The following is a 288,358-nucleotide window of genomic DNA, read 5'->3' as shown; positions in this document are numbered from 1 at the left end:
ATACAATGTGCTTTCCTTTGTCACAGAAGTCTAAACTTCTAGTATAGCATACCCCCGCTAGTATAGCATAATCCTTCTAGTATACCATAAACCTGCTAGTATACCATATCCCTGCTAGCATACCATATCTCTGCTAGCATACCATAAGCCTGCTAGTATACCATAAACCTGCTGGTATACCATAACCCTGCAAGTATACCATAACACTGCTAGTATAGGATTACCCTGCTAGTATACCATAACCCTGCTAGTGTAGCATAACCCTGCTAGTATACCATAACCCTGCTAGTATACCATAAGCCTGCTGGTATACCATAACACTGCAAGTATAGCATTACCCTGCTAGTATACCATAACCCTGCTAGTATACCTAGTATACCATATCCCTGATAGCATACCATAACCCTGCTGGTATACCATAACCCTGCTAGTATACCATAACACTGCTAGTATAGCATTACCCTGCTAGTATACCATAACCCTGCTAGTATACCATAACCCTGCTAGTGTAGCATAACCTTGCTAGTATAGCATAACCCTTCTAGTATACCATAACCCTGCTAGTATAGCATACCCCTGCTAATATAGCAAAACCCTGCTAGTATAGCATAGCCCTGCTAGTATACAATAACACTGCAAGTATAGCATAACCCTGCTAGTATACCATAACTGTGCTATTATAGCATAACCCTGCTAGTATACCATAACCCTGCTAATATACCATAACTGTTCTAGTATAGCATAACACTGCTAGTATATCATAACACTGCTAGTATAGCATACCCCTGCTAGTATACCATAACTCTGGAAGTAGACATGTGCAATTTGCAATGTGCAAACTTTTTAATTTTCAAAATATTTATTGAGTCAAGTCTTTTACTCCAACTGTTATGTCCTTTGCCTCCAGTTGGGCCTTTCCATTTCTTTATATGTAACTTTCCTGCCACTACCTACTTGATTATCTCAATACTGTATCTAAAAATAAACATTGTTTTACTTTACACTGCAATTATAAATAATGTCCAGTAGAGGGCAATAGTGTTCTGTATACAGTGTATGCTATTACAATTCTTCTAAATATACATTTACAAAGCACATAAGGACTGATTAATGGTAAAAAAAAACACACATATAACAGACTAAAAAAGACAAATAAATACAAAGGGGAAGAGGGTCCTGCTCCAAAAAGTTTACAATCCAGTGAAAATTAAAATGCATATGAGGAACAGTGTATATAATGAGACACTTTGGGCCAGATTACAAGTGGAGCGCTAAATATTACTTTTGTGAAAGCGATATTTGCACTCCACTAAGTAATACCAGCGCACGCTGATGTGCAAGCTCGCGTTCACATTGCTGGAAAGCATTGCGCTCACAAGAGCGCGCTTCCATAGGCTCCAATGGGAGCCTTGTTCTGATGCCGCCAGAGATAGCACAAAACCTAAGCAATGGCAGCAATATTAAATATATATGTATGTGAATATATACATATATTTATTTTTTTTTGTTTGTGTATATACACATATTAACACATAAATATATATGTATATATTCACATACAATTATATTTACTGGGTACACACAGTTACCATAGACCACAATGTAAAGGCACTTTTCAGCGCCGTTTTTTTTTTCTTACACCCACTCCTGCCAACTTTACACCTAAACTACTGCCTAATGCAATTATTTTATTAAAAAAATAAAAATGTTACCATTTTTATTTTTTAAGAAAATACACTACACTGTATTTTGGGGGCCTTTGGGGCACATTTATAAAATTAACCAGAGATTTGCCCAATTGCGGGCATGCAATTAATTAGTGCTCCACTTGTAATCTAGCCCTTTGTAAGCTGGTAACAGTCTAAAAATAGTATGGGAGTTTTCTAGATGTGTGTAGTAATATAAAATGATATATAGTATATATACAGTATATATACATACCCACACAAACACACACACTTTAGTACATCTGCTGTACGTATAAAAAAAATTCTACAGAGCTAAATATACTCTTTTAATATAATTGTGCTTCCATAAATAAAGATTGCACCTTTCATAAAAAAAAGGAAGAAAAAAATAAATAGTTTAAATAAAATATTCTACTTGATCATCATAACCAGACAGCAAACTGGCATGTCAGAGAAAGTGAAAACAGGGTCTGGTAGAAGAGAAGGGTGAGACAGCAAAAGAGAAAGCAATAAAAGGAGAGTTAGAAACAGCAAGTTCATGAAAAAGACTGGTGTCAAATAATAAAATAGTTATACAATGTGCTTTCCTTTGTCACAGAAGTCTAAACTTCTAGTATAGCATACCCCCACTAGTATAGCATAATCCTTCTAGTATACCATAAACCTGCTAGTATACCATATCCCTGCTAGTATACCATATCTCTGCTAGCATACCATAAGCCTGCTAGTATACCATAAACCTGCTGGTATACCATAACCCTGCAAGTATACCATAACACTGCTAGTATAGGATTACCCTACTAGTATACCATAACCCTGCTAGTGTAGCATAACCCTGCTAGTATACCATAACCCTGCTAGTATACCATAAGCCTGCTGGTATACCATAACACTGCAAGTATAGCATTACCCTGCTAGTATACCATAACCCTGCTAGTATACCTAGTATACCATATCCCTGATAGCATACCATAACCCTGCTGGTATACCATAACCTGCTAGTATACCATAACACTGCTAGTATAGCATTACCCTGCTAGTATACCATAACCCTGCTAGTATACCATAACCCTGCTAGTGTAGCATAACCTTGCTAGTATAGCATAACCCTGCTAGTATACCATAACCCTGCTAGTATAGCATACCCCTGCTAATATAGCATAACCCTGCTAGTATAGCATAGCCCTGCTAGTATACAATAACACTGCAAGTATAGCATAACCCTGCTAGTATACCATAGCTGTGCTATTATAGCATAACCCTGCTAGTATACCATAACCCTGCTAATATACCATAACTGTTCTAGTATAGCATAACACTGCTAGTATACCATAACACTGCTAGTACAGCATACCCCTGCTAGTATACCATAACTCTGGAAGTAGACATGTGCAATTTGTTTCGGCCAAATTTAGTTTTCGGCTGAATTTTGGCCGATTCGGAGATTTGCATGAATCTGTATTTCCGAATCGGCACCAGAACGAAAATTCCGAAAATGAATAAATCAGTTTCCAAATTTTCGGATCCATTCTTTATTCATATTTGGAATTTTTCATTCTTCATCTAAACCGCCGCCCCCCCAAGTCGCCAAAACGAACTAAAACACTAAATAAAGCTATTAACCTGTAAACCAGCGCCCCCACATCGCCAACACTAATTAAACCTATTAACCTCTAAACCACCATTCCCCGACATCGCCGACACTAACTAAACCTATTAACAGACAAAATCAATCTGAAGATTGAAAGAATGTACACCTATTTAGCACTCTTTCCCTAACTTGGGGTGGCAATGGTTGGACAATATCTAGGTATACTAGAGGAGGAAGTGCGCACAAATTTTTAAAATATAACCTTTATTGAGTAGTTTAAAAGTAAAAACACACAAACACAATCCACATACATACAATTTAGTTAAAAGCACAGGATTTGGTCAATTGGTTTTAATCCAATAATCACAGAATATGAAAGGTAGTTGTAACATACATTGGATGTGAATCAACTTGAATAAATCTCTGATCAGGAGTATCTATGGAAGTCCAGTTGTGAACTAATACTCTTGAAAATTGTGTAATGTTTGTAAAGCTTTTACCACTATCATGTGGACTCTGCTATTATTTTTCTATGATTCAAAGTTCAATTGAGGTTGTGATACTTTATTTCTAGTATGTGAGCATACAGTTGTCTTGCTAGTACTAGATATAAAATTGTATATGCCGCAGCATGAGGATTTAGAGTGGAGGTTTTAATTACTTTTGAATTGCATTATATCATATTGTGTCTAAACTATTCAGGGATTATATGCATCGATTCTATATAGACTCCCAGTTTTATTCCTTGTATCTAATGTGTTGTTACATATATCTAGATCGCTTAAACTGCTAACATGATAAATGAGGTGCAGTGTTTACTTTAGGATAAGTAGTGCTGACAGTATATAAATGCACTAAGAGTAATGAACTCACGTCTGCTGCTATTTGGTCTTGTATCTGAAATTGCTGCAAAGCTATGCCTGTTGTTTTACCAAAATATTTTCTGGGCTATCAAGCGTTTTAGGAAATATACCACTTAAATGGAACTTGGCTAATCCAAAGAATAGTTTTACTCTATGAAACTATTTCTAGTCTCTTGACATTTTTGTCTTGTTGGATTAGACCTTGTAAATTCTAAAGCCGCTTTTTATTCAGACAATCTAAACCGCCGTTTCCCGACATTGCCGACACTAACTAAACCTATTAACCCCTAGACTGCCGCCCCCACATTGCCAACACTAACTAAACCTATTAACCTCTGGACCGCCGTTCCCCGACATCACCAACACTAACTAAACCTATTAACCTCTAAACTACCGCCCCCACATTGCCAACACTAACTAAACCTAACGAAAATTATCAATCCTTGGATTGATGGAGTGTACACCTATATAGCACTCATTCCCTAATTGATAGTGACAAAAATTGGACAAGAACTGTGTCTCCTTGGAGGAGAGTGTGCGTAATTTCTGAAATACAACACAACCACGCAATGTACTCCGTGAATAACGGATAATAATCTATTAAGACCCAAACCTGTGGTTTTAATAAAGTTTGTATGTCAATTGTGTTTGTTGCCGTATATTTTTAAAAGATTACCAATAAAGGTTATATTTTAATAAACATCCCCACGCACACTCTCCTCCAAGGAGACACAGTTCTTGTCCAATTTTTGTCACTATCAATTAGGGAATGAGTGCTATATAGGTGTACACTCCATCAATCCAAGGATTGATAATTTTCGTTTGACAAAACAAGTACACAGCACCTCAGCCAATTTTTTTAGGTAACACTACCAATCTGGTTGGATATTTATACCATATTAACAGAACCAGAAATCACTAGGCTACCCTAAGTTGTAAATTTAAGCAGTGCCATTAGTATCCCCCTTCTTTTTCACTAACTAAACCTATTAACCTCTAAACCACCATTTCCTGACATCGCAGACACTAACTAAACCTATTAACCCCCTAAACTGCCACCCCCCACATCACCAACACTAACTAAACCTATTAACCTCTAAACTGCCCCCCCCCCCACATTGCCAACACTAACTAAACCTATTAACTTCAAACCGCTGTTCCCCAATATCGCTGACACTAACTAAACCTAATAACCCCTAAACCGATGCCCCCCACATCGCCAACACTAACTAAACCTATTAACCTCTAATCTCTAGCTGTGAAATAAAAATAAAACCTAAACTAGTTACAATATTACTATTTACTAACTACCTAGTTAAAATAAATACAAACTTTACCTGAGAAAAAAGAATAAAATAAAAAAAACTAACATTACTTGTTTTAAAAAAAAAAATACAAAATATAAAAAAATCTAACATTACTTAAAATAATAAAACCTAACATTACAAAAAAATAATAAACGCTAAAATTACAAAAAATTTAAAAAACTACAATTACAAAAAATAATAAACACTAACGGCTGGATTACGAGTTTTGCGCTATGAGCGGCTCGGTGCTAACTTGCAAGTTATTTCCACCGCTCACCTCCCTATAGAGCTGCTATTACAGGTTTGCAAAAACCCGGCGTTAGCAGGCATTATTGCAGCATTGAGCAAAATTGAGCTCCATACCGCACCCAAATACCAGCGCTGCTTTGATCTGGTTTTGCGTACTCGTGCACAATTTCCCCATAGACATCAATGGGGAGAGCCGGCTAAAAAAAAGCCTAACACCTGCAATAAAGGAGAGTAAAACTCCGTAATGCAGCCCCATTGATTCCTATGGGAAAACCTATACACCTAACACCCTAACATAAACCCAGTCTAAACACCCCTAATCTGCCACCCCCAACATTGCCGACACCTACATTATACTTATTAACCCATAATCTGCCGCCCCCGACATCGCCGCCACCTACCTAGACTTATTAACCCCTAATCTGCTGCCTCCAACATCGTCGCCACCTACATTACACTTATTAACCCCTAATCTGCCGCCCCCAACATTGTTACCACTATACTAAAGTTATTAACCCCTAAACCTAACCCTAAATCTAACCCTAACACCCACTAACTTTAATATAATTAAAATAAATCTAAATAAATATTACTATCATTAACCTCTTAAGGACATATGACAGAATTTTTCCGTCATAAAACAATTGAGCAAACTGAAAGCTGTGTCCTTAAAGGGTTAACTAAATAATACCTATTTAAAGGGCCACTAAACCCAAAATCTTTCTTTCATGATTCAGATAGAACATAAAAATTAAAACAACATTGCAAATTACTTCTATTATTTATTTTGCTTCATTTTTTAGATATCCTTATTTGAAGAAAAAGCAATGCACATGAGTGAGCCAATCACACGATACATCTATGTGCAGCAACCAATCAGCAGCTACTGAGCATATCTAAATATGCTTTTCAGCAATGAATAACAAGAGAATAAAACAAATTAGATAATAGAAGTAAATTAGAAAGATGTTTAAAAATGCATTCTCTTTCTAAATCATGAAAGAAAAAATGTGGGTATCATGGCCCTTTAAAACTAAATACTTACCTGTAAAATAAACCCTAAGCTAGCTACAATATAACTAATAGTTGCATTGTATCTAGCTTAGGTTTTATTTTTATTTCACAGGCAAGTTTGTATTTATTTTAACTAGGTAGACTAGTTAGTAAATAGTTATTAACTATTACACTAGCTACCTAGTTAAAATAAATACAAATTTACCTGTAAAAGAAAACCTAACCTGAGTTACACTAACACCTAAACTTACATTACAATTAAATAAATTACATTAATTAAATACAATTAACTAAATAACAAAAAGCAAACAAACACTAAATTACACAAAATAAAAAATAAATTATTATAATATTTAAACTAATTACACCTAAGCTAATAGCCCTATCAAAATAAAAAAGCCCCCCAAAGTATAAAAAAACCCTAGCCTACAATAAACTACCAATAGCCCTTAAAAGGGCCTTTGCGGGGCATTGCCCCAAAGAAATCAGCTCTTTTACCTGTAAAAAAATAATACAAACAACCACCCAACAGTAAAACCCACCACCCACACAACCAAACCCCCAAATAAAATCCTATCTAAAAAACCTAAGCTCCCCATTGTCCTGAAAAGGGCATTTGTATGGGCATTGCCCTTAAAAGGGCATTTAGCTTTTTTGCCTGCCCAAACCCTAAGCTAAAAATAAAACCCACCCAATAAAACCTTGAAAAAACCTAACACTAACCCCCGAAGATCCACTTACAGTTTTTGAAGACCGGACATACATCCTCAACAAAGCCAGGAGAAGTCTTCATCCAAGCGGCAAGAAGTCCTCAATGAAGCCGGGAGAAGTTTTCATCCAAGCGGCAAGAAGTGGTCCTCCAGACGGGCAGAAATCTTCATCCAGACGGCATCTTCTATCCTTATCCTTCTGGCGCGGAGCATCCTCTTCTTTCCACGGCTCTTCAAGAATGAATTCTCCTTTAAATGACGTCATCCAAGATGGCGTCCCTTGAATTCTGATTAGCTGATAGAATTCTATCAGCTAATCGGAATTAAAGGTGAAAAAATCCTATTGGCTGATCCAATCAGCCAATAGGATTGAGCTTGCATTCTATTGTCTGATTGGAACAGTCAATAGAATGTGGGCTCAATCCTATCGGCTGATTGGATTAGCTAATAGGATTGAAGCTCAATCCTATTGGCTGATTGGATCAGCCAATAGGATTTTTTCACCTTTAATTTCGATTAGCTGATAGAATTCTATCAGCCAATCGGAATTCAAGGGACGCCATCTTGGATGACGTCATTTAAAGGAGAATTAATTCTTGAAGAGCCGTGGAAAGAAGAGGATGCTCCGTGCCGGATGTCTTGAAGATGGAGCCGCTCCTCTTCGGAAGGATGAAGATAGACGATGCCATCTGGATGAAGACTTCTGCCCATCTGGAGGACCACTTCTTGCCGCTTGGATGAAGACTTCTCCCGGTTTCGTTGAGGACTTCTTGCCGTTTGGATGAAGACTTCTCCCGGCTTCATTGAGGATGGATCTCCGGTCTTCAAAAACTGTAAGTAGATCTTCGGGGGTTAGTGTTAGGTTTTTTAAGGGTTTATTGGGTGGGTTTTATTTGTAGCTTAGGGTTTGGCCAGAAAAAAAGCTAAATGCCTGGCAATGCCCATACAAATGCCCTTTTCAGGCAATGGGGAGCTTAGGTTTTTTAGATAGGATTTTTTTGGGGGGTTTGGTTGTGTGGGTGGTGGGTTTTACTGTTGGGGGGTTGTTTGTATTATTTTTTTACAGGCAAAAGAGCTGATTTCTTTGGGGCAATGCCCTGCAAAAGGCCCTTTTAAGGGCCATTGGTAGTTTATTGTAGGCTAGGGTTTTTTTTTGGGGGGGGGCTGTTTTATTTTGATAGGTCTATTAGATTAGGTGTAATTAGTTTAAATATTTAATAATTTCTTTTTTATTTTGTGTAATTTAGTGTTTGTTTTTGTAATTTAGTTAATTGTATTTCATTAATGTAATGTATTTAATTGTAGTGTAAGGTTAGGTGTTAGTAAATAGTTAATAACTATTTACTTACTAGTCTACCTAGTTAAAATAAATACAAATTTAGCTGTGAAATAAAAATAAAACATAAGCTAGATACAATGTAACTATTAGTTATATTGTAGCTAGCTTAGGTTTTATTTTATAGGTAAGGATTTAGTTTTAAATAGGAAACACTAAATTACACAAAATAAAAAATAAATTATTATAATATTTAAACTAATTACACCTAATCTAATAGCCCTATCAAAATAAAAAATCCCCCCAAAGTATAAAAAAACCCTAGCCTACAATAAACTACCAATAGCCCTTAAAAGGGCCTTTGCGGGGCATTGCCCCAAAGAAATCAGCTCTTTTACCTGTAAAAAAATAATACAAACAACCACCCAACAGTAAAACCCACCACCCACACAACCAAACCCCCAAATAAAATCCTATCTAAAAAACCTAAGCTCCCCATTGTCCTGAAAAGGGCATTTGTATGGGCATTGCCCTTAAAAGGGCATTTAGCTTTTTTGCCTGCCCAAACCCTAAGCTAAAAATAAAACCCACCCAATAAAACCTTGAAAAAACCTAACACTAACCCCCGAAGATCCACTTACAGTTTTTGAAGACCGGACATACATCCTCAACAAAGCCAGGAGAAGTCTTCATCCAAGCGGCAAGAAGTCCTCAATGAAGCCGGGAGAAGTTTTCATCCAAGCGGCAAGAAGTGGTCCTCCAGACGGGCAGAAATCTTCATCCAGACGGCATCTTCTATCCTTATCCTTCTGGCGCGGAGCATCCTCTTCTTTCCACGGCTCTTCAAGAATGAATTCTCCTTTAAATGACATCATCCAAGATGGCGTCCCTTGAATTCTGATTAGCTGATAGAATTCTATCAGCCAATCGGAATTAAAGGTGAAAAAATCCTATTGGCTGATCCAATCAGCCAATAGGATTGAGCTTGCATTCTATTGTCTGATTGGAACAGTCAATAGAATGTGGGCTCAATCCTATCGGCTGATTGGATTAGCTAATAGGATTGAAGCTCAATCCTATTGGCTGATTGGATCAGCCAATAGGATTTTTTCACCTTTAATTTCGATTAGCTGATAGAATTCTATCAGCCAATCGGAATTCAAGGGACGCCATCTTGGATGACGTCATTTAAAGGAGAATTCATTCTTGAAGAGCCGTGGAAAGAAGAGGATGCTCCGTGCCGGATGTCTTGAAGATGGAGCCGCTCCTCTTCGGAAGGATGAAGATAGACGATGCCGTCTGGATGAAGACTTCTGCCCATCTGGAGGACCACTTCTTGCCGCTTGGATGAAGACTTCTCCCGGTTTCGTTGAGGACTTCTTGCCGTTTGGATGAAGACTTCTCCCGGCTTCATTGAGGATGGATCTCCGGTCTTCAAAAACTGTAAGTAGATCTTCGGGGGTTAGTGTTAGGTTTTTTAAGGGTTTATTGGGTGGGTTTTATTTGTAGCTTAGGGTTTGGCCAGAAAAAAAGCTAAATGCCAGGCAATGCCCATACAAATGCCCTTTTCAGGCAATGGGGAGCTTAGGTTTTTTAGATAGGATTTTTTTGGGGGGTTTGGTTGTGTGGGTGGTGGGTTTTACTGTTGGGGGGTTGTTTGTATTATTTTTTTACAGGCAAAAGAGCTGATTTCTTTGGGGCAATGCCCTGCAAAAGGCCCTTTTAAGGGCCATTGGTAGTTTATTGCAGGCTAGGGTTTTTTTTTGGGGGGGGGGGGGCTGTTTTATTTTGATAGGTCTATTAGATTAGGTGTAATTAGTTTAAATATTTAATAATTTCTTTTTTATTTTGTGTAATTTAGTGTTTGTTTTTGTAATTTAGTTAATTGTATTTCATTAATGTAATGTATTTAATTGTAGTGTAAGGTTAGGTGTTAGTAAATAGTTAATAACTATTTACTTACTAGTCTACCTAGTTAAAATAAATACAAATTTAGCTGTGAAATAAAAATAAAACATAAGCTAGATACAATGTAACTATTAGTTATATTGTAGCTAGCTTAGGTTTTATTTTATAGGTAAGGATTTAGTTTTAAATAGGAATTATATGGTTAATGATAGTAATTTGTATTTAGATTTATTTTAATTATATTAAAGTTAGTGGGTGTTAGGGTTAGATTTAGGGTTAGGTTTAGGGGTTAATAACTTTAGTATAGTGGCGGCGATGTTAGGGACAGCAGATTAGGGGTTAATAACAGTAATGTAGGTTGGGGCGATGTTAGGGACAGCAGATTAGGAGTTAATAATATTTAACTAGTGTTTACGATGCGGGTGTGCGGTGGTTTAGGGCAGCGGTCGCCAACCAGTGGTCCATGGACCACTGGTGGTCCACGAGAAGATGTTGGTGGTCCTTGACACCATCCAGCAGGAATTAATCTCCTCTGATGGTGTCACCCCTGTCATGCCGCAACTCCCTACAGTGCCTGGCTGGACATCAGTGAAAACCAATGGAGGAGGAGTTAAATCACAATCTCCCAACACACGTTGCTGTACTGTGCAACTTAACTCCTCAAATGCAAATTAGCCTCATGGTGGGTTTGGAAATCTGCATTTTTTTAGCCCCCAATAGCTTGTGAATGGAAGAAAAAGCGCAGCGCAAGGTATTTGAAGAACATTTTAAATATATTAATACTCTTTAGTAATAATTAGAAAATTTCTGACCTTACCATCCCTTTAAATATAATTCTTTTTTCCCCCACTTTCTGCCTCTCTGTTTCCAGCTCAAAAGTTGGCACTCATCCTTCATCTGTCATTTAAAAGTATTCTCTCAGTTCTGTCAGTTAGTTAATTCCAAAAAATAATTCTTAAAAATTAGTAAATATATACATAATGTAAACTTAACTATGGTTATACTAGTTATGTACAGTATGTGTGTGTGTGTGTATATATATATATATATATATATATATACACACACACACACACACACACACATATTATACAGGTTTGTACCTTTTTTTTAAAAAAAAAAATCATGTTAGTGGTCCACGGGATTCAAAATTGTGAATTTAGTGGTCCCTGAGGTCCGAAAGGTTGGCGACCCCTGGTTTAGGGGTTAATATGTTTATTATAGTGGTGGCGATGTCCGGAGCAGCAGATTAGGGGTTAATAATTTTATTTTAGTGTTAGTGATGCGGGAGGGCCTCGGTTTAGGGGTTAATAGGTAGTTTATGGGTGTTAGTGTACTTTTTAGCACTTTAGTTATGAGTTTTATGTTACGGCTTTGTAGCGTAAAACCCATAACTGCTGACTTTCAGTTTACGGTATGGATCTTGACGGTATTGGCTGTACCGCTCACTTTTTGGCCGGACAGGCAAACTCGTAATACTGGTGTTGTGGAAGTCCCATTGAAAAAGGACTTTTTTAAAGCTGCAGTAGTTATGGCCAAAAAGGTGTGCGGTACAGATATACCTGCAAGACTCGTAATACCAGCAGTAGTGAAAAAGAGCCTTAACGCTGCTTTTTCACTCATAACGCAAAACTCGTAATTTAGCCGTATGATTACAAAAATAACAAACGAAATTATCCAACCTAATAAAAATTATTCCTATTCTAATACCTATTTTCTAAAAAAAAAAAAAAGAACCCCAAAATAAAAAAAACCCGTAACCTATATTAAACTACCAAGGGCTCATAAAAGTCCCATTTGTAGGACATTGTCCTAAAGTTAACAGCTCTTTTGCAAAAAAAATTTAAACAAATACCCCTAACATTACAAACACCCCCGCGATGGATACAGATGGAGCCACCTAGATGAAGATGCATTGTCGCTGGGGTGAAGATCTTTTGCCGGACTTCAGAAACAGTGAGTACCGATTTTCTGGTTAGTGTTAGGGTTGTTTTTGGGGTGGTTTTTTTTTTTAGATTAGGGCTTTTTTTATTTTTAATGGGCTGTAAAAGAGCTGAATGGGTAGACTATGTTTTTTTTAGTTAGGTTTTTTTATTGGGGGGGTTGTAATTTTAGGGGGTTCTTGTTTAAATTTTTTGGCAAAAGAGCTGTTAACTTTAGGGAAATGCCCTACAAAAGGCCCTTTTAAGGGCTTTTGGTAGTTTATTATAGATTAGGGTTTTTTCTTTTTTGTGGTGTTGTTTTTTTAAATGGGGTATTAGAATAGGTATAACTTTTATTATTTTAGATAATTTTGTTTGTTAATTTTTGTAATGGTAGTTTTTTTTATTTTTTGTAAATTTAGTGTTTATTATTTTTAGTAATGTTAGGTTTTTATTTTTTGAATTTTTAAAAAAAAAAAAACAAGTAATGTTAAGGTTTTTTTTAGTTTAAGCTTAGGTTTTATTTTTATTTCACAGGTGAGTTTGTATTTATTTTAACTAGGTAGTTAGTAAATAGTACTATTGTAACTAGCTTAGGTTTTATTTTTATTCCACAGGTAAGTTTGTATTTATTTTTAAATAGGTAGTTAGTTAATAATTGTAACTTTAGGTGTATTTTGATTATGTTAAAGCTAGGGGGTGTTAGGTTTAGGGGTTAATAGTTTAATTTAGCTAGTTGCGATGTGGGGGGATGGCGGTTTAGAGGTTAATTATTTTATTTAGTGTTAGCGATGTGGGGGACGGTGGTTTAGGGGTTAATAGGTTTATTTAGTTTTGGCGATGTGGGGGGGCGGCAGTATAGGGGTTAATAGGTTTAGTTAGTGTTGGTAATGTTGGGGGAACGGTGGATTAGAGGTTAATATGTTTAGATAGTGGGGGCGGTGTTTTAGAGGTTAAGAGGTTTAGTTAGCGTTGGCGATGTGGGGGGCGGAGGTATAGGGGTTAATAGCTTTATTTAGTGTCGGGGAACGGCGTTTAGATCATTTTGTTTCGTCAAATAAGTTTTTCGGGTCCATTCGTTATTTCAGATACATTCTTTATTCTTTACAATAGAATAATGAATATGAATAACGAATGGATCCAAATTAACAAATGGATCCAAAATACTGATTTAACTTAACATAACTAATTTCCCGAAACACAATTATTTATTTAACTAATGAAAATGAAACAAAACAAAATACATTTTTTAGTGTTGCACATGTCTGCCTGCAAGTAAGGCATAGCCCTGCTATAGTATACCATAACCCTGCTAGTTTAGCATAACTTTGAGGGGCGGACTGGGCCGGGGGGCAGGGGGGCAGTTACCCCCCAGGCTGCCCTAAATCATGTTAAAAACAGCTGCTGCTTTATTTTTTATATATTGTAATTTTAATAGCGGCCAGCAGGGGGAGCAACTGTACATACATAAGGAGCAGTAGAGCAGCCTTTCTCTCTATGGCACTGAAAAGCCATGTGCTGAGGGGGAAGGGTTTAGGGGGCAGGCATTCCCTAGTCAAACAGTGCGCAGTCTCAATGAATGGAGAGGGAAAGGCTGCTTGCATCAGTGTAATACAGCATGTGTGGCCCCCGCTACTAAACAGTAAGTACATAAATGTGCTCTAAGCTAGTGTGTGGGACTGCAGTGAGAGCCTCATGTAGACTACTTTATGTTGTATAAATATCTGGGTCTCCTACATAGGAAAATAAAAAAAGTTTTTTACCATTCACAGCAGCAATTTGTCACCTATGCATTGCTTTACTATGTGATGTGTAACTGTAGTTAACAGTCCCTTGCTAGGCTGCACATTTATATACAACTAGTCCTAAAGCCTGTGTACACGGGCAATTTTTTTCATTCCAGCGGTCCCACCCCTTGCTCTCTCTCTCTCTCTTCTTCTTCTTCTTCCTCTCTCTCTTCTTCTTCTTCTTCCTCTCTCTCTCTTCTTCTTCCTCTCTCTCTTCTTCCTCTCTCTTCTTTGTCTTCTTCTTCTTCTTCTTCCTCTCTCTCTCTTCTTCCTCTCTCTCTTCTTCCTCTCTCTTCTTTGTCTTCTTCTTCCTCTCTCTCTTCTTCCTCTCTCTCTTCTTCCTCTCTCTCTTCTTCTACTTCGTCTTCTTCTTCCTCTCTCTCTTTCTTCTTCTTCCTCTCTCTTTTCTTCCTCTCTCTTTCTTCTTCTTCCTCTCTCTCTTCTTCCTCTCTCTCTTTCTTCTTCTTCGTCTTCTTCTTCCTCTCTCTCTTCTTCCTCTCTCTCTTTCTTCTTCTTCTTCTTCTTCTTCTTCTTCTTCTTCTTCTTCTTCTTCTTCTTCCTCTCTTTCTTCTTCCTCTCTCTCTTTCTTCTTCTTCGTCTTCTTCTTCCTCTCTCTCTTCTTCCTCTCTCTCTTTCTTCTTCTTCTTCTTCCTCTCTTTCTTCTTCCTCTCTCTCTTCTTCCTCTCTCTTCTTCCTCTCTCTCTTCTTCCTCTCTCTTCTTCCTCTCTCTTTTCTTCCTCTCTCTTCTTCCTCTCTCATCTTCCTCTCTCTTCTTCCTCTCTCTTCTTCCTCTCTCTTCTTCCTCTCTCTTCTTCCTCTCTCTTCTTCCTCTCTCTCTTCTTCCTCTCTCTTCTTCCTCTCTCTCTTCTTCCTCTCTCTTCTTCCTCTCTCTTTTCTTCCTCTCTCTTTCTTCTTCTTCCTCTCTCTCTTCTTCCTCTCTCTCTTTCTTCTTCTTCTTCTTCTTCCTCTCTTTCTTCTTCCTCTCTCTCTTTCTTCTTCTTCGTCTTCTTCTTCCTCTCTCTCTTCTTCCTCTCTCTCTTTCTTCTTCTTCTTCTTCTTCTTCTTCCTCTCTTTCTTCTTCCTCTCTCTCTTCTTCCTCTCTATCTTCTTCCTCTCTCTTCTTCCTCTCTCTCTCTCTCTTCTTACTCTCTCTCTTCTTACTCTCTCTCTCTTATACACTCTCTCTTTTGCGCTCTCTCTCCTCTCCTTTGCTCGTTTGCTCTCTCCCCAACTATTGCTGCGCTCTCTCCCCCTCTCTTTTTGCTCTCTCTCTTTCTCCCTTCTCTTTTTGCTCTCTCTCTTTCTCCCCTCTCTTTTTGCTCTCTTTTTGCGCTCTCTCTTTCTCCCCTCTCTTTTTGCTCTCTCTCTCTTTCTCCCCTCTCTTTTTCTCTCTCTCTCTCCCCCCTCTCTTTATCCCCCCTCTTCTGTTCTCTCTATCCCCCCTCTTTAGAGCTCTCTGTCTCTCACGGCAGTCGGCCCCGGCATCTGGCTCTGCCCGCATCATGTCCCGCCCACGTCGCACCCGTCCGACCACGCCCACATCACACCCGCCCGGCCACGCCCACTCCATCACATGCCAGATCAGTTGGAAGGCCAGGTGTGTTTGACCTCGCGCGCAGTCTCTACTGCGCATGACAGCTTCGGACAAACACGCTTGGCCTTTTATTATATAGGATTCTGCAATGGGAGTTATGTGTACCCCAGGGCTAGTGGGCAGGGCTGCATGGAAATATGGAAGGATATTATCTTTTAGATTCAATCTTTTTTATTAAACATTTTAAGAGTACAGTACAAAGAGTCAAACTCATTTAGCAGCAGAGGCATCACCTGTCATGTAAAGAGATGGGTTTAAGGCAGTGCTTTCCAAACTGTGTGTCGTGACACATTAGTGTGTCTGCGGCAGTGTATAGGTGTGTCCCAGCTTCAGAAAATTATTTATTTTTGGTTTACGACTTTCCTCCTGCCTGCTATGCATATCACATAGTTGACACATGAATGATACCTAGTGGGTCACAGATCATCTTAACCTATTGGTGCAGCTCAGCGGGAACTGAAACTATTCCTATTGGCGGCTTTTGCTCCTGACGGCATGTGTAGTCTCCTCATTTGGCTCGTGACTGCATGTGTAGTCAGTGAGTGGGACAGCAGTGTGTTTGCAGTGCGGGCAGTAGTCAATCAGACTCGCAGAGCTCTGAGGGAAGCAGCTTAAATGCTGTCAGTAGTCAAAGTGTTGTTTTTTTTGCAGCTAGCTCCCAGTAGTGCATTGCTGCTGCTCTTGATATATGGATAGGAAGTGGAAGCTTAAAAATGCTTGATGATGAAATGCCAGTGTCTTTATCTAATATTCCTCCAAATATTCATTAACTGTGTTCATCCCATCAACCTCATACATCCCATTAAAATAGTAAGTAGCTATTGGTGTTATTAAACTTTTTTTTAATTCTTGCACATACTGTACATACTGTTACTTGTAAATACATTTTGTTATTATATCATTTATGTATGTGTCCGTATCTCTTAAAACAAGTTAGTTTAACCTCCTGTTTAGTACAACTGAATTACTGTGTCACAAAATGATGTAGGTCTAAAAAGTGTCACTGACATAAAAAGTTTGGAAAGCTCTGGTTTAAGGAACCAGCTCTATGTAAAGAGTTCACAGATCCCTTGCAGATCAACCCTAGGGGCCGACACTGGTTATAATACATAGATCAGCATCTCTTATAAGTCTCTAGCATAGTATCTTTTAAAAGCATTTTGTGTTAGTGTTAATTCAGTTAGGCTGTGCCTGTGCTGTTTTCCCCCCAAAGTTATTCATTTCTTGGTTTCTAGGAGGAATTAGCTAAAAACAGGTTCCTGAAGCATTTTTTTAAAGGGACATGAAACCCATCATTTTACTTTCATGGTTCAGATAGAGCACATCATTTTAAACAACTTCCCAATTTACTTTTATTATCTAATTTGCTTAGTTCTCTTGGTATCTTTTGCTGAAAAAGATACCTAGGTAAGCATTGGATCTGGGAGCTAGCTGCTCATTGGTAGACATGTGCACCGCTAAAAAATTCGGTTCGTTTTCGGTTCGGATCGATTCGGACTTTTAGAATTTCGTTTCGGATCGAATCTGATTCGGCAAAATTTGAATAAATTCGTTTCGGATTTATTCGGATCCGAATAAATTCGTTTCGGATTTATTCGGATTCGGCTGAATTCGGTTCAATTCCGTTCCGAAATTCGGTATGTTTTTACTACACTAACACCCATTTAGTACACTAAGTCACTAACACCCATAAACTACCTATGAACCACTAAACCGAGGCCCCCCCACATCGCAAACCCTATAATAACATTATTTAACCCCTAATCTGCCGATCGGATATCGCCGCCGCCTACATTATAGCTATTAACCCCTAATCTGCTGTCCCTAACACCGCCGACCCCTACATTATAGTTATTAACCCCTAATCTGCCTCCCCCAACGTCGCCGCAATCTAACTACAAGTATTAACCCCTAATCTGCCGACCCGATATCGCCGCCGCCTACATTATAACTATTAACCCCTAATCTGCTGTCCCTAACACCGCCGACCCCTACATTATAGTTATTAACCCCTAATCTGCCTCCCCCAACGTCGCCGCAATCTAACTACAAGTATTAACCCCTAATCTGCCGACCCGATATCGCCGCCGCCTACATTATAACTATTAACCCCTAATCTGCTGTCCCTAACACCGCCGACCCCTACATTATAGTTATTAACCCCTAATCTGCCTCCCCCAACGTCGCCGCAATCTAACTACAAGTATTAACCCCTAATCTGCCGACCCGATATCGCCGCCGCCTACATTATAACTATTAACCCCTAATCTGCTGTCCCTAACACCGCCGACCCCTACATTATAGTTATTAACCCCTAATCTGCCTCCCCCCAACGTCGCCGCAATCTAACTACAAGTATTAACCCCTAATCTGCCGACCGCAAATCGCCGCCACTATAATAAATGTATTAACCCCTAAACCGCCGCACTCCCGCCTCGCAAACACTATAATACATTTTATTAAGCCCTAATCTGCCCTCCCTAACATCGCCGCCACCTACCTACAATTATTAACCCCTAATCTCCCGCCCCCATCGTCGCCGCTACTATAATAAGGTTATTAACCCCTAAACCTAAATCTAACCCTAACCCTAACACCCCCTAACTTAAATATAATTTAAATAAAACGAAATAAGTTTACTATAGTTAAATAAATGAATCCTATTTAAAACTAAATACTTACCTGTAAAATAAACCCTAATATAGCTACAATATAACTAATAGTTACTTTGTAGCTATTTTAGGATTTATATTTATTTTACAGGCAACTTTGTATTTATTTTAACTAGGTACAATAGTTATTAAATAGTTAATAACTATTTAATAACTACCTAGCTAAAATAAATACAAATTTACCTGTAAAATAAATCCTAACCTAAGTTACACTAACACCTAACACTACACTGTCATTAAATTAACTAAATAAATGAATCATATTTAAAACAAAATACTTACCTGTAAAATAAACTCTAATATAGCTGCAATATAACTAATAGTTACATTGTAGCTATTTTAGCATTTATATTTATTTTACAGGCAACTTTGTATTTATTTTAACTAGGTACAAAAGCTATTAAATATTTATTGACTAATTAATAGCTACCTAGTTAAAATAATTACAAAATTACCTGTAAAATAAATCCTAACCTAAGTTACTATTAAACCTAACACTACACTATCATTAAATAAATTAACTACAAGTACCTACAATTATCTACAATTAAATAAACTAAAGTACAAAACCCCCCCACTAAATTACAAAAAAAAACAAACACTAAATTACAAAAAATAAAAAAATATTACAAGAATTTTAAACTAATTACACCTAATCTAAGCCCCCTAATAAAATAACAAAGCCCCCCAAAATAAAAAAAATGCCCTACCCTATACTAAATTACAAAAGTTAACAGCTCTATTACCTTACCAGCCCTGAACAGGGCCCTTTGCGGGGCATGCCCCAAAGAAAACAGCTCTTTTGCCTGTAAAAAAAAAAACACAATCCCCCCCCCACATTACAACCCACCACCCACATACCCCTACTCTAACCCAAACCCCCCTTAAATAAACCTAACACTACCCCCCTGAAGATCTCCCTACCTTGAGTCGTGTTCACCCAGCCGGGCCGAAGTCTTCATCCGATGGGGCAGAAGAGGACATCCAGACCGGCAGAAGTCTTCATCCAAGCGGGGCAAGAAGAGGTCTTCCATCCATCATACAAGTACCAAAATACAAACAAACACTAAATTACAAAAAATAATAAAATATTACAATAATTTTAAACTAATTACACCTAATCTAAGCCCCCTACTAGCTATTAATATAGCTACAATATAACTAATAGTTACATTGTAGCTATTTTAGGATTTATATTTATTTTACAGGCAACTTTGTATTTATTTTAACTAGGTACAATAGCTATTAAATAGTTAATAACTATTTAATAACTACCTAGCTAAAATAAATACAAATTTACCTGTAAAATAAATCATAACCTAAGTTACAATTACACCTAACACTACACTATCATTAAATTAACTAAATAAATGAATCCTATATAAAACTAAAGACTTACCTGTAAAATAAACCCTAATATAGCTGCAATATAACTAATAGTTACATTGTAGCTATTTTAGCATTTATATTTATTGTACAGGCAACTTTGTATTTATTTTAACTAGGTACAATAGCTATTAAATAGATATTGACTATTTAATAGCTACCTAGTTAAAATAATTACAAAATTACCTGTAAAATAAATCCTAACCTAAGTTACAATTAAACCTAACACTACACTATCATTAAATAAATTAACTACAAGTACCTACAATTAAATACAATTAAAAAACTAAACTAAAGTACAACCCCCCCCCACTAAATTACAAAAAATAAAAAAATATTACAAGAATTTTAAACTAATTACACCTAATCTAAGCCCCCTAATAAAATAACAAAGCCCCCCAAAATAAAAAAAATGCCCTACCCTATACTAAATTACAAAAGTTAACAGCTCTATTACCTTACCAGCCCTGAACAGGGCCTTTTGCGGGGCATGCCCCAAAGAAAACAGCTCTTTTGCCTGTAAAAAAAAACACAACCCCCCCCCCACATTACAACCCACCACCCACATACCCCTACTCTAACCCAAACCCCCCTTAAATAAACCTAACACTACCCCCCTGAAGATCTCCCTACCTTGAGTCGTGTTCACCCAGCCGGGCCGAAGTCTTCATCCGATGGGGCAGAAGAGGACATCCAGACTGGCAGAAGTCTTCATCCAAGCGGGGCAAGAAGAGGTCTTCCATCCATCAGAAAAGTACAAAAAAACAAACAAACACTAAATTAGCAAAAATAATAAAATATTGCAATAATTTTAAACTAATTACACCTAATCTAAGCCCCCTACTAGCTATTAATATAGCTACAATATAACTAATAGTTACATTGTAGCTATTTTAGGATTTATATTTATTTTACAGGCAACTTTGTATTTATTTTAACTAGGTACAATAGCTATTAAATAGTTAATAACTACCTAGCTAAAATAAATACAAATTTACCTGTAAAATAAACCCTAACCTAAGTTACAATTACACCTAACACTACACTGTCATTAAATTAACTAAATAAATTAATCCTATATAAAACTAAATACTTACCTGTAAAATAAACCCTAATATAGCTACAATATAACTAATAGTTACATTGTAGCTATTTTAGCATTTATATTTATTTTACAGGCAACTTTGTATTTATTTTAACTAGGTACAATAGCTATTAAATAGTTATTTACTTTTTAATAGCTACCTAGTTAAAATAATTACAAAATTACCTGTAAAATAAATCCTAACCTAAGTTACTATTAAACCTAACACTACACTATCATTAAATAAATTAACTACAAGTACCTACAATTAAATACAATGAAATAAACTAAACTAAAGTACAAAAAAAACAAACACTAAATTACAAAAAATAAAAAAAAATTACAAGAATTTTAAACTAATTACACCTAATCTAAGCCCCCTAATAAAATAACAAAGCCCCCCAAAATAAACAAAAAATGCCCTACCCTATACTAAATTACAAAAGTAATCAGCTCTATTACCTTACCAGCCCTTAAAAGGGCCTTTTGCGGGGCATGCCCCAAAGAAAACAGCTCTTTTGCCTGTAAAAAAAAACACAATACCCCCCCCCCACATTACAACCCACCACCCACATACCCCTACTCTAACCCAAACCCCCCTTAAATAAACCTAACACTACCCCCCTGAAGATCTCCCTACCTTGAGTCGTGTTCACCCAGCCGGGCCGAAGTCTTCATCCGATCGGGCAGAAGAGGACATCCAGACCGGCAGAAGTCTTCATCCAAGCGGGGCAAGAAGAGGTCTTCCATCCATCAGAAGTCTTGATCCAGGCGGCATCTTCTCTGTTCATCCATCTAAGTGACTGTACCTTTAAGTGACGTCATCCAAGATGGCGTCCCTTGAATTCCGATTGGCTGATAGGATTCTATCAGCCAATCGGAATTAAGGTAGGAAAAATCTGATTGGCTGATTCAATCAGCCAATCAGATTCAAGTTCAATCCGATTGGCTGATGGAATCAGCCAATCAGATTGACCTCGCATTCTATTGGCTGATCGGAACAGCCAATAGAATGCGAGGTCAATCTGATTGGCTGATTCCATCAGCCAATCGGATTGAACTTGAATCTGATTGGCTGATTGAATCAGCCAATCAGATTTTTCCTACCTTAATTCCGATTGGCTGATAGAATCCTATCAGCCAATCGGAATTCAAGGGACGCCATCTTGGATGACGTCACTTAAAGGTACAGTCACTTAGTCGTCGGATCAAGAAAGAAGAGGATGCTCTGCGTGGGATGTCTTCAGGATGCTGCCGCTCCGCTCCGGATGGATGAACAGAGAAGATGCCGCCTGGATCAAGACTTCTGATGGATGGAAGACCTCTTCTTGCCCCGCTTGGATGAAGACTTCTGCCGGTCTGGATGTCCTCTTCTGCCCGATCGGATGAAGACTTCGGCCCGCTGGGTGAAGATACGGTAGAGAGATCTTCAGGGGGGTAGTGTTAGGTTTATTTAAGGGGGGTTTGGGTTAGAGTAGGGGTATGTGGGTGGTGGGTTGTAATGTGGGGGGGGGGTATTGTGTTTTTTTTTACAGGCAAAAGAGCTGTTTTCTTTGGGGCATGCCCCGCAAAAGGCCCTTTTAAGGGCTGGTAAGGTAATAGAGCTGATTACTTTTGTAATTTAGTATAGGGTAGGGCATTTTTTTATTTTGGGGGGCTTTGTTATTTTATTAGGGGGCTTAGATTAGGTGTAATTAGTTTAAAATTCTTGTAATTTTTTTTTATTTTTTGTAATTTAGTGTTTGTTTTTTTTGTACTTTAGTTTAGTTTATTTCATTGTATTTAATTGTAGGTACTTGTAGTTAATTTATTTAATGATAGTGTAGTGTTAGGTTTAATAGTAACTTAGGTTAGGATTTATTTTACAGGTAATTTTGTAATTATTTTAACTAGGTAGCTATTAAATAGTAAATAACTATTTAATAGCTATTGTACCTAGTTAAAATAAATACAAAGTTGCCTGTAAAATAAATATAAATGCTAAAATAGCTACAATGTAACTATTAGTTATATTGTAGCTATATTAGGGTTTATTTTACAGGTAAGTATTTAGTTTTATATAGGATTAATTTATTTAGTTAATTTAATGACAGTGTAGTGTTAGGTGTAATTGTAACTTAGGTTAGGGTTTATTTTACAGGTAAATTTGTATTTATTTTAGCTAGGTAGTTATTAACTATTTAATAGCTATTGTACCTAGTTAAAATAAATACAAAGTTGCCTGTAAAATAAATATAAATCCTAAAATAGCTACAATGTAACTATTAGTTATATTGTAGCTATATTAATAGCTAGTAGGGGGCTTAGATTAGGTGTAATTAGTTTAAAATTATTGTAATATTTTATTATTTTTGCTAATTTAGTGTTTGTTTGTTTTTTTGTACTTTTCTGATGGATGGAAGACCTCTTCTTGCCCCGCTTGGATGAAGACTTCTGCCGGTCTGGATGTCCTCTTCTGCCCGATCAGATGAAGACTTCGGCCCGGCTGGGTGAACACGACTCAAGGTAGGGAGATCTTCAGGGGGGTAGTGCTAGGTTTATTTAAGGGGGGTTTGGGTTAGAGTAGGGGTATGTGGGTGGTGGGTTGTAATGTGGGGGGAGGGATTGTGTTTTTTTTTTACAGGCAAAAGAGCTGTTTTCTTTGGGGCATGCCCCGCAAAGGGCCCTGTTCAGGGCTGGTAAGGTAATAGAGCTGTTAACTTTTGTAATTTAGTATAGGTTAGGGCATTTTTTTTATTTTGGGGGGCTTTGTTATTTTATTAGGGGGCTTAGATTAGGTGTAATTAGTTTAAAATTCTTGTAATATTTTTTTATTTTTTGTAATTTAGTGGGGGGGGGTTTGTACTTTAGTTTAGTTTTTTTAATTGCATTTAATTGTAGGTACTTGTAGTTAATTTATTTAATGATAGTGTAGTGTTAGGTTTAATTGTAACTTAGGTTAGGATTTATTTTACAGGTAATTTTGTAATTATTTTAACTAGGTAGCTATTAAATAGTCAATATCTATTTAATAGCTATTGAACCTAGTTAAAATGAATACAAAGTTGCCTGTACAATAAATATAAATGCTAAAATAGCTACAATGTAACTATTAGTTATATTGCAGCTATATTAGGGTTTATTTTACAGGTAAGTCTTTAGTTTTATATAGGATTCATTTATTTAGTTAATTTAATGATAGTGTAGTGTTAGGTGTAATTGTAACTTAGGTTATGATTTATTTTACAGGTAAATTTGTATTTATTTTAGCTAGGTAGTTATTAAATAGTTATTAACTATTTAATAACTATTGTACCTAGTTAAAATAAATACAAAGTTGCCTGTAAAATACATACAAATCCTAAAATAGCTACAATGTAACTATTAGTTATATTGAAGCTATATTAATAGCTAGTAGGGGGCTTAGATTAGGTGTAATTAGTTTAAAATTATTGTAATATTTTATTATTTTTGGTAATTTAGTGTTTGTTTGTATTTTGGTACTTGTATGATGGATGGAAGACCTCTTCTTGCCCCGCTTGGATGAAGACTTCTGCCGGTCTGGATGTCCTCTTCTGCCCCATCGGATGAAGACTTCGGCCCGGCTGGGTGAACACGACTCAAGGTAGGGAGATCTTCAGGGGGGTAGTGTTAGGTTTATTTAAGGGGGGTTTGGGTTAGAGTAGGGGTATGTGGGTGGTGGGTTGTAATGTGGGGGGGGGATTGTGTTTTTTTTTTTACAGGCAAAAGAGCTGTTTTCTTTGGGGCATGCCCCGCAAAGGGCCCTGTTCAGGGCTGGTAAGGTAATAGAGCTGTTAACTTTTGTAATTTAGTATAGGGTAGGGCATTTTTTTTTATTTTGGGGGGCTTTGTTATTTTATTAGGGGGCTTAGATTAGGTGTAATTAGTTTAAAATTCTTGTAATATTTTTTTATTTTTTGTAATTTAGTGTTTGTTTTTTTTTTGTAATTTAGTGGGGGGGTTTTGTACTTTAGTTTATTTAATTGTAGATAATTGTAGGTACTTGTAGTTAATTTATTTAATGACAGTGTAGTGTTAGGTTTAATTGTAACTTAGGTTAGGATTTATTTTACAGGTAATTTTGTAATTATTTTAACTAGGTAGCTATTAATTAGTCAATAACTATTTAATAGCTTTTGTACCTAGTTAAAATAAATACAAAGTTGTCTGTAAAATAAAAATAAATGCTAAAATAGCTACAATGTAACTATTAGTTATATTGCAGCTATATTATGGTTTATTTTACAGGTAAGTATTTTGTTTTAAATATGATTCATTTATTTAGTTAATTTAATGACAGTGTAGTGTTAGGTGTTAGTGTAACTTAGGTTAGGATTTATTTTACAGGTAAATTTGTATTTATTTTAGCTAGGTAGTTATTAAATAGTTATTAACTATTTAATAACTATTGTACCTAGTTAAAATAAATACAAAGTTGCCTGTAAAATAAATATAAATCCTAAAATAGCTACAAAGTAACTATTAGTTATATTGCAGCTATATTAGGGTTTATTTTACAGGTAAGTCTTTAGTTTTAAATAGGATTCATTTATTTAACTATAGTAAATTTATTTCGTTTTATTTAAATTATATTTAAGTTAGGGGGTGTTAGGGTTAGGGTTAGATTTAGGTTTAGGGGTTAATAACCTTATTATAGTAGCGGCGACGTTGCGGGCGGGAGATTAGGGGTTAATAATTGTAGGTAGGTGGCGGCGATGTTAGGGAGGGCAGATTAGGGGTTAATAAAATGTATTATAGTGTTTGCGAGGCGGGAGTGCGGCGGTTTAGGGGTTAATACATTTATTATAGTGGCGGCGATTTGCGGTCGGCAGATTAGGGGTTAATACTTGTAGTTAGATTGTGGCGACGTTGGGGGGGGCAGATTAGGGGTTAATAACTATAATGTAGGGGTCGGCGGTGTTAGGGACAGCAGATTAGGGGTTAATAGTTATAATGTAGGCGGCGGCGATATCGGGTCGGCAGATTAGGGGTTAATACTTGTAGTTAGATTGCGGCGACGTGGGGGGGGCAGATTAGGGGTTAATAACTATAATGTAGGGGTCGGCGGTGTTAGGGACAGCAGATTAGGGGTTAATAGTTATAATGTAGGCGGCGGCGATATCGGGTCGGCAGATTAGGGGTTAATACTTATAGTTAGATTGCGGCGACGTTGGGGGAGGCAGATTAGGGGTTAATAACTATAATGTAGGGGTCGGCGGTGTTAGGGACAGCAGATTAGGGGTTAATAGCTATAATGTAGGTGGCGGCGATATTCGGTCGGCAGATTAGGGGTTAATAAGTGTTAGATTAGGGGTGTTTAGAGACTCGGGGTACATGTTAGGGTGTTAGGTGCAGACTTAGTGTTTCCCCATAGGAAACAATGGGGCTGCGGTGTTAGTTTTTTTTCAGCCGAAACTCCCATTGTTTCCTATGGGGAAATGCCGAATCTTAACGAGCTAATTCGGATTTATTCGGAGATACGGCAGCTATTTCGGATTCATTCGGTAGATTCGGAAGTATTTTAATTCGGAAATCCGAATCGATCCGAATCTCCGAATTTACCGAATTTACCGAATTTCCGAATTAATCCGAAACGAACCGCACATGTCTACTCATTGGTGGCTGCACATATATATCTTTTGTCATTGGCTTAACAATATGTTCAGCTAGCTCCTGGTAGTACCTTGCTGCTCCTTCAATACAGGATAAGAAGAAAATGAACATTGATAATAAAAGTACATTGGAAAGTTGTTAAAAATGTATGCTCTATCTGAATCTTAAAAGAAATAAATTGGGTTTCATGTCACTTTAAGTTATTAAACGTGTGCATACATTGTGGAACTTTTGATTGCATTTGCATTCTTGCAGTATTATTAATCTGTAACTTTAAGGGATATGAAACCCAATGTTGTGTTTTTCATGATTCAGATAGAGCGTACAGTTTAAAAAAAAAAAAAACATTCCAGTTGACTTAGTGTTTTATCAAATTTGCTTTATTTTCTTGGTATCTTTTCTTCATGGGGCATCATTGCTCTACTGGGAGCTAGATAAACACATCAGGTGAGACAATGACAAGAAGCATATATATGCAGCCGCTATCTCAGGAGCGCATTGCTGCTCCTGAACAAGCACGTAAGCATATGAGCCCAGCTGCTTTATAGATCACCTTCACCTTCACCCTGGACACTGCTTTAGTAAGGGGCCCCAAAATTTCTAGTGGCGGCTCTGCGTATAACCCAGCACTATGGCCCCAACCACGGGGTGGCAGCGCTGGTGTGGGATGCAGTGAGTATTTTGGCCTCTAGTTATCAAGCCGTCAACCGCAAATACACTGGAATTCCACAGCGTATTTGTGGCGAGGCTGATTCGCCATAGTTATCAAGCCCTACAGACCGGCAAAAGTAGAATCTAGTGACGTAACCTACGATCCGCCGGACTCAGTCCGACACAGATCGATGGTTACGTCAACTTCAATCCGATTGGCTGATTAAATCAGCCAATCGGATTTTTCCTACCTTAATTCCGATTGGCTGATAGAATCCTATCAGCCAATCGGAATTCAAGGGATGCCATCTTGGATGACATCATTTAAAGGAACCTTCATTCAGTGTTAGGACGGCGTTTGAAGAGGATGGCTCCGCGTCGGCTGGATTGAAGATGGACCCGCTCTGCTCTGGTTGATTGAAGATAGAAGATGTCGCTTGGATAAAGACTTCTGCCGCTTGGAGGACCTCTTCTGCCCGGATTCAAGGAAGATTTCTGGCCGGATCGGATGAAGACTTGTGCCCGGCTGGGTGAAGACGTCTCAAGGTAGGGTGATCTTCAAGAGGGTAGTGTTAGGTTTTTTAAAGGGGTTTGGGTGGGTTTTAGAGTAGGGTTGGGTGTGTGGGTGGTGGGTTTTAATGTTGGGGGGAGTTTTATTTCTTTTTTTTACAGGTAAAAGAGCTGATTACTTTGGGGCAATGCCCCGCAAAAGGCCCTTTTAAGGGCTATTTGTAATTTAGTATAGGGTAGGGAATTTTATTATTTTGGGGGGCTTTTTTATTTTATTAGGGGGCTTAGATTAGGTGTAATTAGTTTAAACTTCTTGTAATTTTTTTTATTTTCTGTAATTTAGAGTTTTGTTTTTTTTGCACTTTAGTTATTTTTAGTTAATTTTATTTAATATTAGGTAATTGTAGTTAATTAATTTAATTTATTTAATGATAGTGTAGTGTTAGGTGTAATTGTAACTTAGGTTAGGATTTATTTTACAGGTAATTTTGTATTTATTTTAGCTAGGTAGCTATTAAATAGTTAATAACTATTTAATAGCTATTGTACCTAGTTAAAATAAATACAAAGTTGCCTGTAAAATAAAAATAAACCCTAAAATAGCTACAATGTAACTATTAGTTATATTGTAGCTATCTTAGGGTTTATTTTATAGGTAAGTATTTAGTTTTAAATAGGATTAATTTATTTAATTATAGGAATATTTATTTAGATTAATTTAAATAATATTTAAGTTAGGGGGTGTTAGGGTTAGACTTAGGTTTAGGGGTTAATTCATTTAATATAGTGGCAGCGGTATAGGGGGGGTAGATTAGGGGTTAATCAATGTACTCTAGGTGGCGTCGGTGTAGGGGGGGCAGGATAGGGGTTAATTAATGTAATGTAGGTGGCGGAGGGCTCCGGGTGTGGCGGTTTAGGGATTAAACAATTAATATATTTGCGGTGGGGTCTGGGATCGGCAGGATAGGGGTTAATAACTTTATGTAGGTGGCGGCGGTATAGGGGGCGGAAGATTAGGGGTTAATAGGTATAATGTAGGTGGCAGCGGGGTCCGGCAGCGGCGGTTTAGGGGTTTATATATTTATTATAGTGGCGGTGGTGTCTGGAAGCGGTGGTTTAGGGGTTCATATATTTAATATAGTTGTGGCAGGGTCCAGGAGTGGCAGTTTAGGGGCTAATAAGTTTATTTAGGTGTGGGGGGCTCCGGGAGCGGCGGTTTAGGGGCTAAAACAGTATAGTATAGTGTGGGTGCTTAGTGACAGGCTAGCAAGAAAGCTGCGAATAAGCCGATGAGCAGCGAGATCGATGACTGTTAGTTAACAACAGTCCGCTGCTCATCGCACCGTACTTGGTGTGCGGCTTTTTGACAGCTTTCTTGCTAAATTTGGCAAACATATTCAGGTCCGTGGCGGCGATGTTAGGCGAGCTTAGGCGAGCGTATTGGGGCCGGCGAATGCAGGTAAGTAGACAGGTTGATAACTAGAGGCCTTTGTATGTACATTTATATATTATATTATTTACTGTTTATTAGGTTAGAATACATGTGGGGCTCCTCTTTGTGTCTCATTGGCATCCGATGATTGTAGAATTCAAGGTGTTTATTTAGAGAGATCAGTCATTTAAATAGGAAAGCAACATGACTTGAGGTGTACATGAGGGCTGCACACACTCCATGCAGCATGAAAAATAATAGGTAACGTGTGATCGCTCTAACTGTAGCTTATTTAGTTTAGAAGAAATGTTAGATGTTTTTTTATTTAGTTGTTAATCCGGTGTGTACAGACCTTCAATTCTACCAGCCTACATGGTCACCATATTTTTTAAAGAGGCAATGAATGTACTAAAAATCATTTTAAAAAATCAGTGGTTTAAAATCATTGCAGAAAAAAACTGCTCAAAAGCTTTTTTTTAACCCCTAGAAAAAAAATCACCTTGGCTGACAAATTCCACCAGCCCACATTTTTTAAGGAATGTAAACACTTTGAGATTACAATACAACATTTTAAATAAAGTCCAGTGAAACCTTTGCAAAAAAACGTTCATTATTTTGCAACCTTTTCTGCAATTAGACTTTGAAAACGAAGTTTTGTTTTTTTCTAATGCCAAGAATTTGGCATTCAGTTGGCTTCAGTAAAGGTTATTCCTGGTGGGTTCTGCTGGCTGTGGGTCCTGCTGTGGCCTGTGGTGGGTTCTGCTGGCCATGGGTCTTGCAGTGGGTCATGCTGAGGCCTGTGGTGGGTTCTACTGGCTGTGGGTCCTGCTGTGGCCTGTGGTGGGTCCTGCTGGGCTATGGGTCCTGCTGTGGACTGTGGTGGGTCCTGCTGTGGACTGTGGTGGGTCCTGCTGGCTGTTGGTCCTGCTGTGGCCTGCGGTGGGTCCTGCTGTGGCCTGTGGTGGGTTCTGCTGGCCATGGATCCTGCAGTGGATCATGCTGTGGCCTGTGGTAGGTCTTGCTGGCTATGGGTCCTGCTGTGGCCTGTGGTGGGTTCTGCTGGCCATGGGTCCTGCAGTGGATCATGCTGTGGCGTGTGGTAGGTCTTGCTGGCTGTGGGTCCTGCAGTGGATCATGCTGTGGCCTGTGGTAGGTCTTGCTGGCTGTGGGCCCTGCTGGCTATGGGTCCTGCTGTGGCCTGTGGTGGGTTCTGCTGGCCATGGATCATGCTGTTTCCTGTGGTGAGTCCTGCTGGCTGTGGGTCCTGCTGGCTATGGGTCCTGCTGTGGCCTGTGGTGGGTTCTGCTGGCCATGGGTCCTGCAGTGGGTCCTGCTGTGGCCTGTGGTGGGTTCTGCTTGCCATGGGTCCTGCAGTGGGTCATGCTGTGGCCTGTTGTGGGTCCTGCTGGGTGTGGCCTGCGGTGGGTCCTGTAAGCTGATTCGTTGGTGCAATGGGCTACTTGACTGGAGTTTCCCCCCAGGCCTAAGGCTGCCAGCTCTCCAGCCCGGCTGCCTCCCTGAAACCCGGGCTTGGCTCCTGGAACTCCCGGCCGGCCTCGTCCACCCGGCTGCCTCCCCGGAATTCGGACCAGGCTCCTGGAACTCCCGCCCGGGCAGGCCCCGTTGCCTCCCGCCCGCCTGCACTCTGGCTGATAACTAACAGGGTTATGCTATACTAGCAAGGTAATTGCTAGTATAGCATAACCCTGCTAATATACCATATCCCTGCTAGTATAGCATAAAGGTAGAAAAGAAGAGGGCGCCACAATAGTGCATAATCAGTGGTATTTGGTCTTCAAGCATGCAATACAGGTTATACTTACAACGTATAAAGCACTTGATAAGTGCCACAAATGCTTGCTGGACCTTTACCAGCTGTCCAGAAAGCTATCTTCTCGCAAATAGATATATAAAAACTCCAACGGAGCAGTATCCACATTCAGTCCGTAAACTGCCACTTGCAGCAGATCTCCCAGGTTCTATTGTTGCAAAAAAAACTCGTGTTCGCTCACACGCAGATTATAGTCCCATAAATGACATATATAAAAGATAGTCATGATGCCAAATATCTAAAAACAATATAGGTTTTTAATAAAATGTGCAAGTATCACACAACGCATTTCCCGGTCGTACTGACTGCTTCATCAGGTGTGTACAAACAAACTATAAATCACGACTTAAAAACCCTACTCGGCATCTAATGCCTAGCAGGGCGCATGCGTGTGAAAAGTCCTATAGCCAATGAAATGCTAGGCAATAACCGGCTTCCATATTATTGGATGTGTTACTATGTACGTCAATAAAATAAATGACACCCTTGCAAAAGGAATACCAATAGTAAAATGTAGAAAGCCTAGTAATCTATAGCCGGTGCAGAGTTGAACAATATTCATTGTATAAGCATTAAGATGTTTCTGACGAATGTGTCAGGGAAAGTAGATACACCCACAATATGCTATGTAGAGAGGTCCACATAGTTCAAAGCTACGAGTATACCGCATTCATTGTGATGTGTTGCATAACATCAAACAGATGAAATGATACATACTGTACATAAAGAAGCTGGCTGTAGCCAAACAAACTCACCGCTAACAGACAGAAACGCATGCATGCTGCTATCTAGATTACAATAATATGTAACAAATAGCAAATATTAGGAATATATAAAAATATATCAAATACAGGTAAACTTCTGTTAACAAATGCAGATAGCATGAATATGATAGTGATGTTATGATATAACTAATAAATTAAGAACATAAAAAAGGTCTAAAAATAAACAATAAAATGAGATTCATATGTGGATGGAACAATGATATTCGACATAACATAATGAACAATACCTTATTGGACATATGTATCTGCAACAAACATCCAAATTTATTCAAGGGATACAAATATTCTCCCGTTATCAAAAGCCGGGCATAAATATAAGCCTAATAGGGCATAAAATATAATAATATAAATACAAACTAGAAGGTACTAATCTATATGTAGGAGGATCGTCATAAAGGCCTAAGGATCCACTGTTGTAGGATGTATAGAGACGCATATATAGTACTACTATAATACATATACCTAATCATGTGTATTCTCTATTAGATAGAGTGCCAGAAGTGTGACCCAGAGAACACATATCTTACTAAAAGTGTAATATAGTGAGTGTATTAATATTATTGGCATATTGTATAAATGAAAATGAACATTCTAAAAAAATCTATCAACGTGAATACATGGTGACTAGATGTGGTTTTAAAAGAAAAATACTAATGAGGCAATAACAACTATTACTACTAGAAGTCCTAAAATAGAGGGTGACAAAGTGTGCTATGCATTTTCCTAGCAGACAGGAGATAACCTCATAACTGTATAAAGTGGGAGATGTGTAAAATACATCTCCAAACTAGCAGACCATTTGCAATTTAGCTCTACACACAAATTTAGACAAGGGCACTATAAAGGCATGCTCCTCTTATCTTACAAATAACTATGGGTATTGGTGTTACCCTCTCTGTTAAATCATATATAGGGAGGAGTGGTGCTAGCATTCATTCAACATACAAAAAACTATTGGAACAAGGTTCAACAAAAAGGAATGCTATATTAGCACTCTATGCCAAGACTGTTGTACAGGCAGGAACTCGATTGAATAAAATATAACTTTTATTAATCCTTTTAAAAAATTAGAAACAACAAATAAGGGGGGTGTCGTGGTACAATGGGGTACCTATTTTTGTAATTTTAAAATATCTGAAATTCCTAAGTCTGTTTAATTATAACCGCCGCTATCAGCGAGTAGCTACGCTGACAGTTACAAGGGGCTTTACACCAAAACGCCAATAGATGGGTTAATTTGGTATTCGATGATTTGTATCTACTAAGCAATACAGGTTGCAATTGTATATTTGTCTAGCAGCACAGGTTGCATAGTAAATTGATAGTTTATAAATTAAGCTGTGAAATAAAAAAGGGCATAACTAAGCACAGCCAGCAAAGAATGATAAGTTATACTATAACCGCAATACATATTGCCAAATAATTATAGAGCTTAAACCGAAAGCCGTGAAATGATAAATGCTACTGGATGCCTCCAAGCTCAAACTGAAAGCTGTGAATTAAATGCAATGCATAAGCCTAACAATTTAAACATCAATATTTAATTAAAAATACTCAAACATAAGACCTTTAACACAAAATATTGTGATGCATCATATGACTTTAGAAAAAAATTGAAAGTTCAAAGTTGTTGAATAAAATTGCTGCTAGTAGCTAGTAGTTACACTGACAGTTATAAGTGGCACCACACATAACGCTAATACAAGGGTTGATTGGGCACTCGAATACTTGAATCCATCCAGCAACATAGGTTGCTAATAAGAGCTTTATGTTTATAGATCTAACGGTGAAATAGTAATAAAGTGCAGCTAGTACAAAAAGATTGGTTACAGAACAAAATGATTGGTTAATGTTCAATCACAACATATGCTGCTGAATACTTTAAAGCTTAAACCGAGTGTGGTGTGAAGATAAACATTACTAAATATCTTAAACATTAAACCTACAAGCTGTAATACAAATGAAAAGCATCAACCAGCATACTAGCAATCTTAACTAAAACACACAACAAAAGATAATCAACTAGCAACATTTTTATGCATTAAACATTTAAAAAGATCCATATTCACCAACTTATGATTTACAAGAAGTGAGGTGATATAAATGAGAACTATATAAAATGTGGTCGATGAATACATGAGTTAGCAGCTGAAACTGCAATACCATAACTACTACTTATATATAGCAACGAGAAATAGCCACTCAAACACCAATAGACCAAATCAAGTAATAAGCAAGGTAGAGAGTAATCAAGAAGGTACTTAGAAATTATTTTCACTATTGGAATATATACCACCAATATGTTAATACCAGGGTTTTATCAAAATCCATTGAAATAATTGCACCTCTCTGCACCTATATCTGTAAACAAAAATATACAATATCCAACAACAATCACAACCTGATATGTGACTTGATAACACAAATATTAAATACCAATAGCAATTATACTCTGGTACCAAATCCTGAACCGGAGTGATATTCTAACCCATAAATACAATCACAACAAACGGCAAATCTAATCTATTTACCACAGTGTCTCCAAGAGATTACACGAAGAATTTAAAGGCTGTACCAAATGAAATTAGGAGACACTTTTGGACCAACAGCTGAAATTCAGATAAGGATTTTAACTTGTTTGTTGTTTTCCATTTTTTAAAAGGATTAATAAAAGTTATATTTTATTCAATCGAGTTCCTGTCTGTACAACAGTCTAGGCATAGAGTGCTAATATAGCATTCCTTTTTGTGGAACCTTGTTCCAATAGTTTTTTGCATTTGCAATTTAGGATGACATCTAGCTCCAAAGATTATAATTGTAAAGGGGGCAGAATGGACAGAAGTGTAATGACACAGAGCAATATTAATTAAAAGCTGGCATATCGATGTGTTCATTGAGACCATGAGGATTGATAGTTTTCATTTTCCAAATCCAATAAGTTTCTCTCTGTCTTAAATGCACAAATCTATTCCTGCCCCACTTGGGGGTAATATGTTCAATGGGAAAAATCTTAAAAATATTTGTTTGGCTCTCATGACATCGTGCTCCATGTCGAGGAACACTATGATTTTTTTTTTGAGATTTCTAAGATGTTCCCCCATCTCTTTTTAGGGGTCTAGAGGTCCTTCCAATGTATTGTATTCCGCATTTACATTCCAGTAAATATTCAACAAATGTATATGAATCGCAAGTAAAATTTAAAATTAAAAATTAAAAAATCAAGTATAGTGATTTTGTTTGTTTTTACTTATGTTATAGTGTGTTTATTTGTTTTTTGGTAGTTTATGCACTGCTATAGCTTTGTATAGCTGATATAGACATCTTGTGAGTGATCATTCAAACAGATCACTACAGATACGTTTCATTTGGGGCAGCTTATGGCCTCAAGCACATGAGTACATTTGTGCACACTTAAATATTTTTTGCACTTCACACATTATTTGACACCACATACTTACACCTTTGGTGTTTTAAATATGTCACTCTAGACACTTTTCAGTGAGATCAGGCGCATCTAACTACTAGTATACCATATATCCCTGTAAGTATATGTAATGTTTGAGTATGAACTAGTACCCTTGTTCATGCAGGACCACTCAGTCTCACACCTTACCTCGGGTTCACTAAGATCTAACTTGTGTGAACCCTGTTATGCTCATAGATCTGAGGGTCACTACTGTAGGATACAGAGTGAAGATGGTATAACAAAAGGAGTTGGATATGAGCTAAACAGTAATATAGTATGGTAATATAGGATAACTCAGAATCCAAAGTTTAGGGAGAAGCTTATTCACATCCAAATGAGTTGTAGACTCGCATCACACACATATAAAATATTTACATAACTTGCACAGGCACACACACACACTTTAGATAGAGTTGTGCAGAGTAGCTTCGTTGGTTAAAGTCAGTTTAAGCACATAAAGTTCATCAGAGGTTAATGCAAATGGAGTAGTGCTATTTAGGCAAATGATAGATACGGCAATAGTCACTGTGCAAGTCAATATAGTGAATCACAAGCGGAATAGTACATGTAACAGCAAGTGCATGAGATAAACTGGTTCATAGCTTAGTATGGCAGGTAGACTTGATTACTTGATTATTTGAGGCAAGCAGTAGCAAATGACATGAAAGGCAAGATATCCTTATTTGTAAATTGGTAATACAGACCGGTAATCCAGATGATATTATATACAAACCGACTTCCCAAATAGTATCCTCAGAGTGGAGCAGAAGCGGAGTTACCGGAGAAGAAATGCACACAGCGTGTGCCGAGATTCAGTGAGAGTGTGTGGCGGCTGCGGTTTCACCTAGTGACGTCACACGCCAACGGACCAGCATGCGAGTAAGCAGGAAGCAAGCAGCGAGAGAGACAGGAACAAAGTTGTGGAGCTGCAAAACCACAAGACTTGAGTAACAAGAACTAGTATCAGAAGCAGGAAATCCCAACTAAGACAGGAGGGAATAGCTGGGTGCGAAGTGTTCAGGAACAGTGGGTGACTGAACAAATTACCAAGCAACGTTCAACAGTAGGTGGAGCCTTAAATAGCAGTATGATAATTAGTTGTTAAAGGTACAGAATGGTAAAATCCTGACAGAACTCCCCCCTCAAGGAGCCGCTCCGCGGATCAAGGACCAGGACGTTCAGGATTTCTCCGGTGGTACAGAGAAAGGAGTTGGGGGGCAGAGAAGTTTGAGGATGGCTCCCACGAATCCTCCTCAGGAGCATAACCCTTCCATCTTACCAAATACTGTAGTTGATCATGAAGGTATCTGGAGTCCAAGATAGATTCGATTTCATATTCAACATCATCACTGACTTGAGGAACAACAGAAGAACTCTGTAAGTTACCCCTGACCAAGGAGTAGGGTTTTAACAAGGACACATGGAACGTTGGATGTATCTTCAGAGTAGATGGCAATTGTAGAGTCACGGCATTAGGATTGATTACTTTAATAATCTCATACGGACCTAAATACAATGCACCTAATTTTTTACTAGGAATCTTTAAACGTAGGTTTTTTGTACTAAGCCAGACTTTGTCGCCAACAGCATAATCTGGAGGTTTAGATCTGCGTAAATCATAATGATGCTTCTGGGTAGTTTGTGCCACTTCTAATACTGTTTTTAAAGAAGCAAAACCATTAGCAATGGAATTGATTGTATCATTTACCATTGGAAGTGTAGAATCGGACGTACAGGTAGGATGATACGATGGATGAAACCCATAGTTGATGAAAAATGGTGTGGTTTTCATTGAGGAGTGTAGTGAGTTGTTATGAGCAAATTCGGCAGTGGCCAACAGTGAATGCCAATTATCTTGTTCTAAAGTACAATAGCAGCGGAGATATTGCTCAAGTGACTGATTAGTTCTTTCCGTTTGCCCATTTGTCTGGGGATGATAGGCTGAGCTAAGTCTTCTACAGATGTTGAGGGTACGACATAGCTGGGTCCAGAACCTGGATGTGAATTGTGACCCCCTATCCGTAGTGACAGATTTAGGCAATCCATGAAGTTTCACTATGTTGTTTAAGAATAGAGAGGCAGTTTCTGAAGCTGTTGGAAGACCCCTGTGGGGGATGAAATGAGCCATTTTAGAAAACAAATCAACCACCACTAATATGGTGTTGAAATTTGATGAAGATGGTAAGTCCACTATGTAATCCATGGCGATGTCTGTCCAAGGTCTGTCTGGGATTGGAAGCGAAAGAAGGTAACCATAAGGGCGGTTATGTGGGTGTTTTTTAGTGGTACATGTGGGACAACTTTGTACATATCGAGTGACTGTGTCATTCATTTTGGGCCACCAGTAATCTCTCTTTAATAAATGCAATGTTTTATGAACTCCAGGATGACCTGCTAATAGTGAGTCATGAGCATAACCAACTATCTCATCCCTAAGAGCTTCAGGTATATAAAGTAGATTGTCATGGTAGTACAAACCGTCCTGATGTTTGTTTAATCCAAGTTGCAGCAAAGATGAGTCCTGAGAGAGATGCTGTTTTAGGGTGGTTTTAAAACTGGTAGTTAAACAGATTATTCTGTCTGGAGGTATGATAGATTCAGGTGTTTCTATATGTGAAGGTTTCGGATCCTTCCGAGAAAGAGAGTCTGCCTTGAGATTTTTGGAGCCGGGCCTATAAGTAATGATATAATCAAATCGTGAAAAGAAAAGACTCCACCTGACTTGACGTGAAGTCAGGGTTTTGTTAGATTTCAGAAATTCAAGATTCCGATGGTCAGTATATATCAAAATAGGGTGTTGTGTTCCTTCCAAAAGATGTCTCCAGAACTCCAGGGCGGATTTGATAGCAAGTAGCTCCTTATCACCAATACCATAATTCATTTCTGCAGAGGTCATTACTCTGGAGTAGTAAGATATTGGGTGAAGAGGTTCTGTTGGAGACTTTCTTTGAGAAAGGATTGCCCCAAGGGCATACTCGGAAGCATCAACCTCCAGGGTGTATTGACAACTGGGATCTGGGAACTGTAGAATCGGAGCTGTAATAAATTTCTGTTTCAGATTAATGAAAGAATCTTCTGCTGACTGATTCCAAACAAATTTTATATGTTTACGTGTTAAGTAAGTCAAGGGTTGAACAATATGTGAAAACCCTTTAATGAATTTGCGATAAAAGTTCGCGAACCCTAAGAATCTCTGGATTTCTTTCTTATTACGGGGAGCAGGCCAATTGGTTATAGCATCCACCTTGTTAGATTCCATGGAGATACCTAGAGGGGATATGTTGTATCCTAAAAAGGAAATTGTATCTGTATTGAATATACACTTTTCCAGCTTAGCAAAAAGACGATGAGCTCTTAATCGTAGTAAAACCTGCTTTACATGTGACACATGTTTTTCGTATGATTCCGAGAATATAAGAATGTCGTCCAGATAGATGACAATACATACATCTAAGAGATCATGAAACACATCATTTATGAAACACTGAAACGTCGCCGGTGCATTGCATAAACCAAACGGCATTACAGTGTATTCATAAAGGCCGTAACGTGTACGGAAGGCTGTTAACCACTCATCCCCTGCTCTCATCCTAATCAAATTGTAGGCACCTCTAAGATCCAATTTTGTATAAATTACAGCACCACGTAACCGTTCAATTAGTTCAGGAATGAGAGGCAGGGGGTATCTATTTTTCTTTGTACATTTGTTAAGTTGCCTATAGTCAATGATTGGACGGAGACTACCATCCTTATTCTTAACAAAAAACATAGAAGCTCCAACTGAGGATGTGGAGGGTCTAATGAAGCCTTTTTTTAAGTTATCATCCAAATAATTTTTTAAATGAGCTAATTCTGGCTCAGAAAGAGGATATATATGTCCTATAGGTATGGTACTGTTTGGTATGAGATCAATAGGACAATCATACGTCCTGTGTGGTGGTAGTGTGTCTGCCTCAACCTTATCAAAAACGTCACTAAATTCTTTGTAACATTCAGGTAGGGCATTGACAGATAAATGGTATAAAGAGTGTTTGGTAAAACATGAATGTTTACAAAATGCTGAATCAAATATCACAGACCCCTCACACCATGAAATAGTGGGGTTGTGTCTTATTAACCAGTTCAAACCAAGTATCATAGGATATACTGAAGTGGGAAGTACATCGAAAGACAATTGCTCAATATGACCAGACTTAGTTACTACAGTAATAGGAATGGTGTGATGTGTTATTGGACCTGAACTGAATAGTGAGCCATCAACCAAACGTATAGCAAGTGAAACACTCTTTTTTATTAGTGGGATCTTATTTTTAACAACAAAAGAAATATCTACAAAATTCCCAGATGCGCCAGAGTCAACTACGGCCTGTACGTCTATCTTCCGGTGATGCCACTGTAGGGAGAGAGGAAGGGACAAATGAGAAGTGAAATCATGTACCATATTGATTATATGATAACTAGGAGGTGTCTTACCCTTCTTTTGGCGAAGAAGTATTGGACAATCCTTAACAGTGTGATCTTTGTCAGCACAGTATAAACAAAGGTTCAATAATTTGCGCCTAGCTTTTTCTTCTGGTTTTAGAGGAGCACGAATCACTGCTACATCCATAGGTTCATCAAGGGACCTTGCTGGCAAGGTTGAAAGTGTAGCATGATAAGTGGGTAGTTTTCTGTAACTAGCATCACTGAAGGATCTTTCAGATTTTCTTTCCCTTAATCTTCGGTCTATACCAATGCTAAGTGTCATGAGGGCTTCTAAATCATCAGGGATGATACCACGTGCAAGCTCATCTTTTATTGCTTCACTGAGACCTAATCGGTATTGATTCCTTAAGGCTGGAGTGTTCCACTGAGTGTCTGGTGCCCAACGTTTGAAATCTGTGATGTATTCTTCCACGACTCTCTTCCCTTGACGTAAGGACCTAATAACTGTTTCTGCTGTGTTCTGTTTATTATGATCCTCATAAAGCAGAGACATGGCAGAGAAAAATGCACCGAGAGAATTTAAGATGGGATCATCCTTTTCATAATAGGTATTAGCCCAAGACCTGGCGTCACCACGTAAGAATGAGATAACAGTTAATACCCTGACCCTATCTGTTGGATATGATTTAGGTTTCAGAGTAAACATCAGTGTACAAGAGTTCTTAAAATCCCTGAATAAAGCTCTCTCCCCAGAGAATTTTTCAGGAGGGCTAATTAAAGGTTCAGCTGAATTTTCAGCTACAGGAGGTTTACTGGCAAGCTGCTCATTTATGAATTTTCTAATATTTTGGTTCTCCAATTGTATCTCCCTTAGTCCCTGTATCATGTGATCCATACTTTGAGCTAGGGAGCCAACCCTATTGTAAAGCTCTGTTATATCCATTAAACAAAGTACTAGTTATCGTTATAGGCTTGGTAATATGTAATGTTTGAGTATGAACTAGTACCCTTGTTCATGCAGGACCACTCAGTCTCACACCTTACCTCGGGTTCACTAAGATCTAACTTGTGTGAACCCTGTTATGCTCATAGATCTGAGGGTCACTACTGTAGGATACAGAGTGAAGATGGTATAACAAAAGGAGTTGGATATGAGCTAAACAGTAATATAGTATGGTAATATAGGATAACTCAGAATCCAAAGTTTAGGGAGAAGCTTATTCACATCCAAATGAGTTGTAGACTCGCATCACACACATATAAAATATTTACATAACTTGCACAGGCACACACACACACTTTAGATAGAGTTGTGCAGAGTAGCTTCGTTGGTTAAAGTCAGTTTAAGCACATAAAGTTCATCAGAGGTTAATGCAAATGGAGTAGTGCTATTTAGGCAAATGATAGATACGGCAATAGTCACTGTGCAAGTCAATATAGTGAATCACAAGCGGAATAGTACATGTAACAGCAAGTGCATGAGATAAACTGGTTCATAGCTTAGTATGGCAGGTAGACTTGATTACTTGATTATTTGAGGCAAGCAGTAGCAAATGACATGAAAGGCAAGATATCCTTATTTGTAAATTGGTAATACAGACCGGTAATCCAGATGATATTATATACAAACCGACTTCCCAAATAGTATCCTCAGAGTGGAGCAGAAGCGGAGTTACCGGAGAAGAAATGCACACAGCGTGTGCCGAGATTCTGTGAGAGTGTGTGGCGGCTGCGGTTTCACCTAGTGACGTCACACGCCAACGGACCAGCATGCGAGTAAGCAGGAAGCAAGCAGCGAGAGAGACAGGAACAAAGTTGTGGAGCTGCAAAACCACAAGACTTGAGTAACAAGAACTAGTATCAGAAGCAGGAAATCCCAACTAAGACAGGAGGGAATAGCTGGGTGCGAAGTGTTCAGGAACAGTGGGTGACTGAACAAATTACCAAGCAACGTTCAACAGTAGGTGGAGCCTTAAATAGCAGTATGATAATTAGTTGTTAAAGGTACAGAATGGTAAAATCCTGACAGAATACCATATCCCTGCTAGTATACCATATCCCTACTAGTATACTATATCCCTGTTAGTATAGCATAACCCTGCAAGTATACCATAACCTTTCAAGCATAGCATAATCCTGCTAGTATACCTTATCCCTGCTAGTATAGCGTAACCCTGCTAGTATAGCATAACCCTGCTAGTATACCATAACATGGCTAGTATAGCATAACCCTGCAAGTATACCATAACCCTGCAAGTATAGCATAATCCTGCTAGTGTATCATAACCCTGCTAGTATACCATACCCCTGTTAGTATACCATAACCCTGCAAGTATACCATAACCCTGCAAGTATAGCATAATCCTGCTAGTGTATCATAACCCTGCTAGTATACAATATCACTGCTAGTATACCATACCCCTGTTAGTATACCATAACCCTGCAAGTATAGCATAACCCTGCTGTCATACCATAACACTGCTAGTGTAGCATAACCCTGCTCTGTATACCATAACCCTGCTAGTATAGCGTAACCCTGCTAGTATAGCATTACCCTGCTAATATACCCTTACCCTGCTAATATACCCTTACCCTGCTAGTATACCATATCCCTGCTAGTATACCATATCCCTGCTAGTATAGCATAACCCTGCTAGTATACCATAACACTGCTAGTGTAGCATAACCCTGCTAGTATAGCGTAACCCTGCTAGTATAGCATAACCCTGCTAGTATAGCATTACCCTGCTAATATACTATTACCCTGCTAATATACCATTACCCTGCTAGTATACCATATCCCTGCTAGTATACCATATCCCTGCTAGTATAGCATAAAAAGCATAACTCTGATTTTAAACCTGTCTGCAATCATTCATGGTCCATAACTTGATTTGTCACATGTCACCTTAAGGTCCCACAATAACTGTCCCACCTAGATATTAATAGCAGCCAGCTTAGATGCATGTGGACATTAACACTCTCCTGTGGCTATCCCCTAGTAACTGTATTTCTCTGTGTTTCTGACCAACACACCTCAGGATACTGTTTCCTAGGCTACAGAAAAGCCAGACCAGAACATAAAGAGGCGTGGGAGGAGACCAGTGTTCATTACTCAGTCATGTCTTTAGAATTGTTAAATGTTGTGATCAATTCAATAAATTTATAAAGCTGATGACTATTAATTTTAATGGTAGCTACTCATTATTTCAGGATTATTTAGGTTTGAAATATCATTAAAATGTAATGTCTCTCACACCAGGAGACATTTAAAAATGAAATAACATAAATAAAATATGACTTAAATGAGAGCTTCAGCAACATGATGTGATCAAGCAGGGTCAGGTGCATTGTTACTAATTGTAAATATTATACATTCCAATGTTCTGCACATAGCAGAATATGTTCTATGTATTATGAAAGTTCTATGTATTATGAAATATATATATACATATATATATATATATATATATATATATATATATATATATATCTGTATATATCTATACCTGTATATAATCATATATATAGGCATACATATATATATGTTTGTGTAAAAATCCATCATATATATATATATATATATATATATATATATATATAAAAATATATCTTTAAGAATAAATAGCTATGTGCAGGATATTGGATTATGAAATATGCAATATTGTCTTCTTATGTTGCTCTTTTTGAAATAACCGTGATCATGTTTGCACAGCTTTTTTCGGCTCCATTGAATTCTATGGGGGAATGGAATGTTGGGAACGCGAGAGCGCAACATTTTCACTTTCTCTGAGAGCAAAAAAATACTTCTATCGTTTTAAAGCTCGAACGGGAGTGCAAAATACCGCTCCACTTGTAATCTGGTCCTTTTCATTGCACATTTTTTTTTATATATACATATACGATTTATCATTTTATATTACCATCTCAAAGTGTTTAATATCCCTTTAAGTAGATATTTTATTTTGGCAATAACATGATCACACTTATATTATATGATGGAATAGGTTATATGGGCTTTAAAGGAACACTAAACCCAAAATTTTTCTTTCATGATTCAAGTAGAGAATACAATTTTAAACATCATTCCAATTTACTTCTATTATCTAATTTGCTTCATGTTTTAGATATCTTTTGTTTAAGAAATAGCAATGCACATGAGAGAGCCAATCACACAAGGCATCTATGTGCAGCTACCAATCAGCAGCTTCTGAGCCTATCTAGATATGCTTTTCAGCAAAGGATATCAAGAGAATAAAGCAAAATAGATCATTTAAGTAAATTAGGAAGTTGTTTAAAATTGCATGCTCTTTCTAAATCATGAGAGAGAAAAATTGGGTTTCATGTCCCTTTTAATTATAAGTCTTTCTGATCTCACATTTGAAGCCCTTAACCAGTCTCATTAAGCCCACCTGTTGTTATTTATCTCACCTTATGTTTTGTTAATCAGCGGTTACTTTCAGAAGAGTTCATCATTTTGGAGAATATGCAGCCACATTTATTCATACCTATATTTTATGTTATTGGGCTAATGTAAGCCATATATTTCAAAGGTTATTTTTACCATAGCCAAATATTATTATATTACAGATATTCTGAAAGATTTGATAGCCTCCTCTGGAGAAGCAACTTTCTTGAGGGGTTTAAAGGGACAGTAGTTAAAATAAATTTCTGTTGTGGGTTAAAGGGACATTAGTTACAAGACATTTCTGTTGTGATTTAAAGGGACAGTAGTTACAAGGCATTTCTGTTGTGGTTTAAAGGGACAGTAGTTACAAGACATTTCTGTTGTGGTTTAAAGGGACAGTAGTTACAAGACATTTCTGTTGTGGTTTAAAGGGACAGTAGTTACAAGACATTTCTGCTGTGGTTTAAAGGGACAGTAGTTACAATACATTTCTGCTGTGTTGCTATAGAATAACGTATCAGCCAAGTTTTGAGAATTAGAAATTGCTTAATCTTCGGATCGTAATCATATGAACAGGGGGGCGGGGAATAAATAATGAAAGTATATTGCAAAGTAGTTTCATTACACATAAAAATTATATATAAAAATCTCAAGGTGTTTACTATCCCTTTAAGTTTTTAGGACTCCTAAATATTTATTTATTTTGTTAATTTTTAAAGTTGAGATCCATATTACCATGTTGGTTATGCCTAACTCTGGTTTTATCACTTGTTTTTATATATTGTATTCCGATTATACATATCCAACTAGTTGTTACAACCAGTATCTACGTTTTTGTTACTATATAAATTCACCTGCAGTTTGTGCATTTACACTCCGCTAGTTATTGAAAGTCATTTTAATAATGTAATAAAACGTTTTTATTATATTAATGCCAATATGACAAGAGATTAAAAAAAAAAAAACATAGGGAACTTCCGGGTAGCGGCCATGATAGATCGCACCTCTGCTAGCTGCTCCAGCTTTCTACTATAATCTGCACAATACCGTTATCTATAGGAAGCACCTAGAGCAGAAGTTGATATGAGAGCAACCTACAAACGAAAAGCTACCTAATGAGACTACTCTCAACAAGATCGCTGTTAGCTTCAGACCCCGGAGCTACTTTTACAGATGTGGCCTCTAACATCAGCCACGTGAACTACCCCCCGGCAGGACGCTGTTTGGCTCTTGTCGTTAGTTTGCACAGTAAGTGCAACCATAATATAGATCAAGGTGACAGCTGCCTACATAAGCTCTCTTAAGATATAACATGGAGGGCATGTCCTTGCTAAACGGCATTAAAACGTTGCTAGCGGAGCACTTTCAAAAAATGGAGGAACGCCTGAGTACAATCCTACAACAGAGAACAGTGAACTAATACCCTCTCCCTCTATACAAGATGTTGATCCAGTAGCAGATGATGGCTCAGAAGGGGAGAGCGGGTCTTTTCCATCTCTACCATTCGAATCAGCTAAGCGAGCAGACACAACTACAGCTGCTCCCACGCCAGAGTGTGAGTTTCCGACCCTTGCTTCCAGAGTGACATATGGAACCCAGCTATGGAAAGTACAGCATCTAACTAGTGTCCATGAGGAGCCTAGCCTGAATATACCTATGGAACTTGATGACCTTATATGCCGCCGCTACACTTCGCGCCACTATACCTCTGGATACAGCATGGGACACACACTTCATGTTCCGCACAAGCTCTACATTAAAAGCGAAGCCGGGACCAACAAACTGCACCACGAGAGGCGGGCTGGGACCATAAGATACCTGTTAACCCGCAAGAAGATCGGTACTCTCAGGTTTCCATTGATTCGCAGAATCGTTGTTGGTTGAGAGGAGAGAGTTGATGGAGGTGGAGCGGTACTTGCAGGATCCTGAGGTTACGCTTGTAGACTTTTTCTTTGTGACTTATTGCCCCAAAAGTATAACCACCATAGACTTGCTTAATGAAGCTCCAGGGCTGATCATTCTTTGTAACTGCAAGTAGTATTACATTATTATAGTTAAGTGTGCACACTCAGTGTTTTAAATGTGTTTGTGATTTCCCTACTGTACTATTTTTAAAAATAAGAGCTGGGGTCTTTTACGTTTTGCTATTTGCATATTCCAATATAAGAAGTTAGTCTATTAATTTTAATGTTTGCATAAACTTTGACACATAGGTCATAATTACTATATCTTTGTAGCTGGATTGCTAGCTGGGAGATGCAGCATGTTACAGTGCCAGTTTTTTGTAAATCCCTGTTCTTCATAGAGTATTTATTAATAAGACATGTACTATGGCTTCTATAACTAAAAAAACACTTCCTTTGGGTGAATAGTAGTATGGTATTTATACTATTTTCACTAGTATGCTCTCTCCTAAAGACACCCCTGGAACAGTTATTCACTATGTTACTCTCCAGTATAAGAGTTTCTTGTGGGGTTTCATTTCTTTGTATGTTTTTTATTTATCTTTTATACATGTTGTTTATGTATTCATGTATATGGCGTATGATGCTTGTTAACTATTTCACACGTATAGGATCTTTTAGGCGCATTGGCTAAATGATATGCTTACCAGTCTGCTTGCTATTTAGAGCACCCACTAGAGCATTAATTAATCATCTTTGCTCAATCCTCTAATACATTTATTTTTTTGTTGGCAAGGAGCTATTTGAGGCCAAAATTAATATTTATTCTCCTTTTCTAAAGTGAAGGCAGAGGTGATTGGATTGACTGGGCTGTCTGCGGCCGGGACGGTCTGGTATACTCCCTCCCACTGATCCTACATACTTGCTGCTCTTATAGGCAAATGCTCACAAGTTTCATATGGCCCAAATGTCTACCATATTAGCACGCCAAACAATTAATAGTATCTACACATTTAGTAACCCAGTGACCTATAGTGTAAGTCTCCTAACTCTTATTTGCTGACTCTTCTTCTAACACATGGGAGTCCCACTAATTTTAATTTAAACGACTGAGGTACTAGTTCTGCAAGCTATAAACTACCAGTAGTGCCCTAATGTTAATTCATGGAAACGATAGTATATGGACATGGCCGTCAAGCTATGTAGATATACCATATATTACCAGGATACCACTTAGAGGGAACCCGCAAAGGCAATAACACTGTTCTCCTACAGTTACTAGGCAGCCCTTTTCATAAGTTCTCCCCTACAATATCTCATAAGTTTAATTGAGCCCTGGACTGACCCTTTAAGAAGTTGGGGAGAAACATATTATAAAACAACAGTTCGCTACAGGGCCTTTAAGAAATAAAAACTAAATAGAAGTTCGACATATGGGATCCAAGAGTGGTCTCTTCCAGTTAGCAGGTTCCTCCTGTAGCTTTGCATTCTCTTTATCACTAGGAGGTCCATGAGCGGCCTCATTTATCAAATAGGAGGTATACAGTTACGAAAGGCAAGCACTATATCTATACTCCCATGATATGTCATTATTTACTGTTTACTCTAATTTCCTATTGCTTGTAAGTTTATTACCAGTTCATCTATATGTTTTCTTTTTGATGACATGACATGCAAGTAAGCCTTTCATTGAACTTCAATAAAAATATTAAAAAAACAACAAAACACAAACAAACAAAAAAAAAACACATAGTGAATAAATTGTCTACTGTATAAATTTAAACTTTTGTTACAGTAAATGTATAACTAATAACATTGAACTTGGACATAATTCTGAATTCTAGTAGGTATGTCCTATGGTGATACAAGCTTATTATTAACTGATTTCCAGCACACTGTTACTTTGGTGATGTTACTATGTGACTACAAATTCATATTTAAACAAGAATCGTGCCACAATATTCCTTTTATATGTTTGGTTCAGCTAGTTTTAATCGTTTCTTCAACAGATCACTTATCAATGTCATTGCACTGTATGTGTTTGCTATAAATATTTAACTTTCTAATGCTAATGTCCCTGCTTTATACAGAGTCACTGCTGAAGTTACAGTAAGGAACCAATAAGAATAATAAGGGGCGGAACTGCTTTGATCAGCAGGCTAAGGCAGGTCTCTGTGTAACTTTGTGGAGTCTAAGTTAAATGCTTGCAGGCTGGATAATTCAGCTAATCAATAAAATAAGAAAATTAAACTATGAAGGATGGAGGTGCAGTATGACTTATCCCATTACTACAGGCAAAGGGAAGGAGCCCTGGAGCTGTCTCCTACTCTGCAATCATCAGAACTATGGACTCCACAGCAATTGCCCCAGCGTTCAACAGTGTCACAACAAAGGTACAACAAAAACAGTGTTAATACCATTTAAAAAACTGAAACCTGTCTGAAGCTAAACTGAAATGTAAATATCACTGACCTGTGTTTCTTCAGAGCTCTGGCTCCTATTAATTAATTAATTAATTAATTAATTAATTAATTAATTAATTTATTTATTTATTTATTTATATATTTGGGGGGTTGTCTGATTTTTCATAATGTTACTCAAATTTAGAAGCAATTTAAACATTATATTGAGAATATATATATATATATATATATATATATATATATATATATATATATATATATACATACATACAATTAAAAAGTTAGCAACATTGTTTTCTGGAATCTATTTATAGCTGTCCAGTGCATTTTACACCTTTTAAGTCTGTAATTTATTTACTATCATTATGGTTTGCAATATAAATTCTAATGCAATTATGGCTATACACTGTTATATACTGGATGTCTGGGCTTTACTGTATATCTAACTATATATAAAGTAAAGTAAGACAATCAGTAACTTTGTACACATTTTTTCTTTTCAGCACTCTATCTAGATATGGTACAACAAATATACATATAGTTATCTATCTATCTGTTGCAGTGTAACGTACTGTGAGTCTATGTAATACATGAAATATACTGCGGTGTACTGTTAATTTTATTAATGCACTTGTTGCTGTCATTGTAGCATACTATTCATGTCATGTGTGCTGTACTATAGCTCTATGTAAGGCATTGTATATGCCTGTGTGTACGATTGTACATTCATCTGATGTATTTTACATCTCTGTAATGCAGAGTAACCTAATCTTGCACTTTACACACTGTAATGTAAGGTATGTCTGTATGTTATTCTAAACATCTGTTTTACACACTGTAATGTATGGTATGTCTGTATGTTGTTCTAAACATCTGTTTTACACACTGTAATGTAAGGTATGTCTGTATGTTGCTCTACACGTCTGTTTTACACACTGTAATGTAAGGTATGTCTGTATGTTGCTCTACACATCTGTTTTGCACACTGTAATGCAAGGTATGTCTGTATGTTGCTCTACACGTCTGTTTTACACACTGTAATGTAAGGTATGTCTGTATGTTGTTCTACACGTCTGTTTTACACACTGTAATGTAAGGTATGTCTGTATGTTGTTCTACACGTCTGTTTTGCACACTGTAATGTAAGGTATGTCTGTATGTTGTTCTACACGTCTGTTTTACACACTGTAATGTAAGGTATGTCTGTATGTTGTTCTACACGTCTGTTTTACACACTGTAATGTAAGGTATGTCTTTATGTTGTTCTACACGTCTGTTTTACACACTGTAATGTAAGGTATGTCTGTATGTTGTTCTACACGTCTGTTTTGCACACTGTAATATAAGGTATGTCTGTATGTTGTTCTACATGTCTGTTTTACACACTGTAATGTAAGGTATGTCTGTATGTTGTTCTACACGTCTGTTTTACACATTGTAATGTAAGGTATGTCTGTATGTTGTTCTAAACATCTGTTTTACACACTGTAATGTAAGGTATGTCTGTATGTTGCTCTACACGTCTGTTTTACACACTGTAATGTAAAGTATGTCTGTATGTTGTTCTACACATCTGTTTTACACACTAATGTAAGGTATGTCTGTATGTTGTTCTACACGTCTGTTTTACACACTGTAATGTAAGGTATGTCTGTATATTGTTCTACATGTCTGTTTTACACACTAATGTAAGGCATGTCTGTATGTTGTTCTACACGTCTGTTTTACACACTGTAATGTAAGGTATGTCTGTATGTTGTTCTACACGTCTGTTTTACACACTGTAATGTAAGCTATGTCTGTATGTTGTTCTACATGTCTGTTTTACACACTAATGTAAGGCATGTCTGTATGTTGTTCTACATGTCTGTTTTGCACACTGTAATGTAAGGCATGTCTGTATGTTGTTCTACACGTCTGTTTTACACACTGTAATGTAAGGTATGTCTGTATGTTGTTCTACACATCTGTTTTGCACACTGTAATGTAAGGTATGTCTGTATGTTGTTCTACACGTCTGTTTTGCACACTGTAATGTATGGTATGTCTGTATGTTGTTCTACACGTCTGTTTTGCACACTAATGTAAGGTATGTCTGTATGTTGTTCTACACGTCTGTTTTACACACTGTAATGTAAGGTATGTCTGTATGTTGTTCTATACGTCTGTTTTGCACACTGTACTGTAAGGTATGTCTGTATGTTGTTCTACACATCTGTTTTGCACACTGTAATGTAAGGTATGTCTGTATGTTGTTTTACATGTCTGTTTTACACACTGTAATGTAAGGTATGTCTGTATGTTGTTCTACACTTCTGTTTTGCACACTGTAATGTAAGGCATGTCTGTATGTTGTTCTACACGTCAGTTTTGCACACTGTAATGTAAGGTATGTCTGTATGTTGTTCTACACGTCTGTTTTACACACTGTAATGTAAGGTATGTCTGTATGTTGTTCTACATGTCTGTTTTGCACACTAATGTAAGGTATGTCTGTATGTTGTTCTACACGTCTGTTTTACACACTATAATGTAAGGTATGTCTGTATGTTGTTCTACACGTCTGTTGTACACACTGTAATGTAAGGAATGTCTGTATGTTGCTCTACACGTCTGTTTTACACACTATAATGTAAGGTATGTCTGTATGTTGTTCGACACGTCTGTTTTACACACTATAATGTAAGGTATGTCTGTATGTTGCTCTACACGTCTGTTTTACACACTGTAATGTAAGGTATGTCTGTATGTTGTTCTACACGTCTGTTTTACACACTATAATGTAAGGTATGTCTGTATGTTGTTCTACACGTCTGTTTTACACACTGTAATGTAAGGTATGTCTGTATGTTGTTCTACACGTCTGTTTTACACACTGTAAAATAAGGTATGTCTGTATGTTGTTCTAAACATCTGTTTTATACACTGTAATGTAAGGTATGTCTGTATGTTGTTCTACACATCTGTTTTGCACACTGTAATGTAAGGTATGTCTGTATGTTGTTCTACACGTCTGTTTTACACACTGTAATGTAAGGTATGTCTGTATGTTGTTCTACACGTCTGTTTTGCACACTGTAATGTAAGGTATGTCTGTATGTTGTTCTACACGTCTATTTTACACACTGTAATGTAAGGTATGTCTGTATGTTGTTCTACACGTCTGTTTTACACACTGTAATGTAAGGTATGTCTGTATGTTGTTCTACACGTCTGTTTTACACACTGTAATGTAAGGTATGTCTGTATGTTGTTCTACACGTCTGTTTTGCACACTGTAATATAAGGTATGTCTGTATGTTGTTCTACATGTCTGTTTTACACACTGTAATGTAAGGTATGTCTGTATGTTGTTCTACACGTCTGTTTTACACACTGTAATGTAAGGTATGTCTGTATGTTGTTCTAAACATCTGTTTTACACACTGTAATGTAAGGTATGTCTGTATGTTGCTCTACACGTCTGTTTTACACACTGTAATGTAAAGTATGTCTGTATGTTGTTCTACACATCTGTTTTACACACTAATGTAAGGTATGTCTGTATGTTGTTCTACACGTCTGTTTTACACACTGTAATGTAAGGTATGTCTGTATATTGTTCTACATGTCTGTTTTACACACTAATGTAAGGCATGTCTGTATGTTGTTCTACACGTCTGTTTTACACACTGTAATGTAAGGTATGTCTGTATGTTGTTCTACACTTCTGTTTTACACACTGTAATGTAAGCTATGTCTGTATGTTGTTCTACATGTCTGTTTTACACACTAATGTAAGGCATGTCTGTATGTTGTTCTACATGTCTGTTTTGCACACTGTAATGTAAGGCATGTCTGTATGTTGTTCTACACGTCTGTTTTACACACTGTAATGTAAGGTATGTCTGTATGTTGTTCTACACATCTGTTTTACACACTGTAATGTAAGGTATGTCTGTATGTTGTTCTACACGTCTGTTTTGCACACTGTAATGTATGGTATGTCTGTATGTTGTTCTACACATCTGTTTTGCACACTAATGTAAGGTATGTCTGTATGTTGTTCTACACGTCTGTTTTACACAAAGTAATGTAAGGTATGTCTGTATGTTGTTCTACACGTCTGTTTTGCACACTGTATTGTAAGGTATGTCTGTATGTTGTTCTACACATCTGTTTTGCACACTGTAATGTAAGGTATGTCTGTATGTTGTTTTACATGTCTGTTTTACACACTGTAATGTAAGGTATGTCTGTATGTTGTTCTACACTTCTGTTTTGCACACTGTAATGTAAGGCATGTCTGTATGTTGTTCTACACGTCAGTTTTGCACACTGTAATGTAAGGTATGTCTGCATGTTGTTCTACACGTCTGTTTTACACACTGTAATGTAAGGTATGTCTGTATGTTGTTCTACATGTCTGTTTTGCACACTAATGTAAGGTATGTCTGTATGTTGTTCTACACGTCTGTTTTACACACTATAATGTAAGGTATGTCTGTATGTTGTTCTACACGTCTGTTGTACACACTGTAATGTAAGGAATGTCTGTATGTTGCTCTACACGTCTGTTTTACACACTATAATGTAAGGTATGTCTGTATGTTGTTCGACACGTCTGTTTTACACACTATAATGTAAGGTATGTCTGTATGTTGCTCTACACGTCTGTTTTACACACTGTAATGTAAGGTATGTCTGTATGTTGTTCTACACGTCTGTTTTACACACTATAATGTAAGGTATGTCTGTATGTTGTTCTACACGTCTGTTTTGCACACTGTACTGTAAGGTATGTCTGTATGTTGTTCTACACATCTGTTTTGCACACTGTAATGTAAGGTATGTCTGTATGTTGTTTTACATGTCTGTTTTACACACTGTAATGTAAGGTATGTCTGTATGTTGTTCTACACTTCTGTTTTGCACACTGTAATGTAAGGCATGTCTGTATGTTGTTCTACATGTCTGTTTTGCACACTAATGTAAGGTATGTCTGTATGTTGTTCTACACGTCTGTTTTACACACTATAATGTAAGGTATGTCTGTATGTTGTTCTACACGTCTGTTGTACACACTGTAATGTAAGGAATGTATGTATGTTGCTCTACACGTCTGTTTTACACACTATAATGTAAGGTATGTCTGTATGTTGTTCGACGCGTCTGTTTTACACACTATAATGTAAGGTATGTCTGTATGTTGCTCTACACGTCTGTTTTACACACTGTAATGTAAGGTATGTCTGTATGTTGTTCTACACGTCTGTTTTACACACTATAATGTAAGGTATGTCTGTATGTTGTTCTACACGTCTGTTTTACACACTGTAAAATAAGGTATGTCTGTATGTTGTTCTAAACATCTGTTTTATACACTGTAATGTAAGGTATGTCTGTATGTTGTTCTACACATCTGTTTTGCACACTGTAATGTAAGGTATGTCTGTATGTTGTTCTACACGTCTGTTTTACACACTGTAATGTAAGGTATGTCTGTATGTTGTTCTACACGTCTGTTTTGCACACTGTAATGTAAGGTATGTCTGTATGTTGTTCTACACGTCTCTTTTACACACTGTAATGTAAGGTATGTCTGTATGTTGTTCTACACGTCTGTTTTACACACTGTAATATAAGGTATGTCTGTATGTTGCTCTACACGTCTGTTTTACACACTGTAATGTAAAGTATGTCTGTATGTTGTTCTACACGTCTGTTTTACACACTGTAATGTAAGGTATGCCTGTATGTTGCTCTACACGTCTGTTTTACACACTGTAATGCAAAGTATGCCTGTATGTTGTTCTACACGTCTGTTTTACACACTGTAATGTAAAGTATGTCTGTATGTTGTTCTACACGTCTGTTTGGCACACTAATGTAAGGTATGTCTGTATGTTGTTCTACACGTCTGTTTTGCACACTAATGTAAGGCATGTCTGTATGTTGTTCTACAGGTCTGTTTTGCACACTGTAATGTAAGGTATGTCTGTATGTTGTTCTACACATCTGTTTTACACACTGTAATGTAAGGTATGTCTGTATGTTGTTCTACACGTCTGTTTTACACACTGTAATGTAAGGTATGTCTGTATGTTGTTCTACACGTCTGTTTTACACACTGTAATGTAAGGTATGTCTGTATGTTGTTCTACACGTCTGTTTTACACACTGTAATGTAAGGTATGTCTGTATGTTGTTCTACACCTCTGTTTTGCACACTGTAATGTAAGGCATGTCTGTATGTTGTTCTACACGTCTGTTTTGCACACTAATGTAAGGCATGTCTGTATGTTGTTCTACACGTCTGTTTGGCACACTAATGTAAGGTATGTCTGTATGTTGTTCTACACGTCTGTTTTGCACACTAATGTAAGGCATGTCTGTATGTTGTTCTACACGTCTGTTTGGCACACTAATGTAAGGTATGTCTGTATGTTGTTCTACACGTCTGTTTTGCACACTAATGTAAGGCATGTCTGTATGTTGTTCTACACGTCTGTTTTGCACACTGTAATGTAAGGTATGTCTGTATGTTGTTCTACACATCTGTTTTACACACTGTAATGTAAGGTATGTCTGTATGTTGTTCTACACGTCTGTTTTACACACTGTAATGTATGGTATGTCTGTATGTTGTTCTACACATCTGTTTTACACACTGTAATGTAAGGTATGTCTGTATGTTGTTCTACACATCTGTTTTACACACTGTAATGTAAGGTATGTCTGTATGTTGTTCTACACGTCTGTTTTACACACTGTAATGTAAGGTATGTCTGTATGTTGTTCTACACGTCTGTTTTACACACTGTAATGTAAGGTATGTTTGTATGTTGTTCTACGCCTCTTTTTTGCACACTGTAATGTAAGGCATGTCTGTATGTTGTTCTACACGTCTGTTTTACACACTGTAATGTAAGGTATGTCTGTATGTTGTTCTACACGTCTGTTTTACACACTGTAATGTAAGGTATGTCTGTATGTTGTTCTACACGTCTGTTTTACACAGTGTAATGTAAGGTATGTCTGTATGTTGTTCTACACGTCTGTTTTACATACTGTAATGTAAGGTATGTCTGTATGTTTTTCTACACGTCTGTTTAACACCTTGTAAAGCTCAGTATGTTAGTGTTGTACAAAAGATTTATGCAATGCTTTGAAATGCAGAGTAATAGGGTTACATTCTATAATTACCTGTGTTACTGTCCTACTCTGTGCGTTTCAGTTAAATGTAATTCATACAATAGAATGAAAGACAAAACACAAAAGCAAGGGATATATCAATTGGAAGTTTTGGTTTATTTTCCCTATAGCTATGTACATCTTTGCTGGCTACTAATTTGAACTATTACTACTGTAATGTATTATATATATGTTTAGGTTACAGTTTGTAATACATTGTATGTCAATATTATAAATAACACAGCAACACTAGTGCATGAAGATACCTGGTAAAATAATCATTTGCAGTTCTCATGTTTCTCTCTTAAGGTAACTGGATAACCTAATGACAATACTTTTACAGAGCAGTTCATTTTATCAGTGTTAACAGTTTTTCTGTAAGAACAGTTTCCTCTATTTTTTTTGTAATGGAACAGGCAACAATTATCACTTAGCTCTGATATAGGTAGATGTATCCCCTTTATTGATCCTACAGAAAAAGGGTTAATATACACTAAGGGCTAGATTACAAGTGGAGCGCAAATTTATTGCACACCCACAAATGGGCAAATTCACCCCAAAATAGAGTGGTGTGTAGTTTATTCAAAAATAAAAATTGTAGCTAAAAAGTGCCTTTACATTGTGGTCTATGGGGACTGTGTGTTCCGAGTAAATATATATGTATATGAATAGATCCATATATATGTATGTGTTAATATGTGCACATTTGTGTTAATATGTGCATATACACATACAAACACATAAATATATATGTACATATTCATATACATAAATATTTATATATACATATCTTGAAATCTGTAGTTGAGCAGTTTGAAATGGCTGCAAAAAGGCTTGAAAGTTAAACAGTTAGTAGTTTGCTGGAGCTGTATGGAGCAGCAACTACTTTATTGAAGTGTTAAAAAAAGGCTGCTTTAGCATTTTTAAAAAAAATATGAGATTAACACTATGGGGTCCATTTATCATTGTGCAGACAGACATGATCCACTACACATCGATGAATGCCGACAGCATACGCTGTCAGCATTTATCATTGCACCAACAGTTCTTGTGAACTGCTGGTGCAACGCCGCCCCCTGCAGATTCGCGGCCAATTAGCAGGGGGTATCAATCAACCCGATCATATTGGATCGGGTTGATTTTCGGCGATGTCTGTCCGCCGCCTCAGAGCAGGCAGGCAGGTTATGGAGCAGCAGTCTTCTGATGGCTCGCCAGAAACACGGGGCATCAAGCTCCGAACAATAGACCCCCATGTGCAAAAGTGCAGTGCAGATTTTACCACAAACACAGGAACTGATTGGTAAGAATGCTCTGTTTGCATTGCAATAGCATGCTGGGTATTTACCATCCCACAATTCTAGCAACTTACATGTCTCTTAAGGGACAATGTTGAGCAAAAAGAGGCTGCTTCTTGGGTGGTAACTAGCCATAGAACAAGCTATTATGCTATTGTTCATTCCCAGGTTGAGTGCTTCTCTCTTTTTATTTATACAATGATGATCTTGTCTAAGGAAATCACTTAAAAATACCTGATTACTATAGTTGAGCAATACTAGTTCATGGTAAGCAACACCCCTTTTAAGAGAGCCGGTTCTGGAAATTCCATATTTTAGTGAATTTGCTTATAGACAACGTTCTAAAAGGGACATTACAGTATTGTGTTTACATATGCATGAGAAATGTATCAGAAACATCTAATACAAAATAAATTATTTAAATGTACGCAGAACTGCAAAATTTACATTATTTTGGCAGTTCAGGGATGTGTTTAAAAAAAAAATAATCTCCTTTTGGGAATGTATATAAACAAGCTTCTGCACTTATCAAGCAATCACTGTGCACCATGTTCTGAATTCCATGGAATGCACTTCAACTTCTCAGAAGAGAGTGTAAATCACAAATTTAAGATTTAAATGACAGTAAAAGCAGGCAACAAAAATAATTAATGTGCATTTAATTTGTTTTCACTAAAGATATAAATAATTTATAGGGAATTCATTTTTAAAGAATAAGCTTTAGATTAGTTAAGTTTGTTTAAAGCATCTAACAGCACTGTATTTGTTTTGGCTATATCTTGTTTGATTTTTGTATGATCAAAAGTAATTTAATACAAACAGATATCATATCCAGGAGGTGTTGTTGTTATTTAGCTAATTACTGTGTTCAGAGAGATTAACAAGCCTTTGAAGTATGTGTCTAAAGCTTCATTCCCTATGGTGAGGAGATTGTTTAGAAACATAACATTACAGTATCCTTGTGGATTAATGAGTTGTGATATTATACTATAGCAAGTATGTAAAGTCATTCAGTTTACAGAATACTGACCTTCATTTAATCTAATATGTGTAAATACCTATGTATATACATATAATACAGCCAATGGCCTCTAGTTATCAATGTCTGTCGGAACTGATCCGAAAGAGCGGACATCGCCGTATTCAGCATTGCACCAGCAGCTCACAAGAGCTGCTGGTGCAACGCCGCCCCCTGCAGACTCGCGGCCAAATCGGTGATTTCCGGCGATGTGTGTCCGCCTGCTCAGAGCAGGCGGACAGGTTATGGAGCAGCGGTCTTTGTGACCGCTGCTTCATAACTGCTGTTTCTGGCGAGCCTGCAGGCTCGCCAGAAACACGGGGTATCAAGCTACAATCGGAGCTTGATACATATGCCCCAATGTATTTAATAGTTATGCAAATCAAGATAACAAGATCAAAAGTAAACAGCCGGCTTCATATCTGTATATATATATTAGGTAAACATAAAACCTTAAAATCAATGTGTTGTTAAACTCCATGAAAAAGAGGTTAATCAACCATATTCAATATACACTAAAATAGCAATCTGGCAATAAGCAAAAGAAATTCTTTGCAGATTAAGTTGTATTCTTTTAGTTACTTGACAAAATGGCCTCTAGTTATAAAGCTCCGTAAGGAGCTTGATGGCCTCTGTTTCTGGCGAGTCTTCAGACTCGCCAGAAACAGCAGTTATGAAGTAGCGGTCACAAAAACCGCTGCTCCATAACCGCCTGCTCTGAGCATGCAGACAGTCATCGCTGGAAATCAAGCCGATCGAGTACGATCGGGTTGATTGACACCCCCTGCTGGCGGCCTATTGGCCGCGAGTCTGCAGGGGGCGGCGTTGCACCAGCAGCTCTTGTATTCAGCGAGGTCTGGCGGACCTGATCCGCAGTGTCGGATCAGGTCCGCCAGACCTTAATAACTAGAGGCCAATGTATCTTGGTATCTTTTCATGGAAGTCCTTCCAATGTGGTATAATATTATGCTATTAAAGTATAAAGTTATTAAAAGTCTCTTATGGTTTTAAGACAGAGAGTTTTCCAATATATACCACCATCTTTAGCACTTATTAGCCTTTATTCAATTCTACTTAAATCAGTTAGGTCTTCAGGCTGAATCATGTAGCAGTCCTGTTGTAAAACCATTAAACAGATATCCCTTATGGCGATATTGTTCTTACTTCAAGGACACAGTTTGTATAACATACAAAGATTAGAGGGTACCTGTAAGTTGTTTGTTGTCAGAGCAAGTTGGTACATTACCCTTCCATATCTTGAAGTGCTGCTGTTCCTTCACAGGATTCTTGTCCAGGTGAATCCATCCGCGTGACTTTTGGCGTCTGACGTCACAGACTTTATTTCACTCTTGGGGGTGTAGATGTGTATTGCTATTTTTCAATATGCAAAAGGTAGCGATGTAACCTGTAATCCTGCACTTAGTGCTCTGCTCGCAGGGAGGTTCTTTGTTGGTATTCAAGCTCCAGCTCAAATTAACTTGTTGATAAAGATATAAATAACCTGGGTTAAATTAAAGTTAGTGGTTTGCAAAGAATGCAAAGGATGTGTTACACAGTAATAATGCGACACACAGAACGCGTTCTGCCCTTCTAAGGGCTTTTTCAAGATGTTAGTGGCATACATCAAACTTTCTTATAACAGGTGTCCTTATTAACTATTAGTGGAGACATAATTGGTAGCTCACAAATTTTCTCTCATTAAGGTGGTATTTGTTTGTGGCATTTCTTTAAGGTGTTTGGTATTGTTTCCAAAGCGCAACACTATTACTTATAATCTAGTCTATTTGCAAAAGCTGCAATAATGTGTGGAAAAGTTTTCTCATCTGCACAAAAAAAGATTAGCTTGAAAAACAATATTTATGCTAAACTGATAAATTTGTTTCTATTAGGATGATAAGAGTCCATAGGAAGATCCGTAACCTCCCCTCCCTACTCAGTTTACGTATAGCAGAGCAGAGGAGACAGACAGAAAAGTAGTAAAAACACAAAAGCAGGGTCAAGAGAGGTGCAAATAAGAACTGTCTCCCGTAGACAAAAAGGGCGGGGCCTATGGACTCATCATCCCAAAATAAACAAATTTATCAGGTAAGCATACATTTTGTATTCTTTCATAAGATGATGAGAGTCCATAGGAAGATCCATAGCATGTGGGATGCAACACTCAAGCTGAGAGTCCTTGTTAGGGATGGGTGGGACAGAAAAGAGGCAGTTCATATTTGCCACATACTGCGGCCTAAAGGACTTTCCTGCCAAACGCAGCTTCAGAAGAAGCAAAAACATTAAAACGGTAACATTTAGAAAAGGTATGGTGAGGAGACCAGGCTGCAGCTTTGCAAATCTGCTCCAAAGATGCATCATTTTTGAAGGCCAAGGAAGTAGTAACAGATCTAGTAAAATGGGCAGTAATCCGCTTAGGAGGCGATTTTCCCGCCACCAAGTAAGCCTAACAAATGGCTATAACTGCATGGAATAGACACTACTATAAAGAATAATATGCACAGATACTGATCACAAAATCCAGTATAATAATGTACTTGGAAGTTCTCAAATTAGTACTGTTAAAAAAAAGGTTAGGCTGGGATACACATTAAAATGGGCTGGAGTACATATGTATTTATAAGTGTATTTATGCATTTACAAACATATATACACGTATAAACACATACATGCATATGTAAACATATAAAGATATTTATAGAGGTGCATTAGAGCCCTTTGCCGTTAAAAGGACAGTCAACTCAAATTTTTGAATTGTTAAAAAAGATAGATAATCCCTTTATTACCCATTCCCCAGTTTTGCACAACCAACATGGTTATATTAATATACTTTTTACCTCTGTGATTACCTTGTATCTACGCCTCTTTTGACAGCCCCCTGATCACACGACTTTTATTTATTATCACATTTTAGCTGTGTTGTGCACAATTTTATCTATATGGCCCACATGAACTAGCAGTCTCCTGTTGTGAAAATAAAATAAAAAAGCATGTGATTAAGAGACTGTCTATAGTGGCTTAAAAACAGGCAAAAATATAGAGGTTTGAGTGTTATAAAGTATATAAATATAACAATGTTGGTTGTGCAAAGCTGGGGAATGGGTAGTAAAGGCGTTATCTAACTTTCTAAACAATAACAATTTTAGTGTTGACTGTCCCTTTAAGTACATTCAAAAGCATATTTATGCAATATTCCTATTTAATAAAGGTTTTAACTATGTATTTACTGTAAATATTTCACATTTCAGTGTTCAGAACATAGCAGAATATGTTCTATGTAATTTCCAAATATATATCTATACTAGGGATGCACCGATACCGATACTAGTATCGGTATCGGTACCGATACCAAGTATTTGAATGAGTACTTGTACTTGTGCAAATGCACCGATACTTAAACCGATACCTCTACTTCCTACCCATATGCTATCTTGTGACGATTTTTCAAACTGCATGTTCCCATTTCATTTTAAACTGGAGTGGAGACTAAACTAAAAATTGTTTACTACTGTTCTGCCAATACAATTTGCTGTAATTTGTATTATTGTAGGAGAGATCACTATACCTCGTTCAGACAAACCCCTGAAGTACTGGGCAGTTAATAGACAGATTTCCAGCTCTGGCAAAAATGGCCCAAAAATATCTTTCTGCCCCATGCAGTAGTGTGGAAAGTGAAAGACGGTTCAACTTAGAGTCGAACCTCCATACAAATGTCAGATTGATGTTATATAACAGCCCTACAACCCAATTTTATCACCCCTTTAAATTTAATATTTTATTGTAATATTTTTTATTTATAAACATGTTCAGTGAACTTTTTTATTTCATAATGTCTTTTGAATTACAGCCCTTTATAATTATAAAGAAGGAATCTTAAATAATTCGTCTGTATTGTGCTTGGTAAACTGTCACATGACATTAAAAATAAAGTATTGGTAATTGGTATCGGCGAGTATTTGAAAACAAGTATCGGTACTTGTACTCAGTCATAAAAAAATGGTATTGGTGCAACCCTAATCTATACCTATATATAATTTTTATATATATATATATATATATATATATATATAGGTATAGATATGTATTGTACTAAAATACCATCATATATATAAAGAAATATGTATTTATGAATAAATAGAAGATATTCTGCAATGTGCAGAACATTGCAATTTGAAATATTCATATTTTTATTTCAGGTTAGCGCAAATGAGAAAATGCAATCAGGTTTTTTTTTCCAAATTTTTTTCTCAATTGACCTCTATGAACATGTTGGGTTAGCTCAAAAGCAATAACTTTTTACTTTCAACTCGGAATACCAGCGCAACCCAACACATGCAAAAAGTTTACTTCTAGTGCAATTAGCGGTGTAGTGAAAGTGCTAAATAGCGCTCTACTTGAAATCTAGCCCAAAGAAGACCGTTTCTTAGAGGCAGAGTCAACGGGGGAGAAGAAGACATCTATACTAGGTCCGCATACCAAGTTCTCCGGGGGCAAGCAGGAGCTATCAAGATCACTGAAGCAGACTCCCATTTGATTCTGGCAATGACTATTGGAAGAAGAACAAATGGGAGAAACAGAAACGCTAACTGAAAGTTCCAAAGACACACTAGAACTTCTATCATCAGAGCCTTTGGATCGCTTGATTTGGCACAGTATGCTTGAAGTTTGTGATTAAGCCTGGAAGCCATGAGATCTACTTCTGGGAGACCCCACTTTAAGACAAGATCATCAAAAATGTCTTGATGAAGGGATCATTCCAATGGATGAACAGATTGATGATTTAGATAGTCTGCTAGCGCAATCTGACTCTTTAGGGAACTGGCAGATAATCCCTTGTCAAGGCCATCCTGAAGGAAATGAAGAATTCTAGGAATTGTAAAAGATTGCCAGGAAAAACCCCTAGAAGAACACCAATTAAAGTAAGCTTTCCAATTTTTATGGTAGATTCTCTGAGTAACAGGGTTTTCTGGCTTGTAATAGAGTATTAATAACTGAGTCATTAAAACCTCTATTTTTAAAGACTAAGCGTTCAACCTTCACGCCATCAAATTCAGAGATTTGAGATCTGCATGTAGTAATGGGTCTTGAGCAAAAAGACCCTTTCTTAGCGGCAAAGTCTATGGGGGAGAAAAAGACATCTGTAATAGGTCTGCATACCAAGTTCTCTGGGGTCAAGCAGGAGCTATCAAGATCATTGAAGCAGACTCCCATTTGATCATGGCAATGACTATTGGAAGAAGAACAAATAGGGGAAACAGATACCCTAGCTGAAAGTTCCAAAGACACACTAGAACGTCTATCATCAGAGCCTTTGGATCGCTTGATTTGGCACAGAATGCTAGAAGTTTGTAATTACTCCTGGAAGCCATAGGATCTACTTCTGGGAGACCCCACTTTAAGATAAGATGATCGAAAATGTCTTGATAAAGGGATCGTTCCAATGGATAAACAAATTGATGATTGAGATAATCTGCTTCCTAACTGTTCACTCCTGAAATGTCGATGGCAGACAGAGTGCAGTGATTTTTCTCTGCCCAGGACAGAATGTGAGACACCTTTTGCATTGCTAGCGGACTGCAAGTTCGTCCTTGGTGATTAATATAAGCAACCACTGTGATTGTAACCGGATGAATGTCTCTTGTTTGTCAAGGGTCCAGATCTGAAGAGCTCTGAAGAACACTCGGAGTTCCAGAATATTGTTAGGTAACCTCACCTCCAGAGGAGACCTAATTCATTGCGCCCTTTGAGATCCCCATACAGCATCCCAACCTAGAAGGCTTGCATCTGTGGTGACCACAGTCCAAGTAGGCCAATGAAAGGATGCCTCAAGGGTTAAAGAAGGACTTTGCTTCCACCATGAGACCATGAGAGAGATTGTCTGGTTGAGGAATTGGGAAGAATCTGTTGATCTAACCAAAAGTAATCCTTTGACCAATGACCATTGCTGTAACATGGACAGCTGAAGAGGACAAAGGTGAAAGCAAACAAATGGAACAGCATCTGACGCTGCTACAGACCCACATACACTGAGCCACAGTTGGATGAGGAGAGGATTGGACAGAAAGAAAAGCTTCCTGTAATTTGAGTTTGCGAGTGTCTGTTAAAAACAGACACATAAGAACTGAATCTATTATGACTTCCTGAAATGCTACTCTAGTTCCTGGAGGTAAGGACCTCTTGGGATCATTTATTCTCCTGAAGAAAAGAAAGGAGCCTCTGAGTATGTGAGACAGCTAAAGGAAGAGTAGGAGCCTTGACCAAGATGTCGTCCCCATAAGGAGCCATTGAAATTCCCTGGGCTCTGATTACTGCCAATAGTGCTCCCAACACCTTTGTAAAAATGCAGGGAGCTGTAGCCTGCCCAAAGGGATGCACTACAAACTGGTGGTGCTTGTTGAGGAAAGTTAATCTCAAAAACTAGAAGTGATCTCTGTTGATTGAAATATGCAAATATGCATTCTCGAGATCTATCGTAGAAATAAATTGGCCCTGCTGGATTAAGGGCAAAATTGTGTGAATAGTTTCAATCTTGAAAGTGGATACCCAAACAAATTTGTTTAGGGTCTTTAAATCCAAGATGGCTCTGAAAGAGCTTTCTTTCTTAGGAACAATGAAAAGGTTGGAGTAAAATCCCTGTCCCTGCTGAGATATTGGAACAGGAACAATCCATCACATGTCTACTAGGTCTTGAACACATTGTAAAAAGGCAGCTGCCTTCTGAGGATTCTTTAGGACATGAGATAGATGAAATAGTTCCCGAGGAGGCCTGGAATGAAATCCTTTTCAATAACCTTGGGAGATGATGTTTAAGAACCAAATATATTGAACTAAATGGAGCTAGGCTTCTTGAAAATCTGCCCCCTACCAGATACAAACTGGATTGGGGGCTGTCCCTTCATGCTGATTTTTTTATTGGAGTTGGACTTCTTGGTCTGCTTGTTTTCACACCATGATGATCCGGGTTTCCATGAGGGCTTGGAGGACTCAGGCTTCTGAGCAGGAGAAAATGTCTGACCTCTGGAGGAGCGAAAGGAGCGAAAATAGTTTCCTTGTCTGTTTTTCCCTTTAGATTTTTTATCCTGAGGGAGGAAGGCTCCTTTTCCCTCAGTAACAGTCTTGATAATGGAATCCAATTCAGAACCAAAAAAGATCTTCCCTTGTAAAGATAAGGTCATGAATCTGTTTTTAGAGATCATATCAGCCAACCAAGATTTCAGCCATTAGGCCCTTCTTAACAGAAAAGTAATAGACATTTTCTTTATGTCAATTTTGATAATATCCATGACAGCATCATAAATAAAATCATTAGACATTTTCAATACCTTCATACAATTTTGGATATCCTCAGAGGATTGATCAGAGACCATTTGAGAAAGAGAACCACACCAAAACACTGCAGCCACAGCAACACATGTGTTAGCAATAGAAGGTCTGAGCTGAGGAGGACCTGTCTGGAAGAAAAGTTTCCTTAGAAAAGACTCTAATTTATGGTCCATAGAGTCTCTGAAGGACGTGCTATTCTCCATAGAAGTAGTTGTACGTTTTGCCAAAGTACATATGGTTACGTCCACCTTAGGAAAAGTTTACCATAATTCCGAATATTCAGATACCATATCGGAACTTAAAAAAACTTAAGGAATTTTGAAGGAGCCTTAAAAACTAAATTTAATTGATTGATAGGTATAGTATCTGCAGGCTTGGAGTCTGAGATACCTTGGGTACTAAGCACCTCATGTAAGTGTGAATATGTTCAACTTTGAAGGGTAGTATCAAACTCTGGTTCAGTCACAGGTTCCAGTTCATCTGAGGATAGTTTCCCCACAGAAATTTCAGAACATGAATCAGCAAAGTCAAATTGAAGGGATTTGAACCTGAGGGAAGGGCGTCTGCAAGTTTTGAACATTAGTGGAGGACAAATCCCCAGACTTGCATTTACACCTACTTGATTTTAGGATAACTGCCTAAAATTTAGCCATAGCTTTATGAAGATTTGACTTAAATTCAGGTGAAAATCAGTTGTTTCTGCTGAGTAATATATACAGGAACAAGGCATATGTTTCTCTTGGAAGCCATAAAGGCAGGAAACTAGTTAGCATGTAAAGGCTGTAGAGCACAACTAGTACATAATTGGTTAATCTGATCAACTGGAACAGTTTTGCAAAGTAAGCAAGGATATTGGATAGGGATATGATCTGGGGATCTCCTTTTAAAGGGTCTGACAAATTTAGAGGGGACCAGACATGGAAGACTCCATAAGTGTCACAAAACTGTTATAAATAAAACTTAATGCAATAAAATTACACAAAGTTCATTCCACTAGCCACAGTCATAAAATATATCAGAAAAAGGGGATATGTAAGAGAGAAATGTACACACAAAATTGTAAATAAAACCTATTACACCCCTTAGCAGCTCTTGTTAGAGAACTCACTACCCTCTTAAACGATTAAAATGGCAAGAAACAATTAAAATCCCTTCAGATAAACAGCTGGTACTTCCTGACAGAGAAACTGTTTGCAAACAACTTGTAGTAGTGGAGGAAAAGGGTGCCAAGCAGAGGGGGTGGAGCTTACCACCGTAACAATTTTCCTCACACACAGAAATAAAAAATCGTGAAGAACACCAATATACATAAAAAAAGTCTCACATAGGTATAAGCTCCCAATGTAAATAGATTTTTAAAATAACAAATAATTAGAAGAACACCTTATCTTCAACCTCTTCTGGGAGGCCAAGAACAAAACTGAGTTGGGAAGAGAAGGTGGGAGGGATTAAAGCTCTTGTGAGGGTTCTTGGCCTCCTCCTAGTGGCGGAATTATATCCCATGTTATGGATCTTTCTATGGACTCTCATCATCTTACAAAATAAATATATTTAATTGTTATTTGCTTTTCTAATGCCCTCAAAAAGCTTTTAATTAAAAAAAAAATAAGCTCAGAATTTAACAAAAAAAACATGCGCATATGCACACACAAACCCCTTCTTCCTCAATCTTGTTTTCCTCAGCTCTGGACAAATTACAGTGAAAAGGCAAGGATATAGATATTATGGTGGCTTTCATACTGTAAGTAAATCCTTTCGCCTACATTTAGAGTTTTGCGGCCAAAGGGGTGCGTTAGCTACGCGTGCTTTTTTCTGGCCGCACCTTTTAAATACCGCTGGTATTTAGAGTTCACAGAATGGCTGGGTTTTCAGTGCGTTAGGCTCCAAAAAGGGAGCGTAGAGCATAATTTAACGCCACTGCAACTCTCGATACCAGCGGTGCTTACGGACGCGGCCAGCTTAAAAAACGTGCTTGTGCACGATTCCCCCATAGAAAACAATGGGGCAGTTTGAGCTGAAAAAAAACCTAACACCTGCAAAAAAGCCGCGTTCAGCTCCTAACGCAGCCCCATTGTTTTCTATGGGGAAACACTTCCTACGTCTGCACCTAACACCCTAACATGTACCCCGAGTCTAAACACCCCTAACCTTACATTTATTAACCCCTATTCTGCCGCCCCCGCTATCGCTGACACCTGCATAATTTTTTTAACCCCTAATCTGCCGCTCCGTAAAGCGCCGCTACTTACATTATCCCTATGTACCCCTAATCTGCTGCCCCTAACACCGCCGACCCCTATATTATATTTATTAACCCCTAATCTGCCCCCCACAACGTCGCCTCCACCTGCCTACACTTATTAACCCCTAATCTGCCGACCGGACCGCGCCGCTATTATAATAAAGTTATTAACCCTAATCCGCCTCACTCCCTCCTCAACAACCCTATAATAAATAGTATTAACCCCTAATCTGCCCTCCCTAACATCGCCGACACCTAACTTCAAACATTAACCCCTAATCTGCCGACTGGAGCTCACCGCTATTCTAATAAATGTATTAACCCCTAAAGCTAATTCTAACCCTAACCCTAACACCCCCCTAAGTTAAATATAATTTTTATCTAACGAAATAAATTAACTATTATTAAATTAAAGTTACAAAAAATAAAAAAATATTTACAAACATTAGAAAAATATTACAACAATTTTAAACTAATTACACCTACTCTAAGCCCCCTAATAAAATAACAAAGCCCCCCAAAATAAAAAAATGCCCTACCCTATTCTAAATTAAAAAAGTTCAAAGCTCTTTTACCTTACCAGCCCTGAAAAGGGCCATTTGCGGGGCATGCCCCAAAGAATTCAGCTCTTTTGCCTGTAAAAAAAACACATACAATACCCCCCCCCAACATTACAACCCACCATCCACATACCCCTAATCTAATCCAAACCCCCTTTAAATAAACCTAACACTAAGCCCCTGAAGATCTTCCTACCTTATCTTCACCATACCAGGTTCACCGATCCGTCCTCGGAAGTCTTGATCCAAGCCTCGGAAGTGTTGATCCAAGCCCAAGCGGGGGACTGAAGAGTGACGTCCATCCTTGGGCTGAAGTCTGGATCCAAGCGGCGGCTGAAGAAATCCATCCTCGGGCTGAAGTCGGAAGTCCATCATCGGGATGAAGTCTTCTATCAAGCCGCATCTTCAATCTTCTTTCTTCTGGAGCGGAGCGAAGCCATCTTCTTTCCAACCGACGCGGATCCAACCTCTTCAACCGACGCCTACTCGCCGAATGACGGTTCCTTTAAATGACGTCATCCAAGATGGCGTCCCTCGAATTCCGATTGGCTGATAGGATTCTATCAGCCAATCGGAATTAAGGTAGGAAAATTCTGATTGGCTGATGGAATCAGCCAATCAGAATCAAGTTCAATCCGATTGGCTGATCCAATCAGCCAATCAGATTGAGCTCGCATTCTATTGGCTGATCGGAACAGCCAATAGAATGCGAGCTCAATCTGATTGGCTGATTGGATCAGCAATCGGATTGAACTTGATTCTGATTGGCTGATTCCATCAGCCAATCAGAATATTCCTACCTTAATTCCGATTGGCTGATAGAATCCTATCAGCCAATCGGAATTCGACGAGTAGGCGTCGGTTGAAAAGGTTGGATCCGCGTTGGTTGGAAAGAAGATGGCTCCGCTCCAGAAGAAAGAAGATTGAAGATGCGGCTTGATAGAAGAATTCATCCCGATGATGGACTTCCGACTTCAGCCCGATGATGGAGTTCTTCAGCCGCCGCTTGGATCCAGACTTCAGCCCGAGGATGGACGTCACTCTTCAGCCCCCTGCTTGGGCTTGGATCAACACTTCCGAGGCTTGGATCAAGACTTCCGAGGACGGATCGGTGAACCTGGTATGGTGAAGATAAGGTAGGAAGATCTTCAGGGGCTTAGTGTTAGGTTTATTTAAGGGGGGTTTGGGTTAGATTAGGGGTATGTGGGTGGTGGGTTGTAATGTTGGGGGGGGGGTATTGTATGCGTTTTTTTTACAGGCAAAAGAGCTGAATTCTTTGGGGCATGCCCCGCAAAGGGCCCTGTTCAGGGCTGGTTAGGTAAAAGAGCTTTGAACTTTTTTAATTTAGAATAGGGTAGGGCATTTTTTTATTTTGGGGGGCTTTGTTATTTTATTAGGGGGCTTAGAGTAGGTGTAATTAGTTTAAAATTGTTTTTTGTAACTTAGTTCTTTTTTATTTTTTGTACTTTAGTTAGTTTATTTCATTGTATTTATTTGTAGATATTGTATTTAATTAATTTATTGATAGTATAGTGTTAGGTTTAATTGTAGATAATTGTAGGTATTTTATTTAATTAATTTATTGATAGTGTAGTGTTAGGTTTAATTGTAACTTAGGTTAGGATTTATTTTACAGGTAATTTTGTAATTATTTTAACTATTTTAGCTATTAAATAGTTATTAACTATTTAATAGCTATTGTACCTGATTAAAATAAATACAAAGTTGCCTGTAAAATAAATATTAATCCTAAAATAGCTACAATATAATTATTATTTATATTGTAGCTATATTAGGGTTTATTTTACAGGTAAGTATTTAGCTTTAAATAGGAATAATTTATATAATAAGAGTTAATTTATTTCGTTAGATTTAAATTATATTTAACTTAGGGGGGTGTTAGTGTTAGGGTTAGAATTAGCTTTAGGGGTTAAAAAATTTATTAGAATAGCGGTGAGCTCCGGTCGGCAGATTAGGGGTTAATGTTTGAAGTTAGGTGTCGGCGATGTTAGGGAGGGCAGATTAGGGGTTAATACTATTTATTATAGGGTTAGTGAGGCGGGAGGGAGGCGGATTAGGGGTTAATAACTTTATTATAGTAGCGGTGCGGTCCGCTCGGCAGATTAGGGGTTAATAAGTGTAGGTAGGTGGCGGCGACATTGGGGGGGCAGATTAGGGGTTAATAAATATAATATAGGGGTCGGCGGTGTTAGGGGCAGCAGATTAGGGGTACATAGGGATAACTTAGCTGGCGGCGCTTTGCGGTCGGCAGATTAGGGGTTAATTATTGTAGGTAGCTGGCTGCGATGTTGTGGGGGGCAGGTTAGGGGTTAATAAATATAATATAGAAGTCGGCGGTGTTAGGGGCAGCAGATTAGGGGTACATAAGTATAACGTAGGTGGCAGTCGGCAGATTAGGGGTTAAAAAAAATTAATCGAGTGGCGGCGATGTGGGGGGACCTCGGTTTAGGGGTACATAGGTAGTTTATGGGTGTTAGTGTACTTTAGAGCACAGTAGTTAAGAGCTTTATGAACCGGCGTTAGCCCAGAAAGCTCTTAACTACTGACTTTTTTCTGCGGCTGGAGTTTTGTCGTTAGAGTTCTAACTCTCACTCCAGCCACGACTCTAAATACCGGCGTTAGAAAGATCCCATTGAAAAGATAGGATACGCAAATGGCGTAGGGGGATCTGCGGTATGGAAAAGTCGCGGCTGGAAAGTGAGCGTTAGACCCTTTAATGACTGACTCTAAATACCGGCGGTAGCCCAAAACCAGCGTTAGGAGCCTCTAACGCTGGTTTTGACGGCTACCGCCCAACTCTAAATCTAGCCGTTTGTGAATAGACAATTAGGAAATAAAAGAGGGACAAACATTATTCCAGACTATTAAACTGTTTTCTGTAGTAGAAAACTCAGATTATCCTAGCTTTGTGAAGGAGTCATCTGAATTTTATTAAAGAGACGGAGACAAACATTTTGCTAAACCTTTTCTTTTTACTGCTCCACAGCACTTAAAAGCAATACAACATTAACAGAAAAACATACGGGTAGATTACGAGTTTTGTCGGTAAAGCTGTGCAGTGCTAACGAGCAGTTCCTGCTCACCGCTCACCTACAGACAACGCTGGTATTAGAGGTTTTTTTAAACCCGGCGTTAGCCGCAGAAAAGTGAGCGGAGAGCAAAATTTAGCTCCACATCTTACTGTAATACCAGCGCTGCTTACAGTAGCGGTGAGCTGTCTAAACATGCTCGTGCACGATTTCCCCATAGGAATCAATGGGGCAGAGCTGGCTAAAAAAAAGTCTAACACCTGTAAAAAAGCAGCGTTCAGCTCCTAATGCAGCCCCATTGATTCCTAAGGGGAAACACATTTTATGTCTACACCTAACACCCTAACATGAACCCCGAATATAAACACCCCTAATCTTACACTTATTAACTCCTAATCTGCCGACCCCGACATCGCCGACACCTGCATTATAGTATTAACCCCTATTCTTCCACTCCGGACACCGCCGCCACCTACATTATACTTATGAACCCCTAATCTGCTGCCCCCAACATCGCCTATACCTACATTATATTTATTAACCCCTAATCTGCCGCCCCCAAATGTTGCCGCAACCTAACTACAATTATTAACCCCTAATCTGCCGCCCCCAACGTCGCCGCCACTATATTAAAGTTATTAACCCCTAAAAATAAGTCTAACCCTAACACCCCTAACTTAAATATAATTTAAGTAAATCTAAATAAAATTACTATAATTAACTAAATTATTCCTATTTAAAACTAAATACTTACCTATAAAATAAACCCTAAGATAGGTACAATATAACTCAGTGTTTTTCAACCAGTGTGCCGCGGCAGACTGACAACAGTGCGGGGGTGTCCCTCTTTCAAATTTTGAAATATTGGGAGGTATGTGACAGGCTCATCAGGCATCATTTACAACCATGAAATTGACATTCATTCACAGGCAATCATTATGATTGTTTGTGAATGAATGTAAATATGTCATGTATAGTTTGTAGGAGGCATGGCATGACAGCACAGTACAGTGTGTGTGTGTATATATATATATATATCCTGTATTAGGCTACAATGTGTGATTTTGTAAAATTTTGGGATGGTGGTGTGCCACAGGATTTTTTAATGTAAAAAAGAGTGCCACGGCAAAAAAAAGGTTGCAAATCACTGATATAACAAATAGTTACATTGTAGCTAGCTTAGGGTTTATTTTTATTTTACAGGCAACTTTGTATTTATTTTAACTAGGTACAATAGTTATTAAATAAATAATTATTAATTATTTAATAGCTACCTAGTTAAATAAATACAAATTTACCTGTAAAATAAAACCTAACCTAAGTTACAATTACACCTAACACTACACTATAATTCAATTAATTCCCTAAACTAAATTAAATACAATAAAATAAAATAAACTAAAGTACGAAAAAAACCCACTAAATTACAGAAAATAATAAAATAATTAAAAAAAATAAACTAATTACACCTAATCTAATCCTCCTAATAAAATTAAAAGCCCCCCAAAATAATAAAAATCCCTACCCTATACTAAATTACAAATAGCCCTTAAAAGGGCTTTTTGCGGGGCATTGCCCCAAAGTAATCAGCTCTTTTACCTGGAAAAAAAAGTACAATACCCCCAACATTAAAACCCACCACCCACACACCCATCCCTACTCTAAAACCCACCCAATACCCCCTTAATAAAACCTAACACTAACCCCTTGAAGATCACCCTACCTTGAGAAGTCTTCACCCAACCGGGCCGAAGTCCTCAACGAAGCCGGGCGAAGTGGTCCTCCAGACGGGCAGAAGTCTTCATCCAAGCTGGGCAGAAGAGGTCCTCCAGACGGGCAGAAGTCTTCATCCAGACGGCATCTTCTACCTTCATCCATCCGGCGCGGAGTGGGTCCATCTTCAAGACATCCGACGCGGAGCATCCTCTTCAAATGACGTCCAACTGAAGAATGAAGGTTCCTTTAAATGACGTCATCCAAGATGGCGTCCCTTCAATTCCGATTGGCTGATAGAATTATATCAGCCAATCGGAATTAAGGTAGAAAAAATCCTATTGGCTGATGCAATCAGCCAATAGGATTGAAGTTCAATCCTATTGGCTGATCCAATCAGTCAATAGGATTGAGCTGGCATTCTATTGGCTGATTGGATCAGCCAATAGAATGCAAGCTCAATCCTATTGGCTGATTGCATCAGCCAATAGGATTTTTTCTACCTTAATTCCGATTGGCTGATAGAATTCTTCATAATCAAGGAACATATTCTATCCTTAACAGGAATCCCACTATTTCTTTTCAGTATGAACTGGGGCAGATGCTGGACGACGGGTTGAATTGGGAATATTTGATCAAAAGACTGCTGATTCCCTCTATGTGGACCATCCTATCATCCCGGTCTTCCATTATCTGCCCAAAGTCCATAAAGGTCTCATTAACATTAAGGGTCGCCCCATTGTGTCAGGGATAGGCTCCTTGTTGGAGCCCTTATGTGACTGGCTAGATGGGGTGCTTCAACCCTATGTTTTATCTTTACCGAGCTATATTCATGACACACCTCATGTGTTGAGTATGCTGGAACAAACTGATTGGCATGAACATTATAGTTGGCTCACCATTGATGTGGTCTCTTTGTATTCCAGCATACCACACAACATGGGGATAGAGGCCATCAGATATTTCTTAACATTAAGTGACGATTTAACGAAAGACACCATAATATATCTTTTGTGTGTCACACAGTATTTTCTGGAACACAATTATTTCTGTTTTGAAGGGGTATTTTACCTGCAGAAACAGGGTACAGCTATGGGGGCAAAATTTGCCCCCTCATATGCTAATCTTTTTATGGGCTGGCTCGAACGTGTCTTTATCTACAGCACGGATAACCCCTTCAGGACAGAAATAGTGTTCTACCGTCACTTCATAGACAACTTGATTTTTATCTGGTCGTCTACTGAGACTAGGGCCATACTATTCTTTCAATATCTAAATGATGGCCAACATGGCTTAAAATTTACCTATGAGTGGCATGAAAAAAGTGTTAATTTCTTGGATATTACTTTGATGGGTGATCTTGTGGAACATAAAATCTATTCCAAATTATATAGAAAACCCATATCAGGGAACACTATTCTGCATAACAAAAGTAGGCATCCTTCCCACGTGTTAAAAGATATAGCAAAAAGGCAATTTCTGAGAGCTAGGAGAATTTGTAGTAAGGATAGTGACTTCATTGAGGAAAGTAAGGATATAAAACAAAGACTTAAACGAAGAGGCTATTCCCCCAAACTCTTAGATCATCTGGCCAATGAAACATTCTCAGGTGGAAGAAATAAAGCTTCACAACCACAGTCTAAAAGACAGGTCCCAAAGGGCGATAGATCTTTGTCCTTTATTACACAGTCCTCATCAGATTTTTCTTCTGTTTGTAACATCATCAAGAAATATTTCCCCATTCTTTTGGGTGATACTTACCTGAAATCCACAGTAGAAAAGGGCTTTAAATGTGTTTACTCAAAAAATCTTACTTTGGGCAACATTTTAGCCCCTAGCCAACTACCTCACAAACAGAGAAGTATGGGTTCATGGTTACAAGTAAATGGCACCTACAAATGTTTAAATCATAGGTGTAAGGCCTGTGACTATCACTGAAGGAAAAACTTCTATTCATGTGATACCACGCAAAGCTTTTTAACTAAAGGATGCATAAATTGTTCAAGATGTCGTATACCTCACTGAGTGTCTTGAACATTCTAAACAATATGTTGGCATGACCAGCAGAGATGTCCGGACTTGGACCATGCTCCGCTCTTTCAAGGCACGTCATAGAGGTGCACAGCAAGGATACTAGATGACTTAAGTGGCGAGGCATTGAAACAATATGATTGCCCCCCAGGGGAGGCAACAAAGATCAATTACTGGCAAAACAGGAGGTGTATTGGATTATGAAACTCCATACTCAAATTCCTTATGGCTTTAACTCAGAATTTGACATCATCAATCACTGGAAATAAGCATTTCATATTCTGGTATACACCTTAGTTGCTTATGATGACCCAAAGGCTTTAATAATAATATTAATATTATTAGCTCCATTCTGGTTATTTGAATTGATGGTATGTGTATGTGTGCACACGGACTATGGTACTCTATATACATACTTAATTTATCTGCCATAATACTTGGAAATGTTATACAGTAGTATTGGATATTTTATTAAGTACGCATGGATTTTTGTTAAAATATACACAGTAGAGTTGGTTTAGTATAGTACCAGTTTACTATTATGAGTTCATATACTGTAGCACATTTCATTGTATTTTTTCAGTTATTATTATTATTGTGATTATTATTATTATCATTATCATTTTTATATTAACCATTGTTTATGCCTATCTCCTATATTGTACATAATAATATTTTGGACACTATATATATATATATATATATATATATATAAAAATATATATATATATATAAATATATATATATATATAAATATATATATATATATATATATGAGATAATGCTGAGTGGTATCGGCTTATACATATATATATATATATATATATATATATACTTCTTGGTATTATCCATTACGCTCTAGTGTGTTTGCTGAGTATATTCAGACATTAATTGGTTAACAGGGGTGTGTTTAACACCAACCAATGACCATTGTGGATTAATCCTTTTTAAATGGCACTCACCTGTGCTTTTCTAGGTTTATGAGTACGGCCCTAGCTGAAACACGTAAAACCCTTTCTTCCTTTTGTGTGCACCATGTCATCATTTTAATGTTGTCATAATAAAGAAGTTTTTATTAACTCATCGGATGTTTGGGATTACTACCTCTCTTTTTTTCTATTGAGAGAACCTATTCTGACAAGATCGTGAAAATCTCCTATGGGATTTGAAAAGATGTCTATTTGATGAGGAAGCAGAAGAGGTAGAAGGCAGGATATCTCTAGAAGAGATGGGTACCAGGGTTGAGAGGTCCACCAAGGGGTTATCAGAACAAGGGAAATCTGATCTCTTCTGATCTTGGCCATTGTCCGAGTGATCATTTAAGAATGGGGGAAAGGCATAAGATCCCTGGATCTGCCAATTCTGAAGAAAGGTGTCTGTCTTGAGAGCTTCTGGATCAGGTCTCCAACTGTAAAAGGGTTTCACTTGAAAATTGAGACGAGATGCAAAACGATTCAGACAGAAGAGGCCTCTCAAAGTTGAAATTTTGAGAAAAAGAAGAGGATTGAGTTTCCAGTCGCTTGAATCTAGCAGATACCTGGAACCCTCCGCTGCTAAATTTGAAAGCCCTGGAATATACTCCACTTGAATGAAGATGTTTTGAGAAAGACAATGGTGGATGAAATCATTGGTCAAATTTGATAGGCATTTGGAATTGGTTCCTCCTAATTTGTTGATGTAATGGACTGCTGATAGTCCATCCTGAGGCGAATAGTCATGGGATTCTTGAACTCTGAGAAACTCTTCACTGCAAAGGATCCCGCTAGAAGTTCCAAATTGTTGATGTGTAAACATTGTTCCATATTTTACCTCCTGTGATGATTGAGCCGCATCTGGCCCCCAAACCTGTTTTGTTGGCATCGGATTCTATAATTAAATCCGGAGAATTGCCAAATATTGCTTTCCCATTCCAAGCTGAAATGTTGGAAAGCCACCACTGTAACTCTTCTCTTGCTGTTAAATCTTACCATCCAATCCCTGTCCATCAGGCAATCCATGAGGAGGTGAATAGCCTCCTTTTTGAAATGATTGTATTCTAAAAAAATATTTAGATTTCTTAAATTTATAACTGGGCAAAAAGTTCCTTCTTTTTTTCTTTACAAAGAACATGTTGCTTATTAAATACTTTCTATTGATGGGGCCAGTTCTATTGCAGACTTTTGTGCTAGGTTGGATAGTTCTTTGTCTAAAAGGTTTGAATACTGTAAAGAAAATCTGATTGGGTCTGGACTTTTTTGTTGGAAGGGGGGATAAATGAAATTTAGATGGAAACCTGAAATAGTCTGAAGAACCAAAGAGTCTAAAGTAATTTTCTCCCAATTGTGAATGAAGTGTTTTAATCTTCCTCCCACTAAATGTGGGGAAGAATTGGTAAAGGGAAGAGAGAGATTTACCTTGAAAAGGTCTTCTTTGGACTCTGGAGAGAAAACCTCTGAAGTTCCAAGTCTGAGATCTTGATGGGAACAAGTTTGTGAGTGATGTAGAAGCAGGGAATAAAACAATGGCATAAAAAACGGAAATAAAAGGGGGAAAAAATAATAATACAGAAATTAATAACAAAGTGATAAGATAATAATAAGGAATAAAATAATATAAATTAGAAGAACAAAATGAAAAAACACTTTTTAATAACAATAGTGATTAATGTAAATATGAACTTATCTCTTGGAGCAGCAAAAAGAAAAGAGGAGGATTACAGACTTACTGGACTCTTTATGGATATTTGGATTACTCTCATTGGTCACTTTTTTATCTGACCACTCAAGGCTTTCTTTCATTGGTCTATTATCTGTGTTCTTAGTTTACTGTGTTTTTCTGTTAATGTTTATATTGCTTTTAAGTGCTGTGGAGCAGTAAAAAGAAAAGGTTTAGCAAAATATGAAGTCTCTGTCCTTGTAATAAGAAACCGGTCACAGCATTAATCATTTTAATTTTTCTTAATCCTCAATTGGTCATAAGGCTCATTAAACCTATCCAAAAACAAAATTTATGCTTACCTGATAAATTTCTTTGTCTTGTGGTGTATCCATTTCACGGGTTCATCCATTACTTGTGGGATATTCTCCTTCCCAACAGGAAGTTGCAAGAGGACATAAACAGCAGAGCTGTCTATATAGCTCCTCCCCTAACCCCCACCTCCAGTCATTCCACCGAAGACAAGTAAGAAAAAGGAGAAACTATAGGGTGCAGTGGTGACTGTAGTTTTTAAAAAATAAAAACACCTGCCTTAAAGTGACAGGGCGGGCCGTGGACTGGATACACCACAAGAGAAAGAAATTTATCAGGTAAGCATAAATTTTGTTTTCTCTTGTAAGGTGTATCCAGTCCACGGGTTCATCCATTACTTGTGGGATACCAATACCAAAGCTTTAGGACACGGATGAAGGGAGGGACAAGGCAGGTACTTAAATGGAAGGCACCACTGCCTGTAAGACCTTTCTCCCAAAAATAGCCTCCGAGGAAGCAAAAGTATCAAATTTGTAGAATTTAGAAAAAGTATGAAGCAAAGACCAAGTCGCCACCTTACAAATCTGTTCAACAGAGGCCTCATGTTTAAAAGCCCATGTGGAAGCTACCGCTCTAGTAGAATAAGCTTTAATTCTTTGAGGAGGCTGCTGGCCAGCAGTCTCATAAGCTAAACGGATTATGCTTCTCAGACAAAAAGAAAGAGAAGTTGCCGAAGCCTTTTGGCCTCTCCTCTTTCCAGAATAGACAACAAACAATGCAGATGTTTGACGAAAATCCTTAGTAGCTTGCAAATAAAACTGTAAAGCACGAACCACGTCAAGATTGTGTAACAGACGTTCCTTCTTTGAAGAAGGATTAGGACACAGTGACGGAACAACAATTTCCTGATTAATATTCCTATTAGATACTACCTTAGGAAGAAAACCAGGTTTGGTACGCAAAACTACCTTATCTGCATGGAAGATCAGATAAGGGGAATCACACTGCAAGGCAGATAACTCAGAAACTCTTCGAGCCGAAGAGATAGCTACTAAAAACAGAACTTTCCAAGATAAAAGCTTGATATCTATGGAATGCAAGGGTTCAAACGGAACCCCTTGAAGAACTTTAAGAACTAAATTTAAACTCCATGGCGGAGCAACAGGTTTAAACACAGGCCTAATTCTAACCAAAGCCTGACAAAACGCCTGAACGTCAGGAACATCAGCCAGGCGCTTGTGCAAAAGAATAGACAGAGCAGAAATCTGTCCCTTTAAGGAACTAGCCTATAATCCCTTTTCCAATCCTTCTTGGAGAAAAGATAGTATCCTAGGAATCCTGACCTTACTCCACGAGTAACCCTTGGATTCACACCAATGAAGATATTTACACCATATCTTATGATAGATTTTCCTGGTGACAGGCTTTGAAGCCTGAATCAAGGTATCAATGACCGACTCGGAGAAACCACGTTTTGATAAAATCAAGCATTCAATATCCAAACAGTCAGACGCAGAGAAATTAGATTTGGATGTTTGAATGGACCTTGGAGTAGAAGGTCCTGCCACAGCGGCAGAGTCCATGGTGGAGAGGATGACATGTCCACCAGATCTGCATACCAAGTCCTGCGTGGCCACGCAGGCGCTATCAAAATCACCGAAGCTCTCTCCTGCTTGATCTTGGCAATCAGACGAGGGAGGAGAGGAAACGGTGGAAACACATAAGCCAGGCTGAAGGACCAGTGCACTGCTAGAGCATCTATCAGCGCTGTCTGGGGATCCCTTGACCTGGACCCGTAACAAGGAAGCTTGGCGTTCTGACGAGACGCCATCAGATCCAGTTCTGGTTTGCCCCATAGTTGAATCAGCTGGGCAAATACCTCCGGATGGAGCTCCCACTCCCCCGGATGAAAAGTCTGCCGACTTAGAAAATCCGCCTCCCAGTTCTCTACTCCTGGGATATGGATAGCTGAGAGATGGCAAGAGTGAACCTCTGCCCATAGAATTATCTTGGAAACCTCCATCATTGCCAGGGGACTCCTTGTTCCCCCCTGATGGTTGATATAGGCTACAGTCATGATATTGTCCGACTGAAATCTGATGAACTTGGCCGCAGCTAGTTGAGGCCAAGCCTGAAGAGCATTGAATATCGCTCTTAGTTCCAGAATGTTTATCGGAAGGAGGGCTTCCTCCTGAGTCCACGAACCCTGAGCCTTCAGGGAGTTCCAGACTGCACCCCAACCCAGAAGGCTGGCATCTGTCATCACTATAGTCCACTCTAGCCTGCGGAAACTAATTCCCCTGGACAGATGGACCCTAGATAACCACCAGAGAAGAGAATCCCTGGTCTCTTGATCCAGATTTAACAGAGGAGACAAATCTGTGTAGTCCCCATTCCACTGTTTGAGCATGCAAAGTTGCAGAGGTCTGAGATGTAGGCGGGCAAACGGAACTATGTCCATTGCCGCTACCATTAGGCCGATCATTTCCATACACTGAGCCACTGACAGCCGAGAAGTGTAATGAAGAGCATGGCAGGAAGTTAGAAGCTTTGATATCCTGACTTCTGTCAGAAAAAATTTAATTTCTACTGAATCTATCAGAGTTCCTAGGAAGGAAACTCTTGTGAGAGGAGAGAGAGAACTCTTTTCTATGTTCACTTTCCACCCGTGAGACCTCAGAAAGGCCAGAACAATGTCCGTATGGGACTTGGCGATTTGAAAAGTCGAAGCCTGAATCAGAATGTCGTCTAGGTAAGGGGCTACCGCTATGCCCTGTGGCCTTAGAACCGCCAGAAGGGACCCTAGCACCTTCATAAAGATTCTTGGAGCCATGGCTAACCCGAAGGGAAGAGCCACAAACTGGTAATGCCTGTCTAGGAAGGCGAACCTGAGGAACTGATGATGATCTCTGTGAATCGGAATGTGGAGATAAGCATCCTTTAAGTCCACGGTAGTCATATATTGACCCTCCTGGATCATGGGGAGGATGGTTCGGATTGTCTCCATCTTGAAGGATGGGACCCTGAGAAATTTGTTTAGGATCTTGAGATCCAAGATAGGTCTGAAAGTTCCCTCTTTTTTGGGAACTATAAACAGGTTTGAATAGAAACCCATCCCCTGTTCCTCACTTGGAACTGGGTGGATCACTCCCATAACCAGTAGGTCTTGAACACAATGTAAGAATGCCTCTCTCTTTATCTGGTTTACAGATAGTTGTGAGAGATGAAATCTCCCCTTTGGAGATGAACCTCTGAATTCCAGAAGATATCCCTGGGAAACAATCTCTAGTGCCTGGGCGAAGAGAGAAAGTCTGCCCCCGACTAGATCCGGTCCCGGATCGGGGGCTACTCCTTCATGCTGTCTTAGAGGCAGCCGCAGGTTTCTTGGCCTGCTTCCCCTTGTTCCAAGCCTGGTTAGGTCTCCAGACTGGTTTGGACTGGGCGAAATTTCCCTCTTGTTTTGCATTAGAGGAAACTGAAGCTGCGCCACTCTTGAAGTTTCGAAAGAACGAAAATTATTCTGTTTGGTCCTTAACTTATTGGACCTATCCTGAGGAAGGGCGTGACCTTTTCCTCCAGTAATATCAGAAATGATCTCCTTCAGACCAGGCCCAAATAGGGTCTGTCCCTTGAAGGGGATGTTAAGAAGCTTAGACTTTGAAGTAACGTCTGCTGACCAGGACTTAAGCCATAGCGCCCTATGCGCCAAAATGACAAAACCTGAATTCTTAGCCGTTAGCTTGGTTAAATGAAAAACGGCATCAGAAATAAAGGAATTAGCTAACTTAAGAGCTTTAATCCTGCCTAGAATATCGTCTAACGGGGTCTCCACCTGTAGAGACTCCTCAAGAGACTCGAACCAAAAGGCCGCTGCAGCAGTAACTGGGGCAATGCATGCAAGAGGCTGGAGAATAAAACCTTGATGTATAAAAATTTTCTTAAGGAGACCCTCCAATTTTTTATCAATAGGATCTAGGAAAGCACAACTTTCCTCGACGGGGATAGTTGTATGCTTAGCTAGGGTAGAGACTGCTCCCTCCACCTTAGGGACCGTCTGCCACGAGTCCCGTATAGCGGCATCTATGGGAAACATCTTTTTGAAAGCAGGAGGGGGAGAGAACGGCACACCTGGTCTATCCCATTCCTTAGTAATAATTTCCGAAAACCTCTTAGGGACTGGAAAAACATCAGTGTAAACAGGCACTGCAAAGTATTTGTCCATTTTACACAATTTCTCTGGAACCACAATGGGGTCACAGTCATCCAGAGTTGCTAAAACCTCCCTAAGCAATAAGCGGAGGTGTTCAAGCTTAAATTTAAACGCTGTCATTTCAGAATCAGACTGAAGCAACGCCTTCCCTGAGTCTGAAATGTCACCCACAGATAGAAGCTCACCTGCCTCGGCTTCTGAGCATTGTGAGTAGGCTGACCATACGTCCCGTTTTGAAAGGGACAGTACCGTTATTTTATGTTTCTTCCCCAGTCCCGTTGTTTCTTTAAAAATATTCATTTTGTCCCGTTTTGAGGGTTATCAGACCGTGCGGCCAGCGCAAGTGTAATTTTTTAGCACACACATCACTTATTAAAAACTTTTAAACTTCCTGGGGCGGGGAGGGAAGTTTTTTTTTAACTGCAGGGTTGGGTGGCTGTGTCCACATGATCCACAGCAACGCTTCTATGCTGCCCGCACTCAAAATTAGGAAAGCAAGTGACAGCAGGTCAGTACTCAGTCGTGAGCTGTCAGACTGAGTTAAGGAGAGAGACTGGTCACGAGAGGGAAGTTAGAACTACTAGCTAGTGCCTATTAAAGTGAAGGTCAATTTTAACTAAATACAATATCACCCATTGATACCTGAACATCTAAGTATTAAAGTCGCTAAGTTTATATTTCTAAAAAAAAAATTAATTTGCAAATAAAACATATATATAAAACCTCCGTTTTCATTTTTTACTCCTCCCCTACCACACTTCCTTATTTTTCGCTAGTGACGTAGCTAGCATTCCTACAAGCTCACTACGTCAGTTCTAAAGCTCGTGCACTACAGCCTATTTCAAATGCGCATGCGTATATAACAAATATATGTCTGAAAATTTGCTTTATCGATTTGCTTCCCAATAATATTTACCTGTTATTATGGTTGCCACAGAATTTATTTTTAACTTGCTTTCCTCTGCTGCGATGGAGCGTAGTGATTGAATCATTGTATCGAAAATTATGAGAGAACAGACTACGCATACGCGTCTCATGCACGAGCATGATGGTGATGACGCTCTCATTGCTTTTACGCATGCACAGACCTTAGCAATGACAAAATAGAAAAGGGGCTGGACGCCACAGGGGTAAAATAGATATTGGATATAACAGATTCAGAATCTGGGAATCAATTTCAGAAACATGGCAGGCGGATAATAGAACTGACACAGAGGCTATTTTAAAGGTAAAAAAATCGAACGTTACTATAATTTATAATGATTTTGATGACTGAACATCATACTTAATTTACATAAGCAGGAGAAAAATGTTAACGGATAAGCCAGACTTGACCTTCACTTTAAGGACAGGAGTTGGACTAGATTTGTCATCATCTGATGTGATGATCATCTGCCTCTGCCATCATCGAATTAGCGGCTGACCATCAACAGAGAGATAATTCTTCCCATCTTCGTGTGTCACAGTGTGAACATACAAACATAGTGATCAAGTAGATCAACTGTCTAAGTTCTGCAAGAATTGTGCACGGCCAAGGTAAGACCAGTGTCTTTGCCTGTCAATCAATTTAATTGTCATAAATTATGCTTATTATTATTATTATTATTATTATTATATCATTATGCTGCAGTGCTGGTTGTACAGACGTTATAAATAATGGTTATCATTATCAAGTAACTATTTCCACATTTTTCTCAGTTCTTCCACCATGTAACAACGATTTTGGGCAACTCGGCTAAATAATAATCTACAACTACTAATCCAGATCTTCAAACCAAACGCCTGTTCAGAGGCTTCACTTTTACCCTTTAAAATCAGTTATTATGGGGAAATTTGCCTTGACAACATAGAGGATAATTTAAATTTTGGAAACAAAAATTTACCCCGTCCCGTTTTTGACATTTCAATGTCCCGTTTTTGTCTCAAGGAAATATGGTCAGCCTAATTGTGAGGGTATATCGGACACGGCATTAAAGCGTCAGAAAGCTCTGTATTAGTTCTAGCCCCAGAGCTGTCTCACTTTCCTTGTAACCCTGGCAGTTTGGACAATACCTCTGTGAGAGTAGAATTCATAACTGCCGCCATGTCCTGTAAGGTAAAAGAATTAGACGCGCTAGATGTACTTGGCGTCACTTGAGCGGGAGTTATAGGTTCTGACACATGGGGAGAGCTAGATGGCATAATCTCCCTTTTTTCAGTCAGAGAATCCCCTGGAGATAAATCTTTAAGCGCCATAATATGGTCTTTATAGTTTATAGAAATTTCAGTACATTTGGTACACATTCTAAGAGGGGGTTCCACAATGGCTTCCAAACATACTGAACAAGGAGTTTCCTCTATGTCAGACATGTTTAACAGACTAGTAATGAGACAAGCAAGCTTGGAAAACACTTTAATAAAGGTGAAACAGCAATTAAACAAAAACGTTACTGTGCCTTTAAGAGAAAAAAACTAGCACTTAAACTGCAAAACAGTGTAAAAATACAGTAAAGCCTTTGAAATTTTTACAGTGTGTGTAAGGGACTAAAGCAACATTGCACTCACTTGCAAATGGATGATTAACCCCTTAGGCCCCAAACCGGATTGAAAAACGTTAAAAAACGTTAAAAGTCAATTGAGCACCTTGCCACAGCTCTGCTGAGGCTCCTACCTGCCCTCAAATACGATTTTGTGCAGAAATAACCCCTTTGAAATGGTCCTCAGATGCCAGAGGACTCCTCTAGGGAAGCTGGATGTCTCAGTCTGAATTAAAACTGTGCAGTTAGAGCGCTAAAATAGGCCCCTCCCACCATGTACTGGATGTCAGAGGGGCCTTAAGAAAATACTCCTAGGAGTATCTGAGTAAAACAGTATAATGCCGGTACCGTTTAAAAATAACAAACTCTTGATTGAAGGTAAAACTACACTAAGTCACCACATATCTCTTGATACTTCCTTTCTTGTCGAGAGTTGCAAGAGAATGACTGGAGGTGGGGGTTAGGGGAGGAGCTATATAGACAGCTCTGCTGTGGGTGTCCTCTTGCAACTTCCTGTTGGGAAGGAGAATATCCCACAAGTAATGGATGAACCCGTGGACTGGATACACCTTACAAGAGAAAAGCTGCATTCTAGAAAATTGAATTTAAAAGATTTTCTGGAATGTTGAAGCTGTCATTTCAAAGTATGTTTGCATGTCTGTTGCTAGTTCACTAGGCAGTCATAGGAAGATCAAACCCATTGTCTCTGCTCCTGTCATCATAAAGTATTCATTAACTAATACCAGTAAACTTTATTGCAACTGTCATGCTCACTGGGTAGAAAAACATATTAATATATCACGATTCTTCATACAATTATCAAAATATATTGTGCTCATACTCGTCTTCAATACTTAGGTTAGGCCATAACAGAACTTATTTATTTCCTTCAGTCAAATAATGTTCGTAGTTTTAAACAAGTATATTTTTGTCAGATTACAGATTTAGGAGACTAATCCTAGAAACACATTAGATTTTACAGATAAATATTAATACTGTGCCGTGTAAAATGAGAAGCTTGTAATACATTAAAGGGACAGTATACACTCATTTTCATATAACTGCATGTAATAGAGACTACTATAAAGAATAAGATGCACAGATACTGATATAAAAATCCAGTATAAAACTGTTTAAAAACTTACTTAGAAGCTGTCAGTTTGGCTCTGTTGAAAAGGTAGCTGGAAAGCCCACTGCAAGTGGCAAATAAGACACTCCCCCCCTCCCCCTTCTTTTGCATATGAAAAGACCCTTTACACAAACAGCAGCAAGCTGGAGAAGGTAGCTGACGGTATTCACATAAAACTTTGGGGCTTGGTTAGGAGTCTAAAAATCAGAGCAATGTTATTTAAAAATAAGCAAAACTATACATTTATTTAAAAAAAAAAACATTATGGGCTATATAATAGATCATCTACAAAACATTTATGCAAAGAAAAAATGAGTGTATAATGTCCCTTTAAAGGGATATGAAACCCAACCTTTTTTTCTTTTATGATTCAGATAGAGTATTGAATTAGGTAATACGTTTGTCAAACACATAGGGTCAAGGACAGCAATCAGACCCATACTTTCATCTCTTCCGTCCACAGACAAATGCTATTCAAATACCCTTCCAATGTTCCAATTTATTGTGCCAAGTGGCTACCTCTACTTGTAAAAGCTATAAAATACCTATAGCAGACTCTGATATTGTCAGACATGTTTATTGTATTCACACGTAAAGTAATATATAGTGGATTCTAAAGTTTAATTTCCTGGAAAGCCTTACAGCTACCTAAATTGCCAAATGAATAATAATAATTCATTATTAATAATGAGTGACGCTGGGAAGAATTGAAAATGCATTGAATCTGGTTACACAAGAACTGAGCAACACATATCGTGCATCATAAAACACATTATCATTATTTTTTTATAAAAGATGTAAAATAAACACGTGCAAGATCTGCTAGAGAGGAGTTAATGCTTGAGACCAAAACAAGTGTGATGCTACCAATGTATGTGTAGTTTAAATAGAAAACAGGCTCTGCTGTAGTATATAAAAAAAACTTTAGCATTAATTTGATAGTAGGATTGTTAGAACGGAGGCAGATTTATAATTTGGAGACAAAAGCATTGGGATAGATTTTTAAATCTATGGATATTTCATCTCTATGAATTGGTAGTAGCAACACATGAAATCTATGGAGATTGGTGATGTTACTATCAATTCACGAAGAGTATATTTGGAATATAAACCAGCTTTCGTATTTTAGAAACTGTCCCGGATTGTTATAAGAAAGGTATTACCTGTTGGTTATTACTTTATTCTCTGAGGATGCCTATACATTAAAAAAAATTATAATTTTTGACAAGCTGTTTGAAAACATGTTCTTTTTTTGTTTTTTCACCAGAAGCATTACAGTAGCTGGGGGTTGTTAAATGTTGTTCAGGTAACACTAAAGCCAAAGGGACACACCTTGCAGTTTAGTGTGTTTGTTGATAAGCAAAACAACAAAACCATTCCTATTATGTTCACTGCAAGGTCGCCCATACCCACAGGCTAAAGATCTAAAGATAGATAATCCCTTTACAACCCATTCCCCAGCTTTGCATAACCAACATTGTTTTATTAAAATACTTTATAACCTCTAAATCTCTGCCTGTTTCTAAACCTCTGCAGGCCGCCTCTTATCTCAGTGCATTTTATTAGTTTTGAACAGCCAGGCAGTGCTAGTTCAGGTGTGCCATATAGATAACATTGTGCTTACTTACATGGAGTTATTTATGAAACAGCACTAACTGGCTAAAATGCAAGTTTGTAAATAGCACTGAGATAAGGGGGCTGTCTGCAGAGGCTTTGTAACAGTGTAATCACAGAGGTAACAAGTATGTGAATATAACAGTGTTAGTTATGCAAAACTGGGGAATGGGTAATGAACGGATTATCTATCTTTTTAAACAATAACAATTTTCGGTATGCTGTCCCTTTAATATGTTAATATTAGCATTTATCTCTACTAGGTATAAAGCTAAAGAATGTTTTTTACAACTAGTGTTACAAAATGTGAAACACTTTAACAACATGTAAAACACTCATATATTCAATAAAATCATATGAATATTTAAAAATAATGTTGAATAGAAAATATATTAAATAGTATATATTAAGGCAATAAAGAATTAATAATTGTAAAGAATACCATGAAGACAAATACATTAATTAAAAATAGATGTACATTAAATAGACTTAGATGTAAATTAAATAGTTTAATAAACAAAAATATAAAAATATATTTGCAAGTTTAAGGCTGTGACACACTGAAAGCAAAGCGGGGTGAGGCAAAGAAGCTGCTTCGCACCGCGTCCCATCGCTTCTGAAGTTCAAATATTTCATCTCTGAGCGCTCAGCTACGCGACCTGATGCGGCACTGTGCTCAGAGATTAAAAGGCAGGACACACTGAGTGCGCACAGCCACATCTACATGCTGCGCGCCGCTCTGCTCGCAGTGTCACAGCCTTTATTGTGGCTGAGTCAATCTCAGCTAATTTCCTAAGTGTGTAAAATATGCCTTTTATATTCTTGTATTGGTAAGCAACATACTTTGAGTAGGGATGGATGAATGTGCTGAAAGTATAATTCATTTGGTAGAATGAATAGTCCTGTGGACATTCATTTTGAAGGATGAAAATCCATTAAAATTCGGTAATTGAATGTTATTTCCAGTTTTCAAATGTCACTTTCGTTTTTTAATGTTCATAATTAGATCGAATATCCACATTCGAAATTTCGAATGTAACATTCAATTTAACAAATACTATGCAGAAGTTCAATAGTTCGTGTGGTAGGGAATTTGGTAAATTGATACATAATAGATACAAATATATCAATTTGAATGTCTCTATTTTGAATATCACATAATTAAAATATTACATTTAAAGAAAGCATTAAAAATACTATTACATTAAAACAAATGTTATAATGTTGCACAATCATACAGTTAAGTCCAAAATAAACTTTCCTGATTCAAATAGGGTATGTCATTTTAAACAACTTTCCAATTTACTTTTATCACCAATTTTGCTTTGTTCTCTTGGTATTCTTAGTTGAAAGCTAAACCTAGGTAGACTCATATGCTAATTTCTTAGACCTTGAAGGCCGCCTCTTATGTGAATGCATTTTGACATTTTTCACCACTAGAGGTGTTAGTTCATGTGTGTCATATAGATAACATTGAGCTCACGCATGTGAAGTTACCTAGAAGTAAGCACTGATTGGCTAGAATTCAAGTCTGTCAGAAGAACTGAAATAAGGGGACAGTTTGCAGAGGTATAGATACAAGGTAATTACAGGTGTAAATGTGTATTAATATAACTGTGTTGGTTATGCAAAACTGGGGAATGGGTAATAAAGGGATTATCTTTCTTTTTAAATAACATAAATTCTGGTTAACTGTCCCTTTAAGAATAAGGAATATGAAAACCTGCAGCAAAAAGGAAGCTGTATTTAACACCAGGCACATTTAATAACACTTTTTTGCCACTATTTTAACTTTTGCAATGTAAACTCTCCCTAAGATGGTGGCAAAGGGCAGGTTCATACGTCCCTGCTCACTAGATTATAAGTAAGTGCTATTACTGTGAAGTGGAAGCCCATGCGCCAAGTGTTAGACCACATAAATTCACGGTGCAGTCATGTGTACCCTGTAAAAATTGCCTATTAACTGTTGAATCGCTCAATATAGAGTTACAAAAACTGACTCTGGAAGCAACATCAGCACAAGAACTTTTTATAGCCAAACAACTGTCCCCCCATATCAACATGCACAATTGTGATCTTCAGCTGGAGTGGAATAAAGCACGCCGCCACTGGGCTCGGGAGCACTGGAAACATGTTCTGTGGAGTAAGGAATCACGCTTCCCTATCTGGCAGTCTGATGGAAGAATCTAGATGTGGCAAATGCAAGGAGAACGCTACCTACTGCATAGTGCCCACTGTAAAATGTAGTGCAGGGATAAGGGTCTGGTACTGTTTTTCAGGGTTTGGGCTAGGTCTCTAAGTTCCAGTGAAGGGTGATCCTAATGCCACAGGATATAAAGACTCTTAAGGTCATTTATAATCTCACCAGATCATTGAGCTTTAGAGAGTTGAGTGCAAGGACCTAATGATCTATAGATCACCTCTCCAGCAAGATTATCTAGGAAGTCCAGTCAGCACTGCAAGGTCCCACAAAAATTTTTAGAACAGCAAATTTAAGCTTGAGAGCTGTTTATTTAGCTATGCAGGGTTCTGGATTTGAAGAAGGGCACATACTTTGCAATACATTGTAAATTGCTGATAATCAAAACAGAGTTCCGGTGAAATTACTTTTCCTTTATACTTTTGATGCTTTTGATGATAAATAAAATCTAGTTAAGACTGATGATTTATCGGGCTACACTGATATAATCAATAGCATTATTATTATATAATTACTAATATTATGTTGATATTTTTATTAGAAGGTTTGATTTAATAGAAGCAGTAGCATTATTATTCTTTTTTAACATACTAATGATATCTAAACGTGCTTATTTAATTGGTTGTATGTTATTAATTGCTATTTCTAGATATCAAGAGTACAGGGTAAACTCTCCTGCATTGTCAAGACTTCCATGGGGAAGGGAACGAGAGTATGGAGGGATAGGACCAGTATCTCTCCCAGATGATCACAGACCAAAGTCAGAGCCACCTGTATTGGAGGCAAAAGGACATAAACACTATGGATATGGAGGCGACCCTTGGCCAAGGTAACTATATATGTGCATGTATTGCATTTTGGAACATTAATTCTATTTTATTCTTAACTTTATAATATGTTCTAAAAGCTTTCTCATAATAAAAGGCATTTTTTATTCATTCATTCAAAATATTTAGACTTTTTCTGGAAGTTTATTTAGTTTATCCACCACCATTAAAGCAAGTTATTACTTAACATTTGACATTATAATTTGAGAGCTTGTATTGGTAGTGTTCTCTATTACTTGAAATAGCCTACTGTAACATGTTTCATAATTTGTTTTTAGTAATTATTATGGGCCAGCGGTATTTACAAGATGAGCGGTATTTACAAGATGAGCGGTATTTATCGCTTCAGCTCAATCTCTTACTCCACTAGAAGCAAGTTTTTTGTGCGCATCAGGTAGCATTTGTATTAAAAGTTGAAAGTAAAAAATGTTCATTTGCGTGCTAATCCAATGTGCGCAAAAAGCTGAACTTAGAATATCATGCGCACGTTACTGTATTTCCCAATAGGTTTTCTCCAATTTTTTGCTCCATTGACTTCTAACACTCTACTCACGCGCCAACATGATCGCATATTCAACATGAAAATATGAATATTTCCCATTCCAATGTTTTTCACATAGCAGATATGTTCTATTTATTCATAAATACATATTTCCGCATTTTTTCTGATGCGCACATTTAAAACACACTTACTATAATGTGTAAAATATCGAGGCAGTAAAATTCAAAGCACCACCATGTGCACCAAAAGTGTCCACCAAGAGAGGAGTCCCCCGTCACAGAGTGCCGCTAACAAGCGTCTCTCGATCCCACGAATGAATACTATCACGTGACCTCAGTACGCTCCACACTTGATTCAGAAAAAACAGGTGATCCTGATGCCTCTAAGCGTTTCTCCTGGACCACGGCCGGGCTTTCTCAAAAGCAAGGTAATGCATATATATTTATATATATCTGATTATATATTGGATATAGATATATAAAGATATATATATAGGAATATCTATTTAAAAATACTTAGAACATATTGTGCTATGTGCAGAAAATTTGAATGTAAGTAAATACACAGTATAACATTTTATTAAATATGAATATTAGAAAAATATGCTTTTACGTTTTCTTCTGCTCCAATGCACTTATATATGTGTATATATGTATACATATGTATGTATGTGTTTATATGTGTATATGTGCCTGCAGATACATATATACACATATTAATGCATAAATACATATGTGCACACACACATACATATATACAGTATCTCAAAAGTGAGTATACCACGCACATTTTTGTAAATATTTTATTATATCTTTTCATGTGACAACACTGAAGAAATGACACTTTGCTACAACATAAAGTAGTGAGTGTACAGCCTGTATAACAGCGCACATGTGCTGTCCCCTCAAAATTACTCAACACACAGCCAATAATGTCTAATCCATTGGCAACAAAAGTGAGTACACCCCTAAGTGAAAATGTCCAAATTGGCCCCAAAGTGTCAATATTTTGCGTGGCCACCATTATTTTCCAGCACTGCCTTAACTCTCTTGGGCATGGAGTTCACCAGAGTTTCACAGGTTGCCACTGGAGTCCTCTTCCACTTCTCCATGACGACATCACAAAGCTGGTGGATGTTAGAGACCTTGTACTCTCCCACCTTCCATTTGAGGATGCCCCACAGATGCTAAATAGGGTTTAGGTCTGGAGACATGCTTGGCCAGTCCATCACCTTTACCCTCAGCTTCTTTAGCAAGGCAGTGGTCATCCTGGAGGTGTGTTTGGGGTCGTTATCATGTTGGAATACTGCCCTGCGGCCTAGTCTCCAAAGGGAGGGGATCATGCTCTGCTTCAGTATGTCACAGTACATGTTCCCTCAATGAACTGTAGCTCCCCAGTGCCTGCAGCACACATGCAGGCCCAGACCATGACACTCACACCACCATGCTTGACTGTAGGCAAGACACACTTGTCTTTGTACTCCTCACCTGGTTGCCGCCACAAATGCTTGACACCATCTGAACCAAATAAGTTTATCTTGGTCTCATTGTACCACAGGCCATGGTTCCAGTAATCCATGTCCTTAGTCTGCTTGTCTTCAGCAAACTGTTTGCAGGCTTTCTTGTGCATCATCTTTAGAAGAGGCTTCCTTCTGGGACGACAGCCATGCAGACCAATTTGATGCAGTGTGCGGCGTATGCTCTGAGCACTGACAGCCTGACCCCCCCCCCACCCCTTCAACCTCTGCAGCAATGCTGGCAGCACTCATACATCTGTTTCCCAAAGACATCCTCTGGATATGACGCTGAGCATGTGCACACAACTTCTTTGGTCGACCCATGGTGAGGCCTGTTCTGAGTGGAAACTGTCCTGTGAAACTGATGTATGGTCTTGCCCACCATGCTGCAGCTCAGTTTCAGGGTCTTGGCAATCTTCTTATAGCCTAGGCCATTTTTATGTAGAGAAACAATTATTATTTTCAGATCCTCAGAGAGTTCTTTGCCATGAGGTGCCATGTTGAACTTCCAGTGACCAGTATGAGAAAGTGTGAGAGCGATAACACCAAATTTAACACACCTGCTCCCCATTCACACCTGAAACCTTGTAACACTAACGAGTCACATGACACCGGGGAGGGAAAATGGCTAATTGGGCCCAATTTGGACATTTCCACTTAGAGGTGTACTCACTTTTGTTGCCAACGGTTTAGACATTAATGGCTGTGTGTTGAGTTATTTTGAGGGGGCCGCAAATTTGCACTGGTATACAGGCTGTACACTTACTACTTTACATTGTAGCAAAGTGTCATTTCTTCAGTGTATTCACATGAAAAGATATAATAAAATATTTACAAAAATGTGAGGGGTGTACTCACTTTTGTGAGATACTGTATGTATATATATATATATATATATATATATATACTCAAGCGATCGCGTTTACTTTCAACATATAATACGAGCACTACACCCAGCAAACAGCCACGATAAACCCCTTTTCGTTCACACGTAACTGTTAGTGCTCCACTCGAAATCTGGCTCTATATATTTTCTAAGCATCACTAATCTGCTAATTACACATTTTTTTTAATATCTCTACAACATTGCTACAAACATTGTTGCAAGTACCAAGGCAGAACAACAATAATCATTTTGCACATAATTAGGTAAAGAAACAATAAAGAAAATGTTCATTGTTGTGGTGTTGCGGTTGCCAGATGCTACTGTAAAGAGAAATCAAGCAGTTGTGCTGTGGTCCTGGATAAGAGCAAGAATTATGCAGGAAACCTTATTCCAAAATAGCTGAAAGGAGTAGGCAGTCAATGTCTTGTGGTCCCAGAAGATGCAAGGATCTAGCTGCGAACTTGGTGCTAGGGTAGATGGAGAGAAGCAGTTAACATGGCTTTCTTGGTTCCTGTATAAGACCAGTATCCAGCCTGGGGACTTTTCAGCACCATTTCAGCACTAAAGAGCATACCTGTGGGTCACAACTTGCTTAGCGTAACAAGAATCTTCAGTAAACGTAGCTCAGACATACAAGTAAATATAGCCAATTCAAGCAACACAGCCTAAACATGTATTCTGGGAAGTCAGGATTGGTGAGGGAACTGTATTGGGTAAAACATTTGAAAAAGGCCTGCCAATCTGAGTAGAGCGTATAATATATGGGATTTAACACTGAGTTTGACTGGACACAGATTCTAACTTACTTTATCTACAAACAACCAGGGTGGATTTCAAACTTGTTGGACTGTAATGTCATAATAGATTTGCAACTTCTATGTTGACTGGTAAAAATATACACTAAAAGCCTCACATTCTCATTCCACATAATGATATTATAACTAAAACATCCATGTTAAATCCTTGTTAATTATTATTCAGCAACAAAAGGGGTGTTCTTTTTACAGGTAACACTTATGCTTTACCTGTATTTAGGAGTGCTCTACCTTCTGTAAGTGTATTTTGTCCTCTTTAAAAGGATAGTAAAGTCAGAGATTTAGACAGAGCATAACATTTAAAACAACTTTCCATTTAACTTCTATTGTTTAATTTGCTTCCTTCTCTTGTTATCCTTTGCTGAAAGGTTTATCTAGGAAAGCTCAGGAGCAGCAAAGAACCTAGGTTCTAGTTGCCGATTGGTGGCTGCATATATATACCGATTGTCATTGGCTCACCCATTTGTTCAATTAGAACCCAGAAATGCATTGCTACTCATTCAACAAATGATACCAAGAGAATGAAGCAAAATTGATAATAGAAGTAAAATTGAAAGTTGTTTAAAATTGTATGTTCTACTTAAATCATGAAAGAAAAAAGTTAGGACCATAACTCAATGTCCTCTCCGGGTATTTTTTGTCTCAATTTGTGTAGAAACTTTCAACAACATTAAAGATCTAATGTTACACTCCTTGAGGGGTACTTATCAAGCCGTCTACTTTACCTGCCTTCGCCGGTCCAATACGCCCGCCTAAGCTCGCCTACCATCGCCGCCGCGGACCTGAATACGTTCGCCTAAGTTATAAAAAAAGCTGTCAAAAAGCCGTGCACCAAGTACGGGGTGATGAGCAGCGGACTGTGATAGTTATCACTCATCCGATCTCGCTGCTCTTCGGCTTTTTGACAGCTTTATTGACAAGCTGTCACTAAGCACCCACACTAACTACACTGTTCTACACCCTATACCGGCGCCCCCGGAGCCCCCCGCAACTCAATAAAGTTATTAACCCCTAAACCGCCGCTACTAGACCCCGCCGCAACTCTTATAAATGTATTAACCCCTAAACCGCTGCTCCCGGACACCGCCGCCACCTACATTATACCTAGTAACCCCCTATCCTGCCCCCCCTATACCGCCGCCACCTATAATAAATTTATTAAGCCCTATCCTGCGGATCCCGGACCTCGCCGCAACTAAATAAATAGTTTAACCCCAAGTTACCCTTGATATAACAAAGAATCTGTAATTGTCAGCTGGACCGGCAGAGACTGACATTATTGGCAAGCAAGGTCGACAGAATCCGACAAGGGTACTACTGCACGGAACTTTTCCGCAGAGAAAAATCAGAGCTCCTCAGTTTGAGGATTGGACAGAGCTAATTTTTTCACACATCACTCCTTCAAAGGTATCTTGCGTGTTGTTATACACTTAAGAGCAGATACTTTGGTAGCGGAAATTTCAGTTACCTTCTAAAGCCGCTCCGACAAAGGACCAATCAGGAGGCCGATCGAGGACAGCGCCCATAAAGGTGACGTCACCCCGCTACGGCAGTAACTTTGAACACAGAGACTTCAGAACACACACAGTGTGGGGGTAAGCCTGCGGTTGATCGCTAACTTAGAGTATGAACTGTGGAATTTACTCCTGATATCTTTCCAACTTGAACTGTTATTAGCTCCATTGGCCCACAATAACGGATCTTCCTCTATATATATTTTTATGTGGTGGCAACCTGAGTTTTATTTTTATTTTTAACGGAGACGTCTGTTAGTTTTATGCATTTATACCATTTTAAGAATATTGTCTAATATCGTTCTTTTATGCTTTATGAAGTATATTAAATTGGCATAGTCCCTTTTTAAATGTAAGATTTGGTCTCTTCTTTCAACCTCAGTATCTTATACATATTAAGAACACTAGTGTACTGTTTAAAGGGATACCCTTTGTAACTTGTAATATTAAGTATTTCGTTTTCTACTGTATATACACACCATTAATGAATAGCACTTTGAATTCATTTAGATTTTGTTTTTGATAGCACTTTATTTGCAGGATATACCTGGTTTTATTTTATTATAATCACGTTTAGAGACACCTTTAGCTTTTTAGCGCTCCTGTTTTCTGTTATTTTATATTATCAAGCCGTCTACTTTACCTGCCTTCGCCGGTCCAATACGCCCGCCTAAGCTCGCCTACCATCGCCGCCGCGGACCTGAATACGTTCGCCTAAGTTATAAAAAAAGCTGTCAAAAAGCCGTGCACCAAGTACGGGGTGATGAGCAGCGGACTGTGATAGTTATCACTCATCCGATCTCGCTGCTCTTCGGCTTTTTGACAGCTTTATTGACAAGCTGTCACTAAGCACCCACACTAACTACACTGTTCTACACCCTATACCGGCGCCCCCGGAGCCCCCCGCAACTCAATAAAGTTGTTAACCCCTAAACCGCCGCTACTAGACCCTGCCGCAACTCTTATAAATGTATTAACCCCTAAACCGCTGCTCCCGGACACCGCCGCCACCTACATTATACCTAGTAACCCCCTATCCTGCCCCCCCTATACCGCCGCCACCTATAATAAATTTATTAACCCCTATCCTGCGGATCCCGGACCTCGCCGCAACTAAATAAATAGTTAAACCCCTAAACCGCTGCTCCCGAACCCCGCCGCAACCTATCTTAAACTTATTAACCCCTAATCTGCCCCCCCTACACCGTCGCCACCTATAATACATTTATTAACCCCTATCTTGCCCCCCCTACACCGCCGCAACTCTAATAAAATGATTAACCCCTAAACCTAAGTCTAACACTAACCCTAACACCCCCCTAACTTAAATATTAATTAAATAAATCTAAATAAATGTAACTCTTATTAACTAAATGAATCCTATTTAAAACTAAATACCTTTAAAATAAACCCTTATATAGCTACAATATAAATAATAATTATATTGTAGCTATCTTAGGATTTATATTTATTTTACAGGCAACTCTCAATTTATTTTAACTAGGTACAATAGCTATTAAATAGTTATTAACTATTTAATAGATACCTAGTTAAAATAAAGAGAAATTTACCTGTAAAATAAATCCTAACCTAAGTTACAATTACACCTAACACTACACTATACTTAAATAAATTATTCCTATTTAAAACTAAATACTTACCAGTAAAATAAACCCTAAGATAGCTACAATGTAATTAATAATTACATTGTAGCTATTTTAGGATTTATATTTATTTTACAGGTAACTTTGTATTTATTTTAGCTAGTTAGAATAGTTATTAAATAGTTATTAACTATTTAATAACTACCTAGCTAAAAGAAATACAAAATTACCTGTAAAATAAATCCTAACCTAAATTACAATTAAACCTAACACTACATTATCATTAAATTAATTAGCTGCAAATAACTACAATTAAATACAATTAAATAAACTAACTAAAGTACAAAAAATAAAAAAAGCTAAGTTACAAAAAATAAAAAAAATAGGTTACAAACATTTTAAAAATATTACAACAATTTTAAGCTACTTACACCTAATCTAAGCCCCCTAATAAAATAACAAAGCCCCCCAAAATAAAAAAATCCCTACCCTATTCTACATTAAAAAGTAAACAGCTCTTTTGCCTTACCAGCCCTTAAAAGGGCCTTTTGCGGGGCATGCCCCAAATAAAACAGCTCTTTTGCCTGTAAAATAAAAATACAACACCCCCCCAACATTAAAACCCACCACCCACATACCCCTAATCTAATCCAAACCCCCCTTAAATAAACCTAACACTACCCCCTGAAGATCATCCTACCTTGAGCCATGTTCAGCCAGCCGACCACCGATGGAACGGAAGAGGAGATCCGGAGCGGCAGAAGTCATTATCTAGGTGGCGCTGAAGAAATCTTTTATCCGATGAAGTCATCATCCAGGCAGTGCTGAAGAAATCTTCCATCCGATGAAGTCATCATCCAGGCGGCGTCTTCAATTTTTATCCATCCGGAGCGGAGCCATCTTCAGAGGAGCCTACGCGGATCCATCCTCTTCTTCCCAACGACTAACGACGAATGACGGTACCTTTAAGTGACGTCATCCAAGATGGCGTCACTCGAATTCCGATTGGCTGATAGGATTCTATCAGCCAATCGGAATTAAGGTAGAAAAATCTGATTGGCTGATTGAATCAGCCAATCAGATTCAAGTTCAATCCGAGTGGCGGCGGTGTAGGGGGGGGCAGGATAGGGGTTAATACATTTATTAGAGGTGGCGACGGTGTAGGGGGGGCAGGATAGGGGTTAATAAATTTATTATGGGTGGCGACGGTGTAGGGGGGCAGATTAGGGGTTAATAAGTTTAATATAGGTTGCGGCGGGGTCCGGGAGCGGCAGTTTAGGGGTTAAACTATTTATTTAGGTGCGGCGAGGTCCGGGATCGGCAGGATAGGGGTTAATAACTTAATTATAGGTGGCGGCGGTATAGGGGGGGCAGGATAGGGGTTACTAGGTATAATGTAGGTGGCGGCGGGGTCCGGGAGCGGCGGTATAGGGGGTTAACATGTTTAATATAGTTGCTGCGGGGTCCAGGAGCGGCGGTTTAGGGGGTAATAACTTTATTTAGTTGTGGGGGGCTCCGGGGGCGCCGGTATAGGGTGTAGAACAGTGTAGTTAGTGTGGGTGCTTAGTGACAGCACCCACTCGGGGTACATGTTAGGGTGTTAGGTGTAGACAGCTCCCATAGGAATGAATGGGATGTCTGGCAGCAGCAAACATGAACTTTCGCTATGGTCAGACTCCCATTGATTCCTATGGGATCCGCCGCCTCCAGGGCGGCGGTTTGAAAACAATCTACGCTGGGCCGGAAAAGTGCCGAGCGTACCTGCTAGTTTTTTGATAACTAGCAAAAGTAGTCAGATTGTGCCGCACTTGTGTGCGGAACATCTGTAGTGACTTAAGAATCGATCTGTGTCTGACTGAGTCCGGCAGATCGAAGCTTACGTCACTAAATTCTACTTTTGCCGGTGTCTAGGGCTTGATAACTAAGGCGAATCAGCCTCGCCTCAAATACGCTGTGGAATTCCAGCGTATTTGAGGTAGACACGTTGATAACTACCCTTCCTTGTATCCTCCCTATGATGCTTGCTCCGTTAGTTCATACTTCTGGAGTAGGTAGAGAAACAAAGAAAAGCACCAGGTGTATTGTAAGGGCATGATAGGACGTCTCCGGTATTTACTCAGGTTCACCAAGTGTCGATGCTGCTTCCGGTCTTGTGTTGGGATGAGCTGATACGACATCCACATTTAAAAATTATTTTTGATTACTCTATTTAAAAGAACTGTAAGCAAATAGTATTGTCCGCTCCATGTTCGTGTATACAAACGGCCAGTGGGCGTACCTCTTTAAAATTCACACCTTGTGCAATTACTTTTGTCTATACATTCATAGACTTAAAAAGTTCTCTGCCGTGGGTTGCAAATCTTATCTTCCTGGTGATGTGTTGTTTTTTTAAAACCACGTCACAGGGTTGTTGTTCAATCAAAGCCTGCTCGATCGTGCAGTTCAGATAAATGTAGCACACTTCCACACTGGATAAAGCAGCCGAGAGCTTTATTCAAGCCTTAAAAAGACAGTAAACAACGTGAGATTTTTGTATAAAATCTTTAGTTATGTATAATAAATCAAATTTTCAGTATATTTTAATTATTTATTTGGCCCCATTTTCATGTAATTTAGCTCTGAGACTTGAACAATTTCTAATTCTAAAAACTTGGATTGCAACCTTCTTAAGGCTACCTCTGCTATAAACCTCTCCCTAATTGGCTTTATCAGATAACAATTGCAAAGCAATTCACTTTATACTAACTTTATGATAGTGGCAAGCCTTGTTGTCTGCAGAACAATGCCCAGATTGGCTCCTCCAAATAAGGCGAATGATAGGTGGAGTTTGTCTATTGAAAAATTATTAAAAATGTCAAGACTTGGCTAATGTGTTATTCTATAACAACACAACAGAAATGCCTTGTATCTACAAGGTGTTTACTGTTCATTTAACACTTTACGTCCGGTATACAAGACTGCTAAATTTTCCAGAGTCATTATGTGTTGTACTCAAGCTCAACACACAACTCCCCACATGTAATATATGCGCTATCCATTTAAGGGATAGTTTAATCAAAATGAGGCACTCTTTAGCAGAAGTTTTGTAAGAATGTTATCCATTTGCTAACACACTAGATGGCAGCACTATTTCCCCTGTAGGGCTCCAGACATTCCCGATAAGAATTTAACAACTAAAAACACGCCTCCGCCGCAGTTACAACAAAATCTGAGCCTCGACCTCTTAAGCAGCAGATATTTAGTAGGGACTCAATTGCCGCCATGCTTAATACATAATTATATTTAATCAAAAGTTTAGACGGTTTATTATTATTATTATTATTATTATGACTTTAAATAAAGTGACCCACATTGGTCTTTTCACCAACATTGGTGTCAGTTGGTTGGGGGTAATAAAGTTTTGGGTTGTTAAGTGGTAAGAAACGACTAAGCTTTTAATCCATTATGTTATCTATATGGCACACATGAACTAGCACTATCTAACTGTGAAAACTGTAATAAGTTACTGAGATAAGAGGCGGTTTTAAATCAGATTGAGTCTACCTAGGTTTAGCTTTCGGCAAAGAATACCAAGAGAACAAAGTAAATTTGATGATAAAAGTAAATTGGAAAGTTGTTTAAAATTGCATGTCCTATCTGAATCATGAAAGTTTATTTTGACTTCACTGTCTCTTTAAGTTAAATGCAGGGGTCGAGTGCAGTGGGAATGCATGGGAACGGCGTTCCTGCACTATTTCTGCAGGGGAACTACATTCCCATCTGAAAAAATAGTCCCTCTCACATTTTTATGTTATGCTTTTAAAAAAAAAAAAATTAAAAAAAGGTTTCCTTTTTTAAGTAATATGCCGGTATTTATAAACACGATGCAGGTGGGTGGAGCTAAAGTGTGGGGCATTTAATGTGATGTTTTTGCACAGCATATGCTAATAAATTGGAATGGTGACCAATGTTGAATAGTCAGCAATCAGTATATATACTGTAAGGAAGCCTTGTGATATAAATAAATAATGATAGATTGATAGAGATAGGAAGATCGAGAGAGATTAGATAGAGATGGAGAGCTAAAAAGGATAAAGAAACCGTATTCTCCCACATTCTTAAATAATTAATGACACCTAAAAAATATAGCACTCCCATGTTCTGAGAATTATTTACACTAGTAATGCAAATATGAAGAATAGTTTACCAGCTCTCCATAGCTGAGAAAGCAGGAATAAGTGAGGTAAGTAAGAATGTGAGCTAAAAAAAAAAGATATCAAACAATGCTGAGGTTTTAGAGAAACTTTATTGTAAAACTGTGGATCTCTTCTATGAAGTTTTACAATTTGTCCACTGGGTGTCAGTACATTCTTGCTACTGAAACTGCTGAATTACTGCAATATATGTTCTTACCATTAGATGGAGAAGCACTCTCATTCTAACACAAATGCAATACACAGTAAATGAATGGAACAAACGTTGCATGTGATTTGTCATCCATTGCATTACATTTTGAGAAATAATTGTCACAAATACATTTTCTTTCACATCAGATGCAAGGAGCAATGCATTTTGTACACAGAAATCATTACACCAAGTTAAAGAAACTGCAAATAAATAAACAGAAAAATATTATACTGTAAAATGCTGGCATAATGTACGAGTAAATAAATACATTAAACAATCTTCTATGTAAGAGTTATGTCTATCACTGTTTAACATGCAATGCTGTACTGTGCTGCAAATAGACTCTAGTCACCAACATTCAAGAAAGAGATCATTTGAATGTTTTAATTTATAGCAATCAAAAGATCATTACTGATAAAGGAAATGTAAATCAGCTTTTTGGAGCAATTATAAATTAACAAACATCAATTCTAAAAAATAGTTTTTAAGCTTTGGAGGCTTCTACGTATAATGCACTAATAATAGATGAATCCACTACTGACTGGATCCAGTGGCAGTATTGTCACGTTTATATAATGTTCCTCTGTATAGGCATGCAGAATATGTTGGTGCTTTATAAACAATAATGATGATCATGATGAAAATTGACAAATATTGATTCTAGGGCAGTAGTGGCAACGTTTTACCAGTGTGTTATCATAGTTGTGATCTTCTAAACAGTAAAAAAAAAAAACTTGACTGTCCATGGTACCTTTTTCAAATAGTTTTGTAATCCATAATATTTATCAACAATTAAAGCTTTTTTGCTGATTATAGTATTGATTCATGAGAACAAAATATTTTATTCAGCAATATAATTGAATAAATGTATTGTGGTAGCCCAGGGTGCAAGTACATTTGTTATAAGTGACATCTTGGTTGCTCATGCCATAGGTTCAACACCCCTGTTGCAGGGGATCCTACGTGATCCAAATCAATATCTTAGTATCCCCAGTTGTTAAAGATTGTAAAAGCCATAACTATGCCAGACAGTCTCTTGTTTACATGACTTAGCACTGGATTTAATCAGATGTATGCATTACCCCTTTTCACTTTTGATATGGACCAGTGTTTGTTAGCACCCCTTATTTTCAAGATCTAGAATCGCCTAGGATATACACATAGAATTCCCCACTAGGTTTTAATGCAGAGTCATCATGGGGCCGATTTACCATCTGTCGGACGGACATGATACGCTGCAGCAATCATGTCCTCCCGACATCGCTAATTTCTGACAGCATACGATGTCGGTATTTAGCTTTGCACAAGATGTTCTGGTGAACTGCTTGTGCAATGCCGCCCCCTGCAGATTCGCGGGCAATCGGCCTCTAGCAGGGGGTGTCAATCAACCCGATCGTATCTAATCGGGTGGATTGCTGTCCGCCGCTCAGAGCAGGCGGACGAATTAAGGAGCAGCGGTCTTAAGACTTCTGCTTCTTAACTCCTGCTTCCGGCAAGCTTGAAGGCTCGCACGGAAACCAGGGGAACAGGGGCCATACAGCTCTTGTTAAATCGGCCCCGTAGTGTAGTTTGGGGTGATTTGAGTAAGATTAAACACATGTTTATATTTAATGCTTCTTCCTATGATCTCAAATCATAAACATGGAATGCCAGGGGTGTATTGTGGCCTAGCCCAACTAAACTTGTGTAAGGTCAGTAGGATTTAGGAGAGGGGCAGCAAATGTTGTGGAGTAGTTCTCACCATTATTTATTAATTTTATTATAAATGAATCATCCCTGGTTTGCTAGTGGGGGAAATATATATGAGGCAAATATGAGGCAAAATAGTAGTGTTAGGAAAGGGGTTTGCTGGTAGCAGATTCCCCAGAGCAACTAAAAAACTAAATACATCACTGCAGAAAGCAAAACCTTTACTGCGTTTGATTTTACATCCAGCGGTGTCTAATTTATAGTTTGTTTACAAAAGCAATTGCTAATGTGCGATTGCTTCTTCTAAAGCTACTGGGTTTTTTTATTATAAAAACTGAATCTGTGGATTTGCAAGAAAAGGTAACTAGCTGGTTGCTCCTTGAACCATAATTGTTTATGGAGCAGATGTACACAGCAAGCCTTACAGTCAAACAACCTCTACACACCCAGGACCTTTAGCCATGGAAAGTTATGCAGTGCTACAAATGACCCTGCTTTATTGCCATTTGTAAATAACTCTGTGGTATGACAAGTGCTTACCATAAGCATTTTACTACCTTACTTTAAGCAGGCAGCTACTTTGCTTGGATGCTGCTCTATGCACCTTCCTTCATATACACTGGCCCCTAGCTTGATCTAACACATCTTTTGTATGAAATATAAATTTAAATTTAGCAACAACAAAAAAACTTGGACCCAGATTAGTCCTAATATCTAGACTAGGGATATGCAGATCCCATCTTGGATAATCACAAAAAGTGTTATAGACTTCCATTTTTCACCCAGTTAATATACTTCCTCATTAAGGTTTACAACTAAATTAATGTTTTTTTAAGGTGTTAAGCATAACACTCATTTTTAATTTAGGTTTCTAGAGGAAAATCAGCAGCGTGTTTAACTTTTGCAACCTTCATCTGTGATCAACTCAGCTGACTCAGGGCTCATTTATAAAAAAAAAACTTGCCGGCATGGGGAGGAGTCATGAGGTTTTTTTGTAATGTATTGTTATTTCCTGAGCCCTGCATACTGAGATAAACAGCTCTCAAGCATATCTAAGTTGCATTTCTAAAAATTATTTCAGGAACCTTGCAGTACTGATGAGCCTTCTTAGATAATCTTGCCAGACCAGTACACATACATCGGATTACAATCACTATTACAGTATACAACAAACTGGGCCCTTAGCTACAACAAATATGTACATATACGTGAAACTACAGAGCACAATTAAAAAAGAATGATTACTTAATGAATGAATAAATAACAAAAGTATCTGTGTTGAGATAAAGCCCCAATTGTAAATAGCTTCACAGTTAGGCAGTGTAGTGTAACATTAACAGTGCCAAGTACAAACGTAGGGTGCAAATTGCAGTATAAAGTGAGATATCCAGGAAAATCATGAGGGACCTCAGTGTAACCTGCTCCTACCCTTTAAAACGAGTACAAGGTAGGACAAAATCCAGAGTGCCCAATACTTAATACTGGAAACTGGAAAGGCAACTCACCACTCTTGCAGAAATACCATAAAAACGGCACACACCAGTCCTCCTGGCATGAGCTACTGTCAAACTGCCGATTGAACCAAGCATCTTGGGGGATCACATGTGACCAAATGCACATACCCACTCCTTGCCTTGCTGTGGTGGTGCTTCAACAAAAATCAACTCTCACGATGTTCCCTAAATTGCATGTGTACCCCTGCTAGTCTGACGTCATCCACAGGCTTTGCTGAAGCAATGTTTGTAACGCCCAACTTCAATGGTATGAACACAATAGAACGGAGTCCCTGTACTCTGGATAAATAGGCAACAAACAGTTCCAGAGCAGTGTTCCCTCTAAGGCTAGTTCTGTGAGCGGCCCAGCAGTGAAGCAGTTAATAAGGGTACCACAGCTTGCGGTCTATATTGTGTAGTGTTTGCTAATTGCTCTAATTAACTATTTTACTGCTGGGCCGCTCACAAAACTGGCCTTAGAGGGAACTGTTCCAGAGGTGTTCAAAATAAAAACAACTAATTTATTAGTAATTGATTTAAATAAATAACAGCAGAATCCACACAAGGGGCAAAAGTTAGTAAAAAAAAGTCTGACCAGTTTCGGTCCTCAGACTGCACTCTTAGGGGCCGATTTATCAAATGTCGGGCGGACATGATTCGCTGTAGCGAATCATGTCCGCCCGACATTGCTAAATGCTGACAGTTTCCGCTGTCGGCATTTAACATTGCACAAGCATTTCTTGAGAAATGATTGTGCAATGCCGCCCCCTGCACTCCCGCTAGCAGGGGGTTTCTATCATCCCGATCGTATTTTACGACCACTGCTTCGTAAATCCTGTTTCCGGCAAGCCAGAAGGCTCGCGCGGAATAAGCAGCATCCGCTACTTGATAAATGTACCCCATAGGCTCTTAACATACAGATGTCCCATTACTGATAGACTAAAACAAATTGGAACATAATTAACCCCTTTCAATCATTGATGTATACTAGCCCACAAAAACTTTATATAAATTAATAGATTGTTTTAAGAAATTTACAAATTGACCATAAGGCTAACTAGTTAATTATAGCTAGTGTAAAACAGGTACAATATACCAATAAAGAAAACAGATGACAAAAAAACAAACATTCAATAAATTAAACTAATTAGTGAGGTATATATAGTTATAGTCAATCACTTGCAGATACATTCACAAACACAGGGAATATTCTTATGCTATTCCCAGTAGTTAAAGGGATAGAAAACCCTATTTTTTCTTTCTTTCATGATTCAGATAGAGCATGAAATTTTAAGCAACTTTCTAATTTACTCCTATTATCAATTTTTCTTTGTTCTCTTGGTATTTTTATTTGAAAAGCAGGAATGTAAGCTTAAGAGCTGGCCCATTTTTGGTTCAGAACCTGAGTTGCACTTGCTAATTGGTTTGCTAAATGTAGCCACCATTCACAAGCGCTAGCCAGGGTGCTGAAACCAAAAATGGGCTGAGTGGCAGGTCTGAAAATCCATTATACTTCCTGTCGACAAAAGTAATCTAAAATTGTCCCTACCTCTCAAGAGCTTTTTCGTCTGCTTTATAGCCTGCCGTATAAAGTAAGCGACATTCTTGTGGTGAACCTCAATACAATGTCTAGACAGAGCTGAGCAGGTTCTATACCGTGAGATATATGAAAAAAATGAAAAATGTTCCCTGATACGTGTGCCTACATCTAGTGTCTTTCTGCCCACATACTGTCAGGAACATTAGATGCATTAAATGACATAGACAACAAAAATACAGGTAAAATTTATGTTACTCCTTGTCTCAAATGTCTCTTCCTTAGGAATAGGAGTAAATATCTGTCTCTCTTTCCTCACTCTCTGCCTAGTACCAAAATCACCACCTCTACCAGGTGATTATAAGAATAGAACACAATGAGCAAAATTTATTAAGCCCCGTAAAAATGCGCCTAAAAAGTCACAATTATTTCCGCATTAGTTTGCAATGTGTGTAGTCAAAAATGTCGCCAGTATTTATCAAAATTTTAGAGGCATTTTTGGGGCACATTTTCTTTGCAATGTCAAGTGAATGGCTGAGCTAATTTTCTTTATTATCAATCTTAACTTTAGACACCGGTAAATGGTTTTATTGTTTTTATCCTATTATAACAGAATAAATTAATCACGTGATTGTTTGTAAAAATGTTATTTCTTATATTAAAGTAATTTTTATTTTGGCCCTTCTTTAGCACTCTTTCATCAAGGAAGATTGCTGTTTTTGGAGCGTATCTTTGTTCTTTTTAGTACAATTATTTCAATTGCACTTTAAATTATTTTACTTTTTTGTAAATCTGTATATACCTTTTTTTTATTTAATTAATTATTATTCTACAGGTACTGCGCCTTGTTGTGGGCAATTTCTAACCCTAGATACAGCCATTAAAGCAAGAAAAATACATTTTTCCATTTTCCCTCCAGACAAACAACAATATCGCTCTTTATTTTTCACTATCTCGCAAACCTACATCGTCGAGATTAAATACAGTGAATATTGCACTTTTCAAAAATATAAGAAAACTGCAAATATATACGGGCATTTTAAAATTCCAATAGAGATTAATACATGAATTAGACATTTCCACACAACTTATTCGCATATATTAAAGACTTGCGAATGGTCAAGAGTCAATTTGTTCGCACTTATGAAAAGTTGTGAATTTATTGGCGAATAACCTTTCATAAATTTGGTGATATTATTTGTACAGGTTTTTTTTGATGACAAATGTGAGAATTTTCTTTTTCTTACTTTGATAATTAAGTACTGGCGAAACCTCAACATTTGCAGGATTTGAATATTGGAAAATTCAAATAGTATTACAGTAAAAATAGTTATACAAACTATTTTATTATTTAAAGGTTATTAGGCTAAAAATGAATTGATCATATATTAGTTGAATTCAAGAACAGTAAAACGTCTGTTTATACTATTTGCAGCTTCCTCTACAGTAATAAAAATACAAGGAAAACTCTTTCTGTAAATGTGGGACGTCCCAAAAGAATAAAAATAGTAATTAGGCACCTTATAAAAAACTTTTCCCAAAGATCAGTAAATATATTAAAAAATCCCTATAAAGGTAAAAATAAGTCCCTTCTATATGTCCGTTCCAATATTTGTGTTGTTACACATATATTTAGTAGCGCCCTATGTGGGTTGGCAAGTTTATTTCCTCACATCCTTTTATGTATTAGACGAGCGTTAGTGGTTGTGGGTTTACTTAAATATCTGAACTGCTACCATCTCTTACAGTCAGCAATCTTCACTAAGTTCCATTCTGATGTTTCACACCGCTATCAGCATTTTACACCTATGTACTGCATCTGACATGTGCATTCTATGAAGTATATCACCCCTTTGTCTGTACATCTTATTGCATCTTTTATCTTCAAAAAGAATTCCAGTTTGTTATGATATGACTTCTTTAGTCTTCACTCTGTAGTGACATTCTCTACAGCAAAAACTTGGAAAGAAGTTGTATCAAAATTATTATATATTGTATAGTTATTACACTATATTATGTATAACAGTATATTTATTAAATGAATTATTTCCATCACAATTAGATTATAATTTTTTGTTTGTTTATAGTTGTTATTGTTTAGTCACAATATATATAAGTAATTAACATCTTTGGGTCATTATGTGTTAATTATTACACTGTGTTAGGACTAGTAGTATATTTATTAGGATGTCACAGATTTATTTTATAGCATTGTCAATAAGAGTGCACTTTGTTATATGATGCACATAGTATTATTTTATGGTACACTCTATAGTGAGGTTGCAGGATATTGGTAGGTCAATACATGATGCTAGAATAGTAGCATGTGGATGTTGTATATTTGGTGTTGAGAATATTATGAATGATCAGTGTCACAATAGCACTCATTTTATTATTATGGGGATGGATCATGTCAAGACGTTAGTATTGTCATGTGGTTACTATGTTCCACAGGATTGGTTTTTAGAATAGAGGTGTGACTAGATGGTACTTACTATTAGGAGGTTTGATTTTTATATAGATATATTGGATTAGATGGTTTCATATGTATTGTAACATGCATACATATATTACGTTTTTAACCTTACGTTGATTCTCTTATCCGGGACTGCTTGTATTTGTAAAAGTGGTTTATATGTGGATGGTTGGGGTATTTTATTTTGCTAACTTTTTTAGATGTGATATATTAAGGTGAATCCAAGAGGTGATAAGCTCATATCCTAGTTGAATGGCGTGTTAGCATTATTAATTGTGATTAGCTACTAAATACTATATTAAAAATGTGTCTTCTATTAGCAGAACACTCCAGATGAAACAGCCCTTGCAGCTGTGAGACGCACTCCGGGTTCTGCTGTCGATTTTTAGGGTGACTTTGTGTTCACACTAATTTTTTTAATATACTTCATGACTTGTAATAAACATTTTTTATGCCAAGTATATATATATATATATATATATATATGTGTGTGTGTGTGTATATATATATATATGTGTGTATGTATATATATATATATATATATATATACACACAGTGGGGCAAAAAAGTATTTAGTCAGCCACCAATTATGAAAGTTCTCCCACTTAAGAAGATGAGAGAGGCCTGTAATTTTCATCATAGGTATACCTCAACTATGAGAGACAAAATGTTGAAACAAATCCAGACAATCAATGACAATGGAAAATAAGTATTTGGTCAATATCAAAAGTTCATCTCAATATTTTGTTATATAGCCTTTGTTGGCAATGACAGAGGTCAAACGTTTTCTGTAAGTCTTCACAAGGTTGTCACACACTGTTGCTGGTATGTTGGCCCATTCCTGCATGCAGATCTCCTTTAGAACAGTGATGTTTTGGGGCTGTCGCTGGGCAACACGGACTTTCAACTCCCTCCAAAGGTTTTCTATGGGGTTGAGATCTGGAGACTGGCTAGGCCAATCCAGGACCTTGAAATGCTTCTTACGAAGCCACTCCTTCGTTGCCTGGGCGGTGTGTTTGGGATCATTGTCATGCTGAAAGACCCAGCCATGTTTCATCTTCAATGCCCTTGCTTTCATGTACACGGATCAGTCGTCCTGTTCCCTTTGCAGAGAAACAGCCTCAAAGCATGATGTTGCCACCCCCATGCTTCACAGTAGGTATGGTGTTCTTTGGTTGCAACTCAGCATTCTCTCTCCTCCAAACACGACGAGTTGTGTTTCTACCAAACAGTTCTACTTTGGTTTCATCTGCCCATATGACATTCTCCCAATCCGCTTCTGGATCATCCAAATGCTCTCTATCATACTTCAGATGGGCCCGGACATGTACTGGCTTAAGCAGGGGGACACGTCTGGCACCGCAGGACCTGAGTCCCTGGCGGCGTAGTGTGTTACTGATGGTAGGCTAGCCTTTGTTACGTTGGTCCCAGCTCTCTGCAGGTAATTCACTAGGTCCCCCCTTGTGGTTCTGGGATGTTTGCTCACCGTTCTTGTGATCATTTTGACCCAACGGGGTGAGATCTTGCGTGGAGCCCCAGATCGAGGGAGATTATCAGTAGTCTTGAATTTCTTCCATTTTCTAATTATTGCTCCCACAGTTGATTTATTCACACCAAGCTGCTTGCCTATTGCAGATTCAGTCTTCCCAGCCTGGTGCAGGTCTACAATTTTGTTTCGGGTGTCCTTCAACAGCTCTTTGGTCTTCACCATAGTGGAGTTTGGAGTGTGACTATTTGAGGTTGTGGACAGGTGTCTTTTATACTGATAACAAGTTCAAACAGGTGCCATTAATACAGGTAATGAGTGGAGGACAGAGGAGCCTCTTAAAGAAGACGATACAGGTCTGTGAGAGCCAGAAATCTTGCTTGTTTGTAGGTGACCAAATACTTATTTTCCACCATAATATGCAAATAAATTCTTTCCAAATCAGACAATGTGATTTTCTGGATTTGTTTCCACATTTTGTCTCTCATAGTTGAAGTATACCTATGATGAAAACTACAGGCCTCTCTCATCTTCTTAAGAGGGAGAACTTGCACAATTGGTGGCTGACTAAATACTTTTTTGCCCCACCGTATATATATATATATATATATATATATATATATATATATATATATATATATATATATATATATATACTGCTTATACAGGGGTGGTAAAATATGACTTTGGTTTACTAGTCGGGGTTAAAAGCTACTAGCCCGGAGCGAAAAAAATTAAAATAGATATAATAAGTTTACTTATTTTTAACTTAAAAAGTTCCACTGCAATGTATCAGAGGGGTGATGCAGGTGTTCTATCAAAAACTCCAAGGTATCCAAGACTCCAAGATGACGACACATCTGATTGGTTGTGCATCCTGTCACTCACTGAGACATGGACCAATTAGATGGGCACTGTAATCGCCTATCTTCACTATCTATTCTGCCTCCGCCTCGGGAGTTGAAGGGGGGCAAAACCTCATTCCCCAAGGTTCACTTAGGGTGGATGCCAGAGGATCGGTGGTGCGACCCCCAGATAGGGGCAAACCCAAACAGTGAAAACAGAAGAGTCACCGGTAGTGACGTCATATTGAAGATTTCGATTTCTTGGAGTTCTTGACAGAACACAGGGATGCACTAAGAGAAGGGCAGAGCTAACACCATAGAGATCACACCCCCAGCCAATCAGATGTGAATAGGCTAATACAAGACAACTACTAGTAAAAAAACAGCACACGCAGTAATTGTGATTTGTATCAAGTTTACACTTACAGTTTGATTAATATTTTTGTACAGCTATATTAAGCATATAAAATTATTATGTTCCTGGTGATAATATGCAATCAGTGCACGCTCTCATAGGAACTAGTACACACACAGGAGTGGGACACAAATAAAGCTGATCGGTACAGCCTGTTTTTAATTCACTCGGTATGTGTATGCTGTTTGTTCAGCCCTGAACATACATAAATCAGGAGCTACAAATCTGCTGTACAGATCCCTTCTTCAATCTCCCTACTGCCTGGCATATCCTGTGCACTGATTCAGGCTTGCAGCCTGCTTCTGGGTCCTACCGCTCAGCACCGGAGCTCCCCAGCCTAGCTGCGCTGTTCGTATAAAGCTGGGTGCTTCATTATCCTGCATTCCTGCTGCCTCTCAGCATCGGAGCTCCCTAGCCTAGCTGTGCTGTGTTTGTTAATGGCTGGGATAAAGTCTAATTTCTAAGTCGTCCACTGCAATTTCTAAGTCGTCCAGGACTAGTGAACCAGTGGCCCTGTGTGTATATATATGAATATATTTACTTTTTTATTTTTAAAGATTTTTTTAAAAGATTTTTTTTGCAGTCATTGGAGCCGATTTATCAATGTCCGCCAGACATCGCTGAATGCCGACAGCATACGCTGTCGCCATTTAACATTGCACAAGCAGTTCCGGTGAACTGCTTGTGCAATGCCGCCTCCTGAAGATTTGCGGCCGTTGTCAGTCAACCCGATTGTACAGGATCGGGCGGATTGATGTCCGCAGCCTCAGAGGAAGCGTATGATTAAGGAGCAGTGGTCTTAAGACCGCTGCTTCTTAACTCCTGTTTCCGGCGAGCCTGAAGGCTCACGTGGAAACAGGGGTATTTGGCCCCATTCGGCCATGATAAATCGGCCTTTACTATGTTGAAATTATTTGGAATGCATTTTCCACTTATTTGTTGCAATTAGTTTTCATAAGCAAAACTCCACTCACAATTTGCCTTATTTGGAGGAGCCAATCTGGGTTTGTTACCAGAGTAGACACAACTAGCTATGGTCATTATGCATCTACCTCTTTATTGTTCTGCATTTCTTATGTTATCATCTTAGCTGAAAGAATGGAAAAACTCTTCATTTTCAAAAATATGTTTACATCATTAAACAGTTTATATTACAAGCTGAAAGTGTTTACCGGCCTTTAAAGTATTTCATATTTTTATACTGACCTTGTATTACCAAGAGATTCATGTTATCTGCTGAATGATGAGACTCTCCTCTTCAAAGGGACAGTTAACACCTGGAGATTTGTAAATAAAATGTTTAGTTATATGTAATGAAGCAACTCTGGGCTAGATAATGAATGGAGCGCAAAATTGCGCTTTCACAATCGCCATATTTGCTCCAGTCAGTAATACCAGTGCACACAAATGTGAGCTGGTATTAAAAGTAAAGCGCAATGCAAACATGATCTCGTGTTCGCATTGCATGGAAGCTTTGCACTCACAAGAACGCGCTTCCATAGGCTCCATTGGGAGCCTCGTTCTGATGATGATAGACACAGCACAGAACCTAGCGCAACGAAGGGGGTAAGTCGCGCAGCGTTGGACAGAATATTTAAAATATATATGAATATGAATATATATTTATATATATTTATGTGTTTATATGTGTAGAAGCATATACATATATATTTACAGTTAAAACACAGTCCCCATAGCCGGTTTTTCACCTCACATCCCCTCACATTACCCCTTATAACTGCTTTGTGCAGTTATTTTAATTTTTAAAAAAAGATGCTCATATTTTTTTTTTAGAAATGAACTGTAAACTTTTTTGGGGGGGGCAATTGGTGAACATTTTTCCAATAACTAGAGATCTTGGGGCCTATTTATTATGTGTCTGTTGGACATGATCCAATCAGCGGATCATGTCCAACAGACATCGCTGAATGCGGAGAGCAATACGCTCTCCGCATTAAGCATTGCATCAGCAGCTCTTGGGAACTGCTAATGCAATGCTGCCCCATGCAGATTTGCGGCCGTTAGCAGGGAGGTGTCAATCAACCTGATCGTATTCGATCGGGTTGAATTGCGGCGATGTCTGTTCGCCTCCTCAGAGCAGGCGGACAGGTTAGGGAGCAGCAATCTTTAGACCGCTGCTTCATAACTAGTGTTTCTGGTGAGCCTGAAGCCTCGCCAGAAACACAGGGCTTATGGAGCTTGATAGATAGGCCCCCTTATCTAGTTAATGAATTTTAACCAGCCACTTGTAATTGCGGGTTATTTAACGTTCACCCCCGTAAACTTGCCCTCCACTTGTAATCTAACCCTTTGTAATATATGTTCATTACTTATTTTGCAACTTTTCATGTTATTTAGCTCTGAAAAACTGAGCAATTTCTAATTACCAAAACTCAAGGCTAACTCTTCTACATATCTGTCCCTAATTCACTTTAGCTAAAAACAACTGCAAAACAATGCTATCTATACTAATATAACTAGGGCAAGCCTTGTTGTCTGTGGTCTAAAGTCCGGATTGGTTCTTCCAAATAAGGCAAATAGTGGGTGGAGTTTGGCTATTGAAAAACAATTGCAGTAAAGAGGATGTTAGTTTGTTTTAAAAAAGGTAAGGCTTTGCTGATATATTATTATTATTATATAACAGCACAGCAGAAATGTATTGTTATTAAAAGGTATTTACTATCCCTTTAATGCTGGAGATGCATAAGACTGGTGCCGCACTTTTTAACTTTAATAACCAGGAATTCTCTTCTCCACTAAGATTGCAATGAGTTTGAGTTGTGTCATAATATGGGATTTGTTTTTTATTTTAGTTTTCTTAGTTGCTTGAACCTTGTGAACTACTGCTTCATAAATGTATATATATGTTATCCTTTAGGTGTAATTGATAAAAGAAAGAGAAAGCTCACCAGCTTCTTTCATGGACAGAATAAATCATTTCTCATGTATACAGTGGAGTACAATCAGTGTGACAATGTAAATGGATGCAATTTTGTATTTCTCTTTCTCCTCAGAGGGATTCCCATACAACAATACTATGACATCACAACTCTGAAAAAAAGTGCAGTGCGTCCGAATGATGAATTGTAAGTACATTTTCTGCAGACACTTCTGTATTACAGCTAAACCATTTCTTTATCATCCAGATGAATTCTCCGGCACAAGTTAACCATTAAAACACCAGAAAAATTGCATGAAACAAGTGACCATCTGCTTTATACATCTGATTTGATTTTATAATGTAATGGTAGCTCAATAAAATTTAAATAGAGGCAAGCAGCAAAAATGTTTTTTAGTGAAGCCTCATTAATTTTCAGGCAAAGCTATACTACAGACAAAAAAAAGCTTAAAGGGACATTATACACTCATTTTTTCTTTGCATAATTTTTTTTCCAGATGATCTACTTATATAGCCCATAAAGTTTTTTGTTTTTTTTAAAATGTATAGTTTTGCTTATTTTTAAATAACATTGCTCTGATTTTCAGACTCCTAACCAAGCCCCAAAGTTTTAGGAGAATACTGACGTATACCTAGGCTTACAGACGTCCCGTTTTGACCGGGATTGTCCCTGTTTGGAGGCACTGTCCCGGTGTCCCACCCAATTGTTAATTCTGTCCCGGTAAGGTGTTCTTTTTGCTTTTAAGTGCCATGCCGTGATTAGATTTGTTGGAGTACTCATGCAGGCCCTCCATGTCACCTGTTGATACACAGCCAATCCGCATGCAGTGGCTTCATCGGATGGCTAGTATTTCCAAGGCTATACTACAACAGACAGCCAGGGTGGAAGACATAATGGAACCATTACATAGGTGAGCGGGGCGGCTGCCAAGCGCACTGTATTTCTAACCAGTGCTGTGTTATTTAATGGCTGTGACCTAATTTAGGTACCTGCTTAAAAGCTTAAATCTGCTAGGTTGCAGCTTCCCCAGCAATCACTATTGCACAATCCGGGGATCTTTTATCAATATCCCAGCTACAAAATGATACAATTTTTTGTTTGTGTAATTAACCTGTTTAATATTTAAAGAAACAAGGTCTATTAGTGTGCAGTCATGTGGTGTAAACAGTGGTACTGCCTAAATCATAGCACTACAAATGATCTTTAAGTATGTTTATACGAATCATATTTACAATTGTATTCTACAAAGCATCTACTAATAATTCCATAGAAGTCCTATAACTCCATATAATCCCCTACATGGCTCCCCCTGCTTTCTATAACCCCTTTGTACAATTAAAATCTCTCCTTAGAAATCTACACCTGTATTTTCTGTATCTCTCTTCTGCTGCCTCATCCTATTTATTACCATTTACTACTTGCTTAAATAAATACCTATTACTCAGTGTAACAGTTGTCTATATCTATGCACCAGAGGTAATTAGGTCCATTTAAATGGTGCAGACTATAAGGTAACATCTAAGGTTGAGCACCAGGAAACTTTAGGAACTAGATTTCATATCTTACCAATGTTATGTTGGTAAATTATTTGTCCATTTATATCATACCACAGAAGTGCTGTGTGTAGTGTGGTGCAGGTGTGTGTGAAACTGTGATGTATACTGTACACTGTACCATATGCTGTGTGAAGTGTGGTACGTGTGTGTGTGTGATCTATACTGTACACTAAACCGTGTGCTGTGTGTAGTGTGGTACAGGTGTGTGCTGTGTTTAGTGTGGTACAGGTGTGTGTGTGTGTGTGGTGTAGACTATACACTGTACCGTGTGTAGTGTTGTACAGGTGTGTCTGATGTATTCTGTAAACTGTACCATGTGCTGTATGTGGTGTGGTACAGGTATGTAAGTGTGATGTATACTATAGTATACACTGTTCTGTGTGCTGTGTGTAGTGTGGTATAAGTGTGTGATGTATACTGTACACTGTACCTTGTGCTGTGTGTAGTGTGGTACAGGTGTGCGCTGTGTTTAGTGTGGTACAGGAGTGTGTGTGGTGTATACTATACACTGTACCATGTGTAGTGTTGTACAGGTGTGTGTGATGTATACTGTAAACTGTACCGTGTGCTGTATGTGTTGTGGTACAGGTATGTATGTGTGATGTATACTATAGTATACACTGTACTGTGTGCTGTGTGTAGTGTGGTATAAGTGTGTGATGTATACTGTACACTGTACCTTGTGCTGTGTATAGTGTGGTACAGGTGTGTGTGTGATCTATACTGTACTGTGTGCTGTGTGTAATATGGTACAGGTGTGTGATTTATACTGTACATTGTACTGTGTGCTGTGTTTAGTGTGGTACAGTTGTGTGTGTAATAGAGAATGTGTGTTTTTATGTATGTATATGTGTGTTTTGTGAATGTGTGTGCTTTTATGTATGTGTGTGTTTTTATGTAAGTGTATGTGTGTATGAATGTCTGTGTTTTTATGTGTGTATGAATGTGTGTGTTTTTTATGTATGTGTGTGTGTGTGTGTGAATGTGTGTGTTTTTAAGTGTGTGTGAATGTGTGTTTTTATGTATGTGTTTTTATGAACACACACACATTCATAAAAACACACACACACACACACACTCACAAACACATAGATACATAAAAACACACACACACACACTCACAAACACATAGATACATAAAAACACACACAGATACATAAAAACACACACATTCTCACACACGCATACATACATACATACATACAAAAATGTATCTCTAACTGGAAAATGAGTTCTGGTCGGTAATGACCAAGCCCCTGACCACACCCCCACTGGCATCGCGCCAGGTGGTCCCAGTTTCACCTCTAAAAATGATGGTAAGCCTACGTATACCTACTCCAGCTTGCTCCTGTTTGTGTAAAGGGTCTTTTCATATGCAAAAGAAGGGGGGGAGTATCTTATTTCCCTCTTGCAGTGTGCTTTCCAACTACATTTTCAACAGAGCTAAACTGAGAGCTTCTAAGTAAGTTTTATACTGGATTTTTATATCAGTATCTGTGGATCTTATTCTTTATAGTAGTGTCTATTACATGCAGTTATATGAAAATTAGTGTATACTGTCCCTTTAAAGCAGCAGGGAGAGGGAAGGAGGGAGGGGGGAGGTAGAGGGAGCTCCTATAGTGGAGGGGAAATTAGAGGGTGGGTAAACAATCTGGGAGGGGGAGGAAGTGCAGGGTAATGAGGGGGAAAGCTACACTACAGAAAAAATATTTTTATTATTATTAGATAAAAACAAAAGAAACATTTTTGTTGAAAAGCATACCTAGGTCAGCTCTCGAGCAGCAAAGCATTAATGGGAGCTTGCTGCCGATTGATGGATGCACATATATGGCTCTTGGCATTGTCGCACCTGATGAGTTCAGCTATCTACCAGTAGTGTATTTCTGCTTCTTCAACAAAGTATAACAAGAGAATGAGAACATTTGGTAATATAAGTAAATAGGAAAGTTGTTTAAAGCTGCATGTTCTATCTCAGGGGTTTTCAAACCATTACCCTGGGTAAGAGAAGGTTAATAGCCATGTTTACTAATCAGCTGATTATTTCACTTGTGTTATAGTTCAGGTATCCTGAAGATCTGGCCTGTCAGGGATGCCTTAAGACAGGTTTAAAAACTCCTGCTCTATCTGAATCATGACATTTTGAGATTCATTAACGTGAATGTAAATTTTGATAATAAAGTGCCCGTTTATTAAAAATTCGACTAAAAACAGGGGGACTTTAATTCTTCAAAATGTACATTTTACTTGTGTTGTGAAAATACCTTTTAATCCTGACAGCTGCTCCAGCTTCCCCCGGTCGTCACATGCCTCTTCCTACGTCAGAAATGATGGATTGGTCATCCTCCAATCACGGCTTCCCCCCGGGGGAATCAGTGTCTGATTTAACACCGTGATTGGAGGAAGCCGGATTCCTCATTTTAGACCCAGGAAGAGGCTTTGCGACAGGCGGAAGAAGCGATGCAGCGGCTGTCAAGATTAAAAGGTGTTTTTACAACACAAGTGAAATGTAAATTTTGATGAATTAAAGTGCCCCTGTTTTTAATCGAATTTTTAAAAAACAGGCACTTTATCTTCAAAATTTACATTTACTTTAATTAAGGGCTCCATGTACTAAGCCGTCAATTCATCCGTCATTTTAGACGCGGCTAAACTCGCCGTTACTCGCCGCGGGCGAAATGGTGTCCGCTGTAGCTATGTACTAATAATCCCACAATAAATAGACACCTCTAGCCCGCCGCCAGCAGTGGCGGAATATTGATAAATTTGACGCCTCGCTCGCCGCGACTAAGCTGATGTACTTAACTTTCAGTTTAATTGTCTGGCCAATTGTTAATACGTGACATGTAAGGTGTCATGAACGTCATAGTAGACGCGGGAATAGAATTTTGCTCCTATAAATGGACAACTTTTCTAAACAACTGTATTATTGTTCCAAAATTTTTGGAGAGTAATTACAGAGCGCTCGTTGTTGTGATCTTTATTTACAATTTCGATATGGCTTCATCTGGATCTGAAACCGCTTCAAAATCCAAGAATCCTCACTTTTCTCATCAGCAAAACGTCGTTTTGATTGACATGATTATTGACTCTTATGATTATTTGTTTGGATGTCGTGTCAAACAGACAAATTTTTCTAGAAGGAAGCAGATCTGGCAAAGGATCAGCGACGCTGTTAGTGCCCAGGGTCCAGGAAAAAAGGATGTCGATCAGCTGAAGAAGCGTTACAACGACATTAAACGCTTCGCCAAAGCTAAATTGGCCAGAGAAAAAAATTCGGCACGTGCTACCGGAGGTGGACCAGCATATGTGGCCGACCTCAATGACTATGAGCAGAAGCTTGTTCAGCGTCTGGGACCAGAGATCATCACTGGCATAACGGATGATTGTGACAGTGATTTAAGAGGTAAATGTACAACATAGTTGACGTAAATGTTTTTTTTAAAGTTATGATAGGTCATTGTCTCCAATATAATTTCTTTAAAATAACATTATCTGACTTCTTACGCTTTAGTATCCTATATGCCATCTAGGCCCCAAATACTGTAATCATTTATGTCGCATATATGTATAAGGGATTGTACAAGCCATTTAGGCCCCAAATACTGTAATCATTTATGTCGCATATATGTATAAGGGATTGTTGCGTTATTTGACTATAGAATATTATTGTTAACATCTTTCCAAATTGTTCTCCGCTTTATAAACATACTTTTTTCAGATATAGCTATGCACATAGTTGACACAGTCACATGAACCATCTATGTGCATCAACCAATGATCATTTACTGTGCCTGTATAGATTTGCTTTTCCTCAAAGTATAAAAATCCAATGAATGCAAAAACATAATACATTTAAATATTTTTGAAAAAGCATTTTCTTATGCAATTTGTAAAGGTAATTATATTTGTTCATGTCCCTTTAAAGGGCCACTAAACCCAAAATCTTTTATTAATGATTCGGATAGAGAATTGAAATTTAAACAACATATTACTTCCATTATTTCTTTGGCTTCATTTTCTAGATATTCTTAGTTGAAGAAAAATAAATACACATGTTGAGCCAATCACACGAGGCTTCTTTGTGCATCAATCAAATGCTTTTCAACAAAGAATATCAAGAGAATAAAACAAATTAGATAATATAATTAAATTAGAAAGATGTTTATAAATGCATTCTCTGCTGTAATTATTATTATTAACACTTTTAGCTTTCAGTTTCAACTAGAAATAAAAATAAACCTAATTTTTTTTTATTTATTTTTTTAAAGCGATGCCAACATCACAAGCAGAGCCTGTGAGGAGTAACGAAGTGCCCACTTGTTCTACTTCTACTTCATCTTCTGCGGTTTCAAGACCACACAGTGCAGCTGTTTCCAGACCTTCGGCCAGTTTTACACATGGACAATTAATACGCTCATCATCTAATGTTACACACACAACTTCCTCGGCGGACACACTACCTGATCTAAGGACCAGCACTCCACAAACTGTGTTGGTAGAGCAACTGGTAAGTACTTTACAAATGAATAATTTCAATGTTGTGTGTTTTATCTCTTTTATCATTTAAATGTCAAATGTCATTATTGACATATTCTATTTCGAGATCTTTTACAGATGGAATGTAATTTGAAGTTCAAATAGCAATGATCATAGATTTTCATGAAAGGGACACTGTACCAATTTTTTTAAATGAGGATTCGTGTAGAGCATGCATGCAATATATCTTATTCTCAAAAAGATTATTTTTGCTTCAGTGTCCAGTTAATTGCAAAATACATTTCCATTAATAATTTTGAATATATCGTTACATTGACAAAAAAACATTTTATTTATTTATTTTTATGTTATTTATTTTTTTATAGGTGATTTGGGACGTCTTTTCCAGCGATTGACTGGACATTCATCTCCATTATTTGATGGTATGTATCACATATGTATAAATATATATTGGTGTATGACGGTTGTATCAGCTCTCTCCTTCTATTCTATTTCTGCAAGTGTTTTTATAACAATTTATTTTTATTTACTAACAATTTGTTATGTCTTGATCTAGAAGAAGAAAACTCATCAAGGGAGATCACTATCAATCTCATGCCGATAGTGGAAAATCCCATTCAAGATGAACCACCAGGAGGGAATGATGGAAGTGAGACTCCAGATATTCTTGAAGATTTGGGAGATGCGCAACCGGATGAAATTCACACACCAGAAAACATTGAGGAACCTGTTGAAACACAGGCACCACCAATTGCACTGCAAACAGGTGGTGTAAATATTGACAATACACCGGCAGAAGGACTATTGGGCGATGTTGCATTGAGGGAAATGTTGACACTGGCAAGGCAATACAGAGAGGACCACAGAGAAATGCAACATATTATTAACACAAATATTGACCGCTGGGCTGCTCTGTCAGAAAAAAATATGGAAATAGAAATGCAAAGGAATGAGATAGAGATGCAGAAATTACAGCTGCAAAGAGAGATGTTCCAGTGGCAGAGGCAGATGGATGAAGAGAAAAGCCATCAAATTAACAGAGCTTTAACCATCAGCGAAAGGACATTACAATCTCTGTTGGCTATTGTCAGTGAAAGGGAGGCTACAACAGACCCAAAGAGGCCACGTCTGGAGTGAACATTTTGTATTATTTAGTCACTGTTCATTTTTTTAATCTGTATATTGTTTACTAAGTTATTTTTGGTGTATTTTAAAGGGACACTGTACTCTAATTTTTTCTTTTGTGATTCAGATAGAGCATGCAATTTTGATTAAAGTTGATTAAAATTGCATGCTCTATCTGAATCGCAAAAGATAAAATTTGGATACAGTGTCCCTTTAAGTTTAAAATGTTAGTCACTGTTCATTTTTTTAATCTGTATATTGTTTACTAAGTTATTTTTTGTGTATTTTAAAGGGACACTGTACTCAAATTTTAAAATGTTAGTCACTGTTCATTTTTTTAATCTGTATATTGTTTACTAAGTTATTTTTTGTGTATTTTAAAGGGACACTGTACTCTAATTTTTTCTTTTGTGATTCAGATAGAGCATGCAATTTTAAGCAACTTTCTAATTTACTTCTATTACCAATTTTTCGTCGTTCTCTTGATATCTTTATTTTAAAAAGAAGGCATCTAAGCTGAGGAGCCAGCAAATGTGTGGTTCAGAACCATGGACAGCAATTGTTTATTGGTGCTGTCCAATCAGCAAGGACAACCCAGGTTGTTCAACAAAAATGGGCCGGCATCTAATCTTAAATTCTTGCTTTTCAAATAAACATACCAAGAGAATGAAGAAAATTTGATAATAGGAGTACATTTGAAAGTTGATTAAAATTGCATGCTCTATCTGAATCACAGAAGATAAAATTTGGATACAGTGTCCCTTTAAGTTTAAAATGTTATTATTTAATAAAGACAAATTTTTTTATGGCCAAAAAAACGTTTATTTACATAAATTCAAACTCACTTTTGATTCTTCAACACAAAAGTTTTTCTCAGTTATTAATCATGACAAAACAAAAAATGAAATCAAATTACATATTTACGGTATAAAAAATCTACTTGCTCCATTAACATTCCCAAAGTTGCCCTAATTTTAGAAATTTTTTGTTTAACATGATCTTCTAGACAACTCTGAGTACTTTTGTCTGCAGTTTCAATAGTTGATGTTGAAGATAAATCTGTAGAAAAATAAATGCAAAGCAAATTTTAATTCAATTTTCATATACATATTCAATGTATGATAGGGTTTTTCATCACAAATATTACCTCCTGATGTGCTGTTATCTACGTTATCTACTATATTAGCTTCTACACTTATGTCCACTCCTTTAAAGCTTTCATCTGAGCCAACTCCTATTTGAAATATACAATATGTATTAGTTAAAACTTGGATTTTCTTAGATTTAAGATTACTGAGTATGAAACATACCTTTATCTAACATCATTGTTGGTAAAACTTCTATCCTTGGTTGAGTATCATCTGAAGTCAATGCTTCAAATATTGTCATACTATCAGGATTTTGAAATTCTTCCATTTCCATACTAGTTTCCATGTCTTCCATGGTAATATCTATGAACGAAATTACAAAGATAAAGATAGAAAACTATTAAATCAAAAACCTTGTATATATTATTTAAAACAATAATAATAATAATCATTAAAAGGGACACAGAACCCAATTTCTAAGTTTCATGATTCAGATAGTGCATGCAATTTAAATAAACTTTCAATTTTACTTCATTCTTTTTGTATCTTTATTTGAAAAGCAAGAATCTAAGTTTAGATGCCAGCCCATTTTTGGTGAACCAACTGTGTTGTACTTGCTAATTGGACAGAACCAATCAAAGAGTGCTGTCCATGGTGCTCAACCAAAAATTGGCTGGCTCCTTAGCTTAGATGCCTTCTTTTTCAAATAAAGATAGAAAGTTAATGAGGAAAAGAATGATAATAGAAGTAAATTAGCAACTTGATTAATATTGCATGCTAAAACTTTTTAAGCCAAAACCTAAAATATATGATTTAAAATTTAAATAAGTCATTACCTGTCTGTGTGTTTTTATGACAAATTTCATATGGATTTGGAGATAATTCAATATCCAATAGTGATATTGGCAAAGGTGGAGAAAGAGCTTCACTTCTGGGTGTTTGCACCAACATTGACCTTAAGTAGCGTGGTGGGTGTGCACACTTCATTCTCCTACTTCTCATATCTATAAACATATATATAATAAAAATTTGTAATAAAATTTTTTTAATTAATTATTCCAAGTAATTTTTTGTTTTCAAAACATTCAGTTCTGCATGCTTACTTTTCTAACATGTTTCAATGTTATATAGTAATATATTTATATTTTATTCTACTAACTCAGTTCTGCATGTTTCAATGGTATATACTAATATAGTTATATTTTACTCTACTAACTCATTTTTGTATGCTAAGTTTTCTAACCTTTTAAGTGTATATAGTAATATAGTTAAATTTTAATCTACTAACTCAGTTCTGCATGCTTACTTTTGTAACTTTTTGCAATTGTATATACTAATATAGTCAAAGTAACACTCAGAAAATATTATTTTCCTGGATTCGTCAATGATGACGCAGTTCATAATTTTGAAACTTACATGTCCTTATCAATCTTCGAATCAATTTATAGTACTTCGGTTCTCTTCTCTTCTCTTCAACTCACTATATTTTCTAAGACACTGTCGTCTTGTTCTTTTAATTTTTGAAATACGATGCATTCTTCTCAGCATCTCGTATATAATTTTGTCTCTGCATTCCTGTCTCACTCCCCTCACACCACCAATCCGTTTAGGGAAATATTTATCCATGGCATAAACTAATATCACCAATTCTCCAGCACCAAAAGGTTCAGGACGCGACATGTTAGACGATGACGTGATTAATCGTTATGTCAATCATTAGCGCATTGATATAGATATGAACCCCCGAAAAATAGAGAAAAATATAATGTATATGTAGATTAATGTATTTTATGAAGGTTTGTAAATATCGATGTTTATAGTTATTACAAATGATATTTGTTTTCTATACATTTTCTTTGTTTCAGATGTGTTGATATGTATTAACATTTATACTTTGGTTTACAATAGTTATTTTGTTTCTAAACATTTTATTTGTTTCAGATGTGTTTTTATGTATTAAAATTTATTTGGTTTACAATTTTTATTTTGTTTCTAAACATTTAATTTTTTTAAGATGTGTTTATATGTATTAAAATGTTGTTTGGTTTACAATTGTTATTTTGTTTCTAAACATTTTCTTTGTTTCATATGTGTTTATATGTATTAGAATTTATTTTGGTTTACAATTGTTATTTGGTTTCTAAACATTTCCTTTTTTTCAGATGTGTTTATATGTATTAAAAGTTACTTTGGTTTACAATTGTTAATATATAATGTTTAAAGATTATAATTTTGTAATAAAATAATTTATTTTGCCATTATTTTCTATATGCCACTATTCTTTTAACAAATCTTGAATGCAAAAATATATTATAAAGGTTAAGAAAATAAGTGCTAAGAGTAAGCCCTTAAGGTATTTATTTGAATATGGGAAAACCTAGTAGCTTTTAAAAATAGAGGTTAGAATAAAACAAATAAAATTAGCAAGTCTTTTTTAACTCAAAAATCCAATCTGATAACATAAAGCACTGTTGAATATACTGTCGCTTGTTACAGCTACAATTCAATGACACAATACAATGAATTAGCATCAGCTATGGAGGGATTACATTACAATAATCACATATGTAAAAGAGTGAGAGCAGCTGTAGACACTAGTGTGATGTCACAAAGACAATGTATTACCTATAATATTGTCTGTAATAACTTTGATCACAAACTTTATTTATTTGAAACCTTTGATAATTGAAGAGCAACAACTGTTATGTATTTAACTGTTTATCATGAGTGATTTTTAATAACCTTTTAATAACAAGTTAATAAAGAAAGTTTTTTATTGATCAACTGAAACTTTAATCCTCAAACACAAAATATTGTTCTGAAACCATGTCCCTTGTTGCATTTCCACGCCTATTAGCTTGTTCTACACATATTTCTTCTGGTAAATCATCAGCATCTATTGGATCTTCATCTTCTAATGGACAGCCTCTTTTAATTGCAATATTGTGCAGTATGCAGCAAACCAATATAATTTTTGCAACTTTCTCTGGTGCATACTGCATAGCACCACCAGAACGATCAAGACATCGAAACCGCATTTTCAAAAGACCGAAAGTCCTCTCAATAATCCCCCTGGTAGATCGGTGAGCTTCATTGAAACGTACTTGACTTCTGGACTGTGGGTTGTTATAGGGAGTCAACAGCCATTCTGTACATGAGTACCCTCCATCTCCTAATAGAAGATATAATAAATATAAATATTAATATAAGAATAATTATAAAGATTCAGAACTATACAATACAATTAAACTATACAGATTACAGTCGACAAATTGGGCGCAATTTTGGTACATTGAAATGAGAGACATATTAGACGCCAGTTATGCTTACCTAGAAGCCATCCGTCAGGCATATTTCCCTCCTCGAACTTCCGGTATAACCCAGTCTGCCTTAAAATGTAAGAATCATGACAGGAGCCAGGAAAGTTAGAACGGACACTGATAATCCTCATGTTGGGGTCACAGACCATCTGGACATTCAAGGAATGGAAATGCTTTCTATTCCTATAGATCTCCTCACGAGCTTGAAGTGGTCTTACAGCAACATGGGTACAGTCTATGGCACCTAGGACATTGGGCATCCCAGCCATCCTATAGAAATTTGACTTGATAGATTGCCATTCTTCAGGGGTAGATGGCAAACAAACATATCAATGAAAAATAACCATCATAGCCCCTATTACTTTGGATAAGTGGCGTGAAAAAGCAGATTGACTCATTCCAATAATGACGCTAGAAACTGCCTGAAAGGAGCCTGTTGCAAAAAAATGCAATGCCGCTAATAGTTTCAGAAGTCCCGGAATAGCTTGTGAACGAGCAGTCATCGGCTCCAAATGATCTTCAATCTATCGATACAGGTGTAATATCGATTCACAATCAAACAGGAATCTTTGTATGATCTCTCGGTCAGAAAGGCCGTGCAAACCAACCCGTGGAAGGAATACACGGGGGACTCGAACTCTCCTTCTTCTAACGATACGATTAGCTACATTTCCAGTATTCTGTCTTCTAGCCCGGATTTGCATCAAACGGAGAATAAACAAAAACAGAATTCTCTCCATAGCTGCTGAAATGAACAATGTAAGTACAATGCTGATATTACTGCCTTTTATATATGTATAGACTGGCGTCTAGTGGCTTTCCTATTGTTTTGTACCTTGCCCGCCACCTAAAAGGTGGCGAGGCAAAAATAACGAGGTGGGGGCGGAGATTGACGCGAGCGGACAAATAGATTTTTTAGTACATTCGTTTTTGGCGAGTTGGTGGTCAAATGTGTCTAATTACAGTAAAAAATGGAGAGGTAGCGAGGTATGGCGGATAAGTATGCTCGCAATTTTAAAGATGCGAGTTTTTACATAATTGACGGCTTTGTACATATCAGTTTGCGAGTTTGGACGCGAGATTTGTTGCGGGTAGCTCGCTGACTGCTTAGTACATGGAGCCCTAAATTTAGATTGTAAGCTGGAAAACAGGACTGACACATGTTAAAGAGACACTGAACACAAATTTTTTCTTTCATGATTCAGCTAGAGCATGCAATTTTAATCAACTTTCTAATTTACTCCTATTATCAATTTTTCTTCACTCTCTTGCTATCTTTAATTGAAAAAGAAGACATCTAAGCTTTTTTTTTGGATCAGAACTCTGGACAGCAATTTTTTATTGGTGGATGAATTTATCCACCAATCAGCAAGGACAACCCAAGTTGTTCACCAAAAATGGGCCGGCATCTAAACTTAAATTCTGGCATTTCAAATAAAGATACCAAGAAAATAAAGAAAATTTGATAATAGGAGTAAGTTAGAAAGTTGCTTAAAGTTGCATGCTCTATCTGAATCACGAAATAAAAAAATTTGAGTTCAGTGTCCCTTTAAGTTTAAAGCCATTTTTTCACTGAAACAGTAATGAAAAAGTGCTGTGCTTAAACAATAAAATGGCTGTCATTGCATTAAAATTTAAACAGCTCATCAGCAGCTGGCAACATGCCAATAATTATCAGACAATAGATTTGTAATCAATCTCATACTTAAAGGTGCACTACAATAATAACAATTATCTAGCATTTTACTGTGTCCCTTTTCAAATTAGTTATATTACACATATGTGTGTAATATATTAATGATAAAACATAAGGTATTAGTGTGAGGTTCACAAGGAAAAGAGGGGGAAAGAATAAAAAAACAATATATAATGCTAAAGCAAGCATTTGTGCTGTGCATCTCAAATAAAGAACGTTTTACTGATATATTTTATATGTAATTTATGCCAAAAGGAATATCATCATGTTATGATGTGTCAGTGACTTATTTTTCTCTAGGTATCCAAAGCCACCTGCTGCTTCTATGACGTGAGTACAATTAAACTAATTATTATCATTTATTTGTATTGCAATGCCAAATTCCATATCACTTAGTAGAAGAGTAGTGGTATACAGAGCAAAGCTTATAATTTACAGGTTGAGGGTGTAGAGATATAATGTTTGGGTATCTTGTCACATGGGTTGTAGTTGCAGCTGCAAGACAAGGCAATTCAAGATTTATTTTGGCTAGGAAAAAAAATGGAGGAAAGGTGGTAATCTTCTCTAAATAGGTGGATTTTCAAATAGCTCCTGGAATTATACGAGATTGGAGACTGATGGAACAGAGTAGAGAGTTTCAGAGGATAGGAGCAGCCTGTGAGAAGCCTTGGAGGTGAGAGAGGGAAGTAGAAATAATAGGAGTGGAGAGACATAGGTCAGAGTTAGATTGAAGAGGACATGTCAGGGTGTATTTGGACAATGTATTAACTGAAACCATCATAATAGATTGAAAGGGCAGAGGCAAGATTTGGGAAGGCCATTTAGGAGCAGGTTGCAGTAGTCAATATGTGACAAAATGAGTAAAGTAATTTATAATGCACTAATTTGATGTATTTCTTATAAAATAGTGAAAGGCAGATATCTGCTGCATTTCCAGCCGAGCACCCTTATTGTTCCCACATATCAAAATTTGCTGTGTTCCCAAGTATGAGACCTCCTGACGTTCTGAAGCATAAAGCTCCACAGCTCGACCAACAAACTCCAGCAAGGCCTCACAGTGCAATAATATTAAGAAAAGCTAAAGGTAAGATTTGATCTACCTTAAAAAAATGTTTTGTTTAGTTTTTGTTGTTGTTGGTAGCAATCTGGACTATATATAAATATAAATAAATAAATAAATATATATATATATATCCTCCATGTGTATCTGCACTCGCAATACAGTTAGGTCATCAACCAGGGTGCAAAGTCAGTAGTAGTCACAGTCTATTTCAATCAGGGACTGCACTCACTGGATTTAGATATAAAATTACTTATTTATTACGGTAACGTTTCAGGGTACGCAGACCCCTTCCGCAGACCAGACCTATATATATATATATATATATATATATTCCATCAGGCAAAAGAAGGCACTCACTGGACTTGTATAATAAAACACCACGTTTATTCTATGAATATAAAAAGTTACATAATGTTTCGGTGTGCTCCACACACCTTTGTCAAATGCCAAACAGTCCCACAGTGTGAACCTAAAAACAATTTGTTTTTAGGTTCACACTGTGAGGCCAAATTATCTTATGTCTGTCGGACCTGATCCGACAGTGTGGATCAGGTCCGACAGACATCGCTGAAAGCGGAGAGCAATACGCTCTCCGTATTCAGCACTGCACCAGCAGCTCACAAGAGCTGCTGGTGCAACGCCGCCCCCTGCAGACTCGCGGCCAAGGGGCCGCCAGCAGGGAGGTGTCAATCAACCCGATCGTACTCGATCGGGTTGAATTGTGGCGATTCCTATCTGCCTCATCAGAGCAGGCGGACAGGGTTATGGAGCAGCGGTCTTTAGACTGCTGCTCCATAACTTGTGTTTCTGGCAAGTCTGAAGACTCACCAGAAACACGGGCCCTCAAGCTCCATACGGAGCTTGATAAATGGGCCTCTGTGGGTTTATATGTTTGACATTTGACAAAGGTGTGAGGAGCACACTGAAACGTTATGTAATTTTTTATATTCATAGAATAAACGTGATGTTTTATTATACAAGTCCAGTAAGTGCCTTCTTTTGCCTGATGGAACACGTATGTCAATGTGGAAGCACACCCTGGCAACTGACTTTATAAGACTGTGGTTATCCATTTCAGAAGTTTCATTTTATATATATACAGACACACACTGGTGTTCAAAAACATTTCCTTTTTTTCCACAAAAACATACATGAAATGAGTTTGAATTATAGAATTTTTTAATCCAGTTTTATTGGAAATAGTATGTTATACAAAACAACAATATACGTACAAACACAGTTACAATGTATATGAACAGATTCATAATTTTAAATAAAGAACATTATAATAAGATTAGTCATCAAGAAGTAATTGGTATAAGAACATTAAATAATGCAAAATGGAAAAAATGATCTCCACTCATACTCTGGTTACTGTAGTTATATTAGAACTCTGTTTGGGTTGTCTGTGTATTATGCTTGCATAGATATTTTGGTGATTCTATCTTACAATTTTTACTGTGATTAGCAGGTAATTAAGGGAATCCTCAAAAAACTAATATCACGTTCAGAAATAATGAATTTTAAGTAAAATAATAATTGCGTCCTTCAAACTTTGATTTCGTCAAAGAATCCTCCATGTGCAGCAATTACAGGCTTGCAGACTTTTTCAATTGAGAGTTGTCAATTTGTTGAGGTAATCTGAAGAGATTTGCACCACCAGACCATCACATTGCCTCCACCATGTTTGACAGATGGCATCAAGCACTCCTTCAGCAACTTTTTTTGGTCTGCGTCTCATGAATGTTCTTCTTTGTGATCCTAACACCTCAAATTTAGATTTGTCTGTCCATGACAATTTTTCCCAATTATTCTTTGTCCAGTGTCCTTGTTCTTTTGCCATTTTAATCTTATCCTTTTATTGGCCTGTCTGAGGTATTGCTTTTTCTTTGCAACTCTGCCTAGAAGGCCAGCATCCCGGAGTCGCCTCTTCATTGTTAACGTTGAGAGTGGTGCTTTGTTGGTACTATTTAATGGAGCTGCCAGTTGAGGACCTGTGTTTATCAAACTAGACACTCTAATATATGTGTCCTCTTGCTCAGTTGTGCATCGGGCCTCCCACTCCTCTTTCTATTCTGGTTAGAGCCAGTCTGTGAAGGGAGTAGTACACATCGTTATACGAGACCTTCAGTTTCTTGGCTATGTCTCACATGGAATAGCCTTCATTTCTCAGAACAATAATAGACTGACGAGTTTCAGAAAAAAGTTCTTTGTTTCTGGCCATCTTGAGCCTGTAATCAAACCCACAATTGCTGATGCTCCAGATACAAGACATTGTGCAATTGGAACACAGGACAGATGGTTGCTGATAATGGGCATCTGTACGCCTATGTAGGTACTCCATTAAAAATTAGCCGTTTCCAGCTACAATAATCAGTGTATTTCAGATCAAATTGATGTTATTTTAATGAGGAAAAAAATTGCTTTTCTTTCAACAAAAAAAGAAATTTGTAAGTGACCTCAAACTTTTAAACACTAGTGTATACAGTATATATGAAAGAGAAAAAGTTAAAAAAATGTTTGCAGAAAAAAAGTTTTTTTTTTTGTTTTTTTTTAAATATATCTTTATTATCCAGTTCATCATAACATTTCATTAAACAAAGACAAGTAAGGATAACCGAGAAAAAGACCTCAGGGTTCCTTATAAGTACATTACAGTCAATACAATTGTTAACAGTATCACGATGTATTACATAGTCATACATACATTAGTTCAGATACTGTATATTGAGCCAGAAAGAATTATACTACTACATGAAACCTCAAATATCCCTAAAGATGTAATGCAAACGATACATTTGTCATAATATCATATCATCATATTTTTGTACAAAAAAAAAAACACCTTACTCCAAACATTTGGATGCATGTATCTAAATATATTAACAGAAAGTAAGAGAAAGGTATTTCTATGAGATCATTAATTGTTACTAAGTCCTTGTTTGCATGATGAAATTGGGATTTTCTTATATCATAAAAATAAAAATAAAAAATAAAGAAAGAAAGATAGAGAAAAAAAAAAAAAAAAGAGAGAATATGTCCTCTCGGTCCCCCTGCCCCCCACCCCCCCCCGTCCTCCAATGGTCAACTATATAGGGTATTCCTTATTCTCTATAGCTTGTTCCATGTATATCGTACCTCTGAAGGGTACAATTACCTGTCTCTGCATATTTTCTGGTAGGCTAGTAATTACGCTCTTCCATTTATAGAAAAACTTCTTAACTTGGACTTCTGAGTTTACAGACGTGTCAATTTGTTCTAAAATTATTTGGTTTTGAAGCTTTTGTTTGAATTCTTTCAAGCTTGGAGCCTTTTTAGATTTCCAGTATTTTAAAATTAGAAGCCTTCCCGTGATAATTACATTATTCAGTTGGCGGATGTTTTTAATATCTGTCTCTTCTTGATTAATAAGAAAAAAACATTCTTATCTGTTATTTGAAAGTTACATTGGTTAATTTTAGAAATCCAGTTACCTATCTTGTACCAAAATCTTTTAATTTTATAACAATACCAGAAACAATGCTGCAAATCCGCGCTATTACTCTTACACTTCTGACATGGCGTCATAGATTTATCCCATTTGGCCTTTACTTGTGGGGTAATATAAGCTCTGTTTATAAATTTGGTATGTGTCTCTCTCCATGAGGAGGAGACTGTTGCTCTATCTATAAGTCTAAAACTTTCTTGGATTCTTTTGGCGGCGTCAGCCAAATTTCTGCTAGTTTTTGTAGATTACTGGTACCGTTATTAGAGATAATCAGTCTATATATTGTTGAAATACTATCTACCTGCCTTGAAGAGCTTTAAAATGGGTTCTATTGGGTCCCATGCATCTATTGCCAGATTATTTTGTAGTAATTCTTGTATATAATGCCTAATTTGTAGGAAGCATAGAATTCTTTGTTGTTTATCTCATAATCTTCCTTTATTTTAGCAAAGGTCTTACAGGTCCATGTATCTTTATCTATAAGTTGAGATATATTGGTAATCCCTTTTTGGGCCCAGATCTTAAATATGCTTGTGTCCAATGCTGGCGCGAAGTTAGGGTTTCCCACTATAGGTAATAATTAGAAAAAGAGCTGTCAATATGTAAGATGTGTAGTATTTTTTGCCATGCAGTAATTACCATATGTATGACGGGTAGGTCCCTAATTTTATGAGGTCTTTTATCTCTGGGGATATGCAGAAGAGCATTGAGGGAAAATGGGTATACTAGGACTCTTTCTAATGGAAGGGCTGCTTAATAATCAGTTTCTGTCAGCCAGTCTAAGGCGATCTTACCAATACAGACTAGGTTGTATATTTCTATATCAGGTAGCCCTAACCCTCCTTCTGTTCTGAACAACATAAGTTTTTTATACGAGATTGCCTTCCTTTTTCCCCCCAGAGAAATTGTGTACACTCCTGTTTAAACCTAATCAGGTCCTTTTTTTTAATTATTATTGGCAGATTTTGCATTAGGTACAATAGTTTGGGGAATAAGAGCATTTTGATTAAATTAGTTTTGCCTGTTAATGTAAGCTTAAATTTTGCCCACTTTTCCATATAGTATTTTATTTTAAGAAAGATTGGTGGGTAGTTAAGGTCATACCAATCTTCAAAATGAATTGACAATTTAATGCCCAGATACGTAAAATGGTCTTTTGTTTCTCTAAAGGGGGAAATTTGTAGTGAGTCCTTATTTTTTTTGAGCCAGTAAATTTCTGTTTTTGTAAGGTTTACTTTATAGCCCGAAAATACCCCAAAGTCACGTAGTATTTGGTTTAAAGTAGGAATATTTTTTTTTGTATTGGATAGCATCACCAAGAGGTCATCCGCATATAGCAATGTTGTTATCCTTCTTTTGCCTATTTTGATCCCTTCCAATTCTTTCCTAAGCTGTATAGCCAGAGGTTCGAGCGCTAGATTGAATAAGTAGGGAGACAATGGGCAGCCCTGCCTTGAGCCCTTATATAAAGGAAAATAATCTGTAATAGTGTCATTGATAATAACTGCAGCAGACGATAGTTGGTATTGCTTGTATAAATTGAAAGAAAGGGCCCTCGACTCCATATTTTTTAAGTGCAGTAAATAGATGGTCCCAGGTTATGGAGTCGAAGGCCTTCTCTGCATCAATAGATACTATTGCTGCATCTAAATCTGTGGTATATAACTCTGTTTTTACTTGTTTGTGATATATATTAAGTATTAGCTGTAGTTTACGTAAATTGCGTGATGAGTTTCTGCCTGGCATGAAGCCCACCTGATCTTTGTGTATAAGAGATCCGATAACGTGCTTAAACCTTTGTGCAATTATAGACATTAGGAGCTTATAATCACTATTTAATAGTGAGATCGGCCTATATGAGCCTATTTCCTCTGGGTTTTTGTTTTTTTTAAGAATCAAAGTAATAAGTGAAGCCGCAAAATATTTTGAACGTAAATTATTTTGGATAAAGAATTGATTAAATAAAGAGACTAGTAAAGGTGCAATGTCCTCCGCTAGCAATTTGTAGAGTTCTGCAGGGAGCTGGTCTGGTCCAGCGGCTTTATTAGATGCCAATTTTTTAATTGCATTAGTTACTTCAAGTAAAGTAATAGGAAGGTTTAATTCATCCAAACTTGATTTTTCTAATCTTGGGACCCCGATTTTACCCCAGAACTCACTTTTAGCTTGTGTGTCGACTACTGTCTCGGAGTAGACTTCCTTAAAATATTTGCATATATAACTTTGAATTGCTGAGTTATTTGTAATACGGCTTTCTGGAGTCTTAATAGCTGTAATTGGCTCTTTTTTCTTTTGGCTCTAGTTAAATTAGCTAGGGCTTTGCCTGCTTTACCCCCATGTCTATAAAAGAAAAACCTCTTCCTAAGATCATCTTGTGCCACCTTTTGTGTCAGAAATAATTCCCTTTCTTTTTTAACTTTTTGATATGATAGCCAGAGAACCTCAGATGGATCACTAATGTAAGAATTAAACACATTACGTAACTGTGAGGCAAGCTCCAGATCCCTAGCCATTTGCTTTCTCTTTTGTACTACCAGATATGCTTTTATTTCACCCCTGATCACGGCCTTAAAGGTCTCCCAAAGTAATTCTGTTTTAATTTCACTTGTTTCATTGGTCTGTTTGAATTCTATCCATTTTAGCCTTAGCCATGCCTTAAATTGTACATTAGACACAAGATGCCTAGGAAAAACAATCTGCCCAAATTCATTTCTTGTGGGTTGCGTATTTTAATTTGCAGAGTGATAATAGCCTGGTCTGAAATAAGTATTTCTTGTATTTCGGGTTTCAAATCTAGTCGGAGCATTTTATCACTTACTAAGAAATAATCTAGCCTAGACAATGTACGATATGCATGTGACTCACAGGAGAATTTTTTCAGATCTGGATTTTGAATCCGCCAATATCATGAAGGTGAATAGGTTAGAGAAGTTCTTAAATATTTTAGCTTCTTGTTTACTATTTTTGTTTAGTGATGGCTTCAATCTATCTAATGTGGGGTATTTAACTATATTTAAGTCGCCTGCCACAATTAAGTTTTCTGTAAAGTAGGGTAGTAGTTTGCTTTGTAACTTTCCCCAGAAGGCATTATCTGTTTTGTTAGGGCCGTATATATTGCAAAATGTAAATTTTGTCCCTGCTATTTCAAGTAGCATGATGAGATATCTCTCATCTTGGTCTATTTCCGTGCTAAGTATTTTAAATTGGATTTTTTTATGGAACAGAAATGCGACCCCCTTTTTTCTATTTGAACAAGGTGTCCCCACTACTTTGCCTACCCAGTCAGTTTTAAGCTTGCCTAGCTCAATTTCATTCAAATGCGTTTCTTGAAGAAAAGCAATATCTACTTTAAATCTTTTTAACTGTTTTAATATCTTTTTACGTTTCTGTGGCGAAGTTATCCCCCCCACATTCCAGGAGGCAAGATTAAGTTTATTATTCATTTTTACATAGGTATATTATCTGATAGTATAGCCTTTCCACGAAGGAGGGGGAATATTGATGGAGGAGGGGCGGGGAGGAAGGGAAGAAGAAGAGACAAAAAAAAAAAAAAAAAAAAAAAAGCCAAACACAATACAATTAAAAAGACAATAATACTGGACCGTGTCGGTCTCCATGGCCGGATTCAGTGCAAAAGATATGGTAATTAAACACTCCATAATAACATATTCTTAAATGATTAGGTATCAATCTATTTCTTCCTGGTTAGTTTAAAGTGTGATATTTTTCAATTTTGCGAATTCTTTAGCTTCCTCTAAGTGTTAAATGTCTTATTTTCTCCCTCTGTTAAAATCTTAATCTTTGCTGGGTATATGACTGTGGCTTTAATCCCTGCCTGTATTAGCTTCGTACATATTGGGGTTACTTCTCTCCGTTTTTGTGATGTCTCAGATGAGTAATCCTGAAACATTAAGATAGATTTACCTTCAAAAATTAATGGCGCTTTTTGTCTGTAACACTGCATGAATTTTACCTTGTCCTGAAAGTTTAGAAATCTGGCTATAATTGGTCTTGCTTTAACTGTTCCATCTGGTAAGGTCCTAATTGGCCCTAGGCGATGTGCTCTTTCCACTATCAATGGGAGTATGTTAGGTGTTATTCCAAGTCTCTGGGGTATTAACAGTGAGACCAGGTGTATTAAGTCTTGGGGTTCGCTCGCTTCAGGTATACCCAAAATTCTTACATTGTTACGACGCGAGCGATCTTCTAAATCAGTTAATTTATATTGTAGGCTTTCTATCTGTGTGTTCTGTTCCTTTATTATATGCTCTTGTATTAGCTTAGCGTCCTCTAGATCGGATATACGTTGTTCTGCTTCGTTAAGTCTCAATGTAAATTGGTTTAATTTCTGTGGTCAGATTATTTATATCTATTTTGATTTGCTCAAATTGAGGTAGCATAAGCTCTGCGATCTGTTTGACTATATCCTGTGATTCTATACTAGTAGACTCTACTATAGGAGATGTTAGAGGCAGATTCCCTGCATTATCAATACTAGTTCTGGTTTTTTTATCTCTAGCTTTGACTGGCATGTTTGGAGATTGTGTCTTGTAATTAGTTATAAATTTCTCCATATGCTGCAATTTTAATGCAGTATGATATTACTTTAAAGAAAGATAAATAGGGGAAAAAAGGAAACAAGGCAGAGCAAATAAATGCTTATATGGCAACTTTAAACAAGAAGAGATTATGAGTACATGTATTAGCCTGTATCTTATATACTTATAAATAACTATACATGCCTAAACATTCCCTTTTACACAAACAAATCAGTTGTCTCTATATGATTTTATCAGAGTAATTTTATCTCACATCTATAGCTATTTCCAGCCCTAGTAAAACCCAGGTTTTACTCTTCCCGGGCCTTTTTATTCTGTGTCAGAAAATATAAATACCTTATAAGGAACCTGTAGAGAAATGTATGCAAAGAGGAAGATGTTATATGCGTACCATAAAGATCATGAAATGGGTCCCATGCAGATGTTAACCCCGCAGTTACCTGCTACAGATGCTCTCTAGGTGTTATATCTCAATTCTAAATTTAACTTCAATCTTAGTAAACCTAGGTTTCAATCTCTCGACCTTCTCTGTTGGTACAAGGAATAAATAAAAATATCCTATGAGGGACCTTTAGCAAGTTATATATAATAGAAAATTTGTGCTAGTAACTCTGGTTACAATAAAGTAAACCCCGCATAAAAATAGAAAGAGGGATATTTTCCCCTTCTGGTATTACTGCCTCTAATTAGAGGTGCAGGGTATGTCCGAATGTATACAGCCTGTAACTAAATTTTAGGAAACCCTTTTGTTACTTTGCATTTAACCAACCATAATCATAATCATTCAAGAAAAACAAAAGAAAGAAAAATAAAAAAAGCATTGAAAAAAAGAAAAACATTTTTTTAGCTTAATCTTTTTGGCAACAATACAGAGATAATTAATCAGCTTAGGATGTAGCCTTATTTGGATAAAACTGCCAGGGTTAAAGTTCATCATGCACAGATGAGGTCTTCTTAAGACATATTTGCCCCTGTCTATGTATGCAGCTGTCAGCTCAAGGCAGTGTGTTTCCCTTAATTGATGTAGGCAGGTTGTTTCGTGGGGAAAGACCTTTTTGAATTTTTAGGCCAGGGTTTTGACCGTTAAACAGTTCCAGGGTCTGGGATTGGTATTGCTGAGGCAAACCCTTTTGTATTTTTAGCCGATATTTTAACAGTTAAGCAGTTCCTGCATCTAAAATTAATATTGCTGTAAATTCTCTGTGAGTTCTCCAGAAGTAACAGTACTCTATTCCCCCAGATATTCCTTTCTGGGCCACCACCAAGGCGGGTTATTGCCTTTAAGCCTTTCTCTGTACACGCTGTATAAGTGTCTCACTTCCCTGCAGCTTTTCGCCCTTCACCAGCTCTCTTGCTAATGTCCATCAATTGCGGATGGGCTACTTAGTTCTGCAGTGACTTTGGCAAGGTGTAGCTTTCTTAACTTATTACGTACCCCCCTCCGGTTACCTTACCAGAGTCCACCAGATCGCGGATGGGATACCTCCTTTGTCACGACAGGGCTCCCAGTCTTGACATGCCGTTAACGTTGTCATTCAAGCAGTTTCCACCACTCACATGCTTGTTCTTTCCAAGCCTTTGGCCTCGCGGCTGATTGCCCTATAGGTTGTGTCACCTTATGACCTCCTCAGTGAAGTTTTAGCATCGGGCCCGGCATCGGTCAGTATAAGCCTGGGGAAAAAGGCCTCATACCCCTGCAAATGGTCCGGTGTGCAAGCCGCTCTCTGCCAGAGCAATATCCGCCGGCCGTCTAGAAAAAACCACGGCCCCAAGGATAGCTTGCCAGTGTGTTGGGGAGCGGCTGTACTCCTTCCCGCTCAGAATACCTCCACGCTAACACCGCGCGTGACTCCACCCCTTCCGCTCCTGCCGGACCTAAAGCAAAGCAGAAAAAAAGTTTAAAGGGACATTAAACACTGGAGTGACAGATTACATTGGAGTGTGCTTCCATAGGTCCTATGGGAGCCTCGTTCTGATGCCGTGCAGCAATGGCAGCAAAAATAAATGTATGTATATATGCTGATATACATACATATATTTATGTGTTAATATGTGGTATATACACATATTAACAGATAAATATATATGCATATAAGCATATACATTAATATTTACTGGAAACACACAGTTCCCATTGACCGCAATGTTAAAGGCACTTTTCAGTGCATTTTTTTTCTAACACCCCACTCACACCAACTTTAACCCCCAAATACTGTCTAGGCAGTTCATTTATTAAAAAATAAAGATGCTGCCATCTTTATTTTTTAATACACTACACTTGACAGTATTTTGAGGCCATTTTGGGGCATATTTATAAAATGAACCAGAGATCTGATCTCTGGATAATGTTTTAACCGCTAATTGCTACCACAAGCAGGGACGGCCCTAGCCATTTGCAGGGCCCAAGGCAGGATAACAAAATGGGGCCCCCTTTCTCTCCGCCCCAAACGGAGCCCAATCTCCGCCCCAACCACGCCCAATCTCCCACCCCCTCGGCTTTTATAATGAAAAAAAATAATTTAAAGGTTAATGCACAAATTTTATATATACTAAAAACATAAATCCACTAATGTGGAGCACTATAACATTGTATATATTGCAATATACCATTTGTACAATTGGAACAACTGTTTATGTATATAATGAAGAATTATGCTGACAATTATGGAAAATTTGAGTTGAACTGGGCATTATTTTTATATGTGTTTTCTTATGATAACAAGAACATTAGAGACGCCAGGGCTGGCCCCTAGCAAGTGCAGGTCCCTAGGCAGACAGACAGTCCAGGGCATTAACCAGAACAAAAAATACTTAAGAAATGGGGCAATGCACTGTACCACACAAACACACAGATATAATACACAGAGATATTTATATACACATACATCCACACACTCAGACACATACACATGAACACATGTGTACACAGCCCACACACACACACCCCACACATACACAGCCCACACATACACACACACAGCCCACACATACACACACACAGCCCACACACCACACACACACACAGCCCACACACACACACACACACACAGCCCCCACACACACACACAGCCCACACACACACAGCCACACACACACACACACAGCCCACACACACACACACAGCCCACACACACACAGCCCACACACACACAGCCCACACACACACAGCCCACACACACACAGCCCACACACACACAGCCCACACACACATGCAATAAATAAATTAAATGGTGCCCCCTGCAATAAAATGAAGCCCCAGCACAAAAATGATGCCCCAGCAATAAAATGATGTCCCATCTCCCCTGCAATAAAATAATGCCCCCAACAATAGTATGATGCCCCAAGCAATAAATTATTCCCCAGCAATAAATGATTCCCCCAGCCCCACTGCAATGATGCCCCCTGCAATAAAATTAAACCCCCAGCCCCCTGCAATAAAATGATGCCCCCAGAAATACAATGAAGTCCCCCTGCAAATAAAATGATGCCCCCCAGCAATAAATGATTACCCCAGGCCCACTTCAATTATGCCCCCAGCAATAAAATGATGCCCAGTCCCCCTGCAATAAAATGATGCCCCATCCCCACTGCAATAAAATGAAGCCCCCAGCAATCTAATGAAGCCCCCAGCAATAAAATGAAAACCCCCTGCAATAAAATGATTGCCCCCTGTAATAAAATGATGCCCCCAGGCCCCCCTGCAAAAAATGATGCCCCAGCAATAAAATTATTCCCCAGCTCCCCTGCAATAATATGATGCCCCCCAACAATAAAATGATTTCCCCAGCCCCCCAACAATAAATGATGCCCCCCAACAAAAATATGATGCCCCCAGCACCCCTACAATAAATGATGCACCCAGCAATAAAATTAAGCCCCAGTCCCCTGCAATAAAATGATGCCCCCAGCCCCACTGCAATAAAATGATGCCCCCAGCCCCACTGCAATAAAATGATGCCCCCAGCAATACAATGAAGCCCCCCTGTAATAAAATGATGGCCCCAGCCCCACTGCAATAAATGATGCCGCCAGCAATAAAATGATGCCCCATCCCCACTGCAATAAATGATGCCCCCAGCAATAAAATTAAGCCCCCAGCAATAAAATGAAACGCCCCTGCAATAAAATAATGCCCAGTCCCCCTGCAATAAATTGATGCCCCCAGCACCCCTGCAATAAATGATGCCCCTAACAATAAAATAATGCCCAGTCCACCTGCAATAAAATGATGCCCCCAGGCCCCCTGCAAAAAAAATGATGCCCCAACAATAAAATGATGCCCCCAGCCCCCTGCAATAAAATGATGCCCCCAACAAAAATATGATTCCCCAGCACCCCTGCAATAAATGATGCACCCAGCAATAAAATAAAGCCCCCCAGCCCCCCTGCAATAAAATGATGCCCCAGCCCCCATTGCAATAAATAGTGCCCCCAGCCCCCCCCCCCCACTGCAATAAAATGAAGCCCCCCTGCAATAAAAATATGCCCCAGGCCCCCCCTGCAAAAAATGATGCACCCAGTACACAAATGATGCCCCAGCAATAAAATTATGTCCCATCTCCCCTGCAATAAAATTATGCCCCCAACAAAATATGATGCCCCCAACAATAAAATGATTTCCCCAGCCCCAATAAAATTAATCCCCCCTGCAATAAAATTATGCCCCAGCCCCCCTACAATTGCCCCCAGCAATAAATGAAGCCTCCCTGCAATAAATGAAGCCCAGTTCCCCTGCAATAAAATTACACTCCAGCCCCATGCAATAAAAATTATGCCCAGGGCCCAGCCCACCTGCCAGAGTGCCTTTGAATAATTAAAATGTGGCACTAGTCACACTCACTGTGTCTGACTGTCTGGGGGCCTGGGCCAAAGCAGGGCTCCTCGCCTGGCTACGAGCGGTCTGCGAGCTGCTCACTCTGCTGCGCATTGAAGTCCCTCATGAGCATTACAGGCAGCAGGCAGCTATGCTCCGCCCCCGGTGCCTTGCTCCGCCTCCTCCTCAGTGACAGCACCGAATGATTGGAGAATAAAATTTATATCCTCCAATCATTCAGATGCTGCTGTCACCTGGCGTGCTGCCACGGTGTGTGTCTCATGGGCCGTGGCCCCCCCTCCCTAAAAAAAATGTATTGCGCCAAAAAAAGCGCAAAAAAAAATATATTTATTTAAAAAAAAATACAATTTAAAAAAAAATATTAAAATAAAAAAAAATTATATTTTTTTACTACTTTGCGGGGGCCCCCCTGACCACGGGGCCCGAGGCGGTCGCCTGCTCCGCCTTGCCCAAAGGCCGGCCCTGACACGAGCTAGCGCGGGTAGCAATAACCAGCCACTTGTAATGACTGGTTAATTTGCCCGTTTGCAGGAGCGCAAATAATTTAGCAGTCCACTTGTAATCTAGCCCTAAAAACAGTTTATAAGCATAGTATTGAGGTTATTTCTCACCTTCCTCTTGTCCTTGGAACTGCCATGTATTCTTCTTCTTACCTACAGTGAAACCTAGGTTCCAAAATGTTGACACTCACTCACCACCAGGGGAAGGTGAAGGAAATGTATTTCGTGTTCAGTGTCCCCTTTAAAGGGATAAGAAACCCAAAAATGTTCTTTCATGATTCAGAGAATATAATTGTAAGCAACTTTTCAATTTACTTCTATTCTTTAATTTATTTAATTCTCTTGGTATCATGTGTTGAAGAAGCAGCAACGCACCACTGGGAGCTAGCTGAATGCACTGGGTGAGTCAATAAGATCAGGGCATATATGTGCAGCCACCAATCAGCAGCTCCTGAGTCTACCTAGGTATCCTTTTCAACAAAGGATATCAAAAGAACAAAACAAATTAGATAATAGAAGTAAATTGTAAAGTTTTTTAAAATCGCATCCTCTATCTGAATCATGAAAGCAATAAGTGGGTTTCATTTCCCTTTAAAGTAAAATCTCATTCATTTAGTGTGACTCTAAAAGGAAGCATATTCCATGTTTGTTTATAGCTGATACTATGTATCCTTTGCTCACTGGCTCATAGGGGCAACACCCACAGGAAAGTTGATTAATTCAGCACAGGAATATCAGTTTTCCACAAAAAAAATTTTTATTTTTTCTAGGGAACAGATAAAGATTTTGGGCTAGATTACAAGTTCTGCGTAATTGATAACACTCATTATTTAGTTGTTTTGTTTAACACATATAATAACGCACAATTGGGTATTAAAAGTTGTTGGCTAAAATGTTTAACCAAACCATTTTTAATGTACTGAATACTTTCAATAGACACATGGGTAGTATCTCATTCATTTTGCTCATATTACACACAGTAGTATCTCATTCATTGTGCTCATATACACACAGTAGTATCTCATTCATTGTGCTCATATACACACGGTAGTATCTCATTCATTGTGCTCATATACACACGGTAGTATCTCATTCATTGTGCTCATATACACACGGTAGTATCTCATTCATTGTGCTCATATACACACGGTAGTATCTCATTCATTGTGCTCATATACACATGGTAGTATCTCATTCATTGTGCTCATATACACACGGTAGTATCTCATTCATTGTGCTCATATTACTCACGGTAGTATCTCATTCATTGTGCTCATATTACACACGGTAGTATCCTCATTAATTGTGCTCATATACACACGGTAGTATCTCATTCATTGTGCTCATATACACACGGTAGTATCTCATTCATTGTGCTCATATTACACACGGTAGTATCTCATTTCATTGTGCTCATATTACACACGGTAGTATCTCATTCATTGTGCTCATATTACACACGGTAGTATCTCATTCATTGTGCTCATATTACACACGGTAGTATCTCATTCATTGTGCTCATAATACACACGGTAGTATCTCATTCATTGTGCTCATATTACACACGGTAGTATCTCATTAATTGTGCTCATATACACACGGTAGTATCTCATTCATTGTGCTCATATACACACGGGTAGTATCTCATTCATTGTGCTCATATACACACGGTAGTATCTCATTCATTGTGCTCATATACACACGGTAGTATCTCATTCATTGTGCTCATATTACACACGGTAGTATCTCATTCATTGTGCTCATATTACAAGCTATTGGTTAAAGCGATAGTTCAATTTAAAAAAAAAAAGTTTCCATAATCCTAGTGCTGAAGATTATAATGAATCCGAACTATTTTAGTCACAGTGGTTAAACCACGTTATTTAATTTAAAAATTAAGTTCTCCATTGTTTTAAATAACCCTCAACGCCACCTCTCTGCTGTTAGACTGAAGGATTGTCTCTCTACCTCTTGCTTTTTGCAATCAATTTTGTAATCTGGCATTTTGAATACAATGTTCCTTTAAGGCAAGGTCAGTCCAGGCAGAGGTCTAAGAATCAGGAACCAAACTGTAGCTCACAATTGAATATATTGCTCTAATAAAACATATCAAATGAAGTTCTCAGCTTACTTATATAGCCAAGTAGCTGGTGATGGGAAATAGGTGTGTTTACTGGGGTCACTGTCAGGAGCAATTCCAGGGGGAACAGAGGTCACATGACTACTCTCAAAATCAAGATAAAGTACAAGCTCCCCCACTGAATTCAACAGATCATCTCTAAGGGTGCCTGGGTACTGTGCAGACTGCCTTTAAAACTCTAGCAGCACAAGCATGGCCTACACATTCCTATGCAGATAGACTAGAGTGACTTACAATATGAAGCAAAAAGCACAAGCATAGATACAGTGTTTTTTCATGACTGTAAACTGATTTGAATGGTGGCTATTGATGAACAGTGCTTATTGATTTACAGGCATAAGCTTCCACACACCTCTGTAATAAAAGTAGGATCATTAGATAGATTACATAGATAGATAGATACAATAGATAGATAGATTGATTAAATAGATTGATTAGATAGATGATAGATAGACAGATAGTAGACGTGCATTTGGATCCTTCATTAGAATCACAATGCGGAAAAAGGTGGCTGCTCGTGGCATTCAGCTCTTTTTGAAGCCGTATTTATTCTTGTGAAGGTTCAACACAAGATCTGAGCAAATCAAGATCTTAGTGTGTCCTAACAAAGGATCCAAATGCACATGTCTAATTGATTGTTTGATTGATAGATAGATAGATAGATAGATAGATAGATAGATAGATAGATATAGATAGATAGATATAGATAGAGATCTGTGAGAAAAGTTTTTTTGTTTTGTTTTTAGTCATTATTATTTAGATATTTTTATTTATTTTTAGCTCTTAAAAACCACAGCTATTTATTTCCCAAAGCTTTGCAAGTACAGAATTCTCATGGGAAACCACAAACTGCAGTATGTTTTGTAAAAAGAAATATATTAATATATATTTAAATCACATTTTAATGCATTCCGTTTTACAAATAGGATACATTTGTATTTTATCACCAAAGGTTCACAATCGCAATACATTTTTGACATTGTGCTTTCTCTTGTTAAGTGTATTCAGTCCACGGATCATCCATTACTTATGGGATATATTCCCTTCCCAACAGGAAGTTGCAAGAGGATCACCCAAAGCAGAGCTGCTATATAGCTCCTCCCCTCACATGTCATATCCAGTCATTCTCTTGCAACTCTCAACATAGTAGGAAGGTGTGAGAGGAGTGTGGAGTTTTTATACTTAATTATTTCTTCAATCAAAAGTTTGTTATTTTAAATGTCACCGGAGTGTGCTGTTTTTTTCTCTCAGGCAGTATTTAGAAGAAGAATCTGCCTGCATTTTCTATGATCTTAGCAGAAGTAACTAAGATCCACTGGCTGTTCTCGCACATTCTGAGGAGTGGGGTAACTTCAGAAAGGGAATAGCATGCGGGGTCCCCTGCAGATGAGGTATGTGCAGTAGATTATTTTTCTAAGGAATGGAATTGACTAAGAAAATACTGCTGATACCGATGTAATGTAAGTACAGCCTTAAATGCAGTAGTAGCGACTGGTATCAGGCTGATGAATGTATGTGCAATAAGTAATTTTCTAAGGAATGGAATTTGACTAAGAAAATACTGTTAATACTGAAGTAATGTATGAGCCTTAACTGCAGTAGAAGCGACTGGTAGCAGGCTTATTAATAACACTACCTAACTTTTAAAATGTATGTTTAAAACGTTTACTGGCATGTTATTCGTTTTTGTGAGGTACTTTGGTGATAAATCTTTTGGGGCATGATTTTTTCCACATGGCTGTCGTATATTTCTGCATAGAAACGGTTAGCTGAGGTTTCCCACTGTTGTAATATGAGTGGGAGGGGCCTATTTTAGCGCTTTTTTGCGCAGTAAAAATTCAGTCACAGTCTTCCTGCTTCTTCCTCCCTTGATCCAGGACGTCTCTAGAGAGCTCAGGGGTCTTCAAAATTCATTTTGAGGGAGGGTAATCAGTCACAGCAGACCTGTGACAGTGTGTTTGACTGTGATAAAAACGTTAATTGTTAAATTGATTATCCGTTTTGGGTATTAAGGGGTTAATCATCCATTTTCTAGTGGGTGCAATGCTTTGCTAACTTAATACATTTACTGTGAAAATTTGGTTGCTATAACTGATTTGGTTCATTGTTATTTCAACTGTGACAATTTTTTGTGCTTCTTAAAGGCGCAGTAGCGTTTTTTATATTGCTTGTAAACTTATTTGAAAGGATTTTCCAAGCTTGCTAGTCTCATTGCTAGTCTGTTTAAACATGTCTGACACAGATGAATCTGTTTGTTCACTATGTTTGAAGGCCAATGTGGAGCCCCATAGAAATATGTATGCTAAGTGTATTGATGTCACTTTGAATAAAAGTCAATCTTTATCTGTAAAGAAATTATCACCAGACAACGAGGGGGAAGTTATGCCGACTAACTCTCCTCACGTGTCAGTACCTTCGCCTCCCGCTCAGGAGGCGCGTGATATTGTGGCGCCAAGTACATCAGAGAGGCCCATACAAATCACTTTGCAAGACATGGCTGCTGTTATGACAGAGGTATTATCTAAATTGCCAGAATTAAGAGGCAAGCGCGATAGCTCTGGGTTAAGGACAGAGCGCGCTGATGATGTGAGAGCCATGTCCGATACTGAGTCACAATTTGCAGAACATGAGGACGGAGAGCTTCATTCTGTGGGTGACGGATCTGATCCAGGGAGACCGGATTCAGATATTTCTAATTTTAAATTTAAGCTTGAGAACCTCCGTGTATTGCTAGGGGAGGTATTAGCGGCTCTGAATGATTGTAACACGGTTGCAATTCCAGAGAAAATATGTAGGCTGGATAGATACTTTGCGGTACTGGTGTGTACTGACGTTTTTCCTATACCTAAAAGGCTTACAGAGATTATTAGCAAGGAGTGGGATAGACCGGTGTGCCCTTTTCCCCTCCTCCCATATTTAGGAAAATGTTTCCAATAGACGCCACCACACGAGACTTATGGCAGACGGTCCCTAAGGTGGAGGGAGCATTTTCTACTTTAGCTAAACGTACCCACTATCCCGGTGGAGGATAGTGTGCTTTTTCAGATCCAATGGATAAAAAATTAGAAGGTTACCTTAAGAAAATGTTTGTTCAACAAGGTTTTATTTTACAGCCCCTTGCATGCATTGCGCCTGTCACTGCTGCTGCGGCATTCTGGTTTGAGTCTCTGGAAGAGGTCATTCGCACAGCTCCATTGGATGAGATTATGGACAAGCTTAAAGCACTTAAGCTAGCTAATGCATTTGTTTCTGATGCCGTTGTACATTTAACCAAACTAACGGCTAAGAACTCTGGATTCGCCATCCAGGCGCGCAGAGCGCTATGGCTTAAATCCTGGTCAGCTGACGTGACTTCTAAATCTAAATTGCTTAATATTCCTTTCAAGGGGCAGACCTTATTCGGGCCCGGCTTGAAAGAAATTATTGCTGACATTACTGGAGGTAAGGGTCATACTCTTCCTCAGGACAGGGCCAAATCAAAGGCCAAACAGTCTAATTTTCGTGCCTTTCGTAACTTCAAGGCAGGGAGCAGCATCAACTTCCTCCGCTCCAAAACAGGAAGGAACTGTTGCTTGTTACAGACAGGGCTGGAAAGCTAACCAGTCCTGGAACAAGGGCAAGCAGGCCAGAAAACCTACTTCTGCCCCTAAGACAGCATGAAGAGAGGGCCCCCTATCCGGAAACGGATCTAGTGGGGGGCAAACTTTCTCTCTTCGCCCAGGCTTGGGCAAGAGATGTCCAGGATCCCTGGGCGTTGGAGATCATATCTCAGGGATATCTTCTGGACTTCAAAGCTTCTCCTCCACAAGGGAGATTTCATCTTTCAAGGTTATCAACAAACCAAATAAAGAAAGAGGCATTTCTACGCTGTGTACAAGACCTCTTAGTAATGGGGGTGATCCACCCAGTTCCGCGGACGGAACAAGGACAAGGTTTTTACTCAAATTTGTTTGTGGTTCCCAAGAAAGAGGGAACCTTCTGACCAATCTTGGACCTAAAAATCTTAAACAAATTCCTAAGAGTTCCATCATTCAAAATGGAAACTATTCGAACCATCCTACCCATGATCCAAGAGGGTCAATACATGACCACAGTAGACTTAAAGGATTCCTACCTTCATATACCGATTCACAAAGATCATTATCGGTACCTAAGATTTGCCTTTCTAGACAGGCATTACCAGTTTGTAGCTCTTCCCTTCGGGTTAGCTACGGCCCCGAGAATTTTTACAAAGGGTCTGGGCTCACTTCTAGGGGTGCTAAGACCGCGAGGCATAGCGGTGGCTCCGTACCTAGACGACATTCTGATACAAGCTTCAAGTTTTCAAATTGCCAAGTCTCATACAGAGATAGTTCTGGCATTTCTGAGGTCGCATGGGTGGAAGGTGAACGTGGAAAAGAGTTCTCTATTACCACTCACAAGAGTTCCCTTCCTGGGGACTCTAATAGATTCTATAGAGATGAAGATTTACCTGACGGAGTCCAGGTTATCAAAGCTTCTGAATGCCTGCCGTGTCCTTCATTCCATTCCACGCCCGTCAGTAGCTCAGTGCATGGAAGTAATCGGCTTAATGGTAGCGGCAATGGACATAGTACCATTTGCGCGCCTGCATCTCAGACCTCTGCAATTATGCATGCTAAGTCAGTGGAATGGGGATTACTCAGATTTGTCCCCTCTACTAAATCTGGATCAAGAGACCAGAGATTCTCTTCTCTGGTGGCTTTCTCGGGTCCATCTGTCCAAGGGTATGACCTTTCGCAGGCCAGATTGGACGATTGTAACAACAGATGCCAGCCTTCTAGTTTGGGGTGCAGTCTGGAACTCCCTGAAGGCTCAGGGATTATGGACTCAGGAGGAGAAACTCCTCCCAATAAATATTCTGGAGTTGAGAGCAATATTCAATGCTCTTCTAGCTTGGCCTCAGTTAGCAACCCTGAGGTTCATCAGATTTCAGTCGGACAACATCACGACTGTGGCCTACATCAACCATCAAGGGGGAACCAGGAGTTCCCTATCAATGTTGGAAGTCTCAAAGATAATTCGCTGGGCAGAGTCTCACTCTTGCCACCTGTCAGCGATCTACATCCCAGGCGTGGAGAACTGGGAGGCGGACTTTCTAAGTCGCCAGACTTTTCATCCGGGGGAGTGGGAACTTCATCCGGAGGTGTTCGCTCAACTGATTCATCGTTGGGGCAAACCAGAACTGGATCTCATGGCGTCTTGCCAGAACGCCAAGCTTCCTTGTTACGGATCCAGGTCCAGGGACCCGGGAGCGGCGCTGATAGATGCTCTGGCAGACCCTTGGGTTTTCAACATGGCTTATGTGTTTCCACCATTTCCGCTGCTACCTCAACTGATTGCCAAGATCAAACAGGAGAGAGCATTGGTGATTCTGATAGCGCCTGCGTGGCCACGCAGGACCTGGTATGCAGACCTAGTGGACATGTCGTCCTGTCCACCATGGTCTCTGCCTCTGAGGCAGGACCTTCTAATACAAGGTCCTTTCAACCATCCAAATCTAATTTCTCTGAGGCTGACTGCATGGAGATTGAACGCTTGATCCTATCAAAGCGTGGCTTCTCTGAGTCAGTTATTGATACCTTAATACAGGCACGGAAGCCTGTTACCAGAAAAATGTACCATAAGATATGGCGTAAATATTTATATTGGTGCGAATCCAAGAGTTACTCATGGAGTAAGGTTAGGATTCCTAGGATATTGTCCTTTCTACAAGAGGGTTTAGAAAAGGGCTTATCTGCTAGTTCGTTAAAGGGACAGATTTCTGCTCTGTCTATTCTCTTACACAAACGTCTGGCAGAAGTTCCAGACGTCCAGGCTTTTTGTCAGGCTTTGGCTAGGATTAAGCCTGTGTTTAAGACTGTTGCTCCTCCGTGGAGCTTAAACTTGGTTCTTAAAGTTCTTCAAGGGGTTCCGTTTGAACCCCTTCATTCCATTGATATTAAGCTTTTATCTTGGAAAGTTCGGTTTTTGATGGCTATTTCCTCGGCTCGAAGAGTCTCTGAGTTATCTGCCTTACATTGTGATTCTCCTTATCTGATTTTCCATTCAGACAAGGTAGTTCTGCGTACTAAACCTGGGTTTTTACCTAAGGTAGTTTCTAACAGGAATATCAATCAGGAGATTGTTGTTCCATCATTATGTCCTAATCCTTCATCAAAGAAGGAACGACTTTTGCATAATCTGGACGTAGTCCGTGTCCTGAAGTTCTATTTACAGGCAACTAAAGATTTTCGTCAAACTTCTTCCCTGTTTGTCGTGTACTCTGGACAGAGGAGAGGTCAAAAAGCTTCGGCAACCTCTCTCTCCTTTTGGCTTCGTAGCATAATACGTTTAGCCTATGAGACTGCTGGACAGCAGCCCCCTGAAAGAATTACAGCTCATTCCACTAGAGCTGTGGCTTCCACCTGGGCCTTTAAGAATGAGGCCTCTGTTGAACAGATTTGCAAGGCTGCAACTTGGTCTTCGCTTCACACTTTTTCAAAATTCTACAAATTTGACACTTTTGCTTCTTCGGAGGCTGTTTTTGGGAGAAAGGTTCTACAGGCAGTGGTTCCTTCCGTTTAAGTTCCTGCCTTGTCCCTCCCATCATCCGTGTACTTTAGCTTTGGTATTGGTATCCCATAAGTAATGGATGATCCGTGGACTGAATACACTTAACAAGAGAAAACATAATTTATGCTTACCTGATAAATTTATTTCTCTTGTAGTGTATTCAGTCCACGGCCCGCCCTGTCTTTTTTAAGGCAGATCTAAATTTTAATTAAAACTCCAGTCACCACTGCTCCCTATGGTTTCTCCTTTCTTGTCTTGTTTCGGTCGAATGACTGGATATGACATGTGAGGGGAGGAGCTATATAGCAGCTCTGCTTTGGGTGATCCTCTTGCAACTTCCTGTTGGGAAGGGAATATATCCCATAAGTAATGGATGATCCGTGGACTGAATACACTACAAGAGAAATAAATTTATCAGGTAAGCATAAATTATGTTTTTATTTAACTACATTGCCAAAACTATAAGTTTGAATTGTACCATACCACACCCTTATGCCATACATATGTTATGAGCCAAACCCTGAACCATAGTTTCTATAATTAAACTATTTGGATCATGTTGCATTTAGAACACCATTATTATTCTGGTTACATAAACAACACGTAAATGAACAATATTTAGAAGAGAATAAAAGTGTGCTAGAATATTGTGATTGCTTCATACTGTGCTGGAAATAAAGAAGATGGGTTTGTAAATTAAAACATATAACATTGTCTGCACTAAAATGAAGTAATAATTTAAATAGATGTCTTTTTGTGCATTTTTTTCCACCCATGACCATGTCTCACTAAACAAATTGGTTCCTTCCCTCAAACATTATGCAGACAATAAAAAATACAGTACTGAAGTAGGTAGTGATGCTTTTTGTTGGACTAACCTTTTCATCTGTTCTTTTTAGAAACATTTATTTTTGACAAACTCTCACCTCTCCTGTAATTTAAGTGTTGTTAAACTGCTAAAGGGTTAAATACATATGCTCCCAAAAAGGTAACAGAGTGGATCTTCTGCAGCTGTTGATAGACTGAACTGAAATCAGTATCCTTCTGTAAGAATGGTATAAATACATGTAGGGGTGTAAGCACTTTGTCAAAAAAGAAAGAACATTTTTCTTTTACTTTTATAGTCTTAAAGTAAAAATCTTTTGAGAGATATCCTAAAGTCTGTAGCAATAATGATCAATTATAGAATTATTACTTAAAATACATTACATTGTATGAAACTCAGTAAATGAATATGAAATGTTCGTAAATGTAACAATTATTACTAATTACAGCAAGACTCTTCTCTTGGCTTGTGAAGTACTGGACTAAAATAGCTTCTCCTTTCTAATAAGCATATTATTTAGCGTAAGACAAATACCAAAGGTTTGCAAATGATAATGTCTGTATCTTGGTGTCTAAATATGTCTGTATTTATATTTTGGCCTAGATTTAGAGTTCGGCGGTAGCCGTCAAAACCAGCGTTAGAGGCTCCTAACGCTGGTTTTGGCCGCCCGCTGGTATTTGGAGGTCAGTGATTAAAGGGTCTAACGCTCACTTTTCAGCCGCGACTTTTCCATACCGCAGATCCCCCTACGCCATTTGCGTAGCCTATCTTTTCAATGGGATCTTTCTAACGCCGGTATTTAGAGTAGTTTCTGCAGTGAGCGTTAGAGCTCTAACGACAAGATTCCAGCCGCCTGAAAATAGCAGGAGTTAAGAGCTTTCTGGCTAACGCCGGTTTATAAAGCTCTTAACTACTGTACCCTAAAGTACACTAACACCTATAAACTACCTATGTACCCCTAAACCGAGGTCCCCCCCACATCGCCGCCACTCGATTAAAAATTTTAACCCCTAATCTTCCGACCGCCACCTACGTTATACTTATGTACCCCTAATCTGCTGCCCCTAACACCGCCGACCCCTATATTATATTTATTATCCCCTAATCTGCCCCCCTCAACGTCGCCGACCACCTGCCTACACTTATTAACCCCTAATCTGCCGAGCGGACCGCACCGCTACTATAATAAAGTTATTAACCCCTAACCCGCCTCACTAACCCTATCATAAATAGTATTAACCCCTAATCTGCCCTCCCTAACATCGCCGACACCTACCTTCAATTATTAACCCCCTAATCTTCCGATCGGAGCTCACCGCTATTCTAATAAATGTATTAACCCCTAAAGCTAAGTCTAACCCTAACACTAACACCCCCCTAACTTAAATATAATTGTAATCTAACGAAATAAATTAACTCTTATTAAATAAATTAATCCTATTTAAAGCTAAATACTTACCTGTAAAATAAATCCTAATATAGCTACAATATAAATTATAATTATATTATAGCTATTTTAGGATTAATATTTATTTTACAGGCAACTTGGTATTTATTTTAACTAGGTACAATAGCTATTAAATAGTTAAGAACTATTTAATAGTTACCTAGTTAAAATAATAACAAATTTACCTGTAAAATAAATCCTAACCTAAGATATAATTAAACCTAACACTACCCTATCAATAAAATAATTAAATAAACTACCTACAATTACCTACAATTAACCTAACACTACACTATCAATAAATTAAATAAACACAATTGCTACAAATAAATACAATTAAATAAACTAGCTAAAGTACAAAAAATAAAAAAGAACTAAGTTACAGAAAATAAAAAAATATTTACAAACATAAGAAAAATATTACAACAATTTTAAACTAATTACACCTACTCTAAGCCCCCTAATAAAATAACAAAGCCCCCCCAAAATAATAAATTCCCTACCCTATTCTAAATTAAAAAAGTTACAAGCTCTTTTACCTTACCAGCCCTGAACAGGGCCCTTTGCGGGGCATGCCCCAAGAATTTCAGCTCTTTTGCCTGTAAAATCCAAGATGGCGTCCCTCGAATTCCGATTGGCTGATAGGATTCTATCAGCCAATCGGAATTAAGGTAGGAATTTTCTGATTGGCTGATGGAATCAGCCAATCAGAATCTAGTTCAATCCGATTGGCCGATCCAATCAGCCAATCAGATTGAGCTCGCATTCTATTGGCTGATCGGAACAGCCAATAGAATGCGAGCTCAATCTGATTGGCTGATTGGATCAGCCAATCGGATTGAACTTGATTCTGATTGGCTGATTCCATCAGCCAATCAGAAAATTCCTACCTTAATTCCGATTGGCTGATAGAATCCTATCAGCCAATCGGAATTCGAGGGACGCCATCTTGGATGACGTCCCTTAAAGGAACCGTCATTCGTCGGGAGACATCGGAAGAAGAGGATGGATCCGCGTCGCCTGCTTCAAGATGGACCCGCTCCGCACCGGATGGAAGAAGATAGAAGATGCCGCTTGGAGAAGATGTTTGCCGGTCCGGATGTCCTCTTCTTGCCGGATAGGTGGAAGACTTTGGACCCTCTTCTGGACTTCTTCAGTGGATGTCTAGCCCCCGCTTGGGTTGGATGAAGATATCGGAGCCAGGACGGATCGGTGAACCTGGTATGGTGAAGACAAGGTAGGAAGATCTTCAGGGGCTTAGTGTTAGGTTTATTTAAGGGGGGTTTGGGTTAGATTAGGGGTATGTAGGTGGTGGGTTGTAATGTTGGGGGGGGGGGGTATTGTATGTTTTTTTTACAGGCAAAAGAGCTGATTTTCTTGGGGCATGCCCCGCAAAGGGCCCTGTTCAGGGCTGGTAAGGTAAAAGAGCTTGTAACTTTTTTAATTTAGAATAGGGTAGGGAATTTATTATTTTGGGGGGCTTTGTTATTTTATTAGGGGGCTTAGAGTAGGTGTAATTAGTTTAAAATTGTTGTAATATTTTTCTTATGTTTGTAAATATTTTTTTATTTTCTGTAACTTAGTTCTTTTTTATTTTTTGTACTTTAGCTAGTTTATTTAATTGTATTTATTTGTAGGAATTGTGTTTAATTAATTTATTGATAGTGTAGTGTTAGGTTAATTGTAGGTAATTGTAGGTAGTTTATTTAATTAATTTATTGATAGGGTAGTGTAAGGTTTAATTATATCTTAGGTTAGGATTTATTTTACAGGTAATTTTGTAATTATTTTAACTAGGTAGCTATTAAATAGTTCTTAACTATTTAATAGCTATTGTACCTAGTTAAAATAAATACCAAGTTGCCTGTAAAATAAATATTAATCCTAAAATAGCTATAATATAATTATAATTTATATTGTAGCTATATTAGGATTTATTTTACAGGTAAGTATTTAGCTTTAAATAGGATTAATTTATTTAATAAGAGTTAATTTATTTCGTTAGATTAAAATTATATTTAAGTTAGGGGGGGTGTTAGTGTTAGGGTTAGACTTAGCTTTAGGGGTTAATACATTTATTAGAATAGCGGTGAGCTCCGGTCGTCAGATTAGGGGTTAATAATTGAAGGTAGGTGTCGGCGATGTTAGGGAGGGCAGATTAGGGGTTAATACTATTTATGATAGGGTTAGTGAGACGGATTAGGGGTTAATAACTTTATTATAGTAGCGCTCAGGTCCGCTCGGCAGATTAGGGGTTAATAAGTGTAGGCAGGTGTCGGCGACGTTGTGGGGGGCAGATTAGGGGTTAATAAATATAACATAGGGGTCGGCGATGTTAGGGCAGCAGATTAGGGGTACATAGGGATAACGTAGGTTGCGGCGGTTTACGGAGCAGAAGATTAGGGGTTAAAACTGTAATGCAGGGGTCAGCGATAGCGGGGGCGGCAGATTAGGGGTTAATAAGTGTAAGGTTAGGGGTGTTTAGACTCGGGGTACATGTTAGGGTGTTAGGTGCAGACGTAGGAAGTGTTTCCCCATAGGAAACAATGGGGCTGCGTTAGGAGCTGAACGCTGCTTTTTTGCAGGTGTTAGGTTTTTTTTCAGCTCAAACAGCCCCATTGTTTCCTATGGGAGAATCGTGCACGAGCACGTTTTTGAGGCCGGCCGCGTCCGTAAGCAACTCTGGTATCGAGAGTTGCATTTGCGGTAAAAATGCCCTACGCTCCTTTTTTGGAGCCTAACGCAGCATTTGTTTTAACTCTCGATACCAGAGTTAAATTTATGGTGCGGCCAGAAAAAAGCCCGCGGAGCGTTAACAGCCCTTTTACCGCCGAACTCTAAATCTAGGCCTTATATTCTTTAAATAATATTGGCAATTTTCTTCAGTGTTCAAAGAAATATTTAGATTATTCTTAACATTGTTTTGTTAAAGGAACAGTTTTTAAGTCTGCATTTCATTTATTTACTGCATTATAACTCTTGCCTCTTTGCACACATATTTTTTGTAAATTTAACCCCTTAAAGGCTGCAGTGTAACTGTCTGTCTGTAGCAGTCACCCTACGGCATACACATTTTTTCTGAAGCTTGTTATCAGACAGCAGGCGCACATTCCTGATCCTTCTTTGAGAGAATGAAGCTAGGTTGCTTAAATTCAATATCATGAATGGGTCCAATAACAAGCTTTGGAAACAAATCAGTATATTCCGTGGGGTAACAACTGAAAGCAGTTATACTGCAACCTCATTATGCTTTTTAAAAAAACACGTGTGCAAAGAAAAGGGGGTTAAAAGGATATTCTGTTGTGAGTAAATGTAATGTTTACTGTCCCTTAAAGCTATACATTGCATTTCTTTTGTTTCACAGGTAACCCATACAGACATGAGATTATAAATACTTCTAATGACTCAGAGAAGGAAGCTCTGATCTGGTCGGGTCAGCATGGGTACTTTCATGTAAGTGTCATCATCTTTGCATTTGTGTTTATGTATTTTACATCCATACTATATATAAGATGCTAAACCATTCAGTGATGGGTGTAGAAAGGTATTGAAGAATTAAAATTGACTTGTTATACTTTAGTTCAAGTTTGGAAAATACTGCATAGATATGATTAAAGAGACACAAACTGAGAGGCTAAACTAGCAATTTAGTAGAAGATCTAACTGTAAAATAACTGCTGGGTTTTGTTATTAAAATTATTTATATAAACAGCGGTACAAGTATTTAATGCTCTTATAATTTAACAACACTAAGGGCCAGAACACAAGTGGAGCGCTAAATAGCGTTTTGATGAAAGCAATATTTGCACTCCACTGCGTAATACCAGCACTGGTATTACAAGTTTTCAGCAATTTGAAGACCACCTCACATTTGCATCGCTGGGAAGCATTGGGCTCACAAAAGCTCACTTCCATAGGCTCCTATGGGAGCCTCGCTCTGATGCCGCCAGAGAAGCCATCAGAACTTCAGCGCAGTGAAGGGTGTAAGTCGTGTAGCGATGGCAGCAAATATAAATATATATGTATATGCTGATATACATATATATATATATATATTTATGTGTTAATATGAGTAAATATATGTATATAGGCATATACATAGATATATTTTTGGGAACACACATTTCCCATTGACCGCAATGTAAAGACACTTTTCAGTGGGGAGTTTTTATTACACCCCACTCCCACCAACTTTAACCCCCAAATACTGCCTAGTGCAGTAAATTTATTAAAAAATAAAGATGCTGTCATCTTTATTTTTTATTAAACTACACTAGACAGTATTTTGGGGCCATTTGGGGCATATTTATAAAATTAATCAGAGATGGGATTTCTGGTTAATTTTATAAGCGCTAATTGCTACCACAAGATCGCGGGTAGCAATAAACAGTCACTTGTAATTTGCCGCTTGCGGGAGCGCAATAATTTAGCGCTCCACTTGTAATGTAGCCCTTCGTTTCCAAATCTGACATTGCAAGAATAGGATACCCATCCCAGTACAACATAGCAGTACTCATCTTTACTTCACAACATTAGGAGTTTTTTACTAGTGGTAAAATGTGGGAGGTGCTTAGTAAATAGCAAGAAACTCTAGAGTATTTTTTTAACATTGCTTTACTGTAGTGAGTACATATTGTCAAGTGATTGCATGATGACTTTGCAACATGTGATGATTGTGACAATTTAAATCTCCATTTTTACAGATTGTTTAAAGTTTACATTTATAATCTTAGCACCAAGAGGCCTATAACTTTATACAACCACATTTTATATTTGAGTTAATTGGTTCGGTATAAATTAGATATGTGCGATTCGGTTCGGTTTGATTCGGAAATTCGGAAAATTCGGCAAATTTGGAGATTCGGATCGAACCGAATTTCCGAATTAAAATTCTGCCAAATTTTCCGAATCGAACCGAATTAGTTCGAATCGATTCATAAATTTGGGATGGCCATTGGATTACACTAGTATTGCACAGTATGTTAGGTTAACACCTAATATACAGTATAATACTAGTCTAATCCCACCTAACACTTACCGAAATGCCGAATTTCCGAACCGAATCGAGCCGAATTGAACCGAATCCAGCCGAATTTCTTCGAATCCGAAACGAATCGATTCAGAATTTTCCGAATTCGAATCGATCCGAACCGAACTTCGAAAAATTCCGAATCGATCCGAACCGAATTTTTCCGCCATGCACATGTCTAGTATAAATTACAATAAACGTTTGCTGCTTTATATTCTCTCTCACAATACCTACATAGGAGTAAGAATATGACTAAAGGGGAGTATGAGAAGAGAAAAGGCAGAAAAGTGTAATCAGAGGTTGGAAAGAAGAGAAAGTGGGGGAGCATTGGAAATCCAATGGAAAAAAGATAAGGAAGAGGCTGATGAGGTGCAGTGTAACTTAGGACACATAACTGGAGTCATAGTAAGGCAAATGAAGACCTAGCTCCTGCTATATATATTTATATAAACTGTATATATGGACCCACACACTTGCCCACCACCACAGCTCAGGAAGGACAAGAACTCACTACATTGGAGACAGGGAGATCCCCACTTAAGCTGAACATGTCCCTATTTACTCTGGTTGAGGTGTTTCTGGGACCAGTAGGAAAATGAAAGAGGGCTACAACAGGGTTTTCATACTAAGTTAATACACTCAAACATATTAATATGCTTCTTCATTATCCCCATTATCACATACTACACATTTGTATCCTGTATTTTAACTAAAAAGCAGTAGTTGGATCATTAAAACCCTGGTTATGTTTGTTAAAGGTACTATAAGACTGATGTTACGCATATTCATGGTATACATTACCAATTAAAGGGACAGCATACTATTATTGTTTAAAAAGATTGATAATCCCTTTATTACCCATTCCCCAGTTTTGCATAACCATCACTGTTATATTAATATACTTTTTACCTCTAAAAAAAAAAGTGTCACAAAACACATCAAAAATACATTTAAAAGAGCAGTTACACTCATAATAAATGTTGCACAAAAAAGTTAAAAGGGCTCAAAGATACGAGGTCTCAGGCAGGCATAGGGCTTTAACATAGAGATACAAACATATACATGTATAAATATGTATATGTATGTGTGTGTGTGTATATATATATATATATATATATATAAAGGTAGCCCTCAGTTTATGCCGGGGTTAGGTTCCGGAAGGAATGCTTGTAATTTGAAACAGTTGTAAATTGAAACCCAGTTTATAATGTAAGTCAATGGGAAGTAAGGGAGTTAGGTTCCAGGTCCCTCTCAAAAGTGTCATAAGTAACACCTAATACATTATTTTTAAAGCTTTGAAATGAAGACTTTAAAAGCTAAACAGCATTATAAACCTAATTAACCCCTTAATGACCGGACCATTTTTCAATTTTCTTACCCTTAATGACAATGGCTATTTTTACATTTCTGCAGTGTTTGTGTTTAGCTGTAATTTTCCTCTTACTCATTTACTGTACCCACACATATTATATACCGTTTTTCTCGCCATTAAATGGACTTTCTAAAGATACCATTATTTTCATCATATCTTATAATTTACTAAAAAAAAATGCAAAATATGAGGAAAAAATGGAAAAAAAAACACACTTTTTCTAACTTTGACCACCAAAATCTGTAACACATCTACAACCACCAAAAAACACCCATTGTAAATAGTTTCTAAATTTTGTCCTGAGTTTAGAAATACCCAATGTTTACATGTTCTTTTTTTTTTTTGCAAGTTATAGGGCAAAAAATACAAGTAGCACTTTGCTATTTCCAAACCACTTTTTTTTAAAAAAATTAGCGCTAGTTACATTGGAACATTGATATCTTTCAGGAATCCCTGAATATCCCTTGACAAGTGTATATTTTTATTTAGAAGACATTCCAAAGTATTGATCTAGGCCCATTTTGGTATATTTCATGCCACCATTTCACCTCCAAATACGATCAAATAAAAAAAAACTGTTACATTTTTCACAATTTTAGGTTTCTCACTGAAATTATTTACAAACAGCTTGTGCAATTATGGCATAAATGGTTGTAAATGCTTCTCTGGGATCCCCTTTGTTCAGAAATAGCAGACATATATGGCTTTGGCGTTGCTTTTTGGTAATAATAAGGCCGTTAAATGCTGCTGCGCACCACACTTGTAATATGCCCAGCAGTTAAGGGGTTAATTAGGTAGCTTGTAGGGTTAATTTTTATCTTTAGTGTAGAGATCAGCCTCCCACCTGACACATCCCACCCCCTGATCCCCCCCTGACCTCCCTCAAACAGCACTCTTCCCTCCCCCACCTCACAATTGTCACCGCCATCTTAAGTACTGGCAGAAAGTCTGCCAGTACTGAAATAAAAATCATTTATTATTTTTTGTTATTTTTTTTTTTAAACTGTCTGCAGTCTGCATCCCCCCTTACCCCACAACCTCCCTGATCCCCCCATACATCTCTCTAACCCTCCCCCTCTACCTATTTGCCGCCATCTTGGGTACTGGCAGACAGCTGCCAGTACCCAATTTGCCCCCAAAAATAGTTTTTTTTTAACTTTTTTTAGATTAAAAATTCGTTTTCTGTAGTGTAGCTGGCCCCCCTTAATTATCTACATCCCTCCCCCTCCCAGATCCCTTACTAAACAAAGAAGATCCCCATGCATCTTTATTGATCTGATTTTTTTTCTCGGGCATATTTTGCGTGCGCGCGCACGTGCGCGCAGCCGCCCCCCATCCCCCCCGGCCGCAACCAGCGATATTGGCTTAAACGGAGCTGTGAGTTACAGAGATATGGAGCATATGCTTAACGCTCCTCAAAGAAGCTGCTCCCACCCACCAACAAATGTCTGATCGCCATAGTCCGATGCAGAGAGGGCCACAGAGTGGCCCTTTCTGCATCGGTGGGCAAAATAAGGGATTGCAGTGATGCCTCAATATTGAGGCATCACTACAATCCCTTGTAAGAAGCTGGAAGCGATCATGATCGCTTCCAGCACTGCTAACAACAGAGGACGTACCAGGTACGTCAATTGTCATTAAGGGAATGTTTTTCTATGACGTACCTGGTAAGTCCCCTGTCATTAAGGGGTTAAATAATAACACAACACAGAATATATAATTAAACTAAGTTAAATGAACAAAAACATTTGCTAAAACAGCGTTATAAACCTAATAAAAAAAAATCACACAACACAGACTTTATTTTTTTGCAAACAGTCCTTTCTATGCATTCCAATCTGGACTGATTTATAGACAGGAAGATCTTGTTCCTTTGAAAGCTGCTCGATAGCTCAAGTCTAGCTAGCTGAATTTCAGCCTGCTTGTGTCCTTGGCTTGCATATCTTTGCTGCAACACAAGCGGACAGCTCCACCTACTGGCTATTTAAATCAATGCACTGCTTCTCAGTGCTTTTCAATAGCAGTCACATGACTGAAAAAATGGTTCTTATTCTGAAACGGCGCAAATTGAACCGTTGTAAACCGATGGCCACCTGTATATATATATATATATATATATGTGTGTGTGTGTGTGTGTGTATGTGTACATATGTATTTATATGTGGATATATATGTATTTACAGACATATGTACACATAAAAACACATAAATACATATGTATACATATATAGACATATATATATATATATATATGTGTGTGCATTGGAGCCCTTTACGGTCAAGTAGATGAAAACATGAAAAAGCTTTTATATGCAATATTCATATTTAATAAAGTGTTAAACTGTGTATTTACTGTAAATATGTCACATTCCAATGTTCTTCACATAGGGGAATATGTTCTATGTATTTATAAATAAATATATATATATATATTTGTATATATCTATACCTATAATTAATCCTCTATCTACAGTATATAGGTATATATTGTAGCAAAATACCATCAGATATATGCAGAAATATGAATTTATGAATAAATAGAACATAGTCTTCTATGTGAAGAACATTGGGATGTGAAATATTCATATTTTTATGTCGGGCTAGCGCACTTAAGAATATGCAATCAGATTTGCGCACGAGTAGGGTGTTAGGTTCTACTTTTTTTCTCTCCATTGACTTCTATCAGGAATACGTTAACGCAAACGTGATATCTTAACTTTGGCTTTTTGTGTGCATCGGGTTAGTGCACGAGTGAAAACTTTTTACTTTCAACTTCTAATACGAGCGCTACCCGACGTGCGTAAAAAACATACTTCTAGCGGAGTTAGCCCACAAGCAGGAGCATTAAATATCTCTCCACTTATTTCTGTCCCTTAATTTGTGTAAAAATCATCTAATCATATTTCAGTATTTTGCCATTTTAGCTTCAGAGATTGTCCTGACTTTGCACTTCAGCAACCCCCAACTAATGAACCAGAAAGGCACATTCTGAGAGCAAACATGTTAGTCAAAATGGTGATCAGGAATAAAGAAACAGTGTGATTTAATTGACTTCATGTTAAGGTTGAGTGTGTATTTGGGAACCGGTGCAGATCCATGTAACCTAGAAAAAAAACAATGAATTATATCTTTATTATGAGCCATACAGATCTGAAAAGGTCACTGATTGTCATGTAAGCTTTGCCATTAACTTAAACGGACAGTCTACTGCAGAATTTTTATAGATAATCCCTTTATTACCTATTCCCCAGTTTTGCATAACCAACACTGTTTTATTAATTCACTATTCTATCTAAGCCTCTGCAGACTGCCCTCTTATCTCAGTTCTTTGACAGACATGAATTTTAGCCAATCAGTGCAGTGCTGCCTCTTAAATAACACAATGTTATCTATATGGCTACATGAACTAGCACTGTCATTAAGAGGCGGTTTTTAACAGTTTAGAAATCAGTTTGAGCCTACCTAGGTTTAGCTTTCAGCACAGAATACCAATAAAACAAAGTAAATTTGATGATAAAAGTAATTTGGAAAGTTGTTTAAAAATGCACGCCCTATCTGAATCATGACAATTTATTTTTTACTAGACTGTCCCTTTAACAGTGCAGAATAATGGCTGGCATTCACAAGGAATGGATAAAGCAAAGATTTCTATCAGCAAATAAGATCTAAATGACAGACTTTATAGTGGGTCAAGCTAACCCTGTGCATATCCCTGGCATTTCTGTAATCATTTACCATATGTTCAATACCACTTCTGATGTAAGGCTGAAGCAAGTATCTGCTACATTTTCTGTAAAGTGCATTATACAGATTGCAAATATCAAAATTATATAAGCCACGTAGGTATCTGAAATTTTTTATGGCATAGGCAGAGAGTGGGGTATAAAAAAATCTTGATTTGTACTGTATTTTTATTCAAATATAAGCAATTGTAACTGTTCGTCATGAATTAGCACATTTTAGACAAGCTGTGCAGAAGTGCACGTAAAACACATACCAAGTATTTCTGAAGAGGCAGTGAAACCTGTTTCAGCTTGTTAATCCAGAATAGTACATTCTTTTAAGGTCACTTTTTTTCCCTTTAAATATAGTTGCCATAGAAATGTATGAATTTTTAATTTAATGGAGTACAACAATATTTTATTTTTGTAATAAAAAGTGTTAAATTATGTATAGTAAAAAAAAAAAACTTCTATTATTCATTATTTATTTTGACCCTTTTTCCTTTAATTTAACTGAAAATTGTGGGCTTTCCAAAGCGCAGACTCCAGACTTCACAATCCTAATATTGCTTTATTCGACACAGCCATTGATTTGCTCACTCTACTAACACATATCTCATTACTTGCCTCAGCAATAGAGATAAGATAACATAGGTTTCAATATGGTGGTGAGACTAAAACTGTATTTCTTCAATATTTAACTAATATAAATAAAAATAGAAATAGAAAATTCACCTGGATATTATTATCAAGCTAATCGTAGCTTTGGATACATCAGTATGTATAGCATGCATTTAGGGCTAGATTACAAGTGGAGGAGCGCTAGCATTAGATTCAATCTCTTGTTATTTTTCTAAAAGTCCCCCAAATGCCCTTAAAATAGAGGGCATTATAGTTTTTAATTCAAAGTATAGTAGCATTTTGGGGGGCGAAGTCAACCGCCATTCTGAGCAGTCGCAACAGTATAGAGCTCTGCTAGACGAGTGTGTTAATTTATATGCCCGGAGGCAATTCCCTCACCAAAAGCAGGCATATTGGTGACTGGCTACTACAGCTCTGTTGGGAAAGTGACCCGATCTGCCTATTTGGCGATTTGACCTGCAACTTCCGAAGTTCAGCCCGGACAATACCACAAGCCCACGCGGTCACAGAACTTGTGAGTAGCGAGTGTAACTGCCGAGACCAGTTCCCCCCTGAGGATCGGTGCTCCGCTCCGGAGGCTAATCCGATCAAGGAGTCGGCTGGTTGAAAAGCATAGGGCTTGGACTTTTGTTAGCTCTGGGTGGCCCATTGACCTTTTCCACCATTATCCCCTCTTGGGGGCGAGCAAATTCACTGAAGCAGGGAAGAGTCCTGCACTGTCGCGGACTACAACTATATCTTAGAAGGACACCACTTCAGTTGGGAGACCAATATATTGCAGCTTGAAGAAAAGTACAGGACAACACCAGCTGTGGTTAGGCCACAAACAGTAAGTGATCAGTGGGACAAAGTGGGATCAAATCTAGGAGAACATTGCCCCAGCAGCCCCCATAGACAACATAGACACCCCCTGAGGTATGGTCTAACGAACATCATTAGAGGGCACCACTTTAAGAGCTGTGGGACTATAGGTTTTGGCGCAAATGGCCGCCATAAAAATTAATTAAAGTGTTTGTTTTTATCACGAGCAGCACTGAGTGTAATGGCGCGGTCAGGCCGGGCTGTGACTATACAGCTGGCCCGATGTGCTGTGTGATAAAAACAGACCTGCTCAGAAGAGCACAGAGAGCGGGTCTGAAAAACAGTCATTTTTTAAAAAAAAAACAAAGGGAATATTAGGTTTTATAAAGATAAGGCTAATATAATGTTATATAATTCTGCACTATGTGCAGAATTATATAACATTATTTTTGAGGTTTACTGTCCCTTTAAGGTGCGCAACAAGGTGAGCTGATACACTGAAGGGCTCCCTATGACTCAGCGGCGCAATAAACCAGAAGGAGAGGTGAGCTTTCATTCTTGTGAGACCATTGCAGTTACTAATTCATACTACAACTGCAAGAAACCGGGTCTTTGGCTACAGGAAAGTCATTCTGTTTAGTGGTCACTGGCATGTACAGTGGGTAGCTGGAGGGCCTTGGTGCGGAGGGCTCCTGGAACTATCTAAATCCACTACATGCCTTGTTCAGACAAACTAACCCTCAGAAACCTCCTAGAGCTGGGACAAGCTGAGATTCACTCACTCTCTCCATTTCCCGCTGTCTCCAGTGTCAGTGGGTCATATACCCTTAACCTTTTCCTGGCTTGGTCTAGTGAAGGCATTTGTCCCTGAGGGTAGAGTGACTCAGCCGGTCAATATCATCTCACAGGGTGTCTACTGGTGGAATACAGGAAAGCCTCTATCACCCTCCACTTTACAAAGTAACTTTTGTACCCTATATGAAGATGAGTCCTATTGAATAAGTGTGACCTAGGGGGTCAAAGGGGAGAATGTTGTATAAAAGTGCAGGGGTGAATTCAGATCCACAACTTTTATCTTGGGGCACTGTGAAATGTTGTGTTCAGACTCCTAATTACAATGGCACATTCTAATAGAAAGAAACAGAGGCAAATGGATTGTCCCAAGAGAACAGTAGATGACCATTTCCACAGTAAAGCTCTACTGGACAGGGATTGCTCGGACGAAGAGTCAAGAGACTCACTGCTTAGCTTCAAAGATCATATAGAAAACGGCACTCCTAGGTCATCGAGACATGCTGCTAGTGATAATTCCGTGATGGAATCCATCAAAGCCCTCTGCTCTAAAATGGACTCTCATTATGCTTCACTAAAAAGTGAAATCAAAAGTTCTGTATCCGAGTTAAAAAGAGACATAAATGCTCTTGGTGAAAGGACATAGTTAATTGAAAGGAGACAAGAAGACTTATCTGTGGATCATGCCAATTTGTTACCTTATTCACAAAACTTATCTGAGCAGATCTGGAGTCAAAGTTGGCGCATCTGGAAGACAGATCCTGCTGCAACAATGTCAGAGTGTGGGGGATTCCAGAAGAAATTATAACAATTGAGCTTCCTTCCTTCTTATCAGGTCTATTCAAGGCACTTTTAATAACTTTTCAAGAGTCAGAATCTTTAATAGATAGAGCGCATAGAGCACTCAGACCAAAAAGTGCCTCTTCTGATCAACCGAGAGATATGATTATTCAACTACATTACTTCACCTTCAAAGAAAAGCTCATTAGAGCAGCATTTAGTAACAAAACCATCCCTGACGCATATAAAGATGTGCATCTTTACCAGGACTTATCGGTTCATACACTCTCCAGAAGAAGTTCATTTATGCCAATTACTACATCCTTACGAAAAGCAGGGATTACATATTGATGGGGATTCCCCAACAAGTCATATGTTGTCTCGGATCTGGAACAAGGAGTTAACTTTCTGAAGTCACTGAATCTTAACACGCTCCCTCCTACACAGACACCGTCTACAGATACCACAAAAGGCCTACGAGTGGCAGCTCCAGTGTAGGATCCTCTACCTAAAAGAGGGTATCCATCATAATCTTTTAAAAGAAAGGACCTGATTACTGAAAGTACTTAGCCTAATGTGGGCAAGTTGAAGACTGCATACAGCATCCTGGGTCAGGTAGCATTATTTTGAACTTTAACTGCTCATGTGCTTTATTATGTCTGTTAGGTTGATTTACCAGAAAGCTGGGGCTACTGCTCCAATGGTTAGACCTGGACTAGAAAGTTTTGTTTATATATTCTTTAGGACGCCTTTATTGTTATGGGACTTTGATCTTAGACTGTGCTGAGATGTGATTGAAATCATCCTGTAAAACCCAGATTTTAAAGCTTTACCACATCAGAAGACTAACCAATAATAGCTGAGGTGGCATTCCTGCCTGTAAAATTGTTAGGTTTATGCTGTTTTCTTAACCTGTTTTGCTCCCCGACTCGCTGAGTACTTCTAGTGAGTAGAGCAAGAGTCTTAGCCACAGATCTAGGTCCCCTACTAATGTACTTAACATTAAATATAAAAAAAAAACACTAGGATTGAATAAAAGCGTATGTGTATGGAACATATTAGATCATATAATGTATATTTCTCTAATACATGTTGTTTTTTTCCGCACCTGTAGCCTAGTTTGTGTTGAGCTTTTTATGTATCTATCTCAGAATAATATAACTGTATTCAGCTAAGCCTTTAGGGCTCTATCTCTAAGGCAGTGTATTAGAGTTTAATTAGGATGTTTAGTACACAAATAGCAATGCAAGATTTGTATTACATTATCAACCTTTTTTTTTTTTTAATAATTAGAAATACTCGAAGATTAGAATTATGGGCTTGCACCCTTTGCATGGACCATTACTCAATAAATCCAGCATTGTGTAATATAAAGAATATGGTTTGAACTAAAGTGTAGATTTATAGACTGTGAAAGCTGTATAATCTGTCTCAATGTTATATTAATGCTGCTTGTCCTTACCCATGGTTGTAGCCCAGCTGATGTTGGGCGGTATATCGGAAGCCCCCAAGTTAAACATTAAGGTTCTGGTTAATCAGTTGTGGATAGAAGTCACTATCTGTATCATATTGATATATACTCAAAGTTCTCTAGTGATGTTCCTCCCCGACCCCTATATACCCTATTTACAGTAAATTTAATGTATCGGCTGTTAGCAAACAGCTGCTCTCTGCCAACCACTTCAAACGTTAAAACAAGAAGTGTTTTCTGAACTCCGCCCCTCCCCCCTATTTTAACACCTAGCAACCTGTTTTATTGATAACTACTCTATGTTTACCAGAAAAGGTGTTTGTTACACACCCAGTCCTTTGATTGAGTTTTGTTAAGAGCGGCTTTGGTCCGCTATTGTCTAAATATACTCTTTGATGATATAACTGTATATTTCCACTTTGTTTAACTAAATTTAGACTTCAGAATTTGGTTTAATTTTAGCCTTGTAAGAGATAATCTACCCGTAGTAGTCCAGATCTTATAGGATCGCTATATAATCGTGTGTTCAGAGCCCCCAAACATAGAATTCTATCTGTTATGAATGTCTACTACAGGTCCGTTATATGTATTATCAAGAGAAGTTATATGCTATATAAAGAAAATATCTCTATATCTCTAGCGAAGGATAGAAGGCGCCAAATAGGGTGATAACGCTACAAACAAATATATTGGCAAAGTGATAAAGAATATTACTCACAAGCCGAGCGGCACTGAATTGTGCCTTCACAAGCGGACCGGGACCTCAGCGTCGCCCGGAAGACCAACCAAGGCAAAATCCGCTGAGGTCCCGGTCCGCTTGTGAAGGCACAATTCAGTGCCGCTCGGCTTGTGAGTAATATTTTTTATCACTTTGCCAATATATTTGTTTGTAGCATTATCACCCTATTTGGCACCTTCTATCCTTCGCTACAGATATCACTTACCCTGTCTATATCGGAAGAGCAGCCTGGTTTCTACGATTTTGGAAGCCGTCGACTACCATCTTTGTTTGCTCCCTGAGCGCACCTACATAGGAGGACGACACCCTGAACTTTTATCTCTATATCTCAACTATTGACAGAAATAATGTGTGACAAAGATATTATTCTGTATGGTAATTAAGGTTATTACCTTAAAAGGTGAAATGTAATCTTACGTATATTTCTGTTAATTTGGATTGTTTTGTCCTTTGGAGAGAAGCAGTTGAGTTATCTATATGTTCTAACTTAAATAAAAATAAGGTACGGAATAAGAACAACTATTATGAGGAAGTTTACAATGGTTTGTCCATCTGGTCATTAAGGCATGGTGATCCCTCATGAGGAAAATCCACTATGGAAATTGTTCTCATGATATGACAGTATTTCTTACATGTAATGTACTATCTTTTTAATTTACTATCGGCTAGATTACGAGTCTTGCGTTATGAGTAAAAAAGCAGCGTTAAGCCTCATAACGCTGCTTTTTTTTACTACCGCTGCTATCACGAGTCTTGCATATTTAGGGGCACCGCACACTTTTTTAGCCTTACCGCAAATCAACTTACGCAAATTGCATATAGTCTTTTTTTCTATGGGACTTCCATAGCGCCGGTATTACGAGCTTGTCCTGGGAGGCCAAAAAGTGAGCGGTACACCCTATCCCGTCAAGATTTGTACCGCATTTTAAAGTCAGTAGTTATGAGTTTTACACTACAACCCTGTAGCATAAAACTCATAACTAAAGTGCTAAACAGTACACTAACACCCATAAACTACCTATTAACCCCTAAACCGAGGCCCTCCCCCATTGCAAACACTAAAATAAAATCATTAACCCCTAATCTGCCGCTCCCAAATCGCTGCCACTATACTAAACATATTAACCCCTAAACCGCCGTACTCCCACCTCGCAAACACTAGTTCAATATTATTAACCCCTAATCTGCTGTCCCTAACATCGCTGCCACCTATTTATATTTATTAACCCCTAATCTGCCGCAGCCAACGTCGCCGCCACCACTATATTATATTTATTAACCCCTAAACCTAAGTCTAACCCTAACCCTAACACCCCCTAACTTAAATATAATTAAAATAAATATAAATAAAGCCTACAATTATTACCTAAATTATTCCTATTTAAAACTAAATACTTACCTATAAAATAAACCCTAAGCTAGCTACAATATAACTAATAGTTACATTGTAGCTATCTTAGGTTTTATTTTTATTTTACAGGCAAGTTTGTATTTATTTTAACTAGGTAGAATAGTTACTAAATAGTTATTAACTATTTACTAACTACCTAGCTAAAATAAATTCAAATTTACATGTAAAATAAAACCTAACCTAAGTTACACTAACACCTAACACTACACTACAATTAAATAAATTACCTAAATTAAATAACATTAACTAAATTAAACACTAAATTACAGAAAATAAAAAACAAATTACAAGATCTTTAAACTAATTACACCTAATCTAATAGCCCTATCAAAATAAAAAAGCCCCCCCAAAATAAAAAAAAAACCCTAGCCTAAACTAAACTACCAATAGCCCTTAAAAGGGCTTTTTGCGGGGCATTGCCCCAAAGAAATCAGCTCTCTTTCCTGAAAAAAAAATACAAACAACCCCCCCAACAGTAAAACCCACCACCCACACAACCCCCAAATAAAACCCTAACTAAAAAAACCTAAGCTCCACATTGCCCTGAAAAGGGCATTTGTATGGGCATTGCCCTTAAAAGGGCATTTAGCTCTATTGCGGCCCAAAGCCCTAACCTAAAAATAAAACCCACCCAATAAACCCTTAAAAAAACCTAACACTAACCCCCGAAGATCCACTTACAGTTTTGAAGAGCCGACATCCATCCTCAACGAAGCCGGGAGAAGTCCTCATCGAAGAGGCAAGAAGTCCTCAACGAAGCCGGGAGAAGTCTTCATCCAAGCCGGGAGAAGTGGTCCTCCAGACGGCATCTTCATCCATCCGGCGCGGAGAGGGTCCATCTCCATATATGTATATGCTAATATACATATATATTTATGTGTTTATAGGTGTATATACACATATTAACACATAAATACATATTTATATCAGCATATACATATATATTTAAAAATGCTGCCCATCTCTGCGCTACTTACCCCCCTTGGCATCAGAACGAGACTCCTATTGGAGCCTATGCAAGCGCTCTCTCATGAGCTCAATGCTTCCCAGCAATGCAAACGCAAGCTCGCGTTCGCATTGCTGTTAACTTTTAATACCAGCGCACATTAGCCTGCACTGGTATTACACAGTGGAGTGCAAATATTGCTTTCATGAAAGTGATATTTAGCGCACTTATTGTAATCTGGCCCTAAGTTTTTTATGTTCCCTTAAAAAAGGACATTTTAGTAGATGAAAATATATTCTAGTGTACCTTCCTTGCTTTCTTCCTCATAAACAGAGCAAGGTTTGCTTATGTACACATGCAGTCTGGGTGTAGAATCAAACAAGGATACAAAACAAGGACCATGAAAAGAGGCAACATGAACTATCCGGTGCAGATTTTGTTGCTAGTTATCTTCCGCCTCTCGTTGTCTTTCTATAAGGCTTGAGTTTGCTAGATATGTGCATAATCGAAAAATTTGTTTCGGTTCGGATCGATTCGGAGGTTTACGAATTTCGTTTCGGATCGATTCGAATTCGGAAAACTTCGAATGAATTCGTTTCGGATTCGTTTCGGATTCAAATTCGGCTGGATTCGGTTCGATTCGGAAATTCGGAATTTCGGTATGTGTGCTGTGTATTAGACTAGTATTATGTACTGTATATTAGGTGTAACCCATAGCAGAGTGATATAACCTAATATACTGTACAATACTAGTGTAATCCATGTCCATCCGAATTTACCGAATAAATCCGAACTAATTCGGATTTATTCGGTAAATTCAGCAGTATTTTAATTCGGAAATTCGGTTCGATCCGAATCTCCGAATTTTCCGAATTTCCGAATCGAACCGAACCGAATTACACATGTCTAGAGTTTGCTGTGTTCCTTAGGGATGCCTTGTAGACACTGGTGAACACATCTGATAAGCAGAAGCTGGGAAACAGACAGCATGTTTCTTACATGTATCCAATGGTTGTAGATTATGTGCATATAATAGGTGGGACACTAGGATTCACCATTCTTTCTTTTGTACTATACAAGTATTTGCTTTAAATTTGCATCATAAATGAATTAATGTCCCTTACAATTGCATGTCACCTGAAAAGAGTGTGAATCGGTAAGGTAGAATACTTACTAAATGCTGCTAAAATGGTGCATGCTTTAAAGAAACATTGTGTGCTGGCTGTGATCTAGATACCGTTTTACCTTTGTTAAACTATTACAGGTTTGCTGTTCTTCAGTTATCCAGTGAATATTTCCTTGTGGTCTTTTAAAGCATCTAAGTAAATTTGTATAACATCAGGGAGAATTAATTGCAATGTATCAAGTTGACACGTTGGTAAAGAATAGTGAAGATCTTGGTTGGACCTCACACTGAGTTTGGATCGATTGTTTCTTTTATGTAGGAAATGTGTGATGTCATCTATAGGATATTCTGGAAAATAAGTGCATTTAATTAGCAAGTCCTTGGTGATGGATTGTTTGAGCTAAGGTGCTAAGCAGGGGTCACATTTGAGTAAAGCAGGGATTATTTTGGTTATGATAGTTTTTGACCACACTAATACTAACCACCATTAGTAATAGTGCACATTTTTTAAGATTGTTTAATTAATCTTTATGTATAAGTGGTTAGCACATGGAATAGACTTTTCATAGAGGTGATGGGGGCAGATACATTTTGGGAATTCAAGAACTACTGGGATTTGTATAAAGCCACCCTGAGAATGAGTGCGTTAAGTTTACATTTCAGATGGACTAGTTGGGCCTTATCTGCCCTCTATGTGCCCATGCATAAATACTGCATTCATATGTTCTCTTTTTTTTTTAGTACCCCAAATTTCAAGAAAATGGTCAGATTTTCTATCCTATTCCTCCAAAAACAAGAGCTCCCAATACTCTGCACATGTCACTTGAAGAGATGCTCTCAGATAGGACAGTCAATTTGCTGAGAAATCTGGAGAAATCGCAGTGGATAACATCATATAATCACAGCTTTACAGGTACTTGATGTTTGCAAACTGTTACTTATGGGGTCTATTTTAAAATAGATTCATGCTTATTATTTCATCACAATTTTGTGTGGCTGTTGTGTTAGAATTTGTCTATATCTTATGTTGTGAATAAGCGCGGACCAAAAAACAACAAAAGAACCTCAAAAGAAATACCTACACCTAGATTACGAGTTTTGAGCGCTATAGGGAAATTAACGAACGCAACAAAAGTGGCGTTATTTAATCCCCTATAGTGCTGCCATTACAAGTTTTAAAAAACCTGGCTTGTGCGGGCGATATGGGGTTTTTAAGCTCCATACCACACCAAAAACAAGTGCTGTTCTGACATGCTCGTGCCCGCTTTCCCTATAGACATCAATGGGGCGAGTGGGTCAGAAAAAGTCTAACACCTGCGATCACGGAAATAAAAGCTCCGTAACACAGCCTCATTGATGTCTATAGGGAAAGAAAACTAATGTTTAAACCTAACACCCTAACATAAACCCCACATCTAAACACCCCTAATCTGCTGCCCCCGACATCGTTGATACCTGCCTAAATTATTAACCCCTAATGTGCCACTCCCGGTATCACCGCCACTATAATAAAGTTATTAACCCCTATTCCGCCGCACCCAAACATCGCCGCCACTATACTAAAGTTATTAACCCCTATTCCGCTGCACCCTAACATCGCTGCCACTATATTAAAGTTATTAACCGCTATTCCGCCGCTCCCCAACATCGTCACAACTAAATAAAGTTATTAACCCCTAAACCTCTGGCCTCCCACATCACTACCACTAAATAAACCTATTAACCCTTAAACCGCCAGCCCCCCACATCGCAATAACCTAACCTAAATTAAACTAACTCCTACACCTACCCCTAAACCTAACCCTAACTTTAACATAATTAAAATAGATCTAAAATAAATTTATAATTATTAACAAAATAATACCTATTTAAAACTAAATACATACTTACCTGTAAAATAAATAAATACATTTTTCAGCCAATAGGAATGCAAGGGACGCCATCTTGGATCGCGTACCTTGCATTGAAGATTCACTGTACGGCGCTGATGATGAAGAGGTTGCTCCGTGCCGGATGTCTTCAGGATGGACCCGCTCTGCGCCGCTGGAATCAAGATAAAAGATGCCGCCTTGATGCAGATTCAAGAGGCCGTCTGGATGAAGACTTCTCGCCGCTTGGATGAGGACTTCGCCGCCGGGATGAAGATTGAAGAGGCCGCCTGGATGAAGACTTCTCACCGCCTGGATGAGGACTTCTCCGCTGGGATGAAGGTCGTTCAAGCGGGACTTCAAAAACTATAAGTGGATCGTCGTGGGTTAGTGTTAGGTTTTTTTTAAGGTTTTTTTGGGTGGGTTTTATTTAGGGTTTTGGCATGTAAAAGAGCTTAATGCCCTTTTAAGGGCAATGCCCATCCAAATGCCCTTTTCAGGGCAATGGGTAACTTAGGTTTTTTTAGTTTTAGGTTTTTATTTTGGGGGGATGGTTGGGTGGTGGGTTTTACTGTTGGGGGATCTTTGTATTTTTTTTTACAGGTAAAAGAGCTGTTTAACTTAGGGCAATCCCCTACAAAAGGCCATTTTAAGGGTCATTGGTAGTTTAGTGTAGGCTAGGTTTTTTTTTATTTTGGGTGGGCTTTTTTATTTTGATAGGGCTATTAGATTAGGTGTAATTCTTTTTTATTTTTGATAATTTTGTTTGTTATTTTCCATATTTTTATTTTATTTTTATTTTTTTTTGAATCAAGGATTTTTATTGAGGCAAAACAAGAAAAAGAAAATACATGAACATAATGTACATTTTGCATTACAGTGATCATTTTTACATACATGACATTGTTTATCTATTGAATACTGAAACCTTCACAAATATGAGAATAAAAGGATCTTAATTCAAGTATGATGCATGTATCTCACTAATCAAACATAAAAAACATAGAAGATACTGTATGCATATACGAAATCAAATACACAAAATCAAGCATTACCTCATTTTTCCTTTTGTTACCTTATGTAAATACATAATATAATGATAGAATTTAAACATCCCAAGAAAATTATACTTCCTATAGAGTGGTATATTAAAGATAAAATAAGTGTATTTATTATTTGAAGATTGACAAATTATAAGGGGCCAAAACAAGTTGCTCCTATGAGATATACGTGAACAGGAGGCAAAGCGCCTCATTTTCTTTATAGACAGAAGACTAAGAGCAACTTATGACAAAGCGATATCTGTGGCGGGTTAATACCGCTTATTTGTTCACCTAAAATAAGAGTGAACAATAGCTATAAAGGCGGGGGGCGGAGCTATAAATTCTATTGGGGTTTACAAATTATCCAGGCAGTTATCTTTATAGTTGAACTTTATACATATGCTTAAATAGGCACCTGCTCGGAGACCCTGGACTTTTATGTGCAATATGGATCAGATTACATTCTAGAACAATTATTCTCACAGCAGGGTATCAGGATATATGAAATATGAGATATAAAATAAATAATATAACATATAGTAGAGAACAAGATATAGAGGGCTTCTAGAGGAGCTCCTCTCCTGGGGAGATGCCATCTACCGGCGACATGGGAAAAGGGAGTAGGGGTATGACCCGCAGGCAACCAGTACCGGCGGGAAAGGGAGGAGAGAAGACCCCTCTGTATTTTTTTTTTTGTATAATGCCAATTCCACTGGCCCGGCCGCAACCAGCAGAACAAGCCTAAATTAGCATACAAAACCCTTCTGGGTAAACATACATTATCCATATACACTGCAACATCTTCCCTATCTTGTAATATTAAAGATCCTCTGACAAGCTAAAGTGGTGGGAGATTAGAGTAATATGGCGCACATTGCCAATAATAATGTGCACTAGAATAATTAGGCCTATGAAGTGTACAAAAACAGCACTCAGCGAGTATTCAACCATACCTAACTGTTAAAATACCGAGGAATAACATGCGAGCACTAACCCAGCTCTACAATCTAGGCATACATAATTGTTAATGCATTACAATTTTTAAACTTTTAAAGGATTGCATATATACATGTGAAGGAAAAAGACAACACACACTTCACACATCATGTTGCTAGAATAGATACACCTGTGAGAGAAACTATACATTAAACAAATAGCATAACTAGAAAAATCAACCAGACAGTGTGGAGTTAAATTATGTTACATGTAAATAATAAATCATATCATATCCAGGGTCCAGTAGATAACATAACCTTATAGTGTGAGATATAGCATTCTCTGTTACAGCCAAGTGTGCTGTCTATTTAGAGATATATAAGAAAAGCACTTCTAAATATAAATGTGGGGACTGTAAACTATAGTGTAAATATGTTTCTATACATATCTATGATGTAATTGTATAGCAATTGCAATACTATAGTGTTAGGGCTATCTCAGGGTGTGCAAAGCTAGTTAGGTATTCTCTATACAATTCCATAATTGTGGGATGGAGTGCTGCTTCTGTTAGCTTCAGGCAGAAAAAATTGAAAGTTTAGGAGAAGCTTAGAATACTTTAGCAGATTTGTAAGCACATGGGTATTAGGGGTCAGTAATATGTAGGTACACATAATATGAGTATAATCTTGCACATACATTCACATTTAGGAACAAAGAGATACATGAAACTTATGAATAATGGTAGTAACTACATACATATTCAACCGAAAAACCATAATCAATCTGCCTAAACACCGGCTAAGATGTCAGGGATTCTGATCAGGAAAACCCCCCCAAAAAAAAAACAGTTGTGAAACATATAAGGCAGTATAGCAATAAGACACTGCAATGGTAGGGGTCTGACTGCAACATAGACATATACATAAGTCCCAGGGAGTCAGAGGGAAGACCCCTATGAGGGTAAAAGTGTCTTTCTAGCCAACTCCAATTTTATCGTTAGCTTTGGAATCTCGGCTATGCCCGAGAGCCAAACTGTCACTTATGCCAGAATTATGAGGAGGACATACCGCCATCATCGTTGCTGAGGGGGAAAAATCGCTAGGACCGGCAGGAGAAATATGTAGAGACGGCTCCCCTACTATCGTGCAAGCTAACCAGTATTTCCATATGTCAGCTAGTGGCGAAGAATGCTGAGGATTATTCTCTTCCTCCGTGAGCATGAGCCTGACATTCAGCTGAGGGGATAATACAGTGCAGCGAGTACCCGAGATGAGCTGGATCGGTATCAGATTCCCTGTAACTCTGTGCGATGTCAGGTATATGCAAGGAACCCAAAAGACATCGTTAGGTCGGATAACTGACGATGTCAAAGTTCTGGGTGATCTCAGGGGCTCCCCAGTGAATGAGGTCTCTGCAGCAAAAGATAGTTTCCAGGCTAGGTAATCTCTTCATAACAGCGGTGTGGAACTAGTTGGGGTCTGTATAGGAGTCTCCTCCCGGTGGTAGATTTTATCAGTCAGAATGGCCTCCTGAGACTGAGCTATAGGGCCCAAGTCATCATATATGCGCATAATATCAAAGCGCGATGCCTCCTTAGCCTTTATGTCGGCATGAGAAGTCAGTGGGTGACTGAGATCCGGGGTTCGCTCCGGGGTATCATAACCATGACTCACCATTAGCTTTCCAGCGAGGATCTCTGGGTCTTCCTGTATTATGAGTCCAGACAGAGTGTGTCCTCGGTTAGTACCCAGTTAGATTTCACTGCCTCATGTCTCAGCGACGGCGAGAGGGCTAATAATAAGGCTGCAAGGTCTTCCTTCATACTTTGAAAATGTCGCTCCAAACTTTGCTGACTTTGCTTTTCCCATCGATTAAGTGCTTCCATGTTGGCAAATCAATTTGGCTGCAACAGCTTGTATAGTCTCTCCACGTGGCGTTAGCTAGTATCTAGTATCAGCTCCAGAGTCACCAAATGTTATAGATTTAGTATCTAGAAGTTAAGAATAGGCAATAGAAGCTTGCTATTTTATCATAGTGAAGTTTAAATCTTTTGTGCATATTCTAAAACATTAAAGTATATCAAAGGGCCTGGAGCTGCATATAAACACGTCCAGTCTCCTCAACAGCCGGCTCCGCCCCATTTTTATTTTTTTTAATTAGATACTTTGTAATTTTTAGAGTAGTCTTAGGATTTTTTTAATGTGTAGTAGTTAATTTAGTTTATTTAATTGGTAGTTAGTTTAATTTTATTTTAATAATTATATTAGTTTAATTGTTAGTTTAAATTTTACAGGTAAGTTTAAATTTCATTTAAATTTATGGAATTTTACATTTTATATAACGTTAGGGGGGGCGTTAGGTTTAGGGGTTACTAGTTTAAATTAGTTTATTGTGATGTGGGAGGCTTTCAGTTTAGGGGTTAATAGTTTAATTTATTAAATTTCGTTGTGCGGGGCTTTCGGTTTAGGATTTAATAGGTTTATTATAGTGGCGGCGGTGTAGGGGTTAAAGGGACAGTTCACCCAAAAAAATTCTCCCCTTTAAGTTATTCCCAATGAGCCTTTTAACCTGCTAGAGTGTATTCAATTGGTTACAAGTAGCTCCTTTACTCCTATTTCAGTAAAGCCTGTGGTATCGCCACCTACACTGAACAAATTAATACTGGAGTACAGGCTATTGAATAGCCTAAGTATACACAGCCAGCAGAAGAGATTACACTCTCAGTGGGATGCAGGATAGTTAAGTAATAAAATGATAATTTTCCATTGTTCTCTCTATGTATTGAGCTTTGGTGTTCCAGCCAAATAAAAGATAAGGAAGCAAGTCTGTTTACACAAACTTAGAACATAATGAGATCTGATATCACCTTTAAGTTCAACCCATTGTAATAGGCTGTGGTTTCAAAGCACAAAATCAGCTACTTTATATACACAAATAAGCATGAAAATGGAATTTCTCAAATATTGCAGTGGGTATAACAAGTCATTTAAAATACATTAATGGAAAAACAATTTTACAGTGTACTGTCCCTTTAATAACTTTAGTATAGTGGGGGCTATGTGGGCGGACGGCAGATTAAGGGTTAATAATATTTAAATAGTGTTTGTGATGCGGGAGGGCGGTGGTTTAGGGGTTAATAGCTTTAGTATAGTGGTGACGATGTCGGGGAGCAGCGGAATAGGGGTTAATACATTTTCTTAGTGGCGGCGATTATTGGTTAATAAATTTATTTTAGTATTTGCGATGCAGGAGGGCCTCGGTTTAGGGGTTAAGAGGTCATTTATGGGTGTTAGTGTACTTTGTAGCAGTTTAGTTATGAGTTTTATGTTACAGATTTGTAGCGTAACACTCATAACTACTGACTTTAGGTGGTGGTACGGATCTTGTCGTTTTAGGCTGTAACGCTCGCTTGTTAGCCTCACCGCAAAACTCGTAATACCAGGGCTATGGGAGTCCCATGAAAAAAAGGCATTTTTAAGAGTGCGGTACTGACGTTGCGTTACAGGCTAAAAGGCTTGCGGTACAGCTATACCGACAAGATTTGTAATGGCTGTGGTGCTGTTTTAAGGCTAAAATTACCATATTTTCAGCGTTAAAAGACGAACGCACAATCTTGTAATCTAGCTGCTAGTTAATTAAAGTTATGCTACTGAAATAATAACCAACAATTCTACGTCATGTGCTTGTTTTGATTTCCAGACTTTCACATAAACAAAAGGAAAAAGAACAAAAAAAAGATATAATGGAAGCATAATTGTTATAAAAAAAATCTGTTAAAGGGACAGTAAAGTCACATTTACAGGGAGTGCAGAATTATTAGGCAAGTTGTATTTTTGAGGATTAATTTTATTATTGAACAACAACCATGTTCTCAATGAACCCAAAAAACTCATTAATATCAAAGCTGAATAGTTTTGGAAGTAGTTTTTAGTTTGTTTTTAGTTATAGCTATTTTAGGGGGATATCTGTGTGTGCAGGTGACTATTACTGTGCATAATTATTAGGCAACTTAACAAAAAACAAATATATACCCATTTCAATTATTTATTTTTACCAGTGAAACCAATATAACATCTCAACATTCACAAATATACATTTCTGACATTCAAAAACAAAACAAAAACAAATCAGTGACCAATATAGCCACCTTTCTTTGCAAGGACACTCAAAAGCCTGCCATCCATGGATTCTGTCAGTGTTTTGATCTGTTCACCATCAACATTGCGTGCAGCAGCAACCACAGCCTCCCAGACACTGTTCAGAGAGGTGTACTGTTTTCCCTCCTTGTAAATCTCACATTTGATGATGGACCACAGGTTCTCAATGGGGTTCAGATCAGGTGAACAAGGAGGCCATGTCATTAGATTTTCTTCTTTTATACCCTTTCTTGCCAGCCACGCTGTGGAGTACTTGGACGCGTGTGATGGAGCATTGTCCTGCATGAAAATCATGTTTTTTCTTGAAGGATGCAGACTTCTTCCTGTACCACTGCTTGAAGAAGGTGTCTTCCAGAAACTGGCAGTAGGACTGGGAGTTGAGCTTGACTCCATCCTCAACCCGAAAAGGCCCCACAAGCTCATCTTTGATGATTCCAGCCCAAACCAGTACTCCACCTCCACCTTGCTGGCGTCTGAGTCGGACTGGAGCTCTCTGCCCTTTAACAATCCAGCGACGGGCCCATCCATCTGGCCCATCAAGACTCACTCTCATTTCATCAGTCCATAAAACCTTAGAAAAATCAGTCTTGAGATATTTCTTGGCCCAGTCTTGACGTTTCAGCTTGTGTGTCTTGTTCAGTGGTGGTCGTCTCTCAGCCTTTCTTACCTTGGCCATGTCTCTGAGTATTGCACACCTTGTGCTTTTGGGCACTCCAGTGATGTTGCAGCTCTGAAATATGGCCAAACTGGTGGCAAGTGGCATCTTGGCAGCTGCACGCTTGACTTTTCTCAGTTCATGGGCAGTTATTTTGCGCCTTGGTTTTTCCACACGCTTCTTGCGACCCTGTTGACTATTTTGAATGAAACGCTTGATTGTTCGATGATCACGCTTCAGAAGCTTTGCAATTTTAAGAGTGCTGCATCCCTCTGAAAGATATCTCACTATTTTTGACTTTTCTGAGCCTGTCAAGTCCTTCTTTTGACCCATTTTGCCAAAGGAAAGGAAGTTGCCTAATAATTATGCACACCTGATATAGGGTGTTGATGTCATTAGACCACACCCCTTCTCATTACAGAGATGCACATCACCTAATATGCTTAATTGGTAGTAGGCTTTCGAGCCTATACAGCTTGGAGTAAGACAACATGCATAAAGAGGATGATGTTGTCAAAATACTCATTTGCCTAATAATTCTGCACTCCCTGTATGATTCAGACAGAGCATACACTTTTAAACAACCTTACAATTTACTTCTATTATTTATGTTGCTACCTTCTCTTTTTAGTCTCTGTTGAAGGGTTTATCTAGTTAAGTTCAGAAGCAGCAAAGTACCTGGGTGCTAGCTGCTGATTGGTGGCTGCATATATATGTCTATTGTCATTGGCTTACCCATGTGTTCAGTTAGCAACCAGTAGTGCATTGCTGCTCCTTCAACAAATGATACCAAGAGAATGAAGCAAATTTGATAATAGAAGTAAACTGGAAATTTTAAATTGGATTCTCTACCTAAATCATGAAATAAAAATTTGGGGATTAATGTCCCTTTAATTACAGGATGTTTGCATTTTAAATTATTTTATCTTAAATCATAGATGTATAACCAAAATCAAGATTTACAGGACATAATTAGTAAATATCCTTATATTTACTATGTTTATCATTTATGAAAGCAAGCACTATAGGAGAATGTTCTGATCATACGTAATATAATTTGTAATTCTTTATGCAAAATACACCAACATCTATTAACATTATGTTAAATATGAACCTTAAATGCTATCTAAAGCTGAGACATGTGATTCTCACTTGTAGCTTGATTTATTGCAATATGCCCAATCTATGATTTGCTTTACTGAATAATCAAGACTAGCCCACAACTCCACAGATATACAGTACATATTCCAATCTACGCATGAGGAAATATAAATGAAAGTGGCAATGGACAAAACTCCCTTTAAACATACAGTCAACTACTTTATTAAGGGAAACTCAATTAAACTTTCATAATTCAGATAGAGCACACAATTTTAAATAACTTTCCAATATACATTGTAAATTGTACAAGTTCAGACATGGGGGCCGATTTATCATGTGTCGGGGGGACATGCTCCGCTGTAGCGGATCATGTCCGCCGACATCAATAAATGCAGACAGCATACGCTGTCGGTATTAATCATTGCACAAGCATTTTGTGTGAAATGCTTGTGCAATGCCGCCACCTGCACATTCGCGGCAGGGGGTGTCAATCATCTGAGGTGGCGGATGAGTTAAGAAGCAGCGGTCTTACGACTGCTGATTCTTAACTTTTGTTTCTGACGAGCCTGAAGGCTCGCGCAGAAACTGCTGCATTCGCAGCATGATAAATTGGCCCCTTAGGCCCTAATATTCAAAACCTCTCCGCTCAGGTGAGATATTCTAAAATTATTCTCCAGCACTGGGGTACAAAGTTTCACATGGGAGAGACAAGGTAGCTGGATAACCCCTGGGGCTGATATAAAGGCTCAGTTTACATCAATGCCAAATTAAACCAAAATGTTTTCACTACAATTTAACTTGCTTTTTCCTATAATTTAGTATATATTCCTTTTCTGTTAGTTAAATTAAGTCTATCATGAACTTTGAGCAAAATTCACTTGCATACAGCTGGCAAGATAAATCAGTGAGACCAGCTAGTTCAGCCCAGGGAATGGTCATCTCCCTCCCACTTTCTGAAAGTGTCAGTTTAATTTGCAATGCAGCAAAATCAAGGTGCAATGTAATTGTATATATAAACAGAAATATACAAAGTATGATCCTAATTTGTGAAAATAACACAGAAGTGTAACAAAACTCTCATATCATGCATTGCTGTATTGCACTGGGCTTGTCTCTCCTTCATATATAGAAATGAGAGAGATCTCGCAGTGCTGGAGAGTTCCACACTTTTTCTTTTGAATATTCAGTGAGTTCAGCCCCTGTGAAGTCTTAACTGCAATTTCTCTCTAAGCTGGAGAACCTTTGAATATCCAGGCCATAGGCCCTGATATTCAAAACCTCTCTGCTTAGGTGAGATATTTGAAAATGATCTTCGGCATTGTGAGATCCCTAGTGAAATTTTCAAAAGGCGGATTTTGCTTTTCTTCTCCAAGGGGTGTTCTCAATAAAATGTTAAAAAAAACACTTATTATGAAGATATCAAGATAGGACTGAATATGTACATCCATTTTTTTTTGTTTTTTGTTTGTTTCTTACATCTAATAAATTAAATTGGTTATTAATGTAGGTCTTTTTTACATTTAACATAGTTTTGGAAGGATTATGAACTTATAACATTATCATTCATTATGCTTCCTGACTTCTGATTGTCTTCAGAGGTTTACAATATTTCTCTTATAAAAAACAATATGGCATATTTTAACGTAAAATGTATCCATTAGTACAGAATAAAACAGCCTTGTGCTCACCTTAAAGGGACATGAAACACAATTTTTCTCATGGTTGAGGTAGAGTTTACAAACCTAAAAAACAAACAAACAAAAAAACACATTTAGAATTGTATTTTAAATTTAGGGTTGCGGCGAAATGCACATCAGGCGTTCTTAGGGACCAACTACCCCTATTCTACAACTTTATATGATTTATGTGACATACTTATATGACATACTACATATTATTAGCAGATTCAATAGATTTTGTATTTTCATAGCGCCATTACACCTATCTATTTAATTAAGTCTACCTGGTGACTCTTTCAGTTTGGTTAACACGGCTCCAGTATTGTACTTAAGCAGTCTTAATTGTTGTTGGAGGTCAATCCTTCTTTGCAGATAGTTACTTGTACAATCCGCAAGCATTTTCTAGTGTACACCAAACTGAATTTGTCTTACCCTTTATTTGGATGTTTATGTCGTTCACATACTGTTAATGGTGCCTTGTGGGATTAGTTCATTTTACTATCATTACACATAGCACACTTTTTGTGAAGCTCCACTTTCTCAGTATTGAATCTGCTAACTATATCCATAATGGTTTTTGCATGGATATTTATTGGTATATAGGTATGCTGGTACTCTTTCCTTCAGTTTTTAATCTAAGTTTTATGTGTCAATTGTAGACATCACCTACACTGTTAGATTTTTAGCAATGTATTCAATAAACATTAAGTTTTAATCTGCTGATCCCCACTGGCAACCTTCCTGCCTTTAGTTTTCTAATACTACTTATATGGGATTATCTTTTGTGAGTGCTCAAGTAATGTCTGCCTTTTCTCTTCCCTCTGTTTGAATTCACTTTGAATTGGACATTTGGACATTGATCAACCCCCATCAATTGATTATATTAATTGTAAGTGATTTGCACCCTTTGCCAACCACTGAACCCCCTTCTTCATTGAAGGGGCCACTTCTTCTTGGCTATATAATTTTTGTTTATGGGGTCTAGATAAGCCTTGTGCTCACCTTAAAGGGACATGAAACATCATTTTTCTCATGGTTGAGGTAGAGTTTACAAACCTTAAAAAAAAAAAAAACACCTTTATAATTGTATTTGAAATTTAGGGCTATATTACGAGTGGAGTGCAAAATTGTGCTTACCACTCACAATTGTGCGCTGGTATTATACGTCCAGAGCAATATGAACGCAAGCTCACGTTTGCATCACGTTAAAGCTTTGCGCTCAATAGAGTGCACTTCCATAGGCTCCAATGGGAGCCTCGTTCTCATGCCATGAGAAACGGCATGAGAACCTAGCGCAGTGAAGGGGGTAAGTCATGCAGCGATGGGTAGGAAATTGAAATGTATATGAATATGAGAATATGAGATATATAGAGAAAATGTCAATCTAAAAAATACTGCTATTATTCTGGGCCGTAGTTTGATACTGAAAAATTGGAAGAGTAAATCAGCTCCCACATCTTATCCATTGTCAATCCAATTTACTTTGACACAACAATTTCGTAAAACAGAATATTTTTAACTATTAATCTTATGAAATATTTTTCCAGATGGATGGTATTAGATCCCACTTGACTAATATTTGGGGGGCTGGAGAGAGGAAATTACCATTATTATCCTTTTTTTTTTGTTATGCTTTGTTTTGGCTTGTTTTGTTTATTTTATTTTAGTTAATATAGAAGGAGGTAGGAGGAAAAAGTCAACAATGGGCATTATAGCGAGTCATGTTGGTTTTAATAATGGTTACTATATTCTTTTTTCTGTATCTGCATATCTTGATATGTTAAAGCTAAGCAGTGATAGGCTTGACGTGTAATGATTTCTACAAAAGCAGTTTATTATTTGTTTTGACTATAGATTTGCTATATAGGGATTTGGTATGTAATGATTTGTGCAGAAAGAAATGTACACAAAACCATAAGCTGTATATTGTATATTATTGTGTTCGGGTTTTTTTGTCGCAAGAATATGCATCAATCTCTTGTATGATTATCCCCTCACACCGCTATGTAAAGGCATTTTTCAGAGCCTTTTTTTTCTTACACCCCACATCTCCTAACTTTAACCCCTTAAAACTGCTTTAAGCAGTTGTTATTTTAAAAATTAGAGACGCTACATATTTTGTTTATAATAAAACCAACACTAAACCATATTTGGGGGGCAATTGGGGCACATTTATAAAAATAACCAGAGATCTGATCTCTGGTTAATTATATGAGCACTAATTGCTACTGCAAGCTCGTGGTAGCAATAACCAACCACTTGTAATGGCTGGTTATTTATTGTGTGCCCGTAAACAGGTACATTTGCCAATTTATAGGCACGCGATAAATTAGCTCTCCACTTGTAATCTAGCCCTTACTTTGTTCTCTTGGTTTGATGGGTTAAAAAGCAGTTTGGCCAGCTCTGACACATGCACATGTCTGAACACTGTATGGAGGCAGCTTTGCAAGAATACTTTCAACTATGTTATATTTGTTTGTGAACTAGATGGCAACAGTTTTGAACAATGTATAAAATTGTTAAAAGCATTATTGCAAACCTATTGCAATATAGTGCTCCAGACATGAACATGCTCCTAAGCCGACCTAGGTTTGCTTCAACAAAGGATATAAAAGTACAAAGTAAATTTGATAATAGAAGTAAATTGGGATTTAAAACTATACATTCTTTCTGACTCATGAAAGAAACCTTTTTGTGTTTCATGTCCATTTAATATTTATATATATATTTGTATGGACAATATAAAACAACTGAGGTAATGTTAATTTAGTTGATTGTTGAAGGAGAATATTGGCTATAAAAACTTCTCAAACTTGTCTCCAAATGCATGTTTCAATAAGGCTGTATTCATAGGGCCAATATTTCCTTTCCCCCGTCCTTCTATTCCAGTGAAACAAAATAACCAGTTATGTTTCTATAATTGTTTCTAATTAAAGCACCTCTACTCAATGTATCTGTATAATGCAGCATAATTATTTGACATATTTGTTTTTTTTATTGGTGGAGGGGAATAAAACAAATGATAATATTTTATCTCTCTTATTTTAGGTAGAGGTGAAATGAACCCTCTGGAACTTGATGATTTTAATGAGAAGGCTTTATCTACTTTCACTGGACAGGCAGACATAAACACAGCAATGGTAAGACATGCTCATGTGAAATTTCCTGCACTGCATATAATAATAAAGTCCCTCCTTACAATATCATCACTTTTATTCTCAAACTCACAGCTTTAGCCTTATAATATTTAGATAAGTACAAGCAAAAAATGTGCAATTAATCGATCAATATTCAAAAAAATATTAGTTATCGCTCATGCTCTAACCTGTGACTGCACTAGATCAACTGCGCTAAACCCGAAGGTGCATTAGAAATACTTTAAATTCCTATGTTCTTAAAATAGAAGAACAGGTTTTTACTTTTAAATATATATACAGTATCCCACAAAAGTGAGTACACCCCTCACATTTTTGTAAATATTTTATTATATCTTTTCATGTGATAACACTGAAGAAATGACCCTTTTCTACAATGTAGTGAGTGTACAGCCTGTATAACAGTGTACATTTACTGTCCCCTCAAAATAACGCAACACACAGCCATTAACGTCTAAACCATTGGAAACAAAAGTGAGTACACCCCTAAGTGAAAATGTCCAAATTGGACTCAAAGTGTCAATATTTTGTGTGGCCACCGTTATTTTCCAGCACTGCCTTAACCCTCTTGGGCATGGAGTTCACCAGAGATTCACAGGTTGCCACTGGAGTCTTCTTTCACTCCTCCATGATGACATCACGGAGCTGGTGGATGTTGGAGACCTTGTGCTCCCCCACCTTCCGTTTGAGGATGCCCCAAAGATGCTCAATAGGGTTTAGGTCTGGAGACATGCTTGGCCAGTCCATCACCTTTACCCTCAGCTTCTTTAACAAGGCAGTGGTCATCTTCAAGGTGTGTTTGGGGTCGTTATGTTGGAATACTGCCCTGTGGCCCAGTCTCCAAAGGAAGGGGATCATGCTCTTCTTCAGTATGTCACAGTACATGTTGGCATTCATGGTCCCCTCAATGAACTGTAGCTCCACAGTGCCAGCAGCACTCATGCAGGCCCCAGACCATGAAACTCCCTCCATCATGCTTGACTGTATGCAAGACACACTTGTCTTTGTACTCCTCACCTAGTTGCCGCCACACACGCTCCAGTAATCCATGTCCTTAGTCTGCTTGTCTTTAGCAAACTGTTTGCGGGCTTTCTTGTGCATCATCTTTAAAAGAGGCTTTCTTCTGGGAAGACAGCCATGCAGACCAATTTGATGCAGTGTACGGCGTATGGTCTGAGCACTGACAGGCTGACCCCCCACCCCTTCAACCTCTGCAGCAATGCTGGCAGCACTCATACATCTATTTCCCAAAGACAACCTCTGGATATGATGCTGAGCATGTGCACTCAACTTCTTTAGTCGACCATGGCAAGGCCTGTTCTGAGTGGAACCTGTCCTGTGAAACCACTGTATGGTCTTGCCCACCGTGCTGCAGCTCAGTTTCAGGGTCTTGGCAATCTTCTTATAGTCTAGGCCATCTTTATGTAGAGCAACAATTCTTTTTTTCAGATCCTAAGAGAGTTATTTGCCATGAGGTGCCATGTTGAACTTCCAGTGACCAGTATGAGAGAGTGTGAGAGCGATAACACCAAATTAACCACACCTGCTCCCCATTCACACCTGATACTGGGGAGGGAAAATGGCTAATTTGGCCCAATTTGGATATTTCCACTTAGGGGTTTACTCACTTTTGTTGCCAACGGTTTAGACATTAATGGCTGTGTGTTGAGTTATTTTGAGGGGGCAGCAAATTTACACTGTTATACAGGCTGTACACTCACTACTTTGCATTGTAGCAAAGTGTAATTTCTTCAGTTTTGTCACATGAAAAGATATAATAAAATATTTACAGAAATGTGAGGGGTGTACTCACTTTTGTGGGATACTGTATATGATTATTTTTGTGAAAAATATATATCTATGTAAATATATATATATATATATTTATATATATATATATATATATATATATATATATATACATATTAGGAAGGGCTCAAAAGTTAATATATATATATATATATATATATATATATATATATATATATATATATATATATATATATATGCAAAAAAAGAGAAATGATAGATAAAAGATATATGTGTGTGTGTGTGTGTGTATGTTGTGTATACATGTGTTTTTATGTGTATACTATATATGTATGTATGTACATACATATTTACACATATAGACACATAAATACACACATATTTTATATATATACATATATATACACACACATACATTGGAGCCCTTTCCAGTCAAACAACTTGCTATATACCATATTTCTTTTAACCCTATTAAAACATTTTTATTAAGATTAAAATGATATGTTTATTGTCAAGGATGCCACATTTCTGAACTTTTTATGTGGACATAAAATAGTTCATTTTACATGGATTATAATAATGGGAAGTGTATTTTAAAATGTGTATTGTACATTGTTACCAGGGAAGGTAGGAGCTGCATCATCAATAACACAATAAGTCCAGCAAGCACTCTGCCTCCTCTGGCTCTTGAATGTATTAAGAGAGGGTGGGAATACCAACAATCTGCAGCCTGACAAACTTAATGAAAAACTATTCTGATTAGCTGAACACATTAATTTGATTGGTTCTGTTTTAGCCAATCAAGAGTCGAGATAATGACCAATTAGAAATTGTTGCAGTGGACTTTCTGCTATTGGCTGGCTTACCATCAACCTGCTAGTTGGTCACAGTTTCTAGATTCTGGCTGATATTGTTCAGTGTCTAAGAAAGTTTTTTTTTTTTTTATTGTTTTATGGCACTTAGAGTGTGATAAGAAGTGCTATTTATACCCCTGTAGTTCCCACAATAAAGCAGACTTCCCAGGATACAAGTCTCCGCTGTGTCCCTGGAATGAATGGGCTATTATCACTATGTCTGCCTGAGCTGCTATCACTTAAAGGGACATTCAACTCAAAAAATGTTATTGTTTAAAAAGATAGATAATCCCTTTATTACCCATTCCCCAGTTTTGCACAGCCAACATGGTTATATTAATATACTTTTAACCTCTGTGATTACCTTGTATCTAAGCCTCATTTGACAGCCCCCTGATCACATGACTTTTTATTTATCGACTTGCATTTTAGCTGTGTTGTGCAAAACCCATGAGCATGAGCACAATGTTATCTATACGACCCACATGAACTAGCAGTCTCCTGTTGTGAAAAGCAAATAAAAAAGCAGGGGATTTAGAGGCTGTCTATAGTGGCTTAGAAACAGGCAGACATTTAGAGTTTTAAATGTTATACAGTATATTAATATAACAATGTTGGTTGTGCAAAGCTGGGGAATGGGTAGTAAAGGCGTTATCTAACTTTTTAAACAATACCAATTTTAGTGTTGACTGGCCCTTTTAAGGGTTTGTTACACTGGGCATGCTGTGACCCACAGGTCTGAGAAACATACCCCTTTCCACTGCAGTGGTGCAGGAGATTGCAGAGTCCCTCTACTACAAACTGGTCCTTTTCAGAACCAAGGAAGGCCATGCTGACCGTTCCTCCCTCCAGCAACCTCTGGCAACACCCAACCCGTGACATTTATTAAAAGTGTATATATGTGTGTAATACTTTAATGTGTTTTTTAGGTGTTTTGTAAAAAAAACTTTTTTAACCCTTACACTTTACTTCAGGTCTTAAATCACATTTAATATTCTATCGCAGTTTCAGCTTTCGCTTGAGCACAAACTATAACTTTCAACTTGTAATATGAGCGCAAGTTAAAACGTTTGCGATATCCATTGAAAGTATAGGTTGTGCTAAAGTGATGTCGGCCATGCTAACCCTTTTCTGGTAAATATTCTTTACCATGGACTTGTAATATCAAGATGCATGCTAACATTAGCAGGTCCAGCTATATATTGCATATCGCAACCCACGCTTTCATTAGAGCACCACTTTGTAAGGGTTGTAGTAAACGTCTGCCCGGAGCAGGACCCAGTGGCTGAGATGTGGCTAAGTAACACTGTCCCAACATAATGGATAATACCCAGCATGAGACTTCCAGTACTTTAGCTCAGAGAATGTAATTGGATGAAAAAAAGAGAAAGACTCATGTCACAGATAGCAGCATGTAGGAAACTCAGAGAATGGTCAAGCAGTCACAGGTTGGTAAGCCATACGAGCCGCAGAGGTACCAATACTGGAGGCAAAAAGAGGTTGAAGATAGCCAGAGGTCAGATGAGCAGATCCAGGCACAGAATCACAATCCAAAAGTCAAACACAGTCCAGAGTTCAGGACAGGCAGCAGGCAAGGATCCAAAAGACAAGCAAAGGTTGAGTAACAATACTGCAACAAAAGATAGAGCTCTCAGGAACAAGTCCTATATACAGGCAATGACAGGAAGCAGTTTATATAGCCTGCCGATTAGGTAACTGCCTGCAATTTTGGTGGTGTAACAATTATGCAAGTAAAATTTAAGCAATGGGACATAGAACACTGGGTGAGGGCAAAGCAAGCTGATATACCACATGATTCACTTGACGTAGTATGCAAAATGGTCCAATAAACTGAGGACCCAGCTTGGTTGAGGCTTGTTTTAATTTAATTTAATTCTTACTAGATAGCCAGACCTTTTCACCATTACTTATCCTTGGGGCCCGATGACGGCAACTGTCAGATGTTCTTTTATACTGGGAGATAGAGGTGTTCAGTACCTATTGAATTTGTCACCAATGCTGCAACATAAGTGTTACATGACAGACAGCAGCAGGGACTTGAAAGGGTGTCATCTTAAAGGGACACTGAACCCAAATTTTTACTTTCGTGATTTAGATAGAGCATGCAATTTTAAGCAACTTTCTAATTTACTCCTATTATCAAATTTTCTTCCTTCTCTTGGTATCTTTATTTGAAATGCAAAAATGTAAGTTTAGATTTTTGGTGAATAACCTGGGTTACTCTTGCTGTCCAGAGTTCTGAAACAAAAAAGAAGCGTAGATGCCTTCTTTTTCAAATAAAGATAGCAAGTGAACGAAGAAAAATTGATAATAGGAGTAAATTAGAAAGTTGCTTAAAATTGCATGCAAAGAAAAAAATTGGGTTCAGTGTCCCTTTAATGGAAGAGTTGATTCTGGAATTATAAGCAAATTGAGCTAAAGGTAGCTGAGTAGACCAGTTATCTGGCTGAGGAATAATGATGAATATACACTTACAAAGACTGGTTAGTTCTCTCGATTTGCCCATTTGTCTGTGGATGATAATATTATTGAGGTCTCTGTAATTGTTACAAAGTCGTAGACCTCCGTCCTTTTTTTTCCACAAAGAAGAACCCGGGCTGGGGAGGAGCAGTGTCTAATGTACTCTTCCAAAGCTTTAAATTCAGGCTGTGAGAGAGAAAAAGTTCTTCCTTTGGGAATAGGAGCACAGGGTATTAATTCAATAGAGCAATCATAAGGCTGACGAGGTGGTAGCTTTCTCAGGACTTTTTTTTAGCAAACACATCCGTGAAAGCTGAGTATTCGGGTGGTATCTTGGGAACTATAGTAACAGCAGAAATAGTCATTTTTGGCATTTGATGCCTGATTTGCTAGCCCTCACATCAATTATTTGGTAATGATCTGTCAGGATTGGACAGGGGAAGTTGTACACATAATGGTCAGACCCCCTGTACATCACTGCAAACAAATGAGTTGATATGTTAAACGATCTCAGCTACTGGCCCTTTTTTTTGTTGCCAAAACTGCCAATTGAAAACAAAATGAATGCAACTAATGACTACACGACCATTTTGGTCCCATTTCCATTCATCTACTCATTATGCAGATGAACAGAGAAATGAGCCAAAATTTGGATGAATATATGAAGATGAAAGCACAAGTGTCTGCTATTAAGACTTAAGAAATTTGTATTAATAAATAACTTTATATTCATCAATTTTGCATTTTTATATTCATCAATTTTGCATTTTGCGTTTTATAAAGATAAGAATAGGTAAATTATCACTTGGTTATAAACTGGTTAAATCACAGGTTGTGTTTCATTCATTAATCACTATTTTTTTGCATGTATTTTTTTAAGAATTTACCAATTACCATGTCACTCATATATAGAAGTGTGCACTATTTAGAGTTTAAAAAAAAGGGGGTTATATATTCCAAACACTTTATCACAATTAATAACAACCATTATAGAAACACCTTAGATCGCCAAGGTGCACTGTTTTAAAGATAATTTTAAAAAGATATTTTTAAATTACACAAAGATCACAATATACACAGTACCACTAAGGAAGTTATTTTAGTAGCTTTATTATTTGAGATTTAATCGGAAGATTGTTTATTCAATACAAAAGGATACAGTTTTTTTGAACACATTTATTTTTGTCAGAGTAAATACCTAAAAACGCTCTAAGCGCCCTCTATAAGGAAACTTTTGTAATTACAATTTATTACGATGCCTATTCTATTGAAAATTAATAATCTGTTTCAATACTTTGACAGCGTGACAAATTTGAAACTCTATAAATCAATATGTTCAGAATAGTCTAAGTAGCTCTCCCCATTCTCCAGAGTCCAGTATAGATTATTCTACAAGGTACAGGGCTCACACTTAGCTTTCATTAGATGGCAGAAATTTCCCTGGTGTAAGTATATACCAGGTTATAGAATTATTATTCTTTAAAATAACCTCCAATTAAAACGTATATACGAAACAATTGAAATTAATATTTATTCCTAAATCCTTGTATTAGTTAAATTTATATACACATTGAATTATATTTAAGTAGAGACTAGATTATGAATCAATTATGCACGCTTATTTCGTTACAGTATTCTATACAACAGATCATAAAATATATACCTTTAAAATTAACTGTACTCACAATGATTTGCATTAAAATACCACAATAAAATACCAGAATATGGACCGCTAACTTAACAGTCTTTAGTTAAACAATATAACAAGATACTTCACACAAATCTTACTGGATCTGAATAGATTTAAGGTAACTTTCAGACAAGTATAATTAAGCTACTTAGCCCACAAATGGTTCTATATAACTTCGATTAAAAACACCAGAAATTATATATATTATTAATGCAAACAGCCAATTTATATGCCAATATGTCTGACCTGAAATAACCTCTTATTTAGCTACAATAACGCAAATTCTAAAATATATATATATATATATATATATATATATATATATAGCAATAACTGTAATTCATTTATGATATTAAAATACAAAATTCTTTCTAAACATTAATATTTAATACCAGTATACTTACTACCCTTGGTCTAATTAATATTAAAGGGACACTGTACCCAAATTTTTTCTTTTGTGATTCAAATAGAGCATGCAATTTTAAGCAACTTTCTAATTTACTCCTATAATCGAATTTTCTTTATTCTCTTGGTATCTTTATTTGACATGCAAGAATGTAAGTTTAGATGCCGGCCCATTTTTGGTGAACAACCTGGGTTGTCCTTGCTGATTGGTGGATAAATTCATCCACCAATAAAAAAACTGCTGTCCAGAGTCTGAACCAAAAAAAAACTTAGATGCCTTCTTCCTCAAATAAAGATAGCAAGAGAACAAAGAAAAATTGATAATAGGAGTAAATTAGAAAGTTGCTTAAAATTGCATGCTCTATCTGAATCATGAAAGAAAAAATTCTCCTTTTAAATCACAACTACAATATAACTATAGTTTTAGAATACCTTGATTTAAAACATTAAAAAAAAAATATATAGAACAGTCATATACCTCACCAAATAAATCAATTGAGTGTTTCAGTTTTTTCAGATAAGTCCAATTCACCTCATAAAATAAGAGAAGTATTTTGCAATAAGGATAACAAAAGGTAGCCCAATTTTTGCTTATAGAGACTGCGTTTCCAAAAGGCCAGCAAGGTTATCAGTCAAAATTTTAGCAAGCAAAGACCCTTTTTTCTACTATGCATGAACTTTTCAAGTCATAAGCCCCGCCTCTATTTTTTAATCATTAGTGAATGTTTGGATACGCTCAACGGAAGCTTGTCCCTTCATTGGCCATTGGATCTGAAAATTCAATTTGCTTACTGGGAACGCATGGACTCCTCGCTTGGCTGTCATACCGGTTTTAGTCCATTGGGGGGCAGCAGACAATCAGAAATGTAGTTTCATTATCAACATTGCTAACAGTCTAGTATCTAACCTTTAAAATATTTATTAAATATCCTTTAATTTCTGGTGTCAACAAGCCACATGTTTCATGTGTATTGGATTATGTCATACTATTTACCCTGAGTATTTCAAGACTAAATATGAAATATTTCTTATAATATTTTAGAAGATGCATTTAAAGTTGCATTTTTATGAGGGACTAGTGGTATAAATCAATAAAATATATATGTTTATCTGACTTATCTTGTATATCAGTTCATTTGATATACTGGTACATATTTCATTTTCTAGTCACATCTTATATCAGACATACATGAGCATTATAGTTATTTATTAATACATGTCTCAACAGCATTTAAGACATGGGCTCAAAATCTATGATACATTTATATATTAACTTATAGTATCTTATTTGGAAACCTCATCTTCACACGAGGTTCTGAAAAACAAAGAAAAGCATTATTTATTTATTTTGAAATAAATTGGTTAGATATTTTTAATCTACTGTACAGCTACTTATTCAATATAGAGGAAATGTATCCAATATAGTATAAGTTTCAGATCAATATATATATATATATATATATATATATATATATATATATAGAGTATATATATGTGTGTGTATATATATATATATATATATATATAAAACACATGTTGTTAATATAATCCCATATGAAGATCAAGTCACAGCATTCCCATATGTCTGTAGGTAACTTGAGTTCAGATGCCTTATGTATATTGAAACACAGCAGGTACCAATTTGTATCGAAGTGTGAATAGTCACTTCCCCTGTAAAACATTTTTTTTTTCTCTGCATATACTCGGACTTCAAAAGTTTATTATAGACAGTATGTCTGTATACAGTATCTCCACATGGGGTCATTACCTGATAACTTTTATTACATAGAAGAGAGATCCTTTGTTAAAGTGACATCTTGAGTTTACAAGTGTATTTATTTTGTTCTACAAATCTGTGTTTCAGAACAAGAGGGGGTTGTTTTACAAACAGTTTCACAAATAAATGCATTATTTGGTGTATATATATATATATATATATATATTTATTATTTAATAACACTCACGGATATCCTGATATAAATCCCTCTTCCAATTTTAAATATATGTAGGACACATGTATTTGAATTGGCTTAAAGTCAGTGGTACTTGGTGAGTGTACTGACGGTATCCACCGTAGACAGTATTCTATGAAGAATACCCATTATTTTTCGATCCTCACATTTATGCTCGTTAGCTAGGCGTCTTTAAACTACAGTACTCTTGTGTATTTGGGGATATGACACTTAATTCTCCCTCTGTGACTTGTAGTTGGCATCTAGAATGGCACGCTCGCTGATTAATATGGATCCATTTGTCCATAAAGTATAATTTTTAGGTATCCTAATTTTATAGGCAACTGGAGATATTTTGTCAGTAATGACAAAAGGACCCTTCCTTGATGGAAACAATTTATTCTCCTTAACCTGATCTCTTCCAAAGTTATTAAGATAAACTTATCATTTATTTCATATTCCTTTTTGGACGTTTTGAGATCATAATAGGTTTTAGCGGCAATTGCAGACTTTCCTATGTTCCTTTGAGCAAATGCAAAGGCTTATTGCAGGTGCTTCCTTAAGTTCTCCACATATTGATGTGTATTGGAGGCATTTATCAAGTTCTGGTCTGATGTACGATACAATAGATGTTGAGGGAGAACCATTCTTCTACCAGTCATCAATTTGAAAGGTGACATCTTAGTAGCACTACTTGGAGTTGCTCTCAATGCCATTAGGACTAGAGGTAATTTTAAATCCCAGTCTTTACTTGTTTCACTCACAAATGTTTTGAGGATTTTCACAATGGACTGGTTGTAACGCTTTACACCACCACTAGAGGCAGCTCTATATGTAATAAGGAGCTTTCTTTTGACCCCTAGTTTTTTCCACATCTTGGTCATCAATTCGCTAGTGAAGTGGGTTCCCCGATAGGATTAGATTCGCTGGGGTAACCCAAATCTGGAAAACACGTGGTTGATTAGCAATGCTGCACATGTTTCAGCACTATTGTTAGGCGCACTGATGTACTCCACCCATTTAGTGAATAGGCATGTTACTGTCAACATGTATTTGTTACCTCTTGATGACCTAGTTATTGGACCAATAAAATCAATTTAGATATCTGACATGGCATTACCATCCCCCTTTTCTGCAATGGCGCTCTATGCGTTGGTGCAGTGGGTTGGAACTGTGGACAGATTAAACAACCTTTACAGTAGGTTTAAACATCCTTCAACATATGCGGCCAAAAGGCGTAATCATGCAATATTTCATATGTTAATTTGCCACCACAATGACCAGATGTGGGAGCATCATGGGCATGTTGAAGCATGAGACCTCTGAACTGGGTAGGTTCCACCCATTGCTGGATGCCAGTTTTGGAGGTTCTAACTAACCAAACATCCTGTAACTTGAATTGTGATTTGGATTTCATTAAGATTCTAAGATCTTCCTTGCCAATACCGTCCTCTTTTGAGATGGGGTTGCTTTCAGGATTTTCTATGTGTTTATAAAAGATACCTATAATGGGGACTTCCTTTTGACTAGTGATCAGGTCCTCACTAGGAGAATCCTGACTCCATTGTACCAGGTTAGGCTCATTTTGTTGTTTAGCCTGGTTCCTGGTAATGGTTTCTACCTGAATTGCACCCATTAAGTCGATATTAAGGAGTTCTACAGTTATGGCTCCTTGTTTGGCTAATGAATCCGCAAGATCCTTGCCTTCCTTATCAGGACCTTGACTTCTGAAATGACCCTTGGTCTTTTTCCAGTGTATGGTTAAACCGTTGGTCACCACTAGATTATCAATCTCGCAGAATAACTTGCCATGTTTGACTGGTTTGTTGTTAGTTTTCTGCATGCCATTTCTTTTCCAAGTTGGCAGTTATTCAACAAAACTGTCACACACATAATGTGAATCAGTAATGGTCACAAATTCATGAATACCTTGTTCAATAGCCATTTCAATGGTTTTTAGAACAGCAGTTAGTTTTGCCACTTAACTGGATCTTGGTCCAATGTTGAAACCCACAGAAATATTTGAGAATCTATTTGCCCAAGTTATACTAATGTCAGCGACTAATCAGCGCTCATTTTCAATAGTGGCATGGTAAGAACAACCATCAACATATACCCAAGGTAATGTTTGACAATGGTCCTCGTATATTTTATATGGGGAAAGCAATTGTTCCTCCAGGAAATCAACTTCTAATAACTCTTCTCCATGATCCTTAGCAGTACAGTCATAGAGCTCAGCAAGTCTATGTGCGACTGGATTCTTTTTGTTTTGCTTGTAGCACATTTCTAAAGGCCAGCCTTGAAAGGAAAGAGTCCAAGCTGTTATGCGGCTATTAAGTTCCCATCTTTTATTCTCTCACTTTGCAGATATAGAAAAGGCTGGTGGGCCGTTTCAACAATAATTTTGTCGCCCTGTATATAGCTACGGAAATTTTGTAGAGCCCATACAGTAGATAAGAGGGCTTTTTCGCATTCACTGAATTTTATTTCTATTAGCAGCAGTGGTTTAGCTAATTCTGCATAATTATCAATAAATTTGCGAGAATAATTTGTCATACCCAGGAATGATCTTAATTTCTTTAAGTTAGTTGGGTTCTTAGGATTTATGCATGAATACAGCAATTCATGTCCTGAATTGATGTATCCAAATGGGAGCCTCCGGAATGCATACTGGACCTTTTGGAACGAGAATGCAAGCTTATACTGGCCTCCTCGTACCTTTATGATCCAATATCCCTGTGCACAATCAATGACAGTGAATATTTTAGATCCCTGCATCTGTGCTAGTCACTGGTCAATGTATGGCACAGACCAGACAGATATGTACACTTGTTTGTTTAGCTGTCTTAAGTCAGCACACAAACGCCATTGTCTATTGGGCTTAAGAACACCTATAATAGGATTGTTATAAGAGCTATGCACCTGTCTGACAATACCTCTTTCTTCCAAGTTCCTTATGATTTCTGCAAGAGAATCCTATGGACTCCATGCAAAGTTCTCGTAGCTGTCGGCGTTCATCATCACTGGAACAGCCATTAGCTAAGGAGATTTGCTCTTTGACTATTTGCTGAAATCCTGGAAAGACTTCAGGCTGTCCTATCGCATAGGCTTCTTCCAACCTAGAGGTGAGATCCCCTTGATTGTCATTTACATTGCCTCCATGATTCTGGGTATTGGGATATTCTTGCCCTTTGATTGGCTGATCAAATACTAGGGAGGCTTCTTCAATTCCTCTGAGCTGAAGTGATAAATAGACTGAATTGTAAACAATTCCTTTGGCATATATGCAAAGGATTGTTCTATTAACTGTTCTTCAGTTAGGCATCCTTCAGGTATTAGCTTAATCACATTATTCTGGTCCCAAAAGTATAGTAACTGGATTCTAGAGCATATCCTATGGTGGTTCCCTTGGACAAGGTGATATCCTGTGGGGTCATGTTATGGCCAATAACATGTATTGGAATAGTTCCAATATTTACCATAGGAGTAAAGGTCATTGTTATACCCAGACTTTGCATTCTATGGGAAAGGCAAATTAATGTTTCAGAAGTTTTTAATTTCTGACCTCTTTTTACCTGTAAGGATAAGAGGAATTTGTCAGCCCCAGCAGGGATTACAACACTGCTAGACACCTGCTTATTCACAGCATATGGCATTTTCTGGTTTGATTACAGGGCTGCATTTTCATCCTGAAATATTTCAGGGTCCCCCTTCAACCTGCTCCAGAGGCAAAGGTTAATCAAATCTATTTGTATGGCATATCTATGTAAGAGATCATTGCCAATGTATAATTGATTATGAGGAGTATTTAAAACTAAAAACAGGTGTTTCGCTGATTTATTACCTATAGATATAGATAATAAGCACTTTGCTGTGATGTTATAGCTTTCACACTTGTCATCCAGGTCATGGACCAAGAGATCTTGGGGAGAAAGATATTTAATAACTTTAGGTTCGCTATTTGTACTAATAAGCCTTCACTTATATAGCTAGCTTCCTGTTTTAAGCTTAATTTGGCATACTTGGTTTTCCCAAGGTCATGCACTTGCATAGGGATAAATAGATCATCTTTAACTTTCTCAATTTCTGCAAGGAATTGAGAACGATCTACCCCTTTAGGGGATTTAGTGTCCCCCTTGTGGAGAGATATGGTTACTACATTGCCGTCTAAGGAAATTCTGGCTACCTTTCCAGGCAAAATTTAAAAGTATTACCATCAGAGGTGCTTAGGGGAGTCTGATCATCTATTTGTAGGATAGTGATCTCCTGAAATGAATCTTCACAGCATCTGGCTTCTCTTCTACCACGTGACAGTTATGTCTGGTGCCAGATATGCCGGATCGTTCATAATTAATAGGTCTTTATACTTGTAACCAAATTACATTATTTATGCAATCAATTATGGAGCTTAATCGCTTCAGGAGATCACTACTAATTATCAAACAATCAGTTGGCAGATCCACTATAATGACAGGGTGTCTTATTACCCTGTTCCCCAGTTTTAGCTTTAACCATGCCGTACCGTAGACTTTGAGAGAGTCACCCCAACACATATTAGTGAACCATCAAATTATTTTATTTTAGGTTTGTGGGGTGTTAGCACATTTAGCTGTGTGTACTACCTGTGGGATAAAATAGTTTCCTGAGATCTAGTATCAATTAATCCCATGATAGGGTTGGAGACTGAATCCTAGAGCTAATACATAATATCTCCCTGCAGTTTCTACAATTTCACACACAAAATTTGTATGCTTACACAATTGTGGGCTTCGCCACTTTCTACTTGTATCAACCACTTGATGCAGAAGAATTTTCGTTCTTCCCAGTTATATTCTCTATAATAGGGTTGACAGGGTTCTGTGTACTGCATCTGTGGGAATAAGGTTAGTGGACAACTGCAAAATAAGAGGTTTGTTAGAGCTTCTCGGCTGAGGTTGCTTGTCATCACAGCTAAAATGTCCGTTTCTCGGCTGTAGGGAGAGAACATTATTTGTACCATTATCGACATTTATCATTTCATTTGGTATATCTCTCCCCTCTCTCTCACGTAATACTGCAGTATTTATGACTGTGCCTGTGGCCCACTGCTGGCCACTGGCTGTCCCCCTAAAAAAGGATTATTAGGGTGCTGAGCCGTCAAAGCTTGACTCATATTAGTGAATAGTGTACATAAATGACTTAACTGTGTACTAAGTTGGCCCACTTGACTATACAAGCTCTTTTTACCCATGGACAGATTTTTTGATATCCCAGGGTATTGATTGCTGGATCCTTGGGATCCCTCAGGATCATAGCTATTGTTTCCCATTTTGACGTGGTTGTCTTTGGGGTTCAACTTGCTCAGCGTTAATATCTTGGGGAGCACTATTTACTTGGGGTGCTTGGTTACCCTGGGAGTATTTTCGCCACTTTTGGTATTTATTTTTACAGGGATACCGATAAACTTGTGTGTGTTCATCTCTTTGAGGATAACTATTTGTCTGGGTATGCCCCCCATTTTGAGTATATTCTCTCTTCACCCTGGCCATGCTGGGGGAGGGGCAGAGTTAAAAACTTTGTGGGGAAAGCCTGTTTTCTCGGGTCACCTCCGCATAAGTTTTCTTTTTAGACTCCAAATTGAGGGGGCTAGGTGACACCCTAGTTTCTGACACAATTTTGGGGCTGGGCCTTGGTTTCTTTTTAACCCCCTGTTCACCGCACTGCTGAATAGAGTATAACTTGGTACTCTCTTTGATCAGCCAGTCCAATGACCAGTTCTCATCAAAATTTCTAAATTAAATTTGATGTGTGCGGGCAATGCTTCGTAAAATAAATTCACAAATTCTGAGCTTTCAAATATGGGGTAGTCTTCGGCCATACTATATACACTTTTTAGTACAGAAAGGAATTCTCTAGGGCTTTGGTTCATGCAACATTTTAAACCATATAAAGCTATTTTCGCTGCAGTTTTGGAGCAATATTTCCCGAACTCCTTTTTGCACTGATGCTTTGTTTCACTCCAGGAATGAATATTCATATCCTTTAGTGAAGCAAAGAATTTGTGGTGTTTACCCTCAAATACCCAGGGCAGATATTTAATTTTGACTGTTCACTAGTAACATTCATTATAGATAAAGCATTTTCATAGTTCTCTATGTGGTGAATTATAGAAGTGGTTCAGTTTTTGGAAAATGTAGGTACTGCATCCCTTAAGAAAGTAATTATTTTAGGGGTGTCATATACTTTAGCTGTATCTTGGGCTTTCCTAGGGACCTTATTTTTGGGACTGGAGCACCCCCTATTTGCCCTACTTTTACCATGCAAAACCCCTTACGCACATTAGTATTATATTAGCTATCTGGGTAGCTGGCTCCACCCTCTGACTCACTACTAGAGCTGCCCTCCCCCTGTGAAGTGTAGCAGTTCCCTGAAATTATAACATGAGGTGACTGTCTATGTGGGAAGTTTACCACTGACCCTATAGGGGTCCTTTGTTTAAACTCTTCCCTAATGTTCTGCAGCTCATTTTTCATGGATTCTTTTAGGGATTTTAAAATATCTATGTGCGCTACAAAAGCTAAGGGGTTGTTAATTTTTAGCCCAGGAAATCCCTAATTATATTAAATTATATTGTTGCAATATCATTAAAGCAATATCTTTGAATCAATAAGAAACAGAATTGTATAAATTGTGGATGTTTATTGCTATACAAAGTTGCTATGCACCTATTTCTAAAAGATCTCTTTTACTGAAAAGTACACTTCTACACTTAAAATACACAATGTACACAAATCTAAAAAAAATGTATAATATATACAATTCAATAGTGTGAGATACACATTTGCACAAATAATTTCATACACACATTGGCTCCAAAAAAAAATGTTAAATCTGACCGGTCATATGTTTAAACAATACTATTTTAAAAACTTCTTATTAAAAATTTCTATTAAAAAGGTATCCACCCTATTGTTGTAAATATATCAGTACCTACAGTGTGGGGGCTAATATGAATTTGTATGAGTTACTACCTTATGTTTCACAAATTGCGCATCTTTGTTACTATAATTAGACACTTTAAAAGAACATCTAGGAAGTTTTATTATTGAGTTTGGAAGACTTATATTTCATGGTGTTCTTCTCATAAATTTTCCTGGCATTCTTTTAGAATTCCTAAAATGTTACACTTTCTTCAGGATGGTTTGGATAAGGGTTTGTTTGCAAGTTCCTTGAAGGGACAAATCTCTGCTCTTTCTGTGTTATTTCACAGAAAGATTGCTAAGCTTCCTGATATTCACTGTTTTGTACAGGCTTTGGTCCGTATCAAGCCTGTCATTAAATCAATCTCTCCTCCTTGGAGTCTTAATTTGGTTTTGAAGGCTTTACATTAAACTACTTTCTTGGAAAGTACAAATAAAGAGAGGGCGCTAAATAGCTTGAGGTAACCAACACATTTATTCTATAGACATCTAGTCAAATATCGAAAAATATAAGTTAGGCAAATTTTGTAAGCAAGGGACGTCTCCCTGGTAACACAGTATATGATGATATAATTTCAATAGCTGAAAAGCTTGCAAAAAGACAAAAAATAAGACAGAAAAAAATATAAAATAAAATAAAGGGTATAAATAAAAAATAAAAAAAATAAATAGCCAAAATACCACATTAAATGGACAGTCTAGGCCAAAATAAACTTTCATGATTCAGATAGAGCATGTAATTTTAAACAATTTTCCAATTTTCTTTTATCACCAATTTTGCTTTATTCTCTTGGTATTCTTAGTTGAAAGCTTAAACTAGGAGGTTCATATGCTAATTTCTTAGACCTTGAAGGCCACCTCTTTTCAGAATGCATTTTAACAGTTTTTCACCACTAGAGGGTGTTAGTTCACATATTTCATATAGATAACACTGTGTTCGTGCACGTGAAGTTATCTGGGAGCAGACACTGATTGGCTAAACTGCAAGTCTGTCAAAAGAACTGAAATAAAGGGGCAGTTTGCAGAGGCTTAGATACAAGATAATCACAGAGGTTAAAAGTATATTAATATAACTGTGTTGGTTATGCAAAACTGGGGAATGGGTAATAAAGGGATGATCTATCTTTTAAAACAATAAAAATGCTGGTGTAGACAGTCCCTTTAATAAAAGAAGACCACTTAAAGTGGGTAACGATAATATATATAACAAATGTACTTCTCCAACTAGAGAGAAGGATAAAACATCAAGTACGTGTAAACAAAAGCAACCACTCCGAAAGTTACTGTGGCCACATGTAACAGAGTGACGGCTGAAGACTGAGAGAAACAAGTTGTAGCAAGTATCAAATCTTCTTAAACTTTGTTGCTTTAAATGAGCAAAACAGTCTTGGTACAGAATAATAAACAGCCCGCCGGGACCCTATAATGACAGGTCAGCAACTGTGTACACCACTGCTCACCTTCAGGGGAAGTCAGAATGAAAGCACTAACCCCACTTGACAATCAAAGCAGCCTGCTTGCGTGTATTTAAACTTTCAATCTTACCGGATCACAGATCTGTCAAGTTGGCGTCTTAATGTGATGATTACCACTAATCGCGGCTTCTTTGCGTAAGTAGTACAGACAAGACCTCGGTGGTTGAAAAGTTTGTGTTCCAAAAATAGAAAGACCCGCACTTAGCGTGTATCACGCGCGGGTTGAACTAAGTACCTAGTTAGATGATATGTTCTTAACAGGACAAAACAGCTTTACTTCCTTCAACGCGTTTCCCCCGTTATGTTGGGCTTTTTCAAGATCATCAAGATAAAATCTTGAAAAAGCCCAACATAACGGGTGAAACGTGTTGAAGGAAGTAAAGCTGTTTTGTCCTGTTAAGAACATATCATCTAACTAGGTACCTAATTCAACCCACGTGTGATACACGCTAAGTGCGGGTCTTTCTATTTTTGGAAGTCTTGTCGGTACTCCTTACGCAAAGAAGCCGCAAGTAGTGGTAATCATCACATTGAGACGCCGACTTGACAGATCTGTGATCCGGTAAGATTGAAATTTAAATACACGCAAGCAGGCTGCTTTGATTGTCAAGTGGGGTGAGTGCTGTCATTCTGACTTCCCCTGAAGGTGAGCAGTGGTGTACACAGTTGCCGACCTTTCATTATAGGGTCCCGGCGGGCTGTTTATTATTCTGTACCAAGACTGTTTTGCTCATTTAAAGCAACAAAGTTTAAGAAGATTTGATACTTGCTACAACTTGTTTCTCTCAGTCTTCAGCTCTGTTACACGTGGCCACAGTAACTTTCAGAGTTGTTGCTTTTATTTGTCTACACGGACTTGATGTTTTATCCTTCTCTCTAGTTGGAGAAGTACATTTGTTCATTATATATATTATCGTTACCCACTTTAAGTGGTCTTCTTTTATTAAGGTGGTATTTTGGCTATTTATTTTTTATTTTTACCCTTTATTTTATTTTATATTTTTTCTTTTTTGTCTTTTTGCAAGCTTTTCAGCTATTGAAATTATATCATCATATACTGTATTACCAGGGAGACGTCCCTTGCTTACAAAATTTGCCTACCTTATATTTTTTCGATGTTTAACTAGATGTCTATAGAATAAATGTGTTGGTTACCTCAAGCTATTTAGCATCCTCTCTTTATTTGTACTTTTGAATTATTAACTGTGTCCATCTTTAGGGAGGTGGTTTGGGAGTGGCCAGTGGTAACCTTTAGGCTTAGCGCTTTGTTTTTTTCTGCGTAGTTACTTTCTTGGAAAGTGTTGTTCCTTTTGGCCATCTCTTCTGCTAGAAAAGTTTCCAAATTTTCTGCTCTTTCTTGTGATTCTCCTTTTCTGATTTTCCATCAGGATAAGGCAGTTTTGCAAACTTCATTTAAATTTCTACCTAAGGTTGTGAATTCTAACAACATTAATAGAGAAATTGTTGTCCCTTCTTTGTGTCTGTCAGGGTGCCAGGAATCAGACTGAGACGAGAAGTGCAAAAATAATCACACCTTTATTACTAGCAAAAAATAATAAAAAGTCCACAAGTCAAATAACAAGCCAGGAATCAAAACCAGAGCTGGTAGTCAGACGAGCCGAGTCAGGAGCCAAAGCTAATAGTCAGACGAGCTGAGTCAGGAGCCAAAGTGAGTAGTCAGACGAGCCAGAATCAGGAACAAGGAGAACAGCAGAGTCAGGAACAAGCCAGGGATCAGGAACCAGGAGGGACATCAGACAGCCAGGTAATACACAGGAGCCCTCACAAACAGGTCTGAGACAACGCAAGGGCAAAGCATACTGAACAGAGGCCCTTTAAATAATAAGTGATGACACAATTCTGAGACTGCATCCTGTCTCACACGGATGATGTACACCAGTCTGGCCATAAAAGGAAGTGCAGGAATTGAGCAGCATCACACAGTATGCACCAGAATCGGCAAGAGAGGTGAGAAATATGGCTGCCAGCAGCACATGGTAAACAAGGCAGGGAAAAAACCCTGACAGTACCCTCCCCTCAATGACCACTCCCCCACGGGAGGACAAAAGGCTTATTGGGGAAACGGACATGGAAGGCACGGAGGAGGGCGGGAGCATGAACATCAGAGGAGGGAACCCATGAACGCTCTTCCGGACTGTAGCCCCTCCAGTGAACCAAATACTGTACGCGGCCCCTGGACATACGAGAGTCAATAAATGCTGCTGATCTCATACTCTTCATGGTTGTCAACAAAGATAGGATGGGGACGAAGCAACACAGTGGTAAACCGATTACAAACCAATGGTTTCAAGAGGGAGACATGAAAAACATTGGAGATGCGCATTGCAGGAGGAAGGTCAAGAGCGTAGGCCACAGGATTGACCCGTCGGAGTATTTGAAAAGGACCAACATAACAGGGAGCCAGTTTATTGGAAGGCACATAATAGTTCAAGTTGCAGGAGGACAGCCAAACTCTCTCACCAACCTGGTAGGAAGGCGCGGGCAGATGCCTACGATCAGCCTGGAACTTTTGGTGCTGCATAGAATGATGAAGGCAATCCTGAATCTGCACCCACTTGGAACGGAGTTGCAGGAGATGCTCCTCCAAAGCCGGAATACCCTGAGACATGAATGAATCGGGCAACAAGGATGATTGAAAACAATAATTTGCCATGAACGGGGATAACTTGGAGGAAGCATTAATAGCACTATTACAAGCAAACTCTGCCCAAGGTAACAGTTCAGACCAATTATTGTGGTGATCTGAGACATAGCAATGGAGGAACTGTTCCAGAGCTTGATTAGACCATTCCGCAGCCCCATTGGATTGAGAAGGAAAAGCTAGATCCCCATTTGAGCACAAAAGGAACGCCAAAATCTGGAGACAAACTGGCTACCCCGGTCCGACACTATCTCCTTGGGTAACCCATGTAAACAGAAGACCTCCCGGGCAAAAATTGAAGCAAGCTCCTGAGCGGTAGGCAACTTCTTCAAGGGAATGCAATGTGACATTTTAGAAAAACGGTCAACCACCATAAGGATAACAGTATTGCCATCGGAAACAGGGAGCTCGACAATGAAGTCCATGGAAAGATGTGTCCAAGGACACTCACCATTAGCAATAGGTTGAAGAAGACCCACAGGAAGACGTCGAGGAGTCTTATTCTGTGCACAAACTGAGCAGGAGGCAACATATGCAGCAACATCAGAACGAAGACCTGGCCACCAGAATTGTTGAGTGACGGACCAAATCATTTGGTTCTTGCCTGGGTGACCTGCGGCTTTAGGATAGTGGTAAGTGTGCAAAAGTTTAGTTTGAAGATTCTCAGGAACAAAACACTTACCACTAGGTTTCTCAGGAGGTGCATTGGTTTGTGCAGCCAGGATCTCCTCCCCCAAGGGAGAAGTCAAATTAGTATGTATGGTAGCCAAAATATGGTCAGGAGGTATAACTGGAGTGGGTACAGACTCCTCCTTGGACAGAGGCGAAAATTGTTGAGAGAGGGCATCAGCCTTAACATTCTTACTACCAGACAGGTAGGAGACCCCATAATTAAACCGAGATAAAAATAGCGTCCATCTGGCCTGTCGGGGCGGCAAACGTTTTGCTTCAGATAGATAAGTTAAATTCTTGTGGTCAGTAAGAATGAGCACTGGCACGCTAGTACCCTTGAGAAGATGCCTCCATTCCTTAAGTGCCAAAATTATGACCAGTAATTCCCTGTCGCCAATTTCATAATTGCACTCCGCTGGAGAAGAAACCACACGGATGCAAGCAACCGTCAGGCGTAGGACGTTGAGACAAGAGGGCACCTACTCCAGTCTCAGACACATCGACCTCAAGAATGAAAGGCAGGACACGGTTAGGATGAACCAGAACTGGAGCGGCAGCAAAGGCAATCTTAAGACTATCAAAGGCCTTAATGGCAGTAGGTGACCAATGGAGTGGATCATTCTCTTTACGGGTCATGTCTGTGATTGACCAAGGAAGAAAAGTTTTTAATAAACTTTCCTTAGTAATTGGCGAACCCCAAAAAACATTGAATAGACCAAAGACCAACTGGGCGAGGCCACTGCAGAACTGCAGATAACTTGTCAGGATCCATGGAGAAGCCTGCAACGGAGATAGCATAACCTAGGAAGGTTACTTGAGTCTGATGGAACTCACATTTCTCGAGTTTACAAAACAGGCCGTTCTCACGTAGTCTCTGAAGAACCTGTGTAACATCAGAACGATGAGACTCAAGTGTGGGTTAGTGTATGAGGATGTCGTCTAAGTACACCACAACACACTTTTGCAACATATCTCATAGGACATCATTAATAAATTCCTGGAAAACAGCAGGAGCATTACATAGGCCAAAGGGCATTACAAGATACTCATAATGCCCACTCCTGGTGTTAAATGCTGTTTTCCATTCGTGGCCCTCCTTGATCCTAACGAGATTGTATGCACCTCTCAAATCAAGTTTAGTAAAGACTGTTTCTCTGTTGAGGCGGTCAAAGAGTTCCATAATAAGCGGAATAGGGTAAGCATTCTTAATGGTAAGACGATTAAGACCCCTATAATCGATGCATGGTTTTAACTCACCACCCTTTTTCTTCACAAATAAGAAGCCAGCCCCTGTAGGAGAACAGGATTTGTAATACACAGGAGCACTCACAAACAGGTCTGAGACAATGCAAGGGCAAAGCATACTGAACAGAGGCCCTTTAAATAATAAGTGATGACATCACAATTCTGAGACTGCATACTGTCTCACACGGATCATGTACACTAGTCTGGCCATAAAAGGAAGTGCAGGAAATGAGCAGCATCACACAGTATGCACCAGAATCAGCAAGAGAGGTAAGTAAAATGGCTGCCTGCAGCACATGGCAAACGAGGCAGGGAAAAAACCCTGACAGTGTCCTAATCCTAAGAATTCTTTGGAGAGATCCTTACATTGTTTGGATGAGCTTTGAAATGTTATGTTGAAGCTACTAAAGATTTCAGGAAGACTTCTAGTCTATTTGTTATCTTTTCTGGTTCTAGGAAAGGTCAGAAGGCTTCTGCCATTTCCTTGGCATCTTGGTAAAAGCTTTTGGTTCATCAGATTTATTTGGAGTCGGGTCAGGCCCTGCCTCAGAGAATTACAGCTCATTCTACTAGATCAGTCTTCACTTTGTGGGCTTTTAAGAATGAAGCTTCAGTTGATCAGATTTGCAAAGCAGCAACTTTGTCTTCTTTGCATACATTTACTAAATTCTACCGTTTTTATGTATTTGCTTCTTTGGAAGCAGTTTTTGGTAGAACAGTTTTTAAGGCAGCTGTTTCAGTTTGATTCCACTGCTTATGTTTAAGTTTTTTCTTTTAATTATGAGAATAAACTTATTTTCAGCAGAAAATTACTGTTATTATTTTATCCCTCCCTCTTTAGTGACTCTTCTGTGGAGTTCCACATCTTGGGTATTACTATCCTATACGTCAGAAAACATAATTTATGTAAGAACTTACCTGATAAAATAATTTCTTTCATATTGGCAAGAGTCCATGAGACCCACCCTTTTTATGGTGGTTGGAAATAATTGTGCTTTACACCAAAAATTATAAATTCCTTTGTTGATGCTTTTTACTCCTTTCTTTTTCACCCCACTACTTGGCTATTTGTTAAACTGAATTGTGGGTGTGGTGAGGGGTGTATTTATAGGCATTTTGAGGTTTGGGAAACTTTGCCCCTCCTGGTAGGATTGTATATCCCATACGTCACTAGCTCATGTACTCTTGCCAATATGAAAGAAATGAATTTATCAGGTAAGTTCTTACATAAATTATGGTTTTGCAATAAGGATAACAAAAGGTAGCCCAATTTTTGCTTATATAGACTGTGTTTCCAAAAGGCCAGCAAGGTTATCAGTTAAAATTTTAGCAAGCAAAGACCTTTTTTTCTTTTATGCATGAGCTTTTCAAGTCATAAGCCCCGCCTCTATTTTGTAATCATTGGTGAATGTTTGGATACGCTCCATGGAAGCTTGTCCCTTCATTGGCCATTGGATCTGAAATTTCAATTGGCTTACTGGGAATGCATGGACTCCAACAGTCAACTTGCTTGGCTGTCATACCAGTTTTAGTCCATTAGGGGGCAGCAGACAACCAGAAATGCAGTTTCATTATCAACATTGCTAACAGTCTAGTATATAACCTTTAAAATATTTATTAAATATCCTTTCATTTCCGGTATCAACAAACCCCATGATCCATGTGTATTGGATTATGTCATACTATTTACCCTGAGTATTTCAAGACTAAATATGAAATATTTCTTATAATATTTTAGAAGATGTCTTTAAAGTTGCATTTTTATGAGTGACTAGTGGTATAAATCAATAAAATATGTATGTTTATCTAACTTATCTTGTATATCAGTTCATTTGATATACTGGTACATATTTAATTTCCTAGTCACATCTTATATCATTGACATACATGAGCATTACAGTTATTTATTAATACATGTCTCAAATCTATGATACATTTCTATATTAACTTATAGTATCTTATTTGGAAACATCATCACACCAGGTTCTGAAAAACATCACTACCGCTGCTAGTCTTGTAGGTATAGCTGTACCGCACACCTTTTTGGCCGTAACGCAACTTAACTACCGCACCTTCAAAAAGTCCTTTTTCAATGGGACTTCCATAGCGCCGGTATTATGAGTTTTGCTTGGGAGGCCAAAAAGTGAGCGGTACAGCCCATACCGACAAGATTCGTTACGTCATCTAAAGTCAGTAGTTATGAGTTTTACGCTACAAAGCTGTAGCATAAATCTCATAACTAAAGTGTTAAAAAGTACACTAACACCCATAAACTACCTATTAACCCCTAAACCGAGGCCCTCCCGCATCGCAAACACTATATAATAAAAATATTAACCCCTAATCTGCCGCTCCGGACATCGCCGCTACTATAATAAACATATTAACCCCCGCATCACAAACACTAGTTAAATATTATTAACCCCTAATCTTCCGCTCCCAACGTCACTATACTAGAGTTATTAACCCCTAAACCTAACCCTAACCCCAACACCCCATACTTAAATATAATTAAAATAAATCAAAATAAAAATTTCTATCATTAACTAAATAATTCCTATTTAAAACTAAATACTTACCTATAAAATAAACCCTAAGCCAGCTACAATATAACTAATAGTTACATTGTAGCTATCTTAGGTTTTATTTTTATTTCACAGCTAAGTTTGTATTTATTTTAACTAGGTAGATTAGTTAGAAAATAGTTATTAACTATTTACTAACTACCTAGTTAAAATAAATACAAATTTACCTGTAAAATAAAACCTAACCTGTCTTACACTAACACCTAACATTACACTAAAATTAAATAAAATTACATTAATTAAATACAATGAACTGAATTACATAAAATAAAAAAGAAATGATCAAATATTTAAACTAATTACACCTAATCTAATAGCCCTATCAAAATAAAAAAGCCCCCCCCCCAAAAAAAAAATTTAAAAAAAAAAACTAGCCTAAACTACCAATAGCCCTTAAAAGGGCCTTTTGCGGGGCATTGCCCCAAAGAAATCAGCTCTTTTACCTGTAAAGAAAAAATACAAACAACCCCCCAACAGTAAAATCCAATACCCACGCAACAAACCCCCTCAAAAAAACTACCTAAAAAACCTAAGCTCCCATTGCCCTGAAAAGGGCATTTGGATGGGCATTGCCCTTAAAAGGGCATTTAGCTCTTTTTCGGTGCCCAAAGTCCCTAAGCTAAAAATAAAACCCACCCAAGAAACCCTTTAAAAAAAACTAACACTAACCCCTGAAGGTTAGAATGCGAGCTCAATCCTATTGGCTGATTGGATCAGCAAATAGGATTAAAGCTCAATCCTATTGGCTGATTGCATCAGCCAATAGGATTTTTTACCCTTTAATTCCGATTGGCTGATAGAATTCTATCAGCCAATCGGAATTCAAGGGACGCCATCTTGGATGACGTCATTTAAAGGAACCTTCAGTGTATGGCTGGGACCGTATGAAGTGGATGCTCCGCGCCCGATGTCTTGAAGATGGAGCCGCGTCTGAAGAATGAAGATAGAAGATGCCATCTGGATGAAGACTTCTTCCCGCCTTGAGGACGACTTCTTGCCGCTTAGATGGCGACTTCTCCCGGCTTCGTTGAGGACTTCTTGCCGCTTCAATGAGGATTTCTGCCCGCTTGGATGAGGATGGATGTCCGGTCTCCAAAAACTGTAAGTGGATTTTTGGGACTTAGTGTTAGGTTTTTTTAAGGGTTTCTTGGGTGGGTTTTATTTTTAGCTTAGGGACTTTGGACACAGAAAAATAGCTAAATGCCCTTCTAAGGGCAATGCCCATCCAAATGCCCTTTGCAGGGCAATGGGGATCTTAGGTTTTTTAGGTAGGTTTTTTGGGGGGGTGGGTTGGTTGTATTTTTTTTATTTTTTTTACAGGTAAAAGAGCTGATTTCTTTGTATTTAATTAATGCAATTTATTTAATTTTAGTGTAATGTTAGGTTTTAATTTACAGGTAAATTTGTATTTATTTTAACTAGGAAGTTAGTAAATAGTTAATAACTATTTACTAGCTAATCTACCTAGTTAAAATAAATACAAACTTAGCTGTGAAATAAAAATAAAACCTAAGATAGCTACAATGTAACTATTAGTTATATTGTAGCTAGTTTAGGGTTTATTTTATAGGTAAGTATTTAGTTTTAAATAGGAATTAGTTAGGTAATGATATTAAGTTTTATTTAGATTTATTTTAATTATATTAAAGTTAGGGTTAGACTTGGGGTTAGGTTTACGGGTTAATATATTTATTTAGTGTTAGTGATGTGGGAAGCCAGAAGTTTAGGAGTTAATAACTTTAGTATAGTGGCAGCGGCAGATTAGGGGTTAACAAATGTATGTAGGTGGCGGTGACATTGGGGGCGGCAGATTAGGGGTTAATAAGTGTAATGTAGGTAGCAACGACATTGGGGCAGCAGATTAGGGGTTAATAAGTATAATGTAGGTGTTGACGATGTCAGGGGCAGCAGATTAGGGGTGTTTAGACTTGGGGTTTATGTTATGGTGTTAGGTGTAAACATACATTTTTTTTCCCCATAGGAATCAATGGGGCTGCATTACGGAGCTTTACACTCCTTTATTGCAGGTGTTAGGCCTTTTTTTTTTAGCCGGCTCTCCCCATTGATGTCTATGGGGAAATCGTGCACGAGCACATAAAACCAGCTCAAAGCAGCGCTGGTATTTGTGTGCAGTATGGGGCTGAACACAACCATATTGTCCGCTAACCCAGGTTTTTGGAAAACTTGTAATAGCAGCGCTATTAAAGGTGAGCAATAGAAATAACTTGCAAGTTATTACCAAGCCGTTCATAACGCAAAACTCGTAATCGATGGAAAGAAAATCAATATTTATTTATTTTGAAATAAATTGGTTAGATATTTTTAATTTACTGTACAGCTACTTATTCAATATAGCAGATATTTATCCAATATAGTATAAGGACCAATTTGTATAGAAGTGTGAATGGTCACTTCCCCTGTAAAACTGATTTTTCTCTGCATATACTCAGGCTTCAAAAGTTTGTTATAGGCAGTATGTCTGTATATCTCCACATGGGGTCATTACCTGAACTTTTATTACATAGAAGAGGGATCCTCTGTTAAAGTGACATCTTGAGTTTACAAGTCTATTTCTTTTGTTCTACAAATCTGTGTTTCAGAACAAGAGGGGGTTGTTTTACAAACAGTTTCACAAATAAATGCATTATTTGGTGTAGATAAATATAAAGCTCACCACCTTTTAGTTTGGGAGAAAAACCTGTGAGATCTGGGGCGCGATCCGATATAGATCGCAGTTTGCGGCGCAAGCGAGGGAACCCGCATCGCCCGCAGTTTCAGCTCGCAACTCTAGCTATCCCATATATGTCGCCGTCAGATGCTAACGTGCCGTAAGTCTGATAAACCAGCGATGTCCAGAAATCTGCGCAAGTACAAATTTCTGGCGTCGCCAGTGACTTGCGGCACGTTAGAAACTGCCGGCGCCTACAAAACCTGACTAAAGTCTAAATCACCCGCACTGTCTAACACGCCTCCCTAACATAGCCCGACACGTCTAACCCTCTATCCGCTATCCCAACTCACTATCCTAACAATAAAATATGTATTAACCCCTAAACCGCCGCTACCTAATAAAGTTATTAACCCCTAAACCGCCGCCAGCTATATTAAATCTATAACCCCCTAAAGTGAGCCCCTAACACCGCCGCCATCTACCTTACCTACCCCCTAAAGTGAGCCCCTACCCCGCCGCTATTTTAAAATTATTAACCCCTAATCTAATCCCCCTATCCCGACGCCATCTATATTAAATTATTTAACCCCTAAAATACTAAACTATCCCTACCACTAAACCTAAGTCTAACCCTACAAATAGCCCTGAAAAGGGCTTTTTGCGTGGCATTGCCCCAAAGTAACTGCTCTTTTGCCAGCCCTTAAAAGGGCTTTTTGCGGGGCATGCCCCAAAGTAACAGCTCTTTTGCCAGCCCTTAAAAGGGCTTTTGGCGGGGCTTTGTCACAAAGTAAACTGCTCTTTTGCCTACAATCTACATCCCCCTACACCGCGACCACCTATAATAAATGTATTAACCCCTAATCTAATCCCCCTACACCGCCGCCAGCTATATTAACTATATTAACCCTAATTATATTAGGGTTAATATAGTTAATATAGTTATTATATTATATATATATTAACTATATTAACCCTAATTATATTAGGGTTAATATAGTTAATATCGTTATTATATTATATATATATTAAGTATAATAACCCTATCTAACTCTAACATCCTAACTAAACTCTTATTAAAATAAATCTAATATTAATATTATTAATTAAAATATTCCTATTTAAATCTAAATACTTACCTATAAAATAAACCCTAAGATAGCTACAATGTAATTAATAATTACATTATAGCTATGTTAGGGTTTATATTTATTTTACAGGTAAATTGTTAATTATTTTAACTAGGTATAATAGCTATTAAATAGGTATTAACTATTTAATAGCTACCTAGTTAAAATAATTACCCAATTACCTGTAAAATAAATCCTAACCTAAGTTACAAATACACCTACACTATCAATAAATTAAATAAACTACAAATATCTATCTAAAAATACAATTAAATAAACTAAACTAAATTACAAAAAAAAAAAAAACACTAAATTACAAAAAATAAAAAAAAGATTACAAGATTTTTAAGCTAATTACACCTATTCTAAGCCCCCTAATAAAATAATAAAGCCCCCCAAAATAAAAAAATTCCCTACCCTATTCTAAATTAAAACAAGTTCAAAGCTCTTTTACCTTACCAGCCCTTAAAAGGGCCTTTTGTGGGGGCATGCCCCAAAGAAAACTGCTCTTTTGCCTGCAAAAAAAAAACCACAATACCACCCCCCCAACATTACAACCCACCACCCACATACCCCTAATCTAACCCAAACCCCCCTTAAATAAACCTAACACTACACCCCTGAAGATCTCCCTACCTTGTATTCACCCCGCCGGGCAGAACTCCTGATCCGATCCGGGCGATGTGTTCCAGCAAGTGGCAGTGAAGTCTTCTTCCATCCGGGCGATGTCTTGAAGCAAGCGGCAGAGAGTCTTCTTCCATCGGCGACGTCTTCAAGCAAATCAGCATCTTCAATCTTCTTACTTCGCTCCTCCGCCGCGGAGCATCCTTCCGGCACGACGACTTCCCGACGAATGAGGTTCCTTTAAATGACGTCATCCAAGATGTCGTCCGTCGAATTTCGATTGGCTGATAGGATTCTATCAGCCAATCGGAATTAAGGTAGAAAAATCTGATTGGCTGATTGAATCAGCCAATCAGATTCAAGTTCAATCTGATTGGCTGATTGTTTCAGCCAATCGGATTGAACTTGAATCTGATTGGCTGATTCAATCAGCCAATCAGATTTTTCTAACTTAATTCCGATTGGCTGCTAGAATCCTATCAGCCAATCAGAATTCGGCGGACGCCATCTTGGATGACGTCATTTAAAGGAACCTCATTCGTCGGGAAGTCGTCGTGCCGGAAGGATGCTCCGTGGTGGCGGAGCGAAGTAAGAAGATTGAAGATGCCGCTTCATGGAAGATGCTGCCGGAAGGAAGAAGACTTTGCTGCCGCTTGGAGGAAGATGTCGCCGGGAGGAAGAATTCTTCTTTGCCGCTTGGAGGAAGACATCGCCGGAGGAAGAATTCTTCTTTGCCGCTTGGAGCAAGACATCGCCCGGATCGGATGAGGAGTTCGGCCCGGTGTGGTGAAGACAAGGTAGGGAGATCTTCAGGGGGGTAGTGTTAGGCTTTTTTAAGGGGGGTTTGGGTTGGTTTAGAATAGGGGTATGTGGGTGGTGGGTTGTAATGGGGGGGGTATTGTATATGTTTTTAAATGCAAAAGAGCTGAATTCTTTGGGGCATGCCCCACAAAAGGCCCTTTTAAGGGCTGGTAAGGTAAAGATCTTTGAACTTTTTTTAATTTAGAATAGGGCAGGGAATTTTTTTTTATTTTGGGGGGCTTTATTATTTTATTAGGGGGCTTAGAATAGGTGTAATTAGCTTAAAAATCTTGTAATCTTTTTTTTATTTTTTGTAATTTAGTGTTTGTTTTTTTTGTAATTTAGTTTAGTTAATTTAATTATATTTTTAGATAGATATTTGTAGTTTATTTAATTTATTGATAGTGTAGGTGTATTTGTAACTTAGGTTAGGATTTATTTTACAGGTAATTGGGTAATTATTTTAACTAGGTAGATATTAAATAGTTAATAACTATTTAATAGCTATTATACCTAGTTAAAATAATTAACAATTTACCTGTAAAATAAATATTAACCCTAACATAGCTACAATGTAATTATTAATTATATTGTAGCTATCTTAGGGTTTATTTTATAGGTAAGTATTTAGATTTAAATAGGAATATTTTAGTTTATAATATGAATTAGATTAATTTAATATAAATTTAGTTAGGGGTGTTAGGGTTAGATAGAGTTAATATAGTTAATATAAATACTATAGTAACTATATTAACTATATTAACCCTAATATAATTAGGGTTAATATAGTTAATATATATAATGTAATAACTATATTAACTATAATATACTTAGGGTTAATATAGATAATATAGCTGGCGGCGGGGTAGGTAGATTAAATTAGGGGTTAATAATTTTAATAGAGATGGCGGCGGTGTAAGGGGCTTACATTAGGGGTTAATAATATTAATATAGCTGGCGGCGGTATAGGGGGATTAGATTAGGGGTTAATAATTTTTATATAGGTGGCGGCGGTGTAAGGGGTCAGATTAGGGATAGATAAGGTAGATGGCGGCGGTTTTAGGGGCTCACAGTAGGGGGTTAGTTTATGTAGATGGCGGCGGGGTCCGGGAGCGGCGGTTTAGGGGTTAATAACTTTATTAGGAATTTCGGGGGGGGGATCGCGGTTGACAGGTAGATAGACATTGCGCATACGTTAGGTGTTAGGTTTTATTTAGCAGATCGCGGGTGACAGGTAGATAGACATTGCGCATGCGTTAGGTGTTAGGTTTATTTTCTAGCTAGTTTAGGGAGTTACGGGGCTCCAATAGTCAGCGTAAGGCTTCTTACGGCTGCTTTTCGTGGCGAGGTGAAAATGGAGTAAGATTTCTCCATTTTCGCCACGTAAGTCCTTACGCTGCATATTGGATACCAAACTGCGCTGGTTTGGTATGCCTGCCTATTGCCCAAAAAACTACGGGCGACGGCAGAAATATACGCGCGTAACTTCTAGGTTACGCCGTATATGTGATACCAAACCAGCGTAAATATTGGCGTTGCCGGCTTTTGTGGGCGACGATTTTTATCGGATCGACCCCCTGTAGTGCGAAAATCTTTATAGAATTACGCTGGAATTAGAGAGACAATTTCATATACGTCCACTGAACACCCATGTGCAGCCCTTTTTACGAAAAAACAACAATTACACTTAGGAATTTCTAAGTGATTTTTGCACACCCAGTGTATTTAAAAGGGACAGTCTAGGTAAAATTAAAAACTTTCATGATTTCAATAGGTCATGCAATTCTAAACAACTTTCAAATTTACTTTTATCATCAAATTTGCTTTGTTCTCTAGGTATTCTTTGTGGAAAGCTAAACCTAGGTAGGCTCATATGCTAATTTCTAAGCCGTTGAACTGCCTCTTATATCAGTGCATTTTGACAGTTTGACACTGCTAGTTCATGTGTGTCATATAGATAGCATTGTGCTCACTTCCGTGGAGTTATTTACGTGTCGGCAGAGGCTTAGAAACAAGGTAATCACAGAGGTAAAAAGTGTATTAATAATAGTGTTGGTTATGCAAAACTGGTTGACTGGGTAATAAAGGGATTATCTATATTTTTAAACAACAAAAATTCTAGAGTAGACTGTCCCTTTAAAATATGATTTCCAGGGGCGGAGCCAACTACTGTGGAGACCTGGCGTGTTCTTATGCAGCTCCTGATTTTTGGCCAACTTTATGGAGTAACACACAAGTATAAACCCTGAAACTTTTTCCTTTTATATGCTGAAGACCTCAAATACATGCCTCATGCTATAGAAAATTCAGAAACACTTCATTTTTGCGGACTTACGAACACCATGCGCCCCTAAGTGAAGTGAAGCCATGTGGTGTGTACCGCCATCTTAACTACTGTACTCCTCTCACATCCACAAGTCAGCCTGGCCTACCAAGGATCATCGGCTCTACCACTGACAATGGAGAAATCTTACTCTGAAATAAGAGCCTGCCTAACGGAATTTGGACATCGCATGACAAGCCACTTCAACTGCCTGAGTGGCGTCATCAGATGCAGCTCTGAACATAACGTGGCATCTGCGGTAGCAATGGTGGAGCGAGCGGAGCTTCAGTTCCACATACAGCTACCTACAGCTTTTATTCTGAGTGCTGCAATGACACCGTCACACCAGATTCAGGTGGCCTTCCTCCCGCACACACCCTGGGAAGCTGTTTGCTCAGAGGAAGAGATGGGATGTCAGCTGCCTGATATAAGACCATCTCAGTGTGGTCACAACATTCTTGAATTCACCTCAACCCTGGGGGAACAGGGGCTGGGCTCCGATAAATTTGTGAACTCTCCCACACTCAGCTCTAACATAGGCCCTCTCTGGTACATCCCGCTTGTAGTAAAATCTCAGGAGGAGAGGCTGCACACAAGCGGTTTGGCTCTCATTGCGATCCCCCCCTGGGGATAATTTTCTCTGGATCCCTCGGAACACATTTTGGCTAGCAAGGTTTCATCTCCTCACAGACTGGACAATTGGGCCATTAGAGCAGGCAGGCATACACAGCTCTTTTGTTTTATGCGGTATAGGATGAGGAGGGGATGCAGCACTTCTTCTGTTCGTTTTCCCTAAGACAGTTGAAGAACTATATATATATATATATATATATATATATATATATATATATATATATATTGTTGCACGTTTAGTTACTTTACAATTCCACAGATTATTATTATTAATGGCGACATAATTGAAATGTCTGATGTAGCGTTTGCTATGCACAAGTTACTAGTCTGCAGTTATTATGGAACGGTCTATATGAAAGTAGTACAAACATGGATAGAGTTCCAGATATCAATGCCAATTTTGCCTGTCTTGAATTCGTCCACATAAATATGTTATTGCTTGCTCGCTATTGTTTACGCTTATTGTATATATTTGGTATAACTTAGAGGTACCCGAGATACTTAGGCCATGTATATCTGGCTCATTTGGGGATATCCTATCACCTTCTCTGCATTCGCCAGAAAAGTTTTGATACTCTATACTTTCATAACTATTTATATGACCATGTTATGCTTCTGAGATTTGTATGATTCTCTTAGCATTAGTGTCTGTCTTTATTAAGCAGTCCTCAAGTGTTAGTTAGCCACAAGATAAAGCCTCATATTTTTATTTGAAATACCCCCACATAGCTAACTATGTAGCTTTGCTGCAAGGGGGTCTCATCTCTTTCTAAATGGTAGACATGAAACTTAATTTTTTATTATTATATCAGGTCCTACACGAATGAGGTCTCTCCTCTCTCTCCCTCAGCCGGCAGGGGAGTCGGGGATTGCAAGCGACAGTATAGAGGCTCCCTTGTTGCTTTTTCTGGTACATATGCTGACATTCAACTCCATTAATGCTAGCTATAAAAATAACTAGACGATCAGATACTACTAGTCTATAGCTTACTTTGAGGACAATAAGGCTATAACCATTATTAACCTATACTCTCGCAGCTACATAACAAATATTAGGATTAGACTATATATTTTCCTTAACTTATCCTACATCAACAGTTAGGCATTAGCTGATCAGTATGGAGGCGGAGACGCTGGATGACCCATAGATTATAATTTGTTGTTGTTACCTCATTCTCAGGTATACTACTTTTTTTATCCAGCAAGCTTTATTATTGTGTTATGAGCATTAGATACTGGAAATGCCCCAGTCTATCCTCTAAATATTACTGCTAGTGCCATCAACATCCTACCTTATTCATGGCTATAATCTCGATACTCCTAAGTAGTTTTCATTACTTAATGCTAATTGCTTATGTTATTCATGTATGTATATATGTATGTATGTATGTATATATGTATGTATATATGTATGTATGTATGTATGTATGTATATATGTATGTATGTATGTATATATGTATGTATGTATGTATGTATATATGTATGTATGTATGTATATATGTATGTATGTATGTATGTATGTATGTATATATGTATGTATGTATGTATGTATATATGTATGTATGTATGTATATATGTATGTATATATGTATGTATGTATGTATGTATATATGTATGTAAATATGTATGTATATATGTATGTATGTATGTATGTATGTATGTATATATGTATGTATGTATGTATGTATGTATATATGTATGTAAATATGTATGTATATATGAAATGTAGCCCATTTATTTTAGTCTTATCAACATCCTGTTCCACTAAGGTTGCTCTTCCCATCTCGGGTAAACTTTTTTACTTCAGATGATAAACCCCCCCCCCCCCCACATCCCATCTTATATTATATCATTTCACCCTATACTGTCATATATTGGATGTTGTCCACCCATGGTCCATATGTGACCATTTCATTTCAAGCAGTACTTACCCGCTGAAAAACTACCCTGAAAGTGTCATTAGGCCCAATAGGGTCTTCGGTATGACTACCGTACCACAGCGTCTATTTTACCTATATTAAAGGGTCCATGAGTAGCCAGATAACTACAGTAGTCATTTATAGAAACTACTGTAAACATAAAATGGAGGTTTCAGTTAATGTTGTGATACTTTTTATGTCTGTCAATTTTTTCTTTTAAAAATTGCATTGTATTGTGCCTTATGACAGGCTGTTGTTATTCACAATATGCACCATTCATTGTACGTTTTATTCTTGCAAAACCTCAATAAAAGTTTTTATTATAAAAAAATATATATATATAATTTCCACTGTGCATATTTAATATGATTTACTTCTGTGTAATTTACATGCAAATTTTAGGTTTTTGGTAAAATATGATTTTTGGTGTAGAATCTTGTTACGATTTTCAATGCATCTTAACAATACAGTGCAAGATTACAAGTCACGTGGCAATCAGTTGCAAAAACTCCGCTTGCGTTATGGCTTTTTTGCATTTTGGGTTGCGCAAGTATTACAAGTTGCAAAATAACTTATTTTGCGCGTGCCTTAACCTGCGTAATGCAAACTGCAAAATTGCGTGCATGTTCGCATATTCCCGATAGAAATCAATGAAGAAAAAAACCCACTAAAACCCTAATCTGTTGCGCAAAGACCATGACGTATTCTCCTCGAAAAGTGTACATGAAAATGTGAATATTTCATATTGTGAAAATGTTTTCATAACGGAGTATGTTCTATTTATTTATAAATAAATATTTCACTATATATGTAATAATTTTTGGACTGATATATCTATTTATAGCGAGATATGTATATGAATATATATATATATATATATATATATATATATATATATATATATATGTCTAGATATCTCAAAATCTATATGCGAATATCTCTTTGAAAATCCCTCTAAGATAGTGTTTAATGTGCATAAGCTTGTAATGAGAAATATTTTCATTATCTCTATAGTTAAACATATTTCTATACATATAAAAAGCCGATGTAAAATCCCTGCGTCTGCTTTTTTTTTATAACACCCAAGGTCTCCTATCTTTTAGCCCTTTTAACATTTGTGTGCAATATTTTTTTAAATTATTTTTATTAGACAGTGTTAATATGAGTGTAACTGTACTTTGTAATGTATTTTTAAAGTATTTCGTAAAACTTTTATGTTGCGGAAAACTGTTAACTACAGCTCTTGGAGCGTGGAAAGGATAGTTGCCTAAAAGGCAATTGCGCTCGCAATAGCATTTTTCAAGACTTGTAGTATCTGTGCAATGAAAATTGATTGCGAAAAAGACCATATCGCACACGGAAAACGCATACCGCATGACTTGTAATCTTGCCCACAATTCTTTCTGCATATTTTTGTGTGAGTGGTTAAATTATTCCTTTAGTAAGATTTTTAAAATACAAATGTTATTGTGCATTTTTTATGTATGCATCTCCTCCCCATACAGAAATGCAGTATACGCCCCTTAGCAAGACACCATGTTTCAGAGTAAAAAGTGGCTTTAGATCATTCCACCAGGGAAATAGAAGTACCGGCAAAACCAGAGACCTTTAGATCATCAGGAACAAAGTGTTTAATATATGTGCTATGATCAGCTTTCTCTCTCTAGAAGTTTACTTTTGCAAGTCCTTCCTAATTTGCAGACTTTCATGCTCTGACCATTAACTGGCAACAAGAGAGTCAGACCCTAGTCTGAGCAGGGCCGTATATGTTATTTATTAGTACATTAAACCGACAGTATACACCAATTTTCATATAACAGCATGTAATAGACACTATTATAAAGAATATTATGCACTAATACTGATATAAAAATCCAGTATAAAACCGTTTAAAAACTTACTTAGAAGCTTCCAGTTTAGCTCTGTTTAAAAGGTTACTGGAACACCCACTGCAAGTGGGAAATAGCAGACACTCCCCCCTCCCTCTTCTTTTGCATATGAAAAGACCCTTTATACAAATAGAAGCAAGCTATAAGTCGGTATTCTCCTAAAACTTTGGGGCTTGGTTAGGAGTCTGAAAATCAGAGCAATGTTATTTAAAAATAAGCAAAACTGTCCATTTAAAAAAAAAAAAAAACTGTATGGGCTATATAAATAGATCATCTACAAAACATTTATGTAAAGAAAAATCTAGTGTATAATGTCCCTTTAAGGACATGTTGGATGCATATCCTATATAATAAATGGCCAAGTATGTTTGTCAGATGCAGTCATGTGCAGTAGAGACTGCACGTGACAAACATACCTGGCCGTTTGGATCCTGACACTCAGCACTCAGCACAGAGCAAGGCTGAAGCAGAGTGTCAGGGAGCGTGGCCGACGGGAGCGTCGCGTTGGGGGCGTGACCGGGCGTTGCGAGGGCGTGGCCGGCGGGTGTCACCATGATGGGGCGTGGCGCCGCGATGGGGGCGTGGCCAGAGAGGCAAAGGCTTTCAATTAAGACAGAGCCAGGGAGAAGGGCCAAAGAGGGGGGAGAGAGACAAAGAGGATAGAGAGCCAAAGAGGAGAGAGAGCCAAAGAGGAGAGAGAGCCAAAGAGGAGAGAGAGCCAAAGAGAAGAGAGAGCAAAAGAGGAGGGAGAGAGAGCCAAAGAGGGGGGGGGGGGAGAGAGCCAAAGAGGGGGGGAGAGAGAGCCAAGAGCCAAAGGGGGGGGGGGGAGAGCCAAAGAGGAGAGAGAGCAAAAGAAGGGAGAGAGCAAAAGAGGGGAGAGAGAGCCAAAGAGGAGAGAGAGCAAAAGAATGGAGAGAGCCAAAGGGAGGGGGGGAGAGAGCCAAAGTGGGGGGAGAGCCAAAGAGGGGGGAGAGAGAGAGCCAAAGAGGAAAGAGAGCCAAAGAGGAGAGAGAGAGAGCAAAAGAGGGGGGAGAGCCAAAGAGGGGGGAGAGAGAGCCAAAAAGGGGGGGAGAGAGAGCCAAAGGGGGGGGAGAGAGCCAAAGGGGGGGGAAGAGAGCCAAAGGGGGGGGAAGAGAGCCAAAGGGGGGGGGAAGAGAGCCAAAGGGGGGGGGAGAGAGCCAAAGGGGGGGAAGAGAGCCAAGGGGGGGAGAGAGCCAAAGGGAGGGGGGAAGAAAGCCAAAGGGGGGGGGGGGATAGAGAGAGCCAAAGAGGAAAGAGAGCCAAAGAGGAGAGAGAGCAAAAGAGGGGAGAGAGCCAAAGGGGGGGGGGAGAGCCAAAGAGGAGGGGGGAGAGCCAAAGAGGGGGGAGAGAGCCAAAGAGGGGGGGGGGAGAGCCAAAGAGGGGGGAGAGAGAGAGCCAAAGAGGAAAGAGAGCCAAAGAGGAGAGAGAGAGAGCAAAAGAGGGGGGAGAGCCAAAGAGGGGGGAGAGAGAGCCAAAAAGGGGGGGAGAGAGAGCCAAAGGGGGGGGAGAGAGCCAAAGGGGGGGGGAAGAGAGCCAAAGGGGGGGGGAAGAGAGCCAAAGGGGGGGGGAGAGAGCCAAAGGGGGGGAAGAGAGCCAAGGGGGGGAGAGAGCCAAAGGGAGGGGGGAAGAAAGCCAAAGGGGGGGGGGGATAGAGAGAGCCAAAGAGGAAAGAGAGCCAAAGAGGAGAGAGAGCAAAAGAGGGGAGAGAGCCAAAGGGGGGGGGGGGAGAGCCAAAGAGGAGGGGGGAGAGCCAAAGAGGGGGGGAGAGAGCCAAAGAGGGGGGGGGGGAGAGCCAAAGAGGGGGGAAGAGAGCCAAAGGGGGGGGGAGATAGCCAAAGGGGGGGGGAGATAGCCAAAGGGGGGGGGAGATAGCCAAAGGGGGGGGGAGCCAAAGAGGGGGGGAGAGCCAAAGAGGGGGGGAGCCAAAGAGGGGGGAGAGAGAGCCAAAGAGGAGAGAGAGCCAAAGAGGAGAGAGAGCCAAAGAGGAGAGAGAGCCAAAGAGGGGAGAGAGAGAGCAAAAGAGGGGAGAGAGAGAGCAAAAGAGGGAAGAGAGAGAGCAAAAGAGAGGAGAGAGAGTGCAAAGGAGAGAGGGGACAGAAAGCAAAAGAGAGGGGGAGAGAGAGCAAAAGAGAGGGGGGAGAGAGCAAGGGGTGGGACCGCTGTACTGCAAAAAATGGCCAGTGTACACGGGCTTTAGTACTAGTTTTGTTTATAAGTGGCACAATATTAAAAGAACTGTATGTTGTGTGATTTCTTTACTTGCTGCTATACTATTTCTAGCAATTTGCATACAGTAAAAACGAATTGTAAAATAATTCCTCAGAATAAATAATTATATTTGATGCCAGTTTATCACATTCTGGGATATGGAGTCTTGCTTCTTAATGTTTTAATATGATATTTACATGTTGCAGGTGGGGAATTTTGGGCAATAATGTATGCCTATTGGGATACTTTCTATAGAGAGGTTGAGAAACACTGCTATACACATTTCATCTGATTGTGAATATACTTAGGGCTAGATTAAAAGTGGTACACTAATTTCCATTACAAGTGGCTGGTTATTGCTACCACAAGCTTGAGGTAGCAATAAGTGCTCAAAAAATTAGCCAGGTCAGATCTCTGTTTAATTTTTTTAAATGTCTCCCAATTGCCCCCAGAATAATATGTGAGGTCCCTCTTTAAAAAAAAAAAAAAAAGTAGCATTTAAAAACAAACAAACAAAAAACGTACTAAGCCGTTTATAGGGTTAAAGTTGGCGGGTGTCGGGTGTTAGAAAAAAATGTCACTGAAAAGTGCCTTTACATTGTGGTCTATAGGGACTGTGCTTTCCCTGTAAATATATATTTGTATATGCTTATGTGATAACATGTGTTTATACACATATTAACTCAGAAATGTATATGTATATATTCATATATATTTAAATTTGCTGCCCATCGCTGTGCGACTTACCCCCTTCGCTGCATTTAGGTTCTGTGCCGTGTATGACAGCATCACAACGAGGCTCCTATTGGAGCCTATGGTAGTGCACTCTTGTGAGCGTAATGCTTCCGTGCAATGTGAATGCAAGGTCACGTTTGCTTTGCACCTTACTTGTAATACCAGCGGACATTTGTGTGCTCTGGTATTACTAAGTGGAGCGCAAATATCGCTTTTGCGTAAGCAATATTTTGCGCTCCACTTGTAATCAACCCCTAATTTTTAGAATGTACATTTACTGTAAAAATCAATAATAAAAAAAACATTTAAAAAAGTCAGTCCCAGGACATTCAAAGGTAAGGGCAAAGTAGTTAAATTGTTGATATGTATTTCAGAAACCCAAGTGGTTATATAAGCTGCTGTGCTTCTGGTAACCAAGCTATTAAATCACTGTTGCAAGAGTTTAACACTGCACTGGATTAAAACCCTTGATTTCCTGTACTAATTAGACAATAAATAGGCTACATAATTGCTAACTTAGCAATTATGTAGCCTATGTATTGTCTAACTAGTACAGGAAATCAAGGGTTTTAATGCTAAGTCATAACAATCAAGAGGTTAAATCACAGTTTTATGTATCAACATACACCATGAAAACTTAAAAAATGTCCGAATTTTTTAAGGCAGCTTGTAGATTCATAGATGTTTTTAAGTTGTGTATTAAATATGACCAAAGTACGCTGTCATCTACTTATTTGTTTGATTTTCCTTGTTATCATTAAATACACCATGCTAATGAACTGAATAGTCCAATACATATCAATATTTTGTTATTTTAAATGTTATAGCATGCATATTAAATTGTGACTCGTCCTTGTTTTTCACAGAAACAAACATTTGTGTCAAGTATATTAAAAGCACGGCCACTAGAAGGAAGGAAAGCACGTTTACAGGATGGTCGAACATTATCAAATTCAGATGAAAAGATGACGGACTTAGCTTCTAAAAATGTGAAGCACACGACTACATCTCTCCATTCACCTGAAGACAGTGGCACTAAGCCAACATACCATTTAACAGGGCAGCTTATGCCTGATACGGAAGTGTTAGCTGGGTGGAATAACTCCAAGAACCTCCCTGTGGAAAAGCAACATAAAACATATTTGTGCAAAAATAAGATCACAGATAACATACAATCAGGTGTTTTATATGAGAGACAGTTTACTCAAGTACCAGACAATGACCACATACTTAATACAGCATTTTATGAAGATTTAAAAGCCAGTAAGCAAAATCAACATATGATCTTTGAAAAACTGTCTAAAATTAGAAAAACAAATGTAAAGACCCAAGAAAACCAGGGTATGTTGAGCTTTACGAATAATCTCAGGCATTTCGGAAAAACATCTGCAACAGGAGCATTTACAAACGCTGAGAAGCCACGCCCTCAAACTGCTCTTCTACAACTCCAAGACTCTTTTTCTAAGTCAGAAGCAAATAAAAAATTTCAACAGGCTTTCCCAGAGAAGACAAAGAATCTCGCGGAAAATAACCATTCTGGGAAGAAGAATACATTTTATGGGTTTCACTCTTTTTACTACCATAATTAAAGGGGCATGAAACCTTCACACTTCATGAAGATTGTGCAATAGTAACCAATGTTTCTAATTTAATTCTATTATAAAATTGAGTTTGTTCTCATGGTATCCTTATATGGAGAATATACCTAGGCAGGCGCAGAAGGGTTCATATATCTTCAGCATTATATGGCATCGGTGTCTGCAACAATGTTTAATAATGTTATACAATGTTCAGTATTATAGGGCAGCAGTGTTTCAATGTATAACATTGTCACAAATATTGTTGCAGACAGTGCTGCCATATAATGCTCAAGAAATGTGCACTCTCTCAAGCCCTGCACCTTCATTTATGTACTGCACCTGCTCAGAGAGTCATATATCGTCTCAGTGATGACTCAATCGTTGTCAAGACGATAACTACAATGTGAAGACATGCTGGTGAATGCTGGTTTACGTGGCATATGAAGCATATTTGATAGCTTTACTAGAAACATTTTTGCAATAAAAGTATTCTGCAGAATGCTTGCTCATGCACATTTGGTCCCTTTAAGAAGATTGTCAGTACATTTTCTTGTTACCCTTGAAATTAAGCAATTTACTTTTTTCTGTCATTACAACTTATTTTTCTGTGTAGTATCTTTATTGTAATAGTAAACTCACTGTGGTTGTCAAGCAACCACAATGGGTTGTAAATAGGTGTGTCTGCTACAAGTAGGATACAAAGTTATTAATAAAGTATAACGTATAATAAACTAAAAAAAAACGTTGACAAAAAGTTCAGATGGTATAATTGTATAAAAAGGGCAATGTCAGTGATATTGCACTGCAACAGGCTGCTCTCCTTCAGTGAATGGCCTTCCACTTCAAAAGGCACCTTCTTTGATATATTGATGGTATCTTTATTGGCCTATGGACATGAGGAATATAATGCAGCTAATGACCCCCTCCAAAAAAAGATTTAAGCTACATTTTTAATTCCTGTGACATATGGGACTTCATTGTTTTTTTAAATGTCTAATTAGTGATGGGTTGTGCTTTGTTAGAGCAGTAAGAACCACCCACTGTTCAATTTGAAAATATTTAAACAATTGAAGGGCTTGAGTTATATGATTCAATCTTATAACAGATCTTTAATTGTCTACCAGATATAAAGTTTATATGTTATGATTTTTTTTATGGATAGTTATGGTTGTAAAACTATATGTTAAATTTAAAAAAAAATGTCAAAAGCTGAATGTAAAACATATAGGGCTAGATTACAAGTGGAGCGGTAATTTATCGTGCACCTGCAAACGGGAAAATTACAAGTGGATGGTTATTGTTACTGCAAACTCACAGTAGCAATTAGCGCTCCGAAAATTAACCAGAGATCAGATCTTTGGTTAATTTTCTAAAAGTGCCCGAAGTGTCCCCAAAATAGAGGGTCTTTTATTTTTTTATGAAAAAAGTAGCATTTTTTTTCTTCATAAAAAAAAAATACTGCACTAGGCAGTTTAAAGGGGTTAAAAGTTGGCAGGTGTGGGGTGTTAGAAAAAAACGGCACTGAAAAGTGCCTTTACATTGCGGCCTATGGGAACTGTGTGTTCCATGTAAATATATATGAATATGCTGATATACATATATATTTATGTGTTAATATTTGTATATACACATATTAACACATAAATATATATGTATATATTAATATACATATATTTAAAATTGCTGCACTACTTACCCCCTTCTCTGCGCTTAGGTTCTGTGCCGTGTATGATGGCATCAGAACGAGGTTCCAATTGGAGCCTATAGAAGCACGCTCTCATGAACTCTCTCTGTGTAATACAAATGCGACTTCGCATTCGCATTGCACCTAACTCGTAATACCAGAGCACATTAGTGTGCGCTGGTATTACTAAGTTGAGCGCAAATATCGCTTTAGCGTAAGCGATATTTTACTGTTAACTTGTAATCTGGCCCATAAAGTTTAAATAAGTCCAAATATCCAAAAATATATAAAAGTGGATTCAAATGTTGTATCTAAAAAGGTGATGTTTATTTTATAGTGGCTAATCCCTAGAATGAAAAGCATTAATATAAATATGCAGCAACAAATTTAGACAGTTAAATAAAATAGGGGTTAACATTTTATTTTATTTTTTTAATTAACCATCAATAATCCCATCTAATCCATCTTAATTTCTGTATGAATTGCCTTGCATGGCTTTTCAAGGGTACACACATGTCAAGCAAAGAAGTGTGCCAAAAGCGCTGCACCTACTAAAGATGTAGTGTGGTGAAACAAAATTGAGTAGAAAAAAATAATAACACACAGTGCAAACAAGACTGTGATAAATACTGGAGCAATAAAACACATGAGGCTAAAAAAATCACTCTGAAAGAGAGAGTACAGACACCTACATGTTAGTTATTGGCAAGACAAATATTTTCATATTCTGAGATATTTTGGCTTTTACTTAGGTTTATTTTTTGCAAAAAAACTACATCCTGAAATGCCTACTATTATATATTTAAAGGACCACTAAAAACTGTAGAACTGAATAACTGAAACATGCACAATAAAAAGACAATGCAATAGCACTTACTTTGAATATGAAAATATTTTCTGACAAATTTCAAAGTTAATTTTCCCTCCCCTCATGTGTCAGCCATAACCAATCACAAAAAGTACATATATATATATATATATATATATATATATATATATATATATATATATATATATATATATATATATATACTCTGTTCTCTTTTGCACATGCTCAGTAGGAACTGGAGCTTTAAAAAAATATACAAAGAATGTGTACATTCTCATAATGAAATTATATTGGAACGTTGTTTTAAATTGCATACTCTGAATCATGAAACTTTTGACTTTAGTGATCCTTTAATAGAATAAGATTGCACATTTTGAAGACTATTTGAAGAGGGTTTTTATCTCACTCTCTGCAATACATATTAATTTATAGTACTTTTGATATATACATAATTGTTTGTATACAGAAATGTAATACAATTTACGAAATATAGTTTTCATTTTGGTGCTTTAAATGTTTCTGGGCTGTAAATTCTAAATTACAGACTACATGCTCAAAACTTGGTCCACACTCACATCATCCCCCAAACTACTCTCTAGCAAATCGACTCCTTTGAAATTGATAACACCAACAGATCAGACTCCAACTATAAAGAAATGGTAAAATAGAGGCTTATACAGGATTGCAGACTTAGTAGACAAAGGTAAAACAGTGACATACACACAGCTACAGGATAGACTAACGCCTTTCATTTATTTGTAGAATGCCAACAGATTCCACAGGGCTAATTACAGCTATCCTCTATCATACATAACTACCTACTTTCATCGAAAAGGCCACCCCTTCACCACCCTAGAAAACATCTGTAGCTCCCCATCCAGACCTAGAAAAACGATCACACAACTATACCAATTGATTCAGTCCTCCACACAAACCACTAAAACAAACCTACACCTTAAATGGGAAGCTGACTTAAACATAGAAATTGATATTCCCGACTGGAATAACATTTTATAAATGGCATGTAAAGGCCTATTAAGTGCTGACATGCTTGAGAATTGCCTTAAAACCAATTTTAGATGGTATCTCACCCCAACCATCACTTCTCATACAACTAGACGGGGGTCCAAACTCTGTTACAGAGGTTGTGAAGTTGAGGGTACATACAGACATATGTGGTCGGACTGTTCTCACTCTAAGGTAATTTGGAATAAATTATCACTCTAAGTAGGATCCTAGACAGCCCCATTCAGCTGACCATGAGCCAAGGACTATTGAATGAACGCCTAAGGCAATTTAACAAAGACATCAATTTATCAGGATTTTATGCACAGCTACAGGCATATGTATAGCCCGACATTGGAGAGAGGGGCTCCTTCTTGGGACAAAATCATACATAAGATTAGGCGCTTTTACAACATGTCAGCACAAGCAGCAATAATACAAGACAATCAGCAAGATTTTCATAAAAACATGCTTACCAGATAAATTCCTTTCCTTCCTGGTAGGGAGAGTCCACAACATCATTCCTTACTGTTGGGAAATACAACACCTGGCCACCAGGAGAAGGCAAAGAAAACGCAGCCAAAGGCTTAAATATTGCTCCCACTTCCCCTATCCCCCAGTCATTCTGCCGAGGGAACAAGGAAAAGTAGGAGAAACATCAGGGTATAAAGGTGCCAGAAGAAATAATATAAAAAAGGGAGCCGCCCATGAAAACATAAATTACAGGTGGGGTCGTGGACTCTCCCTGCTAGGAAGGAAAGGAATTTATCTGGTAAGCATAAATTATGTTTTCCTTCCATAAGGCAGAGAGAGTCCACGACTTCATTCCTTACTGTTGGGAAAACTATACCTAAGCTCCAGAGGACACTGAATGAATAACGGGAGGGCCAATCAGCAAAAAAAGGTTATTCCAGCCTCCAAAATTTAAAAAAAGACCTTTATTGTTTCCATAGAAAAAGAAATACATCGTTTCAGGCCTACTATAGGCCCCTGGTCATGTATACTTGAAATTACACAGATTAATGACCTTATATACCCTCACCTGTTACCTATTTTCATGTGAGCAACCAAGCAATTTGCACAATAGTGAGATCTTGTGGACGCAGATGATAACACATCCCAACTATGTTTTATTTTAGATGATCACATGAAAATAATTTTTGCATAAAAATATAAAACATAAAACCCACGTATACATTTTAAAAGAGGAATATTGCACAATATTAGCAAAATTATCCCAAATGAGGAAAATAATTTATATCTATACTGACAGAATTACAAGGTCGACACCAACAAATTAGATTTAAAGAACTCACAATTTTTGAAGGCACTAGATAGTGCAAACAGGCAGGCTGACACTTGCAGTAGTCAGCTAACTGGATACTGATCCTGTATCAAGGTAGAGACCAGTTCTCAGGTCACAGGTAAGATCACAGGGAAGTTTGAATTCAAGTATCAAACAACAGGCTGAAGATATGGTGCAGGCAAACCAATTGTGAAGTAATGGTTTGCAAAGTTATCTGTGCAGATAGAGCAAATTCAATCTGAATAATCAGGCAGAAAGACTCCTCCGTATATAAATGTTAAAAGACAAGTTTAATGTTGCTGCAACGCGTTTCTCGACCACACAATAAGGTTGTTTCATCAGGCATAAAAATAAGATAAAAATACAAGTAAAAAAGCGCTTTTTTAAGCTGCCACAACGTGTTTCATTGGTTATACAGCACTTTCAAATCATCTAATGGACAACGGAGGGTTATAACTGATGTTTCTGGCGAGTCTGAAGACTTGCCAGAAACAGGGACCTACAAGCTCCGTACGGAGCTTGATAAATGGGCCCCAATGTGTTTAATTGCTTATCCAGCACTTTTGAAATCATCCAATGGACAACGGAGGGTTAAGGTGTCAAGTGTGGAATCAATTATTCACTAATAATGTGTATTTGCAAACAGACAAAGAAATCTGTGATGAGACTTTTTTTTAGGAAAAAATATCTAGAAAATTGCATATAATGGTTTAAAAAAAGGGTTTTGTTATGAAAGGAATGGTATTGATAAATATGTAATTAGGGATATTTGTAAATTCATAAGATATACTATGAAATAAATGTGTTATAATGAAATAAGATAGTATATGCTTTGTTGCATCAATAAAAAATATATAAATTTGTTGTTATTTCAAAAACCACTGGGAGAGTCACTATATATAGCAAAATATATACCATTTTTTGTGACAATGTTTGGGATAAATCATTGTCTCCAATAAAAAAAAGAGGAAAAAATGAGGAAACAGCAAGCAGTTTGTGTAATAAACCCAGTAACTTGGATAACAGTAAATAAGTGTAGCAACTGTCTAAGGTAAAGTGTGTAAAACAATATCGGCCTGATTACGAGTTTTTGTAGGTAAGGCTGTGAAGTGCTAACGCTCCTTTTTTTCTTACCGCTCACTTAAGACAATGCTGGTATTACGAGTTTTCTGCAAGCTGGCGTTAGCCTCAGAAAAGTGAGCGTTGAGCAAAATTTAGCTCCACATCTCACCTCAATACCAGCGTTGCTTACGGTAGCGGTAAGCTGGCAAAACGTGCTTGTGCATGATTTCCCCATAGGAAACAATGGGGCTCAGCCGGATGAAAAAAAAACTAACACCTGCAAAAAAGCAGCGTTCAGCTCCTAACATAGCCCCATTGTTTCCTATGGGGAAATAAAAGTTATGTCTACACCTAACACCCTAACATAACTCCCGAGTCTAAACACCTCTAATCTTACACTTATTAACCCCTAATCTGCCGCCCCTGCTATCTCTAACACCTACATTATATTATTAACCCCTAATCTGCCGCTCCGGACACCACCGCCACCTACATTATACTTATGAACCTCTAATCTACTGCTCCCAACATCGCCGACACCTACATTATATTTATTAACCCCTAATCTGCCCCCCCCCAACGTCGCCACAACTATATTAAATTTATTAACCCCTAATCTTCCAATCCCAATGTCGCCGCAACTATATTAAATTTATTAACCCCTAATCTTCCGACCCCAATGTCGCCACTACTATATTAAATTTATTAACCCCTAAACCTAAGTCTAACCCTCACACCCCCTAACTTAAATATAATTTAAAAAAAATGAAATAAATTTACTACTATTAAATAAATTAATCCTATTTAAAACGAAATACTTACCGATAAAATAAACCCTAAGCTAGCTTCAATATAACTAATAGTTACATTGTAGCTAGCTTAGTAGTTATATTTATTTTACAGGCAACTTTGTATTTATTTTAACTAGGTACAATAGTTATTAAATAGTTATTAACGATTTAATAACTTCCCGGAATTAAGGTAGGAAAAATCCTATTGGCTGATGCAATCAGCCAATAGGATTGAAGTTCAATCCGATTGGCTGATCCATTCAGCCAATAGGATTGAGCTTGCATTCTATTGGCTGTTCCAATCAGCCAATAGAATGTGAGGTCAATCCTATTGGCTGATTTTTCCAACCTTAATTCCGATTGGCTGATAGGATTCTATAAGCCAATAGGAATTGAAGGGACGCCATCGTGGATGACATTACTTAAAGGAACCTTCATTCAGTCGTCGGATCAAGAAGGAAGAGGATGCTCCGCGTCGGATGTCTTCAAGATGGACCCGCTCCGCTCCGGAGTTAGGGGGTGTTAGGGTTAGACTTAGGTTTAGGGGTTAATAAATTTAATATAGTAGCTGCGACGTTGGGGGCAGCAGATTAGGGGTTAATAAATGTAGGTAGGTGTCGGCGATGTTAGGGATGGCAGATTAGGGGTTAATAAATTTAACTAGTGTTTGCTAGGCGGGAGTGCGGTGGTTTAGGGTTTAATAAATTTATTAAGATGGCGGCGATGTCCGGTCGGCAGATTAGGGGTTAAACATTTTAGTTAAGTGTTTGCGATGTGGGGGGGGCTCGGTTTAGGGGTTAATAGGTAGTTTATGGGTGTTAGTGTACTTTGTAGCACTTTAGTTAAGAGCTTTATGTTACGGCGTTAGCCCATAAAACTCGTAACTACTGACTTTTAAATGTGGTAGGAGTCTGGACAGGAGAGGGTCTACCGCTCACTTTTTCAGGCGATCATAATACCGGCGTTAGGCAAATCCCATTAAAAAGATAGGATACGCAATTAACGCAAGGGGATTTGCGGTATGCTAAAATTATGGGAAAAAAGTGAGCGGTAGACCCTTTCCTGCCTGACTCGTAATACCAGCGGTCATTAAAAAGCAGCGTTAGGACCCCTTAACGCTGCTTTTTAAGGCTAACGCAAGACTCGTAATCTAGCCGCCAATGTGGTGTCAAGATGAACAAAAAAAGGGCAACAGCAGTAGAAATTCCTGATCAACATCATATATATGAATAAATATTCTGAACAAGATTTTTTTATAAACTTAATTCTCCAAAAAACGTTTTCTACGTGAGTTAGTGGGAGCTAGCTGAGTTAGCTCAAAAATTAGTGTGTTATACTCAAAATAAATTTCTGTTTGACTAATGTCAAAAGACATAGAAGACATATAATTGTGACCTAAATGCAACTGACAAAAAAATTTGAATGTAAAATATCTTTTTTTTAAATAATTTGGTATGTAAACAACAAAAATTCCCATCTAAAAAATGAGATGAATGAGATGAAAAAAGTCAACAGCAGTAGAAATTCCTGATCATCATATATATGAATAAATAAATATTCTAAACAAGGTTTTTTTTATAAAATTAATTCTTTAAAAAACTTTTTCTGCATGAGTTAGTGGGAGCTATCTGAGTTAGCCCAAAATATTAGTATGTTATACTCAAAATACATTTCTGTTTGACAAATGTCAAAAGACATAGAAGACATATGATTGTGACCTAAATGCAATTGACAAAAAATTAAATGAAAAATCTTTTTAAAATTTTTTTGGTATGTAAACAACAAAATTTCCATCTAAACAATGAGATGAATAGTTAAATAAACTGATATGCCCAGCTGTATAAAAATCAACAGCTGAGTGTATGGACAATCTATACATGATCTTTTTAAAAAATGTAAAAAAAATTTTTTTTAAAAAATATAAAAAAAAATTAAATTAGGGGGAGCTAGCTGAAACATGGCCCAAAATATTAATAATAAAAAAAAATATATTTTATATATATATATAATAACCTAAAATTTTAATAAAATCAAATAAATATAAAAAATAAAAAATATATAAAAAATATATATATAAAAAATATATATATATTTTTTTATATATATTTGATTTTATTAAAATAGATTTTTTTTTATACAATTATCTCTCATACAATTATCTGGTCTCTTCGCATTTTAGGTTATTATATATATAAAATCATTTATTTTATTATTAATATTTTGGGCCATGTTTCAGCTAGCTCCCACTAATTTTAAAAAAAAATCATGTATATTTTTAAAAGATTGTCCATACACTCAGCTGTTGATTTTTATACAGCTGGGCATATCAGTTTATTTAACTATTCATCTCATTGTTTAGATGGAAATTTTGTTGTTTACATACCAAAAAAAAAAATTTAAAGAGATTTTTTATTTAATTTTTTGTCAATTGCATTTAGGTCACAATCATATGTCTTCTATGTCTTTTGACATTAGTCAAACAGAAATTTATTTTGAGTATAACACACTAATTTTTTGGGCTAACTCAGCTAGCTCCCACTAACTCATGCAGAAAAAGTTATTTAAAGAATTAATTTTATAAAAAAAAACCTTGTTTAGAATATGTATTTATTCATATATATGATGTTGATCAGGAATCTCTACTGCTGTTGTCCTTTTTCATCTCATTCATCTCATTGTTTAGAAGGGGAATTCAAAATTCACAAGGTAACAATTATATGTCTTCTAACAGAAATTTATTTTGAGTATAACACACTAATTTTTGGGCTAACTCAGCTAGCTCCCACTAACTTACGTAGAAAACGTTTTTTGGAGAATTAATTTTATAAAAAAATCTTGTTCAGAATATTTATTTATTCATATATATGATGTTGATCAGGAATTTCTACTACTGTTGCTCTTTTTTTGTTCATCTTGACACCACATTTACGGCTAGATTTAGAGTTTGGCGTTAGCCGTCAAAACCAGCGTTAGAGGCTCCTAACGCTGGTTTGGGCTACCGCTGGTATTTAGAGTCAGTCAGGAAAGGGTCTAACGCTCACTTTGCAGCCGCGACTTTTCAATACCGCAGATCCCCCTACGCCATTTGCGTATCCTATCTTTTCAATGGGATCTTTCTAATGCCGGTATTTAGAGTCTTGGCTGAAGTGAGCGTTAGAAATCTAACGACAAAACTCCAGCCGCAGAAAAAAGTCAGGAGTTAAGAGCTTTCTGGGCTAACGCTGGTTCATAAAGCTCTTAACTACTGTGCTCTAAAGTACACTAACACCCATAAACTACCTATGTACCCCTAAACTGAGGCCCCCCCCACATCGCCGCCACTCTATTAATTTTTTTTAACCCCTAATCTGCCGACCGCACACCGCCGCCAGCTACGTTATCCCTATGTACCCCTAATCTGCTGCCCCTAACACCGCCGACCCCTATATTATATTTATTAACCCCTAATCTGCCGCCCCCAACGTCGCTTCCACCTACCTACAATTATTAACCCCTAATCTTCTGACCGGACCTCACCGCCACTATAATAAATGTATTAACCCCTAATCCGCCTCCCTCCCGCCTCAATAACCCTATAATAAATAGTATTAACCCCTAATCTGCCCTCCCTAACATCGCCGACACCTAACTTCAAGTATTAACCCCAAATCTGCCGACCGGACCTCACCGCTACTCTAATAAATTTTTTAACCCCTAAAGCTAAGTCTAACCCTAACACTAACACCCCCCTAAGTTAAATATAATTTAAATCTAACTAAATAAATTAACTCTTATTAAATAAATTATTCCTATTTAAAGCTAAATACTTACCTGTAAAATAAACCCTAATATAGCTACAATATAAATTATAATTATATTGTAGCTATTTTAGGATTAATATTTATGTTACAGGCAACTTTGTAATTATTTTAACCAGGTACAATAGCTATTAAATAGTTAATAACTATTTAATAGCTACCTAGTTAAAATAATTACAAAATTACCTGTAAAATAAATCCTAACCTAAGTTACAATTAAACCTAACACTACACTATCAATAAATTAATTAAATAAAATACCTACAATTATCTACAATTAAACCTAACACTACACTATCAATAAATTAATTAAATACAATACCTACAAATAAATACAATTAAATAAACTAACTAAAGTACAAAAAATAAAAAAGAACTAAGTTACAAAAAATAAAAAAATATTTACAAACATTAGAAAAATATTACAACAATTTTAAACTAATTACACCTACTCTAAGCCCCCTAATAAAATAACAAAGCCCCCCAAAATAAAAAAATGCCCTACCCTACTCTAAAATTAAAATAGAAAAGCTCTTTTACCTTGCCAGCCCTTAAAAGGGCCCTTTGCGGGGCATGCCCCAAAGAATTCAGCTCTTTTGCCTGTAAAAAAAATCTTCTATGTTCTTCCATCCGATGACGAGCGGCTCCATCTTGAAGACCTCCGGCGCGGATCCATCCTCTTCTTCCGACGACTAGACGACGAATGAAGGTTCCTTTAAGGGACGTCATCCAAGATGGCGTCCCTCGAATTCCGATTGGCTGATAGGATTTTATCAGCCAACCGGAATTAAGGTAGGAAAATGCTGATTGGCTGATGGAATCAGAATGGAATCAGCCAATCAGATTCAAGTTCAATCCAATTGGCTGATCCGATCAGCCAATCAGATTGAGCTTGCATTCTATTGGCTGTTCTATTGGCTGTTCCGCATTCTATTGGCGAGCTCAATCTGATTGGCTGATCGGATCAGCCAATCGGATTGAACTTGAATCTGATTGGCTGATTCCATTCTGATTCCATCAGCCAATCAGAATTTTCCTACCTTAATTTTGATTGGCTAATAGAATCCTATCAGCCCATCGGAATTCGAGGGACGCCATCTTGGATGACGTCCCTTAAAGGAACCTTCATTCGTCGTCTAGTCGTCGGAAGAAGAGGATGGATCCGCGCCGGAGGTCTTCAGATGGAGCCGCTCATCATCGGATGGAAGAACATAGAAGATGCGGCTTGGATGAAGATGTTTGCCGGTCCGGATCGACTCTTCTGCCCGTATAGGATGAAGACTTCTGCCCGAAGATGGAATTCTTTAACCGCCGCTTGGATCAAGACTTCAGCCGGAGGATGGACGTCACTCTTCAGCCCCCGCTTGGGCTTGGATGAAGAATTCGGAGGCTCTTCTGGACTGATCGGGACCCGGTGTGGTGAAGACAAGGTAGGGAGATCTTCAGGGGCTTAGTGTTAGGTTTATTTAAGGGGGATTTAGGTTAGATTAGGGGTATGTGGGTGGTGGGTTGTAATGTTGGGGGGGGTATTGTATGGGTTTTTTTTACAGGCAAAAGAGCTGAATTCTTTGGGGCATGCCCCGCAAAGGGCCCTTTTAAGGGCTGGTAAGGTAAAAGAGCTTTTCTATTTTAATTTTAGAATAGGGTAGGGCATTTTTTTATTTTGGGGGGCTTTGTTATTTTATTAGGGGGCTTAGAGTAGGTGTAATTAGTTTAAAATTGTTGTAATATTTTTCTAATGTTTGTAAATATTTATTTATTTTTTGTAACTTAGTTCTTTTTTATTTTTTGTACTTTAGTTAGTTTTATTTAATTGTATTTATTTGTAGGTATTGTATTTAATTAATTTATTGATAGTGTAGTGTTAGGTTTAATTGTAGATAATTGTAGGTATTTTATTTAATTAATTTATTGATAGTGTAGTGTTAGGTTTAATTGTAACTTAGGTTAGGATTTATTTTACATGTAATTTTGTAATTATTTTAACTAGGTAGCCATTAAATAGTTATTAACTATTTAATAGCTATTGTACCTGGTTAAAATAATTACAAAGTTGCCTGTAAAATAAATATTAATCCTAAAATAGCTACAATATAATTATAATTTATATTGTAGCTATATTAGGGTTTATTTTACAGGTAAGTATTTAGCTTTAAATAGGAATAATTTATTTAATAAGAGTTAATTTATTTAGTTAGATTTAAATTATATTTAACTTAGGGGGGTGTTAGTGTTAGGGTTAGACTTAGCTTTAGGGGTTAATACATTTATTAGAGTATCGGTGAGGTCCAGTCGGCATATTAGGGGTTAATGCTTGAAGTTAGGTGTCGGCGATGTTAGGGAGGGCAGATTAGGGGTTAATACTATTTATTATAGGGTTATTGAGGCGGGAGTGAGGCGGAATAGGGGTTAATACATTTATTATAGTAGCGGTGAGGTCCGGTCGGCAGATTAGGGGTTAATAATTGTAGGTAGGTGGAGGCGACGTTGTGGGGGGCAGATTAGGGGTTAATAAATATAATATAGGGGTCGGCGGTGTTATGCGGCGGTGTAAGGAGCGGCAGATTAGGGGTTAAAAATAATATACAGGGGTCAGCGATAGCGGGGGCGGCAGATTAGGGGTTAATAAGTGTAAGGTTAGGGGTGTTTAGACTCGGGGTACATGTTAGAGTGTTAGGTGCAGACGTAGGAAGTGTTTCCCCATAGGAAACAATGGGGCTGCGTTAGGAGCTGAATGCGGCTTTTTTGCAGGTGTTAGGTTTTTTTTCAGTTCAAACAGCCCCATTGTTTCCTATGGGGGAATCGTGCACAAGCACATTTTTGAGGCTGGCCACGTCCGTAAGCAACTCTGGTATCGAGAGTTGAAGTTGCGTTAAATATGCTCTACGCTCCTTTTTTGGAGCCTAACGCAGCCATTCTGTGGACTCTCAATACCAGAGTTATTTTAAAGGTGCGGCCAGAAAAAAGCCAGCGTTAGATACGCGGGTCGTTACCGACAAAACTCTAAATCTAGCCATTTGTTTGCAAATACACATTATTATAGTGAATAATTGATTCCACACTTGACACCTTAAACCTCCGTTGTCCATTGGATGATTTGAAAGTGCTGGATAACCAATTAAACACATTGGGGCCCATTTATCAAGCTCCGTACAGAGCTTGTGGACCCCTGTTTCTGGCGAGTCTTCAGACTAACCAGAAACATCAGTTATGAAACAGCTGTCTAAAGACCGCTGCTCCATAACCCTGTCCGCCTGCTCTGAGCAGGCGGACATGAATCGCCACAATTCAACCCGATCGAGTACGATAGGGTTGATTGACACCCCCCTGCTGGCAGCCGATTGGCTGTGAGTCTGCAGGGGGCGGCGTTGCACCAGCAGCTCTTGTGAGCTGCTGGTGCAATGGTAAATGCGGAGAGCGTATTGCTCTCCACATTCAGCGAGGTCTTACGGACCTGATCCGCACTGTCGGATCAGGTCCGCAAGACCTTTAATAAATAGACCCCATAGTGGCAGCTTAAAAAGGCGATTTTTTTACTTGTATTTTTATGCCTGATGAAACGACTGTGTTGTGTGGTCGAGAAACGCGTTGCAAAGCAACATTAAACTTGTCTTCTAACATTTATATACGGAGTCTTTCTGCCTGATTATTCAGATTGAATTTGCTCTATCTGCACAGAGAACTTTACAAACCATCACTTCACAATTGGTTTGCCTGCGTATTGCTCTCCACATTCAGCGAGGTCTTACGGACCTGATCCGCACTGTCGGCTCAGGTCCGCAAGACCTTTAATAAATAGACCCCATAGTGGCAGCTTAAAAAGGCGATTTTTTTACTTGTATTTTTATGCCTGATGAAACGACTGTGTTGTGTGGTCGAGAAACGCGTTGCAAAGCAACATTAAACTTGTCTTCTAACATTTATATACGGAGTCTTTCTGCCTGATTATTCAGATTGAATTTGCTCTATCTGCACAGAGAACTTTACAAACCATCACTTCACAATTGGTTTGCCTGCACCATATCTTCAGCCTGTTGTTTGATACTTGGATTCAAACTTCCCTGTGATCTTACCTGTGACCTGAGAACTGGTTTCTACCTTGATACAGGATCAGTACCCAGGTAGCTGACTACTGCAAGTGTCAGCCTGCCTGTTTGCACTATCTAGTGCCTCCAAAAATTGTGAGTTTTACTATTTACCTTCTTTATTATATATCACATATGGATTTCACTATGAGGGGCCCATTTTCTTTCTAGCCTAGATCATCAAGGTGAATGGAGATCATTCCCCCAAGTGGAGCTGCCAGATACACTTCCTTTTTTACTTGGATTGAAAAAAAATTCAGCAATTGAACTTTTGTTTCTTTAACATGAACACTATTTCTGTCATTTATTAAGGTTAACCAATTTCACATGTGTCAACAGAATTTATTAATTCATTACTTTATCATGTTAAATAATATTTTACCATTTCACTAATTTTTACTCATTTTTGAGAGTCCACTTAGCATTCATAAACCTTTTAAAAACCAAAAAAATAAAAAAATGTTTACACACTTTTTCACATTACAAACATTTCTACCAAATCTTTTTTTTTCACTAGTTATTTTTAGTGCGCCACCTCCTGGGTGTTTCATCACCTTCGCTTTTCAGAGATTTAAAGAAACAGGTTCCAATCAAAATCCTTATTCATACCTTTAGGTATGAGGGCTTCTAATTTAAATATCCAAAACATCTCTCTAATTTTTAAAAGGCATTCCCTATCCCCACCTCTCCTTGGCCTATCCACTTTTTCTATAATTTGAAATCTTAGTTAGCTAATATTGTGAGAGGACACTGGAGCATCTTTGTTGTTACATCTAATATTAGACTTATGTTCTGTTATCCTCTCCCTTACCTCTCTACAGGTCTCGCCGATATAAATTAGGCCACACGGGCACTTGATAAGATAAATGGAATAAGTGGCCCTGCAGGTTAGGTATTTATTTATGTGGAACTTTTTCCCATTTATTGGGTGATGGAAATATTCTCCTTTTATCATTGAGCTGCAATTACTACAGCTAAGACATGGATAACACCCACTTCTTTTTTAACCTATTGTTCTCTGAATACTTAGTTCATACTGACATAGGTAGTAGTAAACAAACATGTCCTTGATACTCTGGTTCCTTCCCTAGGCTACCATTGGATTTACTTTAAATTAATTTACCTGTGGATTGCAGTCTCTCAGAATATGCCAGTGTTTTTTTAGTATACCAGTTATTTTTTGGCGAAGTCTATTAAAGGGGCATGATACCCAAATATTTTCTTTCATGATTTAGAAAGAGCATACAATTTTAATCAACTTTCTAATTTACTTCTATTATCTAATTTGCTTCATTCTCTTGACATACTTTGCTGAAAAGCATATCTAGATAGGCTCAGTAGCTGCTGATTGGTTGCTGCACATAGATGCCTCGTGTTATTGGCTCACCCGTGGGCATTGCTATTTCTTCAACAAAGTATATCTAAAGAATGAAGCAAATTAGATAATAGAAGTAAATTAGAATGTTGTTTAAAATTGTATTCTCTACTTGAATCATAACAGAAAATTTTGGGGTTTAATGTCCCTTTAAATTGGGTAACAAAGATAATATTATTTACCTCCTATTCCTTGTCCTTCTTAATTTCTATTGTATCATTAGTAACTGTGCTGAGTTGTTCAGCAACTAACGTAGGGGGTAATTTCTATTAATAAATTTATTAGCCATTTGTGCCAATCTATATTTACACTTTGTCTCATCTGACACTACTCGTTTCACTCTAGTGAACTGACTTTTTGGAATGGCCTTAAAATACAGTGTCTGGATGACAACTCCCATATTGAAGCAAATTATTTCTGTCTGTACTCTTTGTATGGAGATCCGTTTTAAGAAAACCACTCTCAACATACACATATGTATCTAAATATTAATCTCACTCATATTCAAAGTAAATTTTAAACCTCTGACCGAATTGTTCAGATCTTGGACAAAAGACAATAGGCTACCAACCCCCCCACACACACGCCAAACACATCATCTATGTACCTCCACCAGGAGGCACCATAGAGTTGGAACAAGCTATGAGGGTACACAAAGTATTACTCAAAGCTATTCATGAAAATGTTGGCATATGTGGGGGCAAAAAGAAAAAAAGAAGCGGACCCTACAAAACTTTTCTCCCGAAAGCTGCTTCAGCCAAAGCAAACACATAAAACTTGTAAAATTTAGAAAAAGTGTGTAAGGAAGTCCAGGTAACCGCCTTACAAATCTGATCCATTGAGGCTTTGTTCTTAAAAGCCCAAGAGGAAGCCACTGCTATAGTGGAATGAGCCGTTATACTCTCAGGAGGCTGTCATATCGCTGTCTCATAAGCTAAGCGGATGACACTCCTCAACCAGAGAGATAGAGAAGTCATAGTAGCCTTCTGCCCCTTATGCTTTCCCGTATAGATGACAAAGAGGAAGATTGTCTGAATCCCTTAGTAGCCCGAAGATAGAACTTCAAGGCATGAACAACATCTAGATTGTGAAGCAAACATTCCTTCTCTGAAGAAGGATTAGGACACAAGGAAGGAACAACAATTTCTTGATTAATGTTACGATTTGACACCACCTTAGGGAGGAACCCTAGTTTAGTGCGGACAACTGCCTTATCTGCATGAAAAAACAGATAAGGGGTGTCACATTGCAAAGCAGAAATTTTAGAAACTCTGCGCGCAGAGGCAATAGCCAACAAAAAAAAAGAACCTTCCAAGATAACAATTTAATGTCAACAGTACGCATAGGCTTAAACAGAGCCTGATGCAAAATACTAAGAACAAGAATGAGGCTCCAGGGTGGAGCCCCAAATCTAAACACAGGTCTGATCCTAGTCAGAGCCTTAACAAAGGACTGCACATCTGGAAGCTCAGCCAATCTTTTGTGCAGTAACACCGACTGGGCCAATATCTGTCTCTTCAGGGAGCTAGCAGATAAACCCTTCTCCAGTCCATCCTGGAGAAAAGCTAAAATTCTGGCAACCTTAACCTTATGCCAGAAAAAAACGCTCTTCACACTAGTACAAGTAAGTCCTCCACACTTTATGGTAGATACGACGAGTAACTGGCTTACGAGCTTGAACCATAGTGTCTATAACACTCTCAGAAAACCATCTCTTGGCTAAGACTAAGTGTTCAACGAAGGGACCCTGTATCAGCTGATCTCGGCAACAAGGTAACCTCCACTGAGGAGATGGGAACATCCCCACCAGATCTGCAAACCACGTCCTTCGCAGCCACGACAGAGCAACCAGAATCACTGATACTTGCTCCTGCTTGATGCGAGCCACCACACGAGGGAGAGGCGGTAACTGAGGAAAAAGATATGAGCCTGAACCTCGATGGTACTGATAGGGCATCTATCAGTTCTGCCTGAGGATCCCTCGAGCAGTACCTGGGTAGCTTGGTATTGAGGCGGGATGACATGAGATCTATCTACGGTGTCCCCCACTCACTGCATATCTCTGCAAACACCTCGGGGTGGAGGGACCATTCCCCTGTGTGAAAGGATTGCCTGCTGAGGAAGTCCTCTTCCCAGTTGTCCACACCCGGAATGTGGATAGCTGACAGCGTACATCTGTGAGTCTCCGCCCCTCTAGTATCTGAGATACTTCTCTCATCGCCAAGGAACTCCTCTTTTCCCCATGATGGTTGATGTAGGCAACTGAGGCTATATTGTCTGATTGGAATCTGATAAACTGGGACAAACCCAGAAGGGGCCAAGCCTTCAAGGCATTGAAGATTGCCCGGAGTTCCAAAATATTGATCGGAAGGGAGGACTCCTCCTAAATCCACAAACCTTGTGCCTTCTTGGCACCCCAAATGGCTTCCCAGCCGGAAAGGCTTGCGTCCGTAGTCACAATCTCCCAGGACAGTCTCAAAAAAGACTTGGGACAGACGATCTGGACAGAGCCACCAGGAGAGAGAGTCTCAACAGGCTGTCCAGCACAATCTGTTGAGACAGATCTGAATGGTCACTGTTCTTATGTCTCAGCATGCATAGTTGTAAGGGTCTGAGATGGAATCTGGCAAAAGGAATGATGTCCATGCAGGACATCATGTGTCCGATTACCTCCGTACACTGAGCCACTGAGGGTCTCAAGAAGGCCTGGAGGGCAAGACATGCAGAAGTTAGTTTGCAACGTCTCTAATCTGTGAGGAATATTCTCATGGATATGGAGTCTATTATTGTTCCCAGGGAATTCCAGCTTGTACTTGGAGTAAGAGAACTCTTTTCCAAGTTTAGCTTCCATCCATGTGATCAAAGAAGACTGAGAAGAGACTCTGAATGTTCTTCCGCTAGATGAAAAGATGGTGCCTGTACCAAGATATCTTCCAGGTAAGGTGCTACTGCAATACCTTGTGTTCTGGCAATGGCTAGAAGAGCCCCCAGAACCTTTTTTAAATATCCTTGGAGCAGTAGCTAGGCCAAACGGAAGAGCTATGAACTGGAAGTGCTGGTCCAGAAAAGCAAACCTCAGGAACTGAAAATGTTCCTTATGAATCGGAACGTGAAGGTATGCATCCTTCAGGTCTATTGTGGTCATAAACTGTCCTTCCTGAACTAGAGGAAGGATTGACCGTATTGTCTCCATCTTGAAAAAGGGAATGCTCAGAAACTTGTTTAGGCACTTTAGTTCCAGAATTGGACTAAAGATCCCTCCTTCTTTGGAAACACGAAAAGGTTTGAATCAAACTCCAAACCTCTTTCTGCTGTAGGTACCAGGACAATTACTCCTAGAGAGGAGAGATCCCGTACGCAACCTAAGGCAGCAGCCCTCTTTTCTGGTCTTGTCAAAAGACTGGAGAGTATGAATCTGCCCCATAGTGGATGAGACTTGAATCCTATTCTGTATCCTTGAGATACAACCTCCAGGACCCAAGGATCCTGTACATCCTGGAACCAGGCGTCTGAAAAAAGAGACAGTATGCCCCCTACTTGATCCAATCCCGGATCAGGGGCCACCCCTTCATGACGATTTGTTCTCGGCAGAATTCTTAGTCTGTTTGGACTTATTCCAGGAGTGAGTGGGCTTCCAAGTACTCTTGGGCTGCTCGGACTTAGAAGAGGACTGCTGTCGTTGCGACTTGTCAGCACGAAAGGAAAGAAAATTAGACAGATGCTGTCCCTTAGGCCTATTCTTATCTTGCGATAGGAAGGCACCTTTCCCTCCGGTAACCATAGAGATAATGGAGACCAGCCCTGAACCCTTGAAGGGAAGAGAAAGGAGTCTGGATTTAGAAGTTATATCCACAGAACAAGACTTCAACCAGAGAGCCCGGCGGGCTAGAACCGTAAAGCCAGCAGCCTTTGTATTTATGCAAATAATCTGCATATTCGCATCACAGATGAATGAGTTAGCAATTCTCAGTGCCCTAATTCTCTCCTGAATTTTCTCGAGGGGAGTCTCCACCTCAATGAGCTCCGACGGGAAAACCACAGCCTCCTCAAAATATAAACAGGAATTATTAATCAGTACAGAAGGAGCGGAACCTTCTAATGTAGTATCAGAGTCCTCCATAGCATTGTATACCCCATTAAAAAATGGCACCTTAATGCTCCCAATGGCTGGGGCATTTACCACCTCCTAGATCCAGACAGCTAACAGTGAAAACGCTCTCCTCAGGAGTGATGTTTGCAGCAAAATCTTAGGAAATGAAAGAGACCACACCCAGTCACGTGGTACGTAAGACAGGACTTCCCCTGCTATGAAAAAGGGCACCAAGCTATTATGAGCTGCGCAACACTTCAAAAATGAAAGTGAAACCTGTTTGTTCCAAGCCAAAAACACACAGCCTATGAGCCTAAAAAAAACCTCACATTAAGCAGATATAAATACCCAAACTGTTAAAATAATCTCCCTGAAGGAGATATTAACCCTTGATCCCATCAAGGTATAAGGGAGCCACACTGTGATCCTGTATAGCGTTTTAAAATGTATATATAAAAAACGGCCTTAACCTCCAGGATCCATGCTGTGGAACAGACACAGCCTCTCAATAGTGACAGTTTTTCAGCAGCGCTTCTGACATGGACTTGAGTGTGTAGCAGCAAGCAGTGAAACTCGTCAACACTGATTGCTCAGGAGCTGTTAGCGACAGTCTGGATGGGTTCACAGAAAAACAGTCCCTGCATCTCCAGACTCTAACTTTCATCAATACTCTCACTGAGAGGTTGACATGATTACTTAAAACTCCAGTCCTTTCTCAAAGGGAACATACCCATACAGGACTATCCAAATCTTCTGACACTTCTCTGCCACCTCCAATAGTGATGAAAGGCAAAGAATGACTGGGGGTAGGGGAAGTGGGAGGGATATTTAAGCCTTTGACTGGGGTGCCTTTGCCTCCTCCTGGTGGCCAGGTGTTGTATTTCCCAACAGTAAGGAATTAAGTAGTGGACTCTCCCTGCCTTATGGAAGGAAATCTGCTTTTATTGGATCACATAAGACTCTATATAACAAAGATCAAATAGACACTTAACCCAACACTACAAAGATTTTCCATATATAAAAACGTCAATTGGTTACCCAGTAAATTTTCAATGTTACTGGAAACTTCGCTAGGTGTGTCTGGTCAGAAGGCATTTTTTCCTTACATTTCTTCTTCTTCTCTCTTTGTTTCCTTTTCTTCCTGTTTCTTTAATTCTCTTTATTTACTCATCTTTAAGCCAAGATCTTCACACTGTATTTGAAGGTGTAGGGATGAGGCTTTGTCCCAACCCCTTTCAGATTATCTAGGCATGATGTCAGATAAGATTCATTGTTATTGACAACCAGAGAGTCTGCTATAAGGTTATGCAAATAATAATGTTTCAGAGTCTCTTTAGAATATATAGAAAATGTTCATTACTAGTTGACGTGTTGAAATGTCTGCCATTATGCCGCTATGTTTCTAAAGAATGTCTTGTCTATTTTTATGTACAAATAATTTCTCAATACAAAATGTATTTCATTTAAATGTTTCTGGGCTGTGTTTTATATATATATATATATATATATATATATATATATATTATTTCTGATCAAAGGGGTTTAATCAGTGTGATCAAAAAGGGCAATAATAATAGAAATATGACATGCTCTAATTTGCTAGAGCATGTCATTTTAACACTAGCTACACTGAAACTTTATGTATTTAACTCCTGTAAATGTATTAAGCACATAGTTAAAGTACTGTTCGTGAGCCACAGAGCACTGCTGGTCCCAGACATAAACTACCAGTCACCCAATTAGCAATGGTAGTTGCACAGCTGATTGGGTCAGCAGCAGGTTCTGCTTGGGAATAATAGTGTCTGTGGATCACAAGCTCTAATTTAAAGGGACAGTCAACACCAGAATGTTTGTTGTTTTAAAAGATAGATATTCCCTTAATTATTCATTTCCCAGTTTTGCATAACCAACACAGGTATATCTTTTAGGGAGGGAAAAGAGGGAGTAGTTGTATGATGAAAAATGTGACTTGGAAGCTCTGCTTGCAGCATTTGGCCAACTCTGAAAAAAATAAAAAATATATTATTTGTAAAGCATTAGCAAATTCAACAGCTCTGCAAGCATAAATGAGATTACATTAGATAAACTACCCTACCAACTGTATACTAGACTCTTCCTGTATTTAAAGAGGGAAGACCCATGATTAAAATATTTTCATGTTCCTAGGCACTCTGGCCTTAGAAGTAGGTGAGGTCCGTTTTCCCTTCTTTTTTTCGTTGACCATTTCCCTTCCCCTCCTAAACTCCTACTGCAAAGCATATTAGTACACTTACTGCACTATCATTTTTCCAATGATGCACTTTCTTTAAGTTCTTATTGATGTTATAGTACTTTGTTGGTTTCAAAGACTTTATTATTTCCGGAGCATATAGTAGCTCATTACGGACTCCTTCCTCTACGAAACTTAGAGCAATATCATCTGGACACTGCCTGAGGACTTTTTGTCATTTCTTCAGCGCCGATGATTAAAATTGGTACGAGGCGACAAAATATTTCATGGGATCCGCCGCTATCTCGAGCGAGCCTGTCAAAATATTTCAAGCTCCCAACATAGCAGCATCGCAGAGAGGCGTTTACTACACATGCTGTTGGTCAGTGATGCTAGCTATAGATAAAACCCAGCATCACCGCCCATATTTGCAATGTATAGAAAAGGATCCTTTGATATAAAACTGCCGTGCATAACCACTAATCCTAATACCCCTAAACCGAAGTACCCCACGATCGCAAACTAACACTACACTGATATCTAGACCGCCACATACCCACCGCAAGTACTATCCTATTAACCCCTATACTGCCACATAACCACAAGTACCTATCCTATTAACCCCTATACCGCTACATACCCACCGCAAGTTCCCTATACTATCCACTCTAAACCACCCCTATCGCAATCTAACCCTACTCTACCTAACATCTAAACCCCCCTCTAAACAAAACCCCCTAAGTCACTTTTTAAAAAAAATCTAAGTTATTTTAAAAATAAGAATATTAACCCTAAACCGCCACAACCCCCAACACAATCTAACCTTACTCTACCTAACACCTAAGTTACTTTAACCCCTTAACGACCGAGGACGTGCAGGGTACGTCCTCAAAAAAAAGGCAGTTAACGCCTGAGGACGTACCCTGCACGTCCTCGGTGTGGAAAGCAGCTGGAAGCGATCCCGCTCGCTTCCAGCTGCTTTCCGGTTATTGCAGTGATGCCTCGATATGGAGGCATCCTGCAATAACCTTTTTAAGCCATCCGGTGCAGAGAGAGCCACTCTGTGGCCCTCTCTGCACCGGAGATCGGTGGCTCACTGCGTTGGTGGGTGGGAGCCGGACCGGGAGGCGGGTGGCGGCCATCGATGGCCCTGCTGATGTGGAGGGGGGGGGCGGGATCGTGGGCGGGGATGGCCGGGGGCGCACACGGACGCGCGCGTGCACGGGAGGGCGGGGCGGGCGCGTGCACGGGGAGGGAGCGGATGGGAACCGCTATGCTACAGAAAATCAAATAATAAAAAATGTTAAAAAAAATGTTAAAAACGGCTAAAAAGTTAAAAAAAAAATGATCAGCAAGGTGGTGGGGGTTTGTCTGTGTGGGGGGGAAGCTACACTACAGAAAAAAAACAAACAAACAAAAAAAAAGCACTTTTTTTTTGCAAACTGGGTACTGGCAGACAGCTGCCAGTACCCAAGATGGCCCCCAATGAGGCAGAGGGAAGGGTTAGAGAGCGGTTTTGGGGGGATCAGGGAGGTTGGGGGCTAAGGGGGGATCCTACACAGTAGCATATGTAAATATGCTAAAAAAAAAATTTTTTTTTTTTTTTTTAAAAACCCTTTTATTTTAGTACTGGCAGACTTTCTGCCAGTACTTAAGATGGCGGGGACAATTGTGGGGTGGGGGAGGGAAGGGAGCTGTTTGGGAGGGATCAGGGGGTGGGATGTGTCAGGTGGGAGGCTGATCTCTACACTAAAGCTAAAATTAACCCTGCAAGCTCCCTACAAACTCCCTAATTAACCCCTTCACTGCTAGCCATAATACACGTGTGAGGCGCAGCAGGATTTAGCGGCCTTCTAATTACCAGAAAGCAACGCCAAAGTCATATATGTCTGCTATTTCTGAACAAAGGGGATCCCAGACAAGTATTTACAACCATTTGTGCCATAATTGCACAAGCTGTTTGTAAATTATTTCAGTGAGAAACCTAAAATTGTGAAAAATGTAACTTTTTTTTTCAATTTGATCGCATTTGGCGGTGAAATGGTGGCATGAAATATACCAAAATGTGCCTAGATCAATACTTGGGGTTGTCTACTACACTACACTAAAGCTAAAATTAACCCTACAAGCTCCCTAAAAGCTCCCTAATTAACCCCTTAACTGCTGGGCATAATACACTTGTGGTGCGCAGTGGCATTTAGCGGCCTTCTAATTACCAAAAAGCAACGCCAAAGCCATATATGTCTGCTATTTCTGAACAAAGGGGATCCCAGAGAAGAATTTACAACCATTTATGCCATAATTGCACAAGTTGTTTGTAAATAATTTCAGTGAGAAACCGAAAGTTTGTGAAAAAATTTGTGAAAAAGTGAACGATTTTTTGAATTTGATCGCATTTGGCGGTGAAATGGTGGTATGAAATATACCAAAATTGGCCTAGATCAATACTTTGGGATGTCTACTAAAAAAAATATATATACATGTCAAGGGATATTCAGGGATTGCTGAAAGATATCAGTGTTCTAATGTAACTAGCGCTAATTTTGGAAAAAAGTGGTTTGGAAATAGCAAAGTGCTACTTGTATTTATGGCCCTATAACTTGCAAAAAAAGCAAAGAAAATTTAGAAACTATTTAGCATGGGTGTTTTTTGGTAGGTGTAGATATGTAACAGATTTTGGGGGTCAAAGTTAGAAAAAGTGTGTTTTTTTCCATTTTTCCTCATATTTTATAATTTTTTTTATAGTAAATTATAAGATATGATGAAAATAATGGTATCTTTAGAAAGTCCATTTAGTGGCGAGAAAAACGGTATATAATATGTGTGGGTACAGTAAATGAGTAAGAGGAAAATTACAGCTAAACACAAACACCGCAAAAATGTAAAAATAGCCTTGGTCCCAAACGGACAGAAAATGGAAAAGTGCTGTGGTCATTAAGGGGTTAAAAAAAATCAGTATCCAAAATAAAACACCCACAAACATACTAAACACTAATTTACATGCCCCATGGTTTTGTTTTTTTGGGGGGGTTTTTTTGGATAATGTATATTATTTTTTTGTAACATGTTTGTTTTTTTTAACTTAGTTGTTAGTGTAGTTATAGTTTGTGTTGGGAGGTGGTGGTTTAGGCTTTAATCACCTTACCACCCCCATACATGTAAGGGGGTTGATTAAGTGATTAATGATGTTTATCATTTAGTAGGCCTTAATCACCAAACCACCCTCCATACCTGTATGGGGGTTGATAAAATGATTATTGAGGTTTAGCATTTAGTAGGCATTAATCACCTAACCACCACCCATACCTGTATGGGGATTGATTAGGTGATTAGGTTAGAGCAACTTAGGGGTTAATAGTGCATGTATCTACAATGTTTAAAATATGCATTTTTATGTATGATTCTTATTCTTTTAACTATTGTATATAAAATCATATGTATTTGTTTTCTCTTGTAAACATATATATTTTTTTTTATTTATATTTATGTTACAAAAGTCATTAGTATAACAATTGTATTAATACATAACAGGCACACAGTTATTTAATACTACAATTATAATGCAACTGTCTTTTATAACAAATATATATTTTAAAAATATATTTATATTTAAAATAATAAACATATCAAGCAAGAATATCTACATTTTAATATATATCCAACACTTAAACTAATATGCATTATACATGACCATGCATTTTATTTTAAACATTGTTGATATAATGTAGTTTGGCCATGCATTTATATTCAATATTTAAAATGGAAAGCATGTATATTGCATATTATTTTAAGTTTTGCATATACATTAAAATGTATTTATGTTAGCTTGTAGCTTGTTCTGTTTATTAGTGATAACATAGATTCAAGTAGTCAGTAGCATTAAATTATATTTTTACATAACAGGCATGTTGCTTATACTGTCTTTAATAACAAATAATAAACACAACACGCAAGATTAATTACATTTTAAATGATGCACATATTTTAATAATATGCCTTCTACATAACAATGCATCATTTTAAATATTGAATATGTATGTGTTGGGTCTTAGATTCTACAGTTAGTTTTAGGTTATGGCAGTTTAGGGGCCAATGTTTAAATGATATGCATAGCCATTCACAATGCATATTGTTTAAAGTATTGTATATATCTATAGCATAAAAGGTATTTAATTATGCTTTCTATTATTTTAAACATAAACATACATTTTGAAATATATATTTATGTTTGAAATAATAGCAAGCAACCATTACATACATTTTAAGATATCTACAATACTACATATTTTGTCAAGGAGATGTGGTAAACGTTGGAGGGCCGTTAAAACCTCACCTGCCTAGCCAGGGTCCTGAACTGAATTGAGTTCCATTTCCGTGCTTCTTAAAATGGGTGCTGATCGAGCAGGATGCAAGGAGTTAAGTTGCCCTTTTAGTATGTTGTCAGCAATATGATAAGGCCACTTGGGGATACCACGTTTGGGGGTGCTACCTTCTGTGAGGAATGGGGGACACTTAAATTACGGTCCACATTCCTCCCAGACTATAAAGCCAATGAGGCCAGTAAAGTGAATATCGGGGCCATAATGAGGCCTATCATCTGTCTCACTCTATGGACTTCATTGTAACAACTTTGAAATAGTCTGTATTTACGTTACACCCATGTATTGTATTAGTTGTTTGCCTCAATAAAAATATCATGTAACCAAAAAACAAACAAACAAAAAAAATTTCATGTCCCTAAAGCTAGCAGCAATACACAATTTATTTTAGTTCTCAAATATAGTCGGTAAAAAAATAATCAATTTATATATATATTTTTTTTAAAAGTGAGTTGATGCACTTGGTATTGTAGCGTGTATCATTTGAGGAAAATCAGGAAACAAATATCTAATAAATGTGTATGGCCTGCAGAAAAAAATATTTTTGTGGATATTTTACAGAAAAATATTAAAACTACAACAATGGCTTCAGCTGAGGAGTTTTAAATATATATTTTTTAAAGTTGCTCAAACTTTCGTTGTATCATATCATAGAGGGTACAGAACAATGGGGATACTTTACCAATTGTGAAGCTGCCAACATTCAGATGTACCAAGTCATGAGGGACGAGTTACGGGACAGATTATAAATATGTATTCAAGTTATTTATTTTATTACATTAACCACTACATGTACAAATCCCCAAATCCGGAATTCCAAAATCCAGACTTTTTCATTAATATTTTTTATAAAAATAAACTGATTAAAAACAACAATTTTTCCCCACTAGTAAGGCACAAATTTCTCTGCCTGTGTCTAGTTTGGTTTCTGTGTATTCAAATGTAAATGCTAGTCTATATTTATTTAAAACAATGATTGCCTTTCTGATTACAGCACTGTACTATCTTTCTGATGGTACTATGTATACAAAAGTATTGAAAATTATGAAAAACTATGTCTGAGGGCACCATGCCTGAAAACCACTACTCAACAAAAAAAAACGCTTTGTCAGAAGCCGACAAAAACAGAAAAGGGAAAAGGCCCCATGGACACTGACCAGCAGATAACCCGGAAACCTAGGTAGAGACCGCAACATCAGACACAACTGAGCCAACAGTCCTCCGGAAGACACCTTAGCCCAACAGTCAGTCCCCCACCACACACCCCTTACTAGCGAAGGGACCCTCCGCCGAAACTTTGCATATGAATAGACCCTTTACACAAACAGGAGCAAGCTGGAGTAGATATCTGACGTATTCTCCTAAAACTTTGGGGCTTAATTAGCAGTCTGAAAATCAGAGCAATGTTATTTAAAAAAAGGCAAAACTATACATTTTTTAAAAAACAAAACGTTATGGGCTATATAAATAGATCATCTACAAAACATTTATGCAATGAAAAAAATGAGTGTATAATGTCCCTTTCATGCAGTCAACTAAATTCCCGGGTGTCATTCGTATTTTTATGAATTTTAGGCAGCAAGTAAAAGGTAGCTATACGAGGATTAGTAACTGACAGGAATTTAGTTTCCTCCTTATCTTTAATCTTTGCATCATGAGCCGCTTTAATTAGTCTTATGTATTGTTTTAAAAATACTTCAGTAGGTCCTCTGTCAGTAGTCTATATTTGTTTGTGTCATGTAGTTGTTAAACTATCCTATATAATAAAAGGCCAAGTGTGTTTTTCCGAAGCTGCCATGTGCAGTAGAGACAGAACGAAGACAAACACACCTGCCCTTTGAGTCCCTAGCTGATCTGTGACAGAAGTGGGCGTGAATGGCCGTGAAGGGGCGTGGCCGGGCGCGCTCGCGCGATAGAGGGTGGAGAGATAGAGAGGGGAGAGAGGGGGGAGAGAGAGAGAGAGAGGGGGAGAGAGACAGCAAAAGACAGGGGGGAGAGAGAGACAGCAAAAGAGAGAAGGGGAGAGAGACAGCAAAATAGAGAGGGGAGAGAGACTGCAAAAGAGAAGGGGGAGAGAGACAGCAAAAGAGAAGGGGGAGAGAGACAGCAAAAGAGAGGGGGGAGAGAGCACAAAAGAGAAGGGGGAGAGAGACAGCAAAAGAGAAGGGGGAGAGAGACAGCAAAAGAGAGGGGGGAGAGAGCACAAAAGAGAGGGGGGAGAGAGAGCGCAAAAGAGAGGGGGAAGAGAGAGCGCAAAAGAGAGGGGGGGAGAGAGAGCGCAAAAGAGAGGGGGGAAGAGAGAGCGCAAAAGAGGGGGGAGAGAGAGAGAGCGCAAAAGAGAGGGGGGAAGAGCGCGCAAAAGAGAGGGGGAGAGAGCGCAAAAGAGAGGGGGAGAGAGAGCGCAAAAGAGAGGGGGAGAGAGAGCGCAAAAGAGAGGGGGGAGAGAGCGCAAAAGAGAGGGGAGAGAGAGCGCAAAAGAGAGGGGGGAGACAGCGCAAAAGAGAGGGGGAGAGAGAGCGCAAAAGAGAGGGGGGAGAGAGAGCACAAAAGAGAGGGGGGAGAGAGAGCACAAAAGAGAGGGGGGAGAGAGAGCACAAAAGAAAGGGGAGAGAGAGCACAAAAGAGAGGGGAGAGAGAGCGCAAAAGAGAGGGGAGAGAGAGGGGGGGAGAGAGCGCAAAAGAGATGGGGGAGAGAGTGAGCGCAAAAGAGATGGGGAGAGAGAGCGCAAAAGAGAGGAGAGAGAGCACAAGAGAGAGGGGGAGAGAGAGCACAAAAGAAAGGGGAGAGAGAGCACAAAAGAGAGGGGAGAGGGAGCACAAAAGAGATGGGGGAGAGAGAGAGCGCAAAAGAGATGGGGGAGAGAGAGAGTGCAAAAGAGAGGGGGAGAGAGTGCAAAAGAGAGGGGGAGAGAGAGCACAAAAGAGAGGGGGAGAGAGAGCTCAAAAGAGAGGGGGAGAGAGATTGCGCAAAAGAGAGGGGGAGAGAGATTGCGCAAAAGAGAGGGGGAGAGAGATTGCGCAAAAGAGAGGGGGAGAGAGAGCGCCAAAGAGTGGGGGAGAGAGAGAGCGCAAAAGAGAGGGGGGGAGAGAGAGAGCGCAAAAGAGAGGGGGAGAGAGAGAGAGCTCAAAAGAGAGGGGGGAGAGAGAGAGAGCTCAAAAGAGAGGGAGGAGAGAGAGAGCGCAAAAGAGAGGGGGAGAGAGAGAGAGAGGGGGGAGAGAGAGAGAGATCAAAAGAGAGGGGGGAGAGAGAAAGCTCAAAAGAGAGGGGGAGAGAGAGAGCAAAAGAGAGGGGGAGAGAGAGAGAGAGAGAGAGAGAGAGAGAGAGAGAGAGAGGGAGAGAGCGCAAGGGGTGGGACCGCTGTACTGCAAAAAATGGCCCCTGTGAACGGGCTTTAGGACTAGTTACTAATAAAAATTAAGTTTTACTACATGAACTCATTAGTAGGAAAGTGCACTAAACCCCTATTTTTTCTTTTCTTATTTATTGTTATTGTCTGTTTTATTATATGTTAACTCATTGCCATTGGGTGGTAACAATGGGTAATATATTATATACAAACAGTGCCAGTTATAAATGTTTTATTGTCCTGGCAAGCTGCAATCTAATTTCCTTAGAAAGTAATGGAGCTCTTTGGAATGCAGAATCTCACAGGAAAAATTTAACGTAATAGGGAGCAACATTTTTAGCACAAATCAAATAACAGTGTTTTCAGCTTAAAGGGACAGTATACACTCATTTTTATATAACTGCATGTAATAGACACTACTATAAAGAATAAGATGCACAGAAACTGATATAAAAATCCAGTATAAAACGGTTTAAAAACTTACTTAAAAGCTCTCAGTTTAGCTCTGTTGAAAAGGTAGTTGGAAAGCTCACTGCAAGTGGGAAATAAGACACTCCCACTTCTTTTGCACATGAAAAGACCCTTTACACAAAGGGGAGCAAGTTGGAGAAGTTATCTGACGGTATACTCATAAAACTATGGGGCTTGGTTAGGAGACTGAAAATCAGAGCAATGTTATTTAAAAATAAACAAAACTATACATTTAAAAAAAAAAAACAAAAAAAAAACTTTATGAGCTATATAAATAGATCATCTACAAAACATTTATGCAAATAAAAAGAGAGAGCGTATAATATCCCTTTAATCTATCATGTGTTTGTTTGTGTTTTCAGCTGCCTTAATCTATAATGTGTTTGTTTCTAGCTGGCCAAAGTGTATTTTTGTTTCTGTTCAATAAGCACACTGCCCATTTTGAAACTAACTCACCAGGATGCAGGCATAACAGGGCCGCGATCCGATATAAATCGTCGCCCGCAAAAGCCGGTGACGCCAAATTTTGCGCGGGTTTGGTATCCTATATACGGCGTAACCTAGAAGTTACGCTCGTATATTTCTGCCTTCGGCCGTAGTTTTTAGGCCCATAGACAGGTATACCAAACCCGCGCAGTTTGGTATCCAATATACAGCGTAAGGACTTACGTGGCGAAAATGGAGAAATCTTACTCCATTTTCACCTCGCCACAAATTGCAGGCGTTGCGCTGAGTATTGGAGCCCCGTAACTCCCTAAACTACCTGCAAAATAAAACCTAACACATAACGCATGCGCAATGTCTATCTACCTGTCAACCGCAATCCCCCGCCGCAATCCCTAATAAAGTGTTTAACCCCTAAACCGCCACTCCTGGACCCCGCCGCCACCTACATTAAATGTCTAACCCCCTAATGTGATCCCCCTACACCGCCGCCACCTATTTAAACTATATTAACCCCTAATGTGAGCCCCCTACCCCGCCGCCACCTATTTAAACTATATTAACCCCTAATGTGAGCCCCCTACACCGCCGCCACCTATTTAAACTATATTAACCCCTAATGTGAGCCCCCTACACCGCCGCCACCTATTTAAACTATATTAACCCCTAATATGATCCCCCTACACCGCTGCCACCTATTTAAACTATATTAACCCCTAATATGATCCCCCTACACCGCCGCCACCTATTTAAACTATATTAACCCCTAATGTGAGCCCCCTACACCGCCGCCACCTATATTATATGTACTACCCCCTAATCTGACCCCCTTACACCGCCGACATCTATATTGAAATTATTAACCCCTAATCTAATCCCCCTATACCGCCGCCACCTATATTAAATTTATTAACCCCTAAAATACTAAAATTTCCCAACCACTAAACATAAGTCTAACCCTACAAATAGCCCTGAAAAGGGCCTTTTGCGGGGCATTGCCCCAAAGTAACCAGCAATATTACCAGCCCTTAAAAGTGCCTTTTGCGGGGCATTGTCCCAAAGTAATCAGCTCTTTTACCTGTAATCTAATCCCCCTACACCGCCACCACCTATATTAAATATATTAACCCCTAATCTAATCCCCCTACGCCACCGCCACCTATATTAAAATGTATTAACCTCTAATCTAATCCCCCTACACCACCGCAACCTATATTAAATGTATTAACCCCTAATCTGAACCCCCTACACCACCGCCACCTATATTAACTATATTATCCCTAATTATATTAGGGTTAATATAGATAATATAGTTATTATATATATTAACCCTATCTAACTCTAACACCCCTAACTTAATTATTATTAAAATAAATCTAAATAATAATAATAATAATATTAACTAAATTATTCCTATTTAAAACTAAATACTTACCTATAAAATAAACCCTAAGATAGCTACAATATAATTAATAATTACATTGTAGCTATTTTAGGGTTTATATTTATTTTACAGGTAACTTTGTATTTATTTTAACTAGGTACAATAGCTATTAAATAGTTAATAACTATTTAATAGCTACCTAGTTAAAATAATTACCAATTTACCTGTAAAATAAATCCTAACCTAAGTTACAAATACACCTACACTATCAATAAATTAAATAAACTACAATTATCTAAACTAAAATATAATTAAATACACTAAACTAAATTACAAAAAAAACCAAACACTAAATTACAAAAAATAAAAAAAGATTACAAGAATTTTAAGCTAATTACACCTAATCTAAGCCCCCTAATAAAATAACAAAGCCCCCCAAAATAAAAAAATGTCCCTACCCTAAACTAAATTACAAAAAGTAACCCACCCAATCCCCCCTTAAAAAAACCTGAGTCTAACCCCCAAGTGCTCCTTACCTGTCCTGAAGACCGGCGGAGAAGGTCCTGTTCCAGGTGGAGAAGTCTTCTTCCAGGCGGCCTCTTCTTCTTCCAGGATCCAGCCGGCGCGGAGCGGAGGAGTTGAAGACCGATGACCGCGGAGCTGAAGACCGTCCATCTGGAACTGAAGACCGGCGATGCTGGAACTGAAGATCGGCAACGCTGGAACTGAAGACCGGAGCCGGAGCGTGGAGGATCCTCTTCATATGATCGCCGCCGTACACTGATTAGGAATTCAAGGTACGCGATTAAAAATGGGGTCCCTTGAATTCCTATTGGCTGATTTTAATTTAAATCAGCCAATCGGATGCGAGCTACTTTAATTTTATTGGCTGATTTGAATAGCCAATAGAATAAGAGCTACTGTAATTCTATTGGCTGATTAGAAGAGTTTCTTTTTGTAATTTAGTTTAGTGTATTTAATTATATTTTAGTTTAGATAATTGTAGTTTATTTAATTTATTGATAGTGTAGGTGTATTTGTAACTTAGGTTAGGATTTATTTTACAGGTAAATTGATAATAATTTTAACCAGGTAGCTATTAAATAGTTATTAACTATTTAATAGCTATTGTACCTAGTTAAAATAAATACCAAGTTACTTGTAAAATAAATATAAACCCTAAAATAGCTACAATGTAATTATTATTATATAGTAGCTATCTTAGGGTTTATTTTATAGGTAAGTATTTAGATTTAAATAGGAATAATTTAGTTAATATTAATATTTTTTAGATTTATTTTAATAATAATTAAGTTATTATTAATATAGGATTAATATAGTTAATATATAATAACTATATTAATTATTAACTATATTAATAATATATATAATATAATAACTATATTAACTATATTAACCCTAATATAATTAGGTTTAATATAGTTAATATAGGTGGCGGTGGTGTAGGGGGGTCAGATTAAGGGTTAATATATTAAATATAGGTGGCGGCGGTGTAGGGGGATTAGATTACAGGTAAAAGAGCTGATTACTTTGGGGCAATGCCCCGCAAAAGGCCCTTTTAAGGGCTGGTAATAGAGCTGATTACTTTGGGGCAATGCCCCGCAAAAGTCCCTTTTCAGGGCTATTTGTAGGGTTAGACTTAGGTTTAGTGGTAGGGAAATTTTAGTATTTTAGGGGTTAATAAATTTAATATAGGTGGCAGTACATATAATGTAGGTGGCGGCGGGGTAGGGGGCTCACATTAGGTGTTAATATAGTTTAAATAGGTGGCGGCTGGGTAGGGGGCTCACATTAGGGGGTAATAATTTTAATGTAGCTGGCAGCGGTGTAGGGGGATCACATTATGGGGTAAAACATTTAATGTAGCTGGTGGCAGTGTAGGGGGGTCAGATTAGGGGGTAAAACATATGTAACTGGCGGCGGGGTCCGGGAGCGGCGGTTTAGGGGTTAATATATTTATTATTAGGAGTGAGAGGGGGGATTGCGGATAGAGGGGTATACGTGTCGGGTTATTTTTGGGAGGCGAGTTAGACAGTACGGGAGATTTAATACTTTAGTAAGGTTTTGTAGGCGGCGGCAGTTTCTAAAGTGCCGTAAGTCACTGGCGACTCCAGAAATTTGTATTTACGCAGATTTCTGGACATCGCTAGTTTGTCCAACTTACGGCACTTTAGCATCTGACGGCGCCGTATATGTGATAGCTCGAGTTGCGAGCTGAAACTACGGGCGGCGCAGGTTTCCACGCTTGCGCCAAAACCTGCGCCGTATATCGGATCGCGCCCCAGGCTTAAAGAATTCTGCTAACTGCAAGAAAATATTATGGATGCCCAAGGAATTTCCCTGCTCTTCCCACTTGCCAAGGCTATGAGACACTTTTTACAATAAAAATATAATAAACCCTTTCAATTTGTACCTTTTGATTATGATTTCAACTTTCAGAAATTATGTTGTACATTAAATACCAGTTTTGTGGTTTACTTTAAATACTATTTTTTTATGTAAAAGTTAAAACAAAAATGACACCGTAATGCAAATTTGCATTTTGCTGCTGGCTTGAAATACAAATATTGATGTGGATTATTATGGAGACATTAAACTGCTGGACACTACTACAATAGCAAGATTAATACTCCCTATGACATTGTTTCCCTCATATTCCTGCAGCTCTATTTGAATCTGTTTTTATTTAAACCCCTTAAAGGTGTCAGATGATGACGCTGTCTCTTCATACTGGGCACCGCCATCTTGGAGCACAGGCATTCTCACACACTGGACAAGAGCAGGGTGCATTTACAGACTGGTATGGTTGCCAACTTTTTGATTACTGTATAATGTGTCTCAGGTTAATGTGAGATAACAAAACAAGGCATCCACGGAATCTTCTAAAATACAACTTTTATTATTCACAGCGATTAAAACAGGTGAATGGCAGCAACATGCACACAGAGAGCTGGTGTGGCACTAATGGCTTACGCATTTCGGCAGTGAGCCGTAGTCATAGCCTGCAGTGCCTGGTGTCACACTGGTTTAAGTAATCATACACAATGTCCCATTCATTCTGAAAAACAAGTCAGTATCTCTATTTGACCATTAACCAAGGTTGAACCCCACTAATGTTTATAGAAAAAGAGACTTACTGGAACCAAGTATGACAAACATGGGGATATTTGTGAATATTTATACCAGTAATATAATGATAGGAATCATGCAGCTATGTTGGGGACCTTGAATATCATAGTAACAAAACATGGATTATTTTGAAAAAGTACAAAAACTTCACAGTAAGCAATTATATACTGACAATCAGCACTAGCTAATAGCTACATATTAATACAGAAACATAATACACATGATCAATTGTACCCCTATATTATATAGCACAGACATATGTGATTAATATGCAATTTCAAAATGGTGAATTATACTGGACAATTGTCCTGACATAAGAACAACACCCCCTACTCTGAGTGCAAAGTTAACCCATACATATCCATCTATATCCTAGCCTACTTAATGCCTTAGCAAATACCAATTAACACAGATCTAACATTAAAAACATAGCCACAATCTAATGAACTGTACATGGATAATAATGACATAATGCAGCATAGGGAATACTTATTACCTGACATGAAGGTGCCCGGTTGGAAAGGGACAATATTAATGTTACAGTATATGTAAATACAATGTATGATGCTACGATAAAAAAAAAAAATTCACATACCAGGGACAGTGCCCCATAGGAGAATGCCTGGAAGAAGATAATGCACAGTTATTTAGGAATTAGTAGCATAGTTGTGAGTAATAAAAAATATCCTGGATACACAGAATAAAGAGTATGAAACAAAAATGGAAATGGAACCTCCTTAATGGGGAGACACCTGCTGCATAATATACATATTGTGATACGAAAGATAATTAGTATGCTAGCAGAGGAAAAATATAGGAGAACCCATAATGAACTGTTAGTTAGCTCATATTCTAAGCTTATAAATAACCATTTCCAGAAAGTCATAATATCGTATTTTGAGTTGAGGCCATTGGGAATCCTAGTCCTCAATGTGAAAATCCAAAAGGCTTCTCTCAACTCTAAAATGCGATCTTTTGGGCTTTACAATTTTTTCAATGGCACACCACGAGAAGGTGGCAAGATTACCACCATGTAGAACCCCAAAATGCTGTACAACTGGGATGGTAGACTTGACCACTTTGAAAGAAGAGAGATGTTCTCTAATTCCAGTGTTCACATCCCTTGAAGTGAGCCCAACGTATTGGACTTGACATTGTGTACATTCTAGCAAATAAATCACGTATCTAAAAGTGCAATTCAGACAAGATTTAATGCTATACGTTTTCCCAGTGATGTAGCTAGAGAACACATTGGTGATTTTCACATAATCACAGGGTTTGCATTTTGGATGGCCACATTTGTACATGCCCTGATGTTTCAACCATGAACTGGTGTTCCTATCTTTTGCAGGCAACATGGTAGGAGATAAAATGGATCCTAGTGTTGGACCATTCTTGTAGGAACATCTTAGTCCCTTATCTACGGTGTCTACCAGTTTATCGTCCGCTTTGAGAATTTGAAAATGTTTGCAAACAATAGAGCATATCTGGATATATGGGCTACTATGTGTAGTAACAGTGATTTCTTCAAACCGATTTCTATTGGTACCGTTGGATGGATTGGTTTCTAGGAGACTTTCCCTTGATCTGGTCTGCACTGATTGTTTTGCTTTCCATACAGCTTTATGAGGATATTTCCTTTGTTTCAGTCTAGCCTCCAGATCAGTGGCAAGTTCCCTGAAATCGTTATTATCTGAGCAATTACGTTTGAGTCTGATAAGCTCTCCTTTTGCTATGGCCTGGGGAACATGTCTGGGATGGCAACTGGTACCATACAGTACAGAATTACCAGAAATTGGCTTCCAATAGGCCTTGGTTTTAACTGTACCATTAGATTGCCCTACTAGAGTCAGGTCAAGGTAATTAATAGATTCCACATCAAATTCAAATGTAAATTCCAAACCCATCTGGTTTGTATTCAAATACAGACAGAATTCTCTAGCCTCAGACTGAGAGCCTGTCCAAATGAACAGCAAATTGTCTATGTACCTCATATACAGAGATACATAGCAACGAAAGGGATTACTATCCCCAAAAATGTGGAAGAACTCCCAATATCCAAGGAATAAATTGGCATACGATGGGGCGAACTTCGCCCCCATCGTCGTTCCACATTTTTGGAGATAGTATACCCCCTCAAACATAAAATAATTATGAGTGAGGAGGAAACCCACAGCCTTGACAATATATATTTTGAAATCTTCTGTGTATTCAGAGAAATTTTCAAGAAAGAAGCAAACAGCTTCAAGACCCTTATCATGTGGTATACAGGAGTAAAGAGAGACTGCATCCACAGTAAATCACTTGGATTCCATTGTCCAGCCAACTTCTTTGGTTAGTTGTAAAACATGTTTAGTATCCTGTCAGAGTATATAAATATTATGATGAATATTACATATGTGTATATATATATATATATATATATGTATATTTTATACACTGTATATGTTAGATGAGACCTCAGGATTAATTAAACATGAGTTTGTTGAACACAGCTTCTAATACACGTCTATCAGGATTGACGATCAGTAGAGCCTTTTTGAAACACAAACATTTCTTTTCTAAAGGAAATAGCTCAGTGACCCTATTCATTTGACTATATATGCAGATTTTATAACCTCAGAACATTTGGTGAGGTGAGAAAAGAATGTGTTCAAGGACCCCTTTGGAATTTGACACGTGTGATACAACAGTTCTATCTCACTGAATCTCTATTTGAAGACTTACTGCAAAAACCCCTCTTGGGGGAAGGTGACACAAATAAAATCAAATACACATCTGCACTGCTGGCTAAACAGGAAATATGCTGTTTTAAAGACTCTTACAACTCCTCATGGATTGACCCCATGTGGAGCAATAAAGGCCTTGGAAAACACAGACAAATGCTAAGATGTGACTCTGGAAGTCACGTAAGCAGACAGCAAATAAACATTTTTTTTTTTCTCTCTCTGTTTAAATACATGCCCCAGAATGTATTAAATATAGAAATTTGGGAAATTGTCTAATTCTATATTATTATTACATGGGTATTTGCTAAGCTTGGGAGGTAACTGTTTTAATCAGTCAAAAATGTGTAATAAATTCTGTTTTGTTTATATTTTTCAGACAGATAATCTCAAATCTACATAGAAGTGAATGTGCATGTATGTGTGTATATATATATATATATATATATGTGTGTATATATGTATATATATGTGTATATATATTTATATGTTTTGAAAACATAAAAGATCTTACTTAGCCTCTGTGTGTTTAAAAACATGAATAGATGTTTATGGACCTGAAGAGAAGTGATTATTAACATTTATTTTCTTATTTCAGATCTACATAGACAGGATTCACTTGGAATACAGTACAATACTGAATTAAAAATAAGCTATTATTCACATATAAATGCCAGGATACCGATAAAATTGTAATGCATTTTAAGCTACTAATTAGCAGTATTAAATTGCCTTGATATAATAAAATGTTAATAATATAACATATTTGGTATCAGAATAATCAAAAAAAAAAATAACCTAATATTAACCATCTGTAATTGGGGTTATATATGATTAATGCAGAGAGTGTGATCTGATTAAATAACCATTTTATAAAAAAAAAATTAACTTGCTTAAAAATGTCAGAAATGCTGTATTGTATTGCTATGTTGTACTGTATGCTGCCACCTGGTGTTATGTTGCGAGAACTACAGCCAGAAGATTCTTTCTGGCTGTTAAAAATGAAATTTCCAAGGGCCAATCCGATTTAGACTTCCCAGATAACCAATGGGAAGGTCAGCTCCCGTAGTGCCACCCACATGATGTCATCAATGATTATATAATGGGAGTGTTGAATGCACAAGGGAGAGTTGTCTGTAACTTGTTGAAAATTAGTGATCTGATTTTGGCTGCGATATACCTGAAAAAAAAAGTTCACTTCAGCAAGGAGCTTAAAACTTATCCTCGATTTGTGCAAAAACCTTCTTTCAAATGAGATGACCTAAAGACCGCTACAAATTGGTTCAAAATTGGTGAAGTATATTGTATTTTAAATTGGTAGTTATAAGCCTAGGTATTGTTCAAATCTGTGTCTGAATTGGCTAAGTAACTCATCTATACAAGTTCTGATATTGTCGGTTAATTTTGTATTAGGATAAATTGCAGTTAAATAGCAGAATATATATTTTATCCTATTGTTTTATAAACACTGTTTAGAATTGTATTGCTTGGATGTTAAAGGTTTTTAGTCCCATTGTGTTAAATAAATAAGGCTGAATTGCGAAGGTATATTGTTCTGGGTTTTGTAAGAAGAATAGCATATCTTAAGAGTTGGTTCTAACGCATATAAACTTTTATTTAGTTTCCTTTTATTGCAAATATAGTTCAATATGTTTATGGATATTAACTAAATAAAAGAATTCAGATATTTATATTAATTGTATGGTCTAGTAGGTGCATGGTTGATAAGGGTTTCTATTTCTTTGTATTGTGTTTATAACCCTGCCATAAACTTATATATATTATTTGGATAGCACTGCTAAGATTTTCATAAATATACTGACATAATAATTGGAGGCACTTTTTCTGAGATTTAATAATATCCATCATAATTGATATAATATATTTGTAAGTAAATAGAAATTATTATAAAAGAGAAAAAAAAAATAATAATTCATATTTCGATATTAATATTTTGAAGATATATTTTTTTTTTTTTTTGAAAGGTTGAAATATTAATTTTCATATTTCGAGATTGACATTAATATCTTGAAATATTATTAAAGATTAATTTTGAAAAAATTAATAAAAATATTAATTTTTCATATTTCAAAATTAATCAAAAATATTGATTTTTCATATTTTCAAAGTTAATCAAAAATATTAATTTCTCATATTTTGGAATATTAATTTTTCATATTTCAAAATTAATAATATTTTTTTGAAATATAAAAATTTTCCTTCTCTCTTTTTATTGGCAAAAATTGTATTAGCGTTTTAGTTTAACTAAGTACTAAACCAATATAATAATGTCTGTAGCCAGAAGTGACTCATTTAATTCTATACATAGCAATGAAATTGGTCCCATAACCATACCTATTACTAAAGGTCAGGTCCTTAAGAAAGATATCTTAAGTTACCTTAAAGGGAAGTTTAATATTGCGGGTGAATTAAATGATTTTATGGATATGCTTGAAACTAGGGCTAAAAATATTACCGTTAATAATAATATGTGGAATGAAGAGAATGAATTCTTCCAGGAATTATTAATGATTAATCAATGCGAAGCTCCCAAAAAGCGAGACGAACTAATACTAAAATCCTGGCCCCTTTTAATATGCATAATTGACGAAATGTCGTTTTGTGTCACAGACAAACGATTGCAAATACAGGAGCTAGAAAATAGTATTCGTTCCTCGCGCAGACGCGAAGAGGGTTTAAAAATAGCCAAAAATAAAATGGATGAATTTGCCCAAAACCTAGCCACCTTAGATAAGCACAATATGGACTTAATCGCACAGATACAAGATTTAAATAAACAGCTTGCGCAAAGCCAGAGAGAATTAAGCGATTTAAAAAGGTCATATCGCCATAATGAAAACCCCTATATTAGCAATGAGAATAATACAGATAATGCTAACTCCTTTAGCGAACGCGTCAGGGACGAGGTACGAAAATATATAGAACAACATAGACAAATGACCCCTAACGGGTCAGAAGTAGATTTCCCAAATAGACAATCCCCTCAGGATGTAAATCCAGAGGATAGCTGTAGCGCAGCTGATGCGGGGGAGGGAAACTCTAACAGAGAATCCCAAAATAAGTCTGATAAAGTCTATGATTCCCATAAAATAATCACCTTCGTACAACGCGCAGTACCTATATTCTCCAATAAGGGAACAACATCTGTAATTGATCATTTACAGGCTTTTGAAAATGCGTTAGCTATAATGAATGTTACAAGTGAGAAATTGAAAATTGAATTTCTACCTTGGGTATTTGACAGTAAGCATCACAAATTCTTTGCCTCACTAAAGGATATGAATATTCATTCCTGGAATGGGGTAAAACGACAATGCAGAAAAGAATTCGGGCAATATCGCACTAAAACTGCCGCGAAGATAGCGGTATATGGTTTAAAGTGTCGTGCGAATCAGAGTCCAATCGAATTCCTTTCTGTATTGAAAAATGCGTACAGTATGGCTGAAGATAATCCCAAATTTGACGGCTCAGAATTTGTAAATTTATTTTTTGAAGCACTGCCTACACCCATCAAAATTAACTTAGCTAGAGATTTTGATGAGGACTGCTCATTGGAATGGCTGATCAAAGAGAGTACAAAATTATACTCTATTCAGCAGTCCAGTGAGCAGGGGGTTAAAAAGGAATCAAAACCCAAAATTGTAGCAGAAACTAGGGTGTCACCTAAACCCCTCAATTTGGAGTCTAACAAGAGAACTTATGCAGAGGTGGCCAGTCAAAACAGGCCATCTCCACAGAGGTTTAATTCTGCCCCTCCCCCTACACAGGTTGAGGCGCAGGGAGACTATAACCAAAGTGGGGGACATAATCAGGTGAATAATTACTCACAAAGAGAATACTCACCAAATAATTGGTATCCGCGCAAGGGTAGATACAATAGACGGCGAAGATATTCTCAGGGTAACCAGACACCCCAAGTATATAATGCTCCCCAAAATATTAATACTGAACAAGCTGAACCCCAGGGGCAACCACGCCAGAATAGAAATAGTGGCCCTGACACTGAGGGAACCCAATGGTCCAGGAATCAGTACAATGGGGCACCAAGAGATAGGCCCAGGGGTAGAGGTAACTTGTACAATCAGGTAGATATGCTGTTTACCCAATTAAATCGGTTGAGCGAACAAATCGCTAATATGAGTCAAAAATCTACGGCTCAGCAACCGAACAATACTTTTTTAGGGGTACAGCCAGTGGTCAGCAGTGGACCACAGGCACAGTCATAAATACTGCAGTATCACCTGAAGGGGAGGGTAGAGATATACAAAATGTAGTAATAAATATCAATGATACTAATCATGTTATCTCCCCACAGACCGGAAACGGACAAATTAGCTGTGACAATGAGCGACATCAGCCGGAAAAAGTTAACAAATCTCTTCCTTTGCAGCTCTCTCTTAACCTTGTTTCCACAGATGCAGTACAAAAGAATCCAGCCGACCCTGTCATAGAGGAAACAGGTAGGTATGAAGCTTATTCTGCATCGGAAAGCATGGCAAACTCAGGTAATACGTGGCGAAGCCCACAAATGTATGAGAATGCAAATTTTATGTGTGAAATGATAGAAACTGCAGGAAGATATTATGTACTAGTTGAGCTGCAAGATTCAGTCTCCAACCCTATCAGGGGATTAATTGACACTGGGTCACAGGCAACTATCCTATCCCACAGATACTACACACAGCTAAATGAGCTAACACCCCACAAACCTAAAATAAAAGAATTTGACGGTTCTCTAATAGGTGTTGGGGGTGACTCCCTAAAAGTTTACGGTACTGCCTGGTTAAAATTTAAATTGGGGAACAGGGTCATAAGACACCCTGTCATTATAGTGGATCTGCCAACTGATCGTTTAATTATTGGTAGTGATCTCCTGAAACGATTAAGCACCATAATTGATTGCATAAATAATGTAATTTGGTCGCAAGTTAAACGGCCTATCAATTATGAAAAATCTGGTATATCTCACGCCCGACATAGCTGTCACGTGGTGGAAGAGAAACCAGATGCTGTGGAGATTCATTTCAGGAATAACTCTGCACCTGAAATCACTATTCTACAAATAGACGATCAGACTCCTTTTAGTGGTTCTGATGGTAATACTTTTAAAATTTCGCCTGGAAAGATAGCGAATATTTCCCTAGATGGCGATGTATTAACCATATCACTCCACAAGGGGGATCATAAAATCCCTAAGGGGGGAGGCCACACTCAATACCTCACAGGGATTGAGAGAGTTAAAGAGGATCTATTTATCCCTATACAAGTTCATGACCTTGGTAAAACCGAGTATGCTAAAATAAACTTAAAACAGGAAGCTAGCTATATAAGCGAAGGTTTATTAGCGCAGATAGCTGAACCTAAAGTGATTAAATATCTTTCTCCCCAAGACCACAGTGTCAGCAACCTGGATGACAGGTCTGAAAGCTATAACATCACCGCTAAGTGCTTATTATCTATCTCTATAGGAAATAAGTCAGTGAAGCACCTGTTTTTAGTTTTAAATACTCCCCATAATCAAATATACATTGGCAATGATATCTTACATAGATATGCCATACAAATAGATTTGATTAATTCTTGCCTCTGGAGCAGGTTAAAGGGGGACCCTGAAGTATTTCAGGATGAAAATGCAGCCCTGAAATCAAACCAGCAATTGCCATATGCTGTGAATATGCAGGTATCTAGCGATGTCATAATTCCTGCTGGGGCTGATAAATTTCTTTTACCCTTACAGGTAAAGAGAGGTCAGAAATTAAAAACTTCTGAAACACTGATTTGCCTCTCCCATAGAATACAAAATCTGGGTGTCTCAGTAACCTACACTCCTATGGTGAATATTGGAACTGTTCCAATAAATATTATTGTGCATAACATGACCCCACAGGATATAACATTATCCAAGGGAACTACCATAGGATATGCACTGGAATCAAGTTATTACACTTTTGGATTCCAGAATAATGTAATTGGGCTAATACCTGAAGGATACCTAACTGAAGAACAATTAATAGAACAATCCTTTGCATCTATGCCAGAGGGTCTATTTAATATTCAGTCTATTTATCCCTTCAGCTCAGAGGAAGGCATCTGTAAAATTGAAGAAGCCTCTCTAGTGTTTGATCAGCCAATCAAACAGCAAGATTACCCCAATACCCAGAGTCATGGGAGCAATGTAAATTATAATCAAGGGGATCTCACCTCTAGACTGGAAGAAGCCTATGAAATAGGACAGCCTGAAATCTTTCCAGGATTTCAGCAAATAGTCGAAGAGCAAATATCCTTAGCTAATGGCTGTTCTAGCGATGATGAACGCCAACAGCTGCGAGAACTCCTGATGGAGTACAAGGATATTTTCGCTAAGGATTCTTATGACTGTGGTACCACAGACTTACACATTGCAAGAATACAAACAGATCCTAATGCGCCACCTGTATTTGTCAAACAATACAGACTTCCCTTAGCCTCATATGATTCTCTTGCAGAGATCATAAGGAATTTGGAAGAAAGAGGTATTATCAGACAGGTGCACAGCTCTTATAATAATCCTATTCTAGGTGTCCTTAAGCCCAATGGACAATGGCGTTTGTGTGCTGACTTAAGACAGCTAAACAAACGAGTATACATGTCTGGCTGGCCTGTACCATACATTGACCAGTGCCTAGCACAAATGCAGGGATCCAAAATATTCACTGCCATTGATTGTGCACAGGGATATTGGACCATAAAGGTACATGAAGAGGACCAATATAAGCTAGCATTCTCCTTCCAAAAGATTCAGTATGCATTCCAGAGACTTCCATTTGGATACATAAATTCTGGACATGAATTTGCTGTATTCATGCATAAGGCTATGCCTGACGCACTGGAAAGGGGGACCTTATCTTATGTTGATGATGTTTTAATCAAAAGCACAGACTTTGAAAAACACATCGTAGAGCTTAAACACGTCCTCAGCCAACTTAAAAGGGCAGGTGTCAAATTATCCCTGCAAAAAGCTCAATGGTGCCGCACTCGTGTAAACTTCTTGGGACATGAAGTTACCTCTGACGGATTAAATCCCCAGAAGAAAAAGGTGGAAGCTATAGTGAATTCTAAAAACCCAACTAACTTAAAGGAATTGAGATCATTCCTGGGTATGACGAATTATTCTCGCAAATTCATTGATAATTATGCGGAATTAGCTAAACCACTACTACTTCTTCTAAAGAAAGATGTGAAATGGCACTGGGGTGAGTCTCAAGAGACAGCCATCAGAGAGCTGAAGAGAAAACTCACTCAAGCACCTTGCTTAGCGTACCCTGAAGGTGGTAAACCTTTCTTCTTAGAGACAGGTTACACAGATATAAGCATGAGTGCTGTGTTATACCAAAAGCATGATAATTTGAACAAAGCCATTGCTTATGCGAGCAAAAATCTATCCCCAGTAGAAATAAAGTTTAACGATTGCGAAAAAGCCCTCTTATCTACTGTATGGGCTCTACAAAATTTCCGCAGCTATATACAGGGCGAGAAAATTATTGTAGAAACGGCCCACCAGCCTTTGCTATATTTGCAAAGTGAGAGAATAAGAGATGGGAATTTGTCTAATAGCCGCATAACAGCGTGGACTCTTTCCTTACAAGGCTGGCCCTTAGAAATTCGCTACAAGCAGAATAAAAAGAATCCAGTCGCACAAGGGCTTGCTGAGCTCCACGACTGTACTGCTAGAGATCCTGGGGAAAAATTATCAGAAGATGATTTTCTGGAAGAACAATTGCTTTCCCCATATAAAATGTACAATGAAGACCATTGTCAAACATTACCTTGGGTATATGTTGATGGTTGTTCTTACCATGCCACTATTGATAATGAGCGCAGACTAGTCGCTGGCATTGGTATAACTGGGGCAAATGGATTCTCAAATATATCTGTAGGTTTCAACATTGGACCAAGATCCAGTCAAGTTGCAGAACTAACTGCTGTTTTCAAAACCATTGAAATGGCTATTGAACATGGTATTCATGAATTTGTGATCATAACTGACTCAAATTATGTGCGTGACAGTTTTGTTGAATACCTGCCAACTTGGAAAAGAAATGGCATGCAGAAAAGCAATAACAAACCAGTCAAGCATGGCAAATTGTTCTGCGAGATTGATAATCTGGTAGTATCCAATGATTTAACCATACACTGGAAAAAGACCAAGGGTCATTCCAGAGTTTTAGGTCCTGATAAGGAAGGCAATGACCTTGCGGACTCATTAGCCAAACAAGGAGCCATAACTGGAGAACTCCTTAATATTGAACACTTAATGGGTGCAATTCAGGTAGAAGCCATTACCAGAAACCAGGCAAAACAACAGAGTGAGCCTAACTTGGTACAATGGAGTCAGGATTCTCCTAGTGAGGACCTGATCACTAGTCAAAAAGAAGACCCCATTGTAGGCATCTTCTATAAACACATAGAAGATCCTGAAAGCAACCCCATCTCAAAAGATGATTGTATTGGCAAAGAAGATCTGAGAATCTTAATAAAATCTAAATCACAATTCAAATTACAGGATGGTTTGTTAATTAGAACCTCCAAAACTGGCATCCAACAGTGGGTAGTACCCACCAAGTTCAGAGGTCTAATGCTTCAACATGCCCATGATGCTCCCACATCTGGTCATCGCGGTGCCAAACTCACGTACGAAATATTGCGTGACTACGCTTTTTGGCCACACATGTTGAAAGATGTTCAAACCTACTGTCAAGGGTGTTTAATCTGTCCACAGTTCCAACCCACTGCACCAACGCATAGAGCGCCATTGCAGAAAAGGGGGATGGTAATGCCATGGTCAGATATACAAATTGATTTTATTGGTCCGGTAACAAGGTCATCAAGAGGTAACAAGTACATGTTAACAGTGACATGCCTGTTCACTAAATGGGTAGAGTGCATTAGTGCACCTAACAATAGTGCTGAAACATGTGCAGCATTGCTCATCAACCATGTATTTTCCAGATTTGGTTTGCCCCAAAGAATCGAATCAGATCGGGGGACCCACTTCACTAGCGAAGTGATGACAAAAATGTGGAAAATACTAGGGGTTAAAAGAAAGCTCCATATTGCTTATAGAGCTGCCTCAAGTGGTGGTGTAGAGCGTTACAACCAATCCATTGTTAAAATCCTCAAAAAGTTTGTGAGTGAAACAGGTAAAGACTGGGATATAAAACTACCTCTAGTCTTAATGGCATTAAGAGCAACTCCAAGTAGTGCTACCAAGATGTCACCTTTTGAGCTGATGACTGGTAGAAGAATGGTTCTACCTCAGCATCTGCTGTACCGTACATCAGACCAAAACTTGATAAACGCTGCCAATACACATCAATATGTGGAAAACCTAAGGAAACACCTGCAACATGCCTTTGCATTTGCTCAAAGGAATTTAGAAAGAGCCGCAACTGCCACTAAAACCTATTATGATCTCAAAACATCCAAAAAGGAATATGAAATAAATGATAAAGTTTATCTTTATAACTTTGGAAGAGATCAGGTTAGGGAGAAGAAATTTCTTCCCTCATGGAAAGGTCCTTTTGTCATTACTGACAAAATATCTCCAGTGGCCTATAAAATACGGATCCCCAAAAATGAAGGTTTCATAGATAAATGGGTACATATAAATCAACTGCGGGCATGTCATCCCAGGTCCCAACTACAAGTCATAGAGGGAGAATGAAGTGTCATATCCCCAAATGCACTAAAGACATACTGTAATTTAAAGATGCCTAACTGATAAACATGAAAGCTCAAAATAACAAACTTTCTTCATAAGAGACTGTCTATGAGGTATACGGTTGATCCTCATCAAATACCACTGACTTTAAGCCAATTCAAATACATGTGTCCTACATCTATTTGAAGTTGGAAGGGGGATTTATGTCAGAGTATATAAATATTATGATGAATATTACATATGTGTATATATATATATATATATATATGTATATTTTATACACTGTATATGTTAGATGAGACCTCAGGATTAATTAAACATGAGTTTGTTGAACACAGCTTCTAATACACGTCTATCAGGATTGACGATCAGTAGAGCCTTTTTGAAACACAAACATTTCTTTTCTAAAGGAAATAGCTCAGTGACCCTATTCATTTGACTATATATGCAGATTTTATAACCTCAGAACATTTGGTGAGGTGAGAAAAGAATGTGTTCAAGGACCCCTTTGGAATTTGACACGTGTGATACAACAGTTCTATCTCACTGAATCTCTATTTGAAGACTTACTGCAAAAACCCCTCTTGGGGGAAGGTGACACAAATAAAATCAAATACACATCTGCACTGCTGGCTAAACAGGAAATATGCTGTTTTAAAGACTCTTACAACTCCTCATGGATTGACCCCATGTGGAGCAATAAAGGCCTTGGAAAACACAGACAAATGCTAAGATGTGACTCTGGAAGTCACGTAAGCAGACAGCAAATAAACATTTTTTTTTTTCTCTCTCTGTTTAAATACATGCCCCAGAATGTATTAAATATAGAAATTTGGGAAATTGTCTAATTCTATATTATTATTACATGGGTATTTGCTAAGCTTGGGAGGTAACTGTTTTAATCAGTCAAAAATGTGTAATAAATTCTGTTTTGTTTATATTTTTCAGACAGATAATCTCAAATCTACATAGAAGTGAATGTGCATGTATGTGTGTATATATATATATATATATATATGTGTGTATATATGTATATATATGTGTATATATATTTATATGTTTTGAAAACATAAAAGATCTTACTTAGCCTCTGTGTGTTTAAAAACATGAATAGATGTTTATGGACCTGAAGAGAAGTGATTATTAACATTTATTTTCTTATTTCAGATCTACATAGACAGGATTCACTTGGAATACAGTACAATACTGAATTAAAAATAAGCTATTATTCACATATAAATGCCAGGATACCGATAAAATTGTAATGCATTTTAAGCTACTAATTAGCAGTATTAAATTGCCTTGATATAATAAAATGTTAATAATATAACATATTTGGTATCAGAATAATCAAAAAAAAAAATAACCTAATATTAACCATCTGTAATTGGGGTTATATATGATTAATGCAGAGAGTGTGATCTGATTAAATAACCATTTTATAAAAAAAAAATTAACTTGCTTAAAAATGTCAGAAATGCTGTATTGTATTGCTATGTTGTACTGTATGCTGCCACCTGGTGTTATGTTGCGAGAACTACAGCCAGAAGATTCTTTCTGGCTGTTAAAAATGAAATTTCCAAGGGCCAATCCGATTTAGACTTCCCAGATAACCAATGGGAAGGTCAGCTCCCGTAGTGCCACCCACATGATGTCATCAATGATTATATAATGGGAGTGTTGAATGCACAAGGGAGAGTTGTCTGTAACTTGTTGAAAATTAGTGATCTGATTTTGGCTGCGATATACCTGAAAAAAAAAGTTCACTTCAGCAAGGAGCTTAAAACTTATCCTCGATTTGTGCAAAAACCTTCTTTCAAATGAGATGACCTAAAGACCGCTACAAATTGGTTCAAAATTGGTGAAGTATATTGTATTTTAAATTGGTAGTTATAAGCCTAGGTATTGTTCAAATCTGTGTCTGAATTGGCTAAGTAACTCATCTATACAAGTTCTGATATTGTCGGTTAATTTTGTATTAGGATAAATTGCAGTTAAATAGCAGAATATATATTTTATCCTATTGTTTTATAAACACTGTTTAGAATTGTATTGCTTGGATGTTAAAGGTTTTTAGTCCCATTGTGTTAAATAAATAAGGCTGAATTGCGAAGGTATATTGTTCTGGGTTTTGTAAGAAGAATAGCATATCTTAAGAGTTGGTTCTAACGCATATAAACTTTTATTTAGTTTCCTTTTATTGCAAATATAGTTCAATATGTTTATGGATATTAACTAAATAAAAGAATTCAGATATTTATATTAATTGTATGGTCTAGTAGGTGCATGGTTGATAAGGGTTTCTATTTCTTTGTATTGTGTTTATAACCCTGCCATAAACTTATATATATTATTTGGATAGCACTGCTAAGATTTTCATAAATATACTGACAATCCCGTAGGTATGATGGCAATGAAATGAAAAGTGGCTGTACGATGCAGTCAATCCATTCAGAAAGGTTACAGAGCAATGATTCAACCCCTCTCACTATAGGGCGTCCCTTTACGTTAATGAGCAACTTATGTACTTTAGAGAAGTGGTGAAACAGGGGTATTTTAGGATGATCAGGTAGCAAGTATGACGCAGCAGCTACATCTAAAAACCCCTGTTCCACACCTTCATCCAAAATGTCCCTAAGTTCAGTAGCGAAAATGGACGTGGGATCCCCTCTCAGCATACAGTATTCATTGTTATTACTTACTTGTCTGAGGGCCTCAGTAACATAACAATCACGGTCCATGACTACAGTCATGCCTCCTTTATCAGCCTTACGTATAGTTATGGACTGATTATCCTTGAGCTCTTTAATAGCTATTCTCTCTTTGTGGCTCAGATTTTGTTTGTGTGGCATGTATGTACCTTTGAGAGCAACCAAATCCCTCTCAACTCTACTATAGAACGTTTCAATAATGTTCCCACGAGCTTGAATGGGATAAAAAGTGGACTTATTTTTCAGCAAGGGACCTCTGCCACAGTGGCCCTCATCCCCATCTTTGGATTCAATCTGAAGTTGTTGTAACGTAACAACATCACAAGAATGAGTGAAGGTAGTAGATTCAGATTGAAATGAAGACAGGGTAGAGGTACGGGGCACCTGCTCAGAGGAGTTGGCGGGGTTAGCAAAATATTTTTTAAGTGTTACATTCCTCAAAAATGTATTTAGATCTAATAAAGTTTGGAAAATGTCAAATTGGTTAGAGGGAGAGAAATTAAGTCCTAAGCTTAAGATTTTCAACTGATCTTCAGTGAGATGCACAGAAGATTAATGACATTATCATGTATTGTGTTCATTTGTATTTTGATATGAGCTTCATGTTCTCAGCTCATATCTGGGCTGACCCTGCGATTTGTTGGACTTCATGTGAGTGGTCGATGTACCTCCTCCTTTCTGGTTGATCTGTTCCTGGGGAAAAAACTGTTCTAATAGGCTCTGATTACCTGAATAGTGTTTAAGTGTGGATGCACTATTAGCTTGATAATTAGTGGTGTCTTTAGGTCTGACAACTAGATGTTGTGGATTACTATGCAGCATCGGGTATGCTGGGTTGCTAGTGGTAGAGATATTAGGATGAGTTACACTATCGTATGGAATGGATTCTTGGGTAGAATTTCCGGAAATACCCTGTATACTGTTAGGATTAGAACTAGGTACTTCCCCCTCTGCTTGATTCTCGTCTGTACAGGTTAATGTGAACAGTAAAAAGCAGTAGCTTTACATTTTTTGCAGCAACTACGTTATTCTATGGAATTGTTGAGTGCTTTTTTTTAAATATATTGGGTTTTTTTTGTTTTGTTTTTTATATTTTTTATTGAGGCATAAAGAAAATACAATTGAAAGCATCATTTGCTTCAGGAACAGAATAATAACCATAGTCAAGGAAAATAAAGAATACACAATATCATGACCGCTATGTACTGTATACATAAGTGAGTACATCATAATCATAACAGTCAAGCGGCAAGTCGCAAAGATTAGACTATAAACAAATATAACAGATGCTAGATAACTGAGCCCCATTTTTTTTTTTTAATTGTATAGAGAAGTTCCCCTCATAATTGCATAAAGTGTAACAAATATTACCCCAGTTAAACTCTAGCAGCCTCTCTTGGACTGCTGAAACTATAGAGAGGAAGATATCTGGGGGCATGTAGGGGAAAAAGATAAAAGGGCCACTTTTGGATCCACAGGACAGTATTTGAACAAGTTAGTTGAAAATTAAATTGGGAAGGAAACCCTCATTACTAGTGATTGAGAGAATGCATTTGGGGGAGGAATTAAAGCAAAACATCTTAGCGCATACAAACATCATAGGGTTCCACAAAATAGGGCATGGTAAAAGTATCTTGCATATAAAGAATGCTATGTCAGTAGACAAGTATTTTAAATTATATATTTGGGGGAGGGCTAACAACAAACATTATCTCTAGGTACCAAGAGATGTGAAGGAGATATCATAAAAGTAAGAGTATATGCAGCAATCCAGGGTCAGCAAATAGATGATTACCAATATCAATATAATAGAGTGAGTGGCTTCCCATCACCTAAGTGTGTACCAACTATTTTAAGGACAATGGCGAGAATAAGAATTCGGCAGAGTACACTGACTTATGCACAGACTAATAATTACCTAAGTTAATCAGATGTTATTTCATATAGTGAAATATATGAAGGATCCTGCATCTCTACCTAAGTGAGAACTATGGTGTCTTGTTATAAAGGGGTGTAAGGGATAAAGAAAATTGCACACAATTATAAACAGTGGATAAAATAAGTGCAGAGATATCATTACACATTATGATGAAGTACAGTGACCGACAGGGTGATCAATATATATTAAGTAAGGTAAGAGTCACTGCATAGCATAACTTGGGGAATAGTCTTTACAGGATCAAGTAGTGGAACAATCATTATTGGAAAGTTCGATCCAAACACAAGCCCTCAGCAATAAAATGGACATCAAACCTCATGGGGGGCATTAGTAATGTACATAATGATAAGGGGTAGCTAAACCGGAACATGAACTAACATATGTAGATCTACCGACTCCAGTTAGGTCCATACCACAGATGCTGAATATTAACAGGTAGATAATTTTCCCCAGTTCAGTTGAGATCTCCGTGTGGCATGCAGGTCAGTCCCCAGACAAATGCCATTAGTAACTCGCGCCAAGTCTGCAAACCTACCAGACACCTTCCGATGCGTCCAGGACTCCAGTTAAAGTGCAGCCACATCAGAGCCGCCACCCCGACACCTGAGGGGTAGAAGCTATATGTTTAACCCACTCCGGCTCTGCTGAAGGATCTGGCTGACAGCTGCAATGTAAGTCTTTGCAGTAGGTCCAGAGGCTCCCAGCGACAGCAATCTTCGGTCGCCATCTTGAAATCGTTGTGTGGAGGGGGGATCTGACCCTTCAAGAGCAGCCAGTCAGCCAACGTGTGAGGAGGACATTTCTCAGCTCCCACTAGCTTATGTAGCCAGGGCAATTGTGGGGTCCTTTGTTTAATTTTTGCAGACGCCTTTATATTCCGCTGTTGCTTTGCATCTGACACCTGCTCCGGAGTCGCCACTGCCGTCGCAGCTCTTGTCAGTGCCGTAGGTGCGCCCACTTGTTCCTGTATATCGCTCTCAGTAGGTCCTTGAGGTGCAGCATTCTCCACACAAGTGATAGCTGTTTCCTGGACCTCCGTAGCCAGAGCCTCAAGCCGAGCCTCCTTGTAGTTTGCTGCTGCGTTGTCCGTAGCAATAGCGTCAGAGCAGCAGACATTGGGATTGTTCCAGGCAGCATCGATACTCCTAATAAGGCGCGCAAAATGTTCATTTAGCAAGCGGATTAGGTCCCGCTCGAGAATGGCATATTCAGTCTCCATCTTATTTATAGTTTTCTCCATAGTTTCCCACTTAATGACTCATACAGAATGGCAGTGGCGTAGCACTGCTTTACCCCGTTTACCGGGGGGGGGGGGTGTTGAGACCTCTCCTATACAGGGCCGCTGTAGGCCTCAACCCTCCGGATCGGTAAGATAATGCAGTCACACAGTCACACACTAAACTTGGTAACACTCGGTTGTGCTCAGTCTCCTGAGGAACAGACTTGAGGTTTTAGGGATAATGGTGAAGAAATACTGTTGGAAAATAGCGAAGTTTAACAGCAGCCTGCACGCAGCTTCCAATATTGCATCCATTCAGGATGCTGCCCAGAGACACGCCCCCTTAAATATATTGTTTAACTTTAAAACTGTAAAAAATAATTACAAGCTGTATCACACACATTAATCCAGCTGTCAAAAAGCTAATATCATGATCAGTGAGGGTGCACCACTTCTGTCACAGGATGTGAGAATACCTAAGCTCCAAGATGGTGGTATCAAGATGGTGGAGCTTAAAGGGACATGAAACCTAATTTTTTATTCTTTCTTGGTTTAGATAGAGCATACCATTTTAAACACCTTTCCAATGTACTTCTATTATCTGATTTGCCTTATTCTCTTGGTATTCTTTGTTGAAAAAGCCGCAATGCCCTTCTGGGAGATAGTTACGATACTGGGTGAGTCAATAAGATGAGGCATATTTGTGCAACCATCAATCAGCAGCTCCTGACCCAACTTAGGTATCCTTTTCAACAGGTGGATAACAAGACAACTAAATAAATCAGATAATAGAAGTAAAGTGGAAACTTGTTTAAAATTATCAATTTTTCTTCGTTCTCTTGCTATATTTATTTTAAAAGCAGGACTGTAAAGCTTAAGAGCCAGAGCATTTTTGGTTCATAACCTGGGTTATGCTTACTTCTTGGTGGCTAAATGTAGCCACCAATAAGCAAGCACTATCCAGGGTTCTGAACAAAAAAAAAACGGCCGGCACATAAGCTTAGATTCCTGCTTTTTAAAATAAAGATAGCAAGTTAACAAAGAAAAAATTGATAATAGGAGTAAATTAGAGATGCTTAAAATTGCATGCTCTATCTGAATCACAAAAGAAAAATTTTTAAAGGGACACTGAACCCAATTTTTTTTTTCTTTCGTGATTCAGATAGAGCATGCAATTTCAAGCAACTTTCTAATTTACTCCTATTATCAAATTTTCTTCGTTCTCTTGCTATCGTTATATGAAAAAGAAGGCATCTAAGCTTTTTTTTTTGGTTCAGAAATCTCTGGACAGCACTTTTTTTAACGGTGGATGAATTTATCCACCAATCAGCAAGAAGAACCCAGGTTGTTCACCAAAAATGGGCCGGCATCTAAACTTACATTCTTGCATTTCAAATAAAGATACCAAGAGAATGAAGAAAATTTGATCATAGCAGAAAATTCGAAAGTTGCTTATAATGTCATGCTCTATCTGAATCACGAAAGAAAACATTTGTGTTCAGTGTCCCTTTAATATTTTGAAATAAGAGAATTGTTTTGAAAAGAATTGCAGGTACAGGAGTAAATACAACATGGTGTGTATTAACTATTGCATTGCCCCTTTTACATCATACATTACATACACTTTTTAAATGCTTATTTTCTGAGCACCAGACTGTATGTGTTTTGCCTTCAAACATTGAAAATTTAGATTATTCACTTTAACATACACAGCTATCAAGGTAAAATGTGTCTTTAGAGTATCATGTGAAGGACCTCATAGCAATAATAGATCTTTTATAGCAAATTTCATCTGAGTTGCTCAATTTTCAATTGGTGATGACCTCTTCCCCATCAAACAAAGCTAGTTTATAGAAGTTCACACAATCAGTTGCTAAAGAGACACTTAAAGGACCAGTCAACACATTAGATTTGCATAATCAACAAATGCAAGATAAGACAATGCAATAGCACTTAGTCTGAACTTCAAATGTAGTAGATTTTTTTATAACAAATTTCAAAGTTATGTATATTTCCACTCCCCTTGTACCATGTGATAGCAATCAGCCAATCACAAATGCATATACATATAGTCTGTGAATTCTTGCACATGCTCAGTAGGATCTGGTGACTCAAAAATTGTAAATATAAAAGACACTGCACATTTTTATTAATGGAAGTAAATTGGAAAGTTGTTTAAAATTACATGCTGTATCTGAATCATGAAAATTTAATTTAACCTGAGTGTCCCTTTAAAGGAACATTAACCCATTAATGACCGAGGACGTGCAGGGTACGTCCTCAAAAAAAAGACAGTTAACGCCTGAGGTCGTACCCTGCACGTCCTTGGTCTGGAAAACAGCTGGAAGCGATCCTGCTCGCTTTCAGCTGCTTTCCGGTTATTGCAGTGATGTCTCGATATGGAGGCATCCTGAAATAATGGGACCAGTGATGTGGAGGGGGGCGGGATCATGGGCGGGGACGCGCACGCGTGCACGATGGGGAGGGGGCGGGCGCGTGCACGGGGAGGGAGCAGGTGGGAACCGCTACACTACAGAAAATATGGACCATAAGAATTGGTGATCAGTGGCTAAAAAAATAAATAAAAAATACATATAAAACGATAAATCAGGGGGTGTTGGGTTGGTCTGTAGGAGGGAAGCTACACTACAGAAAAAAAACTGGGTACTGGCAGATAGCTGCTAGTACCCCAAAAAGGCAGAGGTGGACGGTTAGAGAGATGTTTGGGGGGGGGGGGGGTCAGGGAGGTTGGGGGCTAAAGGGGATCCTACACAGCAGCATATGTAAATATGCTATAATTTTTATTTATTTTTTTAAAAATCAAAGATTCCCTTTATTTTAGTACTGGCAGACTTTCTGCCAGTACTTAAAGGACACTGAACCCAATTTTTTTCTTTCATGATTCAGATAGAGCAGGCAATTTTAAGCAACTTTCTAATTTACTCTTATTATCAAATTGTCTTCATTCTCTTGGTATCTTTATTTGAAAAGCAAGAATGTAAGTTTAGATGCCGGCCCATTTTTGGTGAACAACCAGGGTTGTCCTTGCTGATTAGACAGCACCAATAAAAAAGTGCTGTCCAAGTGCTGAACCGACAAATGGCTGGCTTCTTAGCTTAGATGCCTTCTTTTTCAAATAAAGATAACAAGAGAACAAAGAAAAATTGATAATAGGAGTAAATTAGAAAGTTGCTTAAAATTGCATGCTCTATATGAATCACCAAAGAAAAAATTTGGGTTTAGTGTTCCTTTAAGATGGCGGCGACAATTGTGGGGTGGGAAGGGAGCTGTTTGGGAGGGATCAGGGGGTGTGATGTGTCAGGTGGGAGGCTGATCTCTACACTAAAGCTAAAGTTAACCCTGCAAGCTACCTACAAGCTACCTAATTAACCCCTTCACTGCTAGACATAATACATGTGTGATGCGCAGTGGCATTTAGCGGCCTTCTAATTACCAAAAAGCATAGCCAAATACATATATGTCTGCTATTTCTGAACAAAGGGGATCCCAGAGAAGCATTTACAACCATTTGTGCCATAATTGCACAAGCTGTTTGTAAATAATTTCAGTGAGAAACCTAAAGTTTGTGAAAAAGTTTGTGAAAAAGTGAACAATTTTTCTTTATTTGATTGCTTTTGGCGGTGAAATGGTGGCATGAAATATACCAAAATGGGCCTAGATCAATACTTTTGTATGTCTACTACACTACACTACACTAAAATTAACCCTACAAACTCCCTACAAGCTCCCTAATTAACCCCTTCACTGCTGGGCATAATACACGTGTTGCGCATCAGCATTTAGCGGCCTTCTAATTACCAAAAAGCAACGCCAAAGCCATATATGTCTGCTATTTCTGAACAAAGGGGATCCCAGAGAAGCATTTACAACCATTTTTGCCATAACTGCACAAGCTGTTTGTAAATAATTTCAGTGAGAAACCTAAAATTGTGAAAAATGTTATGTTTTTTTTTTTAATTTATCGCATTTGGTGGTGAAATGGTGGCATGAAATATACCAAAATGGGCCTAGAGCAATACTTGGGGTTGTCTACTACACTACACTAAAGCTAAAATTAACCCCAGATGCTCCCTATATGCTCCCTAATTAACCCCTTCACTGCTGGGCATAATACACGTGTTGTGCGCAGTGGCATTTAGCGGCCTTCTAATTACCAAAAAGCAATGCCAAAGCCACATATGCCTGCTATTTCTGAACAAAGGGGATACCAAATAAGCATTTACAACCATTTATGCCATAATTGCACAAGTTGTTTGTAAATAATTTCAGTGAGAAACCTAAAGTTTGTGAAAAAATATGTGAAAAAGTGAACGATTCTTTTTATTTTATCGCATTTGGTGGTGAAATGGTGGCATGAAATATACCAAAATGGGCCTAGTTCAATACTTTGGGATGTCTTCTAAAAAAAAAAAAAATATATATATATATATATATATATATATATATATATATATATACACACACATGTCAAGGGATATTCAGGGATTCCTGAAAGATATTAGTGTTCCAATGTAACTAGTGCTAATTTAGAAAAAAAAGTGGTTTGGAAATAGCAAAGTGTTACTTGTATTTATGGCCCTATAACTTACAAAAAAAGCAAAGAACATGTAAACATTGGGTATTTCTAAACTCAGGACAAAATTTATAAACTATTTAGAATGGGTGTTTTTGGTGGATGTGGATGTGTAACAGATTTTGGGGGTCAAAGTTAGAAAAAGTGTGTTTTTTTCTATTTTTTCCTCGTATTATATAAAAAAAATTATAGTAAATTATAAGATATGATGAAAATAATGTTATATAATATGTGTGGGTACAGTAAATGAGTAACAGGAAAATTACAGCTAAACACAAACACAGCAGAAATGTAAAAATAGCCTTGGTCTCAAACGGACAGAAAATTCCTGTGGTCATTAAGGGGTTAAACACTAAATAAATGCTAGATAGAATGAAGCATTCAAAGACAATATTAGTCTGAGAAATTGAATAACATGTAGATGTATTTTTAGTTTCATTAGCTGTTTAAACAGTGACAAAATAAGTGTTAAAGGGACATGAAACCCAATTTTCTTTCTTTCACGAGTTAGAAAGAGCGTGCACGTTTAAACAACTTTCTAATTTTATTTCTATTATCTAATTTGCTTCATTCTCTTGATAATCTTTGCTGAAAAGCATATCTAGATAGGCTCAGAAGCTGCTGATTGGAGGCTGCGCATAGATGCCTAGTGTGATTGGCTCACCCATGTGCATTGCTTTTTCTTCAACAAAGGATATCTTAAGAATTAATAAAATTAAATATTAGAAGTAAATTTGAATGTTATTTAAAACTGTATTCTCTGAGTCTAGCTGAATCACAAATGAAAAAAATTAGGTTTAATGTTCCTTTAAGTGCAACGGGAGCTTTAATGTTGTAACTTAGGTTACCTTCTCTGCTGTGGCCAATTAGGGACAGTTATAAATAGGTCACTAGAGTGTGCAGCCAATGGCTGTGTAGATTAGAATATAAGTGTTCTGCACTTCCATTTCTAGGAACTGAAAAGCTCAATTTCAGAATGGAATTACAGGAAACGGTGACAACATAATGAAAGTATGGGTTATATATATACACGATTTATCCTTTAATATAATCATACAAGGGTGTTTAATGTCCCTTAAATATGACTTTTAACAACAATTCCACCCATAGCCGCGTTATTCACGGTCAAGTATATGTCCCCAACACTAGCGTCCATCGATCGTACATTGCAGCTAAACTTCTTATTTATAACACGTATATAGCAAGTCTTCACATATACACTGCCGTATTACAAATGTTGCCAGCGGCCATTCGTGTACCACCTTTTCTGAGTAACTAGGAAGAAGACACGTAATAACCCACATTAGCTAACATCTCCCTCGCCCTTCAACTTGCGTAACACGGCAATACCCATATCACGTGTGTATACGTCACGTCGCAAAAGAAAAGTAGAACGACACCACCAAATGTCCTTTAGAAAGTCTTCTTTCCCACGCCCCACGCTTACCTAACCCAATATCATAAGGCTGGCCAATCGGTTGTGAGTGTGGTATGCGCTTTTTAGCCGACAGCTGCGTTGATTGGCTGGTAAAACATTGTTTCGTCATACGTTAGATTCCAAGTTTGTTTGAGGGATACCGGTTACATAGCCCGGCTTGCAGCGTGTCCTTGTGAGTATTGCAAAGCTAACAGAGACGTGGAGGCACCACCAGCACCTTAACAACCAGGTGAGAGCCTGCAATGGGATTTGTTATTTGTTCAATCCTCTGTTTTAATTTATCATGTATGTTTGTCCTTTGTTTTATTTCCTGTATTATATAAATTACGGTAATGCATGCGGCATGTTAGACTATCATGAAAGAGGTTTATTGTCCGGTATAGTCAGTTTCAAATGTAGGCAGCAACAAATTTGTTCATTGCCTTTATGGGTTTTTTTTGTTACTGTATCTCATATAACATTTTTTTTTATTTAGTTATTGGGTGGTGCGAGTAGTGCTCATCTAACAGAACTATGTCTTGGTCTCTTTACATGTATCGATTTAGATATCTTATAACAGATTTTCATGACATGTTTTATTTTCAAGTGTAAGCCTAAATATAGTCCCTTTTTATAGTTGAAAACTTACATGATTTAATTCCTTAGAGCATTTAATTTCAACATTAGGTACCCTGTACTTGCTGATTGTATCAGTCTCTGCTCGGGCTCAGCAGTGTTCTGTATTTGAATGGTCTGTGGTGATAACATTTCATACTTACATTGAGCATGTCATTTTTA

At 38.0% G+C, this 288,358-nt stretch overlaps 2 protein-coding genes across 2 annotated transcripts in view; both read left to right on the top strand.

Moving 5' to 3' along the window:
- Positions 1-48,335: 48,335 nt before the first annotated feature.
- Positions 48,336-228,357, top strand: C5H7orf31 (chromosome 5 C7orf31 homolog). The gene is made up of 10 exons (XM_053715730.1): positions 48,336-48,469; positions 90,166-90,345; positions 114,522-114,593; positions 127,990-128,019; positions 128,598-128,773; positions 156,300-156,329; positions 156,483-156,571; positions 172,691-172,862; positions 186,437-186,528; positions 227,112-228,357. The coding sequence occupies exons 1-10, from the start codon at positions 48,336-48,338 to the stop codon at positions 227,832-227,834; spliced, it is 1,698 nt and encodes a 565-aa protein (XP_053571705.1). The 3' UTR covers positions 227,835-228,357.
- Positions 228,358-287,620: 59,263 nt separating this feature from the next.
- The window catches only part of LOC128660351 (cytochrome c), a 3,357-nt gene continuing 2,619 nt past the window's right edge, over positions 287,621-288,358 (top strand). The window contains exon 1 of the mRNA XM_053714157.1: positions 287,621-287,810. The gene's annotated coding sequence lies outside the window, so the exon portion shown is untranslated. The remainder of the gene's footprint in view (positions 287,811-288,358) is intronic.

Source organism: Bombina bombina, chromosome 5 (genome assembly GCF_027579735.1).
Source record: "Bombina bombina isolate aBomBom1 chromosome 5, aBomBom1.pri, whole genome shotgun sequence".
Classification (NCBI taxonomy): Eukaryota; Metazoa; Chordata; class Amphibia; order Anura; family Bombinatoridae; genus Bombina; species Bombina bombina.
Note: the sequence above shows the minus strand (reverse complement) of the source record. Positions and strands in the feature narration are given on the sequence as shown.

Coding starts and splice junctions, on each gene's coding strand:
- C5H7orf31 (XM_053715730.1), top strand. CDS start 48,336: ATGGAGGTGCAGTATGACTTATCCCATTACTACAGGCAAAGGGAAGGA. Junction 90,346..114,521: donor GGAGGCGACCCTTGGCCAAG/GTAACTATATAT, acceptor CTTTCTCCTCAG/AGGGATTCCCATACAACAAT. Junction 128,774..156,299: donor AATATTAAGAAAAGCTAAAG/GTAAGATTTGAT, acceptor TCCAATAACAAG/CTTTGGAAACAAATCAGTAT.